Source organism: Embiotoca jacksoni, unplaced genomic scaffold (assembly GCF_022577435.1).
Source record: "Embiotoca jacksoni isolate LCO1_2020_lvr unplaced genomic scaffold, fEmbJac1.0.p SCAF_11, whole genome shotgun sequence".
NCBI lineage: Eukaryota > Metazoa > Chordata > Actinopteri > Embiotocidae > Embiotoca > Embiotoca jacksoni.
The window spans coordinates 6,983,912-7,198,643 of NW_027185241.1; the positions used below are offsets into that span (position 1 = coordinate 6,983,912).

The window sequence follows — 214,732 nt, forward strand, 5'->3', positions numbered from 1 at the left end:
TAGAGAGAGGATTATTCAGTGTGTGCGTGTGGAAGTCACATTTATGACGACCATCCAAGTTGCTCTCGGTTTGTGAGTCACTTTCGGTGACCTCGCTGTGACACTGTGAAAGCTCAAATGAAAACATCCAAAAATCTCATATTTAACTCCCCTCCCCTGCATTTCTCTTTCTCTGTGGGACAGTTTGATATGGTGCGATGGTGAGATGAGTTGATCGGTGGGAAGTCTCACCTGTGTTAGCCAGACATTGGTGGTCATCACCTGTTCTCTTTCATGCTGCGTAGAAGAATACAAACATTAAAAACTTGAATTTCGTATCAGCACTTCTGTGTGAGTGACAGACTCTTAATTAATGGTATAAAGTAGATACAGTGAGGCCGAGATATCTTGATTTGTAAATGTTTTTTAAACTCCATGTACAAGTTTTATAAAATTGTAAGTCTTCAAGTCTGATGATGAATTTCTCAGACTTGTTTCTCAGGCTCAGACAGGGCTCCTCCTGAGCTGTAGAAGGCATTATACAACTGCTTTTACATGTGAGGTAGCACCGTCATAATGAATAAAACAATCGGTGTGTAAAATCAGTGATGTGGCCCTTTAACGTAATCAAAGGTAAACTAATGTGCTTCAGTGGAGCATTTTAAGGCAGCAGTTATTTTACTCTTTGTTTTGAGCTTTTTTACGGGGGTGAATAGTAACAAGTATATTTACTCAAGTAAATACTTACAGTATATGCACAATTGTGAGTGCACTGAAGTTGAGTGTCTTACCTCGCAGATACTATAATGATCATATAAATGCAATGCATTGTTATTCATTAAATAAAATGACCCAACAGTATATAAAGTAAGTAAAATTAGCTCTATTGCAGCCACCTACAACATTAGAATGCAATTTACATATTACTGAACTCAGGACCTTTTACTTGTCCGAGAATAGTATTAATTTGAATTTAATCGCTTGTATTATTTAACACTTCTTTCTCTACTGCTGGTTTGCCTGTTGGAAACATTTTACAAAATGCTATTAATGACCAAATGGACAAAATTATTATCAGATTGATTTGAAATTTCCTTTGCCATCCCTAAATCCTAGTTAAAATGGTGTAGATGTAACTTTATATCTTTGTCTTCATTCAGAACATGACAATTTATAAATACTCTATCTCCACCCACCCCTCTGCCACTCGCCTGCAGCTCGAGCTGCAGCTCAATATAGAACCTCCTTCATTAGGTTTGTGGAGTATGAAACCCTGGCTGTCTTAATCTGAGTTTTTGAGTGTCCAAGTGTCACTGCAGTCCTGAAATAGAAATGGTCAGCCATGGTACTGACTTCTTATGTCACTCATGATTGTTCCATATAAATACCATATGAACATTCTTTGTGATCTGACAACAGATCATTTTTCCATGGTCAAGAAATGCATACAAGCAAATTTTACATTTCCAGCAAAAACAGCAAAAGTCAAAATAAGTGCATTTTTTTCACCTTATAAAATATCTTGCAAACAGTTAGTATAATCATTTATGTGTAATCCAATTGCAGTGTTGAGTATCATATAGAATCGTGCAAACATATTCAGGCTCAGACACATGCATACTCACCACACTTATGAGTTGGGCCAATGACACCATCAGCTGCACAGTAACCAGCTCAGAGCCATTAGTCGCAGGACGGATCAGTTTGTTGTAGTGGGCTGGGTTTAGGAGATGCTCCACCAACCGCTCCTCTGTGTCTGCCCCAAGGCTGCCTATAATGAGAACACATTATCATCATCATCATCATCATCTACCTCTATCAGGAGGGGGAAAAAATGTTGCAGCCATCTGTGTCTCTCCTGGCATTATTTAAAAAAAACAACCATTTATCATATCAGATATATGGCACAAACACACAAGAGCACGGAGTCAGTGGGACTGTTGAGTTCCTCTGTTTGGCCACTGTCCTCACTGCCAGCATTGAAAGCTGCATGGCTATCCATGTGAATTGAGAATGCAGAGCCTTTGAACCATGGCATTACTCATCACTGCCGGCTGGAGCACGTCAGCACAGCTCGATACACACTTCTTACAAGATCTGACATCATAAGAATGAGTCAACCAGTCTGTATGTCTCTATCGCTATCTTTTCTGTCTCTATCACTCTCTTTGTGCTGCTGCTCTGTCTCTATCTATTCCCCTCTGCTGTGTTGCACCTCTCCCCAACTGCCAGTCTTTTGTAGCTTTGGGTTATTTTCACTCCATCTCTCACTTCCCTTCCCCTGTCTTCCCTCCATCCCGCACTCCCTGCTGTCCTCCATCCATCCATCTGTAGCAGACTGTAGTGTATCTGTGTGAGTGGTCGACGACACCACACACAGGAAGGGATTTTATTTATTTATTTATTTTTTTACTGAGAGACACGATGCATAGAAGAAAAACAACTGTGCTGCACCTCCTACTTCCTTCCTCATTCTCTGTGTCTCTGGCATCTGCTCGCTCCTGGGCTGCATCCTTTCTCTCTCATAATTCCCTCACACTTTCCCCCTAAAGATAAATACAGGCTGCTGACTGTTAAACATGCTACCAATGTTGTCATGTTCTTTTAGAGGCTATTAACGGTGAAGGAAAACAAACATCAGCACAACAACCAGTACGTTTTTCTTCAACATTTAAAGAAAGTATCTTGAGATGAAAACTTTTAACAGGCAATAAAAACATTTCAATTATACAAATAAGATTTAAATAGACAACAATCTAAATGCAATACAATACTGGTCATGCTAAAACATCCGCAAAAAAACTGACATGATATTGAATTCATTTAGACCAAATAGTATTCAGTAAACATCGCTGAAACAATAAATAGAGTAACCGATGAGTGAATCTGATGAAAATTTGTCTACAAGTCATTTATTACCGAAAAATACAAAACAATCTCTGGTTTCAAGCGTAAGGATTTTCTGCTTGTATCCAGTCATCTTAATCTTTCAGATTAATCATCAATTTAAATAATATTTAGTTGCAGAGAAATGTATGATCTACAAAAGGACGAGACTCGCATAGATAAATACATAGAGGTAAATGCAATTAAAAAATAGAAATGGAAACTAAAGCAATGTACAAAACAGATTTTTTTTTTTTTTCCACTGTACTTGTGGATGTTCACGTTTCTGAGCTCCTCTCTGACACTCTGTCCTCCCCCCCTCGATGTCTCCCTTGAGCTTCACCTTCCTCCTCCCTCCCTCTTGCCCTGTAGCGCTGCTGTGTTTACTGAACAGGAATGATAGCCACGGTCTCTAGATCAATGAGGACTTTGTTCCTACCCTGTGAATTCAACACACAATTTCTCGCCAACACCCCCCCCCTTCCCTCCCCCCTCCTTTTTTAATCTCCTGCTCTTTCTCTGCCATCACATTTTCTTTTAGGCTTTCTCCGTCCTTCCATCATCACAGTCTGCCCGTATCTTCTTCCCACTCCCCTGATTGTCTCCCTCCCTCAGTCCATCCTGCTATCTCCATCTCTCTGTCGCTGACAGCCACTGTCCATTTATTGCCCTTTCCCTCACTAATCTGGCATCGTCAATACACATCCTGTCAGCACATGTGTGTAGCACTCTGGTTCTTTATTGAGTGCAGGCTAGCGTGTTTATACGTGTCTCTTTGTGAGCACATATTCATGAGGGAAATAAGCATTACTGTCTGTGTCTGAACCATATGAGTAATGTATATTATTCTCCAAAGCACAAGGCAATAACACAGTTGGATGAGACAGGAAGCCAATACAGGTTACTTCAACAATGAGGTAGCAGGAAACAGCCACATTTCTGTCAGCTGTGCTCCTTTCTAAATGGTAAATTCATGATCTCATCAGACTTGATGTGTGTTAGTTTGTAAGAAAAGCAATTATATTTGCTTTACATCTTACAGAAAATTCTCTTAGACTCTTAGTCAAATACCACTGAATTAAGACCAACTTTATAAGGAGCCAACACAAAGTCCAAGGCCAAACCGATTCAGTTGATTAAATGCAAAGGATTCAGTGTCTTTGCCCGCCATGAGGAACAAGTGTTTTTTGGGTCGATCTGGTAACAGTTGCGGGTATTATTTTTTTTCAACTAAATGACTTAACGTTTCTATGTGAAATACTGCACTTATTTGAATATTACAAGTCTCATTTAAATTTTCTGTTAAAACAAATGTTGAGATATGTGCAGTCTTAGCTTATACGTTTCCACTCTGAGTCTTTTTTAGTTTTGCTTATTTATAGTTCGGTATTTGCATGGTCTCAGGATGAAAGTCTAGACTAATATTTTTCAGCACTGAGTCAAATTAGAAAGCCAAACGGAAAGCTTTTGTCTATTCTAAGTTTTCTTATCTCAAGAACAAGACTACAAAAATATCCACACTATAACCTGATTGCTGCACAAACATGTTAACTCGGCTGTACGTCTTCAGCGCTTAATGCCTCTAAACGAGACTGATGTCTCTCTCTCTATCTGTCTCTGCGTCTTCACATACAACTCTCATGCCAAAGGCTGAGCTGAGTGGTTGTAATGTTGCTGGTAGCTCAGGTTGTATTCTGGTTGTTTTCCGGTGCAAATATTGCAAACTTAATGTGACACTATGAATATTTCAGCAGGGCTCCCCATTAGACCCTAGAGTGAGGAAAGTTACACACCGCCATGCACATGCAAACGTGCGCACACATACACATTTCAGTGACACAGCACCAGAACAGACAAGATGGTAGCCATGTTCACCGTGTTTGATTGCTTCGCGGCTCCATTGCTTTCTCCTCTCTTCCCTCAGACAGACATTGACATCAACATGCTGATGGATCTCGGAGAGTCTGGAGGCCTTATTTGTGTTTTTGCTCAAATCGGTGCTGACAATAACTTGTTTGATCATATGTTACATTTGAAAGCATCTATTTTTTGTAATTTACAACACTACTTAGAGGCCAGAGTACATACTCATTGTAAAGACAAACGTGGGGAAAATGAGGGCAAAGCGAGCGCTAAATTAAATTATCCCACTAAGACTTTTACAGGGATGATCTCTATTTATACAGGTCATTCACAAACGAGAAAAGGTTGGAGGGGAAGTTGGGTCGCTTTCTGCTCTTCTTTCTGCAGAGTGCCAAAGAGGCTTTTTGGCTGCAGCTGGGACCTTTTATGCTGAAATATTCTTAAATCAATAATGGAGAGATCCATTGATCTACTGGCAAGACCCAATTGGCTGTATAGTGGCCATAGAGCTGAGATATTAATATTGATCTTCCATCCAGCTGCAATATTATAGCACTCCAAAAACAAAACCATCCCACTGTGGACTAACTGGGAGCGGAAGCTTTATTGGCTCACTAACCTCCACTGTAAAGAGAAGTATGGCCAGTTGAGTTTGTGCTGTTGTAACCGAAGAAGGTGTACTTTCTACAGCAATGCAACTAACATGTTTTATTCACCTACCTCAACTTTGCAAGTAATTCTCTACATAGAAAAGCATCTCCTTTAAACGAATTAAACAATTTAGTCATGAAGCTCTTTTGTAAAGGCAAACTTTGCATTATGTTTTCAGAAATTGAAAAGTGCCGTCTATTGCAAAGACAAAGTCATGGATGAAAAATGTAATGTAACTGAATAAATCACACACAGAAACTTTTACATGAAACAACACCAAATTAAATAAATAGTCAAATCAAAACATGGACATTTAGATAAATATGTAAGAATACAGACAGTTTTTAAAAAGGAATTTAAAAAAAGAGCTTTCACATATTCTTTCAGCGTTGCATTATAGCCTAAAAGTTTATTTTAGAGCAGAGATGAGAGATAGTTGATTATTATTCGATCACAATATAGTATTGATCAATGACTGCAGCTGTTTAAATGTAAGGATTTGCTGCTTCTGTCTGCGTTACATCACTAATATATTTGGGTTTTGGACTGTTTGAAAGGCACATTGAGCTTTGGGAAATTGCAGGGTAAATTTTTCCCTATTTTATTTTATAGGTCCATTAATAATTAGATAGTTGCTGGCCTGATAAATATTAGCACATGAGCACTGATCATTGCAGCAACTTATTTGTTTGTTGATGAATTTATCACTAAATATCTTTTATCGGTGTATAATATCCTAATAGCTGATACTTAGTTTTATAGTTAGTGTTCTACATATAAAGAGGCCATAAATGTTTTCTCCACTGATGCTTTGACAGGCTCTTTATAACAGATGCATATTGTGGGTCCAAACGTTGTTCAAACATAAATAGAAATATAGAATTACATCTACAGTATATAATGCCAAATTTATCAAGCTAGATCATTTCATTTTCTGTAAAGCTGCAGCAATTAAAAATAGCTTCTTAATTTTGAAAATGTTTTGAGGTATATGAGATTAAGGGTCTTTATAAAGCACTGGGGCTAAACAGACCATATTGTCACTGTGCCGAACAGTGGAAAGTGTTTTACCAAAGTTTGAATTCACATCAAGGGAAATTTTTAGGAGAAAATGTTAAAATGATTTAAATGACTAAAGAAAGTTTCACCGCGAGAACCTATGATTTTTTTATTATTATTGTTTACAGTGCAATGAACTGAACTGTTGGATGACAGGGTATGGCCTCGGTATTTCAGGGATGGCCAATAAAACACATCACTTGAACTGCATTACGCCTTTCTTAGCTGCTATTATTTGTGCTATCCTTTGGCCACTCATAAATCCTGAGGCCATGTTTTCACCGGGTCAGAACCTGCAGCCAATATGTGCTCATGAAGAGATAGGAGGAGGAGGTCTGACTGCAATACAGTCTGGATAACATTTTGGACTTTTTCCCCTTATCTTGTTGAAGGCCTGATCAAGATCCTTAAAAACATATATTTTCACTCTCTCTACAAAATCATGACTTTTTCTTGATACGTATATATTTTCTCTGGTTCTATTGTAGTTTATCAGGGATTTTAGATGTCATATTATTTCTGCAAGACTCATGATAAAAAAAAGTTGTATCTTTTATAGTCTGTGATTTCATCTATATAAAATATATGCGTTATCTCGAATACGCATCTATAAACAGCTGTATCAGCGCAACATAAACACAGCCTTCGCTTGATGTAAGTCTGTTGTACGTTTTTTTTCCCTCTTTTAACAAAGTCAAAATTAAAACTCTTAATTTTCCAATTGTCTTTTATCAGCCTTTTCTTCTCTGCTGCGTAAGTTTCTATTGAACCTCTGTGCTCTCCCTTTGCTTTCCTCTAATCTCCAGGGCCACACTGCTTTGTGCTGCTACTACTGCTATACTCATTCACACACACACACACACACACACACACACACACACACACACACACACACACACACACACACACACAATCTTGTTCAAAGTACACGAGAGCACACAGTTTTACACATGGAATCACGCACGTTCTTGTATACAAATACAGGCCCCTGTTGTGAATCTGCTGTGCAATTCTGATCACAGATGCTGCCCCCCAACCCGCTGATCTGATCCTGTTGCTGCTGAGTTTTGGGAGTCAGGCCAAGGAGATAGAGATGGAAAAAATAGGCAAGCAAGATACAGACCAAAAGTGACAGAAAGAGAATAGGAGGGTTGTAGTTATGCAGGTTGAGATACTGGAACAATCAGAGAGCTGGAACGGTGCAGCAGAAAAGTGATGACAGCCTAAACTGTGACTGAGCAGAACTTTCTAGAGCAAAGCACTGCCAAGGTGATGATTAGTTGATGTTCACTAAGTGCATTCATAGAGCGGAGGACATGGATGATATTTTTCAAGATACAGACAATAAAAGTGTTGTAGTAAAACTATTTTAAGTACACGTTACGCCCTCGGTTGAGGAGACTGTCGCACAACGTGCTCCATATCCAGTAACCCCTGCATCAGGTCAACTCAGCACCACAGACATGTCTATTATGCACGGTCTGCTGGGGACATGACAAGAGACATCCTCCTTACACAACGGGACGGCCACATCTTCACGACAGTCTCTAAGACAGGTGGTGAAATGTCCTTGAACGTCCTTGCACAGCCGCTGAATATGAGACTCCCCTGTGGACGTGTGTGTGTGTGTGTGTGTGTGTGTGTGTGTGTGTGTGTGTGTGTGTGTGTGTGTGTGTGTGTGTGTGTGTGGATGCCTTATGTAAGAAAGTAATGTTGCGGCTCTGGAGGTGTAAAGTTACCACTTTTCTTCTTCTCATTTGATCCCCCCCATTATTTACTCTGACGCTGGATTATGTTGCATCGGAGAGACGCGTGAATTCCCAAACATGTCTCTTCTACTCTTGCTATATATGAATGTGATATGAATGTTAGAAGGCTGCATCCCAGCAGGGGTCATCATGAATAAATGAGAGTGTATAAGATGACATCTCAGTCTCCAGTTAAGCTTATGTTGTGTTTTCTAAGCACATTATATAATAATGTGGTTTGCTAGTTTTTTGTAGGGAATCTCTAAAATGTGTTAATATAAGCTCATTCTTCAGGTGTGTGTGTGTGTGTGTGTGTGTGTGTGTGTGTGTGTGTGTGTGTGTGTGAGACCATGTGCGCGTTGGGAGCATTTCTTCAAACATGTGTTTGCGTCTGCTTGTGTGTAGACAGAGTTTATGGTCTCGGAGGATGATGCTAATCAGATTCACTCCCTTAAGGGACGATGACTCATTAGTACTCCACTGCTTATGAGGTTCCTTAAAGTGATATTTCATGTTGGCAGCGTTTTCTCTTTTAGTACCTCTGAATGAACTCAGGGAACAATAAAAAAAACAAAGCTAAATATTATGCAACTTCACAACAGCTTCACAAACTGAACACCTTCTTGTAACATTTGATATTTTATTAGATTTATTTGTACTTTTAGTGCATTTTATTTTCGCTGACATTCTTTTATTTCCTTTAATTTGAACTGTTCTATAAATAGGCCGTAGCCTTTTGAATTATATAAGTTTTACTTCTGTACAGTTCATATTTTTGATATATTTTATTTATTCATTTTGGTTTTGTATCTGTTTTTATTTGTGTAAAACACTTTGTATTTACTACTTGAAATATTAAGCTTCTTTTTTAAAATATTTGTATATTACTATTAATATAGTGTGTGTGTGTGTGTGTGTGTGTATGTGTGTGTGTGTGTGTGTGTGTGTGTGTGTGTGTGTGTGTGTGTGTGTGTGTGTGTGTGTGTGTGTCCATGTTTTTGCAAAGGTTGTCTGGAGCCAATGATTGAAGTGATAAGTGACAGGTTAATGCAGGTCAAAGTATTTGATCTTGCTTCTGGACGTGGTGTGATGAACAACTTGGTGTAAACCTCCTTCTGTGTGTGTGTGTGTGTGTGTGTGTGTGTGTGTGTGTGTGTGTGTGTGTGTGTGTGTGTGTGTGTGTGTGTGTGTGTGTGTGTGTGTGTGTGTGTGTGTGTGTGTGTGTGTGGGTGGGTGGGTGAGTGTGTGGACAGAGGTGTTTTAGTCTGTTGTGTGTGCTGCTACACAGGCAGCGACAAACAGTCTTTTTTGCTGGGAGGCACTGAGCTGGCCTCTGCCCTGTCACTATTATAGATTTGGTTGAAAATCTTCAGGCTGTCGTAACTCAGCCAATCAGCTGTGGAAACCAACACCACATTAGAGCCAACTTACAGAAGTAAAATATGTTCAAACACCCTGATAGATCACACTTAACACATACCTCATTCCCTCCAAATTCACTACAACAACCATGCCGTAAATAAGACTTATTTACTCAGTGCTTGTCCTCCAGGAGAGCAAAAGATGGTTTATCTGTCAGGCTGTTATGCAGAGACAGAAGGCTTTTCCTGTACTGCTGGATGACACATCATTTATCCTTTGATGACAGGATGTAGAAGTTGTTTTAGCTCAAAATGCCTCTCATTAACCTGCCTACTCAATGCAGGACCTCGGTGTTAATGAGAGAGAGAGTTAAGTGAGTGATCACACCATTTTGCTCTCTCTCTCTGATATTTAGAGAGAAAATAATAACTCGTGATAGAAATGGCTCCGACTTTTTCTTTAGCGGGAGGTTAATGTTTTTGCTGGTTGACAAAGATCTGCTGTGTGTGCTATTTCTTACAATGTAATTCAAGTTCAAAAATGAAACAGCAACCACAGTTTAAGCTGCATTTAAAGGTTTTAATATGTACTATACTGTGCTGCCTAAATACGATTTATCCCCGCAAAACCATAAAATGAACTGCCTTACTACGGCAATATTGTGATACAATACCACATGTGTTACTTTATAAAGTGAAGTCTCGAAACACGTTATATTATGTACAACAGAACCTTAAATTTAACGATCTCTTATAGGTTTTAATCCTACAATGCGAACTCTGTTAGCTTTTGCATTTGCTAATATGTCTTAGGTGCGCATAGCCGATATGGAGTGGGTAATATTTCTCCACTACATCATTCCGTCGCGCTCGCTGCTGCTGTGAGAAAGATGGTGACACAGCAATGAAAGAGTCATTTTCTCCACCACTACCTCTCCTCAGCATCTAACCACTCCTTTTGTTTTTACTCGCACTCCCTCAATACTTTAAAAGAAACCTTATTCCGAACCCCTGAAAGCACGGACGCGCGGTGCTTTTGGCCCTATAAGGTGATGATGCACACAAAAGCGCATCGATGGAGTCATTAAATGGACAAAGTACTCACCTCCCGCAATGGCGAGGAGAGCCAGCAGCAGCAGCGGCGGGCAGCCGTCCATCATCATACGTGCGTCCGAGCGCGCTCCGAGCCCGGTAAGGTGTTCACCGGGATGGAGAGGCCACCCCAAGCACACCCGCAGTGTTACTCCCCTCCTCCTCACGACCCAAACCTCCCCTCACTCTCTACCTGGCATGGTGAAGTCAGGGCTTTCCGTCCGTCCGCACTTATTCGCCCGATGAGGGGGGGAAAAACAAATTTTTCGGCGGAGCCAGGTAAGCTGTGCGCTGGGTTGTGCGGTGCTGGTTGTCCGTGCTGAACGCCGCTCAGCGATGCGACGCGCTGGAGAGGCGGGGGCGGGGCGCGGGGCGCGCGGCGGAGCAGGGAGGGGAGGATGTGGCATACCTCAGAGGCTCCACATTACAGCAAGCGATGCCAGTCTTCCCCGCGCAAGTCACACACCACCATGTAATATTAAGCACTGTTAGTCACGTACAGGGTGTCCAATACTGACTTTACTGTGACCTTGTCAAACTTATGGCGTCTTTCATCTCTATCTGATTTATCATTACTATTAGCCTGAGGCCGAATATTTGTGAAAGCGTATTTTTTATGAATCAACCATGAGGACATTTTAAATATATTTATGGAAGTCACTCAAGATTTCAACGTTTATCATTCCAAATATTCGACAGCTTTGTGCCATGGTGTGAATCTCCACGTCCTGGTTCCATCTGACACACCTCACATCTGTGCCCACTTAATATAACCTCACACCCTTTCTTTTCAGGACTACCTGAGCCTAATTATTCTGCGAACAACCGTGACCCTCTAAAAGCTGGAGGGTTTGTGTCATGTCTGTTCTTCTCCAATGAGCTTTCTTCCTATTTTTCCCTTTCTGCCACTTATTTATATGTCTGTTTCTTCCCGTAGGCCACCGAAGTGACCTCTGATCCCCATTACAAAGTCAAACAGGAGATACGCAGAAAGATGGGGAAGAAGGAAAGAACAGGTAGGTAGGGGGAGAGAGTTACGGGTGTAGCCAGAAAAGTCAGAGCTGAGAAACGCACAACGATGATAACGGATTTGGATGATGAAGGGCGAAGGGGAAGGAGCAAAAAAAGAGGGGTACATGACGTAAAAAGCATGAGGGAGGGAGAGGAGGTGATACAAAAGAGCGTGGGTGGGTGGGTGGGAGGGAGAGAAGGAGGGAGGGAGGGAGGACAAATAAACAAAGTAAACATGAGTGCAGAATGGAGGGAGGAGGCGGTTGCCGTGGTGACTGAGAGAAACCAGAAAGCTCCAGGAGGAAGCGACCTGTTTCTCCTTCATTTTGTCTATTTTCATCACTGACACACACACAAAGGAGTACACACATGCGCAGCTTGCACACAACACACTCACGCTCACACTTATGCATAAATACACACACACACACACACACACGTACACAAACGTCTATGCATGCACACACAGGCAATTCCTTCCACAGGAATGTCTCCCTCTCACATGCTATCTTTATACACTCTTCTTCCCTCCCTCTCTCTGTACAGTCCTCTCCTTTCCCCCTCTCTACCTCTTCTCTGCAGTGAATGAGCTGACCTGACAGTGCTCCTCCTCTGCACTGAGTGCTGTGAGTCTCTCTCTGAATTATTTAAAAGCTGGGACCCCCACGAGTGCTTGTCTTCCCCTAACACCCCCTCACGCTCCCGCTCTCTCTCTCTTAATCTCTCTCGCTCTCTGTCTCTCTTTCCTCTGTCCCTTCCTGTCCTGCCATCATTCTGTCTTCCAGTGGCTGCAGTTACTTCCTGTGGTTCTGTCATAACTGGGAAATGCAGCATACAAATCTGACCTATGAATCAGAGACCGAATAACAAAGTAAGACTCAACAAACTCAAAGAAATGATCAGTAACAGTAGAGGAAGGTGACGCTGTACTAATATAATGTTGAGGTACTTTCCAGTTTATGCTACTTTCCTTTGGCACCCGTCACAGGAGACTATTGTACATTTACATTTAGTCAACAGCTGTATTTGCAGACTGAGGTTTAAAACCTTTGATTTATTATCCAAAAAATAATTAAAATTATGTTAAAATTATTACCACCTTGACCAGTTACTTCATTAAAATGCTGTTTATGCACCACAATCAATGAATAGTGATATAACACTGTCATTTTTCCATAATTAGGCATTTAACATGTGATACTCTTCTCTGAATATATTTTTCTTGTAATGCTTTTTTAATATCTTATGTAACATTTGGGAGGCAGCAGTTTTGTGTTGGTATTTCTACTTAAAGTAAGGATTTGAATTCCACCACTGATACTTTATAAGCTCATATCCAGAGCGCAGATGTTAGAAATTATGCATATCATCGCTGTTCTGTGAAATGTAGCTCCTAATGATTTGTCAGCTCCTCATGAGCTATGAAAACAACTCTGTTTTCAGTCGGGTGACAGTTATCCGATACTGCAGTTTTTATTTTGTAATTGTTTAAGAAGTAGGATCCTTTTTTCCTTATAAAAGCGACATATATTCCTTCAGGTTATTAAAAAAAGAAGTGAATATCCTCAAAATTTGAGATGCAGGGTTTTCACTGCACAATGATGTTATCCAAGACCAAGGAAATTCAAATGAGCGTTTAAGATTTTAGTCTGGATGAGTACAGAGTGCAACCTTCCCAAACACAGACTGACAAGCACTGTAAGAATCATATGTCCAGCACCGCGGGCCTGTAGTTTGTTTTGACCTAGTTTGTGATTTAATTAAGAGAACATAGAGGACTAACCACAATAGATCACACGGATGGAAGGAGGGGTGATAGTTAGTGGTGTCTCATGTTGTGTAACATTGCCATTTGTGACACGGTGGGTAGGAGGATAGCCAAGACTAAGGATGGCTCTTCAACCGGAAAGCCTCAGTTCAAGCCCTTGCAAAAGTGAGCATCTGCCTGGCTGAAGTGTCTTCAAGGAAGACGTGTATTTGTTCTGAAGTCGATCGCGCACTTTGACCCTCAGAAGAGGTGTGGTGCGGTCAATAAAGCCCTGCAAAAAGTGCTTTGGGAGCTGACAGTAAAAGGAGTGACTTACTTTTTTTTTTTTTTTTTCTGGCTCTGCTCTGACATTACATGTTGCATCTTCCCATTCACAAACCAAGCAGGCTATTCTGTGGGGGACCTACATTGCTACTATGGCTACAATTATTCATAGCTCTTTTTATATTGCAGCCTTTCTCTCCTCCCTCAAATCACTCCCCGTAGAGATGGCCCTACCTCACTCTAACTAATCACCATGGCAACCTGGTAATCCCTGAACAGAAAAATTCTGACTCTCTCGCTCTCACACACACACACACACACACACACACACACACACACACACACACACACACACACACACACACACACACACACACACACACACCACGGTGCACACATGGGTGCACACATTCACGCTTGCATACGCAGTCATGCACACACACACACACACACACACACACACACACACACTCTCTCTCTCTCTTTCTCTGTAAGAAATGCTCTTGCAGGCCAGCACGCTGGTGTTTACTGGTAAGACATATCTCACCACAAATGCACGCTTCCATGCATCATTAAAAAGCTCCTCGCTATTTTGTGAGTAGCTTCATGTGTGCATGTTGGCAAGGATTTAAATACACCATCTTTGCGATTGTGTGACTAAATGCTATTTGTGTGCACTCTTGTGTATGTATGCAATTTGTGTGTGTGTGCTCGGGTTAGTCAGTATTTCTTTACTACAAATTTGTTTGTGTGTGACTGTAATTGATTTCACACTCAGGTCAATGGTTTTACAGCTACAAAAGAAAAGCCAACAGATTTCCTCTGGTTAGCTTGCCATCTCTGTCACATTGCCTCTTTTCTTGAACCCTGCTTTGAATTTTGCTGCCGGCATGTCTATTAATAACACTGCTTTGCGTCCATAAGAATGCATTGAACTTTATTTTCTGAATAAATGTTTTACAACAGTAATAAACAGCTCAAGTTGTTGAGATTGATGTAAAAAAAAATTAAAAAATCCGACAATGTCCAGCAGTCACTTCATATATGTAGCATAGATGCACAGGTACATTACATTTGTAGGTTAAAACACATCAGTTCATCCACAATGAAGAAAGATAGCTTTACAGTCATAAAGGCTTTATTTTTAAACTACATTGAAAATGGACCCACTATTCACATATTTATTTGCACACTTACGAACACTAAAACAATTTTGCTGACTGGCTACTGTAATTTCATAAGACCCCTCCCACTACACTAGCCTTAATCATCTAATCAATAAAGCTCTTTCTCTTGACAGACAAAGCGGTTGGCAAATGAGCCCAATTTTCAGGATAGATCAATAGGCTGATTGACATGTCAGATGGATGAGTGAATATACTCCAATCAGGTGTATCGATTGTACACAACGAGCCTAACTGAATGGCGTGCAGCTAACTGATGACGTCAGCACCTTTTGCGTGAGCTCATCTCGTGAGAAAGTTATAAGCCTCATTTGAAGCCCACTTCAAATATTGGTTATAGTAAATTCAGTGCTTCATGTGGATCATTTTAGGTATCATAGCAATCAATTTGATGTGCATGGTACTGCATATTGTCTGTAGAGACTAAAACAATGAGGCAAATACTGTATGCCAGGCAGTGGAGGATGGGGTGGCTCTCCAGTAACTACACATACATTCAGTAGAGGATGTGTGCAAATGTGTGTGTGTGTGTGTGTGTGTGTGTGTGTGTGTGTGTATGCATTGTTGTGTTCTTTGTTTTAGACTGGAAACAGCACTTAAACAATGAGTTCAATCTATTGTAGTGTCTGATTTTGACCACTAGGTAGCGCATGGAGGCGATATAAACATATTAGGGAACTACACAAGTCAGTCCAAAGCAGTATATCTTTGAGTTTGTGAGTACACGTGTTAACAGTGTCTGTGTGCATTTGTGTCTAAATGTGTCAGCTTGCGTTGGCACATATGTGTTTGTGTCTGTTCATTATGCATGTTCAATGTGGCCTGGACACAGGATGCTGCAGGGTCATGTGCTCCGCTCCAGTGAAAGGCAGTCTGTGTGTGCAGTAATGGTAGACCAGCTCAGGGATACTGGAGAAGACACAGCTAATCTGATCCAGTGTGTAGCCCAAGCTCTTATTGCTCTTAGTCTGGGCCACGATGATGTGCACACAACTTTGACTGGTCCTAATAGAACAAGACAGAGAGAAAGACACAGTATAAAATCATGTACATATCTTTGCAAGCAGAAGTCACAACCGCAGATGCTGCTGGAAAATGGAAACATTATCTCTCCCCAAATGAGGCTGTGTATTCTCTGAGTTCAGTGGATGTGTAAATGGGGTTAATGATGTGGACTCTCAAATGAATGAGCAGCGTACAACAAATGTGCACTCAAGCGCATGAACACACACATATACACACACACATACACACGATGGCACCATGGGATTTCAGCCTTTATCCTCGAGAACCTGTTCCTGGCACGCTTTTTGGAAGTGTTTACTGTACAAATGACACATTCTCATGCATTAACACCTTTGGCGTTACTGTTACAGTAGCAGCTATTGTTTCTCCTTAATGCCTCCAAAATAGGTAGGTAGGCAGGTAGGTAGGTAGGTAAGTAGGTAGTTACTTTATTAATCTCCAAGGGGAAAATAACTCAAATCAGGCTAAATCAGTGTTAGATTCAAAGTCTGTGAGCAGCAACAACTGGGTACTTTTAATGGAAAATGAGAGCCTCCTTAAAATACACAGCTTAACATAGGATAGATGTGCCATGCTAATGTAAATTTTGAGACAGGGCAGTGTGGAGTGTCTAAATCAACAAATGGAAACACATAGCACAATTAAATAAAGACAATCACAAAAGTGTATTTGATTTTCAAGCATAATATTTGCCATTATCACCACTGCCAATCAGCTTTGAGAAAAGTACACAATTACTGTATGTACATGCTGCATTATATACCATAAAGTGCATGCACTGCATACACATCCGCGCACTCACTTCAGACCGATGGAGTATTTGCTGGTCCCTGATTCGCTGTCTCTCACCAAGAAGCTGGCTTCCCTGCAGCGCTGCAGCTGAGCCTCAGCCTGCTGCCGACTCACACTGCCATGGTACCAGCTTGGAGAGGCGATGGAGTGAAGGGAGAGGGGGAGGAGGGAGATGCAGAGGCATCAGATAACTGACATATAGCACAGTGACATATGGAGTTAAGTCAGATGTCAAATGATATACAATAACATTGTGACAGAGAAAAAAAAGTAAGACTGACAGGAGGGACGAAACAGACCGACAAGAGTCATTGTAAATTAAACGGACAGGTATACGTTGCAAATGGAATGAGTTAACAATGTCAAAGGGCAACTTGAGTGGTCAAAGAGATTAAAAAAAAAATTTAAAAAAAAGGACCAAACAAAATGTATGTGGCAGAGTGTGAAGAGGCCTGTTTGCACACAAGGTGGTGCTGACACTGGCTGTAGGCAAGAGCCATATATAAACAGGCCCTGCTGCTGGGAGGCAAAATACATGACATTCAACCACAACATTAGAGGAACAAATGGTAACAGGCTGTGAGCGCGTTCTCCACAAGTCCCATCTAAAAAGCAAGACCTTATTTAATAAAATGAGGACTCTCTTCTGTCTGTTCAGTCAAGCCTCACCTCAAGGTTGCACCCTTCTGCCAGCATTTATCTTCACCACCTAATCATAAGTGTGTGCTTAATGGCTGCTGCTGGCTCCTGCTCCTGGTAACAAATACCCAATTCCACTTTTCACAGTGCCATGTGTAATTTATTATATATCAGAATTTGGCAGAGAAAACCGGGAGCTTGTACTTTATTTGACATTGGGAGTCATCAGAGACGATGTTGAAGTAAATTTGCTTGATTGCTTCATGACTTTTACAAAGACAATTTGATTTTTAGCCAAAACTGAGGAGGGCTCCGTTCTCTACAATGGCAGCCAGTGGGGGTAAAAACTCAAGGAAGAAAAATAAAGCTTTTTTGAAAAATGTGTCGGCTTATTCTTTGATAACAAATGCAGAGCAGAGCAACGCAGAAAGCAGATAAGACGTGAACTTTACTCTGCAGAGTTTTTGAGAAACGTGGTTAATTTCGATAAGGACTAACAATACACAGGCATGAGATAAGGGAGACCAAATGTTTCAACCCGCATCTCATTTGTTTAATTCCCTCCATCCACTAATCCTGTTCAAGGTTATGGCAGTGGGTGCTATAGTTGCTATTCTGGCATGTGGGGGGGTGAAAGGTAGGTCACAAGTCTATCAAAAGACTAATACATAAAGGAACATGAACAGCTTTAGACTGTCCTATGGCTATTTTCCAGACTGGATTGGAACCCATCTTGACTTTATTGTGCTACTTCTTAATTCTACCAAATAAGTTGTTATTATTGTCAAGATATATGCAAATTTCAAAGTGTGTTGATGAAATGGAGGTTCCTCCTTCCATTCACATGTTATTTTCTAGCAACTGTTTTCAATTTACCTCACGTCATATTTTGTCACCACCTAATCATAAGTGTTTTTAATTTTTATTATTTGTGAATCCTGTGTTTTTTTTGCAACTCTTATCTTTTTAGTATTACATTTGTAATGTTACACTTTTAGTATGTACTTTTCTTTGATCCAATGACCTTGATATCAGCATGTTGTCATCAATTTTTTTGGCTTGTTGGACATTTTTTTGCTAGTTTTTTGCTCAATCCTGTGAAATGTGCATTCTTTTCTTTCATTCACTGAAATTCAAAGGTCTCTCACATGCACTGTTTCACTCCTCCTTTCAAGTCTTCTTCCTCCTTACCTCTGCTTCTCCAGCGGCAGGCTGGGGTCCATTTTGGCTACATCCCCATCCAGTGGGGCACTCAGGGAGGTAGGCGACGGAGGGGAAAGTTTAGTTGGGCTGGAAGAAGGTGAGTGCTTGAGGGTGGGGAAGGAAGGAGATGGTGGTGTAAGAGGGGAGAGTTTGAGAATAGGAGAGGATGGAAATGAGGGGGAAGAGGAAGATGATGGAGAAGAGGAGATAAGTGATTTATGGCTCCAGTTCTTCTGCCTCAGGGTGTGTTGGTGCTGCTGCTGCTGCGGCTGCGGCTGCTGCTGCTGCTGCTGCTGCGGCTGCTGCTGCTGGCGGCCGAAGGTTGAAGCATTCTCTTTAGTTAGAGAACAATCCACTGCCTCAAACTGAGCTGAAGGAAGCCGGATAGACAATATCAACCTTTCATGATTAAATCCTATCAAAGTACCATCAGAGCTACCAAAGTAAACATGTCTCTGGAAATGAATTCAGAAGGATTGTTTTGTTTCCACTCTAAAGCAAATACAGAATTGTTGTGGTGTGTGGGAGCTGTATAAATACAACTCATGGCATCCTTCCTCCACACCCTAAACCCCCACAGTTCCCATCATCCCTCTCTCCTTTTCTCTACCTGACAGTGCTCTCACAATGTCCTCCTTTCTCCACTCCCAGGGCAGTTCGTACTCCCCAGCCGGACGGACATCAGACTCCGGGCGTGTGACAGGGATCCACACCCCCTCACTGTCGCCCTGAGGTCCGCCTTCATAGGGTGTGTCGTAGATATTTGGGGGTGGAGGCATTCCCTCTTCACCCTTCCCCTCCTTCTGTCCTCGGTCCAACAGAACACACACTTTCAGGAGGTCTTTGGAGCCCCGTCTACGAACCTCTACAGCAGAGTGGACATGTGAATAGTTAGTTTACAGCTTTGACATGAAGGGTTACATGCAAATGTGGAAATAAACAGTTCAAGGAACATATTTCTACCTTTATTTCCAAGTAACCATACAGCAATCAAGTTGAATTTATTTAAATATGCTTCTTTAAGCAAAGTAACTACCTATCTAGTTCCTTCCCTCTGGTTGAGTTTTTTACAACACAGATTTTCATGAAATAATTTCCATGTATAAATGTTACAGTATGAAACAGATTCTCTAAATTGCTATCCCCTAAAATGAGCATAATATGCTGATTTTTAGAATCAGGTACCCTCTCAAGCTAATCAATATTCATTTGCATAAAATTTGTGCCATCTAAAAAATAACAGGTCCAACTCAGCTTTATCAGGTGGCGTATACAACAAAAATAGATCGTGTCACAACCATCCAAGCTTAATGGAATGAATTAATACTGTCTTATCACACATTTCCACTCACTGTGGGATTAACTAAAGGTTTTTTTGTTGTTTTTTTTAACCTAATTTGCACATTTCTTCTTTTGGTTGTTTGTTTATTTCTAATACATTATGTATTCTTTGAATAGATATCTTTTGTTTGTTTTTCGGGAATTTCACTTGTTGTGTTTCTTCGCTGTCTGACAGGTAGCCTATGTGTCTCCACTATTGTGTGACCAAACAATGGAGTTACAGGAAGAAAAGGTCAACACAGCCGCTGATTGGCTGACTGACAAGGCCACTTCCTGACTGCTGGGAAGTGATTGAGCGAGACCAAAGGGGGGAACCTGTAGGTTTATAGGGAAGGGAGAGGGGGGTACTTGAATTCTTGCTACACATATGGGACCATAAAGTATTAGGTGTATGTGTGTCTATGTGTGTGAGTGTGTATGGGATGGAGGGGGAAGGATAGGGGGGAACTAGGGCCAACGTCCTATCAAGAGAATGGGGCAAAGGAAACAGAGGCAGGAGACAGGAAGCTGGAAGAGGAAGCTGCACCCATTGTCCCTGCACAACATTGTTACTATAGCAACCGCCAGCAGGGAGGGAAGTCAGCAGTGAGACTAAGGGTCTAGTTTGTCCCTTTACAATGATCTAGCAAGAATGTGATATAGTGTAAGTGCTAAAACACTCAGCTGAGATTTGTAAGTGTTTTTGACTTAAATATAATTTATTCAGCTTATCAAGTGTGATATACAAAGTGTTTTAAATAAATAAAGTTTGGTTGTCAGTAGACAGACTGCAGTCCAGCTATTTCAGTTGTATGATACACTGATATAAATCAGACCTGTCAGGTAGTAAAAAGTCTTGACAGAGGTTACTCTTTAACTGAGTATCCTTGTCATGTAATTTTGTCCACATTCAAAATTCAGTGATTTGGCCCTTTCTTAAGATGTGTTTTTATCTGAGAGACTTGACTTTTCTACATCTGCTTTGAACATATTTTATTTTCAAAATCAACATCTGAGAAAACGGTCAAACACTTTTGTTAGTCAAGAGGTACTGGTTTGAAATTCCTGCGGTCAGAATGCTGCCTTGGTGTTTCCATAATATAAGAGATATTGCAGAAATAGTTGATGACCCTGATCTCACCTGTGATGATGACCTGGGCATCATAAGGCTCCATGTAACCGTCATTCACTCCAGCTCTCTCAGCCTCTCTCTGCTCCTTGGTTTTCTCTGCATCAAAAGGATCTGCATAGTCTTCCAGGATAATCAGCTGTAAAAGGGGAAAAAGCACAATGCTGACCTGCTACCTGTTCAGTTGTTATATCGAGACAACAGAGCAGATCGAGGGAGAGGGACGTGGGACACTTCAGTGTGTGTGTGTTTCTGTGGTGTCCATGACTGAGTGACAAGTAATAGGGGGCGGAGGGGCAAGCGGAAATACTTGTGCAAAGAGGTCAGTGCATTGTGTTTGCCTGTTTGATCCGACACAATGAAGTAAAACTGCATTGTATTCTTTTGAGAGTTATGGAAACTAAATACAGGGTTATGAACTGAGGTGGGGAGGGAAAACACAAAGGAAAGCACTGACTTCAAGCCCACAACCAGATTGGGGTTTTTGCACTGTACAGTAAATTGACTTTTAATCTGCATGCTGCAATAGTTTCTTTCTGTATGACTTAGTTTATTTCTGAGATTAAAAAACAAATGAAATATGAAAATCAATGTTGGTGCATGTTGTTTGCATTAGCTGTGGTGTAGTTACTCACTGTTGTTTTAATGTCTGGCCTTCCCTTGTCGTTCTCGGGCAGCTTCTGATCACTTCTCCCGTTGACTTTGGGGTTTTTGTCTTGCTTGTCCACTTTGATCATCCTGCTGATGTACGCTTGCGCCAGACTCGAGGTCCTGACCGGGCGGTTCTCATCTGATGCCCCAGTCTCGATCTTGGAATTCTTGCGACTTTTTCCAGGTGTGAGACTATCCCAGACCGTCCCAATGGTACCGGCGGTGTTTCGACCCAATTCTGTAGCCGAATTTTTCCTATTTCGCCCTGCCAATAAGCCCCCTACTCCTCCATCTTTACGCTGATTACCTTTCAAACTGTCCCGTGAAAATGAAGGTTTGTGTCGAGTTTGTGGACCAGATTCAGAGGCCGAGCGGACTCGTTCATTTCCGTTCTTTAGGTTGATGGGGAAATCTCTGAACCATCTTGCCATGGCTGCAAGGTATTAACACTCCTCACTGATTTTAAGAGTCAACAAATCTGTAATCTCTTACACTTTGTTGCATTAGTCGCCCCCTAACTAACTTTGAACCGTGCGCAAAACCGACCTTACGCACACTTATTTTGCTTACACCTTGGTTGAAGTAACTTTGTAAGGAAAGGCTATCTGACTCATCAAATTAATTAGAGCCCACTTTACGGAGCCGTGCTGATTCCTGTCGTCTGAAACTCCGACAATCATACAACTTCTGGTGCGTCTTGGAGATCATTGGCCAATGGCGCTTTGTCGTTGCTGTCACCCTGCACCTGCAGTAACAACTATCCCTGCAGTTTGAAAAGTAGCTTCTGTAGAGCGTAAACTCGAAAGTATTGGAAGTTTTTCTTTGAACCCAGTAAAGATCCCATTCCCGGAGCCTGAGATGATGCGTCCAGTCTGTCGACGAGGCGAAGTGTTCAGATGGAGAGGAAAGTTGATGTGCGCAAACTGTGGGATGTCGCTGGATTCTGGGGAGGGGCCGTGTGGACGGGGCGGAGTACAAGTCTTACCATAATAAGGATGTCCGACAACTGAATGCAGACATCCAAAGTTTGTCCGCCAGTAGCCCGATGCCAAGGGAATAAGCAACATGTAGAATGTGACATGTTACACTTGTAACAAGGTGAAGTTTTTTCTTGTACCCACCACTACAAATTAATTAATGTGATCAGCTCAGCTCTTCTACATTGGTAACAACTTGGGAATATTTGCAAAGAAAGAGCTCAAAGTACTGAAGAGTTGTATTTTGCCCCATTTGCTTATGCATTGGGATTTGTACTGTAACAGTATTTACACATCAATCAATCTAAAGAGAATCTTTTAAATTAATTATAGTAGCTTTGTGAAATGGTAGTTTCAATTTTGTTAATTTATTGTTGTTGTTTTAACCCTATGTAACTTAAAAATCATTTTTAAAGTGTCTAGGCCAAGATAACAATATCAAAAATGATGATTTTTAAATTATAAATTCACGGAAGTAAATGTTGCAATAACGAGCCAAATATGAAATAGGCTCCACTGAATAGATAGACTATTACCTGTACTTTTATAACTTTTTTTTTATTGGAGGTCATACACTCAGGGTTATGCTGATGTTCTAACAGCTGGTAGATAGCTGCTCCATCTACTGGTAAATTGGAGAAACAACATATTGAACCAACAGCTTGTATTCAGTTGGGTCAGTCATGCTAGTTCTGAAAGCGTGGTGTTTATCCACGTCATGTCGGTTTTGTTTATTTCACCAGGAGTGAAAAATACAGATTTACATTTCCCCCGAAAAGATGACAAAAGTGTCAAACAGAATAAATGATTGACGTAGGGATTTCACCAACAGCAAACGGAGCCGACATCTACAGTCCCGCCCACGCCAGCGCTTCTGTCCAATCACAGCGCTCCCTCTGGCGGGGCTGGGCGGGACGGTTACATCCCCACCAAAAGGTAACAGGTTGCAGTCCCACCATAATGAACTTGTTGCTGCGTTAATTTGCGTGGGAGTTGTTGTTTTCCACCCACTTCTCTGCGGAGACTTTGATGGACGTCTGTGTGAAAACATCTGATTTGTCATCGGCATTACGGGAGGCGACGATCAAAGAGGAGCAGAGGACTAAATTCAGAAAAAGAGGTAAACTTTACGGTTGGTGTTGGACCTCTCTTTAGCCAGGCGGCTAAACCAGACAGACACGACTTGTCTTGACAGTTTCGTTACAGCCTCTGTAACAGCGTCTCAGCCGCAGTGTGGCACTTGCTTCTTCGTTTCAGTCAGTTGTGTGTTAATTTGTGATAGTGTTGTGTCCCTGTCTGTGTGTTCAGTTTAGCTTGGTGGCTAACGATGTTTCGATAGACAGACAGGGACCTGAGCTACCAGCTAACGTTACTTCAGGATAACTGTTGGTATGTGTTGGAAAACAAATGTGAGAAATGCCTCTGTGGTCACTTATACGTCTGTGAAAGTAAAAAAAATTAAAAAAAAGTCAGCTGAATGAGGATTATTTTAAAGCCAAAGGAGTTTAAATGTAAGAGCAGTGTCAGTTCATGTTTATGTACAAGCCAAGATAAAGATAATTATATCTTAGTGTACACCTGTGCTGCTTGGGAATTTGTACATGGAAAAACTGTACACTGAGAAAAAGGTTTACCTCGCTGTTAAGGCTTCAAGGCTAAATTAAACCATATTCAAAGTTGTTAGAGACCTTAAATGGTGAAAAAGGTAAACAAAAAAGAGTAAATAAGCCTAAAATGCAGTGAAATATTTATTGTACCTCTGCAGTACAAAGGAGCTCCTCAGCTCAGATGAAACTGATGACACAGGCGAGAAGAAGCAGCAGATTACAGTGTTGAAATGGGGAAGGGCTCGTGAATGATATCATGAATTTCACTAATTATAGCACTGAACCTGCCAAACCACTGGCACAGTTTCATTTTCAAAACGTTGAATATGCTCAACTACGGACAAGCAGATAAAACTGCTCCAATGTTACAAGCAGTTATTACACTCAAGCATGAAGATAAAATGTCACAAATGATCAGCCTCACTCCCATTAACACACCCAGTCCCGTGGAAGTGAGAAGAACGGGGAGAAACAAGTGTCAGGAATGTGGAGAAAGGGAGGGGCGTATTTAGGTGCTCCTAATATGGTGTCATGTGTGTACTATTTGGTAACACTGAAGTCTTTCTTTGTCATGCCAATGAACCCCATTAGATTAGAAAAGAGGAACAAATGGCTGTTTGTTTGAGTGTGAAAGAAGAGCAGTGGCAGGTTTGGACAGAGAGACTGACTGCAGGAGAGAGGATGAGGGTCTGGTTTTATGTCAAGAATGTAATTGAGAGGCGAGAGAATACTCTGAGGACCGAGTGGCTGCCTGACTGTCCTTTCACAACAGAGAACTTGTGTTACTTATACCTTCATGTTTGTATTCTCCAGGTTATGCCTGTAAAACTTAATGATTCACTTGAAGGAAAAGGGCAGACTTTTACTGCATGCCCATGTCGACTTTATAGGATGCTATAAACTAGCTCTTAAAGAGTTAGTCCAATAATCAAATTGTTATTCAGCTGAAACAATCAGTTGCTGATTAATTTATATTCTTTTAAAAAGCCAAATATTCTCAAACGTGAGGAATAGATGCTTTTCTCTCTGTTTGTTGCCTGAAAGTCATTCTTGGCATTGGAAACAATAGTTTGACCTAAAAACATCTTACTCGGACCAGCTGTTTTTACGTGTTTTCAGCCTCATCTCCCGCTCTTTCTCAGCAGAAAAACTGGTTCACTCAAGGAGTTTTCATCCTTGAGTTGCAAATTATTTTATTTTTTTTGTCCGACTAAATTCAATATATATGTTTTACAAAGCAAATGGTTTGTGGTAGTAATGTTCAGACTCAGCTGTTTTGCAGTCAGTAACTATATCCATGTTTTGTCCACACATACTTACAACGCAGTATGTATTTATTATGACATACTATGAGGATAAATAAAGACATTGGGCAGGCAACTGTGTATACAGTCTTAGAATGATTTTTGGCTCAGTTAACCTCCACCCTTTGCTGCTATCTCTTGCTGTATTAGTTTTAGACCCGGCCAGAGATGAAGTGACCGCATGAACCGTGCGGACTCTATGAGTCAGCAGAGGCACTTGCACGATCCCACACGTTGCTGTTGTTTTATTTCTCTCCTCGCGCCCTCTAATCTCTAATTCTATTTCCCATTTTCATCTCGGATCTTAACAGGGAATCAGCTGCAATTCAATTTGCTCCGTGAGAATTCAATTTAAGGCCAGAGGCAGAGGGCCCGTCAACATAACTGCAGGGCAACAGAATCAAAAAGACCCACATAGACGTGACGCAGCTGGGCAAGTAAGATTGAAAAGGCTAGTGTGTTGTTAAAGTCACATCCTGATACGAGACTGATTTAGAAACTTATGATTGAGACCCTGAAGCCTTGTAAAAAAAACAAAACACTAGAATGCCAAAACATTGTATTTTATTATCATTTAACATTTCCATTATTTACTAAATTATTTGTTTGATCTACAAAATGTCAGAACATGGCAATAAGTCAGAATTTTTCATCATCGTAATATCTTAAAGCCCAATGTGCTATCACCAGAGAGCTTGTTTTGTCCAAACATCCGCCCCAAACCCAAAGATCATCAGTTAACCATCACGAGAAACAGAAAAAGGAGCAAATCCTCTTGACTAAGAAGCCAAAATGATTACCATTCAATCACTAATTGTTCAATCCACTAACATTTCATGTATAGAGAATAAACACAATGTTTCTTTGAAATAACCAAAGCCATAACCTTAGATGTGAGTGGCATGTTAATTTCACAGTGGATTACAGAAAATCTTGTTTGATATCCTACTTTCAGTGTGGAAAAGGATGATTATCTTGGAGAGGTGTGGAAAGACATTAGCTTTGGGGTGAAACCTTAAAAGGGATGTATGGGGACCTCAATGTAGGTTATGAAACTAATGAGACTAATTGTAATCAGATAGACAGTGTGATGGAGAAGGGAGGGGGGGGGGGGGTAATTTCTGCATTCTCAGAATTGTTGCCCTTATTTTCTGCCCCACATCAGCTGGACAATAGGATGGTTTTCCCCCCTCATCCCCGTTCCCCTCGGACCTGGCAGTGTGTCCTTCCTCTGTGACAAATCAAAAATGAAACTGATGAAAACATGCAGATGAATGAGGATATTCAGAGATGAAAATAAGATCTCTGCTTCACAGCTGTATTTCTGTAAGTTGGTTTGGCCTTCTCGGAGCTCAGACTCTGTCACATTAAGTTAGTGGATATTGTATTATGCATTTCTTGTGTAACACTTCTATCCCACCGTCGTCTGTGCTTGACATGTTTGCTTGACCTTGGTGTAAAGACAGCATGCTGCAGACTTCGCGCTCGACTTCACTAACTTGTTGTGACACGGTGCTTCCTCTGAGGTTCCCAAAGGGTGGAAAAGAATCGACTAACTCCACACATTCAATAAGTAGGTCTGTCTATGGACAATGCTCCTGCACCACAAGCGCACAGACACCTTCAAGGTCATCAATGTCATCTTGAATGATGTCACTTCCTTCATTGACAGGCCGGGCATTACCTCCCCCTGATCTTGCTCTGAAATTGTTTCATATACAAAGATTCATTTTCATAACGAGGACTATCGTTTTTCTTCTTGGCTCACTTTGCTGATAGTATTTTATTCACTTCTTTGTAAGAATAGCTTGGCAGGTTTCGTGCTGTGTCATACCGCTTCCAAAATCAGTAAAGAAATAAAAGAAAAATATGTGTGTAGGCCTTCAGTAATGTCTATATCAGGTCAGAACCGAGTTAATGTATTTAAATGGTTAGTTTTGTAGCCAGTCCTTTGTGTGTACGGGAGGCAGGCTTGTTCTCAGGAACTGCTTGACTTTGGATTTTATCACACAAAGCACTGATAAGAGAAGAAAAGTGGAGTGTTTTTTTTCTGTCTCTCACTTCACCCTTCCTTTGTGTCTCCCAACCCACTTTCTGTCTCTCACTTCGGAAAGCTGTGGCGAGGGAGTGAAAGGTGAAAGCAGAGAGGTCAGGAGGGAGTGCTGTAATAGTTTTAGAGTGAGTTTAATGAACCATACCATTGTTATGACATGGGGATGAAAATGTGACCTCACGCAAGGCATAAACAGACCGTCGATGTAATACCTACAATACTCTCTTCAATTATTGCCAGAGAAGAATAAGATTGGCCGTGACTAAACCTTTCCATAAATACAGTCAGTGCAGGACAAATTTTAGAATGTCTCATAGTATGTTATCAAATTGTAGAAAAAGGGAGGATTAGGCAGTCAAGAAATAAAAAAAAAGTGGAGAAAATGCACAGAGAAATAATGAAAAGAGCCATTACAGACGACTAGTTGCTATGGTACCTGTCTGTATTCAAGCTGTCAAAGTTTTGTTGAGGGAATTAGCTTTGGTATTTGGCTTTAAAAGTTCCAAAAGTTTGGAAAGGCTTAGCTGGTCCTCACAAGGGGAAAATGATATGTGGGTGTGTGCTCTCAGGTTAATGACTAATGGAGAGCACTGAGGACAAAGTCCACACAAGCAGTCAAGAGCCACAAACTAAGTGTTACTACCTATAAATCTGTGTCTGTGTTTGGTCAGAGAAAAGCAGTGTCCCTGAGCTTTTACATTTCAGCATTACTTCTTAATGTAGGTCCAGTGTCTAGGCATTCTTTGTTCGATTTCTTAATTGGAGGAATTTTTGAGGCTGATACTGATATTGATATTTTTATACATAAACAAGTAATCTTGATACACTGACCCCTTAGATGTGTTGTAGATTGAAAATGTCTGATTCGGATAAAAGCTGTGTGAAACATCTGAAAAAAAAAAAATCATCTCACCGGTGATTTTCTGATGGAAAAACACATACACTGTCATAGTTGTTGAGATCAATCTTTAATATCCTCAATGAGCTAATATCAGCTGATTTATTGGCCTGGGCAGTTTATAGGTGTAGCTATACTTGTACGTTTTTCCAATATTAGTCATTTTTAGATACCACATGCAGAAATTATTTTTTTGCTTTGATATAATTTTACAATAATTGAATAATATAAGAAACCAGTTATAGCTCAGGTCTGAAGATTAACTTTACAGCAATATGGACAAAATCAAATCTCTAATATTTTTGGTCAATTACTTTGATATAAATTTTGCATTTATATTGTCGGGGTGGCTATTGGTGCTTTAACTAAATATTTATGAAATTAAATTTTTGATAAATAATCATCCGTCTTATGAATATAATGACAAAACGGGTAAAGGTAAATAAGAGAACAGTCTGGTAATTTCAGACAATTATATCACTTAATGCAGTCATTAAAACCAGACAACACTTATGCCACATCACAATATTATTATCAATATCCAAAATGTAAGCCAATATCCAGTATAATATCATATCAATTTAAAATCAATATATTACCCAGCCATTCATGTGTTCATGAAAAAATATAAGTTGCTGTGGACAAAAGCAAATGAAGTCGACCAAAACATCTGTATTTGGTTTAGGGGTATGCATTCGGGTTATGATAGTATCAGACTAAAGAAAATGTGTTGCCTGGTGGAGTAAATGATTAAAAATGTTGTGTATGCCCTAATCAATTTTTTTTCATCCTCCTTCTTCTTCTTCTCCTGCTCTCCGCTGTGTTACCAGCATGAGCACACCATCTTCAGGTCAGAAGACCCCAGTGGACTACGGTGTCCAGATCCGCTTCATCAATGATCCCCATGGTACAGGTGGAGGGCAGCCTGTTTCCCAGCCCAAGTCCAAGACTCAGAGCACCTCCAAATATGGTGTGGCAGTCAGGGTGCAGGGTATCGCTGGCCAGCCGTATGTGGTCTTAAAGGATGGACATAAGGGAGACTCATACGGAGTCCAGCTGAAGACCGAGTACCCTTCTGGCTATAGCAGCCTTCCCCGGAGAAGAGAGAAGGCCGAGCCAAGAACAGAGGGGGCGGATGTCGGAGAAGGAGGAGGGCAGGGAGGGGCACTACGTCGGGCACAGTCCCATGGGTCACTGTTAGACAGGGATGGAGAAGACAGTGAGGATTTTCAGCTGTCGAGACCACCAGGGGATGGGAAGTCTGGTAGTTATGGGAATCTGGATGGAGGAATTGGAATAAGGGGTAGTGACAGAGAAGGGGGCATTGAAAGGAATATGTGGGATAGATCGTATCAGGCAGGGCAGGACAGGTCACTGGAGTCACTGAGGGACAGTCATTCTCACCCTGACCCTCCTCAACACACAAACGAGGTTCACTCTAATCAGAGGCACACTGGTGTTAACAGAATGATAAACAGGTTTGATGGTGGCCAGCAGAGAGGCCTCCTTCCTGCACAACAACAACATCCCAGAGCTACACCTCCTCTCCTCACCACCAACCCCTACACCTCACCTCCGTCCTCAACTCACAGCAGTTTGGGACGCAACCAGTGGACTTCAGTGGAGCCACCACAGACTACCCTGACAGAGGTACAAGTAAGAATTACATTTTTTCCGGTTGGGTATTACAGCCTATTTTATAGTGAACTCAAAAACACAACAAAGCATGCAACATTGCAAGAGTAGCTTTCTGATCTATGTCTTAAGGTGACCCCTGACCTTTTGCTGGACCAGGGTCAGAGTGCAGAGATGAGCAGTGAGGAAGAGCAGGTCATGAAGACCGTATACAACATCCTGAGACAAGGGTGTGTATCAGTTATCCTGCACATTGAGATTTTATTCAGCTTTATGAAATATTCATGAATATTAAAAGTGAATAAAGCCATTGACTATTTTCACCTTCCTCAGGACCAAAGAAAATGATGTTGTCATCAGACACAAGGCCAAGATGATCTTTCAGAAGATTCAGAGCCTTAAGGTTTGTTCTTTTTGAAGTTATTGGATTCTGTGAGGAGTTTTTCAGCTGTTTAATGAAGAGACAGTTTACTCTTATGTCTCCCCTTACACTCTTGTCTTTCACAGCCTAGAGAAAGCCCTAGGGAAGAGTGGGTGAGAGAAAAAGGGGAGCTTGAGGCAAAAATGGCTAAACTGCAAACTGCCCTGCAGGAAGAAAGGAGGGTAAGTGGAGCAGAGAAGAGAATATTAGGAGGCAGAGGTATCTTATGACCTTCAGTCATATGACCTTCAGTCATAAGACAATGTTAGCCTTCTTTCTTCCCTTTTTAATGCCTCAAAAACAAAGTTTGAATAGGTGTCACTCTTCAATGCTCAACCTTTATGGAGGGAAGAGAAGGAGAAAGACGTAGAGAATGCGCGCTGGAGTTTTGGTTGGTTACTCTCTTAATCGAGCTGGCCGACTGGAACCGACTGCCACCGGAGGATATTAACATTCAGAGAGTAACGTGCCAAATTAACTCAACTCTATAAATCCATGGATCACATCGAGTGCCACACATAAACATCCGTCCACGTCTCCTCGAAATGAGAGCAGTAAATGCCACTGAAGGAAATAGATTCACCAACCAAACTGGTTAGTTGAGAGGAGGAAACTTTCCTCAGAGTTTTTATGCCTCTCTAACCAGGAGGGCTGGGGGGTTCATTTGAGTGTGCTTCAGATTAATCCTCCCGATTAATCCTTAAAGCTGTGTGGTCTGGTCTGAGTTGCTCACACGCACACAATAATCTAGCTTCAATAATGACTTGTTATATATTGGTTTAAGGATGCCGGGCAGGTCCTAATCTCTAATAGCTCCTAAAAACTTAATCCCTTATATATATCAATCGGGGGCCAAATGCAAGTCTGCCTTAGCGTTTCCTAAAAGTGCATTGTTTATTCCAGCAGAGCCACCTGATGTCTTATGTTTCACCGCTCTCATTTATTCATCATGTCTGCTTGTGTGTAGGACTCTGTTCGCAATTCTGATCCCGCTCTGAAAGCTGAGCTCGAGTCCTGTCTGGATGAAAATCTGCAACTCCAGGAGATGCTGGACCGCAAGAAAAAAGAATTAAATGAAACACAATCAGAGTGAGAACACAACAGCACACACACACACACAGACGGAGGGAAGCAGGAAGGGTACCATTATCTGTGAGCTAGGAGTGAGACAGTCCCACAAAACAAGCAGCTACTGTAACTTATTCACAAGACAAACAACTATGTCAGTCATTTGAATTCAGAGAATCATTCACGGGTGTGTGTATGTTGTTTTTTTTCCTCACAGGCTGACTCAGCTGCGAATGGATCGGGAGAATGCAGAGACTCGGGTCAGAGAGATGGAGGACCAGCTGGCTGAGTTTCAAGATGAACTGAGAAGAGAAAACAGCAACAAGACGGTACCACAGACACATGGTCACACAAACACGTGCACACAGATTTATCTCACCCCGCTATTGGATTTTGTTTTACAAATAAGACTCAAATCTAGAGTAAATACTTTCTTATAATAGCATTTTTATCATTCAGGATCCTATTTACAGGTTGAATAAGCCTTGACTGTTAAAAGAAACAATAACTTTTAGGTTGTACAGGGCGGAGTAATCAAATGTTGATACTGTATATTCCTTGTGTGTGCAGGACTTGGTGTCTTGTCAAGCACAGCTGATGGAGGTGTGCCAGCTGAAACAGAAGCTGGAGGAGACACTAAGACAGAGAGGGAGGGAGCTTACAGCTTTGAAAGGCGCTCTGAAGGAGGAGGTGGCAACGCATGACAAAGAGATCGAGGCGCTCCGAGAGCAGTACAGCGCTGACATGGAGAAGCTCCGCGGCAGCATGGAGCAGGTGTCTGAGGTGTGTGACGCTCAGATTATCCAGCTGAACATCTCACATATTTGACAAATGTTTCTGAGCTGGAGACAAAAGTGGGCAAACCAGGCTCCCAGTGAGAGAAACTTCATGGCAAAACTCCTAGAAACCCCTTCTACATGCTTCTAAGTTTTGTCCTTTGCAATGACAACCAGTATTTTTTCGGGCAGCGGCCTGTTCCACAATAGTGTTCCGCAACTACTTCACGCAGTTGAAGAATGGTGCCAGCATCCTGTATCCTAAATTATTGTCATTTTGAAATTACAGAGCAGTTTGCAATTTCTACAATTTAAGATGAGAGATGGCGCCTGCACATTGCAAATTTCATAAAGCCGGGCCCCGAATATCTTCCGATTCAGTTTAATTCATTTCGATTCTTAATGATTCAGTCACATCAGATAAATACCAATGTTGCATAAAGACTTTCTCAGAATTTATCCAAGAAACTTCTATTTTTTTCAACATTCAAGAAATGAGGCACACTGTTGTTTCCTTGGATCAAAATTGCACTTTGTACTCTGAATTGTAAACAGAATTCCCATAAATAAGTGTTGACTAAGCAGTCTACAATTCACTAAAAACACACTGCATAAAAATGCCAGCGATAGAATACGACATGGTGTCAATTCTTCCGTCTTCTACTTAAGTCTCACGCAGGGATTGAGGCTGAGCGGCAGCGTGTAAATGCATCAGTTCGCTCATTGCAGCAGCAGTTGGAGGACTGTAGAGATGAGAGCAGCCACTGGATGGAGCAGTTTCATGGCACCAGAGACGATCTTCGAACAACAAAACAAGAGTGAGTCTATAGACTTAACAATTCAAACGTAACCATTGAATTGTTTACAGAGTTTATTCATCATTACTTGCGTGGCTTCGCGGTTTCCAATGTTTACCTGGACATGGATTTTGTCACCGTCTTTCATGGTTTGATTTGGCACTTACTTCACCACTAATAATGTGTTTTCCATTTTTTTCTCTCTCATTCTACCTGGTAAATGTTTCTCCCTCTCTCTGTCAGAGAGCCACCGAGCAACCCTGAAACACAGTGAGAGTCATTAATTAAACAGCATTTGTGTTTAGATGTGTAGACGTGGCTAACTGTGCTAACAGCTGTCTGTGTAGTGCCGAGGCCATTCACAGTCCATTCGCCTAATTCATGACTTTTAGCCCTAATTCATCACTGGGGTTCTGTTTTTACACAAGTGTGTGTGACCAAATATGGATGATATTCATTTTAGTTAATGAGTCCCAGTTTGAATGTGGACAGTATTGTTGCTGATTACAAGCTACAGCTTTGAGCTTCAGGAAATTATATCTTTAAATTATTCACCGTGTTCATACAGTGAATTCAATCACTTTCAACACTTTATGTAATCATATAAGATGCAGATGAGTGGTGTGGATGGTCTTATATTTATGTCTGTATTTAGCAAAAAAAACATTGTAGATTTTTTTTTATGTGATATATCTGACGGTAATGTGGTCAAAAGGAATGGTGATTTATTTCGTGTTATTTGAAGAATAAATAATCAGCTATTTTTCCATTCACTACCCCAGAGTAAATTATGATCACTTATGAGGCACAAATACAATCCGTCTACTGCTGATCAGATAATGAAGCAGTACTTCGAATAACCTTAATGCTCCGAAATGTTGAGATCGGATGTGCGTGTATGTTTCGCAGACTCCTGCAAGCCCGTCTGGAGAAAGAGGAATTTGAGGAGGAACTAAAGGAGCTCCAGGAGAAAGTGAGCACCATGACAAAACAGATGCAAGACCCCAGCCAGACGCAGACTCTCAACCAGGTGCAGTAAACATGCCCTAAATTCCACATCATCACTGATGCACTGGTGAATGACCTGTTTAACAAAAGTCAGGCACTTCAACCAGCAAGCTGTAAAATTTCTGTTCAGGAGCTCCAGCGATGCAGCGCTGATCTGCAGAAGGCAAAGTCTGCGCTGGAAAAGCAGAGGACGGAGTTTGACAAGAAGGTCATGGAAGTCATCTCCATAAAAAAGTCTCACCAGAACCAGGAGGCTGAACTGAAGTATGAAATTGACAGACTAAAGGACCAGTTACAGAGGGCCAAGGACGACTGTGCTAAAGCCCAAGAGAAAAATAAACAGGTGGGTTTAATCTCACAGTTAAGGGCTGAAACATCCTAAAGGGAGCGTAGACCTCCATCAAGGCCGACAGTCCACTCTGCTGTAATTTTCTGTAACCGCAACTACTATACATGACTGAATAGATCCAAAACTACCATTAGAATGATGTCAACTGTTGTTCCGGTTCTCCCCTATGAAACCGCTGTCCCCTGAGTGCTTCATAATGACTGCTTTCTGTATTCAGTTTGACCAGAGAAACATTTAAACATCTGACACGCTGAGCAGGAGAGAGAAGGAAAAACAGGGAGAGAAAAAAGTAATTGCTAACTGCTCAGCTTGTGCACCCAAAATAGCACATTTGGTATCAAATTAGCCAGAAATTTTGCAACACAGGTGCTTGAATAGAGCATGTCTTACAAATCGAAATTGTAAGAGAGATTTAGTGTTGGTGATCGACTATAAATCCGCGAACAGCAGCACTGCACAGTGATAACAACAGGAAGTGACACAATAAGCTTTCCATGATGTCGGATGCAAATTGCAGGATCCAGGAATAACTTGTATGGGATTAAGTGTGCCAAATGGCCCATTTTACAATGTTAATGAAAGTAAAAAAATTATTAATAGACCCGCCCGGTGAACTCGATCCATTTCAAAATTGAAAAGGGGTTACCTGACTAGCACAAAACAGTGTGATGTGTATTTGATGCTGATAGCATGATGAGATTTGCATTTGAATTTTTGAATGGTTATACAAAGACAACTCTTGGTTGTATCCCTCCTTTGTCTTCCTTGCTATAGCTCCCAGACCCAGCCACCATGTCAGAGCTCGAGCAGAAACTTGTCGAAGCACAATGTGAAGCTGGCCAGCTCAAAGAGAAACTCTCATCAGCTGAGGAGGAACTGGATATCAGTAAAACACGTCTGAGCAGAGCTCAAATGGACATGAACTCACTCCAAGACATCCAGCAGGAGCAGGAGGCGTCCAACACTCGTCTCAAAGAGAGACTCTCGAGATTAGAGGTAGGGTTGTTAAGGTTACATCCTTTCAAACAACACCATCCAACTCAGGGTGTGTGTAGATACCCTGAAAGCAGTAGACATCCAAGCATAACTGGAAATCCTATGTGGTTTAGACTCAGCTGCAGACCAGAGCTACAGAGAGCTCAGAGGCTGAGCTGGCTCTCGACACTGAGGTGAGAGGCCTGAGATCTGAGCTAGATGAGGCCAAGAGAAAAGCTTCCAGACTGAGCCAGGAGCACCAAGAACTCGTCCTGCGTCTGGAGGATTTAGAAAAGGACAAGGAGACACTCAAACAGACCATCAGCCAGCTGGAAGAGACCAAACGACAGCAGGAGAGAGCTCTGGAGAAACTCAACAAAGAAGTAAGAACGATAGATCTGTTTTATGCCTTTGCGAATGATGAAAGCCTGTGCAGCTTTGATTGTCCTCGCTGCTCATTGGAGAATACACAACGCAACAAATTCATACTCTTTTTGTTTTGACTTGTCTCCCCTTCACCTCCCTGTCAGCATGACTCTCTGACTGTGTCCTCAAAAGAGGAGTCGCAGGCTTTCAGGGTTCAACTGGAGGAACAGAGAGAGAGAGCACGCAAGGAAATGCAGGAGGCGCAACGTCACGGAAAGGACGCTCAGTCTGAGCTGGAAAGAAACCATATAAATCTCAGGAGACTGGAGGAAGAAGTGGGTTTGTTTTTTGAATGTTTGAGTGAATGCTTTGTCTCGTGCTCAGCCTATGATTTCAATAATTTTGACATATCATATTCATGAAGCATGCTTGGCTGATTTGGAATTTGGAAAACAACAGGAGGAACATTCAGTGTGGCATTCCTGTGTCTGATATTATGATGAATTTGAATAGATGTCACGACAGAAGAAAGAGCTGCTGCTTGCGTGTGAGGAGAGAGACAACCACCAGCTGGATAAGGAGCTTCTCACCAACAGATTGCGCCACCTAGAGGGAGAGAAAGAGGCCAGCAAAAATGGCTGCAATGAGAAAACCCGGGAGATCCGCGTCTTGGAGGTAAGATGCTCGGTGTGAACTGTGACTATTAATAGTTCTGCTCATCATACACTGACTGTGGCAGTGTGCAAATTTTACTTAGATTTGATTTTTGACTTTATTGATCCCACAGTGGGGAAATTCGGGCGTCACAGCAGCTTAGAAAGAACAAAAAGGTGCACACAATATCAAAAAGAGCAGTGAATAAATACACCCGCAGACTACATACACAAAAAAATAAATAAATAAATACAGTTTGGGATGAATGGAAAAAGTGACCAGTGCAATAAAAATCAAATGAATATGAATATTGCCACATTATTTTATGGTGACACATCTTTATATTTCTTTTGTCTACCCATCATCAAGATTTACAGATTAGCATGTAGATTTATGTGCTGCACATAACCTTAATCAATTTTGAATAATTATGATGAAAATTAGCCGTGTGACTTGTTTATTATTTTATGACACAGTCTTTTTCCTCTTCTCTGTCAGGATAAGCTGAAGCGTGTGGAGTTGGAGCTGGAGGAGGAGAAAAGCAGCGTGGAGATGCTGACAGACCGATTTGCCCGGTGCAGAGACCAGATCGATCAGCTGCGCTCTGAGCTCATGCAGGAGAGATCCTCCAAACAGGACCTGGAGCTGGATAAGGCCGCCATGGAGAGACACGTATGTCCACGTACACCACGTTTGTGCTTGTCATCGCTAGAAACCGAATTCTTCATTTAAGTACACTTTTTACTTTTGCACTTCTGTATTCTCACTCCAGTTAAAATTGCAGCCTTTAGGGGAAATTCCAACACCTCTGCTGACCTTTCACTTGAGTGTATTTTTAGTGTTGTTGAACTGCTGTCTGTGCGCGTCTGCCCTTGCAGCTGAAGGAGCTGCGGGGTCGTGTGGCTGACATGGAGGGCCAGACTCGCTCTTCAGCAGGACTCTCCCAACTGGAAAACAATATCCAGGAGCTGGAAGAACGCCTGCGTGGTGAGGAAAGGTACAGGAAACATGCTCGGACACATTTTTTTCACCCTTTGTTTGACAAATGAATATTTCAAATGTTTTTGTATAGAATCCACTAAAATTCAGAGAATGCCATTTTTTATTTTTATATATTTTGGGTGTGGCACCAGTGTAGGTTTTTGTCATCACACATTTTGTATGCCTCTGCGTGGCAATACCAGTGGTTGAAGGCATTGTGTTTTCGGGTTGACTGTCCGTCCAAATTGGGAAATTTCTTCAAATTTGGCACAAATGTTCACTTGGATTTAAGGATGAACTGAATAGATTTTGCTAGTAAAAAAAAAATCAAAGGTTACTGTGACACCCCACACCCCCCCAAATACATTTGTGGCCGTAACCCAAGAATTAATATGACAAAATTTCACACAAATGTTTACTAGGATAATATTATGCAGTGATTATATTTTATATCCAAAAGGTCAAAGGTAAACTTCACTGTAAGATCATGATGTTCTGCACTTTTTTGGCCATTATTTAACACCATAACTTTGGAACAGTAGGGGAGATTCTGACCATATTTAACATTTGGTCAGACACTGACTTATTGACACTAATCTTGGGTGTTCACCTTAAAACTGTGCTGATTGTATAGTCATCAGAAACTTTTAATTTGGGTTCCTGTTTATCAAATCAAAGGGAGTTTACTTGGGAAGCGTGCAACAGTCTGTTTCATATTAATGCTGTTAAAATCCGACTCGCTACAAAGTGGCTTCACAACAGCAATGACTTGGCCAGTGTTTTGCTCAAGGGCATCTTGGCAGTAGCCCAGATGGGGAGCTAATCGTTACCACGCTTACAGTATATGTCCTGCATGCTTTCTTCATCTGACGTAAAGAGAGAAGAACTCTGTGTTGGCATCACAACGTCGTTTGGAGAGGAAACTAAAAGACCTCAATATGACGCTGGATGAGGAGAGACAAACACAATCTGAACAGAGAGACCAGGTATAAACATTCATCATGTACTAAATGTTAATGTTGAAATTTATTTAGAGACACAAGAAGACACCAACTTCACATGTACAGTCAAAACGCACTTAAATCGAATGTTGGGTTGCAGCTTGTTCTGAGAGTGAAGGCGCTGAAGAGGCAAGTGGATGAAGGTGAGACGGAGCTGGAAAGGATAGATGGACTGAGAAGAAAAGCTCAGAGAGACATGGAGGAACAGTTGGAGCTTAAAGAGGCCTTGGAGGCCAGAGTCACAGCACTGGAGACTGAACTCAAGTAAGCATTTCCCCTACTTTGTCTCCTTATTTTTGTGTCTCTTCTAGTTTGTTACTCACTGCGAGCTTTTGGTAACAATTATGCAAGACACTTCCTGGCAGCCAGATTATCACAGCGGTATTTGTGTGTATGAGGGAGTGAGTAACAAAGATACACTATCTTCTCCTCCTCCTTGTGTCACAGAGTGAATACAACTGTATGTAAATGACGCCATTATCAGTAAACCCAGATTCTTCAGCTGTGACACACAGATACAGACACCTGGTAGAGATTCACACAAACCCCTCGAGGTGCAGTATTTCGCAGTGTGATGTGGGTAAAACATACCAGCAATCACCCACGAGTGAAGAGGGTATTTCATTATCATCATCTCATCAAGTAAAATGGTGCATTACTCATCGACCTCAGGGGAAATTAAATTACAAACATGCTCCAACTAAGACCAGGGAAATGCATGTTATTTTCTTATATTACCAGCAGAGGGAGTGCTACGACCACCCCTTTCAGGATGATTACCGTTGACTGTGCAGACCTGCCAAATAGAGAAAAAAACATAAAGAATACTTTTGTGATAGACAACAGACAACAACAGTGACCATGAAAAGTGAATATGTTTATGTCTCACAGGAGGAAAACTCAGACAACCATACGCCCAGCTTTGGATTCCTCAGCCGTCAGCTCGGACGATGACGACAGCCTGTACGACCCCTCCACCATCACCTCCATCCTCACTGAGAGCAACCTTCAGACCAGCTCATGTTAAAGCAGCACTTAATTTTGCATTAGAAAGGTGGGGAAATATACAGTAACACTGCCAGGGCAAAAATAGAGGGAAATGTAGATAATGTTATTTGTAGATGGGGCGTAAAGACAAAAGGCTGAACGGTATGCACTACAGACAATGGCTGGTGGGAGGGGGGCGGGGATAGATGACCTACTATAGAGGTTAACAGGAGAATGATTTTCCAGACCAGAGTCAATGGAAGGAAACAAAACATCCTCAATATTTCAGGGAATTTTCTTCAGCTTACAGTATGCTCAGTTGTACTCCACAGTATAGCACAGTACAGTTGGAACAGCTCCATTTCATGCACATAGAAGAATTCCCAACATAAGGCTCAACACAAGGTACTCTAGCATACAAACACTCTACCAGTAACAAAGTAAATGGATCGTTAGGAGAGAAATGTAGCTGGAAACACATAAGTAGAGTATAATTGTTGCATTTTGTGGTACCATATTAGTCAGACCATTTCTGGGATGAGACTCTGGGTCAAGCACTTAATGTTACCAAGTCTGGCTGTGACTGAATACTCTCACTGTTTCCTGGTGTAGATCGTTCAGATGGGGGACTTTAGTTTTTAAACAGCCATCACTTGACTAAACTGATGAACTGTGAACTCAACGATGCACAGAAATGAAGTAACACTACTGGAAAAACTAGGACCAAACATTGAGATTAAGTGCATTATTGATAGTCACAAGTAATTTAATACTACACATAATATTCTTATTTTGTCTCAGTTAATTTACTAACATAACCAAATGTAATGTTTGAGTATTGCACATTGTTCTGACTGAATGAAATCTGTATTTTGTTAACTGAAAGTTAAAAAAAAACTAGTGCTTGCATATATTTTGGTTTGGAACAAGAGTTTACTCCACCAATCAGTCTTTAATGTCACATAATAGACAGGAATGCTGCATTTTATCAAAGGATGACAAAAGTAGCATTTCAATTGGATTCTCTAGGGCAGGATCACAAATTCTGCTTCCAACCTAATATTAAATGATACAAAGGTTTTGATTAAAATTACTAGGTATGTCTTTTTTCACTGTATCTGTGGCAGTTCTTGTAAAACGTCTTTTGTGGTTTGTAAATGAGGACAGAGAGCTGTCTGCTCATGAAATATTTTTTTTTTTGGCAGAATATGAAATATAAAAGTAGTTATTTTGATTTTAGTAAAAAAACAGCCAAAATATCTTCTGTCAGCTCAAAACTTCAAAGTCTGTTTGTAGAAGCTGCACAATTTCTATGCATTTCCTTTATATTAGGTCACCGAAACGTATATATACAACTGTCATTTAATTACAATGCCTTATAATTGTTTAAAAAAAAAAAATAATTTGTAATTGACATATTTTTGTGTAAAGAGTATTTAACATTTATAGATTGTTTTGTTTTTTGGAGCTGAATTTGTGAACAGTTTGAACAATCAGTAAAGTTAAAATTGCAATACATTTTTCTGCCATGTAATATTTGTCCAGGTCTTTTCAGTTAAACTGGAAAATGGCACTGAATATGATTTGTTAGATGTTGGATTTAAAGATGGTGGCATATTCTATAATTGTTGACTGGGAAAAGTTCACACTGACTGTACTTAAATAAATCTTTTTTCTATTGAGCAATAATTTAGCAACAATAAATGTATTAAGTTAAATTGGTACATCTTTGTCCTGTCATAATCTGAATTTTATTTAACTGCTTTTATTTTTGGCACTTCCCTTTGCCAGGAGGAGTCAAATTGGCTTTCAGCCTACTGAAGTATAAGTTTACAACGGAGATTTGTAACCTTCTTCAGTAAATTTCTCTGGAAGGGCAATTGACTTCATTGGAAGAGCTCGCTTTTGGAGGAAGTCAATAAATATTTCACATATAAGTCAAAGTGCAGTAATGCTCAAAGCAAAACCTAACATGTATTTCAGAGTTCTCTATTTAGTTTCTCTTGTAAAAATAACAACATGGGATTTATTTGTCGCCATACACAAGAGCCGCAGCACCTCTCCTCTAAATAAAAGTTATATGTAGAACGTGATGGACAGAAGCTACCAACTAACTTGTATCAAATCATCCCGATAATCTATGCAGAAACACATCCGTGCATCATTTGATAAATAATATATCTGATACCCTTCCATTGTTTGAAGACGTACATATGGGACTATTTCAAAAGATAGAAGATAATAGAGATGGTCATGTTTCTGTTTTGGCTGCAGGGCCATGCTTCTCTGGAATAAGAGGTTGTTATCTAATCCTGAGTTGCGTATTGCCAAGTGAGCCATTCTGTGGCCCCTACAGCAGCTGATTAAGCCCGTTGTATTTATTATCACTGCCAAAATAGATGACAAGGTCTGTGAATGTGTCCAGTCTGACTCCCAATCTGTATTCAAACATGTGTTTTGAACAGACAAATAGTTGAGGTGCAGCAGGTAATCCGCAGGTGTAACTAACAACTTTGACAACACGCCTTCCTTCCATTTGGTTTCAGCTGTGCCAAGGCTCTATACGGACTCAGTGGCATGAATGTTAATAACTACACATGTGCTTCTCTGCTATGGGAAAATGTCTGCAGGCTAAAACTTAGATAGTCTGTTCTTTATTTCTATCGGTACACAGATTTGTGTGTCTTGATTTAACATCCCGGTAGTTTGATATCTTCTCACAAGCACAGGCCTTCCCACCACCCAGTGGGGAGACAACTATCCTTCCTGCGTGGACCCTGTGGAGAGTGGCAGACAGCATATTTGCTCACTGTTGCTGGAGACAAATTGAATTAGGGCCCAAGCATGGAAGGTGCGAATGCCCTATTGTTATCCAAGCAATTATTATGATTCTGAGTAAACAACTGCATTTTTGGAGGCTTTATTATACTCAAAAACTCATGAAATTTGGTACACCCATCTCTCCTGGCAAAATTTTTTGTATTTTAGTAGAATCGCGAGTGGCCGTGGCTAAATGGCTCGCTAGCGCCCCCTTAACAGATGCCTCGGCGGCTCCATTTACCTACATGCACAAAATTCGGTGGACATGTACAAAAAAATTACACTGCACCATTACGTCAACTCAACAGGAAGTCCACCATTTTGAATTTAGTCGCCATTTTTGGCGATTCACACATGTACTTTAACGAACTCCTCATTCAGATTTTGTTCGGACCGACTTTAAATTAAAAGTAATCATGAGAATTTGTTTTCATCGATCGGGGTGCCCGTGGCGTGGCAGCCAAAAAGTGATCCAAAAGTCATACTATTTTTTTTTTTAAGTCGTAATGATAGGGGAAATCAAACCCCAACCTTCTAGGTGAGAGGTAACAGTGATAATCACTGCACCACCAATCTTCCCAGGAGTTAGACCGCATTATGACAAATCTTTGGCTCACTGCAACCTATAACTCCACCGACCATAAATATTCATTCGAATGCGGCCAAAATTGCCGCAGACATTCTTTGGATAGTAGATATACATGTTTTCAAGGGGGTCTGCAGTGATATCTTCCTGTAATGTGTTGTGGATGCAAGACTTTTTAAATTTCTCCAAATGTTTCAACTTCACTAAAAGTTGAATCACCATCAACAGGCCAAGGTGGAATCTGAACCATTAGTAGCAACCTTTGGTGAAGTTGAATCTTTTACCTGTTGAGTTAACCAGACTGTCTGTCGAGTCACTGGAAGCTCTGAGTGAACTCCGTGAAACTCTTTCTCCTTTCCCAGCTTGTCCTCCGGTGCGAAGATAGTCCAGCGGTCTACGCCGACTCCAAGCTGGAAAAGACCTCATGAAGCCATGGGGTCGACCCCCGCCGAGGTAACACACACCATACATGGTTTACGGAGGGTGAGTTCCCTTAATAAGCCACACGGTTCACAGAGAGCAAATCCCTGTAAGGGAAAGCCGTGTGGTTCACAGAGGGCGAGACCTCCTAAGGCAAGTCCCTCTGTAAGTCACACACTAATGATACTAATACCAAACCAAAGGTTAACTGCAATATAAAACTCAAACAAAAAAATAAGTCCAGAAGTTTCTTCTTTTTCAAACAGTGAGAAGTAACTTGAGGCATGTTCAGAAAAAGGTCATACTCCAAAAAGGGATAAAAAAAAATAAAAATAAATAAAAATAAAAAAAGTAATCCAAAATATCCAAAGTATGTTGTCCAAAATATGATAAAAAAAAGAAAAAGTCATACTGTCGTCTGAAATATTCAACAACGATAAAATTATTTTTTTATATATAGTATATAGTATAAAGTATATAGTATATAGTATATAGTATAGAGTATATAGTATAGAGTATATTGTATATAGTATAGAGTATAGTAGTTTGATGTTTTGCTGTGACACAGAAAGTTGATGTTTAAGGTCAAACGATGCTCCAAACCTCACGAAACTTTGCACATGCGTCAGGCACCAACTTTAATGAGTTTCTGAAGATGTTAAAGCCGTCAAAAAAAAGGCAATTTTTTTTAAAAGTTAGAATAAGGAACGAGATCCCCGACGTGCAGCGTGCGAGGGCACGCATATCACTGCTTGCAGTTTTAATTTAACAATATTATTTCAAGTAAACATCATAGACCACAACAAGCTATTTAAATATACAGTAAATATGGCTTGTTGATGAACCCATAGTGTGTGTCAATGTTGTGGTTTTGGCTCCTTTTCTGTTTTTGTTCTTATTGTTTGTTGTTGTTTTTATTCATCATACCGATGATAAGCGCGGTAGAATTAGCCCGCCTGATGTGTTGATACAAGAGGACAGTATTCCTATTTATGGAAACATTTACATCCATGTGATTATAATGTTGACAAACATGGATAAATGGTTTCTCTTCAGTCAGCTAACTCAACACATATATTATACAATATCCAATCTGTACCAATGATTCATAAAATCGAACTCAAAAAACAGACAAAAATCTGACACTCAGCATCGATGATGGTAATATGTAATTAACAGAGAGATTACAGGACCAACAACATTGTATATTTGCTGTGTTGGTTTTCTAAAGGTGAATTTTCATAGTCAAATCTAACGATTGACAAAATAAAAATCAAGATTTTGTTTCTAACTCTGACGATCATGAAGAAATCAACTTCTGTGTTGATACAAGGTCAGCATACCTGAATGTGGGCACATTGTCAGGATTCAAAGGAGCCTCTTTCTTCACTGACCTTAGAGAAGCAGGTGAAACACCAAACAACCCCCACACACCTGATATGAGACACACTAATTGTGTCTGTTTGTTGAAGCAGTAACTGGATTATGGTTGCCACAGATGGGCCGGTGTCTTGTAGTTGGTACAGCTGGTATAGTGATGGATGTTGCTGCCAGGAGCACCGCAGGGTGAGGCACGTCAGGAATGTGTGGGGTCAGCTGAGATTCGTGTGAAACAGGTTTAAGGGAAACCTCAGTAGAATTGTGAGATGATTATGAAATAAAATCTGATATGAGACAAAGACAAACTCTCTTGCAACACCTACAACTGTTGATCGACTCTTAATATCAGCAAAATCTCTTCATGGTATACTGGAAATAAATGGACTTCTTTACTGCTCATGAGGAAAAAAAAGTCTGACTTCAGGCATTTGTTTTTGCTGCATTCTAAAAAGAGATGAAAGTCAGCCTCCTGGAGGGTCACTTTACAAGTTATTTATGTGTTTACATCCTATTTGTGACATTGGCACACATTACAGACTGTGTTTCAATATTTTGAGACATCACAGTTACGTGTGTGCCTCAGAAGTGTTCAGCTCTCTTGCTGATTTTGAACAATGATACTTTATCTCCTGTGGCGCTATTTGGTGACTGATCTACAAAAGACGTGAAAAACAAGATATTTTCCTTTCCTGCTTGCCAGGAATTTAATTTTACTTGGAACTCGGTTGTTGTGGTGAAGTCACAGCTTCAGTGTTTGTTGTAGGACCATGTGGTGTCCATGATACTATGCCTCTCATCCAGTGTGACCAAATCTGTACAGTACCTGTTTTTCCAGACTGTAAAATACAAAGGAACATACTTTCCATGGGTGGGATTGGGTTTCCATATCATTCAAGCTTTTCAGACACAACCTGAAAGCTGATTTGTGAAGAGCTGGGTGTGTTCACTTTTGAAAGGTTGGTGTTTTCGCTGTTACGTACGGCAGCTGTTGTTCAGAAGGAACGCAGTGCTACCACAGGTGTAAACATATTTCCATCTGCCTCCACATGCAGAAGTCTCTTAGGCTTGGACACAATAACTCAAATCATTTGTGTGTTTTAAGTAGTTGTGCCTTTAGTTAAAGTCAACAAATAATAAAAGAAGATTAAAACTGCAAGCAGTGATATGCGGGCCCTCGCATGTGCAAAGTTTCAGGAGGTTTGGAGCATCGTTTGACCTTAAACATCAACTTCCTGTGTCACGGCGAAACATCAAACTTAGTCGTGTCACCCTGGCTATACTATATACAGAAATGACTTTTTTAATCACTTTTTGTAGTATTACCTTTTTCTGAACGGTCTGATTGCATGCCTATGGGGATCGAATCCAATTACTTCTCACTGTGAGGCAACTGTTCTAACCATTGCACCACTGTGTCATACTATAGCATGTGGTCCGAAATATGAACAAAAAAAAGTCATGCTATGCGAGTGCTCGCCTTCTGTGAACTGTGTGGATTACCTTGAGCCAGGCTCAAACCCTCATGCTCCAGAGGTCCAGCTCTGAAGTGGCATCTGTAGAACGCTGGACTATCTTCAGCGCAGTAGAATTAGTTGCGACGGAGAAAGAGTTTCACGGAGTTCACTCAGAGCTTCCAGTGACTCAACAGACAGTCTGGTTAACTCAACAGGTAAAAGATTCTCCTTCACCAAGGTTGCTATTAATGGTTCAGATTCCACCTTGGCCTGTTGATGGAGATTCAACTTTTAGTGAAGTTGAACTGTTTGGAGAAATTGAAAAAGTTTTGCATCCATAACACATTACAGGAAGATATTTAATATCACTGCAGACCCCCTTGAAAACATGTATATCTACTATCCAAAGAATGTCTGCTGAAATTTTGGTTGCATTTGAATGAATATTTGTGGATGGTGGAGTTATAGGTTGCAGTGAGCTAAACTTTTGTCACAATGCAGAGTACTTTCTGGGAAGATTGGTGGTGTGGTGATTAGCACTGTTGCCTCTCCGCCAGAAGGTTTGGGGTTCAATTCCCCCCCATTGTTGTGACTTTAAAAAAAAAATCATACATGTCCTACACGGGTGCATGTTGTCCAAATTATGAAAAAAAAAAAAAGTCATACAATAGCAAAAAGTGACCCAAAAATTATTTTTGGGTCATTTTTTGGACGACGTGCTGTAGTATGACATTTTTATCACATTTTGGACGACATACTATAGTATGACTGAACACCTCAAATACAGTCAAGTTTTATTTAAATGAAAGAGGTCTTACAGAGAAATCAACAACTACTCCTAAATGTAACTATATCCTCAATTTGCCCTTTAATTAGTACAAAATGATATTGTTATTTAAAAGGGTTAAAAGATCAATGCTGCTAGGTATTAAATTCTGATTGAGGAATACTAAATCCTTTTAATTTATTGTCCTAAAATTAATCAAATTTAATTATACTAAATTCAGTGGAATATGTATTATAAAATGAATGTTTTCCAGGTTTACAGATAAATACATGACCTCAGTGGTGGCCGCCACCCTGATGATAATACAGGAGTGGACAGTATGAAAAACACCTCACTGTCAGGTCCACTTTGCTAAATTAATAAATGACGACAGTTATAGAGTCATCACTGTTTTCAAGAAAACCTCATCATTACATCACCTCCTGTTTCCCTGTTTATTGGTCAGTGCTCCTGTTTAGGTTACCGGATTGGATCTCTAAACTTCTAATGACCTCTTCTCAGAAAAAAAAATCAATGGTAGTTCCTTCAAAATAAAACAATATTTTTTTAACTGATCACATAGTTGGAAAATTATCCTCCACCAAATGGTTGAGGTTTCCAGTTTAACTTTTTATGAACAATAATGTGTACCAAATGGACAGTGTGTGTAAAACTTGTGAAAAGAAATACAATATTTCACAAACAACATAAACATAAAGCTTGTTTTTAAATGATGAATACTTAAAACAATAACCAAAAGTCACACAATATGGCGTGCAAGTTTTGTAGAACCAGATCAGACCTGCTGATTTGGGTGGTGGTGAAACAACTTTACAGTTTCTGACCGATGGATCTTTTGGTCTTTAATGAATGATTGCGGTCTCATTTTTAAACAGAAAATACTTCAATTTAAACACATACTTCAGATTCTTCTGAAATCCACAGTGCACCCTGGGAGTTCTTTAGAGCCTAGCACTACCACAGCATGTAATTGAAGGCTGGTTCAGGTTATGTAAAACTAATTTTCTAGCAAGATCTCACAATTGAAATGTGCTCTGATGCGACAGGATCACTGAAGTCCCATCAGACGAGATGAAGTGAGGCCGAGTGTGATCGAGCAGCAGGACTCTGACTCACACTCAGTCGCAGACGAGGATTTAGGTAAAGACAGACTCTCATAACTGTGTCTGATCTCTGGATCAGTCTGTCTGATTGTGGTCACATCTGTGATGTAAACACATAATTGTGGTTCTGATTGTTGTTTAGTTCGTAGGACTCAAGAAGGTATGCTGTAGTAAGATTTAGGTGTGTTTGTTTTGTGGATGTGTGCATGTGGAGGAGCCTCATTCCTCATGATAAATTAACCGTTAGTCATTAACACCCACTCTGATATCAAACATACCTGCATTCTTACTTAGTGATCTATTGCAGGCAAGAGTTAACATGAAACAATTACTTATTAAAAACCCCGTTCACTTTTGAGAAGCACTGATTTTCATTCAATTCCGATAAACGTAGGAGGGAAACATTTCTTCTTGGGCCTGTTTCTGTTTCTGTTTTAAATTCACTTAGTGTCATCCCTTGTATGCCACTGTGAGCTGTTGTTTGCAGCTCAGCGTCCATTAATGCTGTCAAAGTCTTTGTCCAATTTGAAGTCTGTGCTGGCCTGGATCAGCTGCTGCAGTCAGCTACATGCCAACAGAGGAACGCTCGCTCTTTTACTTTGCTTTGTCATGTTCCTCTGGTGTGACCTCACTCACCTCTGGAAATATGTAGCTCAGGTTGTACAACTAATGCTGCAGGAACAATTGAAACAATTATCCATATCTGTAATAGATTTTCACACCTTAGACTATTTATTTTTATCATATTTTACAGCACAATCGACAGCTTGCCAAGTATGCCACTGTTTGCTCAGAAGCAAATTTATTCTTTTAATTATTATTTAATCTTAAGTAGCAGCCTTTTTAATAACACTTCATAGGTCTGAGGAAGTCTGCATATATTTCTGCCAGACTTGCATTGTTCCTGTGCGATAATATAAGTACAGACCTTACAAGTCAGATGTATTAACCACAAAGCAACAAATCACCTTAATTGGAGTACATTGTTCCCTGTGGTAGATTACTTATCTCAGGCAACTTTCAAATGTTTTGATGTTGTTTGCAGATTAATGTGAGCAAATGCTTGCATTCAAGTAGATGAAGTACAATATTCATGATTCGTCGTTGAGTTCCAAAAAAACATGTTTATTCGTAGCTATAATTTTATATCATTTTTGTGAAGAAAATTGAAATAATAGTCTGTGATAAAGTGTGCTTTGATCACTGAATTTAAACCCTCGGTTTGCATTGCTTTGTAACCTTAGGAGACCCTTTTAAACAAGCACAGTCAGGAGTTCAAGCTTTTTCAATTAATAATTCATCGGTGAATTGAACTGTGCGCTTACTGGGCAACATTTAATACGGGTTCACCATCTGTAGTGTAGCACAACGCTGAATGGTCACATTCACGTCTCCTGCCTTATAAAGACCTTATAAAAGCGCTATCATGTGATAACCGTGATGCAAGGTTTGTGGAGGTTATTGTTCCAGGAGTTGTTGTACGGGTGTCAGCAGGTAACAGTGGGCTGTGTGCCCTGCCCCTCTTCCTCTTCCTCCTCCCTCCTCCTCCTCCCTCCCCCAGGCTGCTCTTTCCTACTTCTCCAGTTCCCTATTTGGCCCGTCTCGGTCGGGCTGTGGGCGGGTTTCTCGGTTTTTGTCGCTCACTCCCACAGTAACGTGACGAGAACCTTTCCCGCACGCAAATTGCTGGGAGGCAGAGAGAGGGGAGGAGGGAGCAGACCCATGCGAAACTTACCATACACATCGGCTTTTAGTCTGATAACAGCAGGAGCTACCGTGGACGGTCCGCAGAGAGACACCGGAAACTTCTTCTAACGGAGGAAACTTCATACAGGCTGCTTTGCCTTTATTTATTTATTTATTGTTTGTTTGTTTGTTTATTTGTGGAGTATTTATTTCTGTCAAAGATGAACGGAGTGACGAGGAGTCTGTGCACGTTTGAGGACATCAAAAATCAAGAATATGGGGTAAGATATTGTTCATATATTTGTGGGATTTCTAGTGTTTTATCAGCTCATAGGCCAATATTTATGTGTTTGTTTATTGCCTGTATGGAATCACTTTATTTTTTGCCCATTGCAATTTCATCTTTTGGTCCGTTTCCAGTTCTTTCTGTACTTTCTTTTGTCTTGACATGGCTCTGCTCTGTTTTTGTGATTCTGTCACAGATCTTCAGTGGCTTTATCTGCTCCTCCAAGTGGTGTCTTTGCCATTAAGTCTATGGCTTTGTAGTAATTAAAGTATTAGCTCCTTCCCCCACCCCAAAGTCCCATCACACACAGTAGAGACAAGGCAGCAGGTCAGAATTAGTCTAAACAACATCTGTGTCTGTGACAGGTGCCTTCTGGCCACATCATCAAAGGGCTTACAATTGCAGTTGTGACAGACTGTGAAGGCAGCTCAGGACCTGGAAAAGCTTTGTGCAGTATGATGTGCACCACCTGTGGGCATGTGAAGTTTGTTGCTGCAGGATTAAACTGCACACTTCCTTGATTTGTATATCGCGTGCTTTGCTGCATCAATGAGTGATCAGCAGCTGCCTGGATGTGGCTATATCTGCTGTCTCCGGCAGTAATGGCTTAATCATTCACTTACTGTTAACCTGCACTGAAACTCGACACTTTCACCTCCTCCAGCTCAGCAGCCTCCCGCTGAGCTTCATACCTGCCACCCACTGAGCTCTTATCACATGATATTACAGGGACACTAAGCCAATACAACATCAAATGAAATCTAACTGAGTAGAGGGCCAGAACTTGAGATCCAGACTGTACAACTGACAAAAAGGGTCAAGGTGTACAAAGGGCAGCACCATACACTCACTTACACACTTAACAAACTGATTAACTGCACTGAGGAATGTGTTGTGAAGGAACACTTGAAACTATGTGGGCTCAGCCTTTATTTAATCTACCACATATCCCATTTTAACATGCAACTGATAGCACATCTGCATTAACTTTATACAAAACCCAAAGTCAAATCCAGCAGTGTTTACGTAGTTGATGGTGTTTCAGGTCAATCTAGGTACAGCAGCCGAGGTGTCGGACCTCTAAATGTAACATACCGTAAAGACTGCGTGGAACTGACAGATAGTAAATGACACTCTCACTGGTTATCAGTGATATGCGTGTGAGGATACATGAGGAGAGGAAATGAGCCTGATGTATCACAGAGTTCTTCAGTGGATATTTTGTTGTTTTGTTGACAAGTGTACTTGGACTGAAATTATGTAATGGAAATTTAAGAAAAAAACAGGAGGAACAATCAGCACCAATTTTGAAACAATGTTCTGTGAAGTTGATAGGGAGGGGAAAAAAATCTGATTATTCAGCCATTCTTGTGAAGTTTTGGAGATTTTTTTCCTCCTCAAAAACCGAGAATTTATGAAGAAGATACGTTTTATTCTGTCTGGTCAGGCAAGATTTGAAATAATGCTACAACTATCCCTCCAGACATTTATAGTTTTGCCTTGTTGTGTAAATTGTTGCACACATTCCTGATGTCTTTCCTCATCTTCAGTCACCATGTCAGTCAGGAGACTCTGACATCAGTGGCTGGGAATGGGCCAAACATGACATATAGATGTTGAGGAACGATTGGAATATGCCCGAGCATGCCTGGCTCACACGCAGCACAGACCAGGAAAAAAAACCCAAAGAGATGATTATTATTATTACTGATAATGAGAGAAATGTAGAACTTCTAGTGTTCTCTGTCACTGCTCTGATGGATCCTGATGTTCCTGGATCGGATGCTTGTGTAGGCACCTGTTCACATGTTCAAGTTCTCACATGGCAAACAACCCAAGACTTCACTTCACACCTCAGTTCATCTCTTCCATTTAAAAATGAACTTCACCTTCAGTTTAACCTTTTACTTTGTGTAGACAGTCAGTCAGTAACTAATACTCGCTGAACCACTGTTTTTATTCTCAAGAAAAGCCATATTTAAAACTAAGACTGCAGCAAACCATTTTCATAATCAATCAATGTATGATTTACTGTTTTCATTAAATGATTAATCATCTAGTGTATGAAATGTCCAAAAAAAAGTGAAAAATGGTATTACAGTTTCCCACAGCCTAAAGTTACAACTTCACAACGCTTACTTTGTCCAACCAACAGTCCAAAGCCCAATAGTATTTCACTCACTGTCAGTTATGACAAAGATACCCAGTAAGCCTTCACATGTGAGAGGCTGTGGACCAAAAAATTACTAATCAATTAAAAAAAATATATTTTCATTTGGTAAATAAATCGATTAATGGCTGCAGTTTTTATTAAAACTCCCTGTGTCTGTTGGTTGGGGGTTGAATCACAATAATTATAGAGCCGACAATAAAGGTGTCAAGTATTGAAAGTTGGCATTGAAGCTTTGATTGTTAGCTTTGTTAACTCACTCTTTGATCAGATATTTCCTGATAACTTTGAAGTTTAAACTGTATTTCAAGAAAGACCCTGTTCAGCTTTTGTATCAGGACAACATGGAGAAGTTCAGCAGATTGTGTAAAGGGTTTCATGAAAATGTATCAAAACCTGGTTGTAGTGGCCACTGGTAGTGAAGACTGTCAGATCACACACCTGTTGCCTGGGAGCCTGAGAGGCCAAGTTTTATAGTGCCGTTGGACAAAAGACAAAAGTGACATCTGTGCAGCGTGTATGGGAAAGCAGTGCAAGAGAGGGACAAAGTGATTTACTTTATTATAAGATGCACACACACACTTGCACAAACAGGAGGAATTTTTTGTGGAATGCAGGAAGTACACCAGGAGACACAAGAGGATTATTTACTATTTATGGACATGCAGTGGTACCTGTGCTACCTCAGTTCAGAAATCTACACACTTTAATATCAGGTATTTGTTTTAAAGTGTCAGATTCACAAGCACTGTCTGTTTACCACAAACATTCCCAAGTTGTTCGTCACCCCTCTGTAAATTATACCCGAATGATTTACGGGCCTCCTGATGCCACAGTCGTACACAAAAGCGTCTTCGTATCCTCTAAGCCTTTCAGCCTGTCTGTGCCCGTGATCTTTTGTGTCCATTGTCGTGCACCTGGCTGTGTGGACTCTGTGTGTGAGCTTAGTTTCAGGTTTCTGCCATTATAAAGGTAGCATGCACTTTGGGCTCCTGAATGTGTATCTGCGTGTGTGTATTTTCCAGCGTGTGCACGCATGCGTCACCATCCATGAGCACATCCAACTAGTCCTTTTGTGTGTGTTCCCGGGAGGTCTTGTATTGCAGGTTGTCTTTGAAGGTGGGACAGACAACATTTTTGTATGTCAGTTGATATAAAAAAGAAAATAGACAGAGAGACTAGCATGTAAATATCTTATGTTCGAGCGAGGATTAGCAGAGTCTTTGTTTGGTTGCCTGTGAAAGGCCAGAGAAATTGTATAATGACGGATTCCTTCTTAACAACCCTCCTACTGTTCCTACCCCCACCCTCCCACCACCCCCCACCCCTTTTTTTCCTCTCCTAATCGGTGCTCCCTGTTTGAGCATTTATGTCTGCAGTCTGAGTGGAAAGCATGTAAACAAGTGGGGAATTTTTTTCCTTTCATTTCTCTTAGTTGTGTTTCTTGTTGTTGGACCCCCACCACAACTGTTAGGCAATTTCCTCTTTTTTTTTTTTTATTGTTGGTTCGTACATTTTCTGTTTCTGTTTCTGATCTCGCCTTCATTTCGTCGTCCCATCTGTCTCCCCCTGCCTTTTCTTCCATCACGGTACTTCCTGAACAGATAACCAACTAATCCAAAGGCCTTCTGTGGTCTAGAGTACACATGGCTTTTATTTTATAACCGATCTTTATCATGGCCGTTACGCAACACAAACCAGTTCATTTTCCCCGTCTGGTCAAAATCAAGAGATAGTCTGCATATCAGACAACAGAGTTTCTATACAGAGGAAGAGAGTAGCATCTTTATATTTCAATACACCCATACTGTAAACTGCAAAAGAATTGAGTTTAAAATATAATATATTCATAATTTACTGCTATTTTATTGCTTTTTATTATTATTATCTTATTGCTTCCTTTATGCTGCTGTAGCAAAAAAATGTCCCCTTGGGGATTAACAAAGTAACTACCTAACCTAACCTAACCTAATTGGTTAATCTGTGACTGTGTCAAATAAAGAAAAAGCCTGTCATGATTTCATAAAGCCCATCATAATGTTTTCAGGGTTTTGTTGTGTCCAGTCTCCATCCAAATACATAAGCATAAAAAACATAATTTAAGACAAGAGGAAAGCAACAAGTCATCACAACTGCAAGCTGGAAATGACTACAACCATTAACCATTACAGAGAAAAACATTAGGTTTCCCATGTTTTCCACATTTGACATATGATCACATGTATGCCACATGTTTACCACAATGTTTACCATTTTGCAACAGATGATAACATAGTGAAAATATGTGGAAAAGTTTTCACCTGGGAATCTACATGAGTTTCACACATTACACTATAGAAATGTTCCAAAACCACATTTCCCATTGGCAGAATACATATTTCACGTGCACAATTACATGTGTATGTAATTCATGTGATCACATGAGTTTTTACACATGAAACTCATGGCATTTTTCTGTAAGGGATTATCTTTTATATTACTCATTAACCAATCAGGTCAGTATAATATATCACTGATTAAACTCATTGCGTGTGTGCAGCCGTTCCATCTTTGCTTGTTCCATGTCTCACAGTTGACACAAGGAGGGCACAGTAAATACTCAGGAAAATCAACAGAACAAGTTGTGTTGTCAGCAATGAGTTATATAATGTCTCTGACCTCCTCTCTCACATCCGCATGCTTCCCCCTGCACAGACGCTCGCTGGGTGTCGCTAATTAGGGACGTCCAGCTAAAGACTTTTCCCATCAAAGTAACGTCTCTCCTGGGACTAAAATAAAAATTTGGGAAGGTTTGCGTGTTTTTGCTTTTGAAGGTCAAGCGTTGTGTTTGTGCATTGTTTTGTCTAGGACTTACTCCTCCCTTGTATATTGTTAGTCTGCCAGAGAGTTTATGGCTACCGTGAGGTTTTGTTGCCATAGAAACATTCCGTCTTGCTTGACATTACATTTTCTTCCCACTTTTCCCAGAAATCCAGCCAGTGCTTCCAATTGGCTGCGAGCATCTGGACAGTTTCCACCTAAGTCCCTCTGACGTCTATAGCACACAATTTAAATCAAACAATCTGTCTCTGTGCAGCTGTGAAAAACTTTTGCTTTCTCTCTGACGTTCGTGTCACTCTCTTTTACTGGTTCCACCTCCCTCGCTCCCTCCTTCTCGTTTTCACTTAGTGAGTATGACTCAGTCTCTCCTCCTCTTTTTTCCCCTCTCCCCCTCAAAATATTCTTCAACCACTCTCTCCATCACATAACGGTCTCTTTGTGGATTCACTTCATCTTCTTCTGCCTTCGCTTTCAGGAGGGGTGCAGGCGGCTGCGGCTCACACTGCACGACCAGAACCAGGCAGCTTGGACCACGGAGCAGCACAGAGACAAGGTAAGAACTTCCTGCACATGATAACTTAGGCAAACAGAGGAAAGACCAAGTCCCGGGCATCTGAGCAGTGGGAGATAGAGGAGTGTTGTGATTCAATGTAGAAGAGAATAATTGTTGTAAATCCATGATGTGAATATCTCATGCCAAATTCTGTGGTTTGAGATATTTAAATGAATTTAGTTTGTTGTAAGACATGAGAGTGAATCATCTTAAATTCTTTGAATGATAAAAAAGTTATATAAAAAAAAAAAAAAATGTTTCTGAGAGGTAAAGGTGCGTTTCTTAAATCCATATTTGGGGATGAAAGTTCCCATAGTTAATCTTCTTACTGAACCTGAGGAATTAGCTCAGAGCAACCAGGCTTTCACACATGTATCACACAGCATTACTAAATATAAAAGGACACAAACCGCTTATTAGCATGCCACAGATGCCACCAGCTTTTCATTAGCATCATTCCCACACGCTCAAAATGTGTCAAGACAACCATTGTTCTACCAAAACCAGCGGGACCTCCAGAGTAGCAGAGTTACAAAACAAACATCTCTCAACCTTTTTCTGCCTGTTCCTCTCTCTCTCTCTCTCTCTCTCTGTTTATGGTTTTCACCAAGTCTGTCTTCCATCTCCAAAGAAGTACCAGATGTTTATGGGTTAGTCTCCATAGTGATTACGGGTAATATGTTTCAGCCTCCTGATTATAGAGGCTCACTGTCTGTCACATGCAATCAGGACTAATTTACTCCAAACAAGACTGTATATTCTTCATTCTTCGGTTTTAATTGCATAATTTTTCCAAAATATGTCTCCCACGTTACGTAATGGCTTGTAAACGGATGTACTCTTGGCTGTTCTTCAGGATGCTGTTGCGCAATATTGATCACAAACATGATCCAACTCCTCCTGGATCATCGCCACGTTTTCTCACGATGTATCGCGCCCATCCACTCGTGCTCACGCAACACAGTGCAAGTCCCATCGTTAACTCCTCTGCTCTCTAATCTCCAGCCAATCGGACGAGCTCTTACGCTGGTGCAGCCGGCCGGTGACAGGACAGGTTTGACCCCCGAACCAGTGAAATCTACAGAGGAGCAGGTGGAGGTCATCAAGGTGGGTGTGACAGAGTGCCTATTATTTTGTAAGAAATAAATGTTGTATGAGTGTTTTCTTTTCTTTTCTTTTTTTCTGTGTGAAATTGGTATTTAAAATTCTCATGTCTTCTTGTTCCAGGTGTATCTACAGGCCCGCAGACAAGAGCAGCAGACACACCAACAGAGCCTGAAGATGCTGTCAGATGAGGTTTCACAGATACAGGAGGTCAGTCTCTGCACAGTACCTACCTCCGACTGTTTCACTAATGCACAAACACACACTCACGCTGCAGTCAGTCCTCCCTGTTTCCTGGATTACGTCAGAATTGGCATGTTTGCATCATGTAAATTCCTCCCTGCACTCATGCTTCTGTTTGTTTTGCTTTTGTTTTCTCTTGGTTGATGATGAATTTTCTATGTTGGTCCTTTGGTAGAGTACGAAACACACATTGAAATATTATTTAAAAAATACATGATAGTACTTCAATAACTCTGTGTTTCACACAGGTGAGGTATTGCCTAAAGACTCTGAGGGAGCAGATGGCGGCTAAAACCAAGGTAGGTCTATTCTGAGCTGCTTTGCTCTGCCCTCGCCATTGTTGAACCTTACATCCTGTGTGCTTGATGGCATTTCCTCCACCGCTCTCTTCTCCATCGCTCAATCTTTCTTTGCTGACTTCCTTCTTTTCTCTCTCCAGCCGCACACTAACGGGTGGAAGGTGGGAATTCCCTTCAAAAAGAATGCCTCGGCTGCCCCTAAAGGAGGAGCTAAAGATGACGGGCAGGTGAGCAGTCTCAATGCACGTATTGAATCTCGTGTGCATATTAAAGTCTCAGTCTTTGTTTTCCTCGGGGCAATGTGATTGAGTGAGTGTTTTGTGTGACATCTGTTATGTGATCACCTCCCAGAGGCGCACAAATATGCTTATAGCACCCCCGGGGTGTATAAAAATATGTGAAAGAGCTGTTCCAGCACACTCAGTTCCTCTGCCTGCATATGTTATTGTTTTCAGGCCCTCCTCATTCCACAAATGCTTCCCCGTTTAATAGTGTTGCCTTTAATAGTGTTGCTGTCACTAAACCACACACTTTTAGCATCCACTACTGTGCACGTCAGCAGTGTTTTGTACAAACACCGCAAAGCTGACACTGCTCAGTTTGGTTTAATTGTTTTTGCACCCATTTTAGCAATATCTGAGAGTTACACCACAGCTCACTCAAACAAGTGTTGCAGAAACAGGAGGGAAAAGCTGGTCATGATCCAACAGCTCCAGTGACGCACACTGACACGCCTGTTGTCTTTCTGACAGCCAAACCCACAGAACTGGGACAAAACAAAAACAAGATTTTATATTACATCATCATACAAGTATATATCAGTCTTTAACCATCATTTTGCTTATCTGACATTTAATTCTCTATCTAATAGGATGCAGATGATGAAGCAGAGAGAACAAAGCTGAGAGAAGTTAGTAAACGGTTGTATGCACAGCTACAGGAAGCAGAGAAGAAACACCTGGACGAGAAAGAGAGATTGCAGGTAACAAATGCAGACAGAACTTGTGTTTACACTCATCCTGCATCATTACAAATGATTAAGAGAGTATTTCAGTTTTATAAAAGGCATATTTTAAACAAACTAAATTCCCTGTCTCCTCCAGGCTGAAGGCAGCAGGCTGAGGGAGCGTCTGAGCGACCAGGAGGAGAAGCTGAAGATCACAGAAGAGTCCAGCGAGAAAAAAGACAAGCGCCTCGAAGAGCTCCAGAGGCTGCTGGGAGGGATGGAGCAGGAGAGCGCCACCCTGCGAGATGCCATCCGCAACCGCGAGGATGAACTACGAGAACTACGCAAAATCAGAGAGGAGGGCCACAAAGGGGAGCAAAGGTCAGCTAATATACACACAACGCACACGACATAAAATATATGTTCTTTGTCAATCGGTGATGATAAAATACAGACAAACAGTGTGCTGTAACTGTCTGTGTGTATTTTTAGGGCTGAGCAGTTGGAGAAGGAGGTGGCTATGCTCAAAGAAAAGATCCACCATCTGGATGACATGCTGAAAAGCCAACAGAGGAAAGTTAGACACATGATTGAACAGGTGAGACGCACATGTGTGAGTCTTTATAAAGCAAACACATTGTCTCCGTGTTCATATTTGTGCACAGCTCACTCACTGTTTGACTGTGTGTTTGCTCATCTCTTAGCTCCAGAACTCTCGTATGGTGATCCAAGAGCGAGACCGCGTGATCAAAGAGCTGGAGGAGAAAGTGGCATTTTTGGAGGCTGAGGTGAGGACGGCTTCTTGTCCTCTCCTACAAAAAGATTTCTATGGAATTTCAGAGGAATTTAAAGTAAAAATGGGAGAGAGGGAAAATGTGAAACAAAAACGATCCTGCTCGGCCTGATCTGTTAAAAGAGAGAAGATGAAAGTGGAAAAGATGGAACCTCATTTTTTTCTGTGATTACTGTATGTGACCACTGAAACCTTCCTGTGTGTGCAGAACCGGGAAATGCATGACCAGATGGACTACTTCCTTGGAGGACAAAGGTCAAATTCCTACCTTTCATCAGAGCGCAACCCCCAGATTGTCTACAGGTAACTTACCTGACCCTTAGTTTGCCAATATTTCACCTGCAAACCATGCAAATGTGGACAAGTCTTGCATGACCCTTGCTTGCATAAGTTACAAGTATCTCATTTGTTTTGATTTCCGAATGAGTTAGAAAAAACGTATGAAAAAATTGTTACTCTGAGCAAAAAATCCAACCCATGCCTAAAAAATAACATTCAAACGCACAGCGAATCAAGTATCATCTACATAAGTTGCATACAGATTGTCTTCATGTTGTTTTCCATATTAAATCAATTAATTTCTCTTCTTCTTGTTGCCACAGTAAACCAATCAAGCCATCCAACTCGTCTAACAAACCGCTGCCCTTCATCAAAGTCATTGAGATCAAGTCATGAAGTGTGTTAAGTTCCACATCAGATCAACTGATCAGTGCTGAGTTTCCTAGACTGCAACTACAACTATAACAATAATCCACTAAGGCGTTAAACCAAACTCTCATGAAGGAAACTGTAGGGTGTTTGGCGACACACACGCACTGAGGATTGTTGTGTGTTTGTATGTAATAAATGAATGTGTGTGTGAGCTTTAATGTAGATACATTAGACACACTGACATGCATTTTATGCTTTACATGTAATGCTGCAAGTGTTTTAATTGTCCTTCCCTGTTTTGATCGTCCATTTCAACTTTGAGTTTATGACATTGGCTTTTCTTTGTTTCGAGACAGGAATGTTGCACACAGTGCAGGGTGGCAGATCCTTTGCCAAAGTTTATGATGTTACAAAGTTCATATACAACAATGGAACATCAGTATACTGTAGCTAACTCTTCTGCCATGACAGTTCATGTAAAAATCATGAACTAAATTATCAAAATTATTTGTCCTTGTTTTTGTTAATCACTCATCCACGATTCTGTTCACTAGCTGAGTAAATGGTATGATGCTTTAGAAAGGAAATACTGACTGGAGCCAATATAAGGACGCCTTGTGAATTTTTATGGCTACATATTTAGTTATTTAAGCTGTTTAAATAACTATATGGTCTTTAAGCCCCCAATAACAATAAGGCACGTTATGAAACTGTGCAGAAGCAGATGGAAAAATTACGTTTGGAAGCTTTGCTGCTTCAAAGTGTCGTTATTCTCAATATTTCTTGTAAAGCATTTCAGTTCCCAGTCATTGTGTACACAGTCCCCTTGTTTTGTACATATTATTAACGAATGTGATTTGAAGTCTTAATTTCTAACATATTCTTCCTTTGTATTTATTTATATTCAAATAACAGACTGTTTGTTTGATAGAGAAGCTTTTGTATGAAGTACATCCTAATCTGTTACCTGTGTTTGTAGTTTTCACAATAAATTCCTGAAATGTAATATGAAGCTTAATTTCATTTCTCACTGTAATCAAACCAGTATTTTAGGGGGCGCCCTCTGCTGGACACAATTCAAACTACAAATAAGTATATTGCACTGATCGTATTCAGTACAAGAACATTGTACAAAAACTTGACTGTATGTCACATTTTTATTTGGATGGCAACTTATACAGTAGACACTGCAGAAAATAAAATGGTTTAGGCATTATGTTGCCTCCCTGGGAAACCTTAACACCAGATGTAACAGGCAACACAGACATCTTGCAGTCTGTCTTTAAGAGTAAAAAAAAAGAAGAGACTTCCTCTGATACAATACCTCGCATTCAGATACATTAATGCATAAAAATATTGTTAAGTTACATTGCACTGAGATAACCGATTAAATAAAAGAGCACTTATTTATCATTACAGTTCCTGAAAACACGCATGACTCCTGTAAATCAAATGTTCAAGGCTGTCAAATTCAAAACGAATGTAAACATAAGTGACATAAACAGTGTTTTTTTTTTTTTTACAGTGTGAATCAACCATTTACCACTGGTTTTCACTACAAACACTGTTAACATTAACATACAGTTGGTTAAGTTCAACAAGTCTGCATAGGCCTTAAAGTTGTGCAATAAATACTGATTGTCGTATGCCGTTGCATAGCTCCATAGCTCTGGTTTGGATTTGGTCAAATCAACCTTACTTACTATTGTCACTCATTAGATTCCTTTTTCTACCCAAATACAGCACTCACACATGCAATAATACAGGATATAAATATAAGCTAAAGGTAAAGTAAAGAGCACTGTACCAGCAGTCTGATATGCACGATACGGTAATATGTTTTAGTATATGAAGGCAGTGTTATGTCACTCTATAGGCACTGTATTCACTGGCAGCACTTCCTTTTCCTTTGGATGGGATTAAAAGGCTCTCAGAATGTACTGTCCAGTGTGTTGTAGTTGTCCTTGAAATTCTTCAGCTCCAGGAAATGTCTGGGCCTCTTGCTGCGTTGCTGCACTGAAGACGTGAGGTAGGTGGTTTGGGTGGGGGAGGAGGAGGTGCTCGCAGGCTCGGCAGTGCCAGTCAGGTCTTTGGCTGCAGACTGATGGTGCTGGCTCGAAGTGCTGCTGTGAGACTTCACACTGAAGCAACGCAGGGAAAAGCAGATTGTTCCCGCTGCATAATTAACATTCCATGTCGGGATTAGCATAAAGGAAAAGCTGTAAAAGGGAGGAACTTGAAAGATTGTGTTTACTTACACAGAGGCTAGTTTGGACAGAGCGTCCTTGTATTTTAAAAACTCTGATTCCCCAAAAGCCTAAAGACAAAAACAAGAGCCAAAGAAACAACATCGGTAAAGACATTACTGTCTGTGATAAACAAAATACGCACACAGAAATGCTGACCTCTGCCCCGTGTCGTGCTTTATTGTACCCATCGAGCACTGTGTCAATGAGCGAACTCTGGCTGTCTCTGAAGATGCAGTGGGAATTTCGTAGCTGCAGAAGCCACGTCCGAAACCTTTTCCCAGTCACAGCGGTGGACGTTCCCCCCAGTTCACGGAAAGGAAAATCTAATGACAGAAAGTGGAGGTGCTGCTGTAACAGAGGGGAGGATTTCATATTCCGTCACGTGAAAAACTAAATCAAAATGTGATTAACAGAGACAGAAAGGCTTACCAGTGTCTCTGATGGCATCCAGTGCTTTCATTCTGTACAAGTAGTCATAGGAACCTGCAACACACACACACAGCCATTAGTGTAAAGGAATACAAATTCCTGACATTGATAGTTTCCGGGGTGGTGTGTTCAGTATGCGTGTATTTGTGTGCTCAACAAACCAGACTGTTCTCTCTGCTTCAGCCGATCATCATCTACAGACAGCAGACGGGGCTCAAAGTGGATTTTCTGGACTTGGCAGAGTTTGGCTTCAATTTTTTGTCTGAGCTCCTGCGACACACACAAAATACTTCAGTACAAACAAGAAAAAAAAACAAGTAGTCAGAATTATAGGTAAAGAGCATAGCACTGCACAGGATAACACTTCTGGTGAGAGTGACTTTTACCCGGGGTGCATTGTGGCCGAGGGCAACATGTGGTCCTCTCCGAGACTTCATGGCGAGTCGCATTATTTGTCTTTTGACAAAGATGAACAGCAAAACAAAGACCTAGAGAAAAGCCAAGAGTTATATAATCTTTTTTTTTTTTTTTTTTTTACAGCTTTACTGAAGTTTATTTAACGATGAAATGCATTTATCATCAATATATTTAGACCTCTAAAAATAAAGGAGAAATCAGTGAATATAAATACATACAAAAAAAATATAAATTTATGAAAATGATGATTGTTCATGGAGCAAAGCAGATTCAGGCTGTACACTTGAGTTGCTCTGCTCTTCTCATGCCTCATTTTCTACAATCACCTAACATATACACCCTCCCAATTCAGGGGTCTATTTAAGTTGCAAAAACGTCCTATCTCTCCCCTCTTCAACCTGTCAATGGCTCAGCTGACCTGCATCAGTACTTCTGCCTGTTCTTTGAGCCCTACCACCACCACCACCCCAGGATCCACCTCCAGGCTTCATTAGGTTAAAGATATATAGTGTAGATATATACTCTTCACTCCCTAATATCTCTATGAAATCAGATCTACATAAAGTGATGGGGGCCAAGTGTAGACGCCAAACTCTAACCCTGTTCTGTTGCTGTAATAAGCATTTCAAATGTAAGCTGTCTTACTGAATTGTAATTTATCCCACAGACATTGTCAAGCACTAAATATCTCTATCACTTGTACATTTACAGAAATAATAAGAACTTATATTTAAAAAGAAGACGGTGAGCTAGACTGACATTAAAATTCTGGAGAGATTTAAACATTTTATATATTAGTAAAAAAAAAAAACATTTCTCAGGTTAGCAAAATATATAAGACATATCTGTCAAACTACAGCTAACTAAAAATTTTTTTACAGCAATCGTTTATTAATGTGCACTGTAAAATAAACCAACAAATAAGAATAAATACAATGTTAAAGAGGTGCTGAAGTTCATAGGAAGTGTTGCAATGCTTCTCATCTGAGTAAAGTTGTTCAAATGAGGACAAATATGTGCAACACATTGCTTTAATGCATAGACCTGTGGCATTTAATGTGCTCATATGTATTGTCTGTCTCTGCTGGCAGATAGATTCTGAACTTTGTACGTGAAGAGGGAATTTTGGGTTGAATTTACCATCACAGTTTAACTCTTTGGATTTAAGAGAGTTAACATCCTGTTTGTTTTTGATTGTTCTCACTCGTAGTTTAAACTTAAGCTTGATTTAGCGACTATAAAGTTAGATATATCTAATAGCAACGCGAATCAAACTCACCAGACTTCCGTAAACCATCACAAGCACTACGTTAATTCTCGAGGGAAGAGAATCCATCTGCATTTTGAAACTGAGCCTTTTTTTTTTTTTTATGCTACACTAAAGTAACTAAATCTCGCTTCAAAGCGCGTCCAGGTGTTGATCTTTGACAGACATGTGGTTTCGTTTAAGTCGCCGTTTTAAAAACAAGTGAAACCAACGCTAAACGGAAAACAGAAAACGGGGAAGTTAAGTAAAGTAAAGTGCTTGCTGCTGTCGGTACATCTCGGTGCCTGATTTGTTGACTTCCGTGTTAGTCACGTGGCCGGTACGGGCAGGGGTGACGTCAGGTCTAACGTTTGTCTGTCTGCTTCTGCCACCTGCTGTTGGATGTAACCTCACAACGACACGCCCAACGAACAACGAACCTTTCTTCCATTTAATTGTTGTGCTTCGCAGCAAATTGTGCGCTATTTATATTCACTGTGACCTCCCTAATAAATGCTGCCCTTGCTCACCACCCTTGTGCCGCATCACATGGTGCTCCCTCAGTCCTCCACCCTAAAGAATGAATTTAAAGCAGCACTGTGTCTGCGTGAGCTAGACCGTTGTTTGCGTCCATCCTGCAGAGACACTGGGCGCCTTTCTTCTGTCAGGGACAAGGGTGGGTGTCTGTGGAGTCGCGCTGGAGCTATTTACCCCATACTCACACACTGTCCTGATAGGCACCGTGCCCTAGCAGCCCCAGCTGTCTGTAAGGCGAATCATTAATTGGAACATCCCAAAAACTTGGCCTAAGAACAGCCTACTGTATCTAACTCGGTGTCTTTTGAAAGGCACAGGCAGACATGAAGACATCCCCTATTTTATTTTGCAGCACGCATAACCACAGTTTCCTCTGTAGACATAGGAAGGAGCAGGTGCATGCATAACAGCAGCAGTAAGATGAGCCTCTGCAAGCCAACCAAAACTGTAAGTACTGTATTTGTATATATGTGTGTGTGTGTGTGTGTGTGTGTTTGCTTTATCCTGTTTGACCTGTGATTTGATCATTTTATACATATATATATATATATATATATATATGTGTGTGTGTGTGTGTTTGCTTTATCCTGTTTGACCTGTGATTCAAAAGCTATTTGTTCATTGTTCCCTATGTGGGTAAAACCTATCGGCCATCTCAGATACTTTCCCCCTGCACCCACAGATTCTCAGCAAATGCGTTTGCAGCGGAGCTCTGTCACACGAGAGGTTCCCTTTTAACAATATTCATCCCTGCTGGTATTTATGTCTCTTTGTTGTCTCTGGTCCCAATTAAAGGTGCTCTGTTATTATGTATTTTGATACTTGCTCATGCCAGATGATTGGACTCAGGTTTTGCCTGAGGTGCATGGGGTGATATTATAAGCCTGTGCTGGGAAATGTCATTCTTGTGCCATTTCACACAATTACCTGAACTATATCTCCTTTCCCTTCAGCTACAAAGTGCTGATGTCACATGTTGCAGGGTGTGTATGTAAATGTGTGTGTGTGCGCGCGTGTGTGTGTACATTCCCTGTCGAGATATTTAGTGGGTGACACATTGAACTGTAGTCAAGAATGCTACCCTGTGAGAAGAGGAAAAGAGGGAGCAAACAACAATGGGAGGGGGAGGAGAGAGACAGAGACAGAGAGGTAGAAAAAGAGAGAAGACGAGAGGATAAACCAGTGTGGCAGGTTTGCGTCACTGCACACAGTCCATCATGCAAAGCTGATGGAAAGAAGACAGCGAGACAGAGGAGCTAGGAGCTGATGTCATTACAGAGTACTGTCTAGCTATGAATCCTTGTCAACACAAAGGAGGACAATGCACACTTAGAGGAGGTAAGTGTTTGTCACTGTTAGTTGATTCGTAAGCTAATTTGCGAAAGCCTGATTGAGTAAAATGTTGTCGTTTTGCCTGATGTCTTGGTGCATGTGTGTCTTTCTTTCTGTCCAATGGTTGTTTTAAAGCGGGTACGGTTGTGTTGCCCAGGTTGCACAGATGGGAGTCTCTGTGAACGAGCAGAACAGGTGTTTCTGTAAACTGACACTCAAGACTCACCTGCACTGGGAAGCACCACCGCAGACGCTGTAACGTAGACTTCATAAAATGCCGCGGACAGCTTCATATAATCACACAGGCAGTGCTTATTGTAACTCCCTTGTCCTGTTTTATTTGTACAGCAAATCAATCAGCTGACAGTGTTCATGTTTAATGCCATTAGAGACGATTGGCTCTTCATTCTGCCTTGATAAATGATCAAAGGTGGCTTCACTGGTTTATTGACAATGCCTGTTCTCTATGGCTTTATACTCAGATATCCCTAATGATTCATTGTCCATCAGTAACTATCATTCCCTCAGCACATGGTATGTAAATCCATGTAAGTTTGTCCTCCTCTTTGGCAGTCTTATCTGATCTTTTTCACAGTTTCCTTCTTTGACTCTAAGACCGATACGTGCTGCACAGAGACTAATAGTGGCACTTTTAAAAGATTGTTTCTGCTGAGTGGATTGCTGTTCAGTGAGTTTTTCCAGTTACTGAGTTCTGGTTTCGCTGATGCTGACAGGTAGCCATGAGTATGTTGCTTGTGTAAACAAACATTATGATTTATGTGTGGAACAGAGAGCATTGTCTGAGTCCTGCTGTTCAGTGAATGGGGTCATTGAGTCAGTGTGAGGGGAATGTTAGGAAGGCAGGAAGGTGTTGCAAAATGACACAACTGGCAGGGATTTGGGGTGAGTGAAGTGTTTTCTCTTTTTTTCTAGTCCCCTTTTAATTTCCTATCATTTTCCTATCTCCTCCACTTACTGTCCACTGTATGCTTTACTGTAACATATTGTGTTCCCTGTCTTCTGCCACTCTGTGATTCTGTTTGACTGTTTTGAGTAGCCAGCGCAACCACAATCCACATATCACCACATTCCAGCCCAATCCGTTCTGAGGATGGAAATTTGTACATTTTTATGTTTGGCAGGCAATGGAAGCTGTTCACTGAGGTCGAGCTGAAGCCTCCTGGGGACAAAACAACAAGAAATCAAGGAGAGGAGCCAGAGGAGTCATCTCTTCCAGACCACAAAGCAGAGGCCAATCAGGAATATCAAACTTTGGAATGATTTCTTTCTGTGCAAGGATCGAATCAGACGACTGTCATGGTGCCACTGTTTGTTTTCTACACAGTCAAAACTGAAGCATCTAGATGAACTGCTTCCAGAGTGCTGTTTAAAAGACATCTGCTGGGTATCACTTTAAATATCAAGTTCACGCTTCCACTCTCTTTTTGGGATCTGGCATTTGACAGGAGCTCATTAACTTTGTTTACTCTCAGACAATGGACTTGTCCTTGCTCCCTAGTGCAGTGAGTGAGTACAACAAGCAGAAGACAGGGAGACACTTCACCGTGCGCTCAGCTAGCTCTCCTATGTACAGTCTCACTCGCAGGGAAGGTGTTAGAAGGAGGGACACTGCTGAGGAGAAAAGAGAGGGACATGGGACACGCACAAATTTTACAAACAAGGAGGAGGAAACAGTCAATGGATTTCAAGCCAGGACTTGTAGTGTTAAAGGTCAGCGGGAGGAGAAGGAAGCATCAGGCTATAAGATGACATCCCAGCTGAACCAAAATGGCTCAGCAGACAAATCAACCCCAGAGTTTGGTACTAACAGAAGTGAAAACCATGTATTTGAAAGCCGGGGAAGAACAGAGTGGAGGAGAAGCAACCTGTCAAGCAGAAGTAAGAGTTTAGATTGGAGAGCAGGGTCCAGAAACCCTGATCAAGGCAAAACTTACATGTCCAGGATTTCAACCAAAAGACTGGGAGACATCAGTAAACAAGTTGGACTTTTGGAAGAAAGATGGACAGGAGTTGAGGGCGTAGTGATGGGCAAGGTGATTTCTTCACGACAACCATATAACTCTGCAGGTGCAGGGAAACTTCGAGACAGGAGCCCAGTAAGTCACATGAGCCAGACCTTGGACCGGGCCAGTAGGGGTAATTCTCTCCCTTCCAGGTTGAGGTCAGAGTCAGGGTCTGGCTCCAGGTTCACAGAGACAGCTACCTCGTTTGGACCCAAAGGTGGACGGAGCATACTGGAGAGGATAGAGAAACTCTATGGGTCAGCTGGTTTCGGTAAAGCCGAGGACTCAACGGATTCCCTAATTTCACCACAGCAGAGGTTATTTGAGAAGACAGCAGGGGAAACCTTCCCCAGGCATTTCTCATCAGGAGAGGACAATAGTTCAGTGCAGAGCAGAATGTTATTCACATGGTCACATAAAGATGACAAAACTTCCAGTTCTGTGACTACTTTTCCTAGGACAAGCACAAACAGAGAGAAATCACCAGGAGGCCAATGGCAGGGACAGATCCAGGACAGGTATTCAGAGGAAGGTGGCATTAACTGGGGGAGAGGGTTTGTGGAAACAGGCACGAGGTCCCTGGACAGAGCCAGGAGTAGGTCCACTATAGCAGATCAGATTAGATCTGCTAGGGCTGCAGGAGGCATGACTGCTGCTGCACTGCCTTTCTTTGAAGAGACACCAGTTCTTTTCAGAGATTCATCTGGATTCAAAGAGAAAAGTAGTCAAGATGAGAGCAAGGCAAATCATGGAGATGAAAAGAGTGAAACTGGTGGAATAAATGGGCTGTTGAGAGAAAGAATTAAAGAGCAGGAAAAAGAGACAGAGACAGATGATGGACCCAAAGAAAAAACTGATTTGAAGAGTTGTACTGTTGATGATGTGTTTGAGACAAATTCTCACAAAACCACATTGAAAACAACAGAGAGGAAAAAGTTTCCTGAAATGTTGTCGGTCCGCTCCGCAGCCAGCGTGAGAAATAAGATCAATCAGTTTGAGGCTCTGACGCAGAGAACGGTAACAGGTCAAGTCCTGATGCCGAGACGGACCTTTTCTGTGCCAACACAACTCAGCAGGGGCCATGATGGAGTGAAGAAGAGCGGCTCAGCAAAAGAAATAGGTGGACTCAGAGACAAGTGGGAGGGACTTAAAGATGGAGGGGGGACCGAAGACAAAGTGGCTGGATCAGGAAAAAAGCTTGCGTCAGGAAGGTCTTTATCATTGGATGAGGTTGGACTAAGATCAATGAAGAAAGAGACAGGAGGGAATGATTTGGTAGACGGGGGGGAAAATAACTGTTCTGATGATGATTTTGGTAAATATTTCAGACTCAAGAATACACCAGAAATCCCTTTAAATGGGGGAGCTAAAAGATGCAGCAGAATGTTTCACATAGATGAGACAGATTTATACAAAATCTCAAGCCCCGAGGAGGCAAGCCAGAGTGATATGACAGCTAACAATACTCCCTCTTCACCACTGTCCTGTGACACTTCAGCTGGTGTGCAGAAAAGGACTTCCTCTGACATTACTTCACCACTTAGTGATGATGACAAGACTCCAACAAACATCATGAACCACTCGCCTTTCAGTATTTCACCTAGCGCACAGTCGGAAAATGCCACACCCATTGCTGACAGTGAAAACAAAAGCACTTCTGTCATTACACAAACAGCCAAAGCTCAAGATCCAGACTCTCCACATCTCCCTCGTCCTCTCGCCACCTCCTCCCACAGCAACCTCCAAGATATCATCTCTCCAGACGTCAAAACAGCTTACCCGACAGGGAAAAAACGGGTATTGGACCTGAATGCTTGGGTAGCTGGTTTGAACCCAGATTATAAGTGCTGGAAGGATAATGGAGATGATTATGAGGATGATGATGAAAGCACACAGAAGGATGAAGATTCAAACTATGATTCAGACTCTGGAGAGTCGTCAGTGACCATCACCAGTAATATGAGCCAGTCAGATCGCAGGAGCTTTTGTGTCAGGTGGGGACTGTTTATGTTATCAGATTTCTGGTTTGATGAAGGTAATCATTAAAGGAACTGATCAGATGTTTTGCCATTTGTAGTCTGTCAGAGCTGTGTAACTTTACTGGAGCTGACTACGAATCAGAGAATGACAACGATGAGTTGCAGTCAATGGGCCGGCGGTCTGCATCACTGAGCTCAGATGTGTCAGCCCTGTCCTACGTGTCCGTGCTGCCCGCTGAGGAGCTGGACAGGCTGCTGGACGATGTCAGGAGTCTAGGGGACAACACCCTGCAGGTACAAACACCTGGGTATTACTCACCTTTTTACATGTTTTATTGTGGTTTTGTAACCACTCATGAAATAAGTCAGTTTTGTGTTGCTGATTTATGCTGATCTTTTTCACTCTGTAATTGCAATGGTTATTTTTATGGCCTTTCTTTGCCAAGTGTTAACTTGCATCTAGATAAGATTTCACCAGAATACATTACATATAATATTGATTTTGCTATAGCTATTGCTGCTGACTAGGATTAGTTTGTAATGTTTCCCATTACAAAACTAATTTGCAGATCAAATGAATTATACAGTTCATAGGTTCACTAGTGACTGATGGAGTAATTGTCCATTGTCTCCACTTTATGAAACCAAATATAAACCTATATGTTCCATGAAGCGTGCTCTACCTGATGGTCTGAGGTGTGTCTCCAAGTAAACACAAGTTTATACATACAGTATAACTAAAAAAGGCACCAATAAGACCTAATGAAATATACAGAGGTCATCCTGTTTAGGTAAATGTTCAAATTATGCTAACATTTATTCAATGCGATGAGGACATGCATTTCAATATTTTTCTGCTTTCAGTTGTGCATTAAAATTACATGGAGATGGTAACTATGTCTTTTTTTTCTAATTTTATCTCTCTTGCAGGACTATGATGATGTTCAAGTGGTGGTTCTCCATAAGGAGGTGGGAGTAGGACTGGGCTTCAGTATGGCAGGAGGCGTGGACCAAAACAAGCCTGTCACTGTGAGAAAATATTCTTTTCTTCAGCAGTTTGACAAATATTTAAATATATTCCATCTATTAATTTGTTTTCAATGTCTTCCCATCAGGTTCACAAGGTGTTTCACTCTGGTGTTGCTGCACAAGAGGGCTCCATAAGAGAGGGGGACAAGGTTTTGTCAATCAACGGCATTGCACTGTGTGGGAGCGCCCACTGGGAGGCCCTGAGGGTCCTAAGGAGGGCAAAGACTCGGGACATGGGAGTGGTGGTCCTGAGGAGAGGTGATGTCAGGGATGTCTCAAAGAAAAGTGCAAAGGGAAATGATAAGGGACCAACACAGACTCAGTACGAGACAGGTGAGAGCTCAGGCTTTACCAGAGATCTGGAAAGACTTGAGTCTGAAATGCAGCAGTTCAAAGTGCGGTACTGTATCTGTGTTTTTCGACTCTTCTTAGGTCATCGTGTGTGCTTGCAACTGCAGAAGAACAGCAGGGATCTGGGCTTCAGTCTGCAGGGAGGTGTGGGCTCTAGTTTGGGGAACAGCCCACTCTGCATACAGAAGATTTTCCAGGGTGAGAAGTGAAACCCTGTGTTCCAGTGGTTCAGAGAAATGCTGAGATTTAAAACCTAAACACTCACCATCACAAATACATGCCAAATAGAAAGTCTGCTGCCATATTTTAAATGCCAGCTGCTCATTCTGAATCATATTAGTCATGGTTTGCAAATGCAAACCCTTACAATTTAGATGGTGTAAACTATTTTAAGACACCATGGCACCAACAGCTGCAACAAATCCTTCTTTTATGATATGAGTGTGTAGACCATAGTTTTTTACATTTTCTGGCATACTTACAAAAAGAGAAAGAAAACTGCTGTTTAGTCTTTCTTAATAAAAAGGGGAGTGATTGTTAAAGGTTTATGGTCATTGTCTTTCCTCAAACAGGGGGACATGAACACACACTGATGCAAAAATGTAATACTGACATTATGTTGTCATTCTTCTGGATTTGCAACATTGCCATGGGTGAAAGAAGTAACAGTAACCTAAGTAAAAGTAGGAATACCACACTATAAAAATGCTCCTTTCATCCAATTATTTACTTGAGAAAAAATATAGAAGTATGTATTTCAAAGTATTAAAACTAAAAGTACTCATGGCCCATATCTATTTCCTACAGAGCTATGTTAATAGATATGTAATTTTATTATTGTTATTTGTGTTTTATTATATAAGTAGTTTAATATTGTAGTTGGTCAGGGTGAAACGAATTAACTATTTTATACACTGCTGGGATGTTTCATCTATACCAGTGCACCATATGCAACAGACTATTTGTATTTAAAATTTAAAAAAAATTACGTTAAGTATAGTGGTTAGATAAATGTAGTGGAGTAAAAAGTCCAATATTTCCCTCTGAAAGGTGGTGGCGTGGAAACATAGTAGTGCAGGGACCAAATACATTGATGGAGTAACCAGAATGTAGTTGTAATTCACTGTTTGTACATTAGGTGTCGCTGTAGAACTCCGGTAAACAGATAGGAAGGTCACAGTTGTTTGACCCCGGGAGTGGTAAAGAGTTATTGAACGCTGTGACGCTCAAGTTTATTTGTTGTGTTGTAAGCTGTGCGTGTAATGTGTATCGCTTGAAACTGGACGCTGTACATTTATGCACTGTGGAAACAGTAAGAAAAGGGATTGTCGTTCTGCAACTAAAGGAATAACTTCTTTACTCAACACAACGCTCAGCAATGTGATGTAACATGAAACAGAACCGAAGCATGACAGCCTGGTCACTCCTGGGTTAATAGACATCAAAGCATAGCTTGAAGTAGAAGATTTGCCACTTACAAGTAGAGTTATATGGAAATACTCAGTAATCGGTACAAGGTACTAAAGCCTGCAGCGCAGCAGTACCATGATATAAAAGAATAACAAAATCTCTGATAATTAGCAGATTTATATGATCTCACTTGATGTATCATCATAACCTATCCCTAAATCAGGTGAAAATACAATATGATTAGATTTATTGATATTTTACTGCCAATGAGAGAAAGTAGACTTGTTTGATTTTTCAAGAAACATTCTTGGCTGTGGTGGTTCAGCAATTCTTTATAAATAAACAGAGAAGAGAGCATACGTTTTGCTCTTATAGGAACAATTAGCAGCCCTGTGAGAACTAAGATTTCATTCTGATATATTCACTGTGACCGTTCATTACATCTTCTCAACAAACACAGACTTGTACAGATATTGACTAAATGTTTTTACTTTTCTCTTGTTTCCCCTCAGGAGGACCTGTTGACAAGGTATGTCCTGGTGATGAGGTTCTAGAAATTCAGGGCATAAACGTGGTGGGGATGAGACGCCTGGAGGCCTGGACTTTGATCAGAAGACTTCCCCCTGGACCTGTGGACGTGGTGCTGCGGCGCCCTCTGAAACATCTGGAAACATGAGCATTATAGAGGTGCTTTACTTCTGGCGTACAGTTCGGGGAATGCTGGCAAACCAGAAACTAAATGCCATCCATGAGAGACAGCATTGCCTCCGGTGGCAAAAAATGTAACATAAAATGAGTGAACTATTGGGCCCTAATGTCATGAAAACAATTAGTTTATGTATTGTCACTAAAACAACTCCTTAAAAGAAAAGGAATAATGAGGTCAAAGGGTTTTTTACATGATTACATCTACCTCGAGGCCTGGGATGTTTTCGTGTCGGCCATAATTAATGTGCACTGATGGCTCATACATTTGTCAATTCAGTCAACATTTATAACAGATATGGTCAGTTAAAAACTTGTAAATTGGTGCTTGTAAATTAAAACACTTGTAATATATTGTGAATAGATGCTACCTGCATTTAGAGTTTATATTGCTTTTTAATAAATGCTAACAAATTGATGTTTGTTATTCTTGCACGAAGCAGAGGGGGGGCAGAGTGGCATCATGTCTTTTTTTTATCAGTTCATAGAAAAGAACAAATGGATAAAACTATGAAGTAGGTTAAAGGTATTGTCCCTTTTATGTATAGACTATTACTTAATAATGATACAGCTTAAAAATGATAAGATAAAATGTGTGGCCATTACAGTCCTCACACACTAAGGTGACTATAAAAGCTTCAAGGTTTATGATGTGAAGAAATAATCATCAGTTCCCCAACCTCTAAATATAGTCAAGCAGTTTATTTCTTCAGATGAAATAGTGGTAAAAAATAACACAAATTAAAATGCTAATGCAGTACCGACTTGGCCTGTCAAACTGAATGTATGTGCTTTATCTGATGTCAATTTATTTTTATGCCACGGTCATTTTCCTCTCTGAAAATTCTCAGCAATAACACAGGTTAGCAATTATTTGTGTTACATAATTCTTTAGGAGTCCAGAGTTCAGCGAGAGGCCTTATGCAACCTGCAGATTCCTAATAATGAGCGGGGATTGTTGCATCAGGAATAAAACTTTCTTTACATACAGTTGTTCGTAGCAAAATCTAAGTCTAATCTGATGAAGACTGATAAAGACTTGTATCGAGAAATGTAAGGATATATTATGACATTAATGGGAATTCCTCCCACTTATGCTGATAACTTAGTCAAACTCAGCCTTATCACTTGTACACACACTTTGAAATTAGCTTGAGCTTCATGTAAATGTACAACGTGTACGTGTTAAAGTATGTCCAGGCTGTATTATGTTTATATTTCATAATTTATGTGGGTTATATGCAAAGTATTAAGGCATATTGTTTATTTAGGGAGAATAGAATACTTTTTTTATTTGGACTGATAATTATGCCATTGTCAGTCAATTATACAGCAGTTATTTGATATGCATGTACTGTGATGAGGGCAGTCATAAGGCAAATCTCCAACAGGTGTATTTCTATTTATATAGTATGTTAGAGAGACTTGTAGCTGTCTCACACATTGACGGTGTGTAGCACCTTGCCCAGATTGATGGCAATGAAAAACATAAAGGCACAAATATGCACAGATACTTATTTGTCATAAACATCTTTAACTAATTTCCTGAAAGTAGTTAATAGGTTCATATTGTAAATTTATTCTGCAACTTATTACCCTCGGCCGTTGCAGTCAAAAACATAATCTTACTGTTTATGGCATCTGTTCATGTAAGCACCCTCTAACAGCTGAGGGACATTACGCTCACCAGCCAATCCCGAGGTGTTACAACCTAATAAATAAGAAGTAGTGTTTGTCCGGCTGTAGAGAAAGACGAGGCAGAGCGGTGGAAAGGTGGGATACACTGCACATCAGTACTGTCACCTCCTAAGACATCACATCAGCTCCTGGACAGATAGACAGACAAACAGGCAGAATCCAGAGTGAGATGATAAGATTGATTTCATTGTATTCTATCCATGTTGAAGCTACGTATACTGAGAGTGAAGAATGCTCTGGTGCGAGAGTGTATGGCTGAGTTCTTGGGAACTTTCATCTTTCTGGTAAGTGACTTTTTATTATATTACTTGTATTGCCTTATTTTTTATTTTTGTTAAATCGGTCTACTTATTTGTGTTTTATTAATTGATGATATTTTTTTCATGAGCTCATGAAACATGAACAATATAGGTTGTGAATTCAGGCCTTATGTTTAAAAATAATTTTATCGATTTAAAAAAAAAACCTCTTGAAAAGTGAAAAAGACACATTAGAATTCCTACTGTCACTGCAAGCAGTGCCAAAGTTTGAAATATCATGAATATAATTGTTTACATAAATTAAGCAAAATGCAAACATTGTGTGAACGAATGTTTAGGACTCTGATCGAAAATGTATTTTACATATGACAAAGAAATTGAGGTTTAAGACATGTGGAGGCTGTTCTTTAAAAAAAATAGCAAACTGAAAATTTTAATACCACTATCATGAATCCTGGTGATGTGTCAATTTACAAAATGTTCCTACGACTATTCACTTAACAGAATATTCATATTTTTCTGTTCCTGTTTTCATTTAGTCATTTTACAGCAGTTCACTGTTTGTTTTTGCTTAGAGAGAAAGTCAGATCTATACAAAACATAAATGGATGAATAAACAAGATTAGGGCATCAAAAAAGATGTAAAGTTATGTTCATATATTTTCATAACCCATAAAATGAATTAATCAGCAAGATCCATTTCAGTTTACACAATTAATTATTCTACATGTCCTAATTTTACTGGCAATTTTTTCATCCAAATGCAAACCCTCTTTTTTACAGTAATTGTTCTGATTCCATATTAATGTTGCATTGACTTGTAATAAATGCACAATACAACAATGTTAATTATTAATTCATAGGCCCATAAAGTTTTTTTTTATGATTGTGTTTACTTGTATCTGTGGGGAGATCACAGCCATATTGTTGGTTACATGGTAAATTATGTAAGACATAGACAGTTTGATTACAAAGTCCATGTTTATGACAGGATTTAATTAATTACATGTCAATTTACTCACATGTCCTGACATCTCCTTCCACCTTATCTTGCTCTGTCCCCTTTCTTTGCCATGAAGTTTTTTGGGTTGTCTGCAGCAGCACAGGTAAAAACCAGCAGAGACCAGAAAGGCCAGTTTCTGTCAGTCAATATGGCCTTCTCTGTGGGCGTGATGTCAGCCATGTACCTCACCAAAGGCATCACAGGTAAAAATGAATGATCTGTGATCTTTTAATTTAACATGATGTTACACTCTCAACCAACACTGACAGATGAACAACAACAACAAAAATCCAACAGCACCTTTCAGTCAGCTGCCTCACACTGAATTGGGAGTTTTACTGCAGTTATTCACCGATATTAGCACTTCCAACTTTTCAAGGTGTTTCCTCTGACCAATATTTACCTAGATTACTGTAGTCCAGGTAGATTACAACTGTACAACTGTAATCTACGGAGGTATGGCTCCAACTAATCTCAGATTTCCTTACCTTCCAATCTATCTCACAATCATCACTTTTAACTTTCTCCTTCCTTTATTCTTCTCCCTCTCTGTTTCTCTGTAGGTTCCCATCTGAACCCAGCGGTGACTCTGAGTTTATGTGTTTTGGGGAAGGTGACCTGGGGAAAACTGGTGCCCTACTGCCTCGCCCAGCTGCTGGGGGCTTATGTGGCATCGGCACTCGTCTATCTGGTCTACTATGGTTTGTTTTTCTATCATCTCAGGTAATTATATCATCAACATGCATACTGTTTGTTTGTTTGACATTACCTCTGTATCTATCAAGATGCCATAATGGAGTTCAGCGGAGGCGTTTTGACTGTATACGGTCAAAATGAGACAGCATCTATATTTGCCACATATCCCTCAGAATACTTGACTTTGGGCAGAAGTTTCCTTGACCAGGTGAGCAGGATGATGTGGGATGTGTCTTCATTCAGATCAGTACTTTTGCAGATGTTTCTGTACTGAACTCGTGATTAAGTTTATAAATTTGCATTTCATTAGGTAGTGGGCACTGGCATGCTGATGTTGTGCACCCTGTGTTTGGATGAAAAGAGGAACACCCCCGCTCCCTCTGAACTCATTCCTGCTATAGTGGCAGTGGTCCTCCTTGGGATCTCCATGTCAATGTCAGCTAACTGTGGTGCTGCAATAAATCCTGCTCGGGACCTGGGGCCTCGCCTTTTTACGCTAACAGCAGGCTGGGGCACAGAGGTCTTCACGTAAGTATATTATCTGACATATATAGTGCACATGCACAGCATCAAACACAATTTTCTAGTCAGGTAACATAAGAATGGATATTTCTGTAAATATTTTGAGGCTGGCCTTAAAAGCTGCACAATTCATTCAAACTGTTGTCATGACATCATTAAATAAAATTTGTTTTCCATTGTTGTATGTTTTTAACCTTGTGTCTCTCAGAAAATCACATATGTCAGAGGTTATCAGAACAGTTTTCTGAGTGCTCAACAAAACATGAAGTGTCAGCTTGTTACATGCAGAACATCTGATTAAGATCTGCTGCTGGTTCAACCTGTGGCTGCATATGATCTTATGATCCTTTGACTTCTCCAAAAATACTCACCGTAGATCTTATCTCGCATCACAGGGACACTCAGCCTTGACATAATATCTCAGTGTAAAGCCGAAACGGATGTGTTAAAAAAAAAAGCATCTTATCCTGTAGTGTTTCCTTTACGCCTTCTACCTCTGGTTGGGGCTCCACTGCTTGATATTTGTCCATTTTTATCAACTGCTTGGTAACTTTATGTTAAATTTTGTTTGGTAGCTACACAAAAGGGATCACTAGACCTTGTTTTCTCTGGATGTGAGTTGTTAAACCTGAAATTAAAACTTTTAGCTAAAAAAAAAAATGCTTAAAAGCAGTGTCTAATAATTTTCTTTTGTTTTGTCACTGTGGAAAAATCCATGTTATGGTATATATAAATATAGAAAATACAAAAATATTAGTACAAGCCATTTTAATGAGATGTTGACCAACAAACCTGCACTGTATACTTGAACCTTTTTGTCCCATTCATTTGGGGGTTTGTTCTCCAGGTGTTACAACTACTGGTTCTGGGTCCCCCTGGTGGCTCCACCTATCGGAGGTATTATAGGTTCTTTGATGTATTTGGTCTTCATCGACTGGCAGCTGCCTGACTCAGACTCCACTGAGACCCCCCCCACTCTCGTCACCATCAGTGACAAAATCAAGCAGCCAGCACCCACAAGGAAAAAAGGAGACGAGTTAAAGACTACACATTTCTAAATGTTACTGTAATGAAAATGTGTCCCAAAAGGCTGCTTGTTTTAATGTACTTACATTGTGTCATTTCAATCTACACATTTTCAGTTTTGTAAAAAGAAAATTCCTTGACTTTTGGTTATTTGTGGAAAGAAAATAATTATTTTTATATGCATGTATTTCTTTCATATGCTACTTTGTTGTGTTTTTTTTTTATATTTTACACACACTGGTTCCGGGGAGAGGGCCCACTTCCTTGTCTCATGCTGGTAGTATTTGAATGTGCTGTCATAAGCCTGTTAGGGCTTGTTCTGTAAGGAGAAGAGGGTTAAATCGGGGACCCTCTTTAGAAAACTCTGCTCTCCAACATCTGCATCTACATCAAGATTGTCAGTCGTTTCATCAGTGTTTTAGATTGCTTCGGTCTCTTGAGTCCATCTGGAATACACTTAAAAGAAGATTGTGAAACAGGTTGATGACAAGTAGAGTAATAACGTGTTTGAACCTTAAAGCATGTTCAAAAAGGTGACGCTGTATTAAATTTCTGCCCTGTGACATTGACATGGTCACAAACTATATGTGGCATTAATCTATATGCACTTTGGAGGTCCCTGTATACTGAAACCAGACCCAGGTTCAACCACAGACTTATTGTCAGGCTCTTACTTGCTCTAATTTACACTTTTGATAAAGATAATTAGAATTGTCAAGTCTTTGAGCAGGTTTTCAAGTCTCACTCTGACCTGGTGATCGGGATATGACGACACTTCTTGCATTTTAAAATTGTCCAAAGTGTCTCAAATCCACAGAGTTGCAAGGTTGTTCATTTTTAATGAAAAAAAATTGGTGTTTTTTTTCAGGTTGAAATTTAAAAAAAAGATCTGGGGGCTTTATGGGTTAATCGTAAGACTATGTGTTATGTGTCAGTACACTTCTATTTAGTAGCCTTCATGTTAGTTCACTTGTATAGGGCATGAATTTTGTCAGGGCATTGTTGTCTGAAACCACACACTGCTGTTGTGCACTTACTGGAAATGACCGTAACATTTAAATGCATCACTGGCCAACATATGATGGCTTTGTTTGGTTGTATTACCTCAATATGAACATATTTTTGCACCCCATTGCACCATCTGGCTACTCAGTGCGCTGCATGTTTCCATACAATTTTGAGCACACATATGCACTCAAAATAGCAAGTACAATAAGTGCACTAAGAGCTTGTGCAGTAGGTTGTTGCAAGGTACTCATAATATTCATACGTTTAAATATTCAAACATTTAAACATTTCTGGCAATAGATCAGACCGCCATTTGTGTCCATTTCTGGGAGAAAACATACCTGGATACTGCATTGACAGCAACGGAGAATCGGAGGAAGTTGAGAATTTTCTCCAAACTTCTGCTTCAGACTAACCGGTTTAAATAATAACGATATGCCAAAGAGTGGCTGTGTAGTTAGTTGCACCAACAATGATGTGAAAAACACTTATCTCAGATTTTTTTTTTTTTTTCCCCTGTCATGTCATATAAATGATCCTGATAGAAGGGCTTTATGGCACCACTCTACAAGGGAAGACTTAAGTGACCTGACCAAGGAGGGATCAAATTAAACTTTTTTTTTTTTTTTTTTTTAATCTATCCAGTGTGTTCAATGGCAGGCAGAGTGGCAATACTGTCCCTAGACATAGTGCCGTGTTGTCACTTTTAACGTAATTTTGATCCGGTGGTATAAAGCGGATTGGTTTTGTACTATTTTACATTGAGCTCCTTGGCGCGAGTCGTTCGTTTCCTCCCAAAAGGGGGCGGGGACGGACTGAAAGCCAAAAATTCCCAGACGCGCTTATCTGTTGAAGGTCGCCATGGCGACGAGGCGGAAGAGAAGGGACCACCAACCTATTTTCAAACTGTTGAAATTAGCGGCAGAGGAAACTGCAGTTTCTGGAAAATGCTGCACTAAACCTTTAAGTTGTGGCAACACCAGCGTTTGTTTTACAGTAACAACAACCGCTGCTGGATAGAAGCCACTGATACGTTTATTGTGTGTGGAACAGGGTACGAAAATGTTGTTTATTTTTAAGTCAAACAACCAAACACAGTTGGCCGATGTTTTAGGCGGGTGATGCGTTCAAATGTCGCGGTTGACATTTCTGGTAAGCGCAACACGGCCGTGTTTGATTTGAGATAACACTACTCTGCCGATGTTTAATCACTATGAAAGTCGGTGCATTACATGTACAGTGAGCTTATTGACGGAAGAACGCGAGCCTGTACTTCTCTGCTCCACAACAATATCATAAGGAGATGTCAACATGGTGGCTACAAGCAATCAAACTAACAATTTAGTTTCGGCTGTTCCACTACTGGAGCAGCAGCGGTCGTCAGGTAAGACTGCACTAGATAACACAGCAAAATAAGCTTATTTTCCATCTGATTTCTCTCTGAACTTCTGTTTGTTAGTACTGATGGGTCTCTCTGCCTGATTTTAAACAACTTTACCTCCCTGATCTACAGGACAGGGGGCGGGAGGGGGGAATAATGCACACATATGTAATTTCATAGAGCTCCATTATAATTGTAGATGTCAATGAAGTATACGTTTCTGTGTTTAAAGATCCCCTCCAGACAAATTACCTGGTTCATTTAGTTTTTATAATTACACCTTGCTTAAAAATCCAGAATCTATGAATATCCAAATATTTTTCAACTTCAAAAGTTTAACTCATGGGTACAAGATGCCTCATAAATCACTGAAAGTTCTTTCTCAAATCATGTGCAATGCAGGTTTCAAATTTTGTCACACTGCTGTAGGTTTCCTGTTGGACCAGGACCCTTGAAGTCACAAATCCTGCTTGCAGGTACCTTAGAAGAGCACAGAGAAACTTTTCACTTTTAACAACTTGAAAACAGCCAATGTCATACTTAACATCATTTTGTATAGTGAGTGTCAAACCTATCCTATATACAAGACTAATCTTTGTTCTCCAACATTTAATCTGTGGAATAAGTTAAATTATTACCATCTGGTGAACAGGTGTCCCTCTTTATCTGGGAATTCAGAGCATTTTCATCCCTTGTCCCGTGTCCCACATATTGGAATAATGTCCCACATTGTGATTGCCACATCTTTTCAAACACTGCATCTAAAATCTAGAAATACAGCCTCAACAACGACATTCCCACTGAAACTCAAAGATGATTCTCAGACAGATGAAGTAACAGCAGCTGAATTAACTCACGTTTACAACACTTTGCATCTCTCTCATAATCATACAGGTCAGCAGACTGTGGTAGTAAGCTGGCACTGCATAAGACCATTTACTGTGAAACATAAGCTTCCTCTATTCTACTGCAATTACTTAATGTGGTAATTTGGAAAGCTGCATTAAAACAAAAATATATTTGTTTAATCCTTAGAATCCTCAAGGCCTAACCTGTAAATTGCATTGTATATTGTTTGTATTTCTAAAATGGATAGACATCAACATTTTATATACAGTATGGTTAAATATATATATATACATATACATATTTTTTTTTATTTTTTTATTTTTTTCATGGTGTTGGTGTTTCAGCCTTGAACAGTGAACAGATGTTGGAGGAGATAATGCTGACAGAGCAGTAGAGGGCGGTGTGACACAAACGAAAAAAAAAAAAAAAACTGCTAACGATCATGGCAAGGGTTGTATTCAGGCTGTTTTAACAGCGAAGAATATTACAATATAAAGTGTTGGATGCACAAACATTTCACCACAGGTTTAAATCAGCCTCAGACTAATGTTTTAGAAGTTGCGTTTTCCAAGCAAACACGCATTAAACACCACTGTGCTGACCACAATGTTAGATTCTCAGCAAATGTGCTTCCTGAGTGCAGGAAGTTCAGATGGAGGTGGAGAAGGTGATGGAGGTGCAACCCCTCCTCCTCCTCCTCCCCCTGTAGTCGAAGCCAAACCCTCCCTCACCTCTACACGGTGTTTGCAGCGCGTCCCTGGTGCCTGTCTCACCCTCCCACCTCAGCGGCCTCACATCATCCCGTGGCCAGCGTCGCCTCCAATTCAAGCCCGAAAACCTCACAATGACCTCGGCTAGAGGAGCAGCGAGGATGCCTCCACCATAAACCTATTTATAACGCCAACTAGAAAAGGTAGGAGCGGTGGTTGCTGCTGCGCCCTCCACATCATGTGTAGCCAGCCGATGTACTGCTTCAGTCTTACTTTATCAGCTGGAAATATTGACGTGTGTCTCGGTTTTCATTGTGAGGTGTTCAGCTCTTATTACTGCACCAATGTGATTTACTTTAAAGCTGCTCACTTCCTACAGTATATATGCTACAGATCGTTTCAGGGTTTTTTAAACCTCCCACCTCGGTCGTAAAGAAGTTTGATATTAGTTATAACATTTTACAAACTCAGGGAAAGTTACTGAGGTCACTGTGGCGACTTCAGATATAAATGGTACAGTTACAGCATTTACCGCAATGGATGTTAAAGCAGACTATGGACTTTTATGGTTTATAATTACATTATTACTTACGAAATGTACAGACTGCCTTCAGAATATCGTGGCTTAACTTGTTTAGGATTTTTACTCTGTTGTTCTTTTCTCTCGTGCAAATCAGGTAAACTACAATGTTCAATTCAATGTGATCTCATTTAGATATCACAAAAATGTGTATATATTAACCACAGGGAAGTAATAACTCCCCTAAATTTACCCAATTTATTATTATAATATATATATGATTATGAGTTAAATGTGTAGAGCCTATGTGAAGCAGACCACGCCAGACATGGGAAATTATTAAAATTAGCAATAATAATCAAAATAAAAGACAACATTTTATTTTCTATTACTGTAGCAGAGACATCAGCATATCTATAAATTGAACTTATTCTTATAAAATGTAAAACCTTCTTTCAGAGCAGCTCAATTACATGATAGCTAAAGTTTGTTAGTCTACTTTTTGTTATAAATCACCTTATGAACATCACCGCGCTGATCTACAGTAATCTTGTTGTTCATTTGAATATGATCTCTTGCAGCTCCTACAAAACTATATTAGTATTTGTTTTGGTAATATGTAGAAGAAGATTATACGGTAATTTAATTACTCCTCAGCAGACAATAAGCTTGTCTTCATCAAGTGCATACTGGTTGAGTTCTTGTAGTCTTATCATATTAATAATAATAGTCTGATTTAGTGGCTCATGTTTACAGGATTTAGATTTAGTATAATTAGAGTTGACCATGTTACATCAGAGATGACCCTGTAAAATGCTGTTCTCTGAATAGATAAGTTACACAGGGACACACTGAGAACAACTCTTGTTTTGAAAATATAATTTCAAAACAAGACATCCTCCCAGGAAATACATTAAATCTAGGCTGGAAATTTAGTTATTTAATTTCTCCTCAAGAAATTTACAGCCTGTCCTAAGTGCAGGTCAATTACATGAGGACATACCTTTGTTAGAGTTATTTTCTCATCATTTGATGGTTCAGTTTGGCGTTCTGTGCTTCCTTATGAAAATAACCAAAGTGGCTTACAGCAGTCTTGTAGTTGTATTATGGTATGCAGATGTACCAAAACATTTTACATAAATATGGGATATTTAACACACCTGTAAAATGTACTCCACAGCATTTACCAAGCTAAAGCGGCACTTGTATGGTACCATGATGTCATATAGCCATTCTCCTAAATACATCCCACAAGAGGTTAGGTTAGGTTAGGTTAGGTTAGGTTAGGTTAGGTTAGGTTAGGTTAGGTTAGGTTAGGTAGTTACTTTATTAACTAGGGTTATATACATTAACTTATCTATCCATCTATCCATCTATACATTTATTTTTATTCTCAAGAAGGGAATGACCTGCCTTCAGTGCAGTGACCTTAATGACTTAACAAGTTTAGTGTTATCCTCCTGTATATCAGCTTTTAGTGTTTGAGGAGATTAACAAACGGTCACCAATAAGATCTGCTAACACTGATAAAACGTGAGTTTTATGTGCACTATGCATGTTTTTCTTTATAAGGTGAGAGGCACTTTGCAGGTGGTGTTCAAGTTCAAAGCAACATATTTTTATTATGGATTTTTGGCACTCCAAATCCTCTAAAACGTCAGCCAGACTCCAGTGAGAGAGATGAAAGGAATTCGGCCCAGAGGCCAAGCAAGGTGCTCAGATACTCAGCGTGTCCCTGGTGTTTCTCATTTGCCCAGCTGCCACACATCATTCCATAAGAGCACTGGAGGTCTTTGGGGTTTTACAAGATGCCAGCCACAGATCGAGAGTGGAGAGAGGGAGGGATGTGACACCTGAAAGACTGAAGAGAGGTGTGACAACATGGCAAACAACTTTCATTGTCTAAAGTCTATTAGATGGATAAATAAGTAGTGTATCATGCGGGGAGAAAGCATGCAAGTGTGTATGGCAGGGGAAGAGATAAGGCTTGAAACTGTAACTGAAAGCTGATCGGTCCAAAGGCAGAGCAGCTCCTTCTCAGGAGTATTGATTGGATGCTCGCTGCCTCGAGTCCCTCCATATTCTTTGTATTTTGTAGTATGCACTAGAGCCAATACAAAGATGTATAATGCCTCACCTCTGCAGCCTCATCTGTCATCCTGCCTTTCAGCTTTTGTACTTAGCTGAGATAAAACACAGTGAGTAAAAGCCGCGAGGTGTATAATATTAACAGGTCAGCATAAATGAAGAGGAGACACATGCATAAAGGAAAGTGAGAAGACAATAGATGAGGGGAGCGGTGGAAGAGACAAGAGGAGAAGATGTTTTGGTGTGCTGTGCAGGCAAAAAAAATGCTGCTCCATTACTCCCTCTCATCCACTATAGGAGGAGACTGACAGTGCATCTGGCCCACGCCACCAGTCCCCAGACAGTGTGCCACAGAGACAGATGCAGCTCTCTGCTGAATGTCATTTCCTCATTATGGCTCTATTAGACCAGAGATGGCCTGGTGCGTGTGCCCTGTTATGCAGCGGTTTTAATGCCTGACTGATTTTCACTTCTCCATTGTGAGCACAAATAAATGTTTTCTACTGTCTCAAACTCTGCATGATCATTGTGTGGTCTAAAACAAAGAGAGCTGTTTCTCTTTCAGGTCTTTATACATATGCTTTTATCGTTCTCATTTCACATTTTCCTTTTCCTGCTCTGAAACGACTTAAGCTCTTCTTTTCCTTGGCAGACAGTCCCATGGGATATAGCAGAGGGACGCCAGCAGAGTGGAGATGTTCAGAAAGAAGCCTCCTACAGGTAGGCACCTGACATGAAACACATTTATCAACTGTTAATTTAAACTAGTTTCCTTATAGTGTTTGTGGTCCTGGTGGCTAAATGGTGATAAAAGGGAAAAGATGGGTATCTCTCCAGAGTCTCACTTTTGACCTTGTGTTAATGAGAGAATTAGAGATTGGACTATAGTTGAAGTGTACTTAACCAAATGAACATACATGTACAGTTTAAATGCACACAAGAAATATGGAGGATAGATTTGAATCTGATTGTCCAAACCAAGTCTTAAATTGTTCAGGGATGCATTATGAGCATGCTGAGCAAAAGTCTAAATTTGCGTGTGTTTATCCCACATACAATAACAATATGTGTGCAGCAACCTTTAGACTTTTATGATCTACTGCACTATAATTATTAAATATGCTAAGAGGCACATGTCCGGTCAAACAGTGTCATCACTGGTGAACACTGAAAAGAATAGCTTTCTCTTCTGATACTGCTGTAGCCACCTAAATTTTACAAGTAAGAGAGCACTTTCCACAATATCTTTCAAATGTGTCACACTCATGTTTCATTCATAATGTAAACTAGGGACCGGAGTGTTAATGGGGCGTAAACTTATGATGAAAAAGTCAAATTATTTTTTTGGAGCCAGAAGTTACCCTATAAAAGAAGTGCGTACTTTTTAAAGGGAGTCTATGGAGCTAGAGTTTTTTTTTTTGAGCCAGCCACTAGTTGACCTCAGTGGTATTGGACTTTGAGGAATTTCCACATTTCCGTCACTTTTCAGACCGGCAGGTTGCGTCCTTTTTTATGTACAGTTTTATACACAATCCACTTCCAAACTGCAGTTTACAATCCAATGGGTGACACCACAGCAGGTTGTGCTTGGTTTTGGCCTAGAGTTATTTTACTCTAATAACTTAAATGATTGTTCCCTTGAATAAATACATTTAAGCTACGGACATTAGCAATATCTCCAATCTTTAATTCACAGTAGAAATTTTAAATGAATAACTAAATGATTTGCTGATACCAGCACTCACACAAACATGTGAATTATAATAATTGTTTTCAAGTTCAAGCACTGCTTAATAATACATGTCTCATATACAGTTATTGCTCTGACTCTTACATTAATACATCAAGTAAATCATTCGTTTTTTTTCTTTTTGGAGAAACAGCAACTTATAATAGTAAATACTTTTACTCTGCTACTTTCAATGGCAAGTTCATCCCCTGCAGTATCATGTGTTAGTTTTGATTTACGTGGTGTGTGTCTTAAGAATGCGTTTCAGATATGTGCACAGTGCATCATTGAAATGCGTGTAAGCATGTGCAGTGTTTTACGTACAGGCACGAGGCTTGCCGCGCAGCACGTGCCTATGACACCTGTCTGGCCCTGCCCACTGCGGTGCACCTTCTCTCATCAAACACGCGGGAAGTCGGACGACGGCACGAGTCATTTTGGCTCTGCACTCCAGAGTCTGGCTGCAGTCCACTGAATGATTTTGGATCCAAAATGGCATCCATTTTCCGCAATTCAGCGACTCACTCAGCTGTGGGATCCCTGCAGAGGTGGTTTCCATGGTAACGCCCATCAAAATAAGGTTACGTAATGCCTACAGCGGACAGTGTTCATGTCGTGGATACCACTTAAACCGAGGATGCAGCGTCAGTTGAGTGATGAGGCTGCAGTTAGTAAAATAGCGCTTTTTTTTTTTTGTGCAACCTCGATACGAAACATTTGCAACATTTCGGCTGTGACCTACAAGCTGTTTCATGTTTATAACAAATTAAAATCTGACAGATGCAACGTAAAGTTGCTGACTGAAATTCTCAAAAATAAAATAAGATTAAATAAATAATGACTTTAGAATTTCTGCGGAAGGAGAATCGTGCACGTGTGTGTTTTTTGGGAGGGGAGCGAGGAAGCAACACAGACGGGGATGGGACGGTCCCAGTAATCCAACTTGACTGAAGTTGGTGCCGGAGCTTCGTGCCCGCGTCCTTGCGGAAATATGACGTTCAGATGTGGCGGTCACCGAGCTGTCATTTAAACAGCGCACATCCACCAAGAAAATAGATTTAAGATGACAGTCCCGAAAGACATCCCGGAGAAATGGTTTACGGTCGTTCTTCCCCTGCAAAGAAAGAAAAGGCTTGATGGTGGAAAGCCGAAAGAGAGGCGGACAGGTACGAATTTGTGGCAAATCAGAATGCGTCAGACGGATCATTTGTTACTGAGCTGGCATCATCACCAGGAGGTTGTTGATTGCATCAAACTGTCTGTTTTTTGTTTTTTTTTTACAAATAAATATCATCTCTCACCTTCATCCCAACTGAGTCCAATTTTCATTCCTGTGTATTCATCTCATTCACCTCATTTTATAGCCTGTTTGTATGGTTGTGTATGTGTGTGTGCACTCATCATGTTACATGTCTGCATAACTGGCCTAACTGGCATTTTTGTGTAGTTCAGCAGTCAGCTGGTCCTGTAATCACTGAGCTTGCACATTATTAGACATCAACATCCAACATCAGATTTAATAACAGTGAAATGACCGTCATTCCTCATACTCTTATAGTTACTGCAGATCTGCACCTTTTAACTCTCGGTTAGCGCTTTGGCTCAGATTGTTGTTGTTTTCACCCACTGTATGTCCCAATCAATAGGAGTTAACCTGTCTAAAGTAATGGCTCAATTTGAACTGTTTTCCTGATTTTTGGTGCTGACTGTGTGTCTGTGCAATGTGTAAACAAAACAGTATTTATTCTGAATTTTGTGTAAATAAGTGTCTGATGTCCTTTGTCTCTGCTGCCTGAGACACTGATCAATCTTCCAGGCGCCAGCCTCAGCTTTACAGCTTTGTCTGTATCCTTATTCCTGAGATTAACTATCACAAATCACACTGCATGTGCACCTTCATTCGACCTCCAGTCCATCAGTCTGTCACTGTCATTCGGCATCGTTCACCAACAAATTAGATCACTGTACGCGTGCACACACTTATGTAGACGCACGCTCATGGCTGCAGACGAACCTGCTATCCCCTTTTCATCTAATTAGATTAGCCACAGTGAGTGATGATCACTTTGGTGACTGATCTGATCCTGACTTAGTTTTCGTCATGCAAGGACATTAGCATTTCCCAACACTCTTGACTGAATGCACTGTGGTCATTATTGTTATGACTTCAATCTGCATTAACTCTGGTAGAAGAGAGAGATTGTCGCTTGTGGAGGTATAAGGAGATTCAGAGCTGTGACTTGTACTCTCGCATGTCCAGCCATGAGGGGAAGAGTGTTAAAGAGACAGGATGGGTGACAAAACAAAATTAGTACTTTTTTTTTATTAGAATTCTTTAAGTTTTGCTTCAATCGATATTTATTTACTCCTATTATGTCTCGATTGTTTATGGAAACCTTATGCTCAGAGTACACCTGCGACTGAAAGTTTCTCAGTAGTGGAGCTTAGTAGATTTATTTGCTGTATTGCATGTAGTCTGCGTCAGGGCTTCTAATGCCCTTGAAGTTGTCAGATACATTAAACACTGACTGAGCAGTCTGCTAAAGATACTCATGTATTCAAGCTGAGTTGGTCAGCTCGCTCAGGACAGACAGACGCGGCCTGGTCCTGACATCAGATGCTGGATAGCTGTGGTGCTTACCTGGCACAAGGATCTTATCCTCTTCACAGAGGGTTAATGCAGCCTTGGCACTGCATGTCGGCCAAATCACTCTGGTGGACACGTGCCCCAGAAAACAACATGATGACCTTCAAGACAAGTGGAGAAATGCCAAGAAAGAGGAGGGAGAGGATTTGAAGAGTTTTAACAGAATAGATTTTGGTGGACAAATATGATATTGTTATTCAAAAAATAAGTTTATTGTAAAGAATCCTTCTATCCAGCCAGAGCCTGCACAATAGTGACATGCACCCATACATATTTTTTTTTTCAATATGGTAAATGCTGAAGGTTACACTTGTAACTCTCCTGATAGAAAGGGAAATAATATATTTTTTCTAAATTGACTAAATCCACTTTGACAACAGTCCAGCTGGTCGACAGCCGGCCGGAGCTCGTCTGCCGCAGCAAATCTGTCTGACAACCTGACAACAAAGTGGAGCTCTAATGGGATCTCTTTAAGTGGCCTGTGTTTAGTGAAGCTGAATACAGCAGGGACAAAGATGTAGGTTATGAGCTGTACATGTTGAGAGGGCTTCACAGTGCTGCAGAAACACAGGAAACCACGGTGTCGTTGTTTATGTACGTGTGATTACAGGGTGATGGTTTCTGTTGTGTGATGTCCCTTCCTGTGGCGCCTCGTTTCTTAGTCAAAAGCACGTTTAGGGCTTTGTTGTTTCACAGCTACTGTATCTCTGTGCATAAGGCCTCTGGGCTTGAAATTTACATCTGACTGTGCGTGCACGCATGTGAACTGTGTTCAGCCTTGTGCAGAACAGGCCAGTCATTTCATTTAAAAAGCTGTCTCATCAATATTAGAGGAGACGAGCCTGGCGGAGGAGGAGGAGGGGAACTCCCAATCTACTTTGCATCAGCATAAACAGAAACCTAAAAACAGCAGGAGGATAAAGTGCAGGGTCCAGAGGGGAAAGGTGCACAAGCACCAGAGGATGGTTTACTTTATTCTCTAAAAACTAAGACTGCAGTCTAATCTGTGCTCATTTGTGACTACCTGTAGTGAGTTACAGCCCTCCTGTTCACTCACACAGATGCACACACACACTCATGCTTAGCTTTGTGTTGTGTATCTTGCCCAGATTGCACATCTTGCTTTAAACAGACAGAGGCCACCGCTAATTTAAGAACAGAGCTGATTTGTTCTTATTACTTCCAGTGCGTGTGTGTCTGTCAGACAGAATCATTGTGTCTGACCCTCTGTTTCCATCAATAATACTCCAACAATGCCCGGCACACTCCAGCTTCACTGATATATAAATAAATGAACAAACATAGTGGATTGTCCTTCCTGTGTCTGTCATGCTCACTCTCTTTCTTTCTCCGTATCTCTGAAGAATATTAATAATACTAACACATGGATGCAGCTATTTAAGTGCCTGCTGTCTTTTGTTGTTTTGATGCCATATCATCCTCAATTACTCATATTGTGTCTTGCATCTGCAGAGGAGGAGAGAAGGGTCAGGGCCAATGACAGAGAATACAACGAAAGGTTTCAGTATGCGGTGAGAGATTTTGCTGTTTTCTCCTTTACTTGTTCCAAAATATGAAACAATTCAACTAAAACATAGTTAGATCAGCATGTAATTCTGTATTTTCTTCCATCATCATCCAGAGTAACTGCATCGTGACATCCAAGTACAACATTATCACCTTTCTGCCCGTCAACCTGTTTGAGCAGTTCCAGGAAGTAGCGAACACCTACTTCCTTTTCCTGCTCATTCTGCAGGTGAGGAGGAGAGAGGGACAAAAAAGAGCAATGTCGGATTTCGAGGGAGAGATCTGTTTCTGTGTGTGTGCTTTTATCGTAAAAGACAAATGATGTCAGTTTAAATCTCTAAAGATCCTAAACTCATCAGGAATTGTTAGAATGGTAACAAGAAGCAAATAATAAATTAAAACATGCAAATAAAAAGGAGATGAAGATTTGAAAACGCATTCAGAATCCATATAATTGCTCTCAAATCAACTCTGTGCGAGTTTCTGAAAAGAGGCTGGTAATAAAAGATGGAATTAGAAAACCTTACTTCACAGACTCAGGGAAAACGCACCAGTAGTAGCTATCTCTGTATGAGACACTGCCTTTGTGTCCTTGTTCAAAGTAATCTGCAGTTTAACCTCCTCTCTGTCTGTGCTTAGTTGATACCTCAGATCTCCTCCCTCTCCTGGTTCACTACCATTGTGCCTTTAGCTCTGGTGCTGAGCATCACTGCAGTGAAGGATGCCACAGACGACTATGTGAGTATATTTTTTCACAAACCACACTCAAGAACACAAAGACACCTGACGGTGTCTGTGGAATAAAAGTTCATAGTAATCTTTGTTGCCTGCAGTTTCGTCACAAGAGCGACAACCAAGTGAACAATCGTCAGTCTCAGGTCCTCATCCGTGGCTCGTGAGTCATTACAGTAGAGAACTTACCTGTGCTGTTGCTTCTTTAAGTTCTTCCGATTAAAATAAATAAGCTATTTTGCTAGTTTTCTTAATTTTCCTTGCTCCTGTTACGTCATCTGTCTTTACTATTTCTCTCTGATTTGCTGTTGCAGGCTCCAGAAGGAGAAGTGGATGAACGTTCGGGTGGGTGATATCATTAAACTGGAAAACAACCAGTTTGTGGCAGTAAGTGTGCAACCAACACAGTGATGTTAATTAACACACATACACATTCACACACACAGTGATTAGCAGTCCTGCAGGGCCCATTTTAATTAAGATTCATTTGTCTACCAAACTACTTATTGTAAGTCGCTTTGGATAAAAGCGTCAGCTAAATGAAATGTAATGTAATGTAATGTACAGCAGGGTCGTGTTTGAGGTTAAGTCGGCAACTTGCAAATCATTTTAGATCTCTCTTTGATCATGATAGCTTTTAATACTAAACAGCAGACCAAAAGCTACATGGATTTTAATATATTATTAATATATTAAAATACAGTTAAAAGTATGTGGCTCATTAGAGAATACGGTAGAGCTGCTTTCTTTTTTCCAGATGCAATTACTGCGATAATGGATGCACATTATCATCACTCCAGTCATCAGTGCTTTTCTAATTCTGTGAAGTCTGTGTCATGCAGTGATTCTAACCTCAGCTATTTGTTTCCAGGCTGACCTGCTCCTGTTGTCCAGCAGTGAACCTCATGGGCTCTGTTACATTGAGACAGCTGAGCTAGACGGGTCAGAAAATGCACTACCCCTCAACATCTACTCACAGAGCCTCACAATCTGCAGAAGCAACAGGACACTATGTCTAAAATGCTGTGTTGTATTATCTTGCAGAGAGAGCAATATGAAGGTGCGTCAGTCAGTCTCAGTGACATCTGAACTTGGAGGCCCAAACAACTTGGCTTCTTTCAACGGTGAGAACTTATTTCATCTTGGTTTCTCGTTCGGTTCATCGTCTTTGATGATGTAAAGGTAAATGGTTTTCAGTGTGCGCCCGAGTGCAGAATTAAGACACTAAACATGCACAAAAACACGCTTTCTGTCGTCCTTTGCCACCACTGAATGATAGCTTATCATCACCCACCCACCAGCATGCACAATGAAAGAGCTTTGTGTCAGCAAATCACGCCCACACGCTCCTCACCTGCCCAGAAAAATGCATTACTGCAGCAAATCAACCCACACGTTGCCTCATATCAACTTACTAAAGATGTGTGTTCCTGCCTCTGTGTGTGTTTAGGTGTTTGACAACAGCCTGATTTCACAGGGATGATTAATTCAACTCTAGAGGATACTGCTAGGGAAATATATGTATTACAGTAATTGGATTTGGTGGACAACAATGATATTGCATCTAATGTACATTTGTGTGTGTTTTGTTTGTCAATGCTCTTCTTTCTGTGAAGGTGAGGTGGTGTGTGAGCCCCCCAACAACAAGCTGGATCGCTTTTGCGGCACTCTGTACTGGAGAGAGAAGAAGTACGCCCTGACCAACCAGAACATGTTGCTCCGTGGATGTGTCCTCCGCAACACCGAGGCCTGCTACGGCCTGGTCATCTTTGCAGGTGTGTGTATATGTGCGTGTAAATTCATGGATGCGATGTGTGTAACATGTCAACCTTATCCTGCTTCTGTCTCAGGCCCAGACACCAAGCTAATGCAGAACAGCGGTCGCACCAAGTTTAAGCGTACGAGCATCGATCGTCTGATGAACACTCTGGTCCTCTGGGTAGGACACCCCAAACGTCTCACTTTCATGGCTCATAACTATTTCAGGACATGATCTCAGTGGCTTGAATTTAGTTTCATATATCTGCTCAAGTAATGCGCTCTGTTCTAATTTGGGCTGAACTGACCACAGATCTGAATGTAAGATGTTTGTTTATACATTAAGACACTCCTCTCCTGCTTACTCTGCCCTTAATGTGTCTCCATCTGTGCATCTCTGTCAGATCTTTGGCTTCCTGGTGTGCATGGGTGTAATCCTGGCTGTGGGTAATGCAGTGTGGGAGAGAGAGGTGGGGTCTTTGTTTCAGAGCTACCTTCCCTGGGACCCTCCTGTGGACAACTTCCTGTTCTCAGCTTTTCTCTCCTTTTGGTCCTATGTCATCATTCTTAACACCGTGGTGCCTATCTCTCTCTATGTCAGGTAGGGAGAAGTATGATGTGTTTGTATGTAATGATCCAGGACAGATATAAAACAAAACAAAGGAACAGACATTATTGTAACCCCACCTGGATGTGGTGAACTGGATAGACTGACTATATAAAGATACAAATGTAAACGGACCAAAGATGCAGTAAAAACAGAGTTTTTTTGTGACCCCATCATAAACGTATAAACATGTATATGTATCGTATACGTATCTATAGGTACATTTTAATCCATGTGCAACACCTGTATATCTAGTTTTGATACTTATTTCTTTGAGTTCAGTTAAATAAAAAGGAGCAGGCATCTGTGGAGTTTTAAATATGAATAATGCGTATAAATAAAACCCCACAGACAGAAACCAGGTTTGAATGTCAAAACATATTACTGCAATGACTGAAATATTGTTGGATGAAACCACAGCTTATCATACCTGCCCTTTTTATAATGCAAAGTTTATGAAAAGGCTACAAACAATGCATGGAGTCCATAGAATAAATACAAGTCCAAGTTCAAGTGAAGAAATAAAGCAAAAGGGCATATTGGACAACCTCATGTCTCGACACAGTTGGATGTGCAGACTATCGCCTGGTTTAAATGGGGTATAAACATTTTTGTACATTAGGACATTTGTAAAACCTACAGTTTCCCTAATTTTAATCATTTCTAATCCACTGATTTATTTTCTGCTCCCCAGAGCTGGTAGCCTTTATATTTTTACCTTCAATACTTCTAGACTGCTGCATGGATGTCTGACTAAAGGCCACTGACTTACACAGAGTTACCTAAAAATACCACCCAATGAGAATGTTATTGTCTTTTTGTGTTTTCATGTGGGGGAGTTATTGTAGCACCACTCCCTTGGTGATAGACGCACACTTCTATTCTACTGTTACTGTAAACTGCTCCTTCTCTCACCTCTGTGTGCATCAGTGTGGAGGTGATCAGGCTGGGCCACAGCTACTTCATAAACTGGGACCAGCAGATGTTCTGCTCACAGTGTAACACAGCAGCTGAAGCCAGGACCACCACTCTGAACGAGGAGCTGGGACAGGTGGGCATCCATGCTAAGGCAATGAATGCTGTGTGTGTGTGTGTGTCTGGGATATTTAATGCATGTTTACTGACTCTACTCTTCCCATTCATCCATAATACTTTCTGCTGTTTTTCTGATGCTTCTTTTAATCGACCTTAAATTCCGTTGAAATGCATCTTCCAATAATTTTACTCTGCAGTAACTGAATGATGGAGCCACGTGTTTGTTACCACACACAGGAAATACACCTGTAGGCTAAAAGGCTTTTTTAAAGGAGGCTGAACAAACAATAGATTATTCTGTCAGGCTGTAAATAGTGGGCAGTATAAGAAGTAACCCATTAACCCAGTTTACTTACTTTTATTTTAGAGATGAATGTTTTTAAAATCTTTGATTTGCTTTTTGACAAATATATTTTTTCTGTGACTTTATACTAACAGTAGTGTTAATATTTGAATTGTTTCCTTTAGGTTGAATACATCTTCAGTGACAAGACTGGGACTCTGACTCAGAACATCATGATCTTCAACAAGTGCTCCATCAATGGACAGACCTATGGTAAGTGGTTAGGTTAGGTTAGGTTAGGTAGTTACTTTATTAATCCCCGAGGGGAAATTTTTTCGCTACAGCAGCATACAGAAGCAATAAGATAATAATAGAACAATAGAAAAGCAATAAAATAGCAGTAAAAAATAAAAAATATAAATATAAAATATAAAATGCACAGTATATACAGTACAGTATATATTTATATATATTATATACAAACAACCAAGAAACACAGTCAACAGTGTTATTGTTATGTGATGTATTTTGCCAGAGGTGAGAAGTGCACACAAACATGTCACTCTAATATACAAAAAATGCACATTAAGTCTTACACATCTGGTGTTTGTGTTCCTGTCAGGCGAAGTAACAGACCAGTTGGGAACTCAGCCAAAGGTAGGTGGCCATTTTCTATATTTAACCTTTTAAAAATACTCCTATTTTTTAGGCCTCTGCTTGAAAATTGCATACCCATAATAAAAAAAATGTATATCTCTGCAACACAAATAAGAAAGTATAAATATATATATATATTTGTAATAATAAAGGGAACACTTGTGAGATTTGTTCAGATGTGTAAATATCAGTATATATATCCATATTTTAATAATAGTTAAATTGGGGGCCTTTAAGGTTTAAAGGGTTAATATACAACACACATCACACATTCATTCATACATGTATTTACTCCTAGTTTAAGGTTTATCATCATCGTCCCATGTGCTCTCATTTATCTACAGAGGATGGACTTTAGTCCCTTCAACCCGCTGGCGGACCCTGACTTCTGTTTCTATGACGACAAGCTGCTGGAATCAGTGAAAGTGGGAGACTCACAAACTCAGGAGTTTTTTCGCCTGCTCTCCCTCTGTCACACCGTTATGAGTGAGGAGAAGAGCGAAGGTGAGCCAAAGAACTGGGGGGAATTAAGATGGTTAAACACCTCCAAATAGTGACACCAATGTGCTGTCTGTCCATTATTTACTGTTGTTTTATCTGTCTGTACCCAGGAGAGCTGGTTTATAAAGCTCAATCTCCAGATGAGGGTGCTCTCGTGACAGCTGCTCGAAACTTCGGCTTTGTATTTCGTTCCCGAACACCTGGGACAATCACCACCACTGAGATTGGACGAACTGTCACCTACTCACTGCTCGCCATACTGGACTTCAACAACATACGCAAGAGGATGTCTGTTATAGGTGTGCAAACATCATCATTAGGGCCCGAGCACCGATGGTGTGAAAGGCCTATTGTTCTTCAAGGAATCTTTTTTTTTTCGGTCCTTGTTCTTACAAATGAATTGCCTTTTTGGAGGCTTTGTCATACTCAAAAACTCATTAAAGTTGGTACACACGTCTCTTCCGGCAAAATTTTCGTATTCTAGTGGAATCGCGAGTGGGCGTGGCCAAATGGCACGCTACCGCCCCCTAAACAGATGCCCCGGCGGCTACATTTACCTACATGCATGAAATTCGATGGATGTGTATCACACCTAGACATCCATATAAGTTACATTGCACCATTACGTCAACCCAACAGGAAGTCCACCATTTTGAATTTAGTCGCCATTTTTGCCGATTCGCACATGTTGTACTTTGTTGAACTCCTCCTAGAGATTTTGTCGGACCAACTTGAAATTGAGTCAGTTCACTCTTAACATGTTTGGGATGAAAAGGCGATGCGGCAAAGTTTGATGTCTTGCTGTGACACAGGAAGTTGATGTTTAAGGTCAAAGGACGCTTGAAACCTCATGAAAAGTGGCACATACATCCGGTGTGGTGAGACGATACATCTGATATGTGTTTAGATTGTGGCCAAACGGCTCGCTACGGCTCGCTACCGCCCCCTAAACTGCAGCCCCGACACCTAGTTTCACTTACATGCACCAAATTCGTTGGACATGTGTATCATACCGAGATGTACAAAAAAAGTCTCTTGGCATCATGAATTTGTTTTTGTCGATCTGTGTGCCCGTGGTGTGGTGGCCATTTTGAGCGTCTCGTCATGAAACTACAAGTGACTGTAACTTTTATGTACATATTCCAATCTTCCTCAAACATTATATCTTTGATAATAGTCCCGCCCCAACCTGACCCGGCGGCTCCCCAACATGGACCATGCGAGGGCCCGCATATCACTGCTTGCACTTTTAATTTTCTGCTGCTATTTTAGTGAAAAAAGAAAATAGCCTGAAGATTGTTGTTGGAGGCTTTAAATATACAAAGAGTTGATGAAATCCTATTTGCACTATCACCCATTTGTACTTATTGATAAGGGAATCCGATGCGTAATGTGTGCATATTCTTTGTATTTTAACTTTTATTTATATTACCTAACAAATTTAGTGACAATTTCTCTTCAAAGTTTGTTGTGGCAGGGAATGTAATATTGGTTTCACAGTGACATACTGTAAGATTCAGGGGAAAATCTGTTCAAACTGTTTCTTATAAAAGAAGAAGAAAGAGGTTAAAGCTTGTAAAATTCCGAAATTATGAGCTTTGATGGTGTGCACTCCAACTCATCCTACAGAAGAGAGGAAGCAGAAGTTGTTTTGAATTTTGTATCTTCTTTTATACTTTGAATGACATGAACAGAGGACGAGCTGTTTTGATTTCGCTTTTATTATACGTAAATCCCAAATATGTGCTTAATTCACGGCACATACAAGATGACTGTAGATGAGCTGTTAGTCAGCCTGACATTTTATCCCTCCGTGAGATTTTCTTTTTCTGTGATTTCTCTACCTGCAATATGCTGACAAATTTAAACAAGGGTCACTCTTGCCTGAGCTACAACTTTAATGTGGCAACAGAGCATTCACACCACCAGGCTCTGTCTACACACTCGTATAACATCACCAAAAGATATTCATAAAGATGCCTGTGTGACACATTGCATGTAGGAATGACATTTGGTGAAGCAGCTTTGGAAGTGGAGTGTGAGTATTTAAAGGGGATGGAAGAGTTTTATGGATCCCTTGGTATATTTTGTCTTCTTTACTCTCTATCATTCACTTTCAGTGCGAAACCCGGAGGGCAGGATCCGTCTGTACTGTAAAGGAGCTGACACTGTGTTGTTGGAGAGGCTCCACCCATGTAACCAGGAACTGATGAGCATCACCTCTGACCACCTCAATGTAAGTAAACACGCAAGCCTTCTTTCTTAGACGGACAGAGCTGCACTGCCATCTAGTGTCTCTACACTGTAAAACATGATCAGATGATGGATATCACCATGAGCTAAGTCAGACACAGACATCAGTGTGAGCCCATAAGACTGCTTCATTTCCTATCACGTGTATCCTCATGTTAGAATGTATATACCATATATGTTTGTGTATGCACATGTTTGTGTGTATGTTTGGGGCTCCAGGAGTATGCATCAGATGGGTTGCGGACCCTGGCTTTGGCCTACAGGGACCTGTCAGAGGGTGAGTGGGAGGCCTGGTCAGAGAACCACCGCTACGCTGACAAGGCCAGTGACTACAGGGAGGACAGGCTGGCAGCGGCTTATGAGGAGATAGAACAGGATATGATGGTCAGTGACGTAGTTTGAAGCTTGTATCTGTATGACTTTTTCCTGTACTTTTCAGTTTCAGTTTTCAGTGCCAGTCTGACTGTTATTTTCTTTGTGTGATCCGTTTGTTTCTCACACAAAATATGCACTGACTTTCCCGAACTAAGTAAAAATAGTGCAGTGAAAAGGGGAACTTGGAGGTGTCATCCAGACTTGAATTGGTCAGGGTAAATTCCTTTTTTTTTCACTGTAGCTGACCAGTTTTGTCAAGTCTTCATAGATGCTTTTTAATTGCTGGGGATTGACGGTAACTTGTTCTCCACTGCATTATTTAAAATGTTTCAAGTCATAGTATAAAAGCTGTTTTTAAGCCCTTCTTAAGTTTGTGGCCTGAATGATAACTGGAATTTGTGTGTGAGTGTTTCTGTCTGTCATCCTGTGTGTCCAGCTCCTGGGTGCCACAGCTATAGAGGACAAGCTGCAGGAAGGCGTCCCAGAGACCATCGCTGTCCTGTCTCTGGCCAACATTAAGATCTGGGTTCTCACTGGGGATAAGCAGGGTGAGATGCACACACTTTTTACACCAGCTTTCACAACTCAGTGTGCAAGGTTTTCATTAAAATTTGCAAACAAATACAACAGCCTCAGCCGCTCATGTACTGCTGCACCACGTTGCTAATGCATACCCCAATATACCCCATGCACACCACTCCCTTGTACTGGACTAGCTACAGAACAAGGAAATTGTAATTATACAAAATTCATGCAGCATGTATGTGAACATGTGATTTACAAGTTTCTCATATCCCATGGGATCCTCGAATACAATTAAATTAAATTAAATCAAATTAAATTAACTTCCGAGACAACAATGCAGTTGTATGACCACCGGCTGGTTACAACTGGGGGCTGTCATATAACCCAGGAATCCTCACCAAAGGACTTCAGTGTTCCAAAACTAAAAAGACATGTGGAGGGTCCACGTGCCAGCTGCAACAATGCAACTACTGTGATTTGATGCTGGAAGAGCGTGTAGAACAGTACAAAGAGCAATGAGGCAGCCAAAGTGGTGAGCAGTAAATGAGCTAAAAAGTCTTAATTAAAACAGAGGGTTTTTATTTATAGCATTTTCTGGACTCAGCAAGTATGCCAACTGAATGTTAGCATTATTGTTTTTTTCAATCTGTGCTGGCTGTCACTTTGGTCAGAGAAGGAATGGATTTCTCATTTAAGAATAAAGACTTAAATGTTATTAATGTTATACCTGCTCTCTTTATCATGTAGCTCCACTATGTTCTATTAAAATGCTACACAGCACTCCATCAATCTTCTCCCTCTCTCTTGCCCAGAGACGGCTGTCAACATAGGTTACTCCTGTAAGATGCTGACAGATGAAATGACTGAGGTGTTCATCATCAGTGGACATACTGTCCAGAGCGTACGGCAGGAACTCAGGTCAGTCTGTTTACTTGGATGCATGGCTGGCTGTACATCTTTCTACCTCTCAGCCTGTGTTTCTCTGCACCATGAAATACTGTTTCATCTGAAAAGAGTCCATTCATAAACTCAGTTTATTGAGTGTATAAACTGTAAAACAAAAATTCTAAAAGTGAACAAATTTAGTGTACACACAGCATATGTCAACTAATTTTAGCACGACTGCTACAATCCACTTTTGTTTGAGAGTTGTAGTGAAACTAGTGTAAAAGGTGTGATTATAACATTTTAAGACTGCTTTTTGTTGCATAGAAACGGAGAGCAGCACAGTAATGTGGGAGCAATAAACTTTGTGATAAAGTATCCCATGTTATGTCACTTGATCAACATCAGCACATGAATTATAAAAGGTTTTGTGACCACTGATATGTGAACATAACATTTTTTGTCAAATTTTTATGAAGCAGAAAAAAGTTGCTGGGAGCCAAATCCAGTTAGTAAGGGTGGTGAGCTACAATTGTGTTGTTGTAGGTGAGAAACTTGTAAATTTTCAATGTGCTGTGAGTGGACATGTTGCCATTTTGGAGAACCCAAGTGCCACAGTTCTGATCGTTTGCATCGAATTTTTTCCCTCAAACATCGCAGTTGAACTCTGTGTTGACCGTCTGACCCTGGGGGACGGACTTATGGTGCACAACCCCGTAAATGTCCAAGAAAACCCATCTGGTTGGGCACCTTACCTGATGTGCCTTTTTTCATTCTGCAACAGTGACGTTCTGCCCCTTTTGAAACAGGAATACCACTCAAAACATCTCGCCCAGTTAAGTGCATAATTGCTGTAGATTAGCATCTCATTGCCAATTCTCTGAGTTTGCCCCAAAATGTATTGTGCGCTTTCTGCTCAAGTCGTTGATAAAATTGCAAATTCATACATGCCAGTGTTCACAAAAATGAGTATAACTCAGATGTAGGTGTTGATTAAGCAATGTGACTTGGATACTTACTCACTAAAGTTGTTCCCTCCCCCTGATTCATGCACACCGTTCGCACACAACAACAGCAGTGTTTGAACTTTTTGAATGCACCTCGTATCATTCAGTGTAACAAATGAATAAAGAAGACAATAAAACTGCTAAAAATTTCACGTTCAACAGTTAAATATCCTCAATATAATAAAATATGCAATAGATAGAATAACTCTGCATCACCATCTTGATGTGTTTCATGTGATGCACAAATTAACATATGGAGCGCAGAAATGATTTAGGTGATACAGAGAGGCAGATTAGCAGTGATTTAATAATCCTGACATCCATGGTATTTTACCTCCGTTTTTTTTTTCCTTCTTGAAGATCCCTCTCTCTATTTTCTCCTCTTAATAGTCATGTTTGGTTTGACTTTGTGACTTAGACAATCCCTGCTGATGTGGAGTCTGTTTTTCTTCTTCTCCAGGAAGGCAAGGGAAACAATGATTGAACTGTCACGAACAAGAGATGGAGGGAAAGAGGAAGGGATGGAGAGATGGGGAGAGGCATGTTTCATGGGCAACGGGTTCAGAGAAGGACAAGAAGGAGACAGTACAGCAGCAGGAGGAGAAGGAGAAGGAGAAGAAGAAAGAGGAGGAGGAGGGAGGAAACAGGTGCGATGCACTCCACCTCCTTCATCTTCCCCCAACTTCATGGACATCTCTGGAGACTTTGCCCTCGTAATCAACGGTCACAGTCTGGTATGAATAGCACCCCTCATACTCACATACTTTATACAAATACATATACAAAAACAGCAGGGACCATAAAAATGTAACTGCCAACTGTCAGGAAATAGTGAGTTTCCATAAATATGTTATCTGCATCAACAAAACATTCTTCTACTTTTCTTTTGAAGCTGCAACTTTGACTCCTCTCATTTTACCCATAAACTTTTCAACTCTCCTTCTCTCCTGCCACCTGATAGGCCCATGCGCTTGAAGCGGACATGGAGACAGAATTTGTGTTGACGGCATGCGCATGCAAAGCGGTGATCTGCTGCAGAGTCACCCCACTGCAAAAAGCTCAGGTGGTGGAGCTCATCAAGAAACACAAGAAGGCCGTCACCCTGGCCATAGGAGACGGCGCTAACGACATTAGCATGATCAAAAGTGAGTCGTGCAGGCGGGATCAATGCATGAAGGATTGCAGAGAGGAGAGAAGAAGAAGAAGTGTAACTGGATCATTGTTGAGATGGAGTGAAAAGAAAGAAGTAGGGTTTAGCCTTGTGGCTGCCGAGTCTACCTTTAAGCAATGGAAATTCTCAGCAGAGGTGTGGTTGTAGAAGTTGTTTATCTCTGTGGTGTTACTACTCGTGACGAAGGCTCTGTGGAAATGTGTGTTGCAGTGGGTGTGATGTCCTCATAAGATTGAGAACTGGTTTCTAGTGTTACAAACTGATGTACTGTTGACAAACTTTGATCAAATTCAAAGAACTTTAATTTTTTAATTTAATGCAAATGCTCAAGTCTCCTAGATACCAAATATGTTCAGTATATCTTTGAGAAAATGCTTTCAAAATGATGAAGACGCACACCTTAAAACTTTAGGAATTAGAACAAGGTGATACAAAATTATACTGTCAGTGAGTGTTGACTAAAATGGCTTTTTTCTCACCTTGAAGGGAAGCTAAAGGAGACAACCCCATAACTCAGTGCTGTTTCTTTGTAATATTCTGAGTTTTGTAAGCATTGCATCATTTTGCTTGTCTGCATGTGGCTTGTACATCACGTCTACATGTATGGGTACATGTTTATTGAAATGAACTGATGCAAATACAAAGCAGAAACAGTGACTGCAGCAGTGGTGGGCGGTGTTGGTTCACATCCTGTGATTTTTGATCTTACAGTTACCATTTGTTTTTCCCTGAGGCATTTCATCTATCTGTACTTCCCTTTAATAGGACATACATAGTATGGCTAAATTTGAGATTAATGTCTTATTAATTTACTAGTTCTTTCTATCTCATTGACACACAGTTAATTGGAACAACTTCGAGTTAGCAGGTTGTATGAAAATGTTATGGTTAGTGTTCATCTTCCTCCAGAAAGTCCCTTGCTTTGTGTGGTATCAGTCTTCTCATCTAACTCTTTGCAAGGACGCTCATGAGTGTTGGTAACATTTTGAAATGTTAAATCATTTTTTCACCATGACATTGATTACAACATTTAATGAACGATGTCCTGTTAGAACATGATGCAGTTTTATCTACTTGATTTAAACGTTTTTTTCATCTCACCTGTGAAACATATGGATAATATAAAGTCATATTAAAAACAATAATGCCTAAAATAAAAGTCCAGTTTTCCCCAAATACAACCAGCTTTCTTTGACTTGCTTTTTATTTCTCGCTGTCCATCTCTCCCCTCCTGCAGGCGCTCATATTGGCGTTGGTATCTCAGGCCAGGAGGGGATCCAGGCCGTGCTGGCCAGTGACTATTCGTTCTCCCAGTTCCGCTTCCTGCAGCGACTCCTGCTGGTCCATGGCCGCTGGTCCTACCTGCGCATGTGCCGTTTCCTCTGCTATTTCTTCTACAAGAACTTTGCCTTCACCATGGTGCACTTCTGGTTTGGCTTCTTCTGTGGCTTCTCTGCCCAGGTCAGAGAGTAAAGATCACAAGGAAAATATAGAACCAAGAATCAGGAGTTAGGGAATCACAATCATGATTTTAACTGTTCGTGTGTCTGTGTCCTTTCTCTTATAGACAGTGTATGATCAATACTTCATTACACTCTACAACATTGTGTACACCTCCCTCCCTGTGCTGGCCATGGGGATATTTGACCAGGTCTTTACATTTTGTATTTTGTTTTGTTTTGTTTTGATGTCTGTGGTGATCTTCCCACTTCTCCATTTTAACATTTATTGATTAGCCATGGTCAATGTAACTGTGTTAGTATGTTGATGTTAGCACTTTGTTTAAAACACCAAGCTACTGGTTTGCCTGCAGACTCTCTGTAGTCTTATTTTAGTAAATGCAGCCTCTCACTTCCTCTGTTGTTGCAGGATGTTCCCGAACAGAGAAGTCTGGAGTATCCTAAGCTGTACGAGCCTGGGCAGCTCAACCTCCTCTTCAACAAGAGAGAGTTCTTCATCTGCATCGCCCAGGGCATCTACACTTCAGTGGTGCTGTTTTTTGTCCCCTATGCCGTGCTGTCTGACGCCACTCAGAGCACCGGAGTGCCCCTTGCTAACTACCAGACCTTTGCGGTCACCACAGCAACAGCCCTGGTTATTGTGGTCAGTGTACAGGTGAGCCCAGAGTGGTGTTAGTTTTCCTTATAGCTTCTATATTTAAAACCCTTGTTGTATTATCTGTGCACCCATGCTGTTTTCTGCATGTGTGTCTGTTTGTGTGATTTTTGTAGATCGCTCTTGATACAGGCTTCTGGACCGTCATCAACCATGTATTTGTGTGGGGCTCTCTAGGCTCTTATTTCACCATCATGTTTGCTCTGCACAGTCAGACCCTCTTCAGGATCTTTCCCAATCAGTTCAACTTTGTAGGTTGGTCCCCTGATTTCTGTTTATTTCTCTGACACACACACACATACAAATACACTTCAGCCAAACAAAAAAATATATTTTTGAGGCCTGTATTAAAATTGTTCTTTCAGAGTTTAAATAAACAATGATCTGGTCACAATATAATCATCCAATATATATTTATTTGCACACATGGATAACTTGATCTGATAAATTGTATGATCCCTTACATTAATATGTATGATCAAATCTAAAAATTAAATGAGTATAATAGTACATTTTTAAAAGTAAACTTTAATTAAAATTGTAGTTTAATTACTCTAAACAATTACAACTTTTAATAATTGTATATAACAAAAATTTATCAACAAGAATTGATGTTTACTGTGGTCTGAAATCAGTTCCCTCCTCCAGTAAGATCATTCTATAAGTAGTGGTTGTGAAATACTGTACATTATCTAAAACATATGTGTTCATTTTTCTGTCTCTATATATGTGCAGGTAGTGCTCAGAGCACATTATTGCAGCCGATCGTGTGGTTAACTATTGCACTGGCAACAGCAATATGCATAGTTCCAGTTTTGGCATTCCGCTTCCTCAAGCTGGACCTGAAACCTCAGCTCTCAGACACGGTGAGAAAACACACAAAAACACAACATTTATAACACCGATGAGTCCATCGTCTTCCATTGCAACATGCCTTGGTGTCCTCCCAGTGTGTGGGTTTGAAACTAGCCGCAGCAAATGATTAACTGCACGCGTAAAATCCATTCATCCGAGTGTGGTGATGAGTTCATGCTTACCGTCACTGGCCTCATGCACTATCAAATATTGACTTAATCCGTTTACCCTAATGACACAAGTTGCTTTCAGAAGATGAATACAGGCTCACTGTGTGGCTATATCAGTCACTGTGTCTTGAGTTAGCTGGTCATTCAACCGAAGCCTCTGTCAATGTGGTGTGAAGAAGTTCCTTTTTTGATTTGTATGTAGTTTCGCTACAGTCACTATTACCGTTTTTTTTACTGGGGTAAAGTTTTAGTTGGCAAGTACGAAAAGGTTTCAGTTTTGATGAGCTGGAGCGTCAAGTAAAAAAGTCACCAAGACTTAGTGTGATCAACGATTGGAGTGCACAATTCAGTAACTGCAGGGACCTTCGGTCAGACAGTAAAATGCAAAGCACACAAGTGGCTCAAATGCAACTAAGAGAGTAGTCTAAGGGAAATTGATCATCTGAAAATCCTATATGCTAAAAGTTGCACTCTTTAAAAGAAATGGCATAAATGTGAGGCCGTGAAGTTTTTTTTTTTTTTTTTTATATTAAATGACCTTATTTCTCTCTTCTGTTCCTTCATCAGGTGCGTTACACTCAGTTGGTGCGACAGAAAAGACGGAAGCCGGTAGGTCATAATGTTGGAGGTGCCTGGCAAGGTGCAAGCAGTGTGTCAGAGGGCCGTCTGGGTGCTCGCAGTGGTTCTAGGAGGTCAGGTTATGCCTTCGCCCACCAGGAGGGCTTTGGAGAGCTGATCACTTCAGGCAAAAACATGAGGCTCTCGTCTCTGGCCCTGGCCAACTTTGCCTCCAGACACAGCTCCAGCTGGATCGACACTCTTCGCAGGAAGAAAAATACTCACACTTACACTCCCCCTAGCACCTCAGGGGAGTGCAGCCCAGCGCCCAGTTGCATCTCTGGGTCGGTTCCACCACTATCAAACTCTTCTTCTCTGCTGGGTGGCTCACAAGATACACCCATTGAGGAGGAAACGGCATCAGCTCAAAGTATGCAGACCGTTTCTGCTTCTTTCACACAGACCCCACCAGTTTTAGCACCAGCTTCAGAAGCAGCTGCACCTCAGGGCTCAGCTCAGGCCACCAGTGCTGGCATCCTAACCCCCACAATCCACGGGGGAGATTCACCAGGAGGCTGGACATTTTCTCTGGGGACTGTGCAGGTCAGCTATGTTTATTTTCTTATAACAGCAATAACAAAATGTCTATAAAACACACAGAATAATACACACCAACATTCTTCTGTTATTTCTGCATGTCTTTATTGTTTTAAGACTATGCTACCAGGTAATTTCTCCTCCCTTGTCCAATAGGAAGCTCTGTTTGGTTGGAAGGGTATTACGACTCGTGCCAGTGCATCCAACAGCCCGGGCCCAACGTCTGTTGCCAAGGAAACCAGCCAGTCTAAATGAAACTTGGGCAACAGATAGATGAACCCCATATTTGCTACGGTCTACCAGATGTTTGCACACACATACATGAAGTGTTGTGTGCTCTTCTGGAGAGAGCACACAGACTGTTATAAAAACATTTCCCACTGTGTTGTCTCAAAATAAATAAGTTACTTCAGAATCAGAAGAGGAAGTGGCATATTCTAATGACACGGACTTTCCCAGCTATAAATTATGATCTACGTGAGATAGCTGATCCAACAGTGTATGATGACTGTGGTCATGAATGACAGAAATATACAGTATAAAAGTGAAGGACAGCAGCAGGAGCAGATAACTAGCTATTCATTATTTTTGTTATTTCACAAGCTGCAATCACAAGTAGGCCACATAGCATCTCAACAAAGAGATGAATGAATGTGCAGAATAACGAGTTTAAATCAGTGAGGTTCAGAAGTTATTATCTTTAAAAGTTTTCCGTGTCAAAAAAGCCTCCGTTTTCACTATAGTTCTCAGTGAGAACGGTATTTTAATTTACAGAAGACTTGGCAGATTTGTGTCCCTTATCGCTCACTGATCTGTTTTCTTACTTGTTATACGATACTTCTACTCCACAAGTTTTCTTTCCTTTTGTTTTTTGCATCATATTGATGTGTTTATAACGGCCTGGTTGAGTTACACTGTAGAGAAAGCTTTCATGCGTGCTTTCATTCGGAAGTTAGGCCTTTTTTTGGTCTAACAAAGGCCAGATCATTTTAATGTACGTCTGATGTAAAATAAGTCTGAAAAAGAGAATGAGAAGACAAATTTCTGCTGTTTTACTTTAAATTGGACCCGGGCAAAGTGCAAATATATAAAAAAAAAAAGGCAGCAAATTAACATTTAAAGGTGGTCTGTCAAACTATCAATCATAAATATTGTCATTTTGTGAGTGAACAGTTGTGCTGATTCGTACTGCATACATACACACCTGTAAAGTGCTGTAAAAAAAAATGTATTTGTTCATGAATGAAGGGATAGTTTGTGGATAATTTTGCCTTAACAATGCCAAAATGTCGGGCCCTTTCTTTGGTGTAATTTCCATCAAAATTGCATCCTAATTCCACATGTTCTTGCTAAATACTGACACCTGACCCATTTATAACCATTAAGTAGTATAGGTACGATATAAACCTGATCTTGGACATCTTCCTGGACTACAGTCATCAACAAAGCAGCGGAAAATACAACAGGAGGTTGATGTGATCTGCTAAACCTTTTTAAAATGAATGTACTACAGTTATAAGGACTCTATGAATTGTTTAAGCAGAGTTCAGCTTTTGGTGGAATATGGAGCTGTTGAATAAAAATATCATCTCTTTAATGTGAGACAAACATACTGTGTCTATGCAAATGTTATTTGATGTAACAACCAAAGTTTAAGGTAGAAACAACTGGTGGAAAGTGAAATGAGCTGAAGCAAAAAAATAACAGACAACTTTGGAGTTTTTACATTTTAAGTTAAACCACAAAAAACAGCTCTAAACCCTTTAGTCTTCTCATTTATCTTGGTGTATATTCACTTTCTATTTAGGGCAGAGGTTAAGAAAAAAAAAAAAAGAATAGAAGAGATTTTGAGTTGTGTCTAAATTGAAAAGGATAATGCTTTTTTTGTTTGCTTCTTTGTTTCTTTGCAATACAAATTAAAAAATATTGTTATTGAGTCTAAATAAAAGTTTTAATAGCCCATTTTCCCACATGTACCTATATGAGATTGGCTGCACTAGCTGGGACCCCCGCCTCGGCTGAGGGCGAACCTTCATTGATTGGGGGAGATTAAGCTAGGGTGAAAGTTTCGCAGTTTGGCGAAGGCTTAGTCGAGGATCCACTGTGGCTCCCGGGCCTTGCAGATCCCCAAAAGAAGCCATCCTAAGAAAGCGAGGCTGCCTGCCCTTTGCGCACATGATCGTGGGAGAGTTTGTTCTGCCTTTGTTAATGATGTCGACTACGGTGATATTATCAGAATGGATGAGTATAGACCTTTTTGGCTACTCTACCAGAGGAGAGCGGCGATAATGATCGGATATATTTTGTGGACTGCTGAAGATGATTGGAGGGAGCCTTGGAGGAAGTTGCGGAACTCGATGGGCCATTCAGCTGAAAACCATCATCTGCCGTAGTGGCCCCCAAAACCGGCGGAAGGAGCAGCGTCAGTATAGAGCTGAATGTCTTCTGGGTTGGAAAGTTGGTCATCGTCAAAGAAGATTATACCGTTCCAGTTGGAGAGGAGGTGCAGCCGCATTTGCATCTCTGTTCTGGAGGGGGTATCCATGGAGACGGGATCGATAAGTGAGGGTGTGGGTGATGCGAGGGAAAGCAAGTGCGAAATAAAGGAGCGGCCCTGGGTGATGATGTTCAAGGCAAAGTTCAGATGTCCCAAGAGGGAGAGCAGTTGTCGTTTGGTGCAAGAGGGAGTAAGAAGACAGTTTTGTAGGAGGAGTAATGATGCGGTGGAGTTTCTCCGGCAAAGAAGCTTGGAACCGGACAGTGTCGAGAGTAATCCCGAGAAACTCCAAGATGTGTGAAGGACCTTCCGTTTTCTCTTCAGAGAGAGGGACGCCAAGCTGAGCGAAGACTGATTTCGTGGTCAAGAGACCGTGGGCTGGAGGTGATAAAGGAGGAGTTATAACTAGGAAGTCGGCAAGGGGGCGGCGGCGCAGAGCCAAAAAAGAGAGCATGAGATGGTTGGAGGGTAGGGAAAGAAAGAGTAGGGACTGGTATCCCGGTGCCAGGAATCTCCATGGTAGAAGGGTAAACTGCGGCCCTTGTTGTGCTGGGAAGGTCGCTGGAGGCGCCAGAGGAAAGGGGGCAGAAGGGTTGTAAGTTGGCAGCCCAATGGTGATGATGGGCGCTGTGGATGGATGAGAGAGGAAAGAAGACCTGGCAACCCGGTGCCAGAGTAGAGGGCAGAAAAAAGGGGTGTGTGGAAGAACAGCAGTAGTACCGACTGATGGATCCAAGCCAGAAGGTGGGATGGAATGCTGTGGAAATTGAAGAGAGGAAAAGAGAGTCGGCATCCCGGTGCCGCTTTGCAAAGGTGAGTTTGCCGGAGGAAGTGGAGGGGGATGAGAGGCGACGCCCTGCCAACTTGGAACTTTGTGGGTGGGAGGGCGGGGCTTGGAGGTGCGTGGTGACGTAACTTCCGTTGACGTTACGCCGGTGTGTTTTGGATGGAGGTAAGTCCGTGTTTCTTACCTGACGTGACTTTCGGAAAGTTGCGAGGAGTTGGAACAGTTTTGCTTTGTTGTCGGAGCGGTGCTGAGGTATCCCCTTCTCTTTTAGCGCTTTTAGCAGACGGACTACGGTCCGATCGGAGATCTTAGCTGGTGCGTCTTCGACGGGGGACCTGGCTGGACCGCGGGAGCGGTGGCGGCGGCTTTGAGCGCGGCGCGCTGGGGAGCCGGAGTCGTCGGAGACTCGTTCCCGAGCGCTGGGCCTGGAGCGTTTCCGTTGACTAGATCCGGGGGTGGCAGGTCTCCCTCTGTCACCGGTGAGTGGGTTACTGGAGGACGGCTGTGGATCGGAACCTTCGTACAGAAGGATTGAGCAGAGAGGGATTCTGGTGGACGCAGCTGGTCGGCGGGTTTGGCACCGATGTGCTGTCTGGGTGTTCCCGGTGGCGGCGTCTCGTGGGTATCCGAGGCAGCAGATCGAGGGCTTCCCTTGGGTGTCTGGGTGGCCTCTGGGGAGGCAAAACAATCGTCGTCGTCGTCGGGCTGAGGAACAGTAGTTTTGGGCCAAGGTAAGATCGTTTTTGTTTTTTCTGCGTGGTGTCTGGTTCCGAATGCAGAAAACGTGAACAGGCCGAGGTTTAGAGTTGGTGGATATTTATGGTAGTGTGACCGGAAGGGGGGGGGAGTGGTTGAGGCGTGGTCCTGCTCCTGAAATTCAACTAAAACTTTGTCTCCAATTTAAAAAAAAAAAAAAAAACAGAATACAAAACAGTGTCAGTAAAATATATTTAACAAATCATAAAGTCCCCTCTCGAGTGTGACAGATGTTTAGTAATTGAATTGTTTAATAACAGGCCTGTGATGAGTTTTATTTTGACTGTGAGGAGGATTTCCTCTGTGTAACGGCGCTGAACAAGAGGAAGAGCGCAAGGATTTCACAATAACGGGTCTTACAGACAGCAGACCACTGCAGCCAGAGAAACCAGCTCTGCTTCAACTCTCCTGTCCTCTATGGAGATCTAATCAGCTGTCTGACCGGCTTTTACGCCGTAAATAGTTCGATGGAAGTCAACGAGCTCCAGCTGTTGCTGAAGTGATGGTGTGACAACGCTACACGGAGCTGCGTTGGCAAAAAAATGGGGATTTTTCTTCTCTGGCTGTGCGTTGTGTGCGTCCCGCTGATCCACAGCATTTTTGACGGAGCCTGTCCTAGAAAAGGTACGGTATGACATGAATATACATGTAATTTGTCAAACCGTGGAAAGGAGTTTTCTTACTAAATGTTATAAGGTCAAGTAATGAGGTCTAGAGAAAAGTATGCAAATAAAGTGTCGCTTAATCTGTTGAAAAAGTAAAATAGTTTATTTATTCATTCATTCATTTTTAGTGGAAGGTAGTTCTCGTCGTCCAAAGATCTATAATCACCCAAGGGAGTGATTTGATTTTAAAACATTTTTTTAAATTGGACTGGACATCAGAGCAAACAGATAAAAACGGTTGCAGCCTGCTTTGTTCGTCCATTGCACCTCACAGATTGTATTTTCCAAATGGTTCACTTAATACTAAACAAAATAATTTAATAATGTGTATTGACAATTCATTTTAATCCAAAAGTCCTTGCAAAATTAGGCTGCCTCTTGCTTCACTCTTATAATGTTTTGTTTGTTTTATTTATCTTTATTTCATTTTGCGAATTAGTTTCAGCCAGAAAAAAATGTGTCTTCATCCTGTCATGTTTGTTGCAGTGGCCTCAAACTATTGGAGGGTTTTATAAAGAAAGGCAAGCTATTTTTATTTTCATTTTCATAGCTGATCAACTCCCTGACTTTAATTATCCACGTTAAGAAAGCACAGAGTCAAATAAATTTAAGTAAAAAAATAACTATGAAATATAAAACTAGTCCCAATATTGTAATACCTGCACTTCTGCCCTATGTCAACTGCAGAGACTCTACTTTCTTTCAGATTTCTGGGAGAAAATACAGGCAAAGGGAGATAAAATATATTTGAATTATAGAAGGCCAATGGACTTCTGATGTCGAGCCAATCAAGTCCAGACAGGAGGCAAACAACTGTCTTAAGTCATAATTGTCTGTGTGAGCTTTGAGCAGAATGAAAACATCTGAAAGGCTGGGATGAATGTCAGAGATGTAAATAAAGAAAATACGAAGACACATGAGAGACATGTTAAAAGAGGAAGTTAAGAAGGAGTTGGTAATGTTGGTTACGCAACGTTGCATCGTATCTGTGCTGTCAATTGCAGCTAACAAGGCTAAAGAACCTCATCTCAATTTCTACAAAATACAAATGTACGAGAAACAAGTTGAGATTTCACATTCACACAAAAAAACAACCACATGCATGCATTAACTCTATAAATCCTGTGCTTGTTTTTCTGTGCAGACCCTCCACCTGGTGTGTTGGTTTTATCTCCAGGCAGCAGCTTGGTTCTGTCCTGCTGGGGTCATGTGAAGGTGAATGGTGTAAAGGTCAGCTTGTCCAGGAACAGCTCAGCCAACAGAAGCAGAAGTTCCTTAGGTGTAATCCCAACCCCTCCAAAATACACAGGCGATGGTGCAGTTTCACTTGAAACTGATAAAAGCCCCCAGAAGAATACTGCAAGTGAGGGACACCAATCTGACTTGATTGACGAAGGAGTCACCACTAAACAAGTACTCGGATATACAGACAAACAATACACAGCTTCTCCTCACATGGTCCAGCCAACCAGTGCAAGCAGACCGCTGAAGGGGGAATCTGACTGGGAGGCTGAAGAGATGGACATTGAGAGTGAGGATGAGGAGGGGAAGGAAGGGAGAAGGGTAACAAGAGGCATAAAACTGAGGCCTCAGTGGAAGTGGAACCAGAGGACAGTCGTGACAGGAGACAGAGACTTGGGAGAACTCACATTTGGTAGGAGTGGAGCTTTGCTGTCTCTGGCCTCAGTAAGACTGACAGACTCTGGGAAATACACCTGTCATCACAGAGGCAGAAAAACATTTGCTGTGAAAGTAATTGTCGCAGGTAACTGACAATGGCAATGAATTTGTAATGAAGGAATACATACAAATGACATTTAACTTTAATTTGATGACAAAATTAATGATATCGAAGATAGAAGACAAATCTCGAGGTTGAACATTGTGATTGTGGGTAAATGACTTGTATTATGTACCTTTTAAAACAATGGTGAAAATAGGTGCTTAAGTAGAGCAAGCTTGTGCAACTGTAATTATGACTTTGGCCCATTTATTTTTCACATTCACAGTTAGTATACCTCTGAATGTGAAAAATAATTGTAAAGTACCATTGCGTGTTTTCTTTACCTTTTAGATCGCCCTGAGAGTCCTCATCTGTTCTGCTACAAAAAGTCGCCCAGCAGTAAAATTCGCTGTGAATGGACAGCTCAGAAGCCCGTCATTAAACAGCCTGATTGTTACCTCTCACTGAGTAAAAGGTAAGGACACACTATACACTAACTTCCCCCTATAAATAGCTTGCATAAGTTGTGAAGAAAGTTAATGATACTAAAAAACAAGACAACGTAAATAGCTGGAGTTATATACCATGCATCAATTGGCCTGTCATGCAGACAGACGAATGTGTGTGAATGATTGGATTTGATCCTGTGATTACTGGATGACCTTCTCTATTAGCTAAGTCACTGCATCCATATGAAGACATGTTTAAAGGCCCATTGATTAATATTTTGACCCTGTAACCATGTGAACTATATTTACATATATGTAGAATAACTGATGTGTGCAAGTGGTAGATACAAAAAAATCTGTATATTGTGTTGTGTTGAAAATATTGACTTAAACAAATTGCCAGCACTCAGACAGAAATTTTAAATTAGAGCATTTCTTAATCTTTTTACTGTTACATACTTAAAATTTAAAGGTTGCTGATAAAACTTTACCATTAAAACATTTGAAATAGTTGCAGGCAAGTGCTGAAAGTTGTGTCAGTTTAAGTTGGAGCACCTGTATCAGTGTACATTCATGTACTACACACAGAGTTTGGGAATTGCTTTAAAATGCTAGAGATGTTGTAGTACTAATTTATGTCTTTTATTTTCCTCTATCTTTGTGTGATCGATTGCTTTTCTATTTCTTTCTGTGTCTTTCCTTCTCTCAGTCCGACAGAGGAATTCCATAAAGTGCCGTGCTCATATTCATCTCAGCACTCGCGCTGCTGGTGTGCTCTGGACTACAACGAGGACGAGCTGAGAACCCTTCATATGGCCTATCTGTGTGTTACAAGCATCACAAGCAACGCCACCAGCTCCCTGCTGCGGTTCACACCTTTGAGCATTTGTAAGAGGGTGTCAGGGCAGATGTGTCCATGTCAGCATGAGATTTGGCCTGCTGTAAACTGAGGCGCTGCACTCTCTCTGTTCCTTCCTGCTCCCTCAGTGAAGCCGGACCCTCCGTCAAATGTGTCAGTCCAAAAGGAAGAAGGGCAGGAGACGAGGATGCAGGTCACCTGGAATTTACCAACGTCCTGGAAGCAGCAAGACAATTTCTATGAACTAATATATGAGATCAAATACCGACCTTGCAACTCCTCATTATCTAATGAACAGGTGCAGTACACCAGTACACAAGCTATCGGGTGTGCAGGGTTTACTCAGTGTTCAGTATTCAAGGCTAAAACAATAACATACCTTGCTGTGTCAGTAGATGGAGATAATGTCTATCTGTATGTGTCTGTATAGATAAGGATGATTAAAGGCCAGCGTTCCTACACCATCACTGATGCATTACCTGGTGTTGTCTACAAGATACTGCTCAGAACTAAGGAAGAATATGATGGTCAGTCAGGTGACTGGAGCACACCTGTCTATGCCAGAAGTTGGACAGGTAAATATGCACACGCACACACACGCACCCACACATACATATCAAAGAAGCTTTCAAATCAAGCCATTTTTAGATTATAACATAGCTCACAGAAACTTTATGTACTGGCCAGAAAAAGTGATCATGAAAGTGCTCATGTCAGTAATTAAGAAATTTCCCCTCAGGGATTAATAAAGTGTATAAAATCAAAAAAAAAAAAAAAAAAATTAATGGACCTGCCTGCGGATCCTACCTGTATCACCCCAGTAATTCACAATCACTCCGGACACAAAAAATGTCATCATGAAAACCGGAGACGGCAGCGCTCCTGTTTTTTTCCCCATATGATAAGAATTTCTCAAGAAGCTGTGCACATAAATATCCTCTCGTGAACACTTTTACCTCTTCCAGTTTCTCTTCCTCTTTGAATAAGTTCACGTATTCTTCTGATCTAGCTTCATATTTACGGGCATTAAAGAGGAATAGGTTGTCACTCAGCATAAAAGCCAATAAGCACATTTACCCAAATGTGAAATTGTTACTTTAAATAGAATCCTGGTGGCTAAGAGGTTTTGTGTTGACCATGTGCAGTAAACACAATATCCCCTGTTTAAAGTGAAGACGTTAATGTCATCCCAGTTTCCTCTTCTCTCATTTCCAGTCACTACTGTCTGTTTTTAAAATAAATGCAGACACCCCCAGAAAAGGTAATGCAGCCCCTCTGGTAATAATTGAAAGACCCTTTAGTTTACTTTTGGCTCTGGGACTGCGCCTTTCAAATATAACAATAATACAATCTAGCAGATTAGAAAAAAGACATCCTTATCCAGTATTTCAAATCCAGAACTTTGTCTAGATCAGTTGTTACCAACCTTTGCACAAGTCTACTTTTTAGGACAACTTTGACTAAAGCTTACTGTTAGCGTCCTGAAAAAGCAAATATAATCCAGCCATTCATTACCAAGGGAGCAAAATTAAAAAAAAAATCTATGGATATAAAGATATAATGTTTATTTTTTCTGGTTCCTGCACTATTTGTCACCATTGTTATCTTTATCTTGCTAAACCCTTGAGGAGATCCCAATCCTGATTTGCTACAAAGTCTGTACGATCTGTTATGGAGACTTCTTTTCAGTCAGGGTTTTGATAACCAGTTATCTGTTAATGTTTCTCTCCTCTTTTTAAGATGCAGTCATTGATGATCTGAGCCACATAATTGTAAGAGTCTGAACTGTTAATCATGGAAATCCGTTACGCTCTCACTCACTTTTAATATCTTAGCACTAACTCACTGTCTTGCGATTTTTCTTTAATTAACAGTTTGATTTATCGGACCAGGACTTCCCAGGTTCTGGTGAAGGTTCTGGTGCAGATAACGACGCTGATGGTAAGATGTCTGGCAGACAGTAAAATATAATGGTTAATCAAGTGTGTGTGGTGTGAGAGAGAAAAGAGGAGGCAAAAGAAAAGAGGGAACTCTTACTGTTGTTGGTGTTAAAAATCCCCTCTGTCCCTCTGGTTCCTCTCGCCTTTCACACATAAATGCAGCTACACCCAAACAGACACTTGCATGGATGTTATTCTGGTCTGTTAGGATTTCTCACAGTCTTCCCCTCTTTTCTCAGATAGGGGGATAGAAGGGGAGGTTTCTCATCTTGTCCTCTGGATCTCTGGTTTATTTGCCCTCTTGTCAGTCATTTTGGCTGCATACATCTTCAGGTAGTGACATGTGCACTTTGTTATATTTTCATGTGTCTATAAAGTTAGAATTTTCTTTAATATTGAACATAATATCTCCTGTGCTGCAACAAAAATAGATATTATTACATAACAGGATTTTAATGCTAGCCAATGGATGTATCTAACTCTAACCTTAGATTTAATGCCTCAGCAAATCACTTTAGTCAACTTCTTCATTTGAAGTTCTCTTCTTTTTATTCCAGGCACAAGGACAGATTTATGTCTAAACTCCAGAGTTTTAGTGTCATCACCCAACGTGGTGACTTATCTCAACCTCCGCCCTCTGCCCCAACAGCCCCAGAGGGGCAGGCTATGGTGACCTTCGCCCCGCCGCAGTGCAAACATTGCTTGCCAAGGGAAGCAGAAGAAGAGGAAGAGAATGAGGAGGAACAGATCCCGGAGGAGAGAATAGAAACCATGCACTTCAACAACACAAGTTATTTCTTTCTCCAGCGGGAGTGATGGCTGTGCAGAAAAGAGAAAATAGCCAGGAAAATTGTGTTGTTGGTTTGTTTTCGGAGCCAGTGTTACAGATTACAAGAGGAAAAATTACTTCTCCAATGAGCTTCTTTGGGAAGCAAACTCAGGAAGAACTTGTATAATCTTTGCCTACTGTATATTGTTCTAAATGCCTAAAATATTTCTTTGAGACTTTTATGTTGTTGTGATGTCTTAAGAGTAGCCTTTTAGCTTCTCTGGCATCTGTGCTAATTTAAAATGTGCATTAAACTATATGTAAGCTAAGGCCTGATTACAGACTGATTTCTTGCATACCACCTCACGTTCTGTTTGTAAATACTGCTGAAGTTCATTAAATATTTTACCCATCCTATCAAAAGCATGTCAAAGGTTCATCTGTTTTCCTGTCGTTTTTTTTAGACGCAGTTAATCATCCTGTTTTTTTTCTGAAATTATTTCTGCTTCACCTTATAACAGTTTGTATCAGTGTTTAAAGTACTTTAACTAATCTGAAAAAACAAAGATGTAATGGATAAATGGTTTTAACAGCTGTAGGTAATGCTAGACGATTAAAAAAAATTTAAATGATCAGCTAAAATTAGGAATAAAGTATAGAAGACTTTATTAGTATCACTTACATTATGCTACATTTAACAATTTTTTTTTTTTTAATTATAAATTTCTAATAAGTGTTTCATATTGCAGGTTAATCTTTATTTATGAACAGATGTGCAGTGTTGTTGTGAATATTAATTCCTGGTCAATGCTGCCACCTTGTGGGCGCAGCCGTTAATAGCCGTGCATCGTTTCCATAGTAACGGCTGTTGTCAGGCCACAGTCGCTGTGTCAGTAACAGGTGACAAGATAACGTCCACTGGCTTTAGATTTATAGTCGATGTACACCGCAGAGGGCGCACAGAAAAATCATTACATTTTTAGAGAAATGATGGCTGGACAAGGCGGTTTGGCGAATCTTGACGTCAGTGTATTGACTCCTGAGCAGCAAGAGAAACTGCGGCAGTTTAAGGTAACACGGGGTGAATTTCGCAACGCTAACAAGTTGACCACGTTTGCTGGCCACAAACTGCAGTCTGATTTCTTTGCTGTAATCCTGACGTGCTTTTTGTTTGGACTCTCAGATTAAGACGAGAATCGATAACGATAAGTATTTGAGATCTCATCCCGAAGTCGAGGTACTGATAGGCGACTTTCTAAGGTTTGTTTATTTTCTCTCGTTTCAAAATTGTCACGTAAAACTGTCCAAGCTTTCCCGCCGTGTCCGCTTGTGGACTGAATGTAAGACTGAGACGGAAAAAAAAAAAAAAAAAAAAAAAAAGATCCGCAAGGCTCCACGTGATATTCAGAGGAAGGAGCTCGCTCATTTGAATAAAGAAAATCTCAAACAAATACCATTAAGTAAATTCACGACAAGACCGATTTTTGTAAACACGCAAACATCTGTAGTTGGGGAAAGTGACAAAGTACATTGACTCAAGTATTGTGCTTTAGTACATATATGAGGTAGGCCTACTTGGACTTTACTTGAGTATTTCCAATACCCCCACTTTTTCTCCACTACATTTATTGGACAGTTAATTTAAATATAATTTGACAACACAAGAAGCTTTTCAAATACAACAAATTGATGAAAATGGAAAGAGTGATTTCTAACGTTGTTGCTCTCTGACACTTTGCACATATAAGTGTGTAATTGGGTTCACATTTCATGTCAAGGAGTTTTTAATAGCGCCATCAAATAGTCTTTTTTTTTTCCTTCTAAACTTCTCACATGGTTTGATGTACATACAAATTTGAGAATAACTCCACAAATTGAAAACAAAGTTGTGTTTCAGAACTCGGTTTTTATTCGTTCCTCTCACAGTAATCATCTGATGACCCCTCATATTTATCTCCTGTCCCTTTACTAAAACTGGATATAAAGTAGTTCAAACTAGCTCCACCTGCAGCAGCTACAACAGTGACATGCTGCTGACACACTGAGGCTTTCTTATAAATAATCTAATGAGGTCATATATAATCATATATAAGAGGCACGGAACCAGAACTTTTACTTTAATACTTTAACTTAATTTTGCTGTTAACACGTATGTGCTTTTACTACCTGAGTTTAGGATTTTCATGTAGGACTTTAATGAAGTATTTTTACGTTGCTGTATCTGTACTTTTACTAAAGTAAATGACCTGAGCAGCCTATTTTTCCACCACTGTGGATCTGCTCCCATTTTTGTTTTTGTTTTTTTAAATTGTCATTTTCATTGTCAGCTGAGCGAAATAGTAGGTATGCTTTTTAGGTCTTCTTGCAGCTTCCTGTAAAAGATACGGTAGTGTCAAATTTAGCAGATTCAGAACATGGGTCTTATCATAATACAATGTGAGGAATACTGTGAAAAAAGAAATATTTATTCTTCCCTTTTCCTGCTCTCCTCTCACAGAGATGTGCTTCTTAAAAGGCCAGCTGACATCAAAGAGTTTGCTGCAGGTGAGTTGTATGCATACACACCCAAACGCACACATACACGGTCAGTTGCCCATTTTAGTGTTTAGCATTTATTAATCTGTATATTAATTCCTAAAACTGCCGTGCCCGGCTGTTTTAGGAATTAACTGAGACCTTTATAACTTATCAAAATGAAGATTTCCTGATCTTAAACAGTAAAACAACGCTATGGTAAGGAACAAACAAGGTTGGGGCAAAGTGCCACTGACAAGGTACGAAAGCCAGAAAATGGGAGACACATTTTCGTTGACAATTAGAAAAAGAAAAAAAACTTGACTAACGCCAGCCTTATCTTTTAAATAAACAGAAATGGATACCAAAGTAAAAACCAAAGGGGATCCAATTAAGACATACTGCAAAAACACACACACACACACACACACACACACACACATACAGAAGCATGATCTCACCCACTAACAATCATCAATGTTGTTTTTCAGATCACTTCACCAACCTAAACCTTCAAGTGGCCATTGGCCCAGAAAAAGAAGAACACAGTGACATTTAGTGTAACACATCCAACAGCTTCACCTTTTGGCCTTTCTCTGTACAGAGCAACACGTGTATGATAACAAAGATGATGCTAATATGTTCATGTCAGTCTACAAAATTGGTCAGTTGCTTCATTGTCAGATTGCTATTATACATATGCGGGAAGTCAGCCAATGGGGAAGATGGTAACAGCCTTCCCTAATGAGTGTGATTAAATTTAATGAGAAAAGGATGTCCTCTGGGTATTATATCGTGCTGTTTGTCACATCACCCGCATCATTGTGAAGCCATATATGAAAGACTTAATTGTGTCCCATGTACAGTGTCCACTCACATACATTAACCACTTAAAAAAAACTGCTCATGGCTCGAGAGGTTTCTGTGCACCATCCAGATGTTTTTTACTTCACTCATTCATTTTATTTTATTTTTTTTATGTAGCCTTTGCAAGTGCCGCATCTAGAGCTACTTCTGCAATGACTTTAACATTCAAATGTGCTTGTTGCTGCTTTGTATTTAGGAGCTGCTGTTTTCTGTTTGCCAGCTGTCTCCAGGAAGTATGTGAATAGAGCTTTGTTAGTTAAATAGTTACTCTATTTGGATAATGTAGTATCGGCTTATGATGTCCGTATTTTAAAAGCCCATGTTATTTCATAGTTGACATTAGAGAGATGTCAATTGTCAATGTTCATCTCATATAACCTCTGTCTCTTTGTTTCTCTCTCTCTCCCTCTCTCTCTCTCTCTCGCTCTCTCTCTCTCCCTAACACACACACGCGCACACACACACACACACACACACACACACACACACACACACACACACATACAGTCCTGTTTTAATGCCATGCATCTGCTTTGACTTAGGTCAGGTAACCACCTACTTAACTCGCATCATTTGTGAGATAAAGGCAGAGGAAGAGCACGCATATTCTCACCTCGTCTACATCTTGTTTTGAAACTTTTTTTTCGAGAATCTACCAGGGAGAAGACACAGATTCTGTAAGTAATAATGTATTAATACACAGATTCTGTAAGTTCTTTGTTGTTTTACAGTCTTTCTAATATGTTGTACTTGTGTGTCATCACAGTAAAACTTGTGCAGACATGATACATATATATATTTTGTATGTTTTAGTGTTGTTGTTTTTTTAAGCCTGAATTCATAATTCTTCATGATCAACTATCTGTGATGTAATGGTTCATGTCAATGCATCATATAAGCAGCAAATAGATAATTATATGTTAAAAGTTTACTTTACAAGGGAACAAGCAAGGTCATGGGATATATTGTTTTTAAAAGGGAAATTATTCTCATTAGTCTCGACCATACTAGTAGACTGTGGGTATATTCAAATGAGAAGTCAAATCAATGGAAAGCAAACAAATGTATTGAAGGCAAAATGCCAACATGCTATCAGGAACTCAAAGAGGCTGACAAAATGTTGTTCCCAGAACATCATGTACATTGCCAAACCTGTTTTGCACTGCGTGTTATCCTCCAAAGTCCACAGAGCCTCCCACAGGATGAGTAACACAGATGGTTACTAGGGTGGTATGATCGCAGGTCCTCAGAGGAGGAAGTATGTCAGAAAAGTGGAGGTGGCTCACATGGAGACGGGTTCCATAACAACTGACCTATAACAAAATCGTGACATCCAGAAAGAGTCTCAATAAAGCCAAATAATGAACTTTGTCAAACTCTCTTGGAATATGTGTTGATGTTAACATACACTTTATGTAATGTCAGCGTGTTGAACAGAAAGGCAGGCTTTTTTTTACCATGGCTCCAAAAGGAGGAACATGGCTCTTACTACTCATCCTGGCTTGTGCAGCCTTGGGTAAGCAGCAAAACCAGAACATGCATTGTTCCCATCTGTAACTGTCAAAATACATTTAATAGTATGACTCTATGTATGCACATTTTGTGTACGGTATATGTGTTTGTTCATAATTAATCATTACTACTGTGTCTGCACAGCTATGACTCCAAATGGGATGCATGGAAATAACGCTGACTTTAAGGACATTGCCAAAAAACTGGTAAGTAGTTTTTTGAATACGAAGTTGCACACAGAAGAACTATTTTTGTTTTATACTCAATGTCAAATCAGCAGAGCAGACATTTTCACAGTTGTTGTGAGTTAAAGATAGATTTTAACAATGTTTTTTCATAATCATAAGTTTCCAATTTTATTTATTTATAGTAATTGTAATTAAAATTGCATCTAGCAGTTTTATTGTCAATAAGGACAAATGATTGGAAACTAGTGTAAAAATTATTGTATCTCAGATATATTAAAAAAAAAAAAAAAAAAAACATCCAGGCGCCAGAAATAACTCTACTGTTTATTAGATCTTAAACTATAGTATTTCTAAACCAAGATTTTCAGGATTTGGCCCCATAATATGTTTTACATTGTGAAAAACCTCATTCAGCGATTTTAAGCAGTAAATTGTCTTACCTTAAACATCTAATCATGATATATATCTCTTTTTTCCATCAGATGATGAAGTGCCAGAAAAAGGGTGAGAGAACTCTGAATTCACTTTTAAATTCAATCTTAATCCCAGTACTGAAAATGTATTTGAGCCATGCATGTGTGTTTGCCAACTTTAATATGAGTCACAACTAATAAATGGCAAATAGTTTGACCAATCCTGTTGAGTTTTTATTGTGCAACATATGAATATGGAGGCCTGCTGTTACAGGATACCCGGTGCCTACTATGGGGCTGCTGAAAACTGCCGTCAGTAACAGGTAATTTTCTACATGTGTGAGTCTCTGTTTTGTGTTTTGTTAACTTCCTGAAGCAGCAAATATGAGCTGTGGGGACATAGTGCACATGTATTTTCTCTAAAACTTAGATCTTGCCAACCATCCATTTTAAGCCCATTTACTTGAAGTGATAAAAAGTATGAGCCTTTTCTTTTGGCTGGTATCAAGCTTCAGCCACTTTGTATGAACAGATGTGTTTGCTTTGTGCTGCAAAAAACAGTTCTACTCACCGGCTGTTATTTCCACTTTCATTTTTTTCGTAGTGACTTGCCTGTGGAGGACAGAAACGCTGACCAATCCAACACACTCCTGTTCACTTTTAAACATGTCCTGAATTTAGTCACTGGGGGTAAAAAACAAATCTCACCTGGTCAGCGCCCTATGGATGTTTCAGATATAATGGTATGAATACAGACTCACATACACCCACACTCATCCACATAGGCAGTACACACACAGTCACACACAGTTTACAAGATTTGTTTACTTAAGGAAAAAAACTGTACTTGAAACATGTCCATATTGTTTTTCTATCAATCTGTGTAGCAGGGCAGTCCCTGATTATCTGAATCAGTAAAATGATCTTAATGGTGTTGTATTTATTGTTCATGGTTGAATCACATATATTCCATGTGTCTTTTGTCTCTGATTAGCCAAACAAGATGTGGAATTCCAGTATGCTTGCGGCCATGATCAAGGGGATGAGAAACTCTTCTGTCAGTACACTACTGCCAAAACCTTAACAAAAAAGAACATAATCCATGGATTGATCAATGCTGCTCTCTGGCAATATTATCATGCCATCTGTCTTGTTCCCTCAGGAGTCATTTGCATGTTACATGCAAGCATTCATGGCGCCTCTGTCCTGGGCTACTGTGTACGCACAGACTGGAGACAACGTTGAATCAAACGACTATGACACTCTGCTTTCGGCTGCCAAAACTATGCTGCAGGATATACCTTCTACAACAATTAATCTTCCTACCAAATTAAAGAGACAAAAGCTAAAAGATATGTAAGTATGCTTTCCTGAAATTATTTTGTCCACTGCCTCTTAGCAACTTCTCTTAAAACTGTACAACTGCTGTTGGCTCCAGGATGAACATGCTTCAGGAGGTGTATGATCTAATGTCTAACGGTCAACGGACTCAGGTTGTAAACTGGGCAAAAGAGCAGATCACTCAGAACAACTTCAACTGTACAATGAGCCGACCATCCAAGTCAAGATCAAGTAAGAAATTAAGTCAAACCAGAAACCACTTTTTTCACTAAAATCTAGTCTTACACACACACACACACACACACACACACACACACACACACACAGGTTTGTTTGTATCACTTCAGAGGCCTTTACATTGACTCATATTGATTTCATTGAGACTTTCCCTATCCCTCATTATACCCTCTTGTTTAAATCTAACTTTAAACCTAAACTTACCTCAAATTTAAACAAGATGTTCACCCAAAGTTTTAATAATTTATAGTATAGCACTTGCTTTTTGCTTCCCATTTGTTATTACTGTGAAAATCTGATCAAATTCTACCTAATTCAACTTCAAACAGAAAGAATAGGATTGAAAGAAAGAAGGCAGAAACTATAGAAAGGAGAAAGAAGAAAGAAAAACCTTATCAACCCATTCTAAAGTTGAATTGACTATGTAGACAGAACAACTAGTTCTGGAGAGATGAAGAACAAATGAAAGTGAGAGAGATAAGCAAAAGAAAAGTGCAAATCTTACAAAGCGAGTGAGGATTTGTTAGATCACAAATTATGGTCACAAAATAAAACCGACATGGGAAAAGTACACACTGCCTCACTGTACTTTGTTTATGTTCTCCTCAAAGTGCAATGAGGCATTTTGTATTTTACAGAACACTCCCCCTGGTATTTGCAAACCACAGTATGTTTGCATGTTTGCAAATGTGTTCGATGTTTTGATGGAACTTATGATGACAATACAAATCACAAGCGATACAGGCAAGTGATAGTCTTTTGCACTCAGTGTGGGGCCGATGTCAAAAGAAAGTTTTCTGCCTCATTTCTGATGGGTATTTTATGTTAGGTGTGAATGCGCATTGTAAACTCTTCCTTCATTACATAGTGGCGATGGATCGCTGCCAACGTTCCCTGGAATGGCTGGATTCGGATGCGCTGGACATGATGGGGCCTTACATTTCCCGTTTGACACCAGAAGATGTTGATTCTTCTCCCAAGGAAAAGGTGAGTGGCCAAGCAAAGAAAGTAAAAAAAAAAACAGATGAAACTGGGAACAGCAAGACTTCAATGTTTGTCCCTATTATTTTCCTTCATGTTCTCTTCTAGCTGTGTGAATTTTTCCACTCAGCTAAGCTCAAATCCAGCATAAAGAGGGCAAAAAAGATGCAACCCAGTCTGAGCAAGAAGATTCTCCAACGAATTCAAGAGTGCGACAGTCAAAAGGAGTTTTCAGTGAATGTGGATAGGTAGGTATTTATACAAGAGCGATGGTACATAGAATCCATTAAAACTGTGGATTAGAACATTGTTGGAAAAGGATCTAAGCATTCATAACTTATCTTGAAAATTAATTTTGGTTTTTCATGTTTCCATGTCATTTCATAACAAAACAGAGAAAGATAGAGGAGAATACTCTTCTGGGTTTAATAGTTTGTGCTCACTGTGCTGGGTAACCCTAAAAGTCACAGCCTTGTTGAGTGCTATGGTGGTCTTGGATTTTTAAGTGAAAGATTAAAGAGAGAGAGCTTTATTATAGTAAGGTTATATACACATCAATGTACAGTATGTTATATCAATGAAGCCTCAATCAATTTCAAGGCTGAAATAATTACCCCGTTGTTGCCTTTGAACCTCCTCAGGCTTGGCCTTCTGGCTTGTTATTTGGATGCTCCAGAATTGACTCCTGATTTCAGCAGGAAACTCCTCCCTCAGCTTGACAACTGTAGCAACCCCACAAGCAGAACGGTATCTTTCCCTGACCCATACTTACCCAAACTTTAACATTTATCTTTCTCAGCCAGAGAAGTAACACATTTTATGCATCTCGGGAGTGTCTTAATTATTCTCTGTCTTTTTGCCCTCTGTGGACTCAAGCTGAAGAAGCGCCTTGTCAAGTCTGTGATGTCAAGTTCCAACATTTCTCAAGCATTACAAGAACTGGGCACTAGTATCACCTTGTTGCCTCTCAAACAATTCACTGCAATCCTTTCCAATAACTCCAAAGAGCTTCTCAACAATGAAAACATCCGATGGACGAAGACCCAGCTTCGCCTTCTGGTCAAGAAAATGCTGGGTAATAAGACGGTAAGGCTGTGTGGCTAACAACTTGTCTCCGATAACTGTCCTCCTCGCTTGATCCTTTTCTCATTCTGCTTCCCCTCAGTGTAATGAGGTATCGAGTGAGGACCTATGGGGCCTTCAGTCGGTGCAGGAAGGTTTGTCAAGCTGTGTACTTAAGAACGTAAAACCCCAGGAGATCCTAAGTAACACAAAGGCCCTGAAGAACATGACCAAGCGAATGAGGAAGGGACAATTGAAGGCCATGATGCAGGGGGTAAGTGAGGAGAGAGTAGGAGAAAATAGAAGTGAACTTATTGATTGAGATTGAGTCTTTTGGAGATAACTGAGAGAATACAAGATTAATGTGAAAATCTAACAAGAAGCACAGGTGGATTTTATTTCCCATAAAAGGTTATGTGTGCTATCTGTGATGTCCTTTAAATACATTACAAATATAATTTTACGAGAATACAATTTTTTTGTGTGTAGCTGCGTAAAAAAGTGGATCCTTCAGAACTAGTGCAGAAGTTGGCTGGCCGTTTGCTTCGCAGCATTTCTATTAACAGTCTGGACAAAGCAAACATCACCTCTTTGGACCAAGTGGAGAGTAAAACCTGGACTCGACCGCAGGTAATGTTCCTAAATACCTTGTTCCTGCCAACACCGCTGAGATATTATGTCAACACGGCTGTTGTTCCTTTGATATCTTTAACATAAACTACCTGGCCACTTTCTTGATGTTTTTACTCAAAACGTGGTGCCATTTTTCTTCTTTGTTGTCTTTTACTTAGGCAGCATATCTGGCAAAGGAGATGCATAAACTAAAGCAGCTTAAGTACAGGTGAGATATAATTTTGTGAACAAATTACCAGAAACTCCTCAGAGTCCAAAACAAGAGCCTTATTTGTATAACAATAAAAATTTGGTAACATTAAACCATTAACCTCTAAAATTCCAACTATGCCAGAAAACAGTGTAATCATGTAGGACAACACTGCTCACAATAATCAGATGTTTGCGAAAAAAAATGTTTTATCAGGATCTTTAAGACCACAACAAGACAAATTAACTCATTTGTCATTTCTGACACTTCTCAAAATATTGAATGTAAAAGAAATTAACAAGCTTTACCAAATTGACGCTTAATGCAGACATATTATATATAAATTGTAGGGTGCTTGATGTCTTCATGTTCTTGTTACTGTATGTACATTTCTGCCATTGCCTAAAATAATTTGACATACTTTTACATTATTACATATTATCGGCCAAAACAGGCGGCTGCATTCCATCTGGCAAGGCATAACCTGTAAGATGATTGACGAAGTTGCTGACGACGATGCAAAGGACATGGCTGATGCCATTACAGAAAATCCCCAGTGGCTCTCCAAAGTTCAAGTAGGTCTTCACTTACACATACAGCATACACACACTGTTATCTGTAAATAAAATATGTAAAATGCAGAGAATACTCACCGATAACAAACATGTTTTCAGGCTGGATGCGCTGCTCGAAAGCTTTTTTCGACTTTGGAGAAAAATAGCACTGACTATTTTAAAACCATCACTGAAGAGGAGCTGAAGAATATTCCCACATCCTTATTTATTCACCTGCAGTGAGCAAACATTTTACTCCCATGTACTCTTCGTTATCACGTTATCATGTATTTAAAAAAAATAACTATGATGAAATTTAACAGTTCTTCATTTCATTCAACCCAGGCATCAGAAGGTGAAGGACTTGCCTGACTCTGTGTGTCCTGTCTTCCTTGACAAGATGGAAACGGCCAACCTGAGCTCATTGTCTCCCAGCGCCCCGTCCCGTCTCGCACTCATCCGAAAAGCTCTGTCCTGCCTAACCAACGTAAACACAAGGATACATACAGAGTGGTGACAAATTAAAGGAAAAGCTGACATAAACTGTTAAGCCACTGCCTGCTCCTGGGCATTGATTCTCCAGGTTTCTGACACACCATTATTTTAGGGTATATTCCCTCATTTGATGTTCTAATTGCAGCCGGACTGATTCTATATTTTTTAAGGCAGATTCTGATGTTAATGTTTAAGACTTGAAAAAGCATTGAAAAACATATAACATGTAATCTCTATATAAAATCCTTTACATCACTTTTTAAAATTGTTGTTATTGTTATGCAGTTTCTTTTTATACTGATATATCTGCAATAAGCCAGTATATCAGCCTGAACAATTTATTTGTCTAGTAATTGATGATGGCGGTGGAGAGTGCTGTCTAACACTTCAAAAGCATCTTTTCCTTTAAATTGTCAACTGTCCGTAACTACCGTTCTGCACCTATTCAAACCACATGATAAGTTGGTCCACTCATTTGACAACAGTCTAAGAAGTTTACTGTGCATTTGCAGGGGACAGATTTATCTGGATTGACCACCGAGGATGTGTCCAGGCTTGGACCGCTCTTGTGCGAGCTGCCACCTTCCAAACTGCGCCTAATGGCCCCTGATGTCCTCAACTCCAGCCTCCAGGTCATTGCTTCCTGCCAGCACATTCCTCCACGCCACAGGGAAGATCTAATGCAGCTGGTCAACCAGAATTTTGGGTAAGATATGCTCCCAGTGGACATTGGAGTTATTGCAGAGAAAGACAGAGGAAGCCTAATGTTTTTTTTTTTGTTTTTTTTTTATTGTCTATAGGAATCCATCTGATTGGTCAGCTGAGACTATGGAATTATTGGGTCCTCTTGTTCTTTTGGATGATAACGCCACATCTGCTCTGCCCAACAAAGTGTGTATCCACTTTCTGCCTTACATGTAGCTCATAATCTTTTGTTTGCTTTTTCACATGTTCATCAATAAATCATGAATCACTCAAAACCAGGAGGGAATTTGGTTTCCTGATTGCCATGATTCATGCATTAGAATTTAGACCGCATTTCCAGTCTTTATTTTTGTTAAGTTTTTCTTGCTTTCTTTCTCTGTTAGCCTTGGATGAAGGATGTTCTTTATTTCCTGAAGTCACGCCTGCCCCGGGTTTCAGACCTCCTGAACAAGAAATTATTTGAACTTACAACCACAACATCAAATTCAGCACGTAAAAAGAGAAGCGGTAAGGAAATTACATCATGTGGTTACCATAATTTGTTCGTGATAATGTGTAAAACAATATAATGTGTTGTTCCATTCCGCATTTCTATTTCTCACCCACTCTGTGTCTCTCTTCTTCTGCCTTTCTCAGTCAACAGCAAAGGAAATGGTAACCGCAGCGCTCGCACTGAGAGAAGCAGTGACGGTCGCAGTGCTACAGAAATAACAGAGGCTTTGATTGAAGAATTGGGAGAAAACAATGTCTTCTGGACAAAGGAACAGCTGGACATGATATCAAAGGACACTTTCCTGGCTTCTGTAGAAAAACTTGGGGAGATCTCCGAGTACAGTGCAAACCAGCTAGCGGTGCTCAGTCAAAAAGTAACTGAGGTACATTGGTGTCACTCATCCTGTATCTGAAGATTCACCAAGCAGTGGGCACCCCTGGTGTACTGATAGAGGGAGAAAGTCAATTTACCATTGTCTCACCTTCATTTCTCGTTTATTTTAGTCGTTGGCATTAATTCATTTTGGGGTTGACATTGAAGGCGCTGTCGTAATGGGTTGTGTAAAAATGATTGTGGTGGGGAGGGCGGCTGATTATTATGATTCACTTATTTTTAATCGCAAGACTTCCATGGCTTTGTTAAAATTTTCAGTGTAATGTCTCAAAATAATATAATATTGTTGAATTGATACTTGTTTAATTAGAAAAACACGAGAAAGCATACTTTTTTTTTTTTTTTTTTTTTAAATGGTTTTACTATTTAAAACATAACACCTGAATAGAGCACAAATTTCCTCAAGATCTAGGTTCACATGAGACATTTTATAAGAAATCTAACAACAGCTATTACCACTGTCTCAGTGAATAAATTAACTGGGCACACTTCTCTGGGCAGCTCAAGGAAAGACATAAATAAAACAGGAAAACCCTCCGCTGTTCTTCTCACGCAGTCCCTCAGCAGCATCGTATAACAACGTATTCTGATGACTTCTAAATATCCAAATTCAACTTAAAACTCATTCACAATTAGACTTTTTAGGGTTGTAATTCCAAGTGTCAGTGTGGGAATCCTAGAATTTGTATGCATCACATTCATTTTATGAGCACAGTCACACTTAGAAATGTTTAAATAAGCATGTCTGTATGTTTCTGAAGGCCTTCGGCTCAGTGTCCGAGATGGATGACCGCGTGGTGATGCAGCTGGGATGTTTATCTCAGGGCTTCTCCACCTCCGACCTGGAGAAGCTCCCCTTCTCTCTGGACTCTCTGGAGGACATTGCCCGCTGTGGCTGGAATGAATTGCAGGTGAAGTATAAAAAGAGCCTCACATGATTGTGACTGTTATCCTGATTACACTCATGAAATGACTCATGTCTCAATAGTTGGAGTCCGTGTGGAAGGCTTTTGCTAAACGTAGCAGCCTGACAGCGCAGCAGCTGGACGCTGCAGACATGGTCGCGCTGAACCGGTTCATCTGTGGCCTAAGCTCAAGCGAGTTAGGACAGCTCAATGTGGACGCCTTCAAGTTTGTACACCATACAAAACTCACTTATCATTTTGTCTGTCACTTTCTTCCAGCTTCTTGTATTCACAAATTATTTAAAGTACAGTTAACCTGTCATTAAAAAGGGGGTGTTGCCTCACAAAAGCACCCGCTACAACTAGGAAATTAAAATGTTTAAGGGAAAGAAAACAACAACAACAACAAAATTGCCAAATACCTATTCTTGTCTCAATTTACTGTGTGCCTCACACATCTAAACTCATTAACCTCACTAATCTATACAACATTTATCATTCCCTCCCCATTGTTGATCTTTGGTCCCTACTCCATTTACATAGCAATGTTAATTAACAATTCTGGATGCATTAATCATTTTTTTGTGAATCCTGAATAACATTTCTTTGAAGCTTTTTGTATCATGTGTGGATGTTTGTGTGTGTCACAGGGATGCTGTGGGCTCAATGGATGGTATTCAGTGCTCCTTCAAGGATGTACAGCAGTTAAAAACTCTTGCTGTGTCTGCGTTTGGAGATCCCAACACCTGGACTGAAGCACAAGTATCTGACTTAGACAACATCGTTGGTAAAATAATTGATTTTACTTACTTATTAACCAAACCTCGAAGCAGTATCCCTCAAAAGAACTTTAAACTGCTGGCTGGGGGATAAACTACTTTTCCCTTTTTTTTTTTTTTTTTTTTTTTTTTTTTTTTGCTCTCTAGCATTTTTTTTAATTAATTATTATCTGTCTGTCTCCCTCAGCTGGGTTGAATACAAATGAGTTGGCTTCTTTGGACCCTCCTGTCTTCTCATTTCTCAGCGAGACTTGTATCCCCCTTTTTTCTCCCCAGCATTTTGCTGTAAGTACCTTTCTGTAACCTTTGTTTGTTTGTTCTGTGAGCTGTGAGCCAAACCCAGTGATGGAAAGAATCTAAATGCATTTATTACCATTTACTGCATTTAAAGAGGCTATAACCAAAGTTTTTGGGGCAATATGTTGTAAAATGTTAGAGGGCTCATTACCTCTAACTAGTGTTTGTTTTTCACTCTCACCAGTCTCTTAATGTTGTTTTTGACCGAAGCAGGCATCTGTTTTTGACAAAAAGCTCTAAAAACCCAGAGTACACTCAATTCTCAGCCCCAAACAGAACGGTTCGTGACCAGCTGGTGAACATAAAGGAGCATTTATAAAGGATCAACCGAAGAGACAAATGCTCCCCTTAGGAGTCGGCAGAGACCAAAAACAGAGCTGAAACTGAATGAAATTGCGATAATATTGTAACTTAAGTATTGAGATAATACCGTATTGCAACTTAAGCATTGCGATAGTACCACATTATGATTAAAGTACTGCCATAGTATCACATCGGGATTTTTTTTTTTTGTACAGCCATTATTTTTTAAGATATTATTTTCATTCAAAACATGTTAAACTTAAACATGATGCTGATCTCTTTTGCCCATTCTTTCTAGGTTGGGTTCTTTAAGGATTTATTATTATGTTTATTTATTATTATGTTTATCTATTGATTTATTAATATTATTCATGAAGGAGGAGTACTTCTTGAATTTTCAAAAATTTAAGTGACACACTTTGTTATTATTTCTTGTTTAAAGATGCTGTCACTAGGACTTTTTTTTTTTTAAACAAGTAGAAGAGTTCAAAAAAATCATTCAAATCAAAATTGTTCTTTTTTTCATAGTTTTCGCAAGGCTAAATGCTGTTCAACAATTAAAATCAGCTTAACCTAGACCAAATCCAACTAAAATGGGGCTAACGTACGTGCATGCATCAGTGATAATACATATGCATTATAGTGCATGTACTGTATTTGTACAATTTTGAATGCAAGACTTTTAATTGAAATGGAGAATTTGTACACCTATTTATCACTTTTACATAAGTGAATGTAGCATGCCCTTCAATTTTCCATTCAGGCACTCTCTGGTATTCAACTGGAGGCTCTTGGGCCTGACAATGCCGCCATGGTAACCAGTGAACAGCGAGCTGTGCTAACAAAGGATCAACTGGCCGCCCTTAACAGGGCTATGACTGGGTCTCAGGATGAACAGCAAAGGTCTTCCCAGTCAGGTAAGAAAACACACATTCATAGCATTACATCAATACATTCTTCACTGTTTGAATATTGCTAGTGTATTTTATCATTTATTCAACATGACATTCTATTGACATATTGATAAATCTGCTTCGGAACATATGGAACAAATTCATTCTGCAATCAAAAGATGTTTAAAAAAATAAATAATAATAAAAATAAAAAAAACTTGTATTTAAAGGTAATAAAATATATTCTGGGCTGTAAATCCATTGCCCCAGTGCATTCTGGGGGCATTCCCAGCACACCTGTGTCAATGTTCATGTAATCACATGTTCAGCACTCAGTCAATCAGCCCAAAACAATGCTGATCATAGTTTCAACTCTCTACACATATTCCCTCCATTTTAAGCACAAGATAGCTTTTTCAAAGATAAACAAATCAATCCTCAAACTGCTTCCAAAGAACCACATGATCTGGATGAGCGTTAACAGTATTTTAGCCCGACATCAGCATGTTAGCCTGAATTCGTTTAGCCACATTTGAAGAAGAGACTCAAAGCCATCGTCATATTGCTCCATCACAAACGAAGGTTTAAACAACTGTACAATTATTTAAAAGGGGGATATTTTAGTATGGTGTTCACCAGTGGCCAAAAATAATCAGTTTTTGCGGGTTGAGTAAAAAAAACTAACTTATCATCTAACTTTTCTTGGCATTACATTATTTCTTGAGTCAAACGTTGATGCACATCACATTATTCAGAGTAAGAACTTGTCAAAGTTTGTGGTTTTCATGATCTCATTTGCCTTCTGTTTACATTTACACTCTCACGTCCAGGAGCTCCATCTCTGAGTGTGGAAGGGATCTCGGCCTGCCTGAAGCCCCTCCTGTTTCTCCTCATGGGGTTCCTCCTGCTGTGAAAACAGTCATCACATACAACTGCAAAACCTGTAGGAGCTTCAGCTAACTTCACACAGGCAGCCTTGCTTCGTGAGGTTATTATTAGAGAACACTTGCGACAACATGTAATTCTTTCAAATTGATCTCATTTAAAGATGTTATGCATGGCTTGTTTGTTCAAGATAATTTAAGTGTGATTGTAGAAGTGTAGCTACAGGACACAACATAATCAAATGAACTAGTAAGTAAGGCTTCTTATATTATTCACTCTATATAATCTCCCAGTTATATATTTTTTAAGAAAGTATATTTTAATAGGATGAAGAGGGATATTTAATGTTTGACACTGTCCACTGTATACGTCTATTGTTTGGATTTTTGCTATGTACTGAAATAATGCAGGGTGACAAATGATTGAACTATATAACTATATACGATTGTTAATATAGTGACATAGTTACTGCTGCAATGATATTTGTAGACAAAAACGCGAGTTAAAGCCAATGTGCCCGTTTTTATTTTATATATGTATGGGTGTATATATCCGGTTAGAAATTGTTTTTTTCAATACACAGACAAGTAAAGTTAAATAGAACAATGTGAGGTAAAGCACTGGATAATCTCCTGAGAAAGTACACACACACACACACACACACACACACACACACACACGCACGCACACACACACAAAAGACACTAATGACAACAGTACATTAAAGTGCGAAGTCATTTTTAAAACTCTGAAGAATGCATGGATATTAGCATGTCTCAATGGAAATTGCTTATCAGAAATATTTCAGAAATGCAGCAGTTTATCAGATATTAGGCTAAATAAAATAAAAGACATAACTAAACATACGAAATAAAAAAAATTTGAGCACCCATAACCAAGCACTCTACGGCAGAAATGACAACATTTGGTTCTCCCTTCAGAATATCTAATTATTATCTTTAGTTGATTATGTAGGACAATGATTTGAATTTGTAATGGTGCCAAAGATTAAAGAAATATCATGTTTAACATGCTCTCGTGTTCTTGGGAAATCACAAGAAATAGACATAATTCATACATACAGATTTTTTTTTTTTACAGTAATATAATTAATGCAATATTTAGACAAACATATACGTGCATACAAAAAAAACCCCACAATTTTACTTCCATCTCTAGCTCACTAAGAGGGAATGACTCAGGTAATCTGATGTAAATGCTAAACATTCTATTTAAAAAAGGTATTAAATGCTAATTTAAATGTTTTCGAAAGTTTTACCCTGTAAGTATTGTGCCTACATGTCAGATTATTGCTGACAATTTTCCAAAGCATTGTCAAAGATTGCATCCCATTTTTGGTTTTTTTCAGTGTGACATAAATGTAAAGATGCAGGGACTCGCTGAGAGAGACTCATCAGTAGTCGTAAATATTTAAATACATAGCTCTTCAAACCAAGTGACATCGCAATATGCAAGATAAGGTATGACACCGACTACACGTCAGTCAGGGTACAATTTAGCAATTTTAGCAATTTTGTGATCTGCTGAATACAGCAGTAATATATACTGCGACATGTGGTGCAGTGGTTAGCACTGTCGCCTCACAGCAAAAAGGTTCCGGGTTCGAATCCGGTCCTGGGCCTTTCTGTGCGGAGTTTGCATGTTCTCCCTGTGCTTGCTTGTGTGGGTTCTCTCCGGGTACTCCGGCTTCCTCCCATCATCCAAAAACATGCACCTCAGGTCAGGTTACCTGGCGCCGCGCTAGTGGCAGCCTGCTGCAGCAGCTCCCCCCCTGAGAGCCCCCCCCCCCCCCCCCTGCTGTAGCGAAGAAATTTCCCCTCTGGGATTAATAAAGTGAAATAAAAAAAATAATAAATTAATGACCTTTTTTTTCCACTGCCAATCATGTCCTCAGAGCAAAACCTTGCCAAAATCAGTTTTATGAAATAGTCCTCAGTGAGGCTGTTTCCATTTGGCTATTTTAATCCAGACATATTTGGCCTGACCCTGATCGGATCACAAACTGGCCAGCTTTAGGCCGAGTGTCCACCGTGCATCAACATGGCTCTTGGGTGACCATCTGAGATCGGATCTCACTGCAGCTCAACACGTGACCAACGTCACGAACATATACAACTAAAAGAGAACAAGGACAGGAACCTGAACGTCAGAAACCCAAACGATTCGGGTCCAGATTAATTAATTGTTCCAGCACTGCTGCGGATAAAAGGGGGCGGGGCCTCTGTGTGTGTGTGTGTGTGTGTGTGTGTGTGTGTGTTGGAAATTACAGGAGATAAACCACAAGACAAACCCACACACGAGAAGAAGAGTTTAAGTTAATGTCCTGTCTGTTACAAATATAGGGCTAAGACGTATCTCACGTTTGTAAATGTTTGAACACTGAAGTTTGTAAAACTAATTCACAGCCTGAAACGTGAGGACCTGTTCGGCTCGTTCGATTAATTAATGATGAATTCATTCATTAATGGGATATACCCAGAGGAGGCTTTGGTGAAACAAGCGTCGTGTGTGTTTTATTTCACTAATCAGCTGCTTTATAACGTAAGTTTGCGGAGTTCAGCTGCACTGCGGAATCACACAGGAGATTTAATACAAATAAAATAAGAGCAGGCGGAGATCAGATCTGGTGAAAGACTGAATGGAGGGAGAATTTTTTTTTTTTTTTTTTTAAATCCAGAACTAACGAACCTGCAGTAACACACCGGAGCACCAACACAGGAACATGGAGCTGCATTTATTTTCTTTTTGATATTCGGAGGATGTCAGCTAAGTAGGCGGTCCCACAGCGTGTTCTCGGGACGCATTGCTTTCCCACTGCTAAACAAATGTGGACACGCATGCCCGGCCACACCCGAACGTGGCCTGAACAGATCGGATCTCACTGCGGCCTGACTGCGTTTCCACCTGTACTTTAGCTGGTCGCTTGCGATCTGATCACGGCCAGGTCGGATATGTCTGGATTGATGAAGTCTGTTCCTCTCGCGTCAGTATTTTTTTATTGCAGTAAAATGGGATTGTCAAGCAGAAAGAAAAAACAATACGGTCATAAAAAAAAAAAAAATGTAACATGCATCTGACAAGTTTCAGCTGTTTTGAGTTAGACGGGGTAAGTAGGACTCTAAAAAAGTTGTCTATGGAGAAAAAAAAAATTCCTTTTGATGAGGGCATCCCTCCATTGCAGTTTAATCAGGAAACATTATACGTGAAAATAAAAAAATTTAAAAAAATGAACAGGTTACCCATCTCGAGTAAAGCTCAAGTATCTGCTAATTCATTTTCATGTACACAAATAAAATGCAAAGAAGCCGGTGGCTTAATTCAAAGTTAGGATTGAAGCTAAAATATTACTGCATGCCCTGGAAAATGACTGGCAATAAGTTAAAAGTACAGTCAACAGCAACTGAAGCAACATATTCTAAACCACTGCAATGATTCTTTAAAAATATGTAAAAAAAAGAAAAGAAAAAGACTTTACAGGAAAACACCTGTGCTGTGTTCCAAATGACATACCTCCCTTAGTACGCTAACAAATAGTGCTCTTACATGTCAGGACTTTTACTTGTGTGGTACTTGAATTTTGAGAGTAGTGTTGTTTCAAATCGCACACGGCATTCTGCGCTGACCAGAAATGACCTCCGCAAGTGAGTAGATCGCCTGCCAAAATAACCGCAGCTTTAATTATTACACCCAGAAATGAACATGCTGTTGTGCCCTCCGTTTAACACACTCAATAAACACACTTACGGCTTCTGTCCGGCAGCGGTAGTGAAGAAGAAACACTTCCGTGCGGTGTTCGGGAACACCTGCAGCCTCCTCGTATGCCTTCATTTGAAAGTTCTTTACATCGGTGGCCCCGCCCCTTTTCCTCTGGGTAGCCAAGAGGGCGACCGTGTAGGTATGGAAAGTGTCCCGTGTTTCAGACTTCTTTTCTGGACTGTTTCGAGTGCATCATCCTGGTACTTGTAGTGCACAGCATGTTTCTGTACTTGACGGTGTGAACGCACTAATGCACTCAACATAGTGATGGTTAGTACACGAGTATGTCATTTAGAACACAGCACCGGGTTACTGTTCAGGAATTTCATCAGTAGGATCAAAATATTGAAATCAAGACGGGCACATTCCGCTGCTGTTTCATCCGTAACATTCATCGAAACAGCCGTCATGGTCACAGCCGGGTTCGATTGTTCAAACAGTCACAGTTCACTGCGGGCATATGCAGACTGAGCGTCCAGTGAACGGGAAGTCGCTCTCATGTCATTAGCATCATTCACGGACACTGAAATGCAGCATTAGAGCCGAAGCGTCAGAGGGTTAAGGCTGGTCTCGAACAGTGAAAATCACATTTGACTGTTTCACAGTGTACTCAGAAAGACTCTACAATCTAGACTACTACTCTTTGGTAAAAAAAAAAAAAAAAAATCAGTGCATAGATGCATAGCTCAATTTAAGGAGAAAATAGCAATAAAAAAGGCACTTGCAAGTATTTTTATCACCTACAGGTACTGATCTGTTCCCTCTATGTCATCTCAAGTAGGTTTTCCTGTGTTCCTGGCATTGATAAAAGCCATACCGTGAGTTCTGAAGTGTGTATTCAGATCTGTTGCCTTTTCAAAATGCTTGCCACACACCTTACAGGCCAGCGCTCCCTCCTCTTCTGTCCCCTGGCCGACGGAGGGCTGACTGGAGGGCGACACCGGCGCGGAGCCATTCAGAGGACTCCTGTCATCGCGGCCCCTGCTGTTACCAGGCGAGGATGCCGAGTGCACACCGACAGTTTGCTGGTTGTCGGGAAGTACATCTCTAACTTTGTGGCTGATGAAGCGATGGCGTGACAGGGAGTTGGTGGACGTGAAACACACACCGCACTGCTGACACTGCAGACTGCCGCCGTCCGTCCCGCCTCGTCTGTGCTGGCCGATGTGCTCCAGGAACGTTGCCTGCTCCTCGGTGCTGAAGCCACAGGGGGCACAGCGAAACCCAGACTCGGGGTGCGGAGCGAGAGCAGAGGAGAGCCGTGCCTTCTTCTCTGGACTCGTCCTGTCCGTGGACTCGTCGTCCTGCTCCATCCTCGCAGCTCCTCTCCGTCTCCGGCAAGTCCCTAACCCTAAACTGTGGTCCTGTTCTGATGAGCTGTCAGCCTCGTCACCGGGTCCCTGAGAACCGGAAGACGACGATTAAGGAAAACATCTCTTCCCGTGTGCATTCTCATGAGAAAACGTGGCTTACCAACAGTGTGTCCTGGCTCACGGTGTTCGTGTGTTTCAGCTGAACATGCATCTCCAACATTGCTCTGCTGCTGAAAGTGTTCTTGTCCTCATTACAATGCCTATACACACACACACACACACACACACACACACACACACACACACAAAAATGTACTCCGACATGATTACAGTAAATGTTGTCGTAGGCATCATATTTTAACAACACAAATTTCAGGTGTTATAACTCCGCCTGAGGTTTTAAGCAAATCTTAAACAGTTAAACAAGACTTTTTAAAAAAAAAAAAAAGGTTCCCAACCTTTGGTCTGCGGACCCGCGCTGGGCCTCGGAAGGAACGCATGCGATTAAACTACAAAAACGTTGGCTGACTATAAAACTTATGGGCAAAAAGAGGCTTCAATCAGGTCAGTTGAACAAGGTGCAATAACTACGATGTACTGATTTTGAACTTCACCTCATAAAATCAACATATGAACCAAGTACCAGAAAGGTCAACTGTCGTAACTTAATAAATATGGAGGATTGACAATAGGGGGATACTCACGGGCAGTGAAAGCCTCGATTCACGACGGTGTGTTTCTCTCTGATGTGACGCGTCAGACTGGAGGAGGTGGCGAACGAGCTCTCACATTTGTTACAGGGAAACTTCTTCAGAATCTACACAAACATCAGAAATACATATCTATATATCTGCGTGTGTAAAACTACAATAACAAATCTTACACGGTAAAGCAATGGTGGACTTCCAGACCTTGCCATGCTTGTCACTCATATGTTTGATGAAGTCTTCCCGGTCCCTGTAGCGTATTTGGCAAGGTTGACACCTCCAACATGACGGGGTCTTTGTCTTTTCGGTCCTCTTTTCTTCTTTTTCTTCGTCCATCCATTCTTCTCCATAAGAGCTCTCCAATTTTCCAGAAGGCCTCGAGCCAGATGAGGCAGCTGGAGGAGGCAAAGGCAACTCTTCTTTTAACACGGCAGTCTTGTGGGTCTGAGGAACAGAGAGAACCGGGTAAACAAAAATATGAAAGTGAGTAAGAACAATTCTACACTGAAGGGCTCTGTATTTCTGTGCTACATTGGACACAATATAAGCAACGACGTACCTTGAAATGTTCCAGTAGGGAGTTTCTCTGAGAAAACAGCTTGGTGCACTGAGGGCATTTGAACACATGCACCTTCTGATTGGTTAAGTGAGTGTCAAAGTGGACATGCAGCAGGGCCTTCTGCGTGAAAACAGTGTCGCACATGACGCATTTATAGATCAGCCTGTAAAGGAAGAAAAACGGTGTCAGTTAACTGAAAAGAAAAAAAAAAAAAAAAAAGGGTGTTCGAGCATATACATGCACATACATAGTCTGTCCTTCAGTGAGCGTCGGATGCTGGGCAGTCATGTGGTTCTGAATGCTGGGGGCAGATTTGAAAGCCATGGGACAGCTGGGGCACTTATGGAACATATCACAGTGAGCCTGTTGGATGTGAGACTTGACCGAGTTGAGCCCTCCAAACACCACCAGGCAACTGGAACATCTGGAGAAAGGGGGGGGAGGGGGGCATGATCAGTATAACATCACAGTATACCTGAGCTTAATTAAACAAGCACACGGGCGATATCGCACCTGTAGCCGATGCGGCGGGAAAAGTGCAAACAGGTCTCATCCAGATGTGTTTGAAACTGAGACTGCTTGGCCGAGCCGCCGCACTCCGGGCAGACGTGCGGTGGGCAGCCCTGGTGGGTGCGCTGATGAGCTGCTGCACTGCAGCTGTTGGGCAGGAGCATGGGAGGAGAACACTCTGAGCAGGCCTGAACAACAGAAGAGAGCAAGAAAGGGCAAAGAAAGGAATCAATATCATTTTAGCATTTTACGAGACACTTCAGGAAATTTCTCGCCCTTTTTTCTTCACACACTCGAGACTTACAGCGCCGTTTCCTGGTTTGACTTCTTGGAAATGTTCGGCCACCTCTTCCTTGCTGCTGAACTGAGCCTGACACTCAGGACATTTATTGCTTGTATACTGCAGCGCTTCTGCTTTCTTGCTGGGTACTGGTTGATTTGTCTGAGGCGTTGGCTTCGGGGTGGCCTGGCCTAAAAAAGGACGATGGTGGTGATGAAGGAGCGGAGGACAGAAGAGACGGAGAAAACACACCGAAGGAATGTACACTTGTAATCACATCAAAAAAAAAAAAAAAAAAAAAGAGAGAAACAGTGTTCCCTTACCAGCTGCCGTTGGCTCCTGCTGGCAGATCATCTGCTCCACAGGTACAGGTTTCATGACCAGGTGTGAACACTGCATGATGAGGCCCTTTTCTTTGTGCTCTCTGGCATGTAGAAGTAGGCTGCACTTGTTGAAGAAGGCCAGTCGTTTGGCACAGTGGTTACAGGTCACCTCAATTCTCAACGAGCGCCGATCGTAGTGCTGCGCCAGACTCTGCTCCAGGGCGAAGGCATCGCCGCACTCCAGACAGCGGTAACCCTGCAGGGGATCAGGCATCCTTCTTCTCAGACGGGCTACACAAACCAAAGCTATGTGGCTGCCGTGAAATCGCGAATTCATACTCGTACAAATTTCCCTCCTGCATATATTTCCTTTTACGTGACTTAAAACCAAGCTGATCCTCAACAGTTGATGAAGTCGGGCTGCTTGTCTTCATCAGGTTTAACCATGATGCTCAGCATGAGGACCAGACCGACCTGATAATCTACTCTGGGTTTGTGCAAGTTACACAACTGAGCCAAAGCAAACCATTTTTTAATACCAGTTAAACTTGTTTCCTTGTTTAGTCAAGTCTGTCGTTTTGTCTCCAAAACGTCAGAATCCAGTGAAAATGTCCATCGTGAAAACTTGTTCATCAGCAACTTGTTTTGTGCACCGCTCAAACCAAAGCCTTCAAGTATTCGGTTAAATATCATACAGCAACACGTTGCATCAGTTGGAATGACTGTTTGGCAATTTGTTTGAAAAATGACATGTTATTTATAACAACACCAAATGGACGCAAATCAATATAGCTGCTGATCTGTTAATTGATTGATTGTTTCGGGGGGTATAGGGACATAAAAGACATGAGGACAGATTACCTGTGCAGGAAGAGGAAGTCCCCACTCGGCCGGAGGAGAGCTCAGATCTGGTTTATAAATGGGCAGCAGGTTCTTGTTGTTGAGGATTTTGTTGAAGGCCTCAACCAGGTTGGTCTGACTCTTCGATATGATTGCCCCGGTGCTGTTGACTATGGATGCGGGCCTGCTGTTGCTTTGAGGGGGGAGCAGAGGTAAAGGAGAAGGCAGTGTCACCCCACTGTTAAGAGTTTTTTGTCCCAGGCTGCGCATGTTGATCACGCCCGGGGCGACTCTGGAAGAGGAGGCGGAGATGGACGGCAGCGCTGCGGTTTTTGTGATGCTCACCGCTGTGGGCGAGACCTTTGGCTTGGCGTCCACTGTGGTTTTCTCTTTAACCGTTCTGGCTCCTTCTAGTGTTGCGGCGCAAGCGTCCTGCAGCATCGCTACCGCAGGCAGCTGCTGTAATGTCTTCCTTTTGGATCTTGTGTTACGACGTTCTGTTAAAGGTTTTTTCTTGTCCGCACCCTTGGTAGCAGCTCTTCCAGTTCTTTTAGGTGTCACACCAGTCGCAGCCCTTGCGGTGCTGCCTCTGGGCATCCTGATTTTAACTTTGAGTGGTCGCAATGGAGGCGAAATGGACTCTGCGAAACCGGCAGACACGACGTCCTCAGCACCAGCATCACAGTTCTCCTCATTTACATTTCCCCCATCTCCAGCCACGTTTTCATTCAGCTTCTCGGTGTCAGCTGCCTTATCCTGACTGAGCTCACTTTCCATGAGCTCCTCTTGGTGATGCGACTCCTTGGGGTTGACAGCTGAACCTGGTGTTGAGCTCAGATTATAGCTGCTGGTTATATTGGGGACAACAAGACCGGTCTCACTGGGCGGCGGGCTCTCAGGTGAGTCTCTCTCATCAATCACATGCTCTGGGTATTTTTCTTCTTGGACAGATGCAGAACTCGTGCTGCCAGACGGGAGGCAGTCCTGGGGGCTGTTTGGGTGAGAAGCCGAGGGGGGAGAGCTGCGGGAGGAAGGTCGCACGTCCTCGTCATGCGGTGGTTGAGGTTTTTCGGGTGCCAGAGGAAAAGCGAGATTAGGAGGATTAGAAACACGAGGAGTAGTTTCAGGAGACCCGAGATGATCCGAACGCAGCTTTGGTTTGTGTTTAAATATGGGAGGGGAGAACATTACAGGTTCTGGACTCTCCTGGATCACCAGCGGACTTCCCAAATCTGGTTCCGAGTCGTCCTCATCTGTGTGCACAACATGCTTTATGCCCGTTTTCATATTCCCGTTTTGGGGTAGGGGGGAAGATGATGGACTACCACGGAGACAAGCATCATCCTTCTGTGGAGAGTGAGGAGAAAGATGAGGTCTGAAATCGGGTGGGGAGGGAGGAGATGATGGGCTGAGATCAGCGGGGGTTGAAGACTGGGCGTAGAGGAGGGGCCTTAAACTACTCATGACATCGGTCGCGTGCTCTGCCGATCCAGGCTCAGCTGCTTTACCGCCTTCACCCTCATTATCGTTCAGCGTGGATCTCAGAGGTGATGCCGGGGAGCGTGACTCGGACCGTCCCCGATCGCCGTGGACAGATTCCTCGAAGCCGTTGGCGATCTGAGGCTCCCCGGCAGCACCAGCGGACAGTTTGGGACAGAGCTGCGAGGTGAGGTCGTCCAGCTTGACCTGAACCCGGCAGGCGGAGGCGCTGCTTGAAGGATTGTCCGTTTTAAGCCTGAAAGACTTCTCTTCCTCTTCAAAAGACTCAGACCGCACTGTGTTCTTCACGATAACACTGACCACGGGGGGGTCACCGTGCGGGGCGGGGGGGCCGGGGAAACAAGGGGGGGACTCACGCTCTCTGTCGTTTGCAGTCGTCCCCACCGCGTCCTCTTGCACCTCATCCGGACTGGACTGAATGGCCTCCTTAGCGTCGATGTCAGGGATGTCAAAAGCTGCCAGCAAATCGTCAAAGTCCGGGGTCTTCATGTCCCCCATTGCCGGCGCAAGGCTTAAAAACCTATCGAGGCTACAAACGCAACAGTACATTTGATTTAATCAAGACAGGCTGACCACAGCGGAGCAATGAAAGTTAACACTTCTGACGTGTGATTTGAAAGCGAGAGCAGCTCGGCTGTCACAAATCAAGGCCAAACAAAGCTTCACTTACCGAGACGCTGGTGACCAAACTAACACGTTTAAAGAGGCGCAAAATGCGAGATAAAAGTTGCAGCCTGACATGTGAAACTCAAAACTGTCACGTTGCAACAAGTGGGCGCTTCTGCTAGCGGCTAGCTACTTTAGCAAAACGACTGCTAGCTGGCCTTGCTAACATCAACCGGCTGGCTTTCCTCAAGTAAACAACAACAACAAAAAAACTACACTTAAACCTGTAAAAACTACTGAGCTTATGAAATGTTATGTTTAATGCATCTTTTGTTTTTTATTTTTTTTAATAGATGAAGCGAACATTTGCTCACTTGTATGTAATTTTCGTTACCTGTCAGTAAGCGAAGTAGGCTCTTCACTTCCCTCTCGGTCGCATACGTTCCTCGTCACCAAATCGTGCGACGGAGATTTCTCAATAAGCGCCCATGTGTTTACATTTATAATTAGTAGTCGTCAACAAAATTCAACGTGTGACACGTGCTTTCAATCACTAAGTTGTTGTTGTTGTCAGTCTAAAACTGGAAAGATTTACGTACATGTATAGATCTACTTACTTGCTGCCAAAGTCTGTCCTCATATAATTTTTATTTTTAATTAAATTTGTATTTATTATATAAATATATATATAAACTTTTTTTTTTATCTGTCTCAAACTTCTTATTTGAAGTTACTTGAACTCAAACTTCTTACTGTACACACTGATTTGACTCCACATTATTTTAAGATATGAAAACACGTGTTGGAGATGGTTTTGTATCTTTCCCCGTTTACAAATTTGTGACTGGGGGATACATGTGCTGTCTGTGTGCTGTAATAACAGTGAAAGCATGTGCATTTCAATGCAACATTAATTTACACTGAAGAACATGAAAGAAAGTGTGTAAACATTAATCTGTTGCAGCCAACGCAACTGTACTCAAGCTTCCAATGAAGTACCCCCTTGTATTCTGTAAATTTATTGAGGAAATCTGCCCATGTTACTGAGTAGTTATATTACAAAAGATTATGCACATGTGCTCGACACAAAAAATGTTATGATCAGAACAGGCCCTAAAAAACAGAAAAGACAAAAGGTTGTTTACAGTTTACAGTTCCATAAACAAAAGATGAACAAAACATTTACTGTACTGAGGAGCGTAATAGCATGACTGTGAATAACACATGCAGTGCAATTCTCAGGTCTTTTTTTTTTTTTATTCATCATACTTTATATTAAGCTTTTCTCCGGGATGTTCATTTCTTTTTCTCCTCATCCTTCTTGGTGTCGGGTTTAGAACCCGTCTGGGAAGCCAGAGAGCCCATGGCATTACGAATGGCCTCATTGTTGGGGTCGACCCCAGGAAGGTTTTCTAAAACACTCTGAAGGAACTCTGGATCCTGCATTACATCATAGTCCTCTTCATCCTGCACACAGAATATGACAATGGAACCAAGCACGTTTCAATCTCATGACAAGTTAAGATTTAATACTGTAAAGGCTTACACTTACCTTAGCCTCACTGGAGTCCATGTCAGCACCTGTGTCCATGTCCTCAGCACCAAACTCTACAAGACAGATGGAAGAGAAATGTTTGTGCAGAACCAAAATGGGGTAAAAAGAATTGAGATTATTTTTTTTAACCTGGGCTATATGCTCTTGAATGCATTGCTGATGTAAAACCACACAAACATCCTTTAAACCACAAAGAATGTCAGAAGATTTACTGCCTGGTACAAATATTGCAAAATTAGGTGTTTGTTTTGTAACAAAAGTTGTACCACTCTTGTACTCCCGTGCTGCAGTTATTGCATATCACAATGGTTGATCACAAGTGAGACATGTGGAAATGTTTTTCAGGCTCTCACTGTGTCAAAATAAATTATATAGGAGTGACATTATAAACAAACCAGTAACACCAATGTCAGCATCCCTGGAACATCATTCTCAAATATACAGACAAATGATACGAATGATACAAGTAAATCAAATAACAGAGTACTTCTAAATTGAGACTACAAAACAGGTACTTATGGTTCTGCTAACATCCCTTGCACACAACTGATAACAGCCCGCCAGGAAAGTAAATAAGGGACAGTGTGAATGATAATAAAGTATAAAAGGGTCTATTTACATTCTGCTCACTGCTGAACTCATTTTTTTTTATTTCATGTAAACACATTCACCGACTGGATGTGATGTAAGCAGAAAAAAAGAATACAAAAACTGTGTATGTCTCAATTTCAGAAAATTTAAAATCCATGTTTCAACCTGCTCCTGCTCCCTGCATGGACATCTGCAGAGCATAGGCGATCTGTTCATCCTCCGTCATGCGGCTGAAGTCTGGTAAGGCGGGTGTGGCTGAGTCTGTATTTGGAACAGACATCTTCAACAGGGCGTCCTCGGACTCTGAAGCAGAAAGGAAAATATGCAGTGTGAATACGCTTGTGTCTGTCCGTCGCACTGAAGGAAAAGGGGAGAAATTAGTCATCTGTGACAGCAACTCAAGTTGGTGGACATTTCCTCACCATCTGCAACCGGGGAAGAAATGCCAGCTTCAGCAGCTGATGCAACAGCAGCTCTGCGAGCTTCGTCCTCCTGTCGTTGTCTCTGCTCCTCCATGGACACACGCAGAGCCTAGAGAGAAGTGTAGGAGACGACCAGAAAAAGTGACAACGAAATCTTCTCTAAATACTGTCAATTTAGTAAGTAATATGATATGATGTCACAGAAATATACAAAGAAAAAAAGAATAAAACTGGTCAGACATGGTGGTTGTGAAGGGGAAAAAAAGCAGCAGTATGAATGAATAGTCTGGATACATTTAGAAGCTGTTATTACAATAAACTGCACAAAGTAGCTATATTCCCCCCGTTCCCTCTCACCAAGGCCAGCTCTGGGTCTGCACTGGGATCCACTCCAAACTCAAAGTCGCTGGCACCGAGGCCCAACACTGCTCCTCCTTCTCCAGCTAGAATGGGTGAGGACAGCAGGGCATCAGCCAGACTGGGTCCCGGAGGAACTGTGACCAGGTGGGAGCCTGCTCCCTCTTTGCCGTTAAGTGTGTTGATGAATGCTGTCAGCTTCTCTGTGTTCATCTCCTGCAGGGGAAAGAAAGAATTAGGGTTGTGCAGACAACAATGTAGACAGAACAGAACAAAGGCACATTAGATATTCAGGAGATTGAGTGTGTGCTGAGCTGCGATAGAAAAATACCTCTTCTCCAAAGTTAATGACATCCACATTGACCTTTTCTTTCTTCAGACGCTTTGCCATTTTGACCATCTACAGGAGGACAGAAATACTTCAGTTGACACGCAAACACCTTTTTCTTAGGAACCTGATTGATTTACAAGTAAACAAATGGTATTAGACAATTTTTTTTCCCCATAAAAGGCGCCCTTTAAATAAACAAGCCACACTACAGAAAATGACAGAGTAAATCTGAATCAGTTCTTTTTATACCAGTTGAAGTTCAGGACGTTTCTGTGCTTCACTCAGCAGTGTGATGCTGATACCTTAAAGTAATCTTCCTTTGTGACAGACATTTGCTGTCTGCAGATTTCCACTAATAGTGTTTGCAGAGAAAACATTACATGAGCAGTAACTTGTATTTAACTCCTCAAAAGGCAATAATATTTGCTACCGAGTTTGTTTTTTCTTTACTTAACCCAATAACAAGAAACTGGCAACTGTGTTGTGGCTCCAAAGTGCACTCATTTTAACTATTTGAGTCCAGTCCAAGCTTTTTCAGATGTCACCTTCCTATTTAAAGAGAATATTTAGTCCAATACATTTGAAAGTCTCCAACTTGGTTATCATTACCACAGTCACAAATCCTGTCCTTCTAAAACCCAACAGTTAAAGACACAAAAAACACAATGATTTATGTCAGAACTGGCTCACGTCTTTTTCATTGTCCTCCACTGGGCTGCCAACAAATGCAATGATGCGCATCTTGTGGTTTTTGCCCTGTCTGTGCTTCAGCGCCAACTACATAGAGAGAGAGAGAAAAAAAAAAGAAAGACCACATTAAATGACAGAATACATGGTTGTGATTTGTGCGTGTTTGTGAAACGTTAACAGAAAAGCCCTAATTACAGGATATTTCCCTGCAGACATTTTGACATGTGACTACGAAAAGGACAAATGTAATCAATAAAATGAATGATGGCTGCATTATATTTAGGGTGCAGTTGTATATGCCGTCTCACGAGAATGGCTTACTTACTTGACTGGACTGAGGCAGTGTTAATGTTACTAAATATATGTGTACTTCTAACAATTGTGAATCACACTTTTGAATTTCAAACACTTGCTCTGTGTTCATACTGTATTATCATTGACTGAGTAAGCCTGAAGTTTGCCTTTGTTTTGAATAAAGACAATCTGTATATGTACAGTTGTGACTTTATCTGATCCATCCATGTGTCTCAGAAATCCCACTGCGCTCATCACAACTCTTTTCCAGCCCCTCTGTTGGTGGGGCAGGAAAACACCCATTGTATAATGAAAATCCCAGACTCACATGTGCCACCCTGATGCCGGTGCAGAAGCTGATGTTTCCACGTGGCTGCACAGCATGCAGCTTTGACAGTATCCTCCCCGTATCTGGGGTCAGTGTGGTCAGCACCTCGCAGTTGCTAAAGAGGGACATGGCACTTGCGTTATCATATCATCACAGTTTAAATGTCAGTACACTGATTGAAGCACATTGACCCTTACTTTGCCATGGTGATTAGGCCCACGTTGTTTTCAGGGTTGCTGCGGGTCTTGGAGTGACAGACAATATTAACAGCGTCCTGCTGAGCCTGCAGCCTGGTGGGCAGAAAGTCTCCATTTCGCATGTACTCACTGTTGTCCACACTACGAAAAAGGAACAGGAATGTAAACAATCACTAGTTGTAGAAAAAAAAATGTAAATAACACAGACTGAGCAAATACTGGTTCATGGTATGGGACAATACAACTAAAACGTATAGTTTTACTCTAAATCAAATAGTTCATTAACAGAGAATTTCATTCCACGTTATGAAACAGTCTTTGTCTAAGATTGTATTTTAAACCAGTCGTGTCCATCGTCTATCAAAAAAGACACTTTCCTTTTGTCAAGCCTGCAGTGTTTTCCTTAACTTTGTGGAGGACTTAGCAGCATGAGCTTGGTGTGGGGTTTGCAACTTCATAATGATAATAAATAATAAACAACCAAAAAGCTTCAGGACAAAAAAAATCCAAAGAATAATTTCTACAATCATTTGATCTGGGAAACATCATTCAGTTAGTTTTAACACTTCCCACTGTGATTTTACGTTCATTCAGCTAAGGTGATCCCCTGTCCTCCAGCTTATTTGATTTATCAGTTGGAAAAGAGTCCAAAGTCCTCTGTGATGACAGCAGGTCAAACAACATTTGTCTCACAAATGAATGCAGGTCATTAAACCCCAAAACTGTGGTCAAGTCTGTCAGACATCAAATGTTCTCCTGAGAGAATATTTGAGGCTTCATGATGTTGGTTGGACAAAGCAACCAACATCAACGTGCAAGTTTGGGCTTTGGGAAAAGTTGATTTAATAAACAAAATGAAAAGTATCTATACATAGCAATGATGAAAACAATTGAAGCACAATGACTTGAACCCATAAAGCAATGCTGAAGAGACTGCAAGTACTTCAACCTTTAAAAAGCTGTTCAACAGAAGGCTTTTCAGATCCTCTCAGGATGCATCCAAAACTGAAAGACAGCATCTATGTGGGGTAATTAAATGAGCTCTATTTTATAAGGTTGGTCATAAAAAGCAAACATCTGAACCGCCCTGGAGAACAAGCTGCATGTTTTATCAATGACAGCAGGTCTTTGGTTTTGTTAGCTGGCTAATGCTAAAGCGTTAAACAAAGCAATTTTCATTCAACGTCAGCCGCAACCGGGACTTTACAGTAAATAATAACTAACGTTGGCTACCAGTAATATAAAGCTGACTGTCGTTGGCGAACATAAAAAGTTGTTAAAAGTGTGTATGTCCTGTCTAAAAAGCTGTATGTGAGCTAACTACATCTGCTGGCTAACGTGAGGTTGTGGAGTGACTCAGGGAATAGCTCGCACTCAGTAAATCCACAACAAAGCAAGTAAACCTGTCCGAGCCAGGCCACACGAACACCCCAAAACACGCCTGTTTCGTTTCTCAAGTGACCGATTCTTTTAAACCAAGTCAGCATTTGAAATTTCAACTTTAAACACATTTTAATTTCCTTACCAGACCATAGTACTTTCAAGCACCATCTTGATGTTTTGTCGTTTACTACGTCTTCCTCATGATTTGTATTACTTTTCGTGTGCATACCGCCACCTACCGGACTGGAGTATGAAGGACAGGATACATTACAGTATAGAGACTGTAGGAGTTTAGGTATATATATATATATATATATATATATATATATATATATATATATTTTAAAAAAAGAAGTTTTTATACAGTTCCGTTATCAGTTTATTATCAGTCCATAAAATAAAATAACAAATTTGGTGTTTAATAGAAAATATGTTACCCTTATCTTTTTTTGTTTCTTGTATTCCTTCCAATTCCCATCCTTGTCCAACCTCTCTCTCCCTGTGTTGCAACCTGTCTGCGTTATGTTTAACACATTGCATAATAACGTGTTCATCAGTTGTTTTTGTTCTTGCTGCGAGGTCAACTGCAAAGACTGTAGACTATTATGTGTTTTAAACCAGCGACGTCCACAGACTCACAATCAGCCATACTTTCCTCATAATAATGGAGCAAAAATGTATTATGTGTGTGAACCATTAGAATATAGTATTAACCCACCCACTCCAATGCCTGTTTTTTTTTATTATTTTGAACTGGTTCAGTAGGAACAGTTCAACCCTTGTGGTGCCATTCTGCAATAATTTGGCACTTTGTATGAATTTTAAAACAGAACTTTTAGTTGATAAAAAAAAAATAAAAATAAAAAAAAAGTCCTGAGTCCTTTATGATGAAAGTAGGTCAAACAACATGTGCCTCACAAATAAAGGCAAGTCATGACAACCCAGCAGGTCATGACACCCCAAAATTGGGGCTTGGCTAATCAGTTTTATATTGATTTCATGTCTCAGTTGGGAAAGGGTCCTATGTCCTCCCTGAGGAAAGCAGGTCAGCCAACATTTTTCTCGCATAAATACTGGGGCTAAACCATTGACAATACGCATTCACAGCCAGGTGACAAGGTAAAACATACTTTGTGCAGCTCAAAAATTGTGATTTATATATTAATTTTCAACCTGATTCATTTTTTTTTTTTTTTTTTGGTATCTGATTGCATTTACTAATTTGTTTAAATTTCATGATATTTTCATTGATTAATAAAAAATAAAAAAAAAATTGTGTAAAAACAGTACCACAAATGAATTAAAACATTATGGAACTGGTTGTGATTGTATGACCACAAAAAGACCAACATAATTTACCACCATCTTCACTGATACAAAATTATTGTATTTTTGAAAACAGATGGAGAAACTTGTCCTTTTGTCGGTGATGCTTGCAACATGTTTTGCAGCACCCCAAGGTATGTCAACCTTTTTGAGTCCAAGTGTACAAGTTCAAACAGCAGCTGGAATAGTTCTGTTTTAACTTATTTTAAGTTGTCAGTGTTGTTGCTTACTCTCCTCCTCTTGTTGGTGTTATTTTCCTCTTGCGCAGATCTCTCAGGCAAAGTGTTCATCTTCCCCAAGGAGACCAACAAAGACCATGTGAAACTCATCACATCTAGAAACGGGTTCAGCGCGATGACTGTCTGTCTCAGGTAAATTGTGGTGCATTCAGAAAGCTTCTTTGTTCATGGCAATGTTGGAACAATTTTTTCTATTCTATCTTTTCAGATACCTCACAGATCTCAACAGGCAGTACTCACTCTTCTCTTTGGCCACCCCCACTCATGACAATGACTTTGAGATCTGCAAGGCCAAAAACTCTGCTGCCATAATTATGCACGCCCGGAACGCCGTTGCCACCTTCCAGTCGCTGACTCTTCCTCCCAACGATTGGCACGCTGTGTGTGGCACCTGGCAGTCTGAGAACGGGCTGGCTCAGGTGTGGGTGGATGGCAAGCCAACCATCAAGAGATATATCCACTCAGGGGAGCCCATCAGCGGAGCAACCAGCAGCATCCTGGGCCAGGAGCAGGACACCCATGGTGGTGGTTTTCATATCAGTCAGGCTTTCATAGGTATGATTACCAAAGTCCACGCGTGGGACCATGTTCTCTCTGACCAAGAGTTCAAACGCTACATGGACGACTCTGGCTTCACCCCTGGCAATGTCTACAACTGGAGAAACCTTGAATATGAAATCCAGGGCCAGATTTATCTGGAGAATGAGCCTATAGTTATGTAAACACCGTATCCAAGAGTGACTTAATCACTGGTCACTGTATATATTTTCTAGAAATTAATAAAAAAAAATGAACCAAATAAATTTCTTTTATCATTATTCACACCTCGCAACACACAATCAGGTAATACTCACAAATTAAAAGACCAAAACCAAGATTTACAAAATATGTTTAATCCTTTAAAATCAGACATGAAAACATCACCACCACATAACTGAAACATGGCAGGAGGGACAGGCAGCACATATTGCATGAGAAGGCATTTCTGTGACTCCTATGTACAATATACACATTTTATACACAGTAAAAATATAGCAATTGAAGCATATAGGACGACCAGCAACGTTGGCTCTTGGGAGCCGTGTGAAACATTCATGTAGAAAAAAGCATGGGAGATTAACAACCCAGAAATGTCATGAAGAGAAAATAACTATCATATCACAATCTAAACATGAAATATAAAAAAGTGAAATTGTCAATAACCCCCCTTTAAAGTTTCAGACATCCTTCTGTCAGTATACGGTTTACTTACAATCATCTAAGGTACATAATACAACTTGTATCATTTCAACCTACAGCAATCAATCGTATTGATAAATATACTTCTTAGAGCTCAAAGGTGTCAGATTGTGGTTCATATTGCATTACTTAAAATGTATTGTAGTGTAGTGCTCTACCCTGTAAGCACCAAGGGATGATGTTTTTGTTTTGTGCCATGGTGTTGTAATTAACTACCCAACAACTGGTCTGCATCAAGCATTTAACCAGTACCACCCATTTAAAGAAGTTCCTACAGAAAATATCAAAATCCAGGTGTCACAAAAAATAATCTGGATCTTTTTCCTCATCAGAAAGAAATTCTTGGAGTGTTTTCTTTGGTGGCTGTTTGGCTGTCAAAATTATGATTCTGACCTGATCTGGTTGAAATTTTTAGATCTCAGCAAAATATAAGAAATAATTAATTTCAAATACATCAACCTGATTACACAAATGTCTGTGATAATGCAGTAAACTGAAGTTGAATTTCACAGGAATGTGGAGTTAAATCTTGAAATATTTCAGGCCACAGCGTAATTAATTGATGAAATCTTTACTGGGACTGGTTTTATGTCAGATCCAGCTTATCGAACATGAAATTAGTTAGCGGAAAGCATCCAGTTTAACAACAGATCCTTAAAACACAGGTCAACCCAGTGTTATAATCATACAGAACACATCAGTCCATGCAGGAGTCTAACATCCAGGAGTGTCACTTCTATGTTAGCTGTACTGGGTCCTGAACATTGGCAGGAACTCTTAACCTGTCCACTCTTCTTCTCTTTGGTGCCGTGACTTCTTTATAATACAAAAGACTCAATCCCAAATCCTCAACTGTGCATTGATGAACATCTTCCTTCTTCCTATATCCACATCCCCCTCCCCCCTCCGCTGCATAGACCATATGTGCTTAACAAAACAGAAACAGCGATTCCTTAAACGAGACGACGTCTGGCGTTTTGCTACAGCCACTCGGTAGTGATTCAAATTTCTGTATCAGAAATATCTTGTGGGGGATAAAAAAAAAAAAAAAAAAGCTTTCTGCCAGCCACTTCAGTAGCTTGTTTAGTGTCCTAAACAATAAAATAAACACAAAACCTTTTGTGAAAACATCTTTTTATGAACAGCCACATAAAAGCTGAGTAAGACTACATACAAAAAAAAAGAAGGTATACAAAAATCACTTGTACACATGGTTAGTAATATTGGTCCGAGAATGGATGTGGGCAAGTGTCATTTCTGTAACCAGCAGAAATGAATAAGAGACAGAAAACCGGACTGTCTGATGTCGGCACAGTTCAGCTGATGAACCACAGTAGCTGAACAATCCACATACAGATACAAAAAAGAAAAAGAAAAAAAATCAGGATTGTACTAGTGTTTGCATTAAAATCTGAATTTCTTTTAAACCCAGACTACTGATTGGTTGGTCCAGACATACAAATGGCAGTCTGATGACTTCAGCTGTAGTGATAAGGCAGGTTTCTCTGTGTGACAAGAGCACTAACCTGTTAAAATGTCAGTCATACATCTCATGTTGGGGAAAGACAAACATGTAAAGGCACAGACATGACAGACAACAGACAGTAACTTGAAATGATCAGTACTCTAGTAAAGTAATACTATTAAGGTAACAGCATCTACTAGCAAGCAATGCTGTCGACAGCTCTTCACTCTGTCTTCATTCATATTTCAGCACATATGGCCACTTCAGAGGGGGAGACTCTCAGGGTTGTATAAATGTGGTCTGCCATGTTAATAAGACACATTTTATGTTAAGAAAAACACTATAATGTACATTCAGCAGTGGTAAGATCTGGGTGGCACCACTGTGGCTTCCAGAAGAATAACTTATAACAAAACATGAAACAAAATTACCGCATAGGTCTCGTTCAACACATCAAAATCAGATTCCAAACAAACACTGCACATCCACAATCAGTAAAGAGAAATGCATACATGACTGCAGAGTCGACTACAGCAAGTGTAGATTTGAATTCTCGGGAGTGCTGCTGCTGATGAGAAGCGCAGAGGGGAAATGTACGTGCATTAACAGGAACATCATGAGTGTGAGTCATGGAAATGTGAACCCACTTAGACTGTGCGTGAACACAGAGAAATATTCACTCCTCCTATGCAGGCTGTGGCCTTTCATGTGCTCTTAAATGTGCGTGTTCCTGCTGAACTGCCTCTGCCCACTCACATCTCTTCATGCTGTGAATAGTGGGCAGGATGACTGGCTCCTCAGGGGTAATTTGACGAGCCTTCACCATCCACTGGTGATGGGCTTTTTACAATATACAACTCATTATTTTGTGTATTATGTCATGGCAGCAGACAGACATGAAGGGAAATCTTTGTTTAGTCGATGTAGTGTTGCGGCAGCTACTGAAGAGCTTCCCCTTCAGGGCCATGATGCTTTTTTTCTGGGTATACATCAAAGACAATTAGACTTTGGGACAGGTGTGAACAAATATGCGCGCACAGCGACAGTGTTAATCGCCGGGAAAGCCTAAAGCCTACCACACACGGCCTCTTTCTCGATCTTTCCACCATCATTGCTTTCCTCCTTGTCGCAGCCTCCCCTGCACCTTGCTGCTTCATCCAGCGGCCCCCGTATATACTGAAGAGGTGAGAAAACAGAGGTGCAACGGGGGAGGGGGGTAATACAGTGGACTAGTTACGTTCATTCCACCTTCCTCACCATGTCCAGAAGTGCTTCGTCTTAAGATGGCATTGGGTCCGTTTTCTTTTTACTGCGAGGAGGAAACATAATTTTAATAACAAGATTTGTATGGGTATAAGAAATATGGTTGCTTCAACAACAACAACAAATCACAAATAATCGCTGAAACTTACAAAGCAGATGTTGGTCTCGGGGATGATGTCTGAGAGAGAAACTACATCTTCATTTCCAGACAGGTTGCCTGAATTATCAAGAGCTCCCTCCTCCCCAAAACTGGCACAGAGAAGAGGCAATTAATGAGACACAATGACTAACACGAGCAAAAAAAAAAAAAAAATATATATATATTTATTGACCTTTCTGTACCTGTGGGAAGCACCCTGGTCGTAGTCTGTGTTTGCCGATTTGTGTACTTCCACTCCAACAGACCTGCAGAGAAAAGTCAGTCAGACCAAAGGAAATTACAAGACAAGTGTAAACATGAGAGGCAGGACTTAAAATTTTACCGCAAGGGAGGAGAGGTGGAGGCAACTCCTGTGCTGCCTAGGGACGAGGTGGACAGGTTGGCCTCGCAGTCACCAGGGTTGTCTCCCAGTGGAGGCGTCCTAGGAACCAGATCTGGCCTCCCCAACTGTACGCCTGAGAAGTTATCAAGCAGAAAGTAAATTACAGCGAATCTTAAATTAAATAAATAAATAAATAATACAAATCTAAATAAAGCTATGAAGAAAATTATACCAGTGAATAACTTGTCAGTAGATTTAGTTGACGTGGACACATTACTTGTGATGCCTCAGTTCTTACCACTGTCAGCCTCAGAGTCTGTGCTTTTAAAATGACTGTAGTAGACTAGTCTGGGGTCGACCGATGACTGTCCTGTTGCGTGGGAGAGCGGGGTGGGAGCTCCCAGGGTGGGGGCCCTCCTTAGCCCTCCTTGTCCTCCACCACGACTCTTCTTAGAGGGAGACGGTTTTACTGAAGAAGACAAATACAAATGATCAATGCAGTCACCTGAACTTTTCACACCTGCATTTCCCATGTTTCAATGCAGCAGCTTCTTCAGTACATTTAAAAATCCAAACAAAAGCATACTCACGTGGGATTTTCTTGAACACTGTGTTGCACATGAACTGCTGGAAACGCTCCGCATAGAAACCGGGTCTGTGAACTGAAACTGTGTCCTGAAAAAGAAAAGCAACAGGACTATTACGCCCTGATACAACCTCTCAAGTCTATATGCAATCAAAACTTGCCTACAAACAGCAGGATGTTTTTTGGTTATCAAATATTATCAATTGATGGGCCAGTTATTGCACCTGTAAAAAATTTCCTTGGGAGATATCCACCCCAATTCTCCCATAAACATTTTTTTACAATTCTCCCAAGTCCAAGATCATTGTATAATTGATTAATCATTCCAGCTCTAGATTGTAAAGTAACACAATTTATAGTAGTGAAGGATTTAAAGTGCTATCAGCCGGCTGCTTCATTTCAATGACACTTTGTTTAGCTTTACAGAACATTAAGTTAGCGTGTAGGCTCTTACCCCATCATGGACCAGGGCCTTCCAGGAGTGCTCCAACTTCTTAATAAACCTAAGTAATGAGACATAGTAATATTATCTAGTGCAACTTCCGTATAGAGGTCATATAAATGCAAAGTTTGCTAATGTGCAAAAAAAACCAAGTCTACACACGGCTTACCTGTAGGACTGGAGAATGTCAATAATGCCAATGTAGATGAGCAGCCTTTCTCCTCTATTATTGCGAGCTGGAATACCCCCCATGCTGTAAGGTCAACAACACACTACATCATTTGATTGTCATTTCACAGTCACAGATTGCCCTACAAACAAACAGTAGCTCAAACACGGGTCAGCTGGTGATCACACTCACTGGTCCTCTGAATCCAAAGCTCCTTTCCCTCGAGCCTCCCCCTGGATGGACTCCATGGCTGTACAGTACAAGCTTTTCTGGGCTTGTGGCCGGCGCTGATCTGGGGTCACTGCACCTTCTGACCCAACGCTGTCTCCCGAATTGCCTCCACTACGCTCCCGCTCTCGATGGGCCTGGTCCATGTTGTGGATACCCATCAGTAGACTGTAATCCATGATCTTAAAACTCTGCAAGAGCTGCATAAAACATGGAAATGCAATGAAAAAGCTGACATGACCATCAATAGGAGCATCAACTCGAGTATCAACATCCACACACACTTTTCATGGGTAATGCCACACACAGAAAATACAGTATGTCTTCTGGCGAGGTTTGATTGATGGATGGTGGTGGACAGTGACGTGAAGTAAAGTGAAAGATTCTACTAAACTTAAGACACACGCAGACACCGTAGGCCTGGACAATAAAACAATCTTGACTAGTCTTAAAAAAGAAGCTTAATAACAACAATAAACTACTGATCAATTTATGTTGTGTATTTGTTATGCATCTGGGTCACACTCTTATCAGGCTACTGCAAGGGATTATATAGGTGACATCAAAAAAGATAGAACCAGGAAAAATGAAAAAAAATAAAAAAAAAAAATAAAAAAAAAAAAAAAAAACACGCACACATACACACTGTTGAAAAGTAAAATGAGCAATCAAATCAAAATGATCACGTGGTACTAAAATGTAAACACAACTGTCAGTACCAATGTAGAATCATATGTTGAAGTTTTGCACAGTATGTATTATAAAGCATTGTTGTCATTTCTTTATGCCATGTTGATACCACGTATCATTAAATTTGGGCTAAAATACAGAAACTAACAAACAATCAGAAAACAACAAATAGAGTGGTCATGCTTGTTGAGTTACAACAGCATCATTTAAATGTAAGTAAGTTGGAAGGGCAAAATAACAAGAGGCCACAAAGCAGACATGAAGAGGAGTTGGAGAATGATACGATTTGGTCAATAAATAACATAGAGCCGCTGTCATATAAAAACCGATAGCCCCAAATTAAACAACATATTAGGATTCTATGTTCACGGTAATGACAAATGCCACCAGTCCATTGCCAGCATTTTAAATAGTATGATCCCTCAAAGTAAACAAAGTATTAGTTTGCAGTGTCATGCAAGCTTGAGTCATCTCTTCAGCAATAGACACTTGAATGTTGATGAGCGGTTAACTGCCAGCAGTGGTGGAGCGCAGCAGTAAACAAGCAAACCAGACTATTTGCCTGAGGAGAAACTAAAATGATAGAAAACTCTGTGAAAAAAACAGGTTCAGAAAAGAACCAGTATTTTGTCTTCAAGGAGGCTATTGCATCTGCTGCTTAGTCTGTCAAACCGTCAGCAGAATATATGTATACAAAAGTGAGGGTTTCATTATATGTGTACTAAATAAATAAAAACACATTCACCATCATTACAAAACTCAATTCTGCCTGGTAACAATAGGCAAAAAAAAAAATCTCAACAAATTAACTTTAGATCTAAAATGGTCTTTCATAAGAAGGCATTAGGGATCGACAGATTTAGCTGTTTCAGGACTGATAGCGATTATTGGTAATCAAGGAGACCGATAAATCTTTGTGTCAAAATTTGGAATATCAAATTGTAACACGAAACCTAATTCAAACAGGGAATCTGTAAATAACATAATATCTTGTTTGTTTCTGGCGGGGCAGGAGGTCCCGTTGGCCGGGCTGCTCTTCCCAGACAGTGGTGGGGTAAACACGGGAAAACAAGTCGCTACGGTGTGATACGAACTTTGATGAAACACAACGTTTGAATAAAATCAATCAGTCTACAAGAAACAAGTGTCTCTGTGACTCACCAAGCAGTCCCTCTGTATAGTCTTGCACAGGGCATTGCAGTTGTCGGCTTCCAGCAGCAGGCTATCAGGCAAGTCCTGGATGAAGTCCAGGTCTTTGTAAATGGGAACAGCCTTTTCCCTCTCCTTCGGGGAAGCTCGTCTCTTATAGGTGGAGCCCTTCAGGTCGTATTTGAGGTGCATGGGGATGATCCGAGGCAGAAGATTGTTCATCACAACAATACGGATATTCTTGCCACCTGCCTGAACGCAATAGAGTCCATAGAATTTGGGTAGCAGGGTGCGCTTGTTTTGGTTTATATTCTGGCAGGGAGAAAGGATATGGAAAACAAATCAGATATGTGACACACAAAACCTTTGAAAGAAATTATTCGAGTTTCCACTCAGTTAAACCTCCTACTCTCCTGATAATTATAGTTATAGCAATAATAATCACTCATCCTGAACATGGTCCCATTTTCCACTCTGGTCAGACTCACCATGAAGTATCCAGGCAGCAGCTTCTGGAGGAACTCTGCCTCTTTGTGTTGAACAGTCTTGATGATAAACTCATCATCACTAGAGACATAGAAGAGGGATCCGCTGGCTCCGGGGTTCGACAACTCGATCAGTGGCTCGTTACACAAAGAATACTTCAGGAGAAAAAGGAGTCTGCATTAATATCCAATTAAAACTGACTTTGTTTTTTTGACTCTTGATTGCTGTTTATTGGGGTAGGAGGACAACAGAGACATAATCTCAAATTGGTGGAATCTTTTCTGATGCAGACGCTAAAACAGCGGAGTAAAAAGAGTCAAGAGAAAAAAATAAGCCAAAAGCAGGAAATATGGCAAAAAGTACATTGACTAAGGCTTCACATTCAGACTGTTGTGTTGGCATGGATCTGCGCTCGCAGTGCCAACAAATGTGGTGATGTTGCAGACAAAAGCCACTTACATTTTTTAATAATAATAATAAAAAAAGAAGCTACGTGGTTGAAAACCAGCCCTGCAAAAAGCTGTTACAGTGAATAAAAAAGCCTTCAGGCCTTGTTCATGATTTTCATCCTCTGAAGGGGGTTGTTATTACCACAAAATGCTAAAATCAATGAATATACGCGCACACACACATATATATACATGAAGAATGACTTTAGGCATAACAAAGTCAGCTGTTGTAAACATGGTAGCGTGTGCTTGGTGTAATTACTGACCAGGTAGTCATCCGGCCGAATGCCAAAAAGTTCTCGGAAGTAACGGAAAGCAATAGGAGCGTAGGTCTTAAAGCGAAAGTCACTGTAATGATGCGCAGGAGTCAGGTTACTGCCTTCACTGGAAACACACACGAAAGGAGAACAAAAGACAGGAAGTCCATTAGACTCAGTGCGCCTCATAGGTTGAGAAATGAATTGTGGTGGTTGGGGATTATTGTACAAAAAGTAAAGTATATGTACGGAAAACACCGAAACTACATGAAATGACATAAAAAACATAAATGTTGAACATATATATATATATTTTTTCCAACTAAAACTTATATTACTGACCTGGGGAAGAAGATGCTTTCAACCACCACAAAATCCTGCATGAGAACATCCCTCTCCGCCTTTTGGCTTAAGCTGCCAACCGTGTGAGTGATGCCCAATTGGATTGCACCTTTTAGGGCGGACGACGTGGTCTGGAGATGTGAGGGAGGAAAAGAGAGTAAGCTTTGGAACAAACAATATTTTACCCCATGTGACCTCTGTTGCGTCCCTCGCCAGTCTTGTGATTGTAGTGAGAGAAAATAATTTGAGAATATAAACACCAAATTACAAGTGTGGGCCTACACGCTGCTGGATGTCTATCATATACCTCTGATGCTCAGTGCTGTGGGTGTCACAGGTGTAGCCTGTCCTCACCTTTTTGTAGGTGGTCTCTCCTGTGGTGGTCTCAACGCCGCGGTGTCCGATGGTCTTCTTCATACTTTGAGTTGTACCTGAAGAGCCAGGCATCTGAGGAGCGAGACACATCCAAACAAAATCAGATATGGTCTGATGCGGGTGTTGTTGTAAGCTTGTAAACACAGAAGACAAAGAGCTAGCGTGCAGTGCGTGAGCTTCAGGTCATGCTGGATAAATATCGTCACTGGACAACCTCCTGTTGCAACCGAGACATCAAACGGGCTGACAAGTTACTGAGCTCACAGCAAAGGTCAAACTGTGACGACAAGGGAGGGAACTATTGAAATAACGGTCTCTGATATTAACTGCGTGTGAACAACGCCTTGATGTTAACTTCATGTTTGTTAAGTACCAAATACAAGTAACCTCTGTAAAATGCATGAAACTAAAGATTTGTACCATTAAATTTTCTTAAAATGGATTTCATAAAATTTGTTTTGAAAAAAGTAGCGGTATCAAAGTCAAGGTATTGGTATCAGTATAAAAAAAAAATGTTTGAATCAAATCCAGTCCTACTCTTGTTACTGTTGCACACGTAACTCAGACACGTGTATGGCCAAATATTTGTTTGAAAAGAGAACATAAGGTGTCCCAATGTCAGATTTAAGATGCACAAGTTGAAAAAATGATTTTATCTCTGTGGGCGGGCTGCCTGAATAGAAGTTATGTATGTTAACTGTTGTGGCTCATGACACAGATAAGATTTAGACCTATTCCTGTGTAAATGGAGCAAAAGTTATGCGGTTTAAAAATAAAAACGTGTTGGTGTGGATGTAGAGTAGCTATCAAAGTTTGGTAGCGAATGACAAGATATTTTTCAATGCTAGATACTACCAAAGCAGTTCAATCGATGTCATAACAGTATCAAAGTTTAGTACCCAGCCCTAACCTTTTAAAATTAAAACGTGTTAGTGTGGATGCAGCATGAACCAGCTCTCTTCAGAGTTCAACATTTACTTCTATATTACTTGGAGCTGCACATATTGCAGAGTAGTTTTGAGACAATTCCTGATATCCTTACCTCTGCAGGGGCCATTTTCCGAATGCTGCTGGTCCCTAAAGACAGAAAAACAAGTTAAAGTGGGATTTACAATGTGAGGAACACAATGACTCGAGAACCAACAAGAAAAATGTAATATAGTGTATAGATTAAAGGAACCGCTGGTTCCTTTGGTCAGGCGGGACTTTGCCGATGTCAACCCATGTAGTCAGTGTAAAATAAATATTGTTAAAAAGGTTGGAGTTGGAAGCTTTTACCATGGAAAAATTTGTTGATGACTGTTTATGAAACCCTCTGCTGGTTAATTAGGAGGGCTATTTCCAGCATTGGCTGATGACTATAAGGCCAGTGATGAGTCCAGGCCTAAATTCGGCCACAGTTACTGACTGCTGCGCCCGATACACCAGCTCTATGTGAACTGGAACTACTTCTCCCGAGCTGGCTGCTCCATATTCATCTGGTCCCTGAGGATGTGTCAACACATCCCCACCTCCTTTCAAAAGAAACGGTACAATTTCTAGCTTTTTCTGTCACAGCCTACTTTGCGTCTCGCAGTAACTTTGCTTCTAGCATTTAGAGTCCCTCCAACCTGTAAAACCTTAAGAGTAATGTTAAAATGTATCTTAAATCAAGCCATTTGACAAACTTACAGTTGAGCATACAAGCAGTATGCAGTCAGTGCAAACCAACACCAAGCAAAAATTGGATCTGTTCACCAAAGATAAGAGAAATTCCAGCACATGCACATTTTGTAAGAAAGGCACACAAGTGAAATAAAAGAAATACTCAACATGTCTTGTGCCCTTACATAAACTTGCTGTATAAACTCACTACCTCCCCCACTCTGCAAATCACCTCTTGTCTGTAACCAATGGCAACATCTACTCCAATACTGCAGTACCACAGGTCAATATGTACAAAAGGATCGAGGGCAGAAAAGATTATACACCTGTAATAACACTCCCGTGTGTGAAAACTGGGACTATTAATATTGATGCAGAATCACTGACTGCCATGCATCTTTTTTATCAGTTAACAGGGACACACTGCAATCCACCGGGAAACAATGAGCATCATTCTGCCCACATTTCCTCTTAGTATGTAAAACAACACACTATATCATCATCACTATTCATGCAGCTTCTGCTCTCACACACAGAAACACTCACTCACAACCATGCGAGTACCTCGCTGCAACGCTCTCCTCCAGAACTGAGTCCTTATATCTGTGGAGCAGGACATGGTCAACCTAGCTGGCTTAATCTAGTAAATGATCAACTCTGAATGAATTTGAAGCATGACTTCATGAATGAGGTATGAAAAACGGTTTAATCTTGCGCTGAAACAATTTGTCGAATAAATGACATTAACGTTTGTTCCAACTTTTTAATTTGACATTTTGCTGGTTTTCTTTTATTATGGTATGAACAGCTTTTGGACTGATGGTCAGACAACAATTTGAAGTTGAGCCCTTGGGATCGTAAACATTATTATGAGCTAATTTCTTACTGTTTTCTGTTATAGAAAGTTATTTCTATCTATCTGTTCCCTGTTATAGACAAAACAGTTGATTGATCAATAAACTACTTGGCAAATGAATCCTTAATGAAAATAATCAAAAGTACAGGTCTACTTTCATCCCATTGCAATTTTCTCAAAAGGTCGAAGTGGAACTAGTTAATAGCACACATTGTGCACCAGATTCAAGCCAGGAATTAGACTAACCCAATTACTTAACAATGACTTTAGCTTGTCAGAGGCAGGACTTACAACAATAGGCAAACCATCTGTTCCTCTCTGTATACTATACAAGCCCCTGCCAGCCTTGTTCAGTGTAGCCTGGAGCCTGCACAAGCCAATAATATGGGACATGAACACTGTCTTCAGGTCATTTTCTGCCTGTGAAGAGTCCATAAATATACTGCTTCTTGGCCCGATTAGGAAACAAGACCAATAAGAGCTAGTAGAGAAACCACAGTGTGTTACTGTCACTCAAGAGTCTGTGAGCATGTGTTTGACAGAACGCTGTATCGTGTATTTGTGCGGTCCCTGGATCTCAGCCATGTGGGAGAGCCATGAGAGTGCTTTAAAGCCACTATTTTTATTCACTGATTCAGACTGCGTGGTAACTGGGGGAAGAGCACCTCCTCTACACACTGGGGAGCTAATAAGTGACGCACAACTAAATGGATTAGGAAGATGTATCGTCCCCATTATCTGTCCTATCCTCAGAAAACAAGAAACCTCTGAAAGCACTTGAACTGCCAGCCACCAGCCTGTGTCAGTGTGGACGGAGTAAGACCAGTTTAAGAGCAATTCACAGTGTGTAGATCTGAAATTAGAGATAGTAGACAAAGCTTGAACAGCAGGGTAAATGAATGAAGCCTGCTCGGTAACTACCTAATGTGTGTCTCTGTTTAAAGGAATGCAGGGAATAAATGAGAGCAATGTTTGTTTAGATGATACACCCCCTAAGCTGTGAAACCTTGGTTAAGGACTGGAAAGTGAATTTTCTTACTCTCTTTACTACAAAACGTGGACAGAAACGGACGGAGGAAGAGGAGGGATGAAACAGGCGAGGAAGGCGAGGGGCTAAACAGCCATGGATGGACATTTGAAACAGCAGCCATTAAACACGTCCCGTTTGTGTACTAAATAACAGACTGATATTTTCTTAACCTCATCTTCTTACTCTGATGAGTTCAGCTTCGTTAGCGCACAAACACCACTTAACGTTAGCTTGACAGCAAAACACACCGTTTGGTCAAAGCGGTCCCGGGAATTACTTTCTTAAATATAATTAAAATCAATAGATGATCGGATCAAAAGACAGATAGCTCACTAATTGAAGCTTTGTGTGTTTACTAACAGCAAAACCGGTCAGGTTTAATTAACCAGGCAGTTAAACAAGGTAGCCATCGTTACGTTGGAAGCCTCGAAGCTATCTGGCTAAACTGGCTAACCGGGGACTTGATAAAGCCAGAGGCACCGTATCACGTCACTTTCATCGGCACAAAATGTTACACAGCTCATTTACAATGTTTGTTTTAAGGCAGCGAAGGAGGAATATTTGTACAATAGATACCTGTCGGGGCTGTTGATCCCGAGTCTGCTGTGCCAGCAGTCGCCATTACGATTTGACTGTTCACATCACAGGCAGCGCCGACTGTTGAATCCTGATGCTGGTGTCGCAGCAGCGCCACAGCGCCACAGCGCCCCCAGCGGACGGACGTGGAACGACTTCACTGCAGTACCACACGACTGTGACCCCAGAAGTTGCTACGTTAACAGTAATGGCATTTGAATGCGATCAAAACCCGGCAATAACACGAGTAAAGATATAGTTACTTTTAAAATATAATATATATAGATATATACTGTACTGTATATACTGTGCATTTTATATTTTATATTTATATTTTATAGTTTTTACTGCTATTTTATTGCTTTTCTATTGTTCTATTATTATCTATTGCTTCTGTATGCTGCTGTAGCGAAAAAAATTCCCCTCGGGGATTAATAAAGTAACTACCTAACCTAACCTAACCTAACCTAAAAGATAAAGTTTTACCCGTCCTGTCAGGCGAAAACCATGTATTTCCAAATCTGTTCATTTTGAATGTTTAAAAAAAAAAAAAAAAAAAAAAAAAAAAAGAAGAAGAATGATTAAGTGTTCTTGTATTGGTTGAGAAAATGACAAACTTGTTAAGATATATCAACTAATTAAATCCCTCTTGGATTTCCTGGAAAATGCATTGCCACAAAGCTGAAAACAACACCGTTTTTCTGAGCTCATATGTGGTTTTCACAGGACAGCAATACAAGCAAGATCATTTTAAAGGATTCAATCTTATAAGATATGATGCGTCACTATAAATTTTATTAACCAACAGTACATGTATGCAGAATTGAAATTAGCACAATCTCAAACATCTACAGCAGTAAAATGCAACATCATCATTTTCAGCAGTAATAATAATCGAAAAACATCATATATAGTGTAATTCATATATTTTAGGGAATAAAACTGTGAAGGAGCATTTTTAGTACATGGATAATCTTACTCGAGTAAAGTTTTGAAAGCAGGATTTTTACTTGTAGTAAAGTATATTTGAACAACACGATATCAGTACTTTCACTTAAGGATGTGAATGCTACCCAGAATCCATGCTTTTGACTTATTGCCATGTTTTGTGGCCAAATTCAAATGACTAAAGTAGCAAAAACAACAACACTTCACGGTCAATAGGAGAGCACTGTATGACAATATTGTGTGATGGTTTACATAAAGTTTAAAAGTATAGAACATTTACATTAACTTTAACTCACTGAAGCAGAAGAGGCCCACCATGCAAGGTATCACACAACAACCACAACGGAACATTTAAAAATGTTTTTATTAGAACTGTTGCAGATATGATGTTAACAACAAAATAATATAAACGGAGAAGACTAATCTTGAAACTCTGAGGGAATCAAACAAATGCATTTATTGTCAAATAGGCAAAGATCAGCCTATAAAAAATAGTAGTACAGTGACAGAGAAGAGTATGTTTTAAAATATATGCATTTACCAATATACTTGTTCAATTAAAAATGGTAGCAATGCTTCTTGTGTGTGATCTCAGACAACTGTAAAGTGGTAGTAGTAGATGAAGCTAGAATTTCCCCCACATTTTGACTATTGTTTACCTCTTACAGACCTTTAAGTGGGATTTGTGCTGCATAAATTGTCCCTCTTTAGTGATTGGAAACCATCTCTGCTGCTGCAGCTTACCATTTCCCTGAGTGGCCCAGTGCCAGTAGGGGCAGCAGCAAAAGGTTTTAAGGGTTTAGGAGAGAGGGCACCTTTTCCTCTTCTTCTGGCGCAAGACATTGGTTGCTTTGGTGATAGCATCCATGAGAATTTTGGAGATACACTTAGGAATTTCTTGTGAAGCCATGCTGCAACAGCGAGAGACAGCTGGTGGAGATGTCTTCCTCGATGAACACAGGTTGTTTGACATTTCATTAAGCTGTTTTCATGGGGAGAACAAAGTCAAGTTAAAAATAGAATAAGAATATCACGGTTTTGGGCAAACAGTTCCTAAAATTTGATTTTCAAATATTACATTTAACATGTCATTGGCTCAACATTTGTCATTTTATTTGTCTCTATTTGTCCTGAATCCATTTTATTTTAATGCTTTTTCCACTCACCTTCTGTACAGAACAAGTACTCCTCTCTTCTTCCGATAGGGGGCAGCAGTCGTTCAGAAAGGTCTTGAGAGGAAACCCAACAGGAAATCTAAAACAGTTACTGTGTTACTTATCCCTCTAACATTATATTGCTTACAGATTCTACACATTATGCTAAGATTGATGAAAATATTCATGACACAGAATATAATTTAAGTATTGTCGGCACATTTAAGATATTTCAGCATGTTAGAAAGTTTGACATTTGTTTTACAATGACAAAAAACATCGAAACAAAATCAGAAATTGTAGTGAAAGAGGGAATGGAGAAGACAGACAAAAAAAGATCCAAAGACATATGCAGGAAGTCCTGTCTTACCTCTTCTTGATGATCTTGTGAGTGTCACATATTTTGTTGAGGGAGAACTCATCACTCGGAGCAGTGTTGTTATAGTGGGGGTCAGGAGATATTAACATGAAACAGTTGTATCGATCATTTTCCCTGTCACCCAAACAACAGTTGAAGTCCACCTGTGCACCGTTCTCAGCCAAGCAGAACTTATCCAGTTCCTCACGCCACTAAAATACAAAATAAGACAGGTATCAAAAAATATTGAGTTAATCTAAATATTGTGTTTATAGATCTTATCTTACTTTACCTTCTGGTCAGCACAGTTTAGCACATCACGCTTCTTTTTGCAGCACCGTTTGAAACCCTTTTCTATACGATTGATGGCCTTTGCCTGACGAGCCACCCATTCATATCCTGAACCTGTCAGGCACTTGACATTGTACAGGGGGCGAAGCTTCTGGTTGCGACACAGTGACTCAACGGCATCTGCAGTGGGTCGTCCAGGAGGAAAGATGATGTCAATTTTCTGGGAAGTCGATGGTTTCGTCTGCTCCTTTTTTTTGTTTGTTCTGATACTATGTGGAGTCATCACTGTCCTGTAATGTATGAGGCAGAAGGAATCATTTACAATAACAGAAATAGGTTTTGAAATATGAAGTCCCAGAAAACATTTCTATTATCAATTTCTCTGAGAGTCACTTTCTTTCCTTTCCTTTTCAAGGCCGGTGCTCTTTGTCTTTGATCTGAATGAAACCAGTCTGTTTATGAGCCCGTGGCTCCGGCACAATGCTTCAACAGAGCTCAACTCTTGCACCTTGCCAGATGACGCTGTATTGTGGACAACCAAATATGTGCAAGTACACAATATAAAATGATTGCCACAATGACAACTTTTCACAGCAGTAAAACCTTTCTTATAATATTAGTGCTAGTAAAGCAATATTAAAGGTTTTCAGGGCATTTAATAAGCCTACAAACCCATGACTGCTTTTTAAGTTAGAGTTCTTGGTTTGTTGTTCAAGCTCCCATTTAGCCTGTTTATAAGTATTTTTTTCATTCGCGAATACTTCAGAAATAAATCCATAAAACAACTTTTAAAATATCAATAAAAAAAATTAAAAAAGGCTAAATAGGATGAAAAAAGTTGGGCATGTTAGTTTTTACCTACTCAAAGGAATAAACTGTATTTGACCGCACAGAGTATACTTGTTAGTGGGATCAGTTTATTGCTATTTTTTTATTGTTTTCATTGGATTTGATGACAATAAGAGAAACATAGAATTTTGCCAGACATATTCTTTAAGATATTTGCTTTGCTAGCTTCTACAGCAACTGATTTCCACTTTTGTCCCCTGCATAAGATCATAAATACTGCTCAAGTCACTTTAAGCTTTGAATCCCTAATTGAGCCAGGGAGCAAAAATGATCCTCTTTAATATCCATGACTTAAAATATTGATTCTCATTTGATTTATCTTTCCTGCTTACCGCTGGCAAGTGTTGAGGTCAAAGCTGAAGTTGACTTTCAAGGGAAGCGATGGCACGGGCAGCTTCTCTGTTGGCTCATAGTTTGGGTTTGGAGCATCCTCTTTGAAGCAGTTAAGTAAATCAGTGCCATCTAGTCTGCAGCAGTGATAAATACGGTCTTTTACGGATGTGTCCGCCTCACAGAACAATTCAACTGACAGCTCCCACTGGAGTAAACACAGAAAAAAAAAATACAGTAATAAATAATCAGGATGTCTGAATTAAAACCTTAAATATTGGCAGGAAGTATGCACGACGAGTAAATTAACTTCCCGTAATTACACAGTCAAGAGACACACTTTACTCAAGACTATAAACAAACAAGGAATGTGTTGTGATAATGCTTTCACCAGTTCACTGAAGAATTGCCCTCCCTCTGACAGCTTCACTGGTGTTCATGCCAAGGCCTGTCTGTTATGTCTGGCTGGGCTGCATTTAATGGGCTTATCGACTGAGAGCCCAAGGCATTCAACTTTGTTTGAAAAATGCAAGTACCATGATAACTGCAATGTTAGGAATGTTTAATGCTCTTTTTATATTCAGGGGAATTCAAAAACATAAAAAAAAAAAAATGTTGGGTGTGGTAGGCCTATATCTTCACAAATTAAGTTAATATGAATGTAAGGTGGCCAATAAGATGACACCTATAACAGCCTTCTACCACGTGAAGGATTAAGTGGAAAATATTAATCATAACTTGATTTGTAATATTAAATAATATTGGTTCGGGACCCAGTTTTATGTCTAAAATGCAAAATCATATATTGTGTTTTTATCATGTTGCACTGGTGGCTGAATGTGTGTTGAGACTCGTGTGTAGATACTGCTACACAAATCTGAAGGCAAAAAAATCGCCACCAAAACGGAATAAACCAAGAAAAAATAATATACAGGATGCCATGTTGTCCTTAAACATTTATACAGAGTAAAGAATTGCTGAATCGGCTATAACTTGTGAAAACTCACCGCCTGTGTGGCGCAACACAGTGTCACTTCTCTCTCCCATGTCTGGTTCCCTTTGCAGCATGTGCTAAACCAGAATTCTCCCATGTTGACAGCCTCGGCCCTTCGCCTCCCCTGGCCATAACCAGATTCAGGAAAGTAAGAGTTCGGATAGCGAGGACGATGGTTTCCATGGAGACAAATGGCTTGGAGATTGTCTGACGTTGGTCGACCGAGGGGAAACTGAACGGGATAGTCAAACATAGGACTCCCACCAAAAGAATGGGGTCCAAAACTTGGTCGACCTTCGATGGAAAGACAGGAATCATACTATTAATTTTTACACTAGAAAGTGGTACAGATGCAGTACATTTAAAAAAAAAAAAAAAAAAAAAAAAAGAATAGAGGGAAGTAGATACATACGTCCTCTTGGTGTCAAGACTCCTGGTCTGGGATACCCTAATAGAAAAAAGCCACATCATTAAACTGTACTTTCTGTATAACATTGCCCTGGATGGATGTATGGATGTATGGATGTATGGATGTATGGATGGATGGATGGATGGATGGATGGATGATTGATGACTGCTCACCTCTCTCCCTCATGTTCCTCTTATATTCTGGTGAAGACTCTAGCATCTGCTTGAACTCTGTGAAAAAAGAGAAAACAAGAAACAAAAGAGTGCAGTTGGGACACCTATATGACTGTGGCTCTGCAATGCAGTTATGTCAGTTTTGCCAGAGAAAGGTCATCAAAAAAGAGATAAGAAGACGAACAGTACCTTCACGATTGAAGTCGCGAAAGGTCACCTCTTCCTGCATTATGGCTGAACCTGGTGGCAACACTAAAAGACAAATTTTATTTTAACAACAATTATTTGCAAAAATATTATGTTAATGTGTCTCTATAAACAGTATTTCTGTACTTAATCCTGATCTATATTAACAATAGTCTTGCCCTTAATTTTCCCATAAACACTTTATGTAAAGCCTAAAGAAAATTTAACCTTAAACTTAGAAGGATACTGTACTGATTTAGTACATCACTTTCATAAAGACCAAGAAAAACACACACAGACACACCTTCCACGATTTCTCCTATGTCAAAGGTGACCTCACGCTGCTCAAACCTGCGCTCATCTGGAAAAGACAGAGAGGCAGAGAGACACAGAGCGAGACAAAGTTATGCAACTCTCCATTGCTTCTTTATTATGTACAAAATAGAGGCTGCCAGCGATGGTAGAGGTATTCAGATCCTTCACTAAAGAAATAGCAGTAATACCACAGTAAAATACTCCATTACAGGTGAAGTCTCACCTGTAAAGATACATAAGTAAAAGTTTGGAAGCTTTCCAGAAAAATAGATGTACAAGATAAAACTTTATGAGATATTATAGAAGATAAAGAGGTAAAGTTACTTTAAAAGAAGCCTTACCCACCAATGTACTTATAGTTGTAAAATATAAAGCAGCCTACTTATAGAAACACAGAGTTCCCTGTCAATGTTATCCTACTTTATTAGACATCGGAAAAATACAATATTGTGTTGAAGGTAACGTTTACTATTTTGCAAACTACTTGCCTGTGCATTGTATACAAAAAAAAAAAAAAAAAAAGTATCATGTTGACTTATGTGTAAAATCTATAAAATAAATGTAATAATTGTACTACAGTAATATGTTACTTTAAAAAAAAAAATGAAGTGGAAGTGCATAAAGTGGAGACAGTCTCATCAGGGCAGTTATGTGCAACATAAAAGTATGTCCGCTGACGCAGCTGAGACCAACAAACATGGAGCCTGGCCATCAGCCGAGAAGCAAACAATAATATCTGGCAGATCAACGACAAAAAGGAGCGAAAAAACTGCAGCTCACTGACCTTTGGATGCTGCGCTCAGTAAAACCAAGACCAAAACGCCGGAGCAGACTAGAGCCCATGACCAGCCCATTTTGCAGTGGATCGTTTGTGTCCTGTACCGTTTGTCCCGCTGCTGCAGCTGTGTGTCCTGGCAGAGTAGCAGAGGCCGACCAGAGAAACACGCTCAGCGGGGCAGCGCGCAGGAAGAGTCCGTAATTGGTCCAACAGAAGCTGCTGTACTGTCCGTCTGAAACATTGCAAAACCCTGCAACCGAACAAACACTTTTTATGGTTGTTGTGGGGTTTGAGGCGGAGTGAGGAAAAGAGGGAGGGAGGGAAGTTTTTCCACATGACTCATTGGTGAGCCACTCAAATCTGAGTGCTGTTTAATGGGAAATTACAGTCTCTTTTTCTTTACAAGGTTGCTGATCCAGAGTGCATGTACGAACATGATCTTGTCTTTATTTTTATTTCATCAAGGTGCTTGTCATCTGTAAGCATTTACTCGTGAATCATTGCCCTGAGTTTAAGTTTTGGGTGCTTTAATCATCATGTTGAAATACTTAACTAAGTCAGTACAGAACAGGCTACATAAAGCCTACTAAAATACATCTTGGAATTCATACTGGATTTTATCAAACAGCCTAAGTGATTCAAAAGATTAGTATTTCTTATTGTAAATATTTAGTTGATTTCTACAAACAGTAAATTTAGGCTGCGTGTGATCATTGCTATAATATCCTATCCAATTTTAAATTAATGTCTGTTAATTTCTAAGTAATAAAACAATCTACTTTTATCCTAAACTGTATTTTCCCTTCAACAAATATTTTATTGTGCCCTATTTATCAAGGTTGTGGAGATCTTTGTATCACAAACTTTCATTTTCCAATACCAAGGCTTGTCCTTATCATTTATCAATGTTTTCTTCATGACCAATAAAACTGTTTGTTGTCTTCATATATAGCCTACTTAAATAAATAAATGACTGATACCTGGGATACAACTTTACCTAATCTCAGCTGTAGTGTGAGATCATAAGGGTATGTGTGATCTAGTATTTCACTCCCACAAGGTTCGGGACTGAAAAGAGACACATTTGAACAAATAATAGTTACAGTTAAGATCTAGTCTAAGATATCAACATTTTACTAAAAGTATGGGTCAAGGAAACACTAGGTCATAGCCTACCTGTAAGAAATGCACACATTTTGTTGCTGTTTGGCAAAATCCACGTTATACAACTGGTTTGACAGCGTGATGAATAGATGACGAGTAAACTGATCTCAATACAAATAAGTATACAATAAGTAAAGTGATCCTTTTAATACTTTAAAACATGTCTTTTTGAAAACATTTTAAAAAAGGTTGACTACTGGATCCGTGTTACATATGATTATTAGGATAACGCTGTGATACTTAAACGTTATGTGAATTTTGTCCATCTAAACCACTTTGTTTGCAATTCATTGTTTGTTCATCATGAGTGATATGAAAGTCCTTAAATTCTTTTTTAACCGCACGCTGAGTTGGTCTCCAGGGTTATCGTGGCTTTGGCAATTCGTGTTTTAAAGACTGACTGTGACCTCTACACGGCTCCTCCCACAAAAAGACAAATCAGATCAGACAAAAACTCCCTCTGCAGTTGTAAGCACAGTTTTCACTAATTGCTCTCCAAAAACTTTGAGTATTATCCTGCTTTCACTGCTTGGCCCACAGCTCTTTCCCTTCATATACAGTAGATATCAGCATTAAAGGTTTGGCTTGATGGTGATAGTGTTGAGGATCCAAAAGCTTCGCAGAAGTAGGCCTATGGAAATTCCTCTGAGAGGTCAGAGATTAAAGAATGACAAATGATCCTTGACTAGGTTGAAACACACTCCCTCTCCCTACTCTGGTGGTCCACATCCTATCATGAAAGCTTTGAGAAAATCAGATGCAGCCTTTTCTTTCTTGCAGTCAGGCTGTAACACTGCTGGAAACTGTTTTTGTCTGGTCAAATTATGTGCAGGAGTTGTGGGTAAAGTTACATGCAAGTCACAATTAAAGTTTCAGTGGACTTGAGAGGTCCAGGGCAGCAAATAAACTGTAGCACAAAAGCAAAAAATATCAAATAAATAAATAAAGTTGAACTGTGGCTGTTTTCTGTTCAATAAAAGAGAAAGAACATTGTGAGAATTGTTTACTGGACATCAATCACAAGACATGAAACCAAAAACCACTGCATAACAGTTGCTTAGAAAGTTTTCTTCAGCCAAAATCTGAACACAGAAGGAGAAGAACGATTTAAAGACATATAGCTTTGACTGGAGCAGCATTTAACTTCTAAGTGGATTTTTGGAGAACAATATTAACCACACCCATTTGACTCAGAGCCTTTTAATTTGCTTCAACATGGTTAGCAACAGTTTTTGTCTATATCACCCTGATGTCAACTTTGTGCAGACCACGGCCAAAGTCATCCACAATGACTAATATTTCCTTTTTGTTAATTGCTGTGGCTGCAGTTTCTTAAATAAAGACTTTGTCCGGATGTTCATACAGAGAATGAAGAACCATCACTTCCAGCTATGTCTGCTATGGCTAAACTGTTTGTTTTTGTTGTGTTACGAAGGATTTTTGTTATCATGCCATAACAAAATATTCTCATTGCTTGTCTCAGACTTGCACAACTGTTTATGTTACACTGTTTTCTTTAAAAAAAAAAAATAGTCAAACAAGGTTACACATTTTTGCTTGGTGTCACAGTCTCAGCAGTTTATTTGAAGGTTTACATTATCTTCATTAAAATCTCAGCTGTTCCAGGAATGCAGAGGACTAGATCCACACAAACAGAATTTAATGCTGGACCCCCTCCACATTTCCTCTTTACTTGCGGCTTTATCAAAGATATGTAGTGGGGGGAAAGAAAAACGTTATTCTGGGGAAAAAAAAGGAAAAGTCAGCACAGAGAGGAGATTTCAACTATATTGCCACATTTTAACTGAATATTTGTTCTCCATTTATTGCAACATCTTTCCAAAGTCTAAAAGATAAAAGCATGCAAAAAAATGTGTGAAAACAAAAGGACAATGTGTTTGTAGTACTGCTGACCTGCAGGATTCAGCCTGAGGAGAAACACCTCTCTAGAGACATACAGATACGAAGAGGCAGGTTTTTTTACATGGGTGTGTTTAGTATTCAGTGTGTAAATGACACATTCAGCTCCAAGTAGACAGCAAGTTTACTGAGGTTGAGGAAGAGACAGTGTGATGGGAGATAAAACGTCCTCAGCTGTTTTAAAGTGTAAATGCTGCAGCAATACCTGAGTAACAAACTAAAATATGTACTGGCTCAACAGGACCATGCATTACTACTAACCTAGCCATATTAAGAATATAGAATGAATCTGAAAAGACAGTGCAGATGTAGATTATGTAATTTGTTTATGTTGTGAAACACAGTCAGCATGTGTAACATTATAATTTTATCACATGATGTTGTTATTTTGCTCGTGAAGTGTGATGTTTAAGCTGCATGATACTGTAAGCACTTTGTTTTTGGGGCTTTGTTACACATGTTGTTACTGTATTCTTCTTTCCTTGTAGTTTAACTTGTTAGAGTAGGACGTGACTTACAGCTACAGCCCTAATTTATAGTTAGTGCTGGCTCAGGTTACTGTAAACCATCCTTTCATTCTGCTCTCTTTTTGTTCTCCATGCATTTGTGTGCCACTATTACATGTTGCTTTAACATTTCCTTAACATTTATGTTTTAATGTGGTTGTTAATTATTGTATTCAATGTAACTGTAAAGTGAATCAGTTCAATCCCATCAGGGCAGGTGAAGTTCCATGGTGATTTAGCATTTTAAATACAAATTGATTGATTGACTTTTGGGATTTAATTTTTGTATTTATTAAATGCAAACAAACAAAAGAGTCCATTGGAAATCCCAGCTGACATCCACGAGAGATCAAGCTACTAACATTATAAAATCAAAAGCTCAGGGTTTTCTGCTCAAAAGAGAGATTTTGGGTGGACTATCATTTTAACTTTTAATTGACAATAACCAGTGTCCTGCATCTTGGAATCTGTATGCCTAAACAAACTGTGACACACACTAGCTACAGAATAACTGGACAGAATAGCAATAGTACATCCTGAGAGAAAAGGAATCCTGTATCACTGTGCACTCTCAAAGAACATCAAAATACATGTTTCCCTGGATTAATCAAAATCATTTTAAACTATCAAAATATTGGAATTAATGTTTGACATCATCTAGCAAAAACAAAGCTCTGTTGGAAGTCATGAAATGTTTAACACACTATGATTACTGTGCTTTCTCATTTTTTTTCATTATTAGAAAAATAGATTCTGTCAGAGATGAGATTTAAAATAATGTATGTCTATGTGTGTGTAGATGTTTTTGTGGATTCGGGTGAATCATCAGTGAGTGGTCCCAGGCAGCAGCTCTGCCTCAGAGGCGAACAGCTCCTTGTAGAGTGGAGGAAACAGAGAGTGAGCAGTGAGCGGGTAACGCTGACTGAACCAGCGCAGCTTCTCCATGTGCAGACTGCACAGCGAACGCAACACTGCCATCCTCTGGTACAGCTGCAAGGAGGACACAGGCACATTTAATACCTACTTTCTAGCATGTACTTGTATGCATATTCATATTGTATTGCATATTACATTTAGCTTTTTACCAACCAGGTGACTAAACATGTACCTTATGCATCAGACTTTCTTGGCTGTCTCGCTGTAGAATGTGTGTGAGTCCAAACTCTACGCTTCTTTGAACCCGTTGAACTCTTCCTCTGTCCTCCAGACATGGACGATCTGCACACAAAATTATTTCCATCCATTATCTATACTCGCTTTATCCTGAACAGGGTCACGGGCCTATCCGAGCTCACTTTTGGGCAAAGACAGGTCGCCAGTCAGGGCCAACACATAGAGACAGACAGAAACAAAGACCATTCACGCGCTCAATCACCCCTAAGGCCATGCATGAATGGTGCACTTTGCTATAGTCTCATTATTTTACTTATGTACAAATATTCTTGATTCACTGGCCTGTTAATATCACCATGCCTCATAACAGACACTGGGGTGCAGAGAGGCTGACTGTGTGGGAATGCATGGAAAAGATGGAAAAGATGCCAATTTTTCTATTTATGAAATATTTCTGTCAGCTACATTTAGACAACAAGTGTTAACCTTTTGGGCTAAAAGATGATAGACTCACTAGATTTAGCCACAAACAATCATCAGTGTAAATGTAAAAATAAAGAGAATACAGGCGAAGGAGGGGAGAACAATCAACTTCCACAAGATAAAAATAAATATTGGAAGCCAAGTCAGTAAAGGATGTTACCTGATGGACAGTCCAAAGCTTGAAATATTTCTGCTATCCATCTCGCAACAAACTGTCACTAGTGCGTACAGTACACACTAAGGGCCTGATTTACTAAGAACTCAAATAAAGGATACTAAATTGCGTGTTCCTTCCAAAAGTTTGCACTTTTTTTGCACCCGTTTTGCGGGTGATTCACTAAGAGTAATTGCGTCATTGAAATCAGGTGCAAATCGCTGTATTTAAATGAGGGGTTTGTGTGCGTTAATGTGATTCCAACAATGGAAAACAGAGCGACCGCAAAAGGAAAAGGAAATCTGATCCCATTGAATTAAGAAATATAAATATAACAAGAACAAAACGGCATTTAGGAGATTATGAGCAAGAAAGTCAATTACCGTGGGAAAAACAAAAAGGCGAAAAAAAAGAGGCTTCGTAATAAAACATCAACAAAATAAAACAGGAGGGACGGTGGATGAGATCCTCTAACAAACACCGATCACCAGGTCCAGTTCTCTGTGATGAGCAGGTGACTTTTCATTCAGTGACTCGCGAGTGCTCGGGAGCCTTTTGTATCTGTGGATTCTGCTGGACACATTCAGGACCTCTAACAGCACACCTGAATAACAGGACGTGGTGAGATATCAAGCAGCGATACGCTGGAATGACCCAGAAGTAGGAAAATGCTGGGTCGTCATAAGTTTTTTAATTGCTGGTATTTCGTTGCTCCTCCTTGTTATTGGCTGTAAATCATCATTCAGTTCATTAAACAACTAAGAAATGTAATCACTGACAAACGATATGTCTGAATAATGTTTCCCTCTGACATCTCAAAATGTTTCCACGGGTGTAAAACCATGTTCTCAACGTATTCTTTAGTTTCCCTGCGTCTCCTTCTCACCACAATAAGAGCAGCCATGTCTCCAGATTTGCGCACCTGATTAATACATACCTTTCAGTCGTACTGAAATACACACGCAACCACTTCTCCTATTTCTACTTTCAGGTTTAGTAAATATAGTTGGGGTGCTAAATTGTTCTATTTGCATGTTCCCTCCCAGTATTGTGCACATTTGTGTTTTTTTTTAGAAACGCCCAGTATTGCATATGCATGCAGGCAAATACGCAAAATGGACAATGTGTTAAATTGCACATTTGAAACACGCAATCCTCAATGCACCTTGTTGGTAAATCTGCTAGGACATTTTTTTGCGGGTGGTATGGAGTTTGCACGTGATTTTACACAAACTTTTAGTAAATCAGGCCCTAAGTGTCCTCCCACTTTTTGTAATGGTTCAGAACTGAAAACTGAATTGCAACATGACAGATCAAGTTTATCTTACCTGCATTGATCAGCACAAGAGCACTGAAGAGAGCGATCTGCTGCTCCGTGAGCTTCAGAGCACACATGCCATGAGCAAAGTCAAACACTGCCGTGATTAAATCACCACAAGCTGCAAGAAAAGACACCACTAAGCATCAATAAGGAACCATATTATTATACTGAGCTCATTCAAAACTTTTAACAAAATCCTCACCCAAAGACTTGAAGACTTGAATTCCAGCAAATTTCCCATCAAAAAACACAGTGTTGTTCTCTGTGTTAAAATACCGACACATCCTGACCAGAACCACCTCCATGGAGCCTGAGAGAAAAAGGTAAGAAAGCACAAAAATGAATCAGATGAGAAACACAGCAAAAGTGTTTGATTGTGACTAAAACTCATCTTGCAAGTAAGGGGAAAATCACCAGTCTTTAAAAGTGCAATCTGGTCGTTCTGGCTGAGCAATCGGAAACCTGGGACATGTTTTGCAAACTCCACCACATACTGCACAGCATCGGTCAGTCGGATGGCACAGTGCTGCCACATCTCATCCACTGACTGGGAACGAGAGTGAGACAGAGAGAAAAGATACAAACAAGAGTGTAAGTTAAGTTTGTTTCTCTGAAATCCTTTTGCAACATAACATTAAAACAAGCCATAAAGAGCAAAACATTTTACTCATCTCACACAGACTGATCCTCCCTGTTCCAACCATTAAATCTACTGCCCAGCTTTCATTCGTTTATCACTTTATTTAACCCCCCCCCCCTTTTTTTTTTCATTACATGGATGATCAAAGAGAGAAGAGGAGGGGGAAATGATGAAAAAATATTTCTCAGTTTTCTGTTTGACTCATCAAACAAAAGTAGCGTCAGCCTATTAAATGCCATGTTTTTGGTTTTGAGAGCATCTGAATAAGGGGAAAGATGAAGCCTGAGAGATTCAAAAAAGAAAGAAACAGAAATCCTGGTGGTATACTTTGCTCTGGTAGGCTTGGATCTCCTCTCTGCTGAACAGTTTCCATCCAAGAGCCTGCAGTTCCTCCACTCTGTACTGGCTGGTCTCTCTGTGGGAATGCACAATACTGGCACACAGCTCATCTGAAGAAAAGCAGAGGCACTCATAAATATCATAAACATAACATCATTAGAAGCGCATTTAATCCCGCTGTCACAGTTTGCTTACCTATGTTTCGCAGAGAGTGAGGATAGAGGCTGTGATGATCTTCGAGCGGGTTGTAGGGATGAATCGCCATCAGATCATGAGACGACTGTCTGGAGTCAAATCCTTACATGACGAACAGAGAGGAGAGACAGATGAGGAATAAGCAGAGGAGGATTGAGAAAACTGGGCACAGAGAGTGAGTTGCAGTGCCTCACCTCTTACATCAGGGAGTCCGCTGTTGCCCCCCGCCCCTTGGGATCTTGATGTGGGAGAGTGGCTGGATCCTCGGTAGATCATGCCAGACAACTGAGAATTGTTTGGGGAGCACACCAGGTAAGGGTGAATATCAGTGGCGTAGGGCAGCAGCTCGGCGTCCCGGTTGTAGGAGTAGGCTGAGACAATGGGCTGAAGAAGTTGGGGGGAGCGGTCTTGACGGTTCTTGGACGGGTAGGACAACACCGACGGGGTTTCTCCCTGAAGCTGCTGTTGTTGCTGCTGCTGTTGCTGACGGTGCCTCTCCACTTCAGCAATTAGAGAGTCACGCTGACGTTTGGACATCCGTCCAAACTTCACAGCTGGCAAGAACAAAAAATATACGCAACAATAAGCCAAAGCTGTGCATGAATAAGAAAGTTGGATTTGTCTGTCTGTGTTTTGTCTCACCGTCTCTGCTCATGCCCTGTGCCAAGCACTTCTGCAGACGGCAGTGTTGGCAGCGGTTGCGGCTGGCCCGGTCAATCTGACAGTTACTTTGCCTGGAGCAGGAGTAGGATACAGTGGGCAGCTGGCTGCGCCGGAAAAATCCCTGAGGGTGGATTAACAGTGCATGAGCACAAGCAAAGTGTTTTTATGGGAAACACTGGTATCTAAGTTTAAAAAAAAAAAAAAATCAGATCACGATTCTTTTAACATGAACACAGAACATACCTTCTTTTTTTTTTAAACAAGAGCCGATTTTTTTTTTTTTAGTTTTGACCAAAATATGTACTGAGCGGAACAACTGAAAAATAAACTTGTCAGTGTTGTCTGGTGGACACTTTCTGAATTACCTCAACATATCTTTGAAATTTCTGTACTGCCATCTTCTCAGGCAACATATGCAGATACAAAAATATGTACAGTAAGCTGATACTGGCCCACATGGGGTAGTACCAATGGTCAAAGAAACAGTTAAGCTTTTTGGGATTTGTTGCAGAAATTTAGATGAGTTGAATGATACCACTGACATCTGTTGGTTTAATAAGAAGCTGGCGCCTGCATTCAGTTAAAATAGCTCACCATCTCATGAGGAAACAGCTAGCCAGGCTCAGTCGACCAGCAGAGACAGAAGAATTATCTGCACCCAGCATTAAACAGTCTGACAAATAACCCTGTATAAAATCAGATTAGGTCATTTTTACCCTATTTCTGACACTAAATACATGTCATCTTTTAATTGCTGATGTTGAGAGGTGCTGGGAGGCTAACCGTTTCATATTTCCAGTCTTTATGCTAAGCTAAGCGAAAAGGCTCCTCACCGCAGCTTCATATTGAACGGACAGAAAGGAGGGAAGGATCAATCTGATGTGTGTAAATTGTGTGCGTCTGTGTGTGTGTGTGCAATATTGTATGTGTTTGATGCTGCTGTATCTGACCTTGCAGCCCTCACAAGTGATGACTCCATAATGCACTCCAGAGGACTTATCACCACAGATCTTGCATGGGATAACTTCAATCTGGGCTGAACGAACACAGAAAAAGAAGTTGAGTTAACATTTTCAACCCTTGTCTTCTTTTCTCCACACTGAAGCCACAGAACGGTTGCTCATATAACGGACCAACAGGGACACGGCAACTGAGTTGAGAGTGGGAAGCAGCTGTTAAGCAACAGTCTAAGCATGCAAGTTCAATTTCAGTTCAATGATACTGGATCCTTAGTGTCATACGTTTTCTTCATGCAGCTGCTGAACAAGTCACAATAAAAAAGACACTCCAGGACAAGTGAAAAAAAACATTAAAAAAAAAAGAGAACAAAATCACATCTGTAGGAATTTGTGTATATTAAGTGGATCCATGTTCTTGTTATATCAACTCATTACCCCACATTCATGCTCTCTTTAACGCATATGGCAGCCCTGTATGATGTCAGAGACAATGAACAGTGATTAAACAATACATTTGTCTAGTGTTTATATTAAAGAAAATCTAAATGTAAAACTTCAATCTTAACATCTATATCAAACAGCCTATCAATGTCACTGCAAAGTGATTCCCACTGTGAGAACTTTGTCTTGTTCTGTACTTCCCCTTAAATATCTATCAATTGCTGTGTGAACATAGCAAGCCAAAGGTGTTTTCCTGCCAAACACCTCTTGTCTTAATAATAATGAACAAAATACCGTCAAATGCAATAAGAAGAAAGTCTTTTGAGGACGTGGAATATTTTCAAATGGAGACAGGCGGAGTATGTGAAGGTGTCAACCTCAGAGTGCTTTCAAGTGGTTGTCTGACTTCTCTTTCACTGTGACTGTCCCTCTTTCATGTAATTTCATTCTTTGTGAATCCTTCTCTGTCTCACTCATAAAGGACACAGCTGCCAGTAATACACTCTTTCTCCTTCATCACTGCCAGTAATGGCCACCCATCCTGGCCCCCCTGCCCCTGATCTTTGTAAACTCTCACACCCCTCAGGCTTTTGCTTAGTGGCAATTTTTGTCACAATCAGATGTGATTTGATTCATTCTGGAGTCAGAAATTTCAAAAACTGTTTGTGTGTTTATGTATGTCCTGACAAAAATATATTTGATAAACCAATAACTGAAGGAAAAACACATTTATTATGCATTATGTTGTGTATTATTGCAACAACACACATTCAGGAGGTATACTATACTATAACACAAATAACATAAAATAACCTCTTCTTTTATCTATTCCTACCATCTTCTCTCCTCCTTTCACAAATGCACTCAAGATGTGATTGTTTTCTGCGAGACAAGGTCTCACGCCTGCATGTTGGTGATGCTTATATACAGTAGTATTTGCATTTCCGTGCATAACTGTGTCAGATTCTTTCAGAAGTGTGTGTTAGTGTGTCAGTGTGTGCCCTCTTTATCGGGTGCCACAGGGATCACCTGAAGGCTTCTGAAGAGGACGGCCAGTCTGGGGTACAATAAAGGCAGACACAGAGCACAGATATGTGTGACAAAGCCAAAATCACTTCTGCACAGCTGAAAATACTGCAGGTCCTATTAATAGAGATGGCTCATCAGCCTCAAGATTCACCATGTTAAGGATTATAATACTTAACCAGTTTAACTATTGACATTGCAAATCACACCAGGACGATTTGGTTGAAATAAGCTGTTAGTTAGAAACATTTCTCTGCAAGCTAAACGTCAATCATCAATAGTTATCAGTAATAATTTAGTAAAACACAGTGCCTGATCTGTGATTATGATTGTGTTTCTGTCGGCAGTACGGGTTAGACAGAGAACATCAGTGGTCTTTATATTTTTGCTATTTCAGTTCTGATTGTCAACCCCAAACAACAGGAAATCCACTGCGGCCCACAACCTTTCACTGTTCACACACAAACACGCAGCAATCACACACCCTGTTCCTATAGCAACTTTCCATACACCAATCACAGCCGTTAATCACTTTCAGATGAACACTCTACACAGTATAAGGCAAAACCTATTCAAATCAGGACTTCTGTACTGTTGCCAGACAAAAAAAACACAACCTGTATTTGAAAGCCTGTCAGTATCAAGACACCTGCAGCTGTAAGGTGAAATTGACTTAACACCTGATAAACACTGAGGGATCATCTCCAATCACCAGCAGTTATGAGCTTTGTTGTCTTACATTGTTATCTTCAGCCACAGACCTCGACCGATCAAAGCCAGCATCTTCTGGTGTGTATGTGTGCACGTTTGTGAGAGATGGACAGATACAAATACCACACCACCTTTTTTTCTTCCATTAGTATCTTTTTTGGTAATCTTAGAGCGGGTTTATGTCGAGTATAGCTTCACTAGTTTTACAATTACATGTACATTCAATAGCAAAATACCAAATATTAAAGCTTATATTGGTTTACCCTCATGTAGCAAGCCTGCTTAACAGCTTAGCAAACAATTTTTGAATTATGTGCATGATGCTCAATAATAATCCATGGGATGAAGATTAGTTTTGCTTTCCAGTATGGTTTTTCCAAGCTTTTCTTTTGTTGCAACTGCGACCTCTTGACAAACCCTGAACATTTCATAGTTCCACTGCGATCCACTGACACCTTACAGTATGAAACCAACCATCAACACACTAAACAAAGTTGCAGTAACATAATTCATAATGTGGTGAGATAATTTAAGCAGAACAATGCGATCAATTGGAAGAGTTAGTTTGAAAGTGCATGATATGTGCTGCATACCGTCGGCAAGTAAATTGGTTTAAGTACGTTAGATGTTCAGTGATGGAAATAGAAGAGTGCCGCCTCCCACGCTTCCGCATGCAAAGTGTACCAAGATGCCACTACACAGAGATGGTCTGTGTTCAGGACCATCAATGACTTACTTGCACACTTAAAAAAGCAGTGCTGTTGTAAAAAAAAATGGAAGCTTCCATTTATAACAGCAAACAGAAATAATAAAATGTGGTTTCTCATATTTGCGGTGACTTCTTGCTGAAATCTGGTTACATCAATTTTGTTCCCAATTTATATCAGTCTTGACGGCCGTAACAAAGGGTGCAACCACTAAATTTCCTGGTATGATAAATGTATGGGTGGCGGGGGCTGGGGTGGGAAAGCAAAACAGATCAGTCTCTGCTTGAATTTACCTCATCAGCAGTTTGTTCTTTGCAATGTAAACGGACAAAAAACCTCAACTTTCCTCTGACGGAAGCTTACCTTTGGTACATACGCAAGCAAGAGAGAAAACAAAGTTTGTATCCACACATCACACCCTTATAAACACACGCGTGCACACACACGCACACATGTGTACACACTCAAAGATTGTTAACTTGTCATAGATACAGATTATTTATCCATCATTAGTTTTCATAAACCACATTAATAACCAGGATTATACACATTTTATGATTATTTAATTTATTTATACCAACGACATAACTTAAAATGATTTCATAATTACATAATATGACATTATAATATATGTTCTAATTATTAATAATATTTTTGTTGGGTTTTAATCATCTATGATTTATATAAATTAAAATGAATAATTTTAATTTAGCATTTTACAGAACCAGGATGTTTAAAATAGTTCAACAGTTTGGCTCATTGAGTAATAAAACAATAATTTTTCTGTCGTATCAAAACTCATGTAAGAGTAGGATGCTGTGATATCTTTATTCACAGAAGAAATAGTATACATAATCCTGCGTAATAATGCATGCTTTTGGCTTTTTTTCTGCACTTAAATAAAAAAAATAACATTTTACTATATATTATACGATATGCAACATGAGATTCATTTGTCCTGCCATGCAGAGCGAAACAGGATCTATCAAAGACAAAATAACTGCCTGTCAGATTTATTTTCTTTGTAAGAAATTGAGATTCATGAGATGTAAAAAATATTCTAATCTGTAAGTAAAGAAATACAAGCAGGGAAATAAATTTAATTATCTGATGATAATTAAATTTATCTGATGATAAAATAAAAAGTTTTTGACAGAAATGACAAACAGGTGCTTAATGAAAAGTATTTCAGTTCACTCTTGTGTATTTAACGTTTTATTACAAAACATCTCTGGTTAAATATATTTTAATGCTGACTACAGGTGTACAGGTGCTAAGAAAGTTTTAGATTTAAACTGTGGCCGCTGTTACATAAACATGAGAGCTTCTAAACTGTTGAGTTAATGTACATGATCTGAAATTTTTTTTAATTATCAAAGCCACTCTGAACACCAATTAGCATTACATTAACCCGTCTGACTTTGAGGTGCTTGCTGAATTTGGAGGTGTTTCAAAGTGGTAATGTTTTGACAGTAGCAAAGGGTATGAATCAGCTCAACTGCTGTATTTCATTTACCATATTTTGGGGGGGAATGTGTCACCTGCGAGTTTGATGTTCGCTTTGATCTAAAGCCAACCGCTTTTGCTGCTTTGGAAGTGCTGTGCAGGTTTCTGCACCCAAAGGAACAAGGAAATCCTTTCTGATGAATAAAGTGTATAAGATTCTGCACAGGAATCCCCCGAACACAGCAACAAAGCCGTATGAAATGTTTGTGTGCCTAAATTCTGATGGACTCAAGCCCACTTTGATGATGTGACACCAGAGAAATAGATAATTCATTGTTTTCCAGCTGTAGTGACACACGAACATTAAGTAAAAATTTTAATAACTTAGAACATGCTTTCCTCTCATTTACAAATACAGTTTCCACACACAGCTGCAAGGCAGAGATATGCTTCATCTAGGCGCCATCTAAAAAGCAGCTGCAGATCTGTAGGGTGCGTCTGTGTGTGCTGCAACAGTGAGTGTTGCAAGCAACTTTTATTGACAGATGAATTATTCCTTATCATTTGTCCCTTTGGTTCTTCTCCCCCACCTGCGTATTTTGTGTGTTTTTAATTTGTTAACGCGGACGTTTTTTGTGCAAGAAAGCAGATTTGTCGTCATTTTCATGATCACATTTTTAGCATTTCCTCTGCATCCTGTCTGCTCTATGTGCAGTCCATTCAAACTGATGCACTGCAGCAGTGAAGATCCTGTTTTCTGTTGGTTTGTATTCAGTGTAAGTAAATGCAAAAAAGGTTTGCACCATCTCAAATGTTATGGTATAACCTGGTTTCTTGGGTCTTTGATCTATGATTGGTTCAATGAATTAATAAATTATGATTATCTATTATATAAACAATAATACTGTAAACAATAGGTGTTGTGCAGAATTACACATGAAAATTCTTTCTTAAAAATAAACACAATTGTATAACTGCCTTACCTGATGTGTAATGTACAGGGAGTGACATGGGGAAGAAATATCTGTGACATGATTCAAATCTTAATACCATCAAAGGGAGCTCAAATTGAGTCATGTTACCAAATTATAAAACTGAAACACATCAGTTGGCGTGAATGCGTAGTCAGCCAATGAAGAAACTCTGGAGAGACCCAATTAAGTTTCAAAACAAATATGACCATCAGTCTTCTCAAACTCTGAATACTGCGAGAACTGAGTACATGAACATGTGTCCGTGTCTTGTACAGCGTCTTTTGCAGGGCTACTAGAAATATTTTTGAAGGAATAAAGCTTAAATATTTAACATGACATTTAAATCATAGCATTAACACAAGAGCAAAATGGTTAAAGTTAGTGCCACTTAAACTTCAAGTTCAAAAACTTAGTATGATGATATCAAGTGTTTGAAGCCACAGGTAACTACATCTGCATGAAAGCAAAGTTATTTCAGTTTTGTTCAATGCTAGGAATATTGATAACGATATCGTGCACTATCAGCATCAATTCATTGTCATGACTTTACTTCTAATAATCACAAACTATGAAATCAGGGAGGATTGAAGAGAAACTGTGCATGTAAACAACATGTAATTGATAAGATTGATAAAATATCTTTGGTTGTACTGTCCACAAAGACACACTCACACACACACACACGCAGACACTCAGACTAAAGAACTTCGTCCCTACCTCGCATCATTCTCACTCCTCCACTTGTCTCAGACGTTTGTCCCACTTTCACAAGCTCCCTTTTCCTCTCACTTTGTCTAACAGTAGTCTTTCTTTTTATACACACTTTTTTTTCCCCACCACCTATATCTTTTAATCTTTCTTTTTTTTGTCGTCCTGTAGCAAGCTGGCTCGGGTGCTCACTGCAGCTTCAGCAAATATTTTCAGACTTTTGAGTGTCAGTCACCGCCTCATCTTCCTTGTTAGTGTGTGTGAGAGAGAGAGAGGAGACAGAGACAAAGAAGGGGGGGGGGACTGTCCCCTGCACTGACTTTTTTTCTAAAGGTACTTTTTCCTCATGCCTTTGTTGTTATCCTTCACCCCCTCAGTCTGTAGTACACATCAAAAAAAATAATTATTTAATAGTGTTTGGCACCTTTGAGACTCTCAATGAGAATTTAAACTTATTAACAGGAATCCGGCGATGCAGTAAACAATATGTAAGTTACAGAGGCATTTTGATACAGTAAGATTTTATTTATTCTAAAACTTGTGATTTCAGTTTGGATTTTTTGTTGTTGGTTTGTTAATTGCTCTGATGTACACTGATTACCTGATTAGATAAAGATCAATATCAATTTATCGGTAAAAGAATCATCTCTTTCTTCTTTCTGCATTTTTTTTTTTTTTTACATCGTTCTCTCTTTCCACACTCGACTGTTACAGTTTAGTTTGCAGATCTGCTGTCACTTTCTTCCAGTAATGGAAAAAGTATTGAGGTTTTTATTTGTATATAACCAGCAATACAACACAATTAAAATGCTTTTTCAAATGAAAATCATGTATTAGTCATGTCATGTAGTAGATTAAAATGTAAACATAATAACATCAACAAATCAAAAATAAAGAATGTTGTCCAATATAACTGGATTAATATTACTGATGCATTGAGAGGTAAGCAGCATTTTAATGTTGCAGCTGATGGAGGTGAAGCAAATTTGAAGTACTTTATATACTCTTGGGGAATTTAACCTATAACAATGCAACATATTTTACAAGAGTGTCTGTGAAATTTGATCTTCAAAGTAGAAAGTAAGTTCTTTAGATCTGAGATAAAAAAAAAAAATAAAAAAAAAATATATAATATTTTATGCTGCAATGTAGTAGAGGGGAAGTAGAAAGGAACAGAAAGAAACAGAAACAGAAAATTCTAAACTACAACATAAGTACAATAAAATTTTATTTAAGCACAGCACTTGAGTAAATGTACGCAGTTAAGAGTCCACCACAGCTTCCTCAATACTCTCTTATGTCTACCGTTACTATCATCCCTCCATCTGAAGCACCTGAAAGATGAACCAAGCCACACAAGACCACCCAGGCACCAAAATCCCAAAGCAAAACTCAATATTATCCATCCTGTCTGGCTCTCTCTGGTCTCACATACATTCTTACTCACAAGCACTAATCAATGAATTCATTATAATTTAGCCTACATTTGTTTATCATCACACCACCTAATGTGAAGGTTGGTGGTGTGTTACGCACAGCATCTCCACACTTGATAACAAACCCAGGTGTGCTAAAGTTGTGGCGCAAAGTGTTAAACCAAAAAAGTTAAAAAAAGACGAGATGTTATCGCTGTCATCTGCATTCAGATGCCAAAGTAGTTGGTATTTTCATCACTGTGTGTGTGTACGTGTGTAAGGGGGGCAGCACAGGTGCAACACACAGCACACACACTGTGTTGCTAATGGCCCAACCCCAGCAAAACCACTGGGTGTGTGTGTGTGTGTTTGTGTGTTGCCATACAGGTGCAATATTGCATGTTCAGTAACTATGAAGTCAACCACAATGCATGCACAAATATCTAGCACAAACACAAGCAATGCCATTACCACTTAGAGACACACGCATGTACACATGCAGACACACACACACGCACGCACACACGCACGCACACACAGTATTTTCATAGATAACTTACTTAAATGAGTCTTCTTGGACACGACGCCTCCTGAGGGAGAAAGAAAAGTTAATGAATCAAAACTAAACAACACACACTGTAAGTTTACAGCTTTACAAACTGGATTACATCTAAGCATCCAGATGTGCATTTTAGAAACAAACAGAACAGGCAGTGTACTCAGGGGTTACACTCAACTCCATATTGAAGCTACACTTGTACTTTTTTTTATACTTCATCTCAGTAATTGTATTACCTGCCAGCACTGTAAAGTACTGTAAGTGCAATTTTTAGGTCCTAACTTGAGCATTTCTATTTTTGCTATTTTAAAACTTCACCTACTTTTTTGAGGGAAATATTGTACTTTTTACTCAAATAAATTTGTCTGACAGGTGGAGTTACAGTATAAAATAATACATAAATAGTTAAAGATTTCAAATAACTACACTGTTAAAGTTTTCATGTTAATGCAACAATAAGAGATCCAATAATATAACACCACACAGACGAGGGATGTTGTGCTTAATGAGTACTTTACTTGTAGTATTTTTAGAGAGTGGTATTTTTTTACTTTTAAGTAAATAATTCAAACATTTCTACCTGTGCAACCTGCCCAGTGGCATGGTTAACTGTAGTCAAGTGACTGACTGCTTACAAAGGCATCAACCATTGTAATGTTCAAATGCAACATCATAATCTTGCATGTAATGAGCTTCATCCAACATAATGTGAAATCTTAAAAATTAAATTAGCAAGGTCTGTCTTTATCTAAGGGTTTAAATAAAACAAACATGAAATGTGAAGGAATTAAACTGTAGCTAATACATATTCAGCTGTGATAAACTCCTTATTGTCAACACCTAAATGGCAGTTTAATGCAGCATTTGCAAAATGCAGTCCTTTTTTAGAATTGTTTTCCAATGTACAATGGCAGGTTGACAGATACGAAGGCTGAGTAATAGTAGAGGTTAAATTAGAGGATCCCTATTTACACTTGTGTGTGTATATTTTATGTTTGTGTGCCGCTTCAGCACATGTACACACAGGAGATAAGAGAAGGGGAAGGTGGGTGTCTGTGAAGCAATAGGTCCTCTTTTTGTCTGCCTGTTTGACCGCAATTGTGAGAAAGTCTGAATTCAGTCAGAGTGAGTAAACGCATGGAGGGTCGGTTCTAAACAGAGGGGTTTATTTCTGGAGTTGTATGTGTGTGTATGTGTTTGAGACATAGAGGTTTGAAGGCACGGCAGATAAGTATCAATGGAAGACGTAGAGCTTTGTCTGGCGCCAGATCAGGCCCTCTGTGGTTTCCCCTGTTTTCCTGCCCTCATCAAATCAGTTTTGCTTCATAAGCAGAAAGTCTGGAATGAAAGCACAGCAGTGCATATACACACGGAAAATCTAAAGAAATGTCAAGACTAACTGAGCAAGTGTTTTAAGGTGATTGCTGAATAAAGGGTAAACAACTATGATGAATAAAATTCAACCTTATCAGAATTAAATAAAAGCATAGTTTCTGAGTGAAAGTGATACATTTTTAAATTTGTTGTTGGGTTTTTAATGTATCCCTGGCCTGAGTGGTATGGAGCATAGTTATTCTGTTAAACAGTTACACAAGCATTACATTAGTATGGTTTCAGTGAAGACGGTAAAGAATGGATGTCCTTCTTTTAATTAGTCAACTACAGAAGTGTACAATAGGTCAATGGGTTCTTGCCTAATCAAAATAAGTTATTATTTTATCTGATGACAAAATTTAAGCTGTTCCTTGATTTTTTTTTTTTCTTTTTTGGTAAGTAACACATTTATCAACAAAAAACAAGCCACATTAAAAGTCACCTGTAACACTTTGAACTACAGGCATTCATGAAACGCGTCACAAATTATTTGAAATCATTAAAGCTGTCTTTGCTGTGGAATGGAATAAAAATGTGAAGTCGGTGGCTTGCGGTGGAAAAAAGGACCTAATGCAGCCACCAACATCTGCGTTGGTAGAAACTAAATGTGACACAGCATAGGCACATTTAGAAAGACATACCTTTCAGGCAGGCCATAAACCCACCACACACTCACCGTACATGACCCTACTGGTTGCAGAGACACCAACATCAACACCACCTATCAGTCAAAATCTCACTATAACGTCTCTACACTCTACACATCTAAGCTGACTGCTGAAGTGACAGTTGCTGCATTACATAACAGCACTGAAGACCACTGAACCCAGACAGTAGGCCGACAACTCTGCCTGAATATAAACTGTGACACGTCTACGGTAGCACCGAACATATACAAAATAATGCAAATATGTTACAGTCAGATAGGGTACATCATTACCAGACCAATGTAACAGACTCTGGAGGAAATAAATACATGAAGGCAGATGATGGATGACTTGATTGATAGGTAATTTAATATCAAAATTTATGTAAAAAAATGATTTACAAAATAATTAGAAAATACAATATATAGCAATAAAACCGACAACAAAAAAAGAACAAGTTACAAATGTATAAATTAAGTTAAAACCGGTGGGGAAGGTTTAGTTGTTTTAGGGTTCAAGTAGATTGTTGACCAATACGTGCAAAAAGTAATATATATATATAAAAAAGATCCCTATACATTTAGAAATAACCCTCCTCTGACAGGCAATATGGTGAAGCTAGATTATATATTCTGTCTTTTTAATTAAAGTAAGAAATGGAAACGTGGAGTGACAAAATGCAATGAGGAGAAGAATTCACACTTTTAAGTTGATTTAAAAAAAAATTGCAGAATCTCTTGTTGTAGAAAATAAAGCTTGACTGTCTGGAAATGTTGGCCTCTGCATTAGTTTAAAGAGTTTTCAAATCCATTGGAAAAAAGGTATTAAAGGTGTATTTAAGAACAGAAAGTATTTTTTGTCCCAAAGAAAATTAATCAAAATGTATCTGTATTAAGTTACAAGAAACTTGCAGACAACTGAAGAGGCTAGATGTTTAAAAAAAAACCATTATGGTTCACAAAGACATACAACTGAATATCACTGTTGCAACAAAAAAACAGCTTTGTTAACTTCGTAAATGGCAGCAGAATAGAAAAGAGCATTGGACCCACAATAGATCCCTGAGGGACACCACAAACAGTCTGTATCCGATGATGAACATAAGTTTCTTCCTAAAAGTAGGAGGAAAAGCAGTGTGGACAGGAGTGTGCCAAAGACTAAACCTTCTGCTTCAGAAAAATGAAACAACACCCACAACAGCCACCAAAACCAAGACACTCATCACTTTAAGAAGAGCCATCTCAGCAGTATGAAACTAAACCACACTGCATCTTCTGGCACTGACTAACAGAGGCACCTAGAATAAAAACCTGTAGTAAATGCTGCCTGTTTTCTGTCTTGTTCTTCCTGTTAGTCTCCTTTTTTCTAATGGTAATATAATACTATTAAATCATGATTAAAGACAAAGCTGTGCCTCTGTATACAAAGATGGAAATGTACTTATTTACTGTTTAGTAATTTATGTTACTTTCTGATAAACCTTGTAGACAGTTTCATCATTTGTATATTTGCTGGCAAAAGTCCAAATTGAAACTTTTGAAAGTGAAGTATATAGGTTATACAGGGTATCCAGCAAATTTATGTTTATGGAAATGTACATCATTGCTGAGTTTTTTAAAGAGTAATTCCAATGCTTGGAGATGTGACAAGAGTCTGAACCAAAAAACAAAACTTAATACATGACTTGAAAATCCTGGTGCAGTGAACAGTTAATTTAAGTGAGATTTAAAATACATAACTCAGACTTTGAATGCAGCACTGTGCATCTGTGATCCTCCTACATTTACTCGAGAGGTGTCCACTCTTCACTTTGCATGCCTTGAAATGAGACAATGTTATTCAAATAATTATCCCCGTGGCAGTAGGCAAACTCTAACAAACTATGTCGACATGCTAAGACAGTATGAGGGCTGTGCAGTGGGTTTCTGTGACAGAGGGACAGGCTCTTCCACTGACTGCCAATGGTTTGTTTATAGCCAGGGAGAGGCTCTGAATAGAAAAGCATTGAACAGAAACAGAAGCAAAAATAAGAGCTAATCCCCATGGATTACTCCAGATTACTGCCATTCTTACCCACTCACAGCACCTTAACCACATCCGAGTAAAAGAGATGAGGAGGGTTACTAGGGTGAAGATGGATGCGAGTGGAGGGAGTTAAAACATGGGGAGACAGAAGAAGAGTCAGATGGTGCAGGAAAGGTGAACAGATTGAGATAAAGAGTGAGCAAGGATGGAGGGAGTGGGTGAGAGTGAGCACTGAAGGGCATGCTGGGAAATAAGCATAGTTTGGTGTAAAAGAGGGAATGACATAAAGACACAAAATATCACGACACAAGATATAAAACTAAAAGTCAGCTAAAGCTATTCAACAAGTTGCTTTTTTCAGGCAGTGAATCTACACTTCAAATGGCCCTGCACGTGCTACAGCAGTTTAAATGTAATCTGCAGAATAAAATCTCACTGATGGGTCCTCTTACCTCTTTTGATGGAGATGTCAGCGGGGGGCACGTCAGGCTTCTCATATTCCATAACTCTCCTGTCAAAACACCAGGTGGCCCTACACACTCACACTCACTTTTCACACACCAACACACACACACAAACCACAGAAGGCTGCTAAATCAGTCGGTTTTGAAATCCACTTGCAGCCATTTGAATTATATGGTAATGTCACCAAACTCTGGCTCATGCTACCTGTTGGTTGTTCTAGCGCTCGGGCCGCCGCAGGCATTTGAAAACGTGCATTGCCATCTCGCCTACTTCCAGTCTTTACAGCGGTTCCCAAAACTCGGCCGTCATCTTCACAGCCTCTCAGCCGGTCTCCCCTGTTCAACAGTACACCTCTTCTTGTGTGGTTGTTATGAAATAAATTGGTTCCCCCCGTGGCAGCAGCAGCGGTGCGGAGAGTGCAGCTGGACTGGCCGGCCGTACACAAGCCGTGCACCAGCCACTCTCACCCCCTTCCCTGCGCTCTCCGTGCGCCCTGACCGTCCCAGGCTGGAGAGAGTTATGTCACCGGCTGTTACGTAATAGCAGCGGATCGGGTTTTGCTTTGAAGTGCTCAGTTGAGAAATATAATCCCATGTTGCTGCCACAAATTTCCGCCACACTAATCGAGAAAATACAACACATCGTGGAGACATTTGGTTCTTAAGGCCTGTTCACGGCTCCGTGGAAATAATGTTTAAATAAAATCAATTTTCATAGGCTGGTATAATTTTAGTGTCTTGAATTAACTGCAGGATTCTGCACATCCAATATAGCAATATACGTAGGAAGTTATTTCAGTGATAGTTTGCAATGCCTCACTTTAAAAGGGGTAGACATGAAGAAAACGATGAATAATCGATATGTCTTCTCGGTTTACATCATTGTGATGAACGCTCCTCTATGACACGCTTACATTGAGAACACACGTGCTGAACTGTCCTATCCATAACTAAGTAGGCTACGTTAAGCTTACTCAAGTAGACAAGTACTTCAATTGAATAGCATAATTTCATTTTTTACACGCACACATACATACACATACATACACATACACACACACACACCTAAGTATTGAACTGTTAGCTAACTCCACTACATTTATCTAAAAGCTAGATTTGGTTACTTTAATACAAAATATATGAGTTTTAAAAGTTTTTTTTTTAAAAAACGTGTTTTAAATGTAATTTAGATGTTTGAGCTGCACTGTGCAGAAGGACATCACAACTGGTTTAGAAGTCAATTCTGGCCCACTCCGCAACTTACACAAGAGTGATGTGGAAACCTAAAGGCTGTATCATATAATAAGAATTGTATTTCATTATGTAGAAGGCATCTTGTATTCAATGGTTACACTTTTAAAATATAATCAGATTCATAATGTAGATTCTATGTTTTTAATGAAGGATAAGGCGTAGACATCGTTTTAAGAGCCTTTGTCAGATAACCAGGCACAAATTGTTATAAGCAGAGTATTTTTTTTTTTATCATTGAATAGAGAGAAGCATTGTGCAATGCTGTTTTTAGACTTTAAGTACATTTTTACCATATCAATCTATTGTTGCCTTAAATAAAACTGAGCAGGTTAACCATGATTCCTCCAACACAGGAATGTGCCTGGCTGTTAAATATCAATAAAATAATCATGCTATTATGTCCCAGGATCAGCATGTTTCTTCGCACACAAGTTGTCATAACTGTTGATTTTGTCTCACCAAGTGTAAAAAAAACAAAAAAAAAAATAAAAAAAAATAAAAAAAATCCTCGTAAAACAGAGGTTGTGAACCAAAATGTTTAATTTACCTGATTAGTTTTCTCTCAAATTACTAATTGATAACTATTGCACTAAACTTTGGTATATTTTTGGGGGTAAACCGACTGTTACTGATATTGTTGTTAATTGAAATCCTGAACAGTGTGTCTTAGTTACAGATCACACTCCTCTCTATGTTGGAAGAAAATCTGTATGACAAATTCAAACCTTGCATGACAAACATTTCAATACCATGGGAATGTGAAACTGTTCTCCCTCAAAAAAAAAGTTGAAAGCCTGTGGCCCCTGAGCTGCTACAGTGGACAGAGGTTGTTGCAGGTGGTTTTAACTGAAAGTGGAAAACAACTGCCTCTCACCCCATCCGCTTCCTCAAACCCAACTTGACCACATGACACTATAGGGGAAAAGAAAAAAAACTGCTGGTGTTCATTTGTCCTGCACTCACACACAGGCACACACATACGCACGCACACACACACACACACACACACCACACACCATAGAGGTTTTAAAGGTAGCATTTCCATCTGCACTTTACTGAGGTTAAAGACGTGAGGGGCCCTCAGAAGACCACTGGGCCTGAACTGTGAAGAGCCCATATACTCAGAAACCACAAATCGGACCAAACTGTGTGAGAAGTAAAGTTAAATGCAGTTGCAAGTGTGTGGATCTTGTAGTGTAGTTGTAAGCAATATTTCTTTCCTGAACAAAAACATATTCACCATCTCCTGTTAATGCGCAAACATTTCTTTACATAAAATGGACGTAGTACAGATTAATGCTGGAACTGTCACATTCATTTCTACGTGTATTTAGATATTGGAGGGCATTTTGTTAAAAATAAAACTTGCAAAGGAGTAATATTAATAAATGGCAGGAAGCTGTACGTCAAATAAATCAGTGGATTTCATCCGAAAAAAGCTGAAAACAGAAGGAAACATTAAGAATGTAAATTAAAAAAAACTCCTTTCTCTTTGAATATGGCAGAATTAACAGTAGATGTCACTATCTCAGCCACTTTGGCTCCATTTGACAATTGTGGGGGGACTCAGCTTTTAGTTGTTGCTGTTTCCATTTAAGCAAAATTGAGCAAGAAGTTGTCAAATTATAGAAAAAAACATATACAGTCTGATGTTATATTTGAACAATGAAATCATGCCTTCTAAGAAAACTTGAAGCCATATATTTGTATACTTTGGTGTCATTTCATAAGTGTTCCACACCCATAGCATGAAAATAAAGTAGAAATGTCCTCTAGTCAACATGTCAAGCATAATGTGAGCCTCAGTGTTGGTATGAAAGTGTTAGTATGAATGTCAACATTGCACTCACATGTATCTTTTATGGTCCAGTGTAAAAAAAAATTCAATGGTGGCTTCAACCTGTAGTCAGTACAGTATGTGACGAATCCAAAACAGTGTTTTATATTCTTTCCGGTGTTTATCATAAATGTGTTATTTTAGAATCACAGACTGCAGCAGCACAGATCTCTGTGATGTGGACAGTGTTACTTTTTATGGAGTACTGTAGCATGCCTCAGTCATTTCTGAATGTAGGAACATGTTAGAAGTGTCGGATATGAACCAGCCAACAAACAAGACGACAGCGTGATGATTTTGGTTATGAAGCCCTTTTATCTTCATTGTCACAATATTCTCAGGGCATGCAAATCTGCACCTCACATTTAAATAGAACCACATCCACCATGTGCACGGGCACAGTTAACAACCCACACCTGAAAATCAAAACTAAAAGGGTAACATTTTTGATGTAGGAGGCACCTGACTCTATTCTATTAGCTGATATGCTACACTTATTAGATATCTGCAGTGACAGCAAAACTTGGGTTTCAACAAGAATCCAAACATCTGTGAAGAGTATCAGCTACAGACAAAACGCAGCCCATGACATTCTGCATTTATTCTTGACAAAATAATAATATGCCCTAAACCTTGACTCTTATCAAACATAGTAATTTAAGTACCAATTAAACCTTAGCATACGATATATATACATATATATATATATATATGTATATATATCGTATGCATTTAAATCATCATGTTTTTTCACTTGGGGCAATTAGAAATGGTGACGAGTGTTTTTTGGCAAAAACCTATGCACAATACAGTAACTTAAAAGAATATCTTTCATTGAATGTAGATGCAGTTCTACATCCGATTCAACATCCAGTTTTTAGAAGCACAAAACTACTACATTAACAAAAGAAGCAAAACAATTCCATTTTATTTCCTGTTGTAAACCATTTAATTTGTTGACAAACAGCATGTGGTTTGTAAAATGTGTACAGTACCCTTAAATAAGGCTTTACACGAAGAAACAAAACAATCATGTACATGTTGAGTAATAAGTTCAATGTTAAAGGCCCTAATGTTCCAGAAAACTATAAATACTGTCAAAGTTACAACAAATAACCCTGAATATTTTGTTCAGTAAATAAGGTTTAGATATGTACTGTGTATGTGTTAGTAACACTAAGCAGATGTGGTGAAGTCAAGATGCTTCCTTAAAGTTGAACTGTTACTGCTGTTAATACTATATTAATTAATGATAACAGATCAACAATGTCATTTAGAGAAGTTGCTCTCAGCTCAGCTGAAAATTAAGTACACCCCCCCAAAAAAATACCCCAAAGTAACGACACACTCACACATTCAGTGCACTCTCACACACGCACACACACTTGTTTTGGCCACCGCTTGCTGAGTGTGGCAGGCGGACGTGTTTGCGTCACCCTTCCCGTAGTAGATGGCTGACGTTGATTGACAGAAACAGTGCTGCATGTGAGGGATGAAAGAAAACAGAACAGTTTTCAGACAGAAGGTCAAAGAACAGAACGATGATTTAACTACAAGCTTTCTTTCACGTTGACGTGTCTATCAGGCACGCTGTGAGTATAAAAAGTGTACCTGTTGCTTCTGTGTGCAGTTTGGAGCCATCGTTGCTGGTCAGTTTACACGAAACACACATTTTTCTGCCTTCCTGCTTGTCCAGACAGGATTCAATCAACACCGTACTTCCCAGTGGAATGGGGCTTGGGACAAGACAACTGTTTGTTAGGGTGAACTGACCATGAATGATAACTGTTATACAGTATATTGATGTTTGTGCTTGTGCTTTCTGACACACTTAATGGAATCATTATTATAATCATCATTTTGATACGTTGGTTAAGGCGAGCAGTTGTTAGTCATTGAATGTTCATCTCAAATGATCCCAAGAAAATATCTGTTGGCCCTCCGGTGACCACAATAAGTGAACCAGAGCATCTGGGGTTAACACACAGTTGTTGCACATAGCTGAAATAAATATTTCCTTTGTGAACTGAATTGTCTGTGACATCATTTGATGTCAATCTACTTAATACTAGCTCTGAGCAAGGAGACACTTTCATAAATTACATGCAGTCTTATGAAGGCACTCTGCACCACCTGACCAGCACATTAATAGTGCATTAAATCCTGCACACAGCTAAATATCTTCCACATACATAAATGAGACTCTAATATCTAGAAAATTTGTGTCAATCATCATACAAAAAAAATTAAAAACTAGCATTTTCAGTATGCTACATTTTGTTGTTGTTTAAATGTTTAAACTTTGCTGCAAAACTTCTCTTAATCAGATTCATTGATTCTTCTAGACTAAATAAAAAAAATGTAATGATACAACAAAGCAAGTAGTACTTGTTAATGAAAATTTCTTATTTTTGTACCTGCGGTAGTTAATGTTGAGGTTGGCAGTCATAACAGGTCCAGAGAGTATAGCGGCATGAGATCCTGCCACAGTATCAATCATGGTTGCTATCGCCCCCCCGTGGACATGTCTGGAAACATACACATTATCGTTTACACGTCAACTACAAAGTTCAAAACGAGTGAGGTTTAGTGAAGTATGAAGATTTAAAATGAGCCCATTTTATGAAGTCATTCTGTTTTCATTTTGATTATTTATTTTTGGCAGTTTGCCTTTAATGGTAATCTGATGGTAGAACGGCAGACAGGAAATTAAAGGATAGAGAGAGAGGGAAATGAGAATAAAGGACCATGCAAATCAAACTGTGGACTCTGTCCATTCATCTTCTGAATGGACAGAGCCACAAACTACCATCAAACTACCTTATATCAGACCAAGACAGTTTTTTGGTTTAAATGTGCAAATGTATTCAAGAGAATATTTCTGTGCTGTTTTGTATTAAGTCCAGTTAAAACAACATTTTATAACTTTTTGCTGAGTAGCAGCAACAGCGACCTCTGTAGCCACAAGTGGTAATCACACAATATCATAATTTCAATACAAACAGACAATCTGGCTGTACACTCATGTCTAGTCAGAAAAACATGGGAAGTTAACAAAAAGAGCAGCTCGTCAGCTAAATGACCCTGATAAAACTTTTTCTCCTCACACGTGATGCAAATTTGGGTGGCAAGCTGGCCAAGATAACAGGACAGCAACCAGTTCATGAGCACTTATTACCAGTGCCGAGGTCCGAGTGTGTTATCTAGCAGGTTTGCTTACATTATCCAGAGAGGTAGGCAGTCAAATTGACCTCACTTGATGATCAAAAACTAGCAAGTTGACAACTTAACATAGCAAAACTAGCTAATATGACTTATTAGTTCAACAGCAAGAAGGCCAGCTTCGGCATCTTATATTTTGTATAGTTCTCGCCAACAACTGAGAGACAGTTTGAGATTTAGTGAAATCCAGCCTCTTGCTCCGTCTTTTTCTCTTCTTAGCTTCCCTCTGCCATGATGTCTTTATTTGAGAATACTGAGCTGTTTTCTCATGGCTAGCTGTACACCTTCAGCTGATGGTGTGTGACGTAGAGGCGTAAAGAATTACACACTTCGCAAGAGACTCAATCAACCCAAGTAAAAAAGAGCAAGAACCCTAAACCAAAACAAATAATTTTGAAGCTGTTAGTTTAACAAAAAAAAAAACACTTGCATAATGTTTATTCTTTTTCAGGTTCTGTTTAATTTATTTAAGTATATCTATTGTTTTTATTTTTAATTTATTTTTTGGTAGAAGTAATGCAGAGGTTAAATCTTAGGTACATACCACAGTCAGCTATAAACAAACTTGTAAAACACCAACAGTTATCTCACCCTGGTGGCCCCTCCAGTAGGTGTCCAGCCTGGAAAATGCACACACACCTCTGTTCCTCCTCATTCACAAAGAGAACATACTCAAATGCTGCCCCCGATTCTCGGATGTTCCTGGTAAAAAGACGAGCTTTTGACTGGATTATTTTACTGAGATACACTCCGCCTGATAGGAAAAACAAACAAACAGGTAAACATTCAGCAGCCCAAGCAAAAAAAACAACAACCAACAACAACAAAAAACAGGTGCAAGTAGGAGATGTAGAAATGTTTGAAGTTAAACCTTTAAGACTGACAACCGGATTATTGCCCCATCCCATCATCATGCTCACTCTGTTTCATGAACAAAACAAACAAGCAGAGAGACAGACAAACATCACAGTCGGCACTTGTACCTGGAACAAACTTGAGGGAACGATTGAAGCTCGGAATTCTCTTCCACGGCCCTCCCTGCTTCCCTCCTGCCTCTGTCTCCACCTCACATTGGATGTCATAGTGCTCATACAACCGCCTCATTTCTGCGCTCCACGAGGAGTTGGGAAGGCTGAAGTCTCGAGGCTTGAAAGAAAAGAGTGATGGCAAAGTCTGCAAACAGGGAAATGCATTACAAACTCAGTTAATGGTGGAATAATAGGAACACGCAAAAGTAATCTATTTAAACTCACCTGTGGATCAATGTGAGGGTACTGGTTTGTCAAATGTTTAACTGTGCCCCCCAAAAAGATAGTATATTATTAAATGTTATTTATAAACTAGGAGTGTGAGGAAATATTGATACTCTGTGTGTGTTACACGATGAAATCTCAAAACTATCAATGCAATCTGGAGCGAAACATGCTGCCCAGTGTTAGAAAACTCTGTTTCAGTAGCAGGTCATGGGTCCTCAAACAGGATAAGGCCCCAAAACACAGCTAAAATCATCCCTGAATGGCCAAGAACAAAACATGGGACTATTCTGAAGGGGCCCTCTATGAGTCCTGGTCTCAATCCTACCAAACCCACATTTCAGAAACTCATAAATACTAAATATATTATTTCAAACAGGCTTGATCAGACAGATCCTTCTGATCCAAAATGCTGCCGACAGGGTTACAACCAGGATAAAAAAAAAAAATTAAAAAAAAAAAGTAATCATATAACTCCAGTATTCAGATCACTACACCGGCTTGCAGTTTTTCAAAGTATCACTACAAAGTCCTACTGTTGGTTCACAAATCCCATAACAGTTAATTATCAGATCTCCTAATCCAGTACGACCCCCCCTGACCTCCATTTGATTCTGGATTAATGATTGTTCCAAGAGTGAAACCTAAACATGGTAAATGTGGAACAAACTGCCAGAAGAGCCAAAACTACACTGACCACTTTTAAATATGTCTAAAAGATAAGACCTACCTGTTTACCACTGCTTTTAAGTGATATCTCTGTCGTTGATTGTGGCGTGCTTTCAATTGGGCATTACTTTGACAGTTGTTTTTTTTTATCACTTGTTGTCCTTGTATTCTGTAAAACAGCTCGTGTTGCCTGTAGGTATGAACTGTGGTAAATAAATCTGCCTTGCCTTTTTTTTTTTTTAAGTCATGTTAATCTGTCTGCTCTAATTTATTTATAATTCTATTCGGCTGCGGGGAAAAATACAGTCACACCATTACAGAAACTTCTGGAAGAAAGGAGTTGTGTGTGTGTGAAACCAGAGGCAAACAAATAAAACCAGTTTCACAAAAACCCATCTAGTCATTTCAAGCACTTTCGTGAAAACAGTATATTATTCCACCTACCATCATGGTCCGTACAAAGTTGGTCCTGAGTGAGACGCTGGCAGACGGACGCATGAGTGGAGTGGACAAGAATGGGAGTGAACCAAGGCTCTGGAAGACCTTTAGTATCCGACCAAGGGATCTTGCCATCTGTACACTGTTTGAAAGCTGCCCAGGAAGTGATTCTTGATACCTAATAAAGTGCAACGCCGGTTCAGGATTACGAGGTGGTTGTCAAACGCTTCGTTAGCAGTAAAAACCGAGCGGCTCCGTAACAGTTCTTCAGCATGTTTAACACGTTTGTGTTCGGCTACCTCTGAAGACACCAACACAACCTACCGCGTCTCTCTACGAATATTTTACCGGTGACTTTCATGTGTCACCCGCATCATCGCTCGTCAACTTCCGGTACGAAGGATTTTTCTTCTTCTATTGGTGTTTTTTTTTGGTTTTTTTTGGCAGTTGGCAAACAGCTTCCGGGTGCTTTACCGCCGCCTATGAATCTGGAGTATGTACTAAAGATTTAACCTCTTATTACTTCTGCCCCCAAAAAATTGTATTACATTAAAACTTCTGTAATTTAAACAAAGGTCAAAGGGTCATGGTCTGAGCCCTCCTTTCCCATTCTTGTGAATGTGTTTTTTAGGAAGGCCTTGAGAGACTTGAGAGAAATGAGAATACCCAACTGTAAAAACAAAAACAACAAAAACAACAACAAAAACCTGATAGCTATACAAGTGTAGAGCAAGTACAAAGATACTCAATAATTTGAACAAAATGCATTAAAAAAAAAAAACCACTTCATAAAATGTTAACACCCTCAGTCTTAATCCTTTGTGCTGCACTAGAGGGAGTCAGAGCAACATGCAGCTGAACTGGTATCATTTGATCATTTGAGTTGTCTCTCCAACCTATCAAATCAGAGGTTAACAGATTAATATGTTTTGAACACATTGCATTTATTTTCTAACCTGTTAAGAATTTATGAGCAGGGAGAATATAAAGGGTCCATCTAATTCCAAGGTTACCATATTATAAAGGTTGGAAAGATGATATGTTTATCTGAGTGACAGTTAATTCAGTGTTTTACTCAGCCAGTGTTTTTCACACTTGAACATAAAAGAACGGGTATATTAACGATTCCTAGCAGGACTTCAGATATTAATTTGATGATCTTGTACTTTTCCTGTCACTCGGGTTTCATCACGGGTCAAGGCATCTAAAACAAACGCTGTATATGCCTCAGATCTATACAATATCTAGTTATCAGTTCAATCAGGGGAAGCCATTATTGGTAGGAACTCCACATGACAATAAAGTTAATTTATTTGAATCCAATAGAATTTTACAGAGAAATGGTCATAACATACCAACACAATCACATTACAAAATGAAATAAAACTGCAACCCTATTCCACATGTCTGGACCACTTGCCCTATGCAGACATTTTCCTTTTCTGGACATCCGTGCTATTACAAAATATATACTGACACACAGAATGCTTTGTTAAAAAAAAAAAAAAAAAGTTAACCCTCAGTGTTTGTGTTGACTTCATTGTGGTGCTTCATTTATTCCACACAGCTTTCTGCAAAATTAAAAAAAGAGAAAACAACTTTTAATTCAACAATCAGAGCCCTGACATTATAAGGCCCACCATCATTTATTTATACAGCCATGAGTGTGGTTCATGTGGTTCTGCTCTGTAGTGGGATGAGTCTCCAGTATAATGCTAGGTCAGGTGCTCACTAATGTTTTGGACTGCTCTACAGGACCACACAGTCTTTATTCTTGAGGATGCGAGTAGGTGTTTCAAATCTTACCGTGCTTCCTCCTTGGTTGTATCTGCAAAGGTACAAATGGCTCTGTCTCGATCCAAAACCTGTTGTTTCAAGCTCTGAATGTCCTTCTGAGCCTTACTTTTAGCTACTTCGTGCTCAGCTGAGAAAATAACAGAGAAACAAACAAATGAGAGTACAAACGAAATATTCCTATTTTAAAATGTTATAAATTGGTGACTTGAGGGTAGAAAAAACCAACAGGTTTTCACTGCTATTACAAAGACATGTTAATAGCAGCTGAATGAGATTTAGATCTGCTTGGTTTAGCAATGTGCAGATCAGTGACTGAAGCTAAACAGAAGTCTAATTGGAGCTCTGTAAAGTGCCATCACATCTAGTGCCATTGATTTCTCGTCATCAACATTAAATCTCAATACAAGACAGACAGGAATCTTGGCTCTTCAAAGATTTGAATGGGATGACATTAACCCACCCTCTGACTTTTCCAAATGCCAACAGAAGGCGTGGAGACAGTGCGTTTGTCTTATTCTCTCTGTCTGTCTGTCTGTCTGTCTGTCTATCTATCTATCTATCTATCTATCTATCTATCTATCTATCTATTTGTTTAGAGTGGATATCAGATCAGAGAGGTGAAACAAAAAGCTGCCTCACCTTTGATTTTATGAAAGTCTTCTACCATCTCTGCCTTCTTCAAGTCTGTAAGTTCCTGATAGGGGAACATGGGAAAGTTTATGTCAGCAAGTTTGACTGATATACAAGTAGAAAAAAAACAGAAATATTTAAATGTAACAGAATACAGAGATGCAAGTTGATCCTTACACAATGTCAGTAGCCTATCATATGTATGCATCTTGGAAAGTGATAGCCTAATGCTTTAACATGCAGTGCGTACACGAAACCCCCAGCTGTGAGTAAAGCTGGAGGTTGTGTATGTGTGTGCCTTGCCTTCTCCTTGTTGCAGGTCTGCAGATTTGTATCAAGGTTCTGCACCGTCTGCTGCATTCCTTCCTTTTTCTTGTTCAGCTCATCTATCTTTGCGTTGGTAGGCGACAGCATTGTCTTCAGCTTTTGGATATTGGCTTTCATCTCGTCGATGGTTTCCTTTTTATTCTGGACCTCAGCCGAGTTCTCCAACATGCGAGATTTCAGGTTACGCAGGCTCAGCTCCTGACGAGCGGCCTGGAAAATCAGTCCGATCATTACGATCACGCTCAACCCCACTAAAGCCACCACCATCTTCATCTTGGTCAAGGCTGGATCGACGAGGGGGCAGACAGGTGGATCACTTATTCATCCCAGGTCTCCTGCCAACCATGTGAGCGTGTCCCCTCGAGTTCAGTTCTTCGCAATGACAAGGAAGTTTAACCTGCTGAACCTGCTGACTGCGGAACCTGCTGAACCAACTGGGCGTGACGAACCACCTGCTTCCTCTTTGCTCTCTCCCTCTGGTTGGCGCGCACTTCTAGAAACACCTTGAATGTATTTGCATAATGATCATGTTAGTTTTCTTGAATGTCTTCATTGTTGCTGTCTGGTTTGAACCATTAAAATGAGACATGTTCCCTTAATCTGTGAGGCCAAATGTTTTTTAACTTGTAATATTTGGACTTACAACAAAGCATTTTTTTTTTACTGTGGTGTACTTTTTACCTGAATGTTTCTTCCTTCAGTCTCGAAATAAAGTTAAGAAATGAGGTCTTTGCAGCACACAGCCTATTTGTCACACTATCTTCCCTCTCTCACAGTAGCTCCCCACAGATTTAAAACATAGTGTGCCCTTCTTTATCTATTGTCACATTTGACCTGTTTGGAGCTAATAAAGTTCGAACTGATCAAAGTGCGCAGGACAGGTGAGCAGGTACAACCTGTTCCTCTTTGGAGCGCAGAGGGCGTTTTTCTCGGGGGACTGCTGCGCAGCTCAGACTCAACACAAGCTAATGTGTGTTTAATTCAAAAGCGCAGGTGAGTCAGCCTCCGACTGTGATCAATGAACGTTACTTTACCAACATAGAGAGGTATAACCCGTTTGGACAGCTTTGCCTTCAGCCTGACTCTGGCCTCCCCATGGAAGTTCAAGACGCGGCGCTGTGACACCTGTACAGAAGAAGAACCATCCACCATCAGAACAAACACCCCACACACGAAAGGAAAGCTCAGCTCGTATAAAGATGAAGGTGCAGGTGTTGTTGCCTCTGACAATATTCGTATCCCTCGCTTTGTTGGGGGTAATCAAATTACGGAAAAAGGAGCACGAGCGCAAGATTAGACTGAACAAGTTTAATGAAATCAAACTGCGGGTGACCCTCGACGTCCTGGACGACATTCAGAATGAGAAGAAAGAGACGGAGAGCCTGCTGGAAAACAACCAGGGTGTGCAGAAACTGCTAGAGGAAGAATTGAACACGCTCCGGGACAAAGTAGAAGACACAAAGGGTTACGTGGACAAGTGCATGGGAGATGAGGTGAGAAGCAGCAGAGAGACTATGAAACGTGTTTTAGTTCACGCACAGATATAGAAAATGGTGTCAGCTTAAAAGACAATTAAACGTGAAACAACTAAAGGAGTAATTTTAGACCTGGGGAAGGGTTAAATAGGCAATAAAAACTAAATTAAAATTCAATACACATTAATAAGCTTGTAAATGGGTCCAACCAGCTCTATATCGGTGTTATGTTTGTAACTATATCTTTATATTTATATTATTATGTTATAATGATATCTAACTCTAAGGGGACAATAGCTTTTACCGTGTCTAAGAAGAACCCGCATAACCTGTTTGAAATGGTTTGGACATGCATGTCTTCAGCATCTGTCAAAAAACAACCTGGCTTTACTTCTGTAAGAACAGGGACTGAAACTGCATTAGTGCCTACAACATTTCCCTGCGTACCATATTGTTTATAAACGGCAGTGTTTATTATTCAAATTATGTAAATGAATGTAGGCCCACTGTCCCTGCATGTACACATATGGCAGGTCTTAGCCTTAAAGGGCTCACTACCACCACTGACATACAAATACCAGAGGAAGATGCTATCAGTTATATTAAATGACAAATATTATCTTTCCTTTTCTGTTCTTGGCTCTACTGCTGCAGATGTTTTGTTCATATTCTTAAAAATTAAACTTCTTAAAATGGCAGTAAGAATGGAGACAGAAATGTATTGCACTCTTTATTTGTGGTTTATTCATGGCAAATTTAAATCAAAAATCACGCTCACTCATTTGCTGCTCTCCATGAACCATTTGTAAAAAGTTGATCCGATGGCTTCACTGTGGATTACGGTGATGAAAACATAGTCCTCCCAGGGCACAGAAAACAGGAAAATGACTCAAAGTGTCTTGTGCAGCAAAGTAAGGAGTGAAAAGAAAAAGAACAAGAAGTAAACCCTCATACTTCATGATGTCACACTGTTGATTTATCTAACCTTTTGACAAAAATGTTTTAATATTTACTGTGAAAGTCCCAGAATTGCCAGTTGCAAGATGAGCAGAGAAGATTTCTGGAACAAACTAATTTTTGTGTTGCTGTGATTATCTTTTCCACTTGCAGAAAACAGAAATAGACAAGCTGGTAAAAGCAGAGTCAGATTTGAAAAATCTGAAAGGTAAGTAATGCTTTATTGGCTTCAATGTTTAAAGCTGTCATGTATATGTTCAGTGGGAGACCATTTTCTCTCTTTTATCAAATGCATGCTGGTTATTCTCATCCAGTCAAAATTTTTTTTAAACTTTTAATCAGTGAAATGCTTACAATTCCCTATGTTCTATGATAACACTTACAGATGAATTGGATAAGGAGAGGAGCAGCTGGCAGACAGAAGAAACAGCACTGAAACAGAAAATAGCTGAACGGAGTCCAGTGTGTGACTTTTTGAAAAAAGATGCACAACTACCAGGGTATGGTTACTATTTTATTTTACTTAAATCTGCAGAGTGCACTCATAAATCCATAATGATATGTATGCACATGTTGCTCACTGCATTTTCTGTTGTCAAACTTCTTACTGTCTTAAAGAAATATGTGTGGTACTCAAGCGGTTGGTGAGGCTGCTAAACAAGAAGAGCCAAAGGCAGAGGCCCCTAAACAAGAAGAGCCAAAGGGAGAGGCCCCTAAACAAGAAGAGCCAAACGGAGAGGCCCCTAAACAAGAAGAGCCAAAGGGAGAGGCCCCTAAACAAGAAGAGCCAAACGGAGAGGCCCCTAAACAAGAAGAGCCAAAGGGAGAGGCCCCTAAGATTAAATAAAGTATTGCTACCTGTGTTTTCTGCTGTACAACCCTTCATCTTTTATTGAAACACAGTTGTTGATTCAATTAACTCAGATTCAACACTTTTTCACTGGATCAATAAGTGTGCTTACAGGGACACAAGTTTTCTGGTTCAGAGATGTTCACATGGAACACACGGAAATCTGGTTATGCATATCCCAGAATACACGCTGATTACTGCTTGCTGTTTGCTGAATCACCTGTGATATTTACAAACACAAAGTGGAAGTTTTGAATTGATCAATCTGACAGACTTGTAGTCAAAATTTCTATGCTTATTCCCATTTTAAACAATTTACGGTGCAGTGGAACCTAACCTCAGTTTAGGCCGGGGCTTTTCTGTGTGGAGTTTACATCTTTCTCCCACCATCCAAAGATGAAATTAACCTAACATACATATTAGATTTTTGGTGATTCTATATTGCCAGTAGGTGTGAATGTATGTGTGTCTGCTTCTGTATGTCTTTCTGTGTTGGTTGTGTGATGGACTGGCAATCTGTCCAGGGTGAACCAAAAGTCAGCTGGAATAAGCTGCAGCTTCCCCTTGACCTTGTTCAGGATAAAGCATTTATAGATAATGGGTGGACTGAGTGTAATTAACCCTTCCATTACCAAAGACAATTGCTGTAGAAGTCAGATATTTCCCTGTTCAGTTGGCTGGAGTCTGTAGGTAGTCAATAGCCTTCAGAAACCTTGAATACCTGAAACAGTATATTTCTGAATATTCCAGCCAGAAAATCTGTGTTTCTCAAAACTGGGATATGCAGATGTCTGAAATCAGGATGTTCACATGCAATAACACAAAAAACAGGATACATCAAAAACCCAATCATAACCGGTATGTTCCTGTTTGCGTAAACACACTCACTGTCACGTGCTCAAGGCATTTCTTAAAATTAATATCATATTGCTTAATATTGCTTTTCGATATCATTTTTATTTTTATGCAACAGAAATAAACTAAATTAAGATACATTTAAGATAAACATTAAGATTAAGATACACTGCTGTGGACTAACTTGGTTTAAAAAAAGATTATGCAATATCTTGTCTGTAATGTACTTGAGTTGAAGTTTAAAAAAACAAATCAAATACATCATAAATTACCATTTAACATACACGTGTCTCAGTATGAGGGAGATTATTTCTATAGTGTCATTGTGAAGTCTCCACAACAGTGCCTCTTTTTATTAACGGGTAGAATAATAAATCAAATCATTTATTTAAATGCTTATAGAAATACCACAATGCAAAATATACTCTATTACAAATGTAGAGTAGTCACAGACCATTATTGAACCTTATATGTATTCATGTGTAAACAGAATTTTAATGCTGTAGTTGGTCAATGAGGAGATCATTGTTATCCTTTGTATGTAAAGTCTCTAGCTGTCTAATATTTATCTCTGAAATGTGGAGTACTTTAAAGATGCATACAATGAAAATGTCTGAGTTGTACTTGAGTGAGTTCAGTGTTTATTTACATTCCACCATTGCACACCAATAGCAAGTGTTACCCCTTGTTGAATGTAGATTTTTTTTTTTTTAAGAATGATTTACCGTTAAATGGATGTGACACAGGATGCATGACTGTTAGTTCTCTCAATAATTACCAAATGTATGCAGATGATTTGATGATTTTCTGCTTATATATTGCTGGTTTTTAGCAGTTATTGTGGGTTTGTTCACAGTATGATATGGATTTTGACATTAAATATAATGAAATTAAGAAAAATATTATCATCGTTAGAGGTAAGGAAGACAGGCATGTTTTGATTTCTTTCGACTGCCTTTAAAGGTTTGTCATGGGGTTAAATATTTAGCCCATTACATCACCATTACTCTTTCAGATGAAAAGGATATTTATAGACAGTGACACATGCACATGTTGGTTCATGAATGTAGTATGTGTACAGTGATTCTGAAGTCCTCTCTCTTTAAAGCTTTCTGTAACCCCCTGTATAGTATGACTACCCACATGTGACGTAGCTACAGAAAAGGCAGTTTGCAGAAACTCACGGTAGCTCAGTCTATGAGGCTGCTGCTGAAAGCCCATCGAAGCTGCGGCACAAGCCAGATGTTTGCTAATGTCAGTGCACCCACCAGCACATCTGTAATATAAAATCTTATAGATACTATGTGTTTAGGTAATCCAATTGATTTAACCATCCTGAACTAAGCTCAGTGAGGCTCAGTCACTAGTGTTCATGTCCGAATGTAAATGCTTGATTACTGTGGAACATTTTATTTTATTTTTATTCTATATCTTCTGGTTTCTATTTTTATGTTTTTAATAAAGTATGAATTGAATTGAATTGAATTGAATGTGATATATAAGTGTATACGGCGGGTAAAGGTTTCAACCAAACATGAGTCTTTCTCTTGTTATTCGTGGAGGACAGAAATGTTATCAGTGTTTGACAATGCTCATCACATACTGTACACAATAACCAGGGTGTGGTGCTTAGCAGACACGCGGTTGTGAAATACAAACAACATATATCTTGGTTGCACAGTTAATGATTAATGCATGAAAAGCAGAAAGAAAGCAGAATGCTCTACATGCTGTATAGTGTGTATTTTTTCTCACCAAAGAATGCAGAAGTCTTCTTTTCACAACTCCATAAATTGAGTTTTTGTTTCTATATTTGTTTTATATTTGACTGCATGTAAATAGGTAATGTTAGAAAATACAAATTACCTAATGAGAAAGAGGAAGAAAAAAGCAAGTGAGAGTCTCACACTATTTCTTTTCAGTTTCACCATTTAACTTACAAACCATCAGTACCTCAGATTTGTGTCTTTTTCTATGTGCACGATGCTTCTTGGCCTTTAGTTCTAGTTTCAGTTATTTTTTTCCCTGTGTTAGATAACTCCTCCACCCCCAGCACTGAAAACACAGAGAAAGGTATTGAATAATCATTGTTAACCTTGTCTGCCTCTCTCTTCCTTAGTGACCCTGCCTCTGGGTGTGTGCGTGTGCGTGTGCGTGTGCGTGTGCGTGTGCGTGTGTAAGACAAAGAGAGAGAAAGCACTGACCAATCAGAGGCCAAACCCATAGTCTGTCACTCCCTATAAACTTCACTGTTATCCTGGTAGAGCTCCAGCCGGACAGTTTCTTTCCTGGTTGATCGGAAAGCTTCTTTATTTTCTGTTGGAATGTGAGTTTTCAGTAACATGTTTTCCTGACAGTTTCTTAATGTGGGGAATTACATTTAAAACATAATTTTTTTTTTGGAGAAAATAAGAATATAAAAACATTTTTAATCACAACACAGAACCTTATCTGGCAAAGCAGCTTTGTGAAGTATTTCTCGGAGATAGTTCAGCATGTTTTCATCCATAAAGAAGAATGATATTTTAAACAAAATAAAGCTGTTTAGAATCTCTGTAAGCTCTACATTTATCAAATATTATACTAATAACAAGTTTAGGATCATTTGAGGTTTGTATTAGAGATTACGTAAAAGGAGTAAGATGTGGAGCGACATGCAACAAAAGTTCTTACCTGGTTCGTTATACCAGAGACAGAGCAGTTCTTAGTCGGCACTAAAGTCTTTTAGCCATGAAACATTGAATTTACCAAGCAATTGTACAGAAAGGATTATGGACCAGATTAAACATATTATACAAGTATATCAATCATCACTAGTTTAAATGAGTGGGCTGCATGATCTGGTTTATAAAATCCTTATTTACAGTACTTTGATTTTGTTCATTTTATGATTATATTGTTATTTGTATTTATGGTTTTATATGATGTACTCTGTTTGTTTGTTTGTTTGTTTGTTTGTTTGTTTGTTTGTTTGTTTGTTTAAAAGTAAGAGTTCTTTCCTTGGTCACATTATTCTCCCTGGATGTACCAGCATGTGAAAATGAATGACTTGGCTTCTGATTATTTTACTGCTGCATTCTTATAAGCAGCAGTAAAAAAAAATACATAAGTAAAACTAATTGAAATGTCAAATGAAAAGAGAGTTCTTTCAGATTAATTGAGATAAGAAAAAAAATAAAAAAATCTATTCAACCAATCTGGAGCCAACTTTGACTTGTTCAAAGCCTGTGATCTTTTAACCTTTAATGCAAAGCATGAACCAAATTAAAGGAAATTATTTTCCTCTGAGGTCAATCAGACAAGGTGTCTATAAAAAGACTTACGAATGAATCATTTGGCTAAATATAAATTATATTTTGTCATTAAAAGGATTTGAGTTATTTTGTAATCCCTATGGTGTTGTTGTTTTGTTTTGTTTTTTAATAATTTTGCGTCACACTGCTCTCCATCTGTTGCAGATTAAAAAACTCCCCCGAGGCTCACAATTAGGCAATCAGAGGGCTATCATTCTGCCCCAATAGGCTCACAAGGTCAGCGCCATACTGACAGAGGCAGCACAGAGGGACAGTCAGTCGACTGATGTCATAAACAAGGACTCCTGCTTACGAAATGTAACTTTATATTTACAGAAATGTAAAATATACCATGTTCGTGCGTTTAAAACAAATTGCATATTTTTGTCACTGATGACATTATTTTATGTTTGTAAATTGAAATACTTACACAATAAAAGAACTGGATGTCACTCTGAATCAAAAACTGTGTTTTGGATACATCTTTAATCTACACCTGTTCTACACCTAATTAAAAACAAAAATACTCCCCCACTGGTGAAAGTTTTCTCAATTAACCATTTTATCTGACAGATTATGTGAATTCAACACATGTTAGAGTCCCACACCACCCCTAAACACAGAGAGAAAGCAATAATACTATCACTATTAATTCCTCACATCCAGAGGTCAAACTGACAGCCAGGGGTCACAGTCACTTTACAATTTATCTTTATTCTGATGTTACAGCTTTAACATGAGCAGTTAAATCCTACAGAGGTTAAATGATACGCTCATACTACAAGTATTAGATAGTTCAAAATGTAAATAAAATATGAACATATAACTGGGGATTATTCTTAAGATTGGCAAGTCAAAACAACACATTATTTTATGTTTCGGGTCAAAACACTGATCTACCTAAACTCTGTCCATTTTTTTGCTATGGTTCTATAGCCAATAAGAAAATTATGTCCTTCATTTTGGGAGATTCTTTCTTCAGTACAACATTTTTAAAGTCTGCATAATTGCAAATCAAAAACAAATAAACGAGCAAAGAAGTATCTATGATTCAGGGTAAAAAATACTGCGCTGCAAGTTAAAATCTCTCATTTCAAACATTTATTTACATAGAGAGTGCAGAAGTCTTAGCAACACAATGTACCTGCCAAATCT

The 214,732-nt window shown here is 40.1% G+C and overlaps 20 protein-coding genes and 1 long non-coding RNA gene across 39 annotated transcripts in view; 11 read left to right on the forward strand and 10 right to left on the reverse strand.

The window, feature by feature from the left end:
- chrnb2 (cholinergic receptor, nicotinic, beta 2) overlaps positions 1-10,737 on the reverse strand; it is a 20,961-nt gene extending 10,224 nt beyond the window's left edge. The window contains exons 1-3 of the mRNA XM_069142765.1: positions 10,653-10,737; positions 1,605-1,750; positions 232-276 (exon numbers count right to left, since the gene is read on the reverse strand). Coding sequence (XP_068998866.1) covers positions 232-276; positions 1,605-1,750; positions 10,653-10,710 — 249 coding nt within the window. The 5' untranslated portion in view covers positions 10,711-10,737. The remainder of the gene's footprint in view (positions 1-231; positions 277-1,604; positions 1,751-10,652) is intronic.
- Positions 10,738-10,832: 95 nt separating this feature from the next.
- LOC138194213 (uncharacterized) lies at positions 10,833-19,294 on the forward strand. The gene is made up of 3 exons (XR_011177912.1): positions 10,833-10,918; positions 11,577-11,655; positions 19,178-19,294. It is a non-coding gene; the product is annotated as an uncharacterized lncRNA (long non-coding RNA).
- Positions 14,603-22,515, reverse strand: she (Src homology 2 domain containing E). Its single transcript, XM_069142767.1, has 6 exons — positions 21,611-22,515; positions 20,988-21,114; positions 19,137-19,391; positions 18,515-18,896; positions 16,695-16,814; positions 14,603-15,871 (listed from the first exon to the last, which is right to left on the reverse strand). The coding sequence occupies exons 1-6, from the start codon at positions 22,055-22,057 to the stop codon at positions 15,679-15,681; spliced, it is 1,524 nt and encodes a 507-aa protein (XP_068998868.1). The 5' UTR covers positions 22,058-22,515; the 3' UTR covers positions 14,603-15,678.
- A 1,023-nt stretch (positions 22,516-23,538) lies between these two features.
- Positions 23,539-41,207, forward strand: LOC138194214 (cingulin). 5 transcript variants are annotated; one of them, XM_069142770.1, is made up of 21 exons: positions 23,539-23,723; positions 29,296-30,121; positions 30,233-30,330; positions 30,434-30,503; positions 30,608-30,703; positions 31,489-31,610; positions 31,807-31,918; positions 32,160-32,372; positions 33,035-33,183; positions 33,406-33,432; positions 34,072-34,192; positions 34,301-34,513; positions 35,294-35,515; positions 35,629-35,877; positions 36,025-36,195; positions 36,374-36,535; positions 37,013-37,186; positions 37,393-37,511; positions 38,373-38,481; positions 38,597-38,760; positions 39,388-41,207. In XM_069142770.1, the coding sequence occupies exons 2-21, from the start codon at positions 29,297-29,299 to the stop codon at positions 39,521-39,523; spliced, it is 3,552 nt and encodes a 1,183-aa protein (XP_068998871.1). In that variant the 5' UTR covers positions 23,539-23,723; position 29,296; the 3' UTR covers positions 39,524-41,207. The 5 variants fall into 5 exon arrangements, with proteins under 5 accessions (XP_068998871.1, XP_068998874.1, XP_068998872.1 ...); XM_069142773.1 differs by having other exon boundaries at positions 30,260-30,330; XM_069142771.1 differs by having other exon boundaries at positions 29,296-30,115.
- An 8,514-nt stretch (positions 41,208-49,721) lies between these two features.
- Positions 49,722-60,590, forward strand: tuft1a (tuftelin 1a). Its single transcript, XM_069142776.1, has 12 exons — positions 49,722-50,000; positions 55,471-55,548; positions 56,554-56,655; positions 56,776-56,862; positions 57,144-57,194; positions 57,335-57,421; positions 58,066-58,176; positions 58,298-58,521; positions 58,633-58,738; positions 58,845-58,928; positions 59,142-59,236; positions 59,536-60,590. The coding sequence occupies exons 1-12, from the start codon at positions 49,941-49,943 to the stop codon at positions 59,606-59,608; spliced, it is 1,158 nt and encodes a 385-aa protein (XP_068998877.1). The 5' UTR covers positions 49,722-49,940; the 3' UTR covers positions 59,609-60,590.
- A 148-nt stretch (positions 60,591-60,738) lies between these two features.
- Positions 60,739-64,222, reverse strand: cunh1orf43 (chromosome unknown C1orf43 homolog). Of its 2 annotated transcripts, XM_069142779.1 has the most exons (7): positions 63,959-64,222; positions 62,649-62,750; positions 62,424-62,532; positions 62,263-62,316; positions 61,990-62,156; positions 61,843-61,901; positions 60,739-61,725 (listed from the first exon to the last, which is right to left on the reverse strand). In XM_069142779.1, exons 1-7 carry the CDS (start codon positions 64,019-64,021, stop codon positions 61,515-61,517), a joined length of 765 nt encoding a protein of 254 aa, XP_068998880.1. In that variant the 5' UTR covers positions 64,022-64,222; the 3' UTR covers positions 60,739-61,514. The 2 variants fall into 2 exon arrangements, with proteins under 2 accessions (XP_068998880.1, XP_068998881.1); XM_069142780.1 differs by lacking the exon at positions 63,959-64,222 and having other exon boundaries at positions 62,424-62,551; positions 62,649-62,730.
- Positions 64,223-64,586: 364 nt separating this feature from the next.
- LOC138194216 (serine-rich adhesin for platelets) lies at positions 64,587-73,708 on the forward strand. Of its 2 annotated transcripts, none has more exons than XM_069142778.1 (7): positions 64,587-64,909; positions 66,937-69,812; positions 69,896-70,091; positions 70,728-70,826; positions 70,913-71,159; positions 71,259-71,375; positions 73,100-73,708. In XM_069142778.1, the coding sequence occupies exons 2-7, from the start codon at positions 67,291-67,293 to the stop codon at positions 73,261-73,263; spliced, it is 3,345 nt and encodes a 1,114-aa protein (XP_068998879.1). In that variant the 5' UTR covers positions 64,587-64,909; positions 66,937-67,290; the 3' UTR covers positions 73,264-73,708. The 2 variants fall into 2 exon arrangements, with proteins under 2 accessions (XP_068998879.1, XP_068998878.1); XM_069142777.1 differs by lacking the exon at positions 64,587-64,909 and adding an exon at positions 65,515-65,800.
- Positions 73,709-75,190: 1,482 nt separating this feature from the next.
- Positions 75,191-78,533, forward strand: aqp10a (aquaporin 10a). The gene is made up of 6 exons (XM_069139380.1): positions 75,191-75,274; positions 76,330-76,456; positions 76,817-76,954; positions 77,039-77,157; positions 77,260-77,477; positions 78,319-78,533. Exons 1-6 carry the CDS (start codon positions 75,191-75,193, stop codon positions 78,527-78,529), a joined length of 897 nt encoding a protein of 298 aa, XP_068995481.1. The 3' UTR covers positions 78,530-78,533.
- An 8,704-nt stretch (positions 78,534-87,237) lies between these two features.
- atp8b2 (ATPase phospholipid transporting 8B2) lies at positions 87,238-108,919 on the forward strand. Of its 3 annotated transcripts, XM_069142781.1 has the most exons (29): positions 87,244-87,948; positions 90,903-90,961; positions 91,072-91,185; positions 91,596-91,694; positions 91,790-91,851; positions 92,003-92,075; positions 92,560-92,630; positions 92,733-92,812; positions 93,305-93,463; positions 93,539-93,627; positions 93,851-94,047; positions 94,984-95,104; positions 95,557-95,644; positions 95,994-96,028; positions 96,373-96,532; positions 96,640-96,828; positions 98,650-98,765; positions 99,002-99,166; positions 99,594-99,705; positions 100,495-100,600; positions 102,035-102,308; positions 102,536-102,719; positions 103,983-104,206; positions 104,313-104,396; positions 104,615-104,860; positions 104,977-105,115; positions 105,596-105,726; positions 106,453-107,046; positions 107,197-108,919. In XM_069142781.1, exons 1-29 carry the CDS (start codon positions 87,846-87,848, stop codon positions 107,293-107,295), a joined length of 4,173 nt encoding a protein of 1,390 aa, XP_068998882.1. In that variant the 5' UTR covers positions 87,244-87,845; the 3' UTR covers positions 107,296-108,919. The 3 variants fall into 3 exon arrangements, with proteins under 3 accessions (XP_068998885.1, XP_068998882.1, XP_068998883.1); XM_069142782.1 differs by lacking the exon at positions 91,072-91,185; XM_069142784.1 differs by lacking the exons at positions 106,453-107,046; positions 107,197-108,919 and having other exon boundaries at positions 87,238-87,948; positions 104,977-105,111; positions 105,596-105,720.
- Positions 108,920-110,968: 2,049 nt separating this feature from the next.
- il6r (interleukin 6 receptor) lies at positions 110,969-117,922 on the forward strand. The gene is made up of 10 exons (XM_069142785.1): positions 110,969-111,704; positions 112,890-113,510; positions 113,820-113,943; positions 114,627-114,805; positions 114,905-115,074; positions 115,207-115,351; positions 116,517-116,548; positions 116,651-116,717; positions 116,956-117,049; positions 117,274-117,922. Exons 1-10 carry the CDS (start codon positions 111,623-111,625, stop codon positions 117,530-117,532), a joined length of 1,773 nt encoding a protein of 590 aa, XP_068998886.1. The 5' UTR covers positions 110,969-111,622; the 3' UTR covers positions 117,533-117,922.
- Positions 117,923-118,372: 450 nt separating this feature from the next.
- Positions 118,373-121,462, forward strand: LOC138194222 (RIIa domain-containing protein 1). 2 transcript variants are annotated; one of them, XM_069142793.1, is made up of 5 exons: positions 118,373-118,556; positions 118,669-118,745; positions 119,983-120,029; positions 120,491-120,559; positions 121,409-121,462. In XM_069142793.1, the coding sequence occupies exons 1-4, from the start codon at positions 118,425-118,427 to the stop codon at positions 120,556-120,558; spliced, it is 324 nt and encodes a 107-aa protein (XP_068998894.1). In that variant the 5' UTR covers positions 118,373-118,424; the 3' UTR covers position 120,559; positions 121,409-121,462. The 2 variants fall into 2 exon arrangements, with proteins under 2 accessions (XP_068998894.1, XP_068998892.1); XM_069142791.1 differs by lacking the exon at positions 121,409-121,462 and having other exon boundaries at positions 120,491-120,579.
- A 1-nt stretch (position 121,463) lies between these two features.
- Positions 121,464-135,154, forward strand: otoa (otoancorin). Its single transcript, XM_069142790.1, has 29 exons — positions 121,464-121,543; positions 122,292-122,382; positions 122,523-122,584; positions 123,049-123,070; positions 123,254-123,302; positions 123,584-123,722; positions 123,974-124,036; positions 124,142-124,335; positions 124,418-124,551; positions 125,426-125,544; positions 125,647-125,786; positions 126,180-126,285; positions 126,415-126,624; positions 126,704-126,874; positions 127,090-127,230; positions 127,392-127,441; positions 127,878-127,998; positions 128,098-128,216; positions 128,323-128,464; positions 128,985-129,178; positions 129,273-129,363; positions 129,561-129,684; positions 129,814-130,052; positions 130,825-130,974; positions 131,052-131,194; positions 131,619-131,755; positions 131,935-132,032; positions 133,111-133,264; positions 134,071-135,154. The coding sequence occupies exons 2-29, from the start codon at positions 122,325-122,327 to the stop codon at positions 134,151-134,153; spliced, it is 3,453 nt and encodes a 1,150-aa protein (XP_068998891.1). The 5' UTR covers positions 121,464-121,543; positions 122,292-122,324; the 3' UTR covers positions 134,154-135,154.
- A 1,971-nt stretch (positions 135,155-137,125) lies between these two features.
- Positions 137,126-145,146, reverse strand: znf687a (zinc finger protein 687a). Of its 4 annotated transcripts, XM_069142788.1 has the most exons (12): positions 144,605-145,146; positions 142,456-144,463; positions 141,595-141,850; positions 141,296-141,462; positions 140,995-141,179; positions 140,729-140,905; positions 140,482-140,644; positions 140,127-140,366; positions 139,920-140,032; positions 139,376-139,475; positions 138,778-139,302; positions 137,126-138,425 (listed from the first exon to the last, which is right to left on the reverse strand). In XM_069142788.1, the coding sequence occupies exons 1-12, from the start codon at positions 144,673-144,675 to the stop codon at positions 138,417-138,419; spliced, it is 4,014 nt and encodes a 1,337-aa protein (XP_068998889.1). In that variant the 5' UTR covers positions 144,676-145,146; the 3' UTR covers positions 137,126-138,416. The 4 variants fall into 4 exon arrangements, with proteins under 4 accessions (XP_068998889.1, XP_068998890.1, XP_068998887.1 ...); XM_069142789.1 differs by having other exon boundaries at positions 137,126-139,302; positions 144,935-145,145; XM_069142786.1 differs by having other exon boundaries at positions 137,126-139,302; positions 144,605-145,145.
- Positions 145,147-145,543: 397 nt separating this feature from the next.
- Positions 145,544-150,910, reverse strand: LOC138194223 (26S proteasome non-ATPase regulatory subunit 4-like). The gene is made up of 10 exons (XM_069142794.1): positions 150,831-150,910; positions 149,306-149,446; positions 149,109-149,223; positions 148,487-148,573; positions 147,797-147,865; positions 147,466-147,681; positions 147,109-147,217; positions 146,852-146,989; positions 146,093-146,148; positions 145,544-146,007 (listed from the first exon to the last, which is right to left on the reverse strand). Exons 1-10 carry the CDS (start codon positions 150,854-150,856, stop codon positions 145,837-145,839), a joined length of 1,128 nt encoding a protein of 375 aa, XP_068998895.1. The 5' UTR covers positions 150,857-150,910; the 3' UTR covers positions 145,544-145,836.
- LOC138194224 (C-reactive protein-like) lies at positions 150,311-153,056 on the forward strand. 2 transcript variants are annotated; one of them, XM_069142796.1, is made up of 4 exons: positions 150,311-150,333; positions 152,091-152,148; positions 152,283-152,385; positions 152,462-153,056. In XM_069142796.1, exons 2-4 carry the CDS (start codon positions 152,091-152,093, stop codon positions 152,973-152,975), a joined length of 675 nt encoding a protein of 224 aa, XP_068998897.1. In that variant the 5' UTR covers positions 150,311-150,333; the 3' UTR covers positions 152,976-153,056. The 2 variants fall into 2 exon arrangements, with proteins under 2 accessions (XP_068998897.1, XP_068998896.1); XM_069142795.1 differs by lacking the exon at positions 150,311-150,333 and adding an exon at positions 151,799-151,807.
- A 69-nt stretch (positions 153,057-153,125) lies between these two features.
- Positions 153,126-166,056, reverse strand: LOC138194225 (phosphatidylinositol 4-phosphate 5-kinase type-1 alpha-like). Of its 3 annotated transcripts, XM_069142797.1 has the most exons (17): positions 165,982-166,038; positions 164,084-164,122; positions 162,918-162,952; positions 161,855-161,947; positions 161,501-161,631; positions 161,168-161,285; positions 160,455-160,607; positions 159,979-160,278; positions 158,092-158,327; positions 157,900-157,983; positions 157,743-157,791; positions 157,293-157,377; positions 157,001-157,171; positions 156,703-156,835; positions 156,563-156,625; positions 156,370-156,469; positions 153,126-156,266 (listed from the first exon to the last, which is right to left on the reverse strand). In XM_069142797.1, the coding sequence occupies exons 1-17, from the start codon at positions 166,025-166,027 to the stop codon at positions 156,264-156,266; spliced, it is 1,839 nt and encodes a 612-aa protein (XP_068998898.1). In that variant the 5' UTR covers positions 166,028-166,038; the 3' UTR covers positions 153,126-156,263. The 3 variants fall into 3 exon arrangements, with proteins under 3 accessions (XP_068998898.1, XP_068998899.1, XP_068998900.1); XM_069142798.1 differs by lacking the exon at positions 164,084-164,122 and having other exon boundaries at positions 165,982-166,056; XM_069142799.1 differs by lacking the exon at positions 153,126-156,266 and having other exon boundaries at positions 156,553-156,625.
- A 700-nt stretch (positions 166,057-166,756) lies between these two features.
- ecm1b (extracellular matrix protein 1b) lies at positions 166,757-173,047 on the reverse strand. 2 transcript variants are annotated; one of them, XM_069142800.1, is made up of 11 exons: positions 172,773-173,041; positions 171,978-172,034; positions 171,677-171,739; positions 171,488-171,544; positions 171,318-171,353; positions 170,919-171,199; positions 169,914-170,119; positions 168,734-169,022; positions 168,454-168,653; positions 168,096-168,183; positions 166,757-167,911 (listed from the first exon to the last, which is right to left on the reverse strand). In XM_069142800.1, exons 1-11 carry the CDS (start codon positions 172,840-172,842, stop codon positions 167,729-167,731), a joined length of 1,530 nt encoding a protein of 509 aa, XP_068998901.1. In that variant the 5' UTR covers positions 172,843-173,041; the 3' UTR covers positions 166,757-167,728. The 2 variants fall into 2 exon arrangements, 1 of the variants encoding a protein (XP_068998901.1); XR_011177913.1 differs by having other exon boundaries at positions 167,886-167,911; positions 168,096-168,158; positions 172,773-173,047.
- A 2,426-nt stretch (positions 173,048-175,473) lies between these two features.
- On the reverse strand, positions 175,474-195,182 carry rorc (RAR-related orphan receptor C). 3 transcript variants are annotated; one of them, XM_069142804.1, is made up of 13 exons: positions 194,926-195,182; positions 194,709-194,805; positions 190,212-190,241; positions 182,215-182,300; positions 181,244-181,385; positions 180,796-181,155; positions 180,602-180,703; positions 180,395-180,516; positions 179,842-179,974; positions 179,630-179,737; positions 179,435-179,545; positions 177,465-177,574; positions 175,474-177,346 (listed from the first exon to the last, which is right to left on the reverse strand). In XM_069142804.1, the coding sequence occupies exons 2-13, from the start codon at positions 194,758-194,760 to the stop codon at positions 177,182-177,184; spliced, it is 1,521 nt and encodes a 506-aa protein (XP_068998905.1). In that variant the 5' UTR covers positions 194,761-194,805; positions 194,926-195,182; the 3' UTR covers positions 175,474-177,181. The 3 variants fall into 3 exon arrangements, with proteins under 3 accessions (XP_068998905.1, XP_068998903.1, XP_068998904.1); XM_069142802.1 differs by having other exon boundaries at positions 194,709-194,844; XM_069142803.1 differs by having other exon boundaries at positions 194,709-194,847.
- Positions 195,183-198,097: 2,915 nt separating this feature from the next.
- Positions 198,098-203,780, reverse strand: them4 (thioesterase superfamily member 4). The gene is made up of 6 exons (XM_069142805.1): positions 203,400-203,780; positions 202,017-202,206; positions 201,625-201,787; positions 200,229-200,339; positions 199,423-199,547; positions 198,098-199,290 (listed from the first exon to the last, which is right to left on the reverse strand). The coding sequence occupies exons 1-6, from the start codon at positions 203,526-203,528 to the stop codon at positions 199,244-199,246; spliced, it is 765 nt and encodes a 254-aa protein (XP_068998906.1). The 5' UTR covers positions 203,529-203,780; the 3' UTR covers positions 198,098-199,243.
- A 906-nt stretch (positions 203,781-204,686) lies between these two features.
- On the reverse strand, positions 204,687-206,548 carry LOC138192153 (structural maintenance of chromosomes protein 2). Its single transcript, XM_069139391.1, has 4 exons — positions 206,124-206,548; positions 205,830-205,884; positions 205,200-205,317; positions 204,687-204,964 (listed from the first exon to the last, which is right to left on the reverse strand). Exons 1-4 carry the CDS (start codon positions 206,418-206,420, stop codon positions 204,931-204,933), a joined length of 504 nt encoding a protein of 167 aa, XP_068995492.1. The 5' UTR covers positions 206,421-206,548; the 3' UTR covers positions 204,687-204,930.
- Positions 206,549-207,074: 526 nt separating this feature from the next.
- LOC138194229 (uncharacterized) lies at positions 207,075-211,769 on the forward strand. The gene is made up of 4 exons (XM_069142806.1): positions 207,075-207,640; positions 208,733-208,787; positions 208,965-209,079; positions 209,198-211,769. Exons 1-4 carry the CDS (start codon positions 207,347-207,349, stop codon positions 209,424-209,426), a joined length of 693 nt encoding a protein of 230 aa, XP_068998907.1. The 5' UTR covers positions 207,075-207,346; the 3' UTR covers positions 209,427-211,769.
- The last annotated feature ends 2,963 nt before the right edge of the window (positions 211,770-214,732 follow it).

What these genes read in the sequence shown, in the direction of transcription:
- she (XM_069142767.1), bottom strand. Translation starts at nt 22,057, where the DNA reads ATGGCAAGATGGTTCAGAGATTTCCCCATCAACCTAAAGAACGGAAAT. An exon ending in GGCCAGACATTAAAACAACA is followed by an intron (nt 21,115 to 21,610) that starts GTGAGTAACTAC and finishes CCCCTTTTACAG; the next exon opens with CTGATTATCCTGGAAGACTA. An exon ending in CATTGTGAGAGCACTGTCAG is followed by an intron (nt 18,897 to 19,136) that starts GTAGAGAAAAGG and finishes GGCTTCCTTCAG; the next exon opens with CTCAGTTTGAGGCAGTGGAT.
- LOC138194214 (XM_069142770.1), top strand. Translation starts at nt 29,297, where the DNA reads ATGAGCACACCATCTTCAGGTCAGAAGACCCCAGTGGACTACGGTGTC. An exon ending in CCCTGCAGGAAGAAAGGAGG is followed by an intron (nt 30,704 to 31,488) that starts GTAAGTGGAGCA and finishes GCTTGTGTGTAG; the next exon opens with GACTCTGTTCGCAATTCTGA. An exon ending in AGAGACTCTCGAGATTAGAG is followed by an intron (nt 35,516 to 35,628) that starts GTAGGGTTGTTA and finishes TATGTGGTTTAG; the next exon opens with ACTCAGCTGCAGACCAGAGC.
- tuft1a (XM_069142776.1), top strand. Translation starts at nt 49,941, where the DNA reads ATGAACGGAGTGACGAGGAGTCTGTGCACGTTTGAGGACATCAAAAAT. An exon ending in TCAAAAATCAAGAATATGGG is followed by an intron (nt 50,001 to 55,470) that starts GTAAGATATTGT and finishes CTTCGCTTTCAG; the next exon opens with GAGGGGTGCAGGCGGCTGCG. An exon ending in AGATGGCGGCTAAAACCAAG is followed by an intron (nt 57,195 to 57,334) that starts GTAGGTCTATTC and finishes TTCTCTCTCCAG; the next exon opens with CCGCACACTAACGGGTGGAA.
- cunh1orf43 (XM_069142779.1), bottom strand. Translation starts at nt 64,021, where the DNA reads ATGCAGATGGATTCTCTTCCCTCGAGAATTAACGTAGTGCTTGTGATG. An exon ending in GAAGCAGAGAGAACAGTCTG is followed by an intron (nt 62,317 to 62,423) that starts GTTTGTTGAGCA and finishes TGTGTGTTGCAG; the next exon opens with GTTCCTATGACTACTTGTAC. An exon ending in CTGTCCAAACTAGCCTCTGT is followed by an intron (nt 61,726 to 61,842) that starts GTAAGTAAACAC and finishes GCGTTGCTTCAG; the next exon opens with TGTGAAGTCTCACAGCAGCA.
- LOC138194216 (XM_069142778.1), top strand. Translation starts at nt 67,291, where the DNA reads ATGGACTTGTCCTTGCTCCCTAGTGCAGTGAGTGAGTACAACAAGCAG. An exon ending in ACCAAAACAAGCCTGTCACT is followed by an intron (nt 70,827 to 70,912) that starts GTGAGAAAATAT and finishes TCTTCCCATCAG; the next exon opens with GTTCACAAGGTGTTTCACTC. An exon ending in CATACAGAAGATTTTCCAGG is followed by an intron (nt 71,376 to 73,099) that starts GTGAGAAGTGAA and finishes GTTTCCCCTCAG; the next exon opens with GAGGACCTGTTGACAAGGTA.
- aqp10a (XM_069139380.1), top strand. Translation starts at nt 75,191, where the DNA reads ATGTTGAAGCTACGTATACTGAGAGTGAAGAATGCTCTGGTGCGAGAG. An exon ending in CGTCTATCTGGTCTACTATG is followed by an intron (nt 76,955 to 77,038) that starts GTTTGTTTTTCT and finishes GTATCTATCAAG; the next exon opens with ATGCCATAATGGAGTTCAGC. An exon ending in GCAGAAGTTTCCTTGACCAG is followed by an intron (nt 77,158 to 77,259) that starts GTGAGCAGGATG and finishes GCATTTCATTAG; the next exon opens with GTAGTGGGCACTGGCATGCT.
- atp8b2 (XM_069142781.1), top strand. Translation starts at nt 87,846, where the DNA reads ATGACAGTCCCGAAAGACATCCCGGAGAAATGGTTTACGGTCGTTCTT. An exon ending in GAGACAGCTGAGCTAGACGG is followed by an intron (nt 92,631 to 92,732) that starts GTCAGAAAATGC and finishes ATTATCTTGCAG; the next exon opens with AGAGAGCAATATGAAGGTGC. An exon ending in TCTCACTGGGGATAAGCAGG is followed by an intron (nt 99,706 to 100,494) that starts GTGAGATGCACA and finishes TCTCTTGCCCAG; the next exon opens with AGACGGCTGTCAACATAGGT.
- il6r (XM_069142785.1), top strand. Translation starts at nt 111,623, where the DNA reads ATGGGGATTTTTCTTCTCTGGCTGTGCGTTGTGTGCGTCCCGCTGATC. An exon ending in TACCTCTCACTGAGTAAAAG is followed by an intron (nt 113,944 to 114,626) that starts GTAAGGACACAC and finishes TCCTTCTCTCAG; the next exon opens with TCCGACAGAGGAATTCCATA. An exon ending in TGCAGATAACGACGCTGATG is followed by an intron (nt 116,718 to 116,955) that starts GTAAGATGTCTG and finishes CTCTTTTCTCAG; the next exon opens with ATAGGGGGATAGAAGGGGAG.
- LOC138194222 (XM_069142793.1), top strand. Translation starts at nt 118,425, where the DNA reads ATGTACACCGCAGAGGGCGCACAGAAAAATCATTACATTTTTAGAGAA. An exon ending in CTGATAGGCGACTTTCTAAG is followed by an intron (nt 118,746 to 119,982) that starts GTTTGTTTATTT and finishes CTCCTCTCACAG; the next exon opens with AGATGTGCTTCTTAAAAGGC. An exon ending in CATCAAAGAGTTTGCTGCAG is followed by an intron (nt 120,030 to 120,490) that starts GTGAGTTGTATG and finishes GTTGTTTTTCAG; the next exon opens with ATCACTTCACCAACCTAAAC.
- otoa (XM_069142790.1), top strand. Translation starts at nt 122,325, where the DNA reads ATGGCTCCAAAAGGAGGAACATGGCTCTTACTACTCATCCTGGCTTGT. An exon ending in AAACCTGGACTCGACCGCAG is followed by an intron (nt 127,231 to 127,391) that starts GTAATGTTCCTA and finishes TCTTTTACTTAG; the next exon opens with GCAGCATATCTGGCAAAGGA. An exon ending in AGTGGCTCTCCAAAGTTCAA is followed by an intron (nt 127,999 to 128,097) that starts GTAGGTCTTCAC and finishes ACATGTTTTCAG; the next exon opens with GCTGGATGCGCTGCTCGAAA.
- znf687a (XM_069142786.1), bottom strand. Translation starts at nt 144,675, where the DNA reads ATGTCAGGCTGCAACTTTTATCTCGCATTTTGCGCCTCTTTAAACGTG. An exon ending in TCCCGCCGCATCGGCTACAG is followed by an intron (nt 140,906 to 140,994) that starts GTGCGATATCGC and finishes CCCTTTCTCCAG; the next exon opens with ATGTTCCAGTTGCCTGGTGG. An exon ending in TGAGCCAGGACACACTGTTG is followed by an intron (nt 139,303 to 139,375) that starts GTAAGCCACGTT and finishes TCCGGTTCTCAG; the next exon opens with GGACCCGGTGACGAGGCTGA.
- LOC138194223 (XM_069142794.1), bottom strand. Translation starts at nt 150,856, where the DNA reads ATGGTGCTTGAAAGTACTATGGTCTG. An exon ending in GGCCTAATCACCATGGCAAA is followed by an intron (nt 149,224 to 149,305) that starts GTAAGGGTCAAT and finishes GTCCCTCTTTAG; the next exon opens with CAACTGCGAGGTGCTGACCA. An exon ending in TCATTAACTTTGGAGAAGAG is followed by an intron (nt 147,682 to 147,796) that starts GTATTTTTCTAT and finishes TTTCCCCTGCAG; the next exon opens with GAGATGAACACAGAGAAGCT.
- LOC138194224 (XM_069142796.1), top strand. Translation starts at nt 152,091, where the DNA reads ATGGAGAAACTTGTCCTTTTGTCGGTGATGCTTGCAACATGTTTTGCA. An exon ending in ATGTTTTGCAGCACCCCAAG is followed by an intron (nt 152,149 to 152,282) that starts GTATGTCAACCT and finishes CCTCTTGCGCAG; the next exon opens with ATCTCTCAGGCAAAGTGTTC. An exon ending in GCGATGACTGTCTGTCTCAG is followed by an intron (nt 152,386 to 152,461) that starts GTAAATTGTGGT and finishes CTATCTTTTCAG; the next exon opens with ATACCTCACAGATCTCAACA.
- LOC138194225 (XM_069142797.1), bottom strand. Translation starts at nt 166,027, where the DNA reads ATGGCGACTGCTGGCACAGCAGACTCGGGATCAACAGCCCCGACAG. An exon ending in TCCACCTCTCCTCCCTTGCG is followed by an intron (nt 156,626 to 156,702) that starts GTAAAATTTTAA and finishes TTTTCTCTGCAG; the next exon opens with GTCTGTTGGAGTGGAAGTAC. An exon ending in GACCAGGGTGCTTCCCACAG is followed by an intron (nt 156,470 to 156,562) that starts GTACAGAAAGGT and finishes TCTCTGTGCCAG; the next exon opens with TTTTGGGGAGGAGGGAGCTC.
- ecm1b (XM_069142800.1), bottom strand. Translation starts at nt 172,842, where the DNA reads ATGGGCTGGTCATGGGCTCTAGTCTGCTCCGGCGTTTTGGTCTTGGTT. An exon ending in CATAGGAGAAATCGTGGAAG is followed by an intron (nt 171,740 to 171,977) that starts GTGTGTCTGTGT and finishes TTTGTCTTTTAG; the next exon opens with TGTTGCCACCAGGTTCAGCC. An exon ending in GACCTCAACACTTGCCAGCG is followed by an intron (nt 169,023 to 169,913) that starts GTAAGCAGGAAA and finishes CATACATTACAG; the next exon opens with GACAGTGATGACTCCACATA.
- rorc (XM_069142804.1), bottom strand. Translation starts at nt 194,760, where the DNA reads ATGGAATATGAGAAGCCTGACGTGCCCCCCGCTGACATCTCCATCAAA. An exon ending in CGGACTCCCTGATGTAAGAG is followed by an intron (nt 180,704 to 180,795) that starts GTGAGGCACTGC and finishes TCGTCATGTAAG; the next exon opens with GATTTGACTCCAGACAGTCG. An exon ending in AAGAAAGTCTGATGCATAAG is followed by an intron (nt 177,347 to 177,464) that starts GTACATGTTTAG and finishes TCCTCCTTGCAG; the next exon opens with CTGTACCAGAGGATGGCAGT.
- them4 (XM_069142805.1), bottom strand. Translation starts at nt 203,528, where the DNA reads ATGGCAAGATCCCTTGGTCGGATACTAAAGGTCTTCCAGAGCCTTGGT. An exon ending in ACTTTGTACGGACCATGATG is followed by an intron (nt 202,207 to 203,399) that starts GTAGGTGGAATA and finishes CCCTGTTTGCAG; the next exon opens with ACTTTGCCATCACTCTTTTC. An exon ending in ACTGCACACAGAAGCAACAG is followed by an intron (nt 199,291 to 199,422) that starts GTACACTTTTTA and finishes CCTCACATGCAG; the next exon opens with CACTGTTTCTGTCAATCAAC.
- LOC138192153 (XM_069139391.1), bottom strand. Translation starts at nt 206,420, where the DNA reads ATGAAGATGGTGGTGGCTTTAGTGGGGTTGAGCGTGATCGTAATGATC. An exon ending in AGACTTTCATAAAATCAAAG is followed by an intron (nt 205,318 to 205,829) that starts GTGAGGCAGCTT and finishes TTATTTTCTCAG; the next exon opens with CTGAGCACGAAGTAGCTAAA. An exon ending in ACAACCAAGGAGGAAGCACG is followed by an intron (nt 204,965 to 205,199) that starts GTAAGATTTGAA and finishes TTAATTTTGCAG; the next exon opens with AAAGCTGTGTGGAATAAATG.
- LOC138194229 (XM_069142806.1), top strand. Translation starts at nt 207,347, where the DNA reads ATGAAGGTGCAGGTGTTGTTGCCTCTGACAATATTCGTATCCCTCGCT. An exon ending in ACAAGTGCATGGGAGATGAG is followed by an intron (nt 207,641 to 208,732) that starts GTGAGAAGCAGC and finishes TTCCACTTGCAG; the next exon opens with AAAACAGAAATAGACAAGCT. An exon ending in AGATTTGAAAAATCTGAAAG is followed by an intron (nt 208,788 to 208,964) that starts GTAAGTAATGCT and finishes TAACACTTACAG; the next exon opens with ATGAATTGGATAAGGAGAGG.